The sequence below is a fragment of the Schistocerca piceifrons genome, chromosome 4, assembly GCF_021461385.2.
Source record: "Schistocerca piceifrons isolate TAMUIC-IGC-003096 chromosome 4, iqSchPice1.1, whole genome shotgun sequence".
NCBI classification, from domain to species: domain Eukaryota; kingdom Metazoa; phylum Arthropoda; class Insecta; order Orthoptera; family Acrididae; genus Schistocerca; species Schistocerca piceifrons.
In genome coordinates, this window is record NC_060141.1 from 524,221,806 (window position 1) to 524,469,762 (window position 247,957).

At 42.9% G+C, this 247,957-nt stretch overlaps 1 protein-coding gene, 1 long non-coding RNA gene and 1 other non-coding gene across 3 annotated transcripts; 2 read left to right on the forward strand and 1 right to left on the reverse strand.

Moving 5' to 3' along the window:
• The first annotated feature begins 28,240 nt into the window (after nucleotides 1-28,240).
• LOC124795354 lies at nucleotides 28,241-37,084 on the forward strand. Its single transcript, XR_007016681.1, has 2 exons — nucleotides 28,241-28,371; nucleotides 36,680-37,084. It is a non-coding gene; the product is annotated as an uncharacterized LOC124795354 (long non-coding RNA).
• Nucleotides 37,085-51,122: 14,038 nt separating this feature from the next.
• LOC124795396 (carboxypeptidase B-like) lies at nucleotides 51,123-197,336 on the reverse strand. The gene is made up of 10 exons (XM_047259411.1): nucleotides 197,189-197,336; nucleotides 144,289-144,501; nucleotides 133,251-133,341; nucleotides 120,714-120,873; nucleotides 111,012-111,169; nucleotides 100,659-100,755; nucleotides 86,286-86,431; nucleotides 78,635-78,691; nucleotides 69,998-70,082; nucleotides 51,123-51,433 (listed from the first exon to the last, which is right to left on the reverse strand). Exons 1-10 carry the CDS (start codon nucleotides 197,293-197,295, stop codon nucleotides 51,225-51,227), a joined length of 1,323 nt encoding a protein of 440 aa, XP_047115367.1. The 5' UTR covers nucleotides 197,296-197,336; the 3' UTR covers nucleotides 51,123-51,224.
• Nucleotides 197,337-205,602: 8,266 nt separating this feature from the next.
• Nucleotides 205,603-205,677, forward strand: Trnap-cgg. Its single transcript has one exon. It is a non-coding gene; the product is annotated as a tRNA-Pro (tRNA).
• Nucleotides 205,678-247,957: the final 42,280 nt, after the last annotated feature.

Consider the following 247,957-nt stretch of genomic DNA (forward strand, 5'->3'; position numbering starts at 1 on the left):
GTCAGGAAGGTCACAGTTCGTAGTAATAGACGGCAAATCATCGAGTAAAACTGAAGTGATTTCAGGTGTTCCCCAGGGAAGCGTCCTGGGACCTCTGCTGTTCCTGATCTATATAAATGACCTGGGTGACAATCTGAGTAGTTCTCTTAGGTTGTTCGCAGATGATGCTGCAATTTACCGTCTAGTAAAGTCATCCGAAGACCAGTATCAGTTGCAAAGCGACTTAGAAAAGATTGCTGTATGGTGTGGCAGGTGGCAGTTGACACTAAATAACGATAAGTGTGAGGTGATCCACATGAGATCCAAAAGAAATCCGTTGGAATTCGATTACTCGATAAATAGTACAATTCTCAAGGCTGTCAATTCAACTAAGTACCTGGGTGTAAAAATTACGAACAACTTTAGTGGGAAAGACCACACAGATAATATTGTGGGGAAGGCGAGCCAAAGGTTGCGTTTCATTGGCAGGACACTTAGAAGATGCAACAAGTCCACTAAAGAGACAGCTTACACTACACTCGTTCGTCCTCTGTTAGAATATTGCTGCGCGGTGTGGGATCCTTACCAGGTGGGATTGACGGAGGACATCGAAAGGGTTCAAAAAAGGGCAGCTCGTTATGTATTATCACGTAATAGGGGAGAGAGTGTGGCAGATCTGACACGCGAGTTGGGATGTAAGTCATGAAAGCAAAGACGTTTTTCGTCGCGGCGAGATCTATTTACGAAATTTCAGTCACCAACTTTCTCTTCCGAATGCGAAAATATTTTGTTGAGCCCAACCTACATAGGTAGGAATGATCATCAAAATAAAATAAGAGAAATCGGAGATCGAACAGAAAGGTTTAGGTGTTCGTTTTTCCCACGCGCTGTTTGGGAGTGGAGATAGTATGATTGTGGTTCGATGAACCCTCTGCCAAGCACTTAAATGTGAATTGCAGAGCAATCATGTAGATGTAGATGTAGATTAATAGTGGGAGCCTCACACTGAACGATGCTCTTTAGTTTTGCTTCTTGGAATAGCTAGAGCTTTTTGCTGTTTTTTCTTTTGTAAAGTTTCTTCGCAATGCTTGGAGAAAGTTACAAGTTATGTAATACTTCTGTTTGCTGTATTTAAGTGTTTGCTAATCATCTCTGCTCCTGTCCAGCTTTCCTACGACTACAGGTGCAGCACCACTCTGTAACTCACCTCTCCTTACCGTTCTCGACGAGGTAGCATACAACGTTTACCAACACCAAAGCGAAAAAAATTGCACAATTGGACTTACACAAGTGAAATTACAAAATTCTCGTCATATTTTTAGCACATCTTGGACGTATAGCCATGACAGGATCCACGTTATGATTTTCCCGCTGGGGTGGAAAGTATATTCAGAGAGCTTTCACACTTAGATCATACTCACTGGCTCAACTCATTAATGCCTTAGTTGGAAAACATTAACAGCCTCCTTCCCTGTAATAGGGGCATTAGGCTGCTGACGACTATTTCTGAGTTTCTGAGTTTTTGGGGAAGTAGGAGTAATTGTTCCTATACCAAAGAAGGCAGCAGCTACAAAATGTGAACAGTACCAAACTCTAAGATTAATATCACATGCATCAAAAATTCTCATAAAAGTAGTTCTGAAGAGAATTGAAGAGAAGGTGGAGGATATGCTGAGTGAAGATCAGTTTGGTTTCAGAAGGGGACTGGGAACAAGAGAGGCGATTCTGGCTCTGAGACTCGTTATCGAAAAGCAATTGCAGAAAAATAAACCAACTTACATTGCCTTTGTAGACATGGAAAAGGCATTTGATAACGTTATCTGGCAAGAGATGTTCAGAGTGCTGAGGAAAAGTGGAATAAAGTACAAAGACATCCGTGTGATACTCAGTTTCTATAAGAATAAGGTGGCAATGATTAGGAACTGTCACCATGAACAAGAAGCAAATATTAGAAAAGGGGTAAGGCAAGGGTGTGCTCTCTCTCTCTCTCTCTCTCTCTCTCTCTCTCTCTCTCTCCTCTTATATTCAATGCTTACATCCAGGAAGCTATAGACCAAGTTCGAGAAACTACTGAGGTAGGGATCAAAATTAATGGGCAGAAAATAGACATGTTACGTTATGCAGGTGATATTGCTATAGTCACGGAGACAAAAGAAGATCTAGAGGAAGTCCTCAGAACAACGGAAAAAATTCTATGCAATCAGTATGGAATGAGAATAAACAAGAAAAAGACGAAAGTAATGCTATGCAGTACAAAAGCAGAATATGAAACTCTGAGAATGAGAATTGGAAGAGAGGAACTGGAAGTGATAGAGGAATTTACTTACCTTGGAAGCAAAATCACAAGAGATGGTAGAAGCCGGAAAGAAATTGCGGCCAGAAAGCAAAAGGCCAAAATTGCATTTAATCGGAGAAGGAACTTACTCACCAGCAACAACATCAGTCTGAAAATAAGGAAACGTATCATGAAAGGTTTCGTTTGGAGTGTGCTCTATACGAATGTGAAACTTGGACAATTGGAAGAGAAGAGAGAAGACGGCTAGAGGCCCTGGAGAAGTGGTGCTATAGAAGGATGATGAAGATCAGCTGGAGAGACAAAGTAACAAATGAAGAGGTGCCTAGAAGAGTACAGGAAACCAGATCTCTGTGGAGGCACATCCAAACAAGAAGATACACACTTGTAGGGCACATATTACGACACAACAACATCATTGGAACAATAGCAGAAGGAGCTATTGAGGGAAGGAATCGGCGGGGGTGACCAAGGATATCACACATGCAACAGATCATGAGTGACGTTGAATGTAACACATACGTGGAAATGAAGAGGAAGGCAGACAGAAGAGAGGAATGGCGCTCTGCTACAAACCAACTTCAGGGTTGAACACTAAAAGAAGGAAGAGTGAGTAACAGTATTTTGTTGTGCACTTTTTTAGATTCTATAAAATGCCCATTAAATATTTATTCGTGGTGTAACACAACTGTAAATTCAGTATCAGGTGCGACAACTGCCGTGGCCTGCTGGAAACAGTGTTAGAGTCTGAGGTGTAATTCATGGTGTTCTAAATACCGACCCAAACGAATTTTAACAATATGGTCCACAATTTTACACAGGCTATATAATTCTGTAGGAAAGTGCCCACGTTGTACGTTGTATCTCACCCACTCTTTAAAATCGACACTTACCGGTTTCCAGCATCTTAATTATGTTTTTGCACCCTGTATTTAAGATGTTTAAAGCAACTGTTTGACGATAATCGTGAGGTAGCAGATGTTATCGGGGCCAGAGGTTGTACTGTTGAATGATTTTGTGGGTATTTCTAGATTACTTTTTGCTGATCACTAGTTTTTTGCTTGGTCGGTTTCAGTCTCGTCCTCTGACGTTTTCAGGCTAACTTGGGCAATGCCTCCTCTATGACTAGCCAGTTTGTCAGTGCAGAGGGCCGACCTACTGCGTTATGGCATCTTCGAATTTCTTGCTGTATTATCGCTGCTGGTGTTTGGTGATTTAATCTGCCTCAGTATTCGACCCATTTTCACGTTTTATTTTCTTTAAACTTTCTTAACACTCGCGCCTTAACAAGTTTTGATTTTTGTCCGATTAAAAGATTGAAGGAGAGTTCGATAGTTGTGAGCAGCGTGTAAACGTAGGCACACAATGTTTGAAGCTTGCGATGAATATGACTATGACGGCTATTTAAGCGACGGGGATGTAGTGAAAAAAGAGTGTCCGGTAGAGCAACAGAGGGAACATGAGGCGATTGAAAAAACTGAATAGAAACAGAAGCAGGAAAACTGTAAGTGGATTATTTTCTGGGAGTAAATGAATGCAACTGATACGAAATAAAATCTGTTTAAGTTTAACTCTGTAAATAAGTTGTTAGTTTCCCGCGAGTAATGCATAAGTAATTCTGTGAATGCAATAATTAGCAGTAGATAAACAATCCGTGTATTCTGAATTATGCGATTTTTTTCGATTATCCGTGAAGTCTCGCGGCCGCATTAAACCCGCCCCCGATTAGGAAGCTTGCTCTACCACAGAAATTTTACTGAGCGCAGCAAAACCTTAATCTTCTGATGTAGGTGATCCAGAAGCAATTTATATTGTGAAATTTAACTTTATAAGCTTGCTGTAGGGTGCATATTGAGGAATATTACCTGAATTTCATCATAAAAATATGTATTTCAGCATTTCTCAATTTTCGTCACTAACACCTCACTGATGAGCTGTTCGAGAACATTTTTCCACACAAGCATCTTTTAGGCTCCTCTCCTCCCCCCCCCCCCCCCCTCCTTTCCTCTTTTCCCTCGTGCACTTTCGCCTGTATTAGGTGTCGCTATACATCGTGATACGCACTGTGTATACAGTTCGCACCTCGGCGCCGTTCTCACCTTGGCCCCAAGGGGCGGATTATGTAGCTTTAAAGCAGACCTGGGTACATTAGTGCTGCTCATGACAGAATTCGATTTACATTGATTTTTTTGGATGACAATGAACTTCTACCATCTTGCTTATCTCGTTATACTTATTACGGATTGCTGAGCATTTGTTCCTTTATTCGTGTGTCAGTAGTTGTAAGAAAGATTCCACTACTGTGAACAATTGGCAGTTCAATTTAAACATTTTTTCTACTGTACGAGTTCATCACACCTTGAATTTTGTAAATGGCATGATAACTCCGTTTCTTCTGCAGCATCCAGTAATACAGTATATGTGATGTGAACCCAGGAACTAATGTTAAAAGATATTCTCAGCGGTCAAGCAAACACAGTGAAGTTCCTCGACTCCATCCCGACAGAATACGTACAACATGCACATGGCTGAAACTGATCGAATGGATCAAAATGTGAATCAGTACAGGATAAATATCCGTAACAGGAAATGATACTGGGCTTTCTTTCCGTTGACTACTGGATATCTGGATACTCTGTCGTAAAACCGGAAATACGATGTTCACGTAAATTGTCGGAGACAAGTGCAGCTATACTTTAGGAGACATGCGACGCCATCAAAGGATATTGCACTCCAGCAGTGTAGCAGATAAGCTCTGCGACGCCATCTAAAGGAACTGAAAGAATATTGCACTCCAGCAGTGTAGCAGATAAGCTCTGATTTGAGGGAATGAATATCCTGATTGCAAAAAATGTAGCAACTCAAATGAAGACGATGTCCTGGAGTAAACTGTAAGACATCGGCATGTAGCCAGCGCAAGGAATGTAACACGCAACTGTGTGTTTTGCTGCTTATCATACCAAGTTGTTTTTGTTTCTGGTTTGCGAGTGGTACTCATGTTTAATTTATTTCTTTCAGAATAAAAATGTGTAACCTTTTCATATAAATCTGTGTTTTGTTCTCAATAGCGGTTAGCATTATATATATAGGACATTCAAAATATTCTTTTTAACTGTAATAAAAAAGGCAAAAATATGAAACGCAAAAAAATTGGCCGCGGGTGAGTATGATTCGCGCACTGAGGGTTCCGTACAGACTTTATTATGTATATACGTTGTTCGTGCATCCCGGGAATCGAGAACTTTTGCCAGTTATCGACATTGATACTGGCAAGATACGTGTCCCAGTTATTCCAAGACTTTCGAGAAATTTCCAGTTTCAACTTTGAAATCGGATAACAAATATTCTGTGAGTTACTAACCGCCTTCCACACGGAGCACGTCCGTATCTCACCACTGACTTCTAGCATCAGCCGCACGCAGTTGACGTCAACAAGTGTATGGGCCTGAAGGTGACGTTGTTACAACGTTGAAACTAGTTGCCAAAATAAAATCGACACCTTAAATACAGCTGACGTCCCACTGTTCTCCATTTCAACTATGAACGTACGAAGAGTATTCTGTGACGTTTCAGCATTTCAGCCGGATCATGTTGACTTCTTGCCACAATATTTCGGCTGGCAACCGTTCAGCCATCTGCAGGTGTCCGCCACAGGAGGCTACTAGTTCAAGTTTAGGCTGAACAGTGTCGGCTTTATAAAAACAGTTCAGGTGTCGGCTTTATAAAGCCGAAACTTGAACTAGCAGTCTCCTGTGGCGAACACCTGAAGATGACTGAACGGTTGCAAGCCGAAATATTGTGGCAAGAAGTCAATATGATCCGTCTGCAATCGCGAAACCTCACAGAATATTCAGTACGCCGGGAAAGCTGCAAGAATCACATCATCATCATCATCATCATCATCATTTAAGACTGATTATGCCTTTCAGCGTTCAGTCTGGAGCATAGCCCCCTTATAAAATTCCTCCATGATCCCCTATTCAGTGCTAACATTGGTGCCTCTTCTGATGTTAAACCTATTACTTCAAAATCATTCTTAACCGAATCCAGGTACCTTGTCCTTGGTCTGCCTCGACTCCTCCTACCCTCTACTGCTGAACCCATGAGTCTCTTGGGTAACCTAGCTTCTCCCATACGTGTAACATGACCCCACCATCTAAGCCTGTTCGCCCTGACTGCTACATCTATAGAGTTCATTCCCAGTTTTTCTTTGATTTTCTCATTGTGGACACCCTCCTGCCATTGTTCCCATCTACTAGTACCTGCAATCATCCTAGCTACTTTCATGTCCGTAACCTCAACCTTGTTGATAAGGTAACCTGAATCCACCCAGCTTTCGCTCCCATACAACAAAGTTGGTCGAAAGATTGAACGGTGCACAGATAACTTAGTCTTGGTACTGACTACCTTCTTGCATAAGAGAGTAGGTGTAGCTGAGCGCTCACTGCATTAGCCTTGCTACACCTCGCTTCCAGTTGTTTCACTATGTTGCCATCCTGTGAGAATATGCATCCTAAGTACTTGAAACCGTCCACCTGTTCTAACTTTGTTCCTCCTATTTGGCACTCAATCCGATTATATTTCTTTCCCACTGACATTACTTTCGTTTTGGAGATGCTAATCTTCATACCATAGTCCTTACATTTCTGATCTAGCTCTGAAATATTACTCTGCAAACTTTCAATCGAATCTGCCATCACAACTAAGTCATCCGCATATGCAAGACTGCTTATTTTGTGTTCACATATCTTAATCTCACCCAGCCAGTCTATTGTTTTCAACATATGATCCATAAATAATATGAACAACAGTGGAGACAGGTTGCAGCCTTGTCTTACCCCTTAAACTACTCTGAACCATGAACTCAGTTTACCGTCAACTCTAACTGCTGCCTGACTATCCATGTAAAGACCTTTAATTGCTTGCAAAAGTTTGCTCCCTATTCCATAATCTCGTAGAACAGACAATAACTTCCTCCTAGGAACCCGGTCATATGCCTTTTCTAGATCTATAAAGCATAGATACAATTCCCTGTTCCACTCATAACACTTCTCCATTATTTGTCGTAAGCTAAAGATCTGGTCCTGACAACTTCTAAGAGGCCTAAACCCACACTGATTTTCATCCAATTGCTCCTCAACTAATACTCGCACTTTCCTTTCAACAATACCTGAGAAGATTTTACCCACAACGCTGATTAAAGAGATACCTCTGTAGTTGTTACAATCTTTTCTGTTTCCATGTTTAAAGATTGGTGTGATTACTGCTTTTGTCCAGTCTGATGGAACCTGTCCCGACTCCCAGGCCATTTCAATTATTCTGTGTAGCCATTTAAGACCTGACATTCCACTGTACTTGATGAGTTCCGACTTAATTTCATCCACCCCAACTGCTTTATTGCACTGCAATCTATTGACCATTTTCTCCACTTCCTCAAACGTGATCCTATTTCCATCATCATTCCTATCCCATTCTACCTCGAAATCTGAAACATTACTGATCGTATTTTCACCTACATTGAGCAACTCTTCAAAATATTCCCTCCATCTGCCCAAGGCATCCACAGGATTCACCAGCAGTTTTCCTGACCTGTCCAAAATACTTGTCATTTCCTTCTTACCTCCCTTTCGAAGACTGCTAATTACACTCCAGAATGGTTTTCCAGCAGCTTGACCCAATGTCTCCAACCTGTTTCCAAAGTCTCCCCAAGATTTCTTCTTGGATGCTGCAAGAATCACATCGAATAAAAAATGACAGAAATATTGTTTTTCAGGTGTTATAATTACAAATTAACAATGTACTGATTTTCTCCTTTATTTGTACTGTTAAACCACGCTTCTTGCCAAATTTCATGATTTATGTCAACGGGACGTATTCTACAGGTTTTAATGAGTGAGTTAGCGAGTGTCAAATTATGTCACATAAATGGCCGTAATTTCTGATTGTATTATCTTAGTTTAACGTTCTTACAACACCAAGGCTGCATGGACCGTGTATGTGACATAAATTTCAACCTGTTCCTGAGGAAAACAGGTCTTAGCAGACGGAAGGAGAGACAGACAGGCAGTCGGTTTACAAATGATAAGACCGAGCGAGGTGGTGCAGTGATTAGCACACTGGACTCGCATTCGGGAGGACGACGGTTCAATCCCGTCTCCGGCCATCCTGATTTAGGTTTTCCGTGATTTCCCTAAATCGTTTCAGGCAAATGCCGGGATGGTTCCTTTGAAAGGGCACGGCCGATTTCCTTCCCAATCCTTCCCTAACCCGAGCTTGCGCTCCGTCTCTAATGACCTCGTTGTCGACGGGACGTTAAACACTAACCACCACCACCACCACAAATGATAAGAACATTTTTTTCGTCTGATATAACTACAGATTTGGATTTTTTCCTTTAGTTCTACTGTTAAGCCTTGCTTCTTGCCAAATTTTATAACCCCACGTCAACAAGAAGTGCCCTATCAGCCCTGATGAGTGAGTTTGGGAGTACCAAATTATGAGACATAAATTGGCCGAATCTTTTGATGCCATTGACTTTGAAGCTGACGTATATTACATCGCCAAGGGACTATAGATCTCTAGTATGGCGATCTAAATTTCATCGTAATACTTCTACCGGTACCAGCAAAAGAGGCCTCTTAACAAACAACGGGTAGACGGATAGTCGAAAAACAAATTTAAAAAAATTGTCGTGTGATATACCTAAAAATTACAAATTTTCGGATTTTTTTCTTTTTGTTGTACTGTAAAACCTTGCTTCTTGCCTGATTTCAAGATTCGGGTGAACAGGAAGTACCCTACAGGTTTTGATTAGTGAGTTTGCGATTATCAAAATATGTAACATAAATGGCCGTATATTTTCAAAAAAAAAAAAAAATGGTTCAAATGGCTCTGAGCACTATGCGACTTAACATCTGAGATCATCAGTCCCTAGAACTTAGAACTACTTAAACCTAACTAACCTAATGACATCACACACATCCATGCCCGAGGCAGGAGAACCTGCGACCGTAGCGGTCGCGCGGTTCCAGACTGAAATGCCTAGAACTGCTCGGCCACACCGGCCGGCGTATCTTTTCATTGTACTGACTTACTTGTTACAAGTTCCAATTTTTTGTACCACGTAGGGACCGCAGACTTTAATACGTGACGTAGATTCCAACCTGATACGTTTCTTCATCCTTAGATAAAGGGTTTTTAATAATCGCACAGACAGAGAGAGACATGACAGCAAGGTGATTCTATAAGGATTCCCTTTTTCCTGACTGATGTATGGAACGCTAAAAATCAACAAAAATTAATTCGATCACCAACCGGTTAGTTTAATTACTTTCATTTTATGCGATTTCGTTCCTTGTTCAAACGAAACAAAGTTACTAATCATTTCAGTGAAGTGAAGCTTAGTAGCTGTCGTAATCTATTGACATTTCTTCCAATGTAGAAGACGTTAAGTAGTTTTCCATTATCTGTAATTTGCTGAAACTGCGTTCATCAGATGCTGCGGTCACTGTGATAAGTATCATCTAACCTATTTAGATGTTTGCAGAAGCATCTCTAAGCCCATGCATAAGATTTTCAAAATATCCCAATGTGAAGCCAGGTCAGTACTCTTCATTACCTCTTTCACGTGGAACTTGTTCTATTTTGTTAACTACCTGAGTTGTATCAATATGGCTGCTACCATATAGTTCTCTCCAAAATCAGCTACACATTTTTCCAAAGATACAGAGCTCTCAATTAAGGTGTCTCCTGAAAGGAAAATAAAGTCAGGTCTGTTTTCCATTTCACTTATTATTCTCCTCGCCAGGCCATGAAAGCCTAAGGGACATCTACTAGGGGAGAGGTGCATCTGTGTCTCGTGTATTGTGTATTGAACAGAAACGACTGAGAGGCTTCGACCCGCCGTAGCCCTCAGTGGTTCACAACCCCACAACAGGCCACAGCAGTCCACCCACCCACCGCCGCCCCACACTGAACCCAGAGTTATTGTGCGGTGCGGCCCCCAGTGGAAACCCCCCTCCCCCTCCCCCCCCCCCACCCCCCCCACCCCGCACCTCCAAGGAACGTCTCATACCAGACGAGTGTAACCCCAATGTTTGCGAGGTAGAGTAATTATGGTGTACGCGTACGTGGAGACAGTGTTTTCGCAGCAATCACCGACATAATGTAACTGATGCGGAATACGGGGAACCAGCCCGCTTTCGCCGAGGCCGATGGAAAACCGCCTTAAAAACCACCCACAAGCTGGCCGGCGCACCGGACCTCGACACTAATCCTCCGGGCGGATTCGTGGCACGGACCAGCACGCCTTCCTGCTCGGGAAGCAGCGCGTTAGACCGCGCGGCTAGCCGGGTGGGCAGAGGGGCATGTGGTCAGCACACTACTCTCCCGGTCGTTTTGCAGACTTTCTAGGCCGTCTAACTGAAAGAGTCTCACTCCAAGTGGGTAGAAAATGGCAAAAATCTGAAGTCTACGGACAAATAAAATTTTCCATTCGGCATTCGTTCGCCGACCCTTTCAGTTCCTACAATCCCGGGGTATGTAGCAGCACGCATTCCACTGTCGATCATGGGCGAGCTGTGTAGGCGGCAGCTGTGTGAGTCAAGCACACTGTTGCCACATCAAACGTGTTTAGCAATAGACGCCTGATTGGTAGCACTTGAACGAAATGATGCTGTAGAAATTACGCTACGACAGCAGCATCAGTTTACATTCGAAGACCTCCGAGGTCTAACAACCTTACCACAACAAAGGTCAAAAATTAATTATGATTGTAGTGTTGCTCACGATGCTAAATATTGCATTTTCTGGCAACAACAATGTTATATTATGTGGCAGGTGTCATTAGAACACAGTTAATAAAGACATTTCTTGAAATAATGGATAATCTAGGCACTTATCCTTTCGTGTTTCCCACGCTGGTCTCGTTGTGAACTCATGGCTCAATCGTCGAAAATCTAGGTTGTGATGATTCCAAGCTCGGATGCAAGGAGGCCTAGGTGTTATTCTGTGATATTCAAAAGTTTTATGGATGCGCTTCAAATGGTTCAAATGGCTCTGAGCACTATGGGACTTAACTGCTGAGGTCATCAGTCCCCTAGAACTTAGAACTACTTAAACCTAACTAACCTAAGGACATCACACACATCCATGCCCGAGGCAGGATTTGAACCTGCGACCGTAGCAGTCGCGCGGCTCCAGACTGTAGCGCCTAGCCGGCCGCGGTGGTCTAGCGGTTCAGGCGCTCAGTCCGGAACCGCGCGACTGCTACGGTCGCAGGTTCGAATCCTGCCTCGGGCATGGATGTGTGTGATGTCCTTTGGTTAGTTAGGTTTAAGTAGTTGTAAGTTCTAGGGGACTGATGACCACAGATGTTAAGTCCCATAGTGCTCAGAGCCATTTGACCCATTTTTGTAGCGCCTAGAACCGCTCGGCCACCACGACCGGCTGATGCGCTTCACAAACCATTCTTGAAGATTAAATTTTTGCAAGTTAAGGCAATGGTGATGTAAAAAAGTAATCAGCACTCCGAATTTAAGTTACACTTCTTTTTTATTACCTTTGTTGCAACATCACTTCACAATATAAAACATACTTGAAAATATCTTCCTCACTGTTAAAGTTCACATTTCATAAACTGACTACAATTTGCGTCTTTTAAACATGAGGACCAAGACTTGACTCTCTAATAACCGCTTATGCGCCCAAAAATCAGAGTTACAAGTACGTCAAAGATCATAGTGACAAAAGAAAGAATACACATAAGAATAATATCATTGCAATATAAACATACCGATGTATCAAAGTACCTCTACATTAATGAAATCAAATCTGAATGTTGTCACAGAAATACGTTAACTATTTTACAGAAACACAGTAGAATATTGCTGGTTTCGAGAGGTTGAGGTGAGGTGCCGTAATGGTTACGTAATTCAAGTACCATTACAGAGGGAAGACTTCTTGTGTGCAAAATACAGGAACACGAGGGCTAAGAGAGCTCACGTACTTCTCCCGGTGAATTCTTAAACAAAATTTGTTTAATTTTTACTTTTTCTCCTGACAGTTTCTGTGCCTTCTACCTTGGCAGGAGCCTATCAACTTGGCGCCCTTTGTACGGTCTTGCCTGAATATGTCAGGGTCATATGTCGTGGTTTAGACAAAATTATTTTTTGCAGTTCTCACTTATGACATTGTAAAATACTGGAATGTTTAACGTGAAATATAAAATTTGCTTTTTATGAAGTTTTTGGCCTCAGGACTATTAAAAACAAGTTTTTCCCATGCGACATGGTACGATCTTACCGAGGTGGAGGTACTTACCTAACTAACATTGCCACAACTACTGAATGTCGAACTTGTGCAGTCAGGCACATTGAACAGTTACGGATGGTGTCATGTGCAACTCAAACCATAGCCGTCGTATTGGGATTCATCTGTCAACTGCAGCCGACACCATTTACATTAAGACCCTTACAGAGCTCCCTGTTGGTGAAGTTTCCGTCTAATATTTTTTCGCTCCATGATGTTTACGCCTTCGTCAATAATATTCTGTTCAAATTCGATGCCATTCTGAGCAATGGTACTCTTTCTACAGCATTTTTAAACTGGAACTTTATTTATGGACACCCTGTACGTTATGGCTCAGTACCACAACGTTCTTTCCAATACTAAAAAAACTAAAACTTAGAATGGAGAGTATGGTCCACTGCCACCCAACATAACCTTTTCTGAAAACTACAGTAGTTCTGAAAAGAAAGAATAAAACATATTTTGATGTGTAAGATGTCAATATTTAAAGATGTGTACTTCTCCTTCTTCCTCGTTATGTTTTAGCTGAACTCCGCCGACTGCAGTTACCGCTGCCGCAACACTGCAGCCCTTGATGACGCAGCATGTGGTCGCCCTCTCTCCGCCGTCGCTGGGAGTGACCCTGGCCTCCAGACGTGGACAAAGCTGAACTCGTCCTTCGGGCTAAACAGCAGGTCGCCTTCTCTTGTGGTCTCGTGTTAACAGCGGCAACCTGCTTTGTTAGGCCCTCCACTCTGAGAAGTGGCTGCCTGGAACAGATCGGGTTTTTGTATCCGTCCGAGGCATTCATTTATTTCTTTTTTCATTTTGTTATCAAGGTGTAGACGGGTTTTGGCATTCTGACGATTGTCATAAAAATATTGATTGTAAAATAGGCATTCAAAGCATTTTTTTACCCTAACAGAATTACAGTACCGTCGGTAATATCTTTTTTCTTCAATTAATGTCCTATCGCCTCCCACGCGTTCTTGTTATGTAACAGGACATTCTTCGCAAATATGCAAAAGACAAGGTTGTTTCAACCGGATACCTCCTGCCTGTCACCACCACTTCATCAAATATGGCGTTTTAACTGCTATTTCTTCATTCAAGTAGTTACTTCACGATTCCTGCTCCCAATCAGATCTTAGTTTTCTATTCTTACTACAGTCATTTGATTGACTACTCTATTCTTGCTATATTGCTGCGCTTCTTGCCAACTTCCCCCCCCCCCCCCAATATGCTCTTTTTAGGAAACATGTAACATATAAAAGGTTGAATCTGTTCAACATTTTCTTTCTCTCCGCTCAAAATACCTTCGTTTCTCATCATGCCTATTTTGAGAAATAGTTTCTTGCTTTGTATCATTCGTTCAGATAACAACTTACGGCTGTACAGGGTGTAACAAAAGATGTATGGCCAAACCTTCAGAAAATATTTCTTACGCGTAGACAGAACATACATTAAATGAACATGGGTCAGGAAGCACTTTAATTCCATGTCAGAGCTCCATTTTCACAACTCTTCAACACATTAATTATGAGAAACACAAAGTAAAAGGAAGTATCAGCACAGTATGAAACACTTTCCTAAATGAAATGTTCAAAATGCCCTAAATGCAGGGATAAATGCATGAACCCGTGTCGCATTTAGTTCCGGAGAGTGTAGAGGCAAAGGGATTGGTTAACTTCTACATATCCATTTGTCACGCAATCTGTTATTTAGAAGCCTACGAACATTAACACTGAAATGAGGAGGAGCTCCAACGCGCATGTAGTACATGTTTTGTCGCACTTGTAAAGGTACATGTTCTAACATAACAGGTACAGTATCATCTAGTCTGAGAAAGCATTCCAAGACTCTCCGTTGAGCGTGAGTGACAAAATATGAGGCTATAGCAAACAGTCACCGGTATTGCCGGCCCAAACGTTGTGAGAAAATACTTATTAATGACGTTATAGCACAATTTCGTGAGAATTCTTGACAGTTCATGTGTGTTGATTGTGAAAATTTACAATCCGGTCACCTTGAATCGAGGTCTCGTTCGTGTGCAGCACATTTTCACTAAAGTTAGTTGACGCACAGTAGAATGGGCCGTTGACAGCAGTGTAACCGTGCAGAAAAACCAGCTACAGATAGTGCCTGCACAGGCTGTACATCGTTCGACTACAACAGGTTCTCATGTAGCGCTCTCCAGATAGTCACGTGGTCAACATTACTTGTTGCAACTATATTGTCTTATGCTGACACTACGTTTGTCATCAACTTCACGAAGAAGTCCCTCCTCCAGTTGAGTTGTCCCCGTCCTTCTAGGCCTCCCCCAGTTGCGAGTAGTAGGCTTCAACGCCCCATGCTCTCTAAGACGGTATAGTGAACATTACCTATAAAAAAAATGTTTCATGTAATGCTGGTACGTTCTCTTTCTGTGTTTCCCATGATTAATGTAATTATGAAGAGACGTAGAAAATGAGCTCTAACATAAAGCGTTACGCACTCATCTCCATATAACATAACAATAGTCTTATGTGTATCAGGAATTCTTCCTGAAAGTATGGCCATACCTCTCGGTTACACCATGTGTATTTCTTAAGAAGTACCGAGAAGCTTCGGGAAAACATGAGCCTTTAGACATATATTCAAGTGACGTTAGTTTCCTACGTACTTTTACAGAACGCCCATCATTTATGTTTTAAACCTGTACCTCTCTAAACCGATTTCTTCCTCACAGGCTGCACACAACGCACTCCTCATACACGAGTACAAGGCACATGAAGGCCCGTCCAGAGAATATTTTTGATATAAAGTTGAGCTCCACAGCTGAATGATACTAATGTTAATGATTAATGAGAACTGCCACAGCTGTATTGATAGACATTTGTTGTGCTACGGCCGGTTTCGTTCATTAGAACATCATCATTTAAACAAAATCGGAAATTAGGCCAACAACCATTTTAAAAAATCTTGACTGAGCTCTGTCAGTATCATGAGGTAATAAATGTGTATCAGTACGTCTGTGGTGGCTCCCGTTAATAATTAATATTACTGTCCAGAGACTCGCCGAATGTTAAAATGTTCTACTATGACGTGATTGTTCTTTTGCTGATATAGCCATCGAGTCTGTGCGTGTAACCTTAGTGACCTGTTCATTTAGGATATGTGGAGCGTTCGCAAAATCTATAGATTTTTGATGTGTATAGTACAGATGATTAAAACTAATTGCTTTCAATTTTAGGAACACCACAGCAGCGGAAGGAGAGGAAAGAATTTTGCTGTTATGGAAGCAAGATCACACAGGTTGACTGAAGTAAGGAAGATATGAGAAATAAATAGCCACAGGCGAAGGAAGATTTCTTCTACAAAAGAGCTCTCCTGACATCATACACTGAGATGAGAAAAGTCATGGAATAGCAATATGCACATATACACATGGCGGTAGAATCGCGTACACAAGGTATAAAAGGGATGTGCATAGGCGGAGCTGTCATTTGTATTCAGGTGCTTCATGTGAAAAGGTTTCCGACGTGATTATGCCGCAAGATGGGAATCAACAGATTTTGAACGACGAATGATTGTTGGTGTTAACGCAAGGGACATTTCATTTCGGAAAACGTTAGTGAATACAATATTCCGAAATCCACAGAGTCAAGAGTGTGCCGAGAATACTAAATTTCAGGCATTACCTCTCTCCACCGTCAACACAGTGGCCGAAGGCTTCCATTTAACGACCGAGAGCACCGATACGTGAATGATACGTGAATGTCATCCTCCGACCGATAGTGCAACCATACCGGCAGCATATTGGCGAGGCATTCGTCTTCATGGACGACAATTCGCGCCCTCACCGTGCACACTTGTGAATGACTTCTTTCAAGATAACGACATCGCTCGACTAGAGTTGACAGCAAGTTCTCCAGACATGGACACCATGTCGAACACGCCTGAGATAGATTGAAAAGGGCTATTTATGGACGACGTGACCTACCACCCACTATGAGGGATCTACGCCGAATCGTCGTTGGGGAGTGGGTCAATCTGGACCAACAGTGCCTTGATGAACTAGTGGATAGTATGCGACGACGAATACAGGCATGCATCAGTGCAAGAGGACGTGTTACTGGGTATTAGAGGTACCGGTGTATACAGCAATCTGGACCACCACTTCTGAAGGCCTGGCTGTATGATGGTACAACATGCAATGTGTTGTTTTCATGAGCAATAAAAAGGTCATAAATGATGTTTATGTTGATCTCTATTCCAATTTTCTGTACAGGTTCCGGAGCTCTCAGAACCTAGGTGATACAAAACGTTTTTTGATGTATGTATTTTTTTTCATCTTCATCTTTTCTTTGTTTGATTATCAACTTGCATAAGTGGACGACGGTATTGAGAGTTACTCTGCCTGTAGTGGCTGCTAGTTCACGTTCACACTGTGAAGGATACATTTTACAAAACGAAGAATTATTGAAACTGGAATATAGAATGTTAGAAATAAGGTAAATTTACAGAAAATGAACTATGATCTTATCAGTTATTTGGGCAGTGGTATACTACAATTCACCAATGTGAAAATTTGCGTTTCCTTTAAGGGAATAAGCGCGTCTTCTTCATTGACAGGACATTTGACGGTCGGGACGCGTCATTTTCCATGCGTACCAGATAGAAAATCGTTATAACGACGATAGAAAGCACTCTGTAAGGTACAGCAGCAATACGTTCGCTTCGTAATTTTTGTCTTCCTCTGTGAAAAACCCTTAGCTCTACTCGCAATACTTCTCGGATTATTGAATTTTCTGTCACCTTTCCATCGCTTTGCCTTAAATTAAATCATTTTCACTTTTATAAACTCCGAAGAGGGAAAATATTTGTTTTACAAGGTAAATGTGAAGAGCGATTGTTAAAGTCATCGTTTAAGATAAAATATACACTCCTGGAAATGGAAAAAAGAACACATTGACACCGGTGTGTCAGACCCACCATACTTGCTCCGGACACTGCGAGAGGGCTGTACAAGCAATGATCACACGCACGGCACAGCGGACACACCAGCAACTGCGGTGTTGGCCGTCGAATGGCGCTAGCTGCGCAGCATTTGTGCACCGCCGCCGTCAGTGTCAGCCAGTTTGCCATGGCATACTGAGCTCCATCGCAGTCTTTAACACTGGTAGCATGCCGCGACAGCGTGGACGTGAACCGTATGTGCAGTTGACGGACTTTGAGCGAGGGCGTATAGTGGGCATGCGGGAGGCCGGGTGGACGTACCGCCGAATTGCTCAACACGTGGGGCGTGAGGTCTCCACAGTACATCGATGTTGTCGCCAGTGGTCGGCGGAAGGTGCACGTACCCGTCGACCTGGGACCGGACCGCAGCGACGCACGGATGCACGCCAAGACCGTAGGATCCTACGCAGTGCCGTAGGGGACCGCACCGCCACTTCCCAGCAAATTAAGGACACTGTTGCTCCTGGGGTATCGGCGAGGACCATTCGCAACCGTCTCCATGAAGCTGGGCTACGGTCCCGCACACCGTTAGGCCGTCTTCCGCTCACGCCCCAACATCGTGCAGCCCGCCTCCAGTGGTGTCGCGACAGGCGTGAATGGAGGGGCGAATGGAGACGTGTCGTCTTCAGCGATGAGAGTCGCTTCTGCCGTGGTGCCAGTGATGGTCGTATGCGTGTTTGGCGCCGTGCAGGTGAGCGCCACAATCAGGACTGCATACGACCGAGGCACACAGGGCCAACACCCGGCATCATGGTGTGGGGAGCGATCTCCTACACTGGCCGTACACCACTGGTGATCGTCGAGGGGACACTGAATAGTGCACGGTACATCCAAACCGTCATCGAACCCATCGTTCTGCCATTCCTAGACCGGCAAGGGAACTTGCTGTTCCAACAGGACAATGCACGTCCGCATGTATCCCGTGCCACCCAACGTGCTCTAGAAGGTGTAAGTCAACTACCCTGGCCATTAAGATCTCCGGATCTGTCCCCCATTGAGCATGTTTGGGACTGGTTGAAGCGTCGTCTCACGCGGTCTGCACGTCCAGCACGAACGCTGGTCCAACTGAGGCGCCAGGTGGAAATGGCATGGCAAGCCGTTCCACAGGACTACATCCAGCATCTCTACGATCGTCTCCATGGGAGAATAGCAGCCTGCATTGCTGCGAAAGGTGGATATACACTGTACTAGTGCCGACATTGTGCATGCTCTGTTGCCTGTGTCTATGTGCCTGTGGTTCTGTCAGTGTGATCATGTGATGTATCTGACGCCAGGAATGTGTTAATAAAGTTTCCCCTTCCTGGGACAATGAATTCACGGTGTTCTTATTTCAATTTCCAGGAGCGTATATTGTGACGCAAAATCTATTCAATGTACGTCCACGGTCTCAATAGTGATATTTATGTAGAATCATAAAGACCTTGTGTGAACTTTCATAACATTTGCTCTCAATACCCGCCATTACAACTGGATGAACAAATGATCATGATGATCTGAATATAATGAACTGACTTTCAGATACATGTTGTACATCCACCTATCATGGGAGTTAACGAGAGCCAATACTTTGAGTTTCCGTACATGTTCTTACTGATGAAACATGCCCGTAAAAAAATTAATGAATTACTGTGCTGATAAACCTCTTATGTTATTTGATTTTCAAACAGTTGAGCAAAACTGAACGTACTCAGACATTTCTCTCTTTACTTATTCTGATCAGCACTAAACTGACACACAATAATTTTAGCGGAACGCAATCTGACTTTCAATAATCCCTACAAAAGAATGGCGCGGATTAACAATAAACTATACCTTTCATGAATTACTTACCTCATAAAAATCTTCGTTACTCGAACTGCTGCAATACAGCGAGCGCCAATACTGCCAGCTAAATAAAGGATTCTAACTACTGAAGGCACTAACTACTGATAGGCATAGTTAGAAAATGAAAGATTTTGATAGAGAACAAACAATGTATTTACCTTAATAATGTTCAAAAGTCATCATACATATATCAGTTCATGATATCCAGTATTACACATTTACTCTTTCTGATGGACACACGTCCAAATCGTCCGCTCTCAAAACTCTGCCATCTCTCTCCCCATATGCACCACTGCTGGCGGCTCACCTCCAACTGCGCAACGCTAAGCGCTGTTCACATTCAGCTGCTCAGCACTACAGTAGCAAATATTCCAACAATGCAAACCAGCCACAGACTGCACGCAGCACAGTCAGTGATTTTCATACCGAGCGCTACGTGGCGTTACGAACATAAAAACCCAAACAGCTTACTTACACTGATACCATACACTTCTGATACATCATGAATCTGTGTCCACCTACCATGGGAGGTACTGTGAACCACTGTGCGTACTAGACGAGAAAATAGCGTATTAGACAAAAGCTGGCCAATCGTGCATAAACTGTGAACAAATATTTGCAGATATGGTAGCAGACAGCTGAGAGGCTTCATAGCTTGGTACGTTATAAGCGATTCCTATGTACGTCCATGGTAATCGAAGTAATTGCATAATCACTTTTGTTGATTGAATGTGTCTTTGAATCTACTACTATATATGTGGGTATGAAAACGTTAATATTCAAATTTTTGCACAAACATTTCGCGAAACACGTTCTGATGCAAGTGGAGGTCACTCAATAAAAGGCGATGCATTCAGCCAAGCATTATTTCTTGATGTAAGTTGTGTGGCTGGTCCCGGCGGAGGTTCGAGTCCTCCCTCGGGCATGGGGGAGATTCCCAGAACTCCTAAAGACAGACGTTGACTGTGGATATTGTATCACAGACACAGTCACTTCGACTGTTCAGAGATGTCACCAAACCCGCCACAAGGTGCAAACAACCATGCATGAGCAGCGCCTATTAGACGGAGAGGATCCGACAGCCGATAAGCTCCAATCATTCCATCAGGAAGGAGGTACACGGCTCGTGTTATCTGTAGTTCAACCATGCCTAAACGGTCAATACCACGGCTTAATCGCGTCCGCATTGTTAGTTTGTGCAAAGAAGGGCTCTCAACAAGGGAAGTGTCCAGGCGCCTCCGAATGAACCAAAGAGATGTTGTTCGGACATGGCGGAGATACAGAGAGACAGGAACTGTCGAAGACATGACTCGCTCAGACTACCCAGTGGCTGCTACTGCAGTGGATGACCGCTTCATATGGGTTATGGCTCGGTGGAGCCCTGACAGCAATGCCACCATGTTGAATAATGCTTTTCGTGCAGCCACAGGACGTAGTGTTACGACTCATACTGTGCGCAATAGGCTGCATGATGCGTAACTGCACTCCCGACGTCCCTGACGAGGTCCATCTTTGCAACCACGACACCATGCAGTGCGGTACAAAAAAATGGTTCAAATGGCTCTGAGCACTATGGGACTTAACATCTATGGTCATCAGTCCCCTAGAACTTAGAACTACTTAAACCTAACCAACCTAAGGACATCACACAACATCCAGTCATCACGAGGCAGAGAAAATCTCTGAACACGCCGGGAATCGAACCCGGGAACCCGGGCGTGGGAAGCGAGAACGCTACCGCACGACCACGAGCTGCGGACAGTGCGGTACAGATGGGCCCAAAAACATCCATTGACCGCTCAGGATTGGCATCACGTTCTCTTCACCGATGAGTGCCACATATACCTTCAACCAGACAATCATCAGAGACGTGTTTGAAGGCAACCCGATCAGGCTGAACGCCTTAGACACTCTGTCCAGCGATTGTAGCAAGGTGGAGGTTCCCTGCTGTTTTGGGGTGGCATTATGTGGGGCCAACGAACGCCGCTGGAGATCATGGAGGTAGCATGGTTAGGTATTTCTGCTGGGGACTGCCGACAACTTTCTGAGTCCATGCCACGCCAAGCTGCTGCACTACGCCGGGCAAAAGGAGGTCCGACACAATATTAGGAGGCATCTCATGACTTCTGTCACCTACTTCGTCCCGATATGTATAAGAAGTTTTATAAGCAGTCACAACATAATTTTTGTATTTACCCTAGGGCATTTCGTCACCGAAGACAATGAATTACCAACGTCTAGAAACATTATAAAGAAGATACGACGATGAAAACTAAATAAAATTATTGAAAATAAAAGTACGATAAGGGATGATGAATCAACTGAAATTATCATTTTCGTGTATTCATAAGTAACTGCATTGGTGCGGCGAAAACCAGTCGGTGGAAGCGCTCTCTGGGAATAATCCACTGAAACAAACGGAGGCGTGAATACTGTACGAATAATTAGCGCCAACAGAGCAACACCTGAGGCAGTGAAAACTATGATAAGTAAGCGAAAATTTGAAGTTCTACAGAGCAACCTTTTACTCACGTAACATACATGGAAAAATGATTATAATTATGTGTTTTTATGTTGGTTTTTCTCTTCGCCTCCCGATGGACATATAGAAAAGTAATTATGTGCTCAGGAAACACAAACTGCTGATGTTAAAATAAGTAATAAGTCTTGGTGTCAATATAGCCGAAGATTAATATAAAATACACTCCTGGAAATTGAAATAAGAACACCGTGAATTCATTGTCCCAGGAAGGGGAAACTTTATTGACACATTCCTGGGGTCAGATACATCACATGATCACACTGACAGAACCACAGGCACATAGACACAGGCAACAGAGCATGCACAATGTCGGCACTAGTACAGTGTGTATCCACCTTTCGCAGCAATGCAGGCTGCTATTCTCCCATGGAGACGATCGTAGAGATGCTGGATGTAGTCCTGTGGAACGGCTTGCCATGCCATTTCCACCTGGCGCCTCAGCTGGACCAGCGTTCGTGCTGGACGTGCAGACCGCGTGAGACGACGCTTTATCCAGTCCCAAACATGCTCAATGGGGGACAGATCCGGAGATCTTGCTGGCCAGGGTAGTTGACTTACACCTTCTAGAGCACGTTGGGTGGCACGGGATACATGCGGACGTGCATTGTCCTGTTGGAACAGCAAGTTCCCTTGCCGGTCTAGGAATGGTAGAACGATGGGTTCGATGACGGTTTGGATGTACCGTGCACTATTCAGTGTCCCCTCGACGATCACCAGTGGTGTACGGCCAGTGTAGGAGATCGCTCCCCACACCATGATGCCGGGTGTTGGCCCTGTGTGCCTCGGTCGTATGCAGTGCTGATTGTGGCGCTCACCTGCACGGCGCCAAACACGCATACGACCATCATTGGCACCAAGGCAGAAGCGACTCTCATCGCTGAAGACGACACGTCTCCATTCGTCCCTCCATTCACGCCTGTCGCGACACCACTGGAGGCGGGCTGCACGATGTTGGGGCGTGAGCGGAAGACGGCCTAACGGTGTGCGGGACCGTAGCCCAGCTTCATGGAGACGGTTGCGAATGGTCCTCGCCGATACCCCAGGAGCAACAGTGTCCCTAATTTGCTGGGAAGTGGCGGTGCGGTCCCCTACGGCACTGCGTAGGATCCTACGGTCTTGGCGTGCATCCGTGCGTCGCTGCGGTCCGGTCCCAGGTCGACGGGCACGTGCACCTTCCGCCGACCACTGGCGACAACATCGATGTACTGTGGAGACCTCACGCCCCACGTGTTGAGCAATTCGGCGGTACGTCCACCCGGCCTCCCGCATGCCCACTATACGCCCTCGCTCAAAGTCCGTCAACTGCACATACGGTTCACGTCCACGCTGTCGCGGCATGCTACCAGTGTTAAAGACTGCGATGGAGCTCCGTATGCCACGGCAAACTGGCTGACACTGACGGCGGCGGTGCACAAATGCTGCGCAGCTAGCGCCATTCGACGGCCAACACCGCGGTTCCTGGTGTGTCCGCTGTGCCGTGCGTGTGATCATTGCTTGTACAGCCCTCTCGCAGTGTCCGGAGCAAGTATGGTGGGTCTGACACACCGGTGTCAATGTGTTCTTTTTTCCATTTCCAGGAGTGTAAAAACAATATATACGATTTTTAAATGTGTATTACGTAATGACCTACCTTTCGAAATATTAATTAACGTGTAATGAAACATTAATTTTTGTTTTAATACAACTGTATAAGTCAATGGAAGTTTTATGCAGTTTTTAAAGTCTCGAAGCAGTGATGTGCCCCCGGTTAAAAATTATTTCATATATTCTTTTTCAGGTCAATATGACGCAGTAGAGGTTTGGCTGTGATGAATATTTCATGAGTTCGACCAAGCTGCACCTATGTGGTCGAACGTACGAAGCTGTAACGAATATGCTCGTAGTGCAGTGCTGGACCTGTATAAGACTCAGCTTAATTGACTTAGAGTCACAACTAACAGTCATTTTATGGAATGTCGGTTATGAGAAATCTGTTTTCATCTCGACCATTTATTGCAGCCGTAAATACACACATGACATGTGCTAATAAAGACTGAGTTGATTTATACACTATCTGATCGAAAGTACCCGCGCACTTATTAGTGGATATTAATATGGGGCGTGTCTACCCTTCGCCATTATCACGGCTTGAACTGGTACTAACACTTTCAGCGAGATGTCTGAATGTGTGGCCTAAACTAGAGAAGGTAGTGATGGCTGGGGTCTGGATCTAAGGCCTAAGCCGACGTTCTGACTCATCCCAGAAATGTTCCATTGGGTTCAGTTCGGGACTCTGTGCAGACAAGTCCATTTTTCATTTAGCGTTTTCTTAAAAAAATAAGGGAACCACACCCTAACCACGAAAATACCCCCATACCGCAAAACGACCTCTTCCCTACGTCATTGTTGGCACTACACATGATGGCGGGTTCCGTTCTCCAGACTATCGCCAGACTCAAACAGTTACGTCGGATTACGAAGTCACATGTTTCCACTCATCCACTGTCCAGCGGCGTCACTGTTTAGACCGCCTATATGTCTCTGTTGGTCCATTACAGCCACGGGACATCGGCTGGTACGTACTTTTCAATTCAATAAACTTTACCAACAGCCGTAAACTTTAAGATATTTTATTTTATTCTAAAGCAACCAGTTTAGGCAATTTATTTTGCCACTTACAGGCCCCATCCGCTTTTTCCCAAACCAACGAACTTATCGTATAACGCCATAAAACTGGAAATCGTGAATTCCAATCGTTCTGCAGCTGTGACGCTTTCGTATGAATCAGTTGCACAACGATTGGAATTCACGATGTCCAGTTTTATGGCGTTATACGATAAGTTCGTTTGTTTGGAAAAAAGCGTATGGGACCTGAAGATGGCAAAATGAACTGCCGAAACTGGTTGCTTTCAGAATAGAATAAAATGTCTTAAAGTGTACGGCTAATGAGGAGCTACTCCACCACTGTACCCCATTCCTTTGAATTCCGTACACACAGTCATTGTGCAACGTGGAAGTAACGAGTGATGATTTTTTTCTCGTGATTTCATGCAGTTTTTTACAGTCAACCTCCGGAATCCTCTACGATCGCTGTCCGTCAGTATATGAGGTCTGCCTGGTCGTTTTTTAGCTGTGGTGATTCCTTTGTGATTCCACTTCACAATCGCATCACCAACAGTAGACTTGGGCAGCTTTAGAAGGGAAGAAATGTCCCTGATAGAAATGTTACTGAGGTGGCATCCAAAGACCAGTCCACCTGACCCATTCCGTTGTTACTGCTTCGCTACTGATGACACCACAATCCCCGTCTCCTATTATATCGACGGTTGTGCCTCTTGTGACATCATATAGAGGTGTCAGGATACTTATGATCAGATAGTGTATACAGGGTGGCCCATTGATCGTGACCGGGCCAAATATCTCACGAAATAAGCGTCAAACGAAAAAACTACGAAGACGAAACTTGTCTAGCTTGAAGGGGGAAACCAGATGGCGCTGTGGCTGGACCGCTAGATAGCGCTGCCATAGGTCCAACGGAACCAACTGCGTTTTTTAAAATACGAACCCCCGTTTTTATTACATATTCGTGTAGTACATAAAGAAATATGAATGTTTTAGTTGGACCACTTGTCTTTGTGATAGATGGCGCTGTAATAGTCCCAAATATATGGCCCACAATTTTAGACGAACAGTTGGTAACAGGTAGGTTTTTTAAATTAAAATACAGAACGTAAGTACGTTTGAACATTTTATTTCGGTTGTTCCAATGTGATACATGTACCTTTCTGAACTTATCATTTCTGAGAACGCATGCTGTTACAGCGTGATTACCTGTAAATACCACATTAATGCAACAAATGCTCAAAACGATGTCCGTCAACCTCAATACATTTGGCAATACGTGTAACGGCATTCCTCTCAACAGCGAGTACTTCGCCTTCCGTAATGTTCGCACATGCATTGACAATGCACTGACGCATGTTGTCAGGCGTTGTCGGTGGATAACGATAGAAAATACGCCGGCCTGGGTGGCCAAGCGGTTAAAGGCGCTACAGTCTGGAACCGTGGGACCGCTACGGTCGCAGGTTCGGATCCTGCCTCGGGCATGGATGTGTGTGATGTCCTTAGGTTAGTTAAGTTTAAGTAGTTCTAAGTTCTAGGGGGCTGATGGCCTTAGAAGTTGTCCCATACTACTCAGAGCCATTTGAACCATTTTTTTGATAGAAAATATCCTTCAACTCTCTCCACAGAAAGAAATCCGGGGACGTCAGATCCGGTGAACGTACGGGCCATGGTATGGTGCTTCGACGACCAATCCACCTGTCATGAAATATGCTATTCAATACCGCTTCAACCGCACGCGAGCTATGTGCCGGACATCCATCATGGTGGAAGTACATCGCCATTCTGTTATGCAGTGAAACATCTTGTAGTAACATCGGTAGATACATTGCACCATTAAGATTGCCATCGATAAAATTGGGGCTAATTGTCCTTCCTCCCATAATGTCGCACCATACATTAACCCGCCATGGTCGCTTATGTTCCACTTGTCGCAGCCATCGTGGATTTTCCGTTGCCCAGTAGTGCATATTATGCCCGTTTACGTTACCGCTGTTGGTGAATGACGCTTCGTCGCTAAATAGAACGAGTGCAAATAATCTGTCATCGTCCCGTAATTTGTCTTGTTCCCAGTGGCAGAACTGTACACGACGTTCAAAGTCGTCGGCATGCAATTCCTGCTGCATAGAAATATGGTACGGGTGCAATCGATGTTGATGTAGCATTCTCAAAACCGAATTTTTTGAGATTCCCGATTCTCGCGCAGTTTTTCTGTTACTGATGTGCGGATTAGCCGCGACAGCAGCTAAAACACCTACTTGGGCATCATCAATTGTTGCAGGTCGTGGATGACGTTTCACATGTGGCTGAACACTTCCTGTTTCCTTAAATAACGTACTATCCGGCGAACGGTCCGGACACTTGGATGATGTCGTCCAGGATACCGAGCAGCATACGTAGAACACTCCGTTGGGCATTTTGATCACAATAGCCATACATCAACACGACATCGATCTTTTCCGCAATTGGTAAACGGTCCTTTTTAACACGGGTAATGTATCACGAAGCAAATACCGTCCGCACTGGCGGAATGTTACGTGATATCACGTACTCATACGTTTCTTACTATTACAGCGCCATCTAACGCAAAGCGAAAAAAAGTGGTCCAACTAAAACATTCATATTTCTTTACGTACTAATAATAATAATGAGCGTCTGGCATTGGTGGCCGGGAGACCGCTTGCGGGGTGGTTCGGCCACCGCTCCAGAAGTTCTTTAACGCCACCACGACGACTTGCGAGTGAACGAGGATGGAAGACTCACAACGCCCAGTCATCTCGAGGCAGAGAAAATCCCTAACCCCGCAGGGAATCGAAACCGGGACCACGAGCGCGGGAAGCGAGAACGCTACCGCAAGACCACGAGACGCGGACTCTTTACGTACTACACGAACATGTAATAAAAAATGGGGGTTCCTATAAAAAAAACGCAGTTGATATCCGTTTGACCTACGGCAGCGCCACCTAGCGGGCCAACCATAGCGCCATCTGGTTTCCCCCTTCAAGCTAGACGAGTTTCGTTCTTTGTAGTTTTTTCGTTTGATGCTTATTTCGTGAGATATTTGGACCGGTCACGATCAGTGGACCACCATGTGTACTAACATACATTAATTGGAATTGTTTTGACTTAGTTTACATGTCCAGCGAAGATTTCACACTATTTTCTTGGCGGTGATGGTCAGGCGCACTAGGATACAGCAACGACTATTACGACTTTAGCAAGTGTCGGAAGAGGCGCGATAACTTAATAGAAGTACGGACAGGTTAGCGATACAACTGCTGTTGCGTTCATGAATAGCTGACTTGGTGCGGAAGGAGCTGAACAAGGGAAAATTAATAGCCGCAGATAAACGTAAGAATATTCAGATCTGACTGTAGAGCATGTTGTGCGTCTTAGTTATTTACAGATATACAGATTAGTACGAAACAGGAAAAGAGCCGTCTAAAAAGTCTTTAAAAGATGTGCGGCAAAGTGTCTGCCGTGATGGTAGCGTGTATCAGGGGACCAGCGCCGGGAGGAGACTCACCTCACTCGCGCGGCCTCCCTGTTGATCCGTTTTGCTCCGCTGATCAAGGCTGTTCCGCTAATTTTTCCACGAAACATGACCGCTCAGCTTCACTATTTAGGCGCTTTTTGTCCCCTTCCCTCCTACCGTGGCCGCTGCGATGTTTTGTCCCGATGAGGTGTTGTTCGCAGCGACCTTTAAAAGCAGTGATGACGCAAGTAGAGGTCACTACAGAACGAAACACATGCTATATAAACTCCAGCCACAAGATGGATCAGCATTAGCATTACCAGCAACACAGCTTCGGCTTCAGTAGCAATCGTCAGTATGAAAGCGGCAACGGTAAGTAGCTTCACATCCTGTTATCAACATCGCCGACCTGACTAGTGAAAGTCAACAGTTTCCTCTAAACTGTTGTGTGTTTAGGCCATATTAAGTAAATTGTTGTAGTTTGCAAGAAGAACCTTTTTTTGCATGCTGCAAAGGATTCTTTATTTATGTATCCATTATAAGAAAATATTCATGATTTCTTATCATTTTATTTATTCACCGATGTGCAGCATACAAAGAGGCGTTTTCTTCTAAACTACTGAAAATTATACCCTACACGGTGCGCCTCCTAAGAGTCTCAAATGGATTTTCTTCGATGTTTTGATAGATATTTGCAATTCTGTTTTTGCTAGAGTCAGCCCAAACGAATACTGCTCATTAGGTCTATTATGCGATGCCAGTGTCGACGGAAAGCATCGGTTTGTTTCCCATTACAAACAAAATGACTTTTAAAAGGGGAATTTTACTTGCCCATTTGATAGAGCGGTTCCAGATTAGTGCGATACTCGTTTTATCTATGCGTGTTAACGGGGTCATTATAAATATGAAGAATAACCAAGCCTCCAGCAGCGACATCACTGTCCTGGCCTGCGCTGACTGCTGCCGCCCCGCAGAACGCTACTCAGGCGCTGCTGCAGTCCTGATTATTCTTCGTGTTTTAACTCACCCTGTTAACACACATCGATAAAACGAATATCGCGATAGACTAATTTGGAACCGATCTGTTGAATGGGCACGTAAAATTACGACTCAAAGAAACATTTCGCTTGTAACGGGAAATTTAACGGCTCTTTCCGTTGGTACTCGCCGCGCCATGAAAGACGTGACTAGCAGTATTTGTTTGGACTAACTTCAGTTACACAATGCAAAAAGTAAATTGAAAATTATGCTGTAGCGCCAGAGAAAATGCAGCTGACAACTATAAGGAAGGGCACCCTGTATAGCCGCTACAAAAAATGGGGGCCACAAGATTTTTTTTATTATTTTAAGTAAGTTTATCTTTTGAGTCATTAATGGTAATGATAATTGCTCCCAATCCAATGGAGGCTTTTAGATTTCATTCTACACTTGCGATCATTGCTGTCCATGTCGCTAATTATTTACTACACTACTGGCCATTAAAATTGTTACACCACGAAGATGACGTGCTACAGATGCGAAATTTAACCTACAGGAAGAAGATGCTGTGATATGCAAATGATTAGCTTTTCAGAGCATTCACACAAGGTTCGCGCCGGTGGCGACACCTACAACGTGCTGCATGAGGAAAGTTTACAACCGATTTCTCATACACAAACAGCAGTTGACCGGCGTTGCCTTGTGAAACGTTGATGTGATGCCTTGTTTAACGAGGAGAAATGCGTACCATCACGTTTCCGACTTTGATAAAGGTCGGATTGTAGCCTATCGCGAATGTGGTTTATCGTATCGCGGCATTGCTGCTCGCGTTGGTCGAGATCCAATGACTGTTAGCAGAATATGGAATCGGTGGGTTCAGGAGGGTAATACGGAACGCCGTGCTGGATCCCAACGGCCGCGTATCACTAGTAACCGAGATGACAGGCGTCTTATCCGCATGGCTGTTACGGATCGTGCAGATGGGGACGTTTGCAAGACAACAACCATCTGCACGGCGTTCGCAGCAGCATGGACTATCAGCTCGGAGACCATGGCTGCGGTTACGCTTGACGCTGCATCACAGACAGGAGCGCCTGCGATGGTGTACCTAACGACGAACCGGGGTGCACGAATGGCAAAACTTCATTCTTTTGGATGAATCCATGTTCTGTTTACAGCATCATGATGGTCGCATCCGTGTTTGGCGATATCGCGGTGAACGCACATTGGAAGCGTGTATTCGTCATCGCCATACTGGCGATACTGATGGTATGGGGTGCCATTGGTTACACGTCTCGGTCACCTCTTGTTCCCATTGACGGCACTTTGAACAGTGGACGTTGCATTTCAGATATGTTACGACCCGTGGCTCTACCCTTCATACGATCCCTGCGAAACCCTACATTTCAGCAGAATAATGCACGACCGCATGTTGCAGGTCCTGTACGGGCCTTTCTGGATACAGAAAATGTTCGACTGCTGCCCTGGCCAGCACATTTTCCAGATCTCTCACCAATTGAAAACGTCTGGTCAATGGTGGCCGAGCAACTGGTTCGTCACAATACGCCAGTCACTACTCGTGATGATCTGTGGTATCATGTTGAAGCTGCATGGGCAGCTGTACCTGTACACGCCATTCCAGCTCTGTTTGACTCAATGCCCAGGCGTATCAACGCCGTTATTACGGCCATAGGTGGGTGTTCTGGGTACTGATTTCTCAGGACCTCTGCACCCAAATTGGGTGAAAATGTAATCACACGTCAGTTCTAGTATAATATGTTTGTCCAATGAATACCCGTTTATCATCTGCATTTCTTCTTGGTGTAGCTATTTTAATGGCCAGTAGTGTAGATTCTACGTTGGCATCATTAGATTGATTGCGATTCCTTTAGAGATCTATTCACCACACAATAGTTCGCTGTAAAAAATACATAAGTGTCATATTGCAATGTTGGATGGGATAGGTTGAGCTGCCTATCGGAAAGGGTGTTCTAATCCGTGCGCATCGGCCTCTTTTATTGATGGTATGTGGGAATTGTGAAGCATGTGTATTTGCGGATCATAGGTGAGTGTAATGGATGTGTATGTGATGTAGCTTTGTCTTTGTGCTGTATGATCACCATCAGAGAAGGGTGAGGGTAAGACCCGACGCCGGTACATAGCCCCTCTCTCATAGCACCAAACAGGACGCCAAATTTAATGTCCCCATCCGACGGACGGACCACCAAGAACAATGTCACACGCTCTCGCTCAAAGAGTCACTGCGGAGAGGTTTGGAATTTAGTCCAGGAAATTAACGCCAAGACTGGTGATCAGAAACTTTATAACAGCGCCTCTCCTCCCAATGCCAGTCATATTCCGGCAGTGAAAATGTCATCCGCGAACAGGATTCGAACAGACGTACCCCTGAGTTAAGCGTCATCGCACTGGCGTGCGTTAGCGATCTCAGCTAAGGACGCGGATGTAATTTTTTGTGATCACGGAGAGTAAAACGCTGGGAAATTAGGTGAAAATTCTGAAATATGGCGACAGAATCACCTGCAGATGTTTTCGTTGATATTGGCACTGATTGTGGTCTGCTTCTTCTCTTGTGGCCTTTCAGTTCATTCCGAAACTCGACATCACCAACATTTGTCAGCCAGTTATCCCCTTCCGACGGGCCGAGCGGTTCTAGGCGCTACAGTGTGAAACTGCGCGACCGCTACGGTCGCAGGTTCGAATCCTGCCTCGGGAATGGATGTGTGTGTGATGTCCTTAGGTTAGGTAGGTTTAAGTAGTTCTATGTTCTAGGGGACTGATGACCACAGCAGTTAAGTCCCATAGTGCTCAGAGCCATTTGAACCATTTGAACCCCCTCCAACGCTCTAGCTTTCCACTCCCTACAGCCAGCTATCTGCAGGTCCTCCATGACTCCATCTACCCATCTGGTTCTCGGCCCTCCTTGACCTTCTGAATTTCTATCTAATATCCTATTAGCTACTTCCGCATCTACTTCCATATCTCTCTCTCACATGCCCTTGCCATCTCTATGTTGCCCTTTTAATAGGTGGATCTTTACTTACAGTGTACAGATCATTAGCGTACCATTTTTCTCTTTAACAGACTATACCAATGACCCTTCGAAGTACATTTCTCTTAAAGGCATCTAATATTCCAATATCTTTTGATGTTCAAGTTTCCAAGTGACAAGTAAGCACTGGACACATAAGTGTTTCATAAATGCGTAATTTGGTGATACGATTTACGAATCTTGAGGAAAATAACTTGCTTTATTGCAAGACAGTCCCTGTTTGCTGTCATTAATATCTGTTTAATTTCAGAAAAAAACACAGACTGTCGATTCTAGATATTTGACCTACTTAGCTATCTTACAAGTACAACTTCTCAGTGTTATTGAGGATGGTCTGTTCTCCTTCAGTGCTTTCAACGGTTTTCTGCCGGCTGATATTCAATTTCATTCCTACTTGCCTTAACGTTTAGTTGTAGGATTAATCTTTGCTCCTTTGTTGTTATCTAGTCCTGAAACGAATAATTGGTATTCGGTGTCACGATCGCTACTGTGATGTATGCTGTAAGTATTAGGACAGCCGACAGCATAATAATCCTTTGGTCCATCAGCCTGATGCGTTGACATTTAGCAGTGCTCATGTCATGTTGGCACGAGAAAGTAGTCTATTCTAGCAGCTCATCGATAATACCTGGCTGTTGTGTTGGTAAACAGAGGTAAAAGTTCGAATGAAAAAAAAAACTTTTTCAAATTCCGTTGCAAAGACTGAGAAGCAAACACAACCTTAGGACAACAAGTCTTGATCTAATACATCCGATTGTACAATACTGCAGCTCTACACTGACGAAAAAAAATCTCAGCACAAAAATTAAAGAATGCAAATAAAATTTCGGGCAGGTACGTGTCTAGGGACATTGATTAACATTGCAAGATGACAGGTTAATGTAATCGTGAGACAGCCATTGTAAATGTGAAATGTTGGTACATTGCTATACGGTGTAACCGCCAGAACTTTGAATGTTAGCTTGCAAACCTCCATGCATTGGGTTGTACAGGTGCCGGATGTCAGCATGTAGGATGTAGTTCCGTGCCTGTTGCAGTTGCTCAGTCGGTTAATGATGTTTGTACATGACGCTGGGGTTGTCATACAATTATGTCCCCCATGTGCTTCATTAAATATAGATCTGGTGATAGAGCAGCCCAAGGCAACAGGTCGACATTCTTCAGAGCATGGTGGGTTACAACAGCTGTATGTGGGCGAGGGCTATCCTGTTAGAAAACATGCCATGGAATGTTGTTCATGAGTGACAGCACAACAGGTCGAATCAACAGATTGACGTACAAATTTGTAGTCAGAGAGCGTGGGATAACCACGAGAGTGCCCCTGCTGTCTTGTGAAACCGCAGCCCAGATCGTAACTCCAAGTGTTGGCGCAGTGTATGTAGCACGTAGATAAGTTGGTTGCAAGTCCCCGACTGGCCTTCTAACTAACAAACAGCCATCATTGGCAAGGAGGCAGAACCAGCTTTCATCAGACAACACAACAGACACCTCCACCCTGACCTCCAATGAGCTCTCGCTTGACACACTGAAGTCGCAAATGACGATGGTTTGGGGTCAGTGGAATGCACGCTACAAGACGTCTGGCTCGGAGCTGTCTTTGAAGAAACCGATTAATAAGAATTCTTTGTGCCACTCTGGTGCCTACTGCTGTTCAGATTGCTCCTGCAGTTGCAGTACGATGCGCCAGAGCCATATACCGAACACCATGGTCTTCCCTCTCGGTAGTGCCACTTGGCCGTCCTGAACCCGGTCTTCTTGCAACCGTACATTCCCGTGGCCACCACTGCCAGCAATCACGTACAATGGCTACATTCCTTCCAAGCCTTTCTGCAGTATCGCAGTAGGAACATCGAGCTTCTTGTCGACCGTTTACACAACCTCATTGAAACTCAGTGAGGAACTGTTAACGGCTTCTTTGTCGTCTTAAAGACATTGTTTACCAATATCAAGTCACCACGTCTAATTTCAAGGGTATCTCACAACAGCGTGTATTTAAAGCAAACCTGTTCTGCATCCTCATAGTGCTGCTACTAGCGCCACTCTTACGCTACTGGCGCGAAATTTTGATAGACGTTACCTTTCACATATAGAAACACGCCTGTCAACTTTCGTTTATAACGCGCAACTCTTGCTCGGTGTTGTGACTTCTTTGCTTCAATGCATTTAGGCCACCAGTGCCTTCAGAGAAGAAACTGGTGCTAGCTGATACAGTGTGTCCACTCCATATAACTAGATACCAGTATTCGCCAACTTTGCTTCCCCTCAGCTACCAAGACTAACAACGTTTAAGAAGCTGTTTCTAAAATGCAGCAGAAATGTGCTCATATGAATGTATTGTGATGGTGATCCACAGATCAACGAAAATTAAAATCTCGACATCCCGCGTGATAACTAGGCAAGAAACTCATATAACACAGTACAAAATAGATGAAACTCGGAGAAAATAATTGACCAGTTAAGACTGGTCTCTGACCCTTTCACGCTATCTCTAGGCTTAATCTGCCCACGAAAGACCTAAACATCACTGAATCATATTCGACCAGACCATAAGACATGCAGCTTCTGCTCTGAATCATAGCTTCTATATTCCTAAAACTCTGTTTTCTATCCATCATATCCTCTGAGTTCTTTAAATGCGGAATAACTACAGCAGTCACCGTTGGGAGCAATGTGGTGTTCCGCGCTGAATTCATCGTAAAATCTCATAAGATCACCATCAACAGTGTCGCAAGACCTCACTCTAGAAATCAAAGCCGCGCGGGATTAGCCGAGCGGTCTTAGGCGCTGCAGTCATGGACTGTGCGGCTGATCCCGGCGGAGTTTCGAGTCCTCCCTCGGGCACGTGTGTGTGTGTTTGTCCTTAGGATAATTTAGGTTAAGTAGTGTGTAAGCTTAGAGACTGATGACCTTAGCAGTTAAGTTCCATAAGATTTCACACACTTTTTTTTAATCAAACGAAGACATCAGGACAAGACCTAATGATCAGGGGCTTCATGATATTACATCTCTTGTTGGACAGTTTTTGGTGATAAAAGTTCCTTTCAACAATCAGTACCTAAACGCAGTACGTCTGCTTCGAATGAAGATTAGTGAACTCGGGCACAACACATGATTACAAAGAGGTGACAAACGTCACGGGATACCTCCCCATGTTGTGTGGCACCTCCTTTTACACACCGTAATGTAGCAACTCGAGATGACATGGACTCAACAAATCGTTGGAAGTCCTCTGCATGAATAGTGAGCCATGCTGCCTCTACAGCCGTTCACAATTGCGAATGCGTTGCCAGTGCAGTAGTTTGTGCACGAACTGACCTCTCGATTATGTCCCATAAATGTTCCACGGGATTCATATCGGGCGATCTGGTTGGCCAGATCATTCACTCGAATTGTCGGAATGTTCTTCAAACCAATCGCGAACAATGGCGTGACCCAGTGACATGGCCCATTGTCGTACATAGAAATTCCATTTATGAATAGCTGCAAATGGCCTCCAAGTTGCCTAATATAACCATTTACAATAATGATTGGTTCAGTTGGACCGGAGGAACCAGTCCATTCCACGTAAACACAGCCAAAAACATTATGGAGCCACCACCAGTTTGCACAGTGCCTTGTTGACCTGAGTTGCCTGAGTCCATGGCCCCACAACGAACTCTACCACTAGCTCTTACCAACTGAAACCGGGACTTACCTGTCCAGGCCATGGTGTTGCAGTCGTCTAGAATCTAACCGATACAGTTACGAACCCAGGAGAGGTCCTGCAGACGATGTCGTGCTCTTAGCAAAGGCACTCGCCGCAGTCGTCTGCTGCCATAGGCCATTAACGGGAAATTTCGTCTCACTGTCCTAACGGATACGTTCGTCGTTCGTCCCATATTGATTTTTGCGGTTATTTTAGACAGCGTTACTTGTCTGTTAGCACTGACGACTCTTCGCCGCTCTCGGTCGCGTCGGCCAATGCGTTGTCCGTGGTGAGAGGTAATGCCTGAAATTTTGTATTCTTAGCACACTCTTGAAACTGTGGATCGCGAAATATTGAATTCCCTAACGATTTACGAAACATAATGTCCCGTGCACCTAGCTCCAGCTATCATTCCGCGTTCAAAGTCTTTTAATTCCCGTCGTGTAACCATAATCACGTCGGAAACTTTTTCGCATGAATAAGCTGAATATCAATGGCAGCCCTATCGCCATCAGTATATGTGCATATCGCTGTCCCATAACTTCGTCACATCAGTGTACAGTCTGCCCCACAGTACACGTAATAGCACTCTCCTATTTTCTTTTCTCTTTTCGTTCAGTCTTGACCGACTCTCTGACATGAGTAGCTCCTCTCCATAATTTTCTCTCTTGAGCTCTCCCCTACGACTCAGTCACGGTTGTTTCTGACACCATGCACCACTGTGTTTACTCATCATAGCTGCTATTCCAGTATCACTCCTTCTACAGGGAACAACCCAAAATTATCTTTAACTAAAGTAATTGTGACTTCCGTAATCTAAGCCGTCGCAGGGCTTAGTTGATGATTATTTTTGCTGTCCACAGGACCCCCTTAGGAGTCGCTCTCGTAGTTATTAGCAAATAAAAATAAGGAAGATGTGAATTGTGAGAAAGCTGTGTTGTTTACAGGTCTTCCTCCTGGTGGCGCTGTTGGTGGCAGTGTGCCTTACCCAGATGGCATATGCTGGAGGTGGTGGCGACAAGGGACATGGCGGTGGCCATGGTGGTGGCCATGGAGGACATGGCGGCCATGGTGGCGGCCACGGTGGACACGGCGACCATGGGGGAAAAGGCCACGGGGGGAAAGGCCACTGAGGGCATCTAGCAACGGCGCGATCGTAGCTGTGAATCACAACCTAATACCAGCTGCATCATGTGCATACACTGAGGAGAGTACTGATATTGCTATAACAAATTATCTGTTATTTGTGAAATTCGTCTTTCTCTGCTTTAGCGAATTAATTTTGTGTATACACTGAGCAGAACAGCTCATTGTAGCTGTGATGGAGAGTGAAATATAATTACAAAAATGTAGTTAATTTTTTTAAAAAGTGTAAAATAATTCACAAAAGCTCCGTTTTTATTTCCCTCCACAGTACTACTTTTCCTGGTGATACCGAAGATCATTCAATTCAGAAAATACAGCTGAGCATCTGTGTTTATGTCAGTGGCTGCCAACATTGCTGTTCACTGCTCCTAAATGGCTGTTGACTGAGCTAAATAGAAAAACATTGAAATACAAACATCCTCAATCAGTGAATTCCATGTCCGATTTGACGCAGATCTCAGAGATTTTGAGGTCCACATTGTGGACTGTTTCACTTGTTCCCTTTGGTCTGAATATCGAATGATTATGAAAGTTACAAATTGATGAATTCGCAGCATTCAATTTTCACCTGTATTGGGTTAACTCTTTCTTGTAAAAAAATAATAAAAATATATTTTTATTCACATTATCATCGTAAAACGTTCCAATGCAGATGCGGAGTGGAATTTTGTTAACAAATGTTGTACTGTACACTATCTGATCAAAGGTATCCGGACAGGCTATGTAAAGCGGAATTGACCGCTGGATGTCAGGAGAAGCGCAGCCGCGATTATAAAAGGAGGCGGGGAGTATTATGTTGTCAGTATCCACCAGCAACTACCAACCTTCCTCACCGCAAGGGAGGAAGGCGACGTTATCGAGCCGATAACGGAGGAAGAAGAAGTTGCTGCACAGCTTCACTCGCTGAACCCCAAGAAGGCTGGAGGCAGCGATGGCGTCACAAACCTACTGCTGCAGAACCTTCCGCCGGGCTTACACCGGCAACTTGCCGATGTTTTCAACGACATCCTCCGATCAGGTGTCTACCCCTCTGTGTGGAAACATGCGTAGGTTGTGGCCATCCTGAAATCCGGGTAGGACCCACGCCAGGCATCCAGCTACCGACCCATCAGCCTGCTCTCGTCCCTCTCGAAGGTTTTCGAGAGGCTGTACGTGAGATGACTGCCGCTGCACGTCACCGAGGAGGGCATCATCCCGGACGAGCAGGTCGGGTTTCGAGAAGAACATGCCACTTCCCACCAGCTCCTGCGGATGGTAGAATCGGCGATGAGAGCACTGGAAACAAGGGAATGCCTTGGGGCAGTGTTCCTCGACGTCTCCCGAGCGTTTGACTCGGTGTGGCACGCCGGTCCTAAGTTTAAACTCTTTGAACAAGGGGTACCGAAGTCCCACATGACGCTACTGCGGTCGTGCCTGTCTGAACGAACTTTCGACGTGAGGGCCGACGACGGTACGTCCACAGACCGGCAGATACGTGCAGGGGTGCCGCAGGGGACAGTACTCAGCCCCTTGTTGTTCTCCCTCTACACTGCCGACGCCCCGAAAGTGTCAGGAGTTGAACTGGCGCTGTACGCGGATGATACAGCCCTGTTCACTCGCAGCATGAACGCCCAAGTGCTGAGAAACTGCCTCCAGCGCAGGTGCGACGCCTTGGGCTCATGGACAAGTAAATGGTGCTGAAATTCAACACCACGAAGAGCCAGGCAGTTGTCTTCACCCGAAGACTCAAGCCGCCAGGGCTTACGCCAATCGAAATCCTGGGAGAACCTATCCTAGTCTTCTTTGCCACCGCAAAACGGCATAGCGCTATACCTAACACTGGTCCGCCCGCTGTTAAGAGTATGCAGCCGTGGTCTGGGGGAAAGCCGCAGATGCTCACATTGTGACTCTGCAGCGGATACAAAACCGTGCCCTGAAGACTGCCATGCATCTTCCGAGGCGCTATTCGACGCGCCAACTCCACGAGGACACCGGGATCCTGCCGCTCCGGGATAGGATCCCGCGCCATCGCCAGGAAGTTTTACCAGAAAGCGGGACACTCCTGCAACCGGCTCATATGAGGACTGGGCCAACAACCGCACCACAGGCCAACCACGTGTTGGCCTGACCTGTTGAGGGATTAAGTCTTAGTAATCCTCCAGCAGAGTGTGTTCACTTCTTTTTTACAGGTACCCACTAGCAAGGACGAATCAAGAAGAAAGGTAATATCCATTCTCTCCCCCTTAGGAACCGCAGGAATGATAATTTCTGTCTAAACTGCACCACCTCGAGCCAAGGACAGGCTCGTCTTTTTCAGCGTCAGTGTCAATGTGTTGTCAGTAGACAAGCAGTAACATCAAAATGGTCCAGCAGAGCTCACTGGGTTCGAACGTGCGATCGTCATTGGATGTCACCTGAGCAACAAATCCGTTAGGCACATCTAAGTCCAGCTAAAGCTGGCAAAATCGACTGCTGGTGATGATGTGACTGTGTTGTGGAAACGTCAGGGAAGAACTACAGTGAAACGAAAACTGGGTAGACCTCCTGTACTGACGACGAGGGACCGCTGAACATTGTGGAGGGTGGCTGTAAAAGTCGTATGAAGTCAGTGAAAGGAATCACTCGTGAGTTTCAAAGTGCTACCAGCAGTCGAAGCAGCACAATGATTGTGTGTAGGGTACAGTGGTCGAGCAGCTCATCATAAGCCACATGTCTCTGTACTCGATGCTGAGCAATTCTTGAGGTAATGTAAAAAGCGACACCGATTGACAGTAGGTAATTGGAAACGAGTGATTTGGAACGATGATTCACGCAGTAGCCTGTAGGGATCCGGTGGAAGTGTTTGGGTCTGGCGAATTCCTGCAGAGTACGTGCTATCATGCGCAGTGTGAAAAGTGAAGTACGGAGGAGTTGGTGTACAGTAGAAGAACAGTTGGGAGACGGTGATCGATTGTAGCAGCATGGCAGTGTACCTGTCATAAAGCAGCACCTGTGAGGCAATGGTTTGAGGAAAATAACATTCCTGAAATATAGTGGCCGGTCCAGAGTCCCGACGTGAACGCAATTGTGCACCTTGGGATCAGTTAAAATGTCTCGTCCAGTAGCACTACGTTCTCTGGCTTCATTTCTTGAGAAAAAATGGGCTCCCACTCCTCCAGACATTCAGACACCTCATGGAGTGTGTCCCCATCTCCCCAGTGTCTTAATCCTTTCCCTGGTTTGTCTGATAAGGGAACGCTTTGTCTCAGACTTGGGGAGAGTATACTGAAAGAAACATTTTTCTGTTCTCAACTGTGACATTTACTTTTAATCATAGAAATACTAGAAGTATAGTTGCACTGAAAAATAATACAGCTGGTATCAATAATAGCACATTAGATGAGAAATACGTCCTAAAATTATTAGGTCTGCAACTTTGCTTCCCCGTTTTGCAATAGACGGCAGTACGGCAAGTGGGGTTCAGATGGTTGGTCATTGGCGTAATACAACAAGCTTAGGCATCTGTAAACATAATGCCATAAAAATATTAGTCGATTTGTGATTGCCTCATAAAGTTATTCTCGATTAAGTACGTCAACTTACGTACCCATTTCTCCCCATTAGCGGAAAGTTTCAATTTTCTGCTTTAACCTGAAGAAATCTGCAGCTGTGGCTCTTAAAATGCTGAGTAAGACCATTGGTGAGGGAACTATTAGTAGAAGAGCGAGTGGAGAATGCTTTCAACGCCTTAAGAACGGTGATTTTGATTTCGAAGACACACATGGTGGAGGAAGACAGAACGTTTTCGTAGCTACTAAAACAGACGAAGACAGTCACAGGACATCATTATCAAAAGTAACTGATGCGTTCGAGCCCAGCACTGAAACACAAACGGCCACAATACAGCGATAGACACGTAAAGGTAATTTTGCACCAGGTCAGTGCTCGACCCCATGTCGGAAAACCTGTCAAAATACACATGGAAACGCTGAAATGAGAAGTCCTATCCCTCCCGCCGTATTCTCCATACATTGCTCTCTCTGACTACCACTTTTTTCGATCAGTGGCATACAGTCTGGCTGACCAGCACTTCCGATCATATGAACAAGTGCAAAATTGAATCGATTCATGGATGCCCACAAAAGATGCCCATTCCTTGAACCACGGGATTAGTATGCTATCCGAAAGATGAGAGAATGTAGTGGCCAGCGATGGACAATACTATGAATCATAAAGCTTTTTTTTCGCAATAAAGCCCCGAACTTCGAGAAAAAACGGCGGAAGCAAAGTTGTAGACCTAGTAGAAACAGGAAGCAAAACATTGTACAAAAACATTGGAGAATACGAAGATAGTATTATGAGAAACGCGGTGCAATAGAAAGTTGTTGGATGTTAAATGGATAAATAATGTTCGAAATGATGAAGCAGTTGAAAAAACAGCAGAGGTAACAAGTCTCTCGAAGATCCTAGATGAGCACCTGCTCTCCAAGTGCCTTACCACTGTGAAACCTCGCTACATGACACAGCACATGTAGTGGCAGAGGTACAGCTTAGAGCAGTACGAAACGTACCGTAGTTAACTGGTGATCACTCGGTAAGACGCAGCTGATATCAGTGGTAAGTACACTGGAGGCCATTTATGTCACGACACTGAAAATAATCCCTAATGAAGAAATTTTACCAATCATACAAATACAGTATAGTACGAACAATACATGATCAGATTTCCGGGGTTGCACCACGTGTAAAATCTAGTATACAGTGCTCCCATCTCTAGCAGTAACAACAGCTGAAGCCCAGATGGAGATTTGATAACAGACACGAGTGCGTCACGTCGTGCTGCCTCAGCTTTACACCAGAGTTCATCGACCATAGTGACTGACGAGTGGTGGTGCATCAGTCTCTCGGCACCCCATGACGACATGCTTACAACGGGTGAGAGATCTGGAGAACGTATTGGCCAGGTCCACAGCATTAACACTCTCCGCATCGATATAGGTCAGCACATTATGGGTCTTCCGTTATCTTGTTGAAATGACGTCATGGAGAACACAAATGCGCGGCACAGTCAACGGCCTTAACATGTCAGGAATTTAATGCCTTCTCTATAAATTACCAGCTATGGGAACCACAGGTAATCGTATAACTAATGGCACACTAATGTGCAAGGTTCTGGGCTCATATACTATAGCAAATGTAGTCTGGTAACATTCATTCTCCTCAGAGCCTCCACACATGGATACACCCATAGCGATGCTGCACACAAATAGGATTTGCCTGGAAAGATGGCATGGCGCCACTGCTGCGTCCAGTGTTGTCATTGGGTGCATCGCTACTGGAAGGCACTTCCATTCGCTGTTTCTTGTTAACGCACACATTATTGCTGTAACATGCTGGTTCCTGCTCAGCCCAAAAGGAAACAGCTGGGTGAGGTCAGGTCACCAACTTTTAGCTGAATACACAAAGACCAGATAATTTTCTCTAGGCTGGTGGAGAATCCCCATCCCTTGGAAGCTGGAAAACCAGCGCTGTCGCTCACAATAGCCATCAGCACCAGCAGGTGGGACCATCTGGAAATGGTGTTACAATATAAGCTGAGAACCCCGTTTCGCATGCATATGGGGTGTAACGGGTAGAAGTGCATATATTTTTATATTTGGTGTCTTAATATGTACCCACATCAGTGTGTCGGTTGTTTCTTCTCTGTATCGAACAGTCTTCCCACAAACACGTTACAAACTTTATGATCTGATGTTTTCTACACACACATACTGCACCAATAAGTGAAATTTACCTGTCAGTATAAACTAACCGTTCTCCATCCATGTATCCACACTTCGACACTTACGTGTTGCCCAGGGGAAAATAAGGATTAATGGCTTGCTCTTGATAACTGTACTTTGAGGTATTAACTAACCTAAAAATAAATGACTTGTAATGATTATAATTATTACTCTGCAAATGATGTGAAATCTGGTGTGATGTAGTACAGTGTCCTCAGTCGCCAATAGAAATATCTGTATTTAAAGTTTTCAAAGAGTAAAAGTACCAAAACTGAAAATTTTAACTTTTCAAACTGCTCCAGAATTTTGCTGACAGCATGAACTTAAATATTTCTTCCAAAGATGTGTCAGATGCCAGTTCAATAGAAGTTTCGTATTGTTCAGCTGACATGGTCAAAGGTTGGGCAATATCAGTATACGGTTTTGCTACATTAAATTAAAGATATTTTTGGAAATTATTCTGCTGTAGAGACATACAAATCATTTATCTCCGTCGCCTGGGTCAAACATCAGTCTTCATTAGGATACAAGCATCATTTAATTTAATTATTAGAACGAAGCAAGTGTTTAGGCCAAGGCTATGACGAACCATCTGTCGTGAGTGGCTATACAGTGGTGTGTAAAATGGAATCAAGTCAGAAGTTAAATTTAGTCCTTAAACGTGCTTTACTGGCTACGAGACAGCCCAGGAAACAGCCCTGTATTTCGAAACAGTTCAGAACAACTACATATTTTCGGGTCACAACATACGACGATGGCACGATTTAAAAACTTTTTGCCGTGAGTACTACCAAGGTAACGCTGAAGCGACCAAATCCTAAGGGTTGGGCTGGGAGACAAGAAACCATCAACATACTTAAATGGAGATTCATTGACACTTAAGGCTGTGCCTAACACAATTCGCCGGCCGCGATGGTCTAGCGGTTCTAGGCGCTCAGTCCGGAACCGCGGGACTGCTACGGTCGCAGGTTCGAATCCTGCGTCGGGCATGGATGTGTGTGATGTCCTTAGGTTAGTTAGGTTTAAGTAGTTCTAAGTTCTAGGGGACTGATGACCACAGATGTTAAGTCCCATAGTGCTCAGAGCCATTTGAACCAACCTAACACAATTCGTAGATGTAAGAAATCTAATGAACAGAACATAAGGCCCTACAGTCTGTGTGTATCGCCTTTGCAGCTGCGTATAAATTCTTAGAAACGGTGCCGTCAGAAACGAAGATGGAAGATTATGGCTTACCGTTCCGTCGACAACAAGATCATTATTCACAGACCGCAAACTCTGGCACGGGAAAGATACATAAGAAAATCGGCCGTATCCTTTTCAAAGTGACCATCCCGAAACTTTTATTGAGCGATTTCGAGGAAATCACCGAAAACATAAATCTAGATTGGCACAATGCGAAAGTGGTACGTTCTATGGGACCAAACTGCTGAGGTCATCGGTCCCTAGGGTTACACATTATTCAATCTAACTTAAACCATCCTACGCTAAGGACAATACAAACAACCATGCCCAAGGGAGGACTCGAACCTCCGACGGAGGCAGCCGTGCGAACCGTGGCAAGGCGCCTCATACCGCACGGCTCCAGAATGCGAGTCCAGCATCTTACCACTACGCCACCTCGATGTGTTGCTCCTATTATCAAATAATCATGTGAAATACTACTTAATGAAACTTTCAACTTCTGTGAAAGATGGGACATCGAGCGTAAACTGCCCAACAAGTTAATTAAAGCAGTGGAGAAGCATCTGACGAGGTTTACGAGGACGACACTCTAACAAAGACCGTAAATGGGTTTACGGTAACACTTTGACATCTTTCACAATGGTTGACAACATTTATTCACAGCCAAATAACTAGTTTCAGGGAATGACATGTAATAGGCACATATCTAGCAATACACTTTTCATCATATCTACCAAGTGTGACGGAGATCTTAAAAAAGTGAAACACTTAACTTTTTCAATGACTTCCTCACGACATTTCCCTTCTGTTTCAACACACCTGTTGTTTATGAGAACTTCATTTGAAGTACAAACATTAAGAAAATGTCTGGTGTACAAGACGATTTACCCTGACGGATTCACAGCTGTCCTACACACAAAAACTACTGCTCTTATAAAAACTGAGCGCTCTTTTTCCAAGATAAATTTGTTTTTCTTTTAATATTTACGTATTACAGTGAGGCAGGCATGGTTATCCGGATTGGCGGTACTATCAGTAGCAGAAAGATGGAGCGAATGTTGACATTTCTTTGATTCGTGAGAGAGTATAACAGAAATTTTAAAAAATATTAACTGGCAAAACTGGAAGCAAGACGCTGTGGGTCTCTCAAGAAGGATTGGTTGGTTGGTTGATTTGGGGGAGGAGACCAAACAGCGAGGTCATTGGTGTCATCTCAAGAAGGAGCTTGAAAAACTCCAAAACCCATCTTTCCGTGCAGAAGCAAAAAATCTTGTTTAGCCCCCAAAGTACCTTTCAAGTAGAAATCGGTCAAATGAAATTTGACTCGCCCAGGGGTAATGGAGTATTTTTCACACCATTCGCGATTGGAACAGGACGTATCTTAATGCATGTTTCCATAAAAACATCCTCCGCGAAACAGTTTACAGCGATTCTCAGCGTAAAAATAAAGAGTCAGATATGTGTAAGTCAATATTAAAAAAAGAAAGCGAACGAAACACTGATTTTTCTAAAATGATTCACCATTTTGCACATACATGAAGGGGCGGCAACTCGTTTAAGTAATATTTGTTTTATCGGCGTCAGGCCGTGGTCCGAGGTCTATTTCTGTGTCTAACGTTTCGTCTACTAATGCTGGAAACATCATCAGAGGCTGTAAAGACTCAGGCAGCAGTTGCAAACTTGAAAAAGCTTAGTTAGCCGAACAGTTCAAGCACGAAGAGTCACGCCAACGAGTATTATGGAGCTTTTAGTGGGAAGTTTGCTTTATTTAGCAGAAAGGTCCACAACTTTCAATCCTTCAAAAGGACAAGAAGAACTTGAACAGAAAAGGAGAAGTAATTAAATGACAAGTTGTGACCTTAAAGCTAAATAAAGAAAACAGCGTCAACTCTTCAGCACTACAAACTCCACAACACACGTCGGCACGATTCCGCGCTCCTCGACAGCGGTCTGATGACGTCACGAGCCGACCTTACACACGGATACGTACAAACTGTTCGGCTTGCTGAACTTGTTTAGGTTTGAAACTGATGTCTGAACCTTTATGGCCGCTGGTGGTGTTTCAGAGAAGTTACGTTGTACTTTATTGTATGTTAACCGGGGGCCTAGAAACGACGGAGTTGCTCACCACCCGCCTCAGCCGCAGTGGTTCACACCCCACGACGACTACCGCAGTCCACTTCACCCCTCCGCCGCCCCACCACTCTTTCAGGGTTACTTTGCGTTTTGGCCCCCGGTGGACTCCCCAGGGAACGTCTCACACCAGACGAGTGTAACCCCTACGATTGCGTGGTAGAGTAATGGTGGTGTACGCGTACATGGAGAACTAGTGAAGTTACGTTATTCACAGAAACATTTCTTGGACCACAGGCTAATGCCCGGAAAACAAATATCTCCAAGTACGAAAATATTTGCCAAGAAAGCCCGTATTTTATCATAATTTAAGTAAGGCAAGAATTTAGATCATTACATTCCATTAGCAATTTAGATGGATATTAAAACTTATTTACTTGTTTTTATTAAAATGAAATTCCTCCAGTTGTACTTAAGATTTTTTATTTATTTGGCTAATAGTTTCGGCGTTGCGTGAACGTTATCTTCAGGCCCGTACACTTTGATGAAATCAGTTGAGTGTGGATCAGCCTAGAAGTCCGCGTGCTCCACATGGATGGCGGGCAGTAAGATGGCGTTGACGCAACGCTGAAACTAGTAGCGAAGTAAATAAAAAATCTTAATTAAATTTTAATAAAAATTATACCAGCTGCGTCCCACCTTCATCCAGTTTAAATATGGATGTACGAAGATTATTTACTTGTTCGTTCTTGCATCCCTGCACAATTGTGACGCCGGAAAGTGCCACAAACTCGTGAAGATGTGATTCCAGTTCGGCAGTATACAATACCATTCCTATGTTAATATCCGTGACCTCTGGACAACTTACATCCATATCGTTAGATTGGGAGGGGAGTTCCTATCCCATGGAGAGAGGGAGCGCCGAAACTAAATATTGTCAATTTTTTTTTTCCTTTGTGGTTGTGTCAAGTCGTTGAGGTCTGGAACCCCAACAGAAAATGAAGAGGAAATGGCTGACAGGGTAATAGCTGTCTATCTCACTGTAAAACAGACACTATGGATGCTTAAAAAGAGTGTGGCAAAATTTTGTGAGTTGTACGATTACTGCGCGATGCAAGTAATTTATAATTTACACACACAGTTATTTTTATTTCTCCGTTTCTTTGTCCTTAACCACTTTCTGTCACAACAAATATCAGTTAATCCTGAAGAAGGAAAGTCGCATTCACTATCTGTGTGAGAATCGTTAAAGCTTCGTGCGCCGTGCATTTGTAATTTGAATTTGCTCTACATAAAGAAGGACCTGTTAAATAGAAAGGAATGATATGAAATTTTTCAAAAATCTTTCTACAGGCCATTGACTATTTCAGCACCATTGTCAACACCTGAGTTTTCCTTAATAAAACAAATGTACAATTCCTTAGCCTCCACTTAAAATTAAATGTGTTCTAGCATATATAGTAATTTCTTTGCTTACTACAGGGTAGGACAAATAAAAGTGGCCAGGAATTAATGTAGGAGGAAAAGACCCACAGTTGCTTCCAACAAGATGGAGCAACTGCCCACACAGCTAGCCGAACCTTGGAGCACGTTCACACATGTCAGCAGAGGTTGTTGTTAGCAGAGGTCAGTCTGATCGCAGCCCTAGCTGGCCACCCAGGTCATCTTAACTGTTAGTGCACGCTTACTTTGTGTGCCGAGCCCTCAAGTGCAATGTGTATCGCAAGAACCCTCATAGTCTTCAACAACTGCAGCAGAACATTTCGGATGAGACTGCACCAATTCCACCAACCCAGTTTCGATCCGCCTGCAGCATCTTGCTGACCAACCCCAAGTACTAAGAGATGAATGGTGGTCAGTTTCTGCACGTGCTATAGTCAGTATTGAAATTTCCATTTCTCTCCTGTGTTTCTTTGTACCCTGGAACTCTGTTCTCCAAGCCACTTTTGTTTGCCCCATCCTGTATAAGAAAAATCTTCCATTCTGTGCTAGTAATTTTCTTCATCTAAGTCAGGTACAATAATTATGTAATATTTTCTGTGATTGCCATAAGAAAAACGTTCTGAATCTCTTACCAGGACAGTCATCTTTGACTCTACTTCAAATGTAGCCTTGTTAAACTGTTAGCCGTGTTACTGTGTTTGTCTGATAATGTATGTGGCAGAAATTAAAATATGTATTTGCTCCATTGGTAAATAATGGAACATTTCAATGAATATATGTCGTATTTGGGTAGTAAATTGGTTCTAAACTCAACGTAAATTTTTCCGCAGAACTTTGCATCCTAACCTCACGGGCATGCACAACAATAAAAATATAGTACCTGTAGGGTATGCTGCTATACAAAATACTACGTAATTAACAGAGATGTACCTGAAGATGGCAGCATGCTGAAGAAACGCGTCGTTGTGAAGTACCTGTCACTATCAGCCGCGACTGAAGAAGTAAATTGGGTTAGTCATAAAAAATCCTTTGTGTAGTGTGTTTTATGAACTGAAGTCACGGAAGTAGTCCTCTACAGGCAGTTTAAAAAACGTGTCATGTATACCTACAAAAGGTAGTATTGGTCAAATACAGAAAAATTGTTCACATTATGATATTTCCGGCAAGTAGTACCTGTTGAGATATGAGCCAACCTGTCTTCTGTTTCGTGACAAAAAATAAAAACACCTGCATCCTTATGATTTGATTTTATTTTGTCACTACCAGTTTCCACGCTTAATTGCGTCATCTTCAGGCTGTTTTGGTGCGGTACAGGTTGATACGATCCCCATGCATAAACCATCAGTTGCCAGCATTACTGGATTCGCAGATAATCTGTCAGCACTCCAACCATCAACTGTCAACTGTTCTCTGATTCTCATCTGTCTGTTACGTAGAAGTAGATACTATAGACATTGCTGTATGTGGTTACCACGCATCTTGATACATCCGTCAGTCCTTCCGCATACTGAATCATGCATTCTTTCAAATACACGTGGCCCCATTCCAGTTGCGACACTTGCATTCATCACTTACTCCTATAACGTCTGCACGTTGTCGATAGGTTGGGCATTCACTAATGAATCAGCTTCAGTGAACATGGAGGCCATGTTAGCAGACCATCTCGACCAAACCATCGCCCAGAAACGTAACGGTGAGGTAGTGTCGTGTGACTCACAGAAAATGGGGTGGTGCCGCGTCATACACAAACCACAGTCGTTGTCATTTCCTAGGCGAACGTTCTCAAATAACGCTGTCAATTCACCGTGCAGAAATAGATGATACACATCACCTGTAAAGCAGTTTGGTAAAGTGTGTGGTCCTATTAGTCTGTCACCGACAATTCCAGCCAATGCCATACACTGACACTGAAGCGAAGCTGACGTCTTACCTCCAATGTTTAGTCGAGCAGTCGCATATGCCCGTGTGTATTGTAGTAATTTACTATGCAATCTCTTGTGAACGTGCTTCATTTGCAAGTAAAATGTGGACAGTGAATTGTGGATCTTCAACAGGCCATATCTCAACAGATATTGGTGTCTGGACATATAATTATAGGAGCTATTCTTCTACTCTCGGCCAATACCTAACTCCTGTAGGAGTGATACTTTCTTAAACAAAATTTATTTTCCTAGATAAGTTCTTGGTACCTCCTAAAACCCACACTCTGTTTTTTCTGTGAACCACACGAACAGTCGTTAATTTGTGCACACATTCGATGCACGTCTGTCTCTTCTCTAAGCTTCACAAGCAAGTGTAGAGCGCAATGTTCTACACGGTGTGGTTTTTCCGATCCATTATATACACGATGCACGCACATTAACGGGATAACCTCAGAATTACCTGAATCACCAACTTCTGCAGCGCCGACGTGCAGGAAGAGTTCAATGAGGTTCTGGAAGATACCGACAGGGATGTGGATCCACGCCGACCCTACTGCCCTGGCCAGCTGCGCTGAGTTTTTCGGTTGAGGATCCATGGTGCGAGTAGCCCGATCGATGTGGCCCGACAGGTTCTCAACTGGGTTTTAATCAGAGGAGTTCGATGCCCACGGGAGCACAGTAAATTCATCTTGCTGCTCTTCGAACCACACGAGCTGTGCGGCGCGTTGCATCGTCCTGCTGGTAGGTACCATCGTGCCAAGGAAAAAAAGGAACTATGTAGGGATCGAAATGGTCTCCAAAGATGAAAGCATACTTGTGTTGAACCATTGTTCCTTGCAGAATGAAGAATCACTCTGGGAATAGCAAGAAAACATATCCCGGACGATAATGTTCCCTTGTACGGCCTGAGCCCTTCCGATGACTTTGTTGCAGGGCCGTGCACACCACAGGCCATCTATCCGATGGAACATAAAATGTGATTCATCAGGAAACGCCACTTCTCAACACTCTGTGGACATCCAGTTGCGGTACTAGCGTGTAAATTTCAGCCTTCTTCGTCAATGATCAGCAGGCAGCATGGGTGCATGAACCAGATGCCTGCTGCGGAAGCCGGCAGCTGTGGCCGAGCGTTTCTAGGCGCTTCAGTCTGGAACCGCGCGACCGCTACGGTCGCAGGTTCGAATCCTACCTCGGGCATGGATGGGTGTGATGTCCTTAGGTTAGTTAGGTTTAAGTAGTTCTAAGTTCTAGGGGACTGATGACCTCAGATGTTTAGTGCTCAGAGCCATTTGAACCATTTGAACCTGCTGCGGAGACCCATACGCAGCAACCTTCGCTGAACTGTCGTTGAGGAGACACTGTTGACACCCTCTGGGTCCGTCTGGGTGGCACGTGCTCAAATGGACGTCTATCTCCCCGTACACATCTCCGCAGCCGACGTTCATCCCTGTCCCCGTGGTGCTTAACAAATGCCTCAGCACCAGTTTTGGATAGCGTAATTTTGCAGCGCACGGTATACTTCAACCATGGCGGCACGTGAACAGTTTACAAACTTAGCCGTTTGAGAAATGCTTCCACCCATAGCCTGGAAGCCAATGATCGTACGCCTTTGGACATCAGATATACTGCGCCGTTTCCGCATTACGACGGCGACTGGACTGTTTTCCGTGTCGCCCCCCCCCCCCCCCCCACACACACACACACACGGACACGCATTGTATACCCTTCACTGCAAGCGCTGCACATGCTGTCTGTGAATGGTTATGGCACGCTGAAGTCGAACATGGCGGTGGTCACATTAATGTGACTAGACCGTGTATAAAACAATAAATTCACCGTTGTCATGGAAGGTATTCATGATTGTTTATGAAAATACGTACTTGCAGCTTTGTTAATTCATTTATTTTAACCTCGCTGTTAGGATATGAGCGTTCTGACAGATACATGCATGTTTCCTAGCTGCCTCAGACCAAGCAGCTACGCTAACTGCTAGTAGCAGGGGGCTGCCACTGCCCTGAGACGGCGTCTGCCAGGACTTTGATGAGCTCGAAGGTCTCCGTGACGACTGGCCAGATGGCCGAGGGCTCCGGGTCGAACCCCGACGCTCCCCCTTCGGGAAGCTCCAGAGTGTACGAGAAGCGCGCGCCCGGCACGCCCTTTGCGTAGTCACGGCTCGAGCCGGAAGAGAAATCTGTAAACACGACAAGCATCCTAGTTACAAAGGCTGCAAACCATGTGGCGCATTCTCTATATTTCCTGTAAATGCTAGACAATTTCACTGAACATTTTTGAAACCAGTGGACCACAAGGTGCAGTCCGTAGCTCTCCGCCAGACTTATATAGTACGCTACCTGCACACGTTCATAAAACAAGTCACGAACTCTTTCTCTGTTGTTGCCCCCTCACCTCTAGGGAGAGCTACCGACCACGCACTCTGTCCAGAATTAAATGCCTTGTTGGTTTCAGGAGGAAGCTGAAGCATTTCCCTCATAAGTTTCCTCATAAATTAACGTATACGGACAGTTTTCGCTCTGCCGAACAGTAAAGCAAATCCTCCCAAGTTCTCCCCTTTACGCTTATTTCTCTTCTCATTCCTCGCTCACTCGCCACTTTATTTTCCCCCAGCTTCATTAATTGTGTTTTATCATGTTTCCCTTTGTCGGTCTCTTCCGCCCCTTTCCTCACGTTAAATGCCACCAGCCTCCATAGCTTAAACCTGCCTTCCCGTAACTGCCTCTATAGTTGCACTTTTCGTGAGCGAATGAAAAAAAGTATTCAGTTTTTTTTCTACACTGTAGTAATTACTAAAATTTTATTGTGTTTTGTATTAGATGTAACTTACAAAATGCTTCTCGTAATGAATGCAGCAAAAAATATGTAGAATGTCTGGTTTAATGTAAGAGAGGGCTGGCTGGCCTCAGTCTTGCCAAGTTCAATATATTAATGAGAAATAAATAAAGAAACACAAAATCTTCCAAACTCCAGGCAGTAGCTACAGGACGAAACACACTCAATTTCCGTCCCCATGGCTCCTACATAACCTGATCTAACTACCCAATTGACTAACAGACTAAAATAACTCTGACTAATCATTGTCTGTAAACTAACGTGGAAATCCTCAGCCACTATAGTTCAATTCTTTTATCTTGGCGGCTCGCGCATGCCCGCCCAGACGCAGGAGATTGCTGCGTTGCCAGTTGCACACGAAGCACGCGCCAATAGAAGCAGCGCCATAGTATAGCATAGTTTGCAAGCTTATGTGTAGGGGGGAGCGCGCAGTTCATGAAGTAAAGCCACCACGGCCGCATTAACCCTTTCGCTGCTACAAAGACGTGCTTCCTGCATTCCGCGCTGTGGGCGATTTTGTCACTGCACTGCTCGCCTGTGCAGACACATTGTGTTCCGACTGCTTTGACACTCTTTATCATTCGATTCCACAAAAACTATTTGGCTCAAAAGTTAGATTTTTACCTATCTTCTTGACTGATACCTTCCCCCCCTAAATGACTTAATTTTGTTTCGATGTTCAACGCAGTTATTATGCAGCATTAAATATAGTAAACCTTTGCACGAAATTTTGAAGAGTTTGCAGAGGTAAAAGTCCATAGAGTATACTTTCCGTATGTTCGATTTTAGTTGCCACAATGTTGAGAATGAAATGTGGACAAGATACCTATATATTTCATTTAATTTAAGTACCACATAAGTGTCGTATGTAATATTGAGAAATATTCCACCTTTCGCGACTGTAACAAAAGTTTTACTTACACTGGGCACGTTTGGCTTTATTTTAAAGCACTTCAATCAATCAAAAGGAAGTAGACAAAATACATTAAACAAAACTGTGGACTTACAAAAACATTAGGACTTGAATATACCGTCTGTCAGTGAAGCGCTCAGAGCTATGTCAAATATAATTTTGTGTGTGGCACACACAAACAGCATTTATTTGCTAAAACACTGATGAGCCAACACAAACGTTGAATATTGTGCTACCGCAGCACAAAACTACGAAAGGTGACTTGGCAATGGAGGACACAAAATACAGTCCTCTTATGATGCTTCAATAGAGAGAAACGCGTCTGGTCTAAATAAGTCGCTTATTACAGTTGCAGAAGAGGGATATATTTCAATACCATTGGTAAAACTGCGACTGTGGAACAAAAACAAGAAATAGAACATGAATACCATTGTGTATGTGCCATACCTTTCACCGATGGAAGTGCTTTAAAATAAAGCCAAACGCGTCGTGTGTATATAAAACTTTTATTACAGTCGCGAAAGACGGAATATATCTCAATATTACATACGACACCTATGTGGTACTTAAATTAAATGAGATATTGTTATACAGTAAATATTATATGAAATTTAGGTATCTTGTCCACATTTCATTCTCAACATTGTGGCAACTAAAATCGACCATACGGAAAGTATACGCTATGGACTTTTACCTCTGCAAACTCTTCAAAATTTCGTGCAATGGTTTACTACATTTAATGCTGCACATCAAAACAAAATTAAGTCATTTATGGGGGGAAGGTATCAGGCAAGAAGAGGTGTAAAAATCAAATTTTTTGGCCAAATAGTTTTTGTGAAATCGAATGATAAGTGTGTCAAAGCAGTGGGAACACCATGTGTCTGCACAGGGGAGAAGTGCAGTGATGACAAAATCGCGCACATCGCGGAATGCGGGGAGCACGTGTCTGCAGCAGTGAAAAAGCACTAGAAATTTCATTCAAACCAATAAAATTCGTGAAGTAAGGCACTCCAATATTGTTTTTAAATAAAGAAAATATTAAGCACCGCACAAGGTTTGAACTCATAGCCTTTCACTTGGCAGCCCAACACCTTAACCGTTTCGCTACCTCAGCTCACCGAACAGTATACCTCCATAATGACTCTAACACCTCACGCAACTACTTATAAACACTGTTGGTATGACTATGAATTACTCACACTTCGTCGAAGTACAATAGGAAATAAACAATTACCGCTGTTCTTTATTGCGAAAAAGCAGTTCGTGAGATTGAAACAAACACCTTTCCTTGCTATCGCCTGAATTAGGAGTCTTATTGCTTGTTTGGTTTAATTAATTAATAGAATATGAAGCAACTGGCATAAAGAATGCTTTTTCCAAACTTTCTGTAAAAGAAAGTCTGCTATCAAGACATTGCTTTTGTTCTATTACTTTATTTATGACTGAACATTTCTAAAACTGAAGACACTCGTCCGTGCTCTGCACTGCTGTCGAGATCTGGCAACGTCGTTCTCTGTTCATTGGCTGAGTGTGTTTTGTGACGTCAGATGCGCAGAACGAACCTAAACTCGGCCGTCAAGATATATGACGCGCACTTTAACTTTCCAAGAGGAAGTCCACAATAGACTAAAACTACTCGTCAGCCGACCCGAGAATTTCATCACTCTCGACACCTACAAATCCTTGCTCCGACTGATATGCTGCAGGATAAAATACAATACATACAACGATTGTATTTCAGCCTGTATGATTATAGCACACGTTTAGTTATTATGTTACTTGTGTCAGTGGTCACAGCCGTTGCCTCCATTGCTACAAAGTGGGTCACAACCCCTCGTGGGTACCGTTACATGTATGTGCTGTGACGTGGCATCGAACATTTATGCTTGACAACGGCGTAACGCCTTAATCGCAGTAACAGAATAACAACTTCTAAAGGCATTGAAAAATAACTGCATTTAAACAACTCGTGCAGGTTGCGGACATACATTAAAAAAAGCAAATTAATTACGCTGGTTGAAAAATCAGTATTTCTATTGTCTGCTTGTAATTCAGTGGCACCAGTGTCTTTTATTTAACACTCGTAATGTAAAATTTGGAAATTTGTGGTAAGGTCTTATGGGACCAAACTGCTGAGATCATCGGTCCCTAAGCTTACATACTACTCAATCTAACTTAGAGTTACTTACGCTAAGGACAACACACACACACACACACACACACACACACACACACACACACACACACACACACACACACATGCCCGAGGGAGGACTCGAACCTCCGACATGGGGAGCCGCGCGGACCGTGACGAGGCGCCCTAGACCGTGCGGCTACCCAGCGCGGCACAGCACTTGTAATGGTTGGTCAGATGACTTACTAGTGAAAGGATATACTCAGAGCTTGTACATGCAACACATCTTAAGAATGATGAAAATACAATATCCGTTGTTATCTTTACATACTAGGCAGAATTGATTTTACAAGCCCGATGAAAGATCATTTTTCCGAGTGTTGGTTGGTTTACATGTATTGGTTCTGTAAATCAACTTTTTACTGCAATCTATTTCTCTATATAGAAGACGAAGCACTTGCTGCCTATCGAGCGAAGTGGCACAGTGGTTAGCACACTGGACTCGCATTCGGGAGGACGATGGTTCAATCCCGCGTCCGGCCATCCTGATTTAGGTTTTCCGTGATTTCCCTAAATCGCTCCAGGCAAATGCCGGGATGGTTCCTTTAAAAGGGCACGGCCGACTTCCTTCCCCATCCTTCCCTAATCCGATGAGACCGATGACCTCGCTGTCTGGTCTCCTTCCCCAAACAACCCAACAACAACAACAACAACAACTTGCTGCCTCGGGAATTGGGAAGAAAACGATCGCTGGGAAATGGAAAAGAGGTGGCGTGGGTATTTTCTGCAGCTCACCACCATTGCGGAAAACTGAAAATAAAGAGGACCTTCTAGATAGGCACTCGACCCCAAGCTTCAGCGCTCGGTACTCTTTACATACAGCCACCCACTACCTTGCAACTACGCAAGCACAAATGCCTCGGACATCGCCCGACCCGCATCGCAAATGCTGTTTTCTTCTAAACGCTTGGCCACTTGGAGCTCCCACATGTGTACTTTCAATTCTCGTCAAGTCATGCACAAACATTAAATCTGAAGGAAATCGGTGACCAGGAGGAGGCACGATTTATTAGTAAGTAACAAATCTGCCAGGAACATTTCAGCATTTCTTAAGTGGCCCAAGTAGACTGTTTCCGGTGTGACTGTTATAACACCCCAATTACAGAAACCCCAATAAACAACCCTTAGTTGTAAAAGAAGTAGGAAAATTAGTCATCTTCACAGTGACGGCAGCTACTGACGACAAAATTTACACCTGTGATAATTTAATCAACGGAAATGTCATGTGAGGCCGGCCGGAGTGGCCGAGCGGTTCTAGGCGATACAGTCTGGAACCACGCGACCGCTCCGGTCGCAGGTTCGAATCCTGCCTCGGGCATGGATGTGTGTGATGTCCTTAGGTTAGTTAGGTTTAAGTAGTTCTAAGTTCTAGGGGACTGATGACCTCAAAAGTTAAGTCCCATAGTGCTCAGAGCCCTTTTGTCATGTGAATAATAATATTTATCAGGAAATAGAGACTGAATGAAAGAATGTGATAGGATGCGAAAAAAAAACATCAAAGAAAGAATTGCAAAATAATTAATAACGAAGGTGAAAGTCCAGATGGTAAATAGAAGAGAGTTGTAGCCGCATCGAAAAGAAAGTTCGATGTGACTACAATGTAACTCGGAAATGGAAATGTTTGCTTCAGTTGCTATCTAGCCGCTCTATAGTACTATTGCGATAGCAGCATGCATGTAAGCGCAATATGTTGTTTGAAGCTAATCAGAAGTTTGAAAAATTTTGCGATATAGACTGAAGCATTATTCAGAAGTCATACAAAAGCAACATAACGGGATACGGAATACGCGACGAAATTAAATCGTGTGGGATTTGTTATGGGACTTAGCCTTCGTGATACTGAATAAGCACGAACATTCAAGGACATTGAAAAAGAAAGATCGCCGACAGAAAAATAATTACTAGTCTCGAGTAGGTAACAGACAAACGCAAACATGAAGAATGTACAATTGCGCCGAGTCGTCAGAAGTTGTCGTCAACGACAGGATTACTGATGCAAATGGAAGCAATTCACTGAGTGAGAAATCGGTGTGCGTGCTCAGCGTAGGGACAATTAATTGCGAGGAACAATAAAACTGGGTTCAAACTTTAATTCTTCGTGTCGCCTACATAACTAAATAGACATTGTCATGCGTATTAGTGATAATTAATTGACTACTAGAATATTAGTAAGTGAAAAGTGAATTCATGCTTATTTAACAATGAACAGTCATCGATTTGTCCCAAGATTACGACGCATTCTGAACATTGCTTAAGTATACGTTATCTCTGGAGTTACGTCGTGTAGTTATTGAACACGGGACGTAGCGACGTCTTGACGACGGAATAACAAGTGGTTCAAGTGGCTCTGAGCACTATGGGACTTAACATCGGAGGTCATCAGCCCCCTAGGCTTAGAACTACTTAAACCTAACTAACCTAAGGACATCACACACAGATTTACATAGATTCTGTTCGTGTGCGTTTATTGCATTTAGTGTAAAATAAATATTGTCCGGGCGTCTCTGGCGCCTACGTCTCCAGTGACTGAAAAGACGAATTGCGGAAGAGTCGGCGTCACCTGTAGGTGCTGCTTGTAAAGTGACGGAGTAGAGAGAATGGGGACTCGTCCACCTGCTCTTCAGTTTACAGACTTCATAATACGATAACCATGGTACATGCAGTTTCCAGTTTCCTGCCATAGCGGAAAACCTACAGTCAGAATTACCTAAACAAGGGAATGGCCAGGATTTACCACAAAGATGGTGTCTGTAAAGTTTTGCTGAGAAGGAGAATTATACGCCAGTTCTAGAAAATAGTTACTAATAGTTCTGAGGCAGCCATTTCGGTGATATTTAGAGCAGGGAGCGGGAAGCTAGTGTTTCTTCAAGAAGAGGAAAAAGTATCGGGAAGCAGAAGGAGGAATTGGACGACAGACGAAAAGTGGCTTCTCCCAAGAACGGTCAGAAGTGGCGAACGAGTGCAAACTCGGGCATCAAGCAGCCATTCGACTGATACGACGGTAAAGTCCTGAACCATTTCATTTTTTTTCTTTTTTTGGACGAGTATGGTTGGACAGAAAATACTGAGGCATCCTAGCGTAGGGAACGACGCAGTAATACGAGTAAACTGAATGGAAATTTCGAGAGCTGGGGTGACGAAAACTTTTCCAAGTGAACACAGATCAACGATGTTAATGTAAATAAAAGTTAAATTTTAATTTTTATTTATATTCACGTGGTTCCTTTTCTATACTCCGTCTTTGTTTTTGGTACTCTTAATTTTGTGTGGTCGGGGCTGCTTGTTGTAATGTCCGTGTACTGTTCCTATCCAACGAGAGACATGTCGATTTTTGAGAATGAAGTAGCCCGAAGGGCTAAGTAAGTTTACTAAAACAGTAGTTCCTGTCTAACAGGGTTGTCAAGAAGAAGTTTTGGCTGGCGACAGTAAACAGAAGAAGGATAATTTGATACATTAATTAGGTCTGTGAATGGTGTCTGAAGGGAAGGTAGTGTTTAGAAAGAGTAAGAAGCTGGAATGCCCATTATATGTTTTCGTCAGTACAGTGAAGTAATCACTACCTTCCTCGTTTTTTATAAGATTTCAATATGGATGTCAGTCAACTCTTAAAGAGGAGAAGAAGAAGAAGGAGGAGGAGGAGGAGGAGGAGGAGAAGGAGAGGGTGGAAGAGATAGAACGAGATGTTTAAATCCTCACCAGTTATTGCGTGCATCTATCTGCACTGAAGCGCCTAAGATACTGGTATAGGCATACGTATGCAAATACAGAGATATGTAAACATGCATAATATGGAGCTACGATCGGCAAGGCCTACATAAGACAACAAGTGTCTGGCACAGTTGTTAGATCGGTTACTGCTGCTACAATAGCAGGGCATCAAGTTTGAACGTGGTGTTATAGTCGGTGCACAAGTAATGAGACACTGCATCTTGGAGGTAGCCATGAAGGGATTTTCACGAGTGTACCGTGAATATCAGGAATTCGGCGAAACATCAAGTCTCCGACATCGCTGCAGCCGGAGAAAGATCCCGCAAGAACGGGATCAACGAGGCAGAAGTGTAGCCCTTCCGCAAATTGCTGCAGGTTTCAATGCCGGGCCATCAACAAGTGTCAGCGTGCGAACCATTCAACAACACATCATCGATTTGGGCTTTCGGAGCCGAAGGCATGTCGCGTGCCCTTGATGACTGCACGAAGCAAAGCTTCACGCCTCGCCTGGGCCCTTCATCACCGACATTGGACTGTTGATGACTGGAAACATGTTGCCTGGTCGGACGAGTCTCGTTTCAAATTGTATCGAGCGGATGGACGTGTAGGGTATCATGAATCCATGGACCCTGCATGTCAGCAGAGGACTGTTCAAGCTGGTAAGGTCTGTAATGGTTTACGGCGTGTGCAGTTGGAGGGACGTGGGACCCCTTATGCATCTAGATACGACTCTGACAGGTGACACGTACGTAAGAATTATGTCTGATCACCTGCATCCATTCATGTCCATTGTGCATTCCGAATGACTTGGGCAATTCCAGCAGGACAATGCGACACCTCAAACGTCATAATTTCTACAGAATAGCTTCAGAAAATCTCTTCTTTGTTTAAACACTTCTGCTGGCCATGAAACTCTCTAGATATGAAAATTATTGAGCATATCTGGGATTCCTTGCAACATGATGTTCAGAAGAGATCTCCACCCCCTCGTACTCTTACGGATTTGTGGAAAGCCCTGCCGGATTCATGGTTTCAATTCCCTGCAGCACTACTTCAGACATTAGTCTAGTCCATGCCACGTCGTGCTGCGGTACTTCCGTGTGCTCGCGGGCGTCCTACACTATATTAGGCAGGTGTACCAGTTTCTTTGGCTCTTCAGTGTAGATCAAGCATGCTGAAGAAGTGCGAAATCTTCACTGGTGCAAATTTAAAGTACTCCAGAATTCTGGACAGTTGGAATGGCTAGAAAACTTTCGTTTCAGTAAATACGCGTTCCTATTTCTGTGCACACATTAGGCAACTAACGAATGTTTTGTCACTGCCATTGACTGTTTATGACAGTACCCTCTCGGATAGCAGAGTGCGCTACAGAGCTTAATTCTGGGACTCGATTACTTGCCGGCTACGAATCGACGAGGATAAGTGCGTTGGCCACCCTATATGTGGTTCTCAGGTGGTTTCCCACATATTCCCGGCTAGTTAAATACTGGGTTGGTACCTGTATCAAGCCTCATTAAGTGGTGTTGTCAGAAAGGGTATCCAGCAACCCACGCCGGCCGCTGTGGCCGAGCGGCTATAGGCGCTTCAGTCCGGAACCGCGCTGCTGCTACGGTCGCAGGTTCGAATCCTGCCTCGGGCATGGATGTGTGTTATGTCCGTAGGTTAGCTAGGTTTAAATAGTTCTAAGTCTAGGGGACTGATGACCTCAGATGTTAAGACCCATAGTGCTTAGAGCCATTTGAACCAACAACCCACTGTCACTAACAATGTCAAAGCCGAAATAATAGGCCGACTGTGTGGAGACAGGAGATAAGGCAAGGAATAAGAAAAATAAGATGGTGACTATTATTTATGAGAGCCTTTGCAAGTAAAATAGAGAGTGATCATATAAATTCACAAAGAAGGCAACTACATAGGTCGCAATTCAGTTTTGTGATTCAGCATTTATATGCCTCTTTTCATATAAAACAGACAAAACGTGCTCCTCTTCAATTAAATAAAGGCAATGAATAACTTCGTAATCAGTAAAATACTTCTCCTTCGTCCACATTAATGAGAATTTTAAAATGCAAGTAGCAACCTGACAACCCAATCACGACCAGGTCTGTTGCATGTCGTATGTATTCGCTACTGAGTAGCAAGTATTCCACATGACTCTATGCAACGTTTCGTTACTGTCTGAAACGTGTCACTGGGGCAGTTCCTTTCAGGTAATCCACCACCCACTCGCTTGAGCTGATGTCCGGAGCCAGGTGGTGGGGGACCTTCCAGCGGAAGAATCTGAACAGCAAAGCTACAAAGTCGCCAATGTCTCGTTGTTAAAAGATCACTTACGCAGCCGTTCTCGGTTCGTCTCCATCGGCGCCACTGCGCCAGCATGTGGACAGTTTTCTACGAAGTGAGTTCGTCTCGTCATTACTTTCCCTTGCTGCTGACTCCATCATTTACATCCTGTTTAGGCCCCTGATAAAGTGCTCCTTAGGATGACCTGCTGTAGCAGGGAAATATGCTGTATCTAGTATTTTCTGTGTGTGTGTGTGTGTGTGTGTTTTAGTGTGTGTGTGTGTTCCGTTATATTCTTTCATTTAATTTCAATGCACCTAAAATGCACACCTAGACGGAAGCACCAACACAATGAAAATGGTTCTAGTTGGCCGTTATCAAGCATGTCCTCGCTGTTTTTCTCTGAGACATATAAATTTTTATTCCGTTAAGTAACGGGGCAGGAAGGATATCTTGCAAGAGGGGTCAAACAGGAAATCCACTGCCAACAAAATTACAGAACATAAACCTCTCTTGCAAGCAGGCTAGTAACTCCGAATTACTTGTTCAAGGCAAAAATTATTTAATCATCCTCCTTGAGTGTCAACTAATTTCACATGCTGTACTCCAATCCTTGTCATCCTCTACACTACTTCTAGTATCATGAGAGTTATTCCACGGTGTCTTAACAGATGACGATTCATCCTGTCCCTCCTTCTTACCATATATTCCTTTCCTGCAGACGACCTCCTTATCTCATCAGTCCACCAAATTTTCAACGCTCTGCGGTAGCAATACGTTTCAAATGCTTATATTATCTTCTGTTCCGGTTTTCCAACAGTCCTTCTTTCACTACCATACAATGCTCTGCTACAAACGTATATTCTCAGAAATTTCTTCTTCAAACTAAAGCCTACGTTTGATACTAGCAGGCTTCTTTTGGCCTAGAATGCCCTCTTTGCCAGAGCTGGTCTGCTTTTTATGTCCTCCTTGCACCGTACATCAAGGGTTATTTTGCTGCCGAGGTAGCAGAATTCCTTACCGTAGTCTACTTCGTGATTCCCAATTCTGATAAGTTTCACGTTGTTTTCATTCCAGCTACTTCTCTACACTTTCATCTTTCTTGGATTTACTCTCAATCTATATTCTGTACTCAATAGACCGCTAACTCCATTCAACAGATCCTGTAATTCTTCTTCACTTTCACTGAGAATAGCCATGTAATCAGTGAATGTTACCGCGGATATGCTTTCACAAACAGTTTTAATCCCACTCCTGAACCTTTCTTTTATTTCTCTCATTGCTTCTTCGATGTACAGACTGAACAGTAGGGGCAAAAGGCTACAGCCTTGTCTTATACCCTTTTTAATACGAGCACTTCGTTCTTCGTATTCGAGTCTTACTGGTCCCTCTTTGCTCTTGAAGGTATTGTATAGTGTCCGGTGCTAGCTATAGCTTACGGTGTGTTTCTCAGACATTTGAACATCCTACACCATTTTAAATTGTCGAAAGCTTTTCCCAGGACGGTATACCGGATGAACGTGTCTTGATTTTTCTTCAGTCCGCAGCGTCATAGATGTCATTCTAGTGCCTTTACCTTCCCTGAAGTCAAACAGATCGTCCTCTACGAGATTTTCAATTTTTCTTTCTTATCTTCTGTGTATTATCCTTGTCAACAACTCGGATGCATGAGCTGTTAAGGTGATTGTATGATAATTCTCGCACTTGACGCCTCTTACTATCTTTGGAACTGTGCGGATGAGGGTTTTCCGAAGCTCTGATGGTATATCGCTAGTCTCATACATTTTACGCGCCGACGAGAATATTCTTTTTTTTTTCTTTTGCCACTTTTCCCAATTCTGTTGGAATGTTATCTATTCCTTCTGCCTTAATTGATCTTAGGTGATCCAAAGCTCTTTTAAATTCCGATTAATACAGAATACCCTATTTCTTCCCTGTCAACTCCTGTTTCTTCTTCTATCACAAGATCAGACAAGTTTTCTCCCACATAGGAAGCCTTCAACGTACTCTTTCCACCTATCTGCTCTCTCCCCTGAATTCCCATTGCACTCTTACTGTTACCGCCCTTGCTTTTAATTTCACTGACTGATGTTTTCACTTTTCTACATGCAGAGACCGTCCTTTCGACAATCACATTTTCATACAGCCATTTCGCCTTAGCTTTTTGTTTATTTCATTCCTAAATGACTTGTATTTCTGTATTCCTGAATTTTCCTGAATATATTTGTACTTCCTTCTTTCGTCGATCAACTGAAGTATGTCTTCTGTTACCCACGGTTTCTTTGCAGTTACCTTCTTTTATATATGTTTTTCTTTCCAGCTTTTGTCTTTGCCCTTTTTAGAGGTGTCCTTTATTCTTCAACTCAACTGCAAGCTGAGCTATTCATTATAGCAGTATGTACAGCCTCAGCGAACTTTAAGCATCTCTCTTCATTCCTTAGTACTTCCGTATCCCACTTATTTGGGCATGTATTCTTCCTGACTAGTCTCTTAAACTTCAGCCTACTCTTCATCGCTACTAAATTGTAATCTGAGTCTATGTCTGCTCTCTGGTACACCTTATGATCCAGTATCTGATTTCGGAATCCCTGCCTGCCCATGATGTAATCTGACTGGTATTTTCCCGTATCTCACGGCGTTTTCCAAGTAAATCTCCTCCTCTTGTAATTCTTTGACAGAGCTTTCGCTATTACTAACTGAAATCTACTGCAAGACTCCGTCTTTCAGTCTTTCTCTTTTCACATTCTTATTACCAACACCATATTCCACCGCAAGCCTTTCTTCCACTGCTTCCATTACAACAGCGTTGCAATCTCCCGTGGCTACTAAATTTTCTTCTTCCTTTACGTACTGAAGTAGGCTTCAGTATCCTCTTATACTTTCTCTGTCTCATCATCTTCAGCTTGCGACATTGGCATGTATACCTAAACTACCGTTGCGGTGCTGGTTTGCTGTCGATTCTGATGAGAAAAACCCTAGAGAACCCTATCACTGAACTGTTTACAGTAGCTCACTCCCTGAGCTACCTTCCTGCCCATGACTAATCCTACTCCCGTTACACCATTATCTGCTGCTGTTGATATACATTACACTAACCTGACCAGAAATCCTTGCCTTTTATCCATTTCACGTCACTGACGTCCATCATTCTATATTGAGCCTTACTATATCTAGATTGAGCCTTTGCATTTCCCTGTTCAGACTTTCTATCTTGCTAACCGCGTTCAGACTTCTGAAATTCCACGTCCCGAATCTTAGGAGGTTACGCTTCCGTTGGTTATTCAATCTTTTTGTAATGGCCACCTTCCCCTTGGCAGTCCCTTCCCGGTGATGTGAATGAGGTATCAGTCTGGAATATTTTGCCAATGGAAAGATTATCATCACAATTCTTCAGTTACAGACCACATGTCCCGTGGATTTAAGTTATGTGTCTTTAATGCATTGGTTTCCATTATCTTCTGTAGCGTCATCCCATTCAGCGAAGGAGCGGACAGAGGTTAAGGACAGTCTTTTGCCCCTGGGTTGAGAAACAGCCCTTCAAAGCGGACGAATCGGCAATAATCAACGGCATGAGGATGCAGAAGGAGATGGAAACCCTAGCATTAAAGACATGTAACATGTATCCACAGGATATGTGGCCTGTAACTGAAAAAGTGTCATGATGATCTCTCCGTTGACAAAAGATTCCGGAATAGTGCCCCAATCGGATCTCCGGGAGGGGACTGTCAAGGGGAAAGTGACCATGAGAAAAAGATTCAATAACCGACTAAAGAATAACGTTCTACGAGTCGGGGCGTGGAATATCAGAAGCTTAAACGTGGTAGGGGAGCTAGAAAATCTGGAATGGGAAATGCAAAGGCTCACTCTAGATGTAGTAGGGATCAGTGAAAAGAAATGGAAAGAAGACGAGGATTTCTGGTCGGATGAGTATAGGGTAATATCAACAGCAGCAGAAAATGGTATAAGAGGAGTAAGATTAGTTATAAATAGGAAGGTAGGGCAGAGAGAGAGTTACTTAGAACAGTTCAGTGACAAGGTTGTTCTCATCAGAGTCGACAGCAAATCAACACCAAGAAATATAGCTTTAGGTATACATGCCGACGTCACTAGCCGAAGATGAAGAGACAGAGAAAATATATAAGGATATTAAACGGGTAATTCAGTGCACAAAGGAAGATAGAAATCTAATAGTCATGGGAGATTGGTATGCAGTTATAGGGAATGGAGTAGATGCGCTTGGCACTCGCAGTGAAAGAGGACTAAGATTAATTGAGTTACGTAACAAATTTCAGATAGTAATAGCGGCTACTCCGTTCAAGAATCACAAAAGGAGGGGGATATCTGGAAAAGACCTGGAGATGCGGGAAGATTTCAGTTAGATTACATCGTGGTCAGGCAGAAATACCAAAATCAGATACTGGATTGTAATGCGTACCCAGGAGCAGATATAGAGTCAGATCACAATTTAGTAGTGATGACGTGTAGGCTGAAGTTTAAGAGATTAGTCAGGAAGAATCAGTACGCAAAGAAATGATATTCGGAAGTACTAAAGAATGAAGAGATGTGCTAGAAGTTCTCTCAGGCTACAAAGCTCAGTAAACAGTTCAGTTGAAGGGAATGGACATCTCTAAAAAGGGCTATTACTGAAGTTGGGAAGAGAAACATAGGCACAAGGAAGCAACTGCGAAGAAACCATGGGTAAAAGAAGAAATACTTCAGCTGATTGATGAAAGAAAGAAGTACAACAATATTCAGGGAATTTCAGGAATATAGAAATACAAGTCACTTAGCAATGAAATAAATAGGAAGGGTAGGGAAGCATGAAAAACATGAAGAATCGAAAAAGTAACGATTGTCTGAAGGAATGACTCGACATGTAGAAAAGTCAAAGCAGCATTCGGTGAAATTAAAAGCAAGGGTAGTAACATTAAGAATGCAGTGGAAGTTCCACAGTAAATGCAGAGAAGAGAACAGATCAGTGGAATGAGTAAACTGAAGGTCTCTGTGAGGGGGAAGACTCGTCTGATGACGTGATAGAAGAAGAAACAGGAGGCGATATAGAAGAAATAGGGGATCCAGTGTTAGTATCAGAATTTAAAAGAGCTTTGGAGGACTTAAGATCGAATAAGGCAGAAGGGATAGATAACACTTCGTCAGAATTTCTGAACTCGTTGGGAGATGTAGAAACAAAACGACTATTCACGTTGCTGTGTAGAACGTATGAGTCAGGCGATATACCTTCCGCTTTCGGAAAACATCACCCACACTATTCCGAAGATTGCAAGAGCCGACAAATGTGAGAATTATCGCACAATCAGCTTAACAGCTCATGCATCCAAGCTGCTGACAAGAATAATATGCAGAAGAATGGAAAAGAAAATTGAAGACGTGTTAGATGAAGTTCACTTTTGGTTTAGGAAAGCACCAGAGAGGCAGTTCTGACGTTGCGGTTGATAATGGAAGCAGGACTAAACAAAAATCAAGACACGTTCATAGGATTTGGAGACCTGGAACACTTCGACAATGTAAAATAGTGCAAGATGTTCTAATTTCTGAGCAAAGTAGTGGTCAGCTATAGGGAAAGACAGGTCACATGCAGTACTTACAAGAGCCAAGAGAGAAATGTAAGAGTGAAAGACCAAGAACGAAGTGCTCGGATTAAAAAGGGTGTAAGACAAGTCTTTTGCCACTACTGTTCAATTTATACACCGAAGAAACAATACCGCGTATAAAAGAAAGATTGAAGAGAGGGAATAGAGTTCAAAGTGAGAGTATATCAATGATAAGATACGCTTATTACATTGTTAAGCTCATCGAAAGTAAAAAGAGAATCACAGGATCTGCTGAATAGAATGAACTGTCTGATGAGCATCAGAGTATGGATTGAGAGTAACCCATGTAAGACGAAAGCAGTGAGAAGTAGTAGAAATGAGAATAGTGAAAAATTTAACATCAGGATCCGTGATCACGAAGTAGGCAGCAGAATAACCCGTGACGGACGGAGCAAGGGTAACATAAAAATCAGAGTAGCATTGGCGGGAATTTCTGGCCGGGAGAAGTCTACTAGCATAAGACGTAGGTCTTAATTTTAGGAAGAAATTTCTGAGAATATATGGGTGAAGCACAGCTTTGTATGGTGGTGGAACAATCGCAGTATTTGAGATGTGGTGCAACAGAAGAATGTTAAAAATTAACTGGATTGATAAGGTAAGGAATGAGAAATGACAAATATACGGAAAACTCTGACATGAAGAAGGGACAGAATGGTAGGACATCTGTTACGACATCACAGAATAACTTCTAAGACACAAGAGGGATCTGTAGAGGGTAAAAACTGCAGAGAATCCAACAAAAATGAAATGAAATAATTGTATGGCATTGTTAGCCGGGAGGCCCCATTCGGTTCAGTTCGGCCAAGTGCAAGTCTTATTTCAGTCGACGCCACATTGGGCGACTTACGTGCCGGTGATGAGGGTAAATTAATGATGAGGACATCACAACACCCACAGCACGAGCTGGGAATCGAACCCGGACCCGCTGTATGGGAGGAAAACACTTTACCACTGAGAAAAGCACGCAGACTAAATCCAACAAATAATTGAGGATCTAGACTGCAAGGCTACTCTGAGATGAAGAGGTTTGCATAGGGTAGGAATTGGTAGCGGCCAGCATCAAACCAGTCAGAAGACTGACGACTCAAGAAAAGATCTACACACATGAAAAAAAAATGGAGGACGCCTTCGTTCAAAAATAACAAGTAATACATGAACTATTAAACTGTCTCAATTACAAGCGATGTACGTATGGTGTATCCGCTTGTTATGGGAAACATAGTGCACGAGAGGCGTTCGTTTCAGAGGCAGCTGTTGACTCGAGTTTAAATGATGAAGCAGAAATAATTGCGTTGCCCACTTTACTAAAGAGAGGTCATACGTGCAGAATGAATACGTGCACCAGGCTAATTAACGAGCAATCTATCGTCACTCAAAAATTTACTGTAGCAAACTTTGAGTTCCAAACAGTGAAGAATTCAGTTGAAAAATTAAGTAAAATTACTACAGATGTGAAATGACTTTAACCAGATGGAAAGGTTCCTAAACTTCTCACGGTCTCGTTCTCAGTCACATCCTAGTACTGCCGCTAGAATACTCACCATTTTGGCTGCCGCCTCGTATCTTGAACGAAGACCAGTTGCTCTCCATCGATCTCTGTCACAGGAAGCCGCTGTTCTCCGCCACTCCCCGAATCAGAATCTTCTCTTGACTAGTCCAGAACAGAATGTTTTCTGTGCCACTCTTCGAAATCGAATGTCCTCCGTACCCTTTCGTTTCTCTAACTTTGACTTCTCAACATCAATAATTCCGCCAAAAGTCCGCGTCAGCTAACCATGTCTCCTGCTTACTTGTTTCATCTTTCAGAAGAGGGAAAATTTTCCACACGACTCCCCTCCCCTCGTCTTACGACTCTCAGAGAGATCCAAGTCTCATATTGGCTGTCAATAAGGGCTCTAGCCTTGGTGTTAGCATATGAGACGTGAGCAAAATGCTCTTTTCCCTCTACCATCCTGCTTATTTTTCGAAAATGTCTCAAATCTTGTCTCTCAATTTTGGTAAATGCCTTTGTGTCGGTATGTCTGTCAGCGCGTAACTTCCTACATAATCAGCAGGCTGTCAACCTGTAACAGGCGCCAGTATGTCGCCTGGGAGTGTAAACGGGCATTACGTTCTGAGGTGTCGTTCCCATTCTGAAGCCATAGAGTCTGCAAGAAGCGTGCCTCCACCATTAACCAGCAATGTGTCCATCTCGCTGCATGCCGAAGAGAACGTATAATGACGGACCCATGCCGTGCCTGTAAAGCGACCGTGCTGGGAAGCAGTTCTTCTAAACGTATTATGCGAAGATGCTGCATTGTCTTATTGACACAAAGAGGGCCGCCCTGCCCTAAGGGCCACACGACTCACGAGTGAAGCTCAGCCATCCGGACATAACCTCAAACGAAGGCTCTGGCTCTGAGCACTATGCGACTTAACTTCTGAAGTCATCAGCCGCCTAGAACATAGAACTAATTAAACCTAACTAACCTAAGGACATCACACACAACCATGCCCGAGGCAGGATTCGAACCTGCGAACGGAGCGGTCGCTCGGCTCCAGACTGTAGCGCCTAGAACCGCACGGCCACTCCGGCCGGCTCAAACGAAGGAAAACTATTATTTCAATAAAATATAACTTCCTTGTTCCCCGACCTGTTAAGAGGAGTACCGAATTGTCTACCTAAATTCTATTAAAAGAAGCTAATTACGAGAATTCACAGTGACATTATTGGGTGGAAACCAAACTTAACTGGCCTTTGATTAGAGCAGGCGGGTATCTCGCCCAAAGTGCAAGTAGCGAGACTCACGCCACCATCTTCCCATGCTGCTTTTCATCTGCCTCTTTGTCGTTAACGTCGGATTGGATTTTCACATATGCTGGCTCGGGAAGGAAGGGAGGCATGCCGACCCAGGTTATCATTTAACAAACGTGTACATACAAAGCATCTATAGGAAACAATGGCACACTTCCGGCCTAGAGGTTGGCTATATTCGCAAACATTTAGCAAGCGGCAAAGGCCAATGGACAGTTTGTAAAAGCAAAAAGACATGAGAGAGGTCTGACATTTCTCTTTCACAGGGTTTATACGGCCGACCAGAAACTGTAACGGGAAATCGGTTTACGGAAAACCGGTTCTGAGAGCCCCGTGTAAACGAAGTGACTGACATAGGCAGTGCGCTGCAGCAGAAGCCTCAGGCTGTGCTGTGGTGTACTCACAGAGGACGTTGGCGGAGCTGCCCACGGTGTACTGGGTGCCGCGTACTGCAGCCAGCGCAGCGGTCGCCGCGATGCCCAGGGCGTGCTGCAACACACCAGTGAGCAGTCGCACCTCTTTTCCATACAAACAATACGAATTATTGTATTCCATCTTGGCGCGGTGGTACAGCAACCTTCGATCGCTACTATAAATAAGAAACAAAATAAAACACAATCATAGGTTGCAGAATGTTCTTTATTAACTTAAGAATGACGCGTTTCGCCCGGATAGAGCATCATCAGGGTATGTTAAAAATCAGAAATTTTCTGCCAAAAAGCATTCGTCAAGAAGGCATGATACCGCATAAAACGCGTTAAAAGGCAAGCTCATGGAGGCGTTGTTATGCCTCCATGAGGTTGTCTTTTAACCTAATGATGCTCTGTCCGAGCAAAACGCGCCGTTCTTAATAAGTTAACAAAGAACATTCTGCAACCTACGAGTGCTTTATTTTTAATACAAACAATGCAGTTTGTAGGATTAGTACTAGAAATAAGAATAATCTTCACAGATATTTAAATCAACTTGTTTTGATCTAGAAAAATGACTCCAGAATGAGATTTTCACTCTGCAGCGGAGTGTGCGCTGATATGAAACATTCTGGCAGATTAGAACTGTGTGCCGGACTGAGACTCGAACTCGGGACCTTTGCCTTTCGCGGGCAAGTGCTCTACCAACTGAGCTACCCAAGCACGACTCCATGCCCCGTCCTCACAGCTTTACTTCTGCCAGTACCTCGTCTCCTACCTTCCAAACTTTACAGAAGCTCTCCTGCGAACCTTGCAGAACTAGCACTCCTGAAAGAAAGGATATTGCGGAGACATGGCTTAGCCACAGCCTGGGGGATGTTTTCAGATTGAGATTTTCACTCTGCAGCGGATTGTGCGCTGATATGAAACTTCCAGGCAGATTAAAACTGTGTGCCGGACCGAGACTCGAACTCAGGAACTTGCCTTTCTCGGGCAAGTGCTCCATCATCTGAGCTACCCAAGCACGAGTCACGAACCGTCCTCACAGCTTTAATTCCGCCAGTACCTCGTCTCCTACCTTACAAACTTCACAGAATCTCTCCTGCGAACCTTTGTCATTACCTTATAATGAAAATGTGTTTCAGATTTTTTGACTCTTTCTACATCCATGACGACCATTTCACTTTAATTCTGTGTAAGGTACATTACCATATCTTTTTTATTTGTAAATATGTGCTATTTTTTTCTTGTTTCATGACATGGTATACATCCGAGAGGGCCTCCTTACTGTAGATCTATGGAAAAATACGTACATCTCATCTAATCGTATCTCGCTCCCGCTTTCATTGTTACTTTTAACGTTGGAGTAACTTTAGTCATTGAGTCAAAATCAATGACTTTATTAATGACGTGCTTAAAGGATATCAAGCACCAAGTTTTTGTTTCAAAAATGAAAATAGCAAAGTAGGATTAAATAACAAAGAAAGTTATGAAATATTAGAAAAACTTTTTGACAGACTCTTAAATTGTTCAGTTCTAACAGTTAAATCAGAATTTTCAGCGATATCAGAAAACCTTGAGTTCGATTTCCCATCAACAGAACTAGAAATTCACGAAACCATCAAAACGCTAAAAAACAACAAAGCATGTTGCGAATTTCTGAAACGGTAAGAAACAAAAGTTATGAGACATCTGCGCTTGCTTGTTAAGAACATTTGGAAAACAGAATAGATTCCAGAAGACTCAGAAATAGCATTAATCCAACCACACTACCTAGAAGGAAAGACAAAACATATCAGTAATTACAGAGGAGCGTCGTTCTGCCAGTAGCACGCAAAATATTGGCAAAAATTCTCCTGAACAGAGTTGATGAAACATCCTGCAACGAACTGGAAGAATATCAGCGTGGTTTTCGAAAGACTCTGCACAGAACATGTTTGTAACTTAAAATCAATATTTCGTCTCAAAATGTTAACCAGGAAAGCTGTAATAGCATCATTTATCGATTTTGAAAAAAACATTTGATTCTGTAGACAGAGTAGCAATAGATAAAATAAACGGAGACTGCAGTATGAAAGAAAAGTCTAAATTAACATTTATGTAAGAAATATATCTGGTGTCAGACAAGGGAGGCACGTTTCTTGCTTAACTCCATTTTAGAAAAAATCGTAATAATGTGGAATTTGGTGCTAAAAAGTCCCCACTGGGGTGAGAAAAAATCAAACGGAATTAAAATAAACAGACTGGCTTTGCCGACGATTTTGCAATACTTTAAGAAAATCTAACAGAGCAAGTTTCTCAAACAAATCTTCTGTAAATAATAGCAAAACATAAAATTCATGCACCATAGAAACACAAATAGATAAAACTGAGTGAGCTAGTATTTAAATATCTTGAAGAAACCATACAGCAGAATGGTGCAGTACACGTAAGACTCGATAAAATGGAAGGAGCATATGATTTGACAAAAAATACCAACAACATGAAATGTATGTCTAAAAATACAAAACTAAAACACTATAGCACAGGTTTGGACCTGAATGTTTGTATACATGTGAATACTTAACGATGAACTATTAGCTGGGCCGAGTAGAGGTACACAGAAGAGGAATTACTAGAAAAATAATGGGTGCAGTACAGACTTCAGGTGGTTATAAAATGATAAGTAATTAGGAGATCTACCAAAACATTCAGAAAATATCAGAAGTAATGGCAAAACACAAGTTCAGCTTTTTCTTTGGATACCACCACTGAATGAATGAGAACAGGCTAACGAAACAATATTGCAGTATTTCTGGAAAAAGAAATCAACAATAACATGGATTATAGAAATAAGAAATGAACTGAAAGGAAACAGCATCAAAGAATCAGAAATAAGAGACAGAAAACTTTATACAAATAAAATACTTAATTTAGAAGGCTTTCAAGGTAGAAGAAGTAAGAAATTGGGAACAGGGACAGAAGACAGGAAAATACGGGATAGAAATAAGGGAGTACTGGAAAAATAGAAACAACAAAGAATGAGGAGGAATTGAAGCTATTACGTGATCCTAGTTGGTTACCACGAGGATACTAAGTCAACTTTTCATAACTTCCATCGGCTTTTTTGCAGAATTATGTGCAGCTTAGAAGATCCTTTTTTCAAGATGACGCTCGTCAGTAAGATGCATTTACATGGGCCATATTTTACGTCTGTTTGTTGCTCAAATATTGCTATCGTCATCATTACCACCGTAGACTCAAATACAGACAAAATACGAAAGTCTATGAATGGTTCGGGAGTATTTCTGAGAGAACAGAACACACTAATGATTCAAACTCAAGCACAACATGGTTCATTCATTGCAACTAATCGTTCAGATTTAGTTTTCTCATTGCCAAATGTCTATGTACAACCATGCTTCTGCTAGTATAGTTTACCTTTTTATTCATAGCTCTGATTTTTCAACATCTCAACGTTGTGATGTGAGGACAGTAACATTAACGACTGTAAAAAGTATCAACAGAACTGTTCAAGGTGACTGAAAAAGTCACCATCATCGAAAAGTAATTACATGCAATAAGAATTTTATTCTATAACTACTCTCTACTTGGGAAGTGTAACAAAAAAAAAATGGTTCAAATGGCTCTGAGCACTATGGGACTTAACAGCTGTGGTCATCAGTCCCCTAGAACTTAGAACTACTTAAACCTAACTAACCTAAGGACATCACACACATCCATGCCCGAGGCAGGATTCGAACCTGCGACCGTAACAGTCGCGCGGTTCCGGACTGCGCGCCTAGAACCGCGAGACCACCGCGGCCGGCCGGAAGTGTAACAATGGATGATATGTATTGCCCAACAGAAATTAGGAAAAGAATTGCAACGGCAATAGAAGGATTCAAGAGGAAACAGAAATTACTTTTTGGACCACGAAACAAATATCTCAAGAAACGCCTTGCCAAATGTTACATCTGGAGCGTTGCACTATATGGTGCGGAGACCTGGAAATTGCGGAAGGAAGATGAGAGAAGATTGGAGGCACTGGAGATGTGAATATGGAGAAGAAGAACGGAAAAAGTGAAATGGGGAGACCGAATAAGGAATGAAGAAATATTAAGAAGAGTTGGAGAAGAAAGAAACATGCTGAAAGTCATCAGAAAGAGAAAACTGAACTGGATTGGACATTGTTTGAGGAGGGACTGTTTATTGAAGGAATGGTGGAGGGAAAAATGCTAGACAGTATCAAAGGAGACAAATATTCGGAAATGAAATGACTGGCTATGGACAGAGAAAAGTAGAAGAGGCTTAACCCATGACAAGACCTGCCGTATGGCAGAATACCGTACTACTGCTACTACTATAACCCCACATACATTGTTTGTAATCTACGTTCAAAACAGTTGGACTGTTATGTAACACATGCACGATCTCCCTTTGTCACGTTTGAGGCCACTTTGCGGATCGCGTTGTCGATGATGTTGACAGTATCAGTTGTTATGTTAATCTTTAGTTCCAAGTGAGTGAAGCCTGTTTTTATAGACCCCTTCTTTACGGAAACCTCACAAGAATAAGACATTGAACTGTGATTCTATCACCAAAAAATTCTCTTAAGAAATGAATTGTTTCATTTGGTGTGATAAGTGTCACTGTCCTACTGCAATCAAGATAACTTTCATCTGTCTCGAGAAGTGAAATAAACAGTGTAATGATGTCTTGGTACACAATGCTGTTCACCATAGTTTTTAAGAGAATAGGGCCCGCAACTCGACAACGCTATACGGCGCACAGCACTCAAATTTCCTGATAGTGCAAGGTGTTTTCATGAAAGACATGTGGATTTTTTGTTGATTTAAATCTTGTACGCTGAGGAGACGTAAGTCATGGGACACCTAATATCGTGTCAGATCTCCTTTCGCCCGGCGTAGTGCAGCAACTCGACGTGGCAAAGACTCCACAAGTCGTTAGAAGTCCCCTGCAGTAATATTGAGCCATGCTGCCTGAATAACGTCCATAATTACGAAAGTGTTGCCGGCACAGAAATTTGTGTACGAACAGATCTCTCGATTACGTTCGATGGGATTCATGTTGGGCGATCTGGGTGGCCAAACCATTCTCTCCAGTTGTCCAGAATGTTCTGTAAACCAATCGCGAACAACCGTGGATCGGTGACATATCAGCCTTGTTTGGGAACATGGGTTCCAAGTATCCGAACATAACCATTTCCAGTCAATGATCGGTTCAGTTCTGTGCAAGCACATCCAACACCATCGTGGGGCCACCGCCAGCTTGCACAGAGCCTTATTGACAACTTGGGTTCATGGCTTGGCGGAGTCAGCACCACACTCGAACCCTACCATAAGCTCTTACCAACTGAAATCGGGATTTATCTGGCCAAACCGCGGATTTCCAGGCATATAGCGTCCAACAGATACGGTCACGAGTCCATGCAGGGCGTTGTAGGCGATGTCGTGCTGTTAGCAAAAGCACTCGCGCCGGTCGTCTGCTGCCACAGCCCCATATGTTCATCATACGTACCATATTGATTTCTGCGGTTATTTCAAGCAGTGTTGTTTGTCTGTTAGTACTGTTTGTGCTGCTCTCGGTCGTTAAGTGAAGGCCGTTGGCCACTGCGTTGTCCCTGGTGAGAGGTTCTTCCTGAAATTTGATATTCTCTGTACACTCTGTATTCCACAATGATTTCCGAAATGCAGTGTCCCATGTGTCTAGGCCCCAGCTACCATTCCGCGTTCAGAGTCTTAATTCCCATGATGCGGCCATAATCACGTCGTAAACCTTTTCACACGAATCACCTGAGCACAGATGACAGTTCCGCCAACGTACTGCCCTTTTATAGCCGGCCGGGTTGGCCGAGCGGTTCTAGGCGCTACAGTCTGGAACCGCGCGACCGCTACGGCCGCAGGTTCGAATCCTGCCTCGGGCATGGATGTGTGTAATGTCCTTAGGTTAGTTAGCTGTAAGTAGTTCTAAGTTCTAGGGGACTGATGACCTGAGATGTTAAGTCCCATAGTGCTCAGAGCCATTTTTTTTCCCTTTTATACCTTGTGTACGCTGTATACTACCCTCTGTCTATGTGCATATCGCTATGCTTTGACTTTTGTTACCTCAGTGCATACTAACTATTCGTGCATGCGCTAAGATCAGTGAAGAAAACATGGCCCATTTCGGGTATTCCATGGATGTCGACCAAAACCATCCGACGCCTTCAATTCCTGCACCCGCCGAACATTATATGCACGAAATTTTTACGTCTGAGTCGCTTTCTGGACACTACGAAGCCAAATCTGGGAGTGAACAGGTAGCCTACTCAATCTTTTGGACGGTGAACGCAAAGTCACACCCCTAACATCAGCCAGTTTCGCGACCGTCAAAACTGGCGGTTCCTGGTCCTCTTCTTGTGTGCAGCTGATCCGCTCTACTAGGAACGAGCCATCAATCTCGGTATTATTGAACTGTTCGACACTGCTGCATCAGGATTACCCATGCGTGTACACCAGCGATCGATTGCCAAAATATTGTTCAACAACGATATCTCTTGTTTATCAAGCAATGAACTGCGCTGTAGTACAGAAGTCATGTGGTCTGTATCCGTTATTCTGTGTGATACAAGAAATATTTTTGCGAGGTGCGTCGTTTTTATGGCCAAGAACTAATTAAAGTAAATGCATGTGATGTTAATTCCCTGGAAGCTTTCACAGTTTTGCACAAACTGTTACCAATAAGTCTTTAGAAGAAAAATCATTTCATTGTAATTTACAAAGCTTGCTTTTTAAGTATCCTCTCAGAACTAATTGTTGTTCGTTTGAATAAATAATAATTTTTTCGCTCTAAATTTTGTTAGCTCGCAATATGTGCACAAATTTCTTACTTCTCACTGAGCAGCCGTTATCTGGACTTTCATTTGAAAACTAAGAGCTGACTGAGTTTTAACTCTCGTACAGTCATCACACAGAAAGCGTCATTTTCCCATATACGTACACACTTTCGGCAAAACCACAGTTTTGAACATTACGATACATTGCACCCGAAGTTTACAATATTTACTTGCACATCTCACAGAAGTTGTCAGAATTCTGCTCCTCCCATGGCCTATTATTCGCCGTTGTGACCACCAGTTAGTAGCATTGAAGGCTGTGAGATTGCTACAGTTGTACCACCGTGATCCTCAGCTGAGACTGATTCGTACTTCTCTCTACTTCCGCTCGCAATTGAAGGGAATCGACGACCATTCCTCGAAAGAAATATGAGGTTACTTTACTCACTCTTTGTCGTACTCCGTTATTTCCATTTTTTTCGACGTCCTATTCAGTTGTGGTAAAAGCATGAAAATTAACTGTGCGTTTCTTATATGAAAACTGATTGCCCATGATTTGGACACCAATATCAATTTTAATGAAATCTGTCGGGACGCACTGTTATGACACAGAATCAACCGAACAGTGGAAGTACTTCATTTTACAAAAAGAAAGGTCATGAAATAGAAGAACTAAGCCTTTTATAAATATATCACAGTTCATGAATTTATTAAAATTTAACTTCTAAGACTACCTCATTTGGAAACGTATTTGTTATTTGCAAGATAAATTCTACAATTGAAAATCCTTCGTCGCATGTTGTAGATTGAGAATCCCGAAGCCACTACTGCATGTAAGATGGTCTCCCTGAATACCAACATTTATCCCATGGCAATGGAAAAACGTATAAAAAGATAGAAAGCTGACAATGTGTACAGGCCACTGAGACATTCACGTAGCCTTTAGCTACATCATTACAATCCGACAACGGTAATACTGATCAGTCTCCTTTGACGCACATCTCATACTTTTTTTTTGAAGCGATAAATTATAATATAAATGTGCTATGAAGTCTTTCCTGAAATTATTAGTCCCTTATAGTCATCTATGGAATTGAAACGCGGATGATAAATTTTGCACACAAGATGAGACTAAAAACTCTTAAATTTTTCATTTCAAGGTAGAATTCTCTATATTACACAGGTATTCGGGTAACAGATTAGAAGAGACTGAACCGAATGAGAGATAAAAGAACTGAAAGAAGGAATAGGTCCACAGAACATACCTCGAAGCACATACCTCGAAGGACATACCTCGAAGAATCAAAAATTGTTAATTTGGTAATGGTGGAAAGTGCGGGGGGTGTTTCGGGGGGAGGGGGGAGGAGACGTATTGTATTTGTTGGAGTAAACAGATTGAGATTTGCCTGTGTTGCAATATTTATACAAAGAGAAGACACACGAAACAGACTACAGAAAAAAAATGAAGAATGGTTGTTAAATCTACTCAATGCTTGGCAACATTCAGAGTCAAAAACCTAATGCGGCCTCCAATAATAAATGACTCTCGTTTACTGTGACGATATAACCAGCAGATGACAAAACTTAAAAATTTAGAAATCAGCGTAGATAATTAACAACGTTAGCTTTCTCTGCTAGATTTCACAAGAATGACAACGACAGCCAATCTAAATGCCTCTGGAAAACAGAAACACGGAAAATGCAGAGAATTCAAAATGTTAAGGAATAACAACTTAGACGACAGTAATTTCTTACTTTTTTCAAATTTATATGATCTTTTTTTATCTCACAGCTGATAGCTATTTAGCACTTACCAGTTCATCTACGTTGTCAGGATAATCCGTCGTCCAGCCCCACGGGTAAAGGAAGAGCTACACAGAAAAGAAGTTCAGTATATAATTTACAATAAATATTTCATGTACCACTACACAACAACAAAAATTTATGACAGCTGACAGCTGAGAAATGAGGTGCCTATCTTTAAATGGAAAATTCATAATACCTTTTGTTGTGTTAATGAGCGAATGGCATTGGTGGGCGGGAGACCCCTCGCGGGCGGTTCGGCCGCCGCTCTACAAGTTCTTTAACGCCACTACGGCGACTTGCGAGTGAATGAGAATCAAATGATGATGAAAGACACACAACAACCAGTCATCTCGAGGCAGGTGAAAACCCCTGGCCCCGCCGGGAATCGAACCCGGGACCCCGTCCGCGTGAAGCGAGAACGCTACCGCAAGACCACGAGCCGCGGACATTTGTTATGTTCAAGATGAAATATTCGTATAAGGTGTCCAACCGGAATTTTCTTCATGCGTTGATCTATCGCCCTGATGAATTGAGTACATGAAACAGCTATTTTCTGCTAGGTTGTTGTAGTCATGAGTTATTTTTATTTTTTGCACGTTATGATTTACTAATTTCGACTTTTTTTATCAGTTTTAAGTAGACCTCCGTAATTGAAAAATATAAAGAGAATTGGTGGACATAAGAATGTCACAGAATTGTCGCGTTATACAGTAACTATCTACTGTAAGAACAACAATTAAAACATGATCGATTAATAATCGTTCAGACTAGTATATTTTTGCATACTTATGTTCGTTAAATGTTCTAACCAACTGGCATAGTCCTGAACGTACTATGATTTTACGATGTTCTGTATAAGAACTTAGTTACATGTGGAATAGGGCCTATACCGTACAGTTTGAACACTTATGAACACAAAGTTGAATTTGTTAAAATAGCATGATTGATAGTACACTACTGTGAATAATGGTTATTCAGTGACATTTTTAACTGCTGTTTTTAAACTAAGTGAATTTTGAATTATGTCATTTTTTGTGTTACTTTAAAATCCATTCTCTCTATTTCTTTTTTCCATTAATCACTTCCGTACCTCTACCTGATAATGACGAAATAGACAAACTGACCAAACGAGATGGAAATTTGTGGTAAGTTCTTATGGGACCAAACTGCTGAGGTCATCGGTCCCTACTTCATCTAACTTAAATTAACTTACGCTAACGACAACACACATAGTCATTTTTTGGACAACATGGTTGTGGAGATGAAGCAGCGATTAGAATGATTAATCAATTATTCAAAAACAGTCTTCATTGCATTTGTGATTATTATACCGCCAATCGGTTTCAAACCGACGTAGGGGTCAGGAACCTGCCGTCATGTAGACAGGAGTGACACCACCAGCAGTCGACCAATGGTGTAAACGCTCAGAAGAAAATTGACACATACCCATGCGCGAAGGAGGGCTCGAACCTCCGACGGGGGGCGGGGGGGGGGGGGGGGGGGGGAGCCGCGCGGACCGTGACAAGGCGCCCCACACCCCGCGGCTACCCAGCCCGATGAATGTGAAGGATGACAATGAAAAACAAGAGTAAATCAGGCTTGCTGAAAAAACTGGGGTCAAGTAACTTATCTAATCGGAGTTATTAACAACAAAATTGAGAAAAACATTACTGTATTAGGAAAATACCATGTTTTTATCGTTGGCGTAGTATAACGGTAGCGGGTTCATTATAATTATTGTTTCCATTTCCTACAGAAGCTCCTTTATTTAATTCCCAGCAATGAGAACACGTGCCAGTAACTCACATACGAAAATGTATCAGAGATGAAAAGGAAATTTGAATAGGGATCTTTGGGAACAAGCCGACGTAGTTCTAGCGAAACCATATTACATCAGTTTAGAGAAACGGAAGTGTAGGAGAAAGACTTTGCGACACTTCCGCTGGCTCCATTATATATCCCACGTACAGATCACATGAATAAGATATGTAAACTTTTTCGTTAACAGAATTGATTCTTAACCCATAATTGGGAAATGGACTATTCGAGTTCTGACCTATTCTATTGAGACAGGGTCTTCTCAGCCAAGTGCCAAGAAGCTGGGACGTTGTGAGTCCCACTTGGGAACACTTTGGCAGAGGATTTCGAGTTCCTGGGATTTGGTTTACAACGAAACGGGAAGCTCACGGAAGCCTTTGTCCGAATCGGGAACGGACCCAATTATTAATTCAGTTCTGGGGCAATATGCTTAAGGCAATTTTTTTTCTTTTAAACCATCAGTCTTCTGACTGCTTTGATGTGACCCGCCTCCAATTTCTCTCTTCTTACAACCTCTTCATCTCAGAGTAGCATTTGAAACCTACGCCATCAATTATTCGATGAATGTACGCCAGCCTCTGTCTTCCCATACAGTTTCTACCCTCTGCAGCTCCACTTAGTAGTATGGAGTTGTTCCCTTATTTCTTATCGTCCTGTCCCTTCTTCTTGTCAGTGTTTTCCATACGTTCCTTGCTTCGCTGATTCCGCGGAGAACCTTCTCGTTTCTTGCCTTATCAGTTCACCTAATTTTCAATATCTTTCTGTAGCCCCACGTCTCAGATGCTTCGATACCGTTCTTTTCCAGTTTTCCCACAGTCCTTGATTCACTACCTTACAGTGCTTTACATTTACAGAATTTCCTTGCCTGTGCCACTATGCTTTTTATGCCCTTCTTGCATCTTTCAACATGCTTTATTTTGCTTCCAAGCTAGAAGAACTCCTTAACTTCGTCCACATCGTCATCAACAGTTTTGATGTTACTGTTATCGCTAATCTCGTTGCTGTTATCACTCATTACAACCGTCTTTCTTCGGTTCATTCTCAATCCAAATTCTCTACTCATTAGAATGTTCATTTCATTCAGCAAATACCGTAATTGTTCTTCACTTTCTCTTGAGAACAGCAATGTCGTCAGCGAATCTCAGCGGTGATATCTCTTCACACTTAACTTAAATCCACTCTTGTATCTTTCTTTTATTTTCATCATTGTTTCTTCTACATTAGATTGGACACTAGAGGTGAAATACTGCATACCTGTCTTATACCTTTAATCCGAGCACTTCGTTCTCGGTCTTCCATTCTTACTGTTGACTCCTGGTTCTTGTACTGTATACCATCCGTCTTTCCCTACAACTTACTCCTACTATTCCCGGAATTTCGAAATATATTGCATCATTTCACATCGTCAAACTCTTTTCAGTGTCGACAAATATTATGTACATCTCTTGATATTTCTCAAGCCTTGCTTCCATTATGAAGCACAGCAACAGACTTGGCTCGAGGGTGCTCTTACCTTTCCGAAAGACAAAATCATTTCACTTTTTCTGCAGATCATTTTGTCAGCAACTTCCAAGCATGAGCTGTTAAGCTGAATGTGTGACAGGTCTCACATGTATCTGCCCTTGTTTTCTTCAGGATATTTAGACGATATTTTTCTGAAATTTTGACGGTATTTCTCCAGTTTGATAGATTTCACGCACAAACTTAGATAGCCTTATGATTCTCATTTCTTTCAATTATTTTAGAAGTTCCGAAGGAACGTTATCTACTCCTTCTGCCTTATTTGATAACAAGTCTTGCAAAGCTTTGTTGAACTATGACTAATACTGAATCCCCTATGCGTCCACATCGAATCTCGTTTCCTGTTCTCTCATGTCATCAGACTGTTCTTCCCCCTTGTAGAGACCTACAGTGTACTCTTTCCCCCCTATCTGCCCTCTCCTCTGCGCTTAATAGTGGAATGCCCATTGCACTCTCAATGTTGACGCATTTACTTCTTAATTTCACCGAAGGTTGTTTTGGCTTTTCTGTATGCTGAATTAGTCTTTTCGACTAGCATTTTTTTCTGTTTCTTCACAATTTTCCTAAACCCACTTCGTTTTGTTTTCTTTGCACTTTCCATTTATTTTACTGCTAAATGATGTGCATTGCTGTATCCCTACTGTGTTCCAACATTCCTTGGTTTGTTTACATCCTGTAAAGTACGTGGTAGTTGTTATCTGTTGCAAAGTTTGTGCAGTGTTGTAGAATTAACATAACAGGGAAACATAAATTATGTTTTCCGGGGTAATGTGTGCACTAGGGAAAAAAACACATGGATGCTAATAGTTCCACACAATGGCCCCCACAGTGTTACGAACAATTATTAATAATATGTACAATCTGAGGGTAAGTCGCTATGTGACTCAAAACCAGTCATGGTATCCTAAAAATTTAACTATCACAAACTGCGTTTGGTTGTAGCTATTTCTGGAAATGTTTATCCATCACAGTTGCAACGATCATCTTTCATAATGGGTAAAACCTTTATTTCTTCTAATACCAAAGATTTCTTCGCACATACTTTGCTTGTGACTGTGTTTTTCTGTTCAACTTCTGTGATCGCCCTTTTTAGAGATGTCCATTCCTGCTCAACTAGCCGGCCGTAGTGGCCGAGCGGTTAAAGGCGCTACAGTCTGGAACCGCACGACCGCTACGGTCGCAGGTTCGAATCCTGCCTCGGACATGGATGTGTGTGATGTCCTTAGGTTAGTTAGGTTTAAGTAGTTCTAAGTTCTAGGGGACTTATGACCACAGCAGTTGAGTCCCATAGTGCTCAGAGCCATTTGAACCATTTAAACCTGTTCAACTGAACTGTCTGCTGTGGTATTCGTTATCGCAGTACGGAAGAATTTCGGGCGCATCTCATCATTCCTCAGTACATCAGTATTCCACATCCTTCTCCTGTGATTTCTGGATGGTGTATTCGAAATTACTAGCTGTAGTGTATTGCGGAACTGAATTAAGCTTTCTCCTTTCTCATTCCCATCAGCAACTCGATATTCTCCGGTAATTCTTTCCTTTTTTCCTTCCCCTACAAATACGTTCCAGTCCCCCAGGATTATTAGATTATCATCTCTCTTTACATACTAAATTCCCCTCTAAATATTCTCGTACTTTCTCTACTTCTTCATCCTCTCTTTGTGACGTCGGCATACATATCTGAACTATTGTTGTTGGTTTTGGTTTGCTGTCAGTTCTTATGTTAACAACTCTCACTGAACTAGTCACGGTAACTCTGTCATATCTTCGTAGCGAACCATGTTACCGTCAAACCATTTTTTGCTGGTGTTGATATTACCCCACATCCAAATGACCAGATATCCTTCTTACCGTTACACTTTAATGAACCTCACTTAACCTAGACTAAACCTCTGCATTTCCCTTTGTAGATTTCCTAGTTTCCCTGGCAGTTCAAATTTCTGACATTCCACGCTCAGATTCGTATAATGTTACTCTTTCGTTGGTTATTCAGTCTTCTTCTCATAGTCATTGCTCCTTTGCTAGTCACCAAACGAGGGATTAATCCGGAATCTTCTGCCAATGAAGATGGTACTTTTTCAGTTACAGGCCACTTGTCCTGTGGACGTATATCGTTGTCTTTTAACGCAGGTATTTCCATTGCCTTCTGCATCCTTATGTCGTCTATTATTGCTGATTTCTCCGCCTTTTATGGGTAGTTTCTCACCATAAGGGCAAGGGGATGCTGTGAAACTCTCCGCTCTTCTGTCCTCTTTGACAAGCCCCTTGGCAGAATGAGGATGGCTGTTTACACTGGGGGTCATCGGGCGCCAGTGCTGATGATTTTTACTCAAAATTTAAGCAGTGGTTGGGATCGAATCCCAGACCCAAGCAGTTTTTTGATTGCTAGCCTAGAGCATGGGTCTGGTCACAGAAACATATACAGTGTGTTACGGGTAGAGATACAGATATTGTGATCATTCGTACCTAAATATATACCAACTTCACTATATAAGGTGTTTTTTTTGTCTTCGTCTAGCAGTCTTCCCCCAGAAACATCACTTAATTTACTGCCTGATGTTCTCTGCGCGGTCGTAAGAGCACTGTGAAGTGGACTGTGTCTGTCAGTATAGGCTTTCCGTTTGGCTCCATGCATCCACATTTCAGTATCTGATTCGCTGCCTAGGGAGAAAGAAACTTTAATATCCTACTTGTTACAAACTTTCTTGGAAGTACTAACCAAGCTGAAAACATACTACTAGTAATAACTGTAATTAATAGTCTGCAAATTAAGCAAATGCTGATGTAATGTTGTTCAATACATAATCCTCAGTCATTATTAGAAATATCCGCAATTATATCTCTAACATCCTGTATAAGTGTATGTTTATTTATTAATCCAGCGATCATCCTGTAATGATATAAGATGTATCAGTGTAATAAAATGATAATAAATAGGTCACTATATACATGTGCACAGAGTATATGAGGATAGGTGGTCAACCGTAGCCTTGATGAAGGAATAATCATCCTGACATTCGCCTGCAATGATATAGCAAAACCTGCATCAGGATTGCTGAACAGAGCAAACTCCATCCTCTCCAATATACAGGGTGATTCAAAAAGAATACAACAACTTTAGGAATTTAAAACTCTGCAACGACAAAAGGCAGAGCTAAGCACTATCTGTCGGCGGATTAAGGGAGCTATAAAGTTTCATTTAGTTGTACATTTGTTCGCTTGAGGCGCTGTTGACTAGGCGTCAGCGTCAGTTGATGCTAAGACGGCGACCGCTCAACAGAAAGCTTTTTGTGTTATTGAGTACGGCAGAAGTGAATCGACGACAGTTGTTCAGCGTGCATTTCGAACGAAGTATGGTGTTAAACCTCCTGATAGGTGGTGTATTAAACGTTGGTATAAACAGTTTACAGAGAATGGGTGTTTGTGCAAAGGGAAAATTTCTGGACGGCCGAGAACGAGTGATGAAAATGTAGCACGCATCCAGCAAGCATTTGTTCGCAGCCCAGGAAAATCGACTCGCAGAGCTAGCAGAGAGCTGGAAATTCCACAATCAACTGTATGGAGAGTCCACATTGGCACTTATCTGTCCGTAACTACCTGAACGTCAACTACCCGAGGCGATAGATCGGCCGCCAGGCAGCCCGTGACAGAGCACTTCATCAGTGGCCTCCAAGAAGCCCTGATCTTACCCCCTGCGATTTTTTCTTATGGGGGTATGTTAAGGATATGGTGTTTCGGCCACCTCTCCCAGCCACCATTGATGATTTGAAACGAGAAATAACAGCAGCTATCCAAACTGTTACGCCTGATATGCTACAGAGAGTGTGGAACGAGTTGGAGTATCGGGTTGATATTGCTCGAGTGTCTGGAGGGGGCCATATTGAACATCTCTGAACTTGTTTTTGAGTGAAAAAAAACCTTTTTAAATACTCTTTGTAATGATGTATAACAGAAGGTTATATTATGTTTCTTTCATTAAATACACGTTTTTAAAGTTGTGGTATTCTTTTTGAATCACCCTGTATATACATACACTTCGATGACTTACATGACGTGTGCACTGCACCTGTGTCGCTGCCGATCGCAGACGGAACGATCGGTAGTAACTTCGTATTCTACAAAAGATTAAGAGAAAACGTAAATAAATAAACATTTTCCCCTCGTGCAATACGCGAATGGAATTCGACAAAAAGCTGCTAGTATTGACATGTATATACTACTCATAGGTTTGCAGGGTACACGTGTACATGCAGACGCAGTGACTGAACCCCTCGCTCTCCATCGACGTGGGCAGTGAGACGGCTCGTGAGCGACACCTACCTGTCCATAAGAGTGCAGGGTGAGGTAGAGGCTGATGGAGTCGTTGTTGGCCCTCAGGAAGGCGGCGTGGTTGCGCGCCTCTGGCTCTGAGAAGGGCGAAGGTCCAGCGAACGTCTCCGAGCACGGGTCGGTACTGGAGCCCTCACCTGCACCACACACAATGCTACATAGGTACAAGGCGAATCTTTTAACATAAAAAAATATCTTCCACTGCCGATCCGTGAAAATTTTCCTTAATATTCCTGCTATTTCAGTTTATTTCTGTATATTTTCTCCCAATAATGCAGACAAAAAGTAGAAGCAGGTCGACTTCTCAGGTAAAACTTCACTTCCACGTTCATACGAACTGTAATACGTTTTACACCAAGTAAGAGAATTAAGAAACGCATATCTACCTCCCTTCTGTATCTACACATAGAAATATAACACGTATGAGGTCCCGTCAAAGGAAATCCATTCTTCATTTTATTCAACTTTTCTAGGGCACTATGAAACTGAAATCTTTTCTATTCCATTAACACCCCTTATCTAAAAGCGAAAGTATCCACAGTGCTTTTTAGAAACTTGGGCAGGCGCAGGCAGGGGATGCCAGTAGTGGTGGAAGCTCCTACTAGATCGGAAAGTGCAGTCTGATAACTGAATATTTGGTGAACGAATTCTAATCTCACGTAACTAACAAACTACAGCTAGCGAGCTTGTAGATAACATGTTACTTCAGCACGGCCGGTAATTCTACAACTATAGAAGTTCGAAGTGAGTAGTTTCTCACTAGGCTAGCGAAAAGGAAGTAGTCCCATAAACTATGGGTCGACCAAAACAAAACTACTCCGATATCATACTGCCAGAAATAAATCTTATAAATTAAAAACAAAAGAGTAAAAAGTGTATCGCAATAGACAATGTCACTTACACTGAAAATGTAACGTAAACTACATCTGCCATGTGGAAATTATGTGTCAGTCCCCTCACAAATTGTTTGGCATTATTATGCCAATTGCAGCTATGTTTTCTCCTAACATCTTTATTCTCTTTATCTTGAAACCCTCTCAAAAGCAGTTTTTAATTTTCCTTTTGCGGTTCTAACTGTTGATTCGCAAACGGTTTCGCATTTGTTGTCGACAGCAGGTACGGCCCGCCTCTGAAAGTGCGTCTTCGTCTGGCCGGAATGATGCCAGTCAGGAAGCGACTTATTCACATGGGAACTGGAAAGTATCCTGTGTCAAACGTAGCTTTTTGTAGGTGTCATTGTCATTGTTATTATCAGTCCTTGTCGTTTCCGAGACTCTTAGTTTCCATGCCACTTTATTCTCCTAAAGTTCCTTTTTTTGGGGGGGGGGGGGGTGCTTTACCCCCATATGTGCTACACTCTCCTTTGATCCACACCTCGGTCCTACCCCGTGCAAGTCAACGTTGCCTGTGGGTTTGGTATCAGCGGTAAATGAGGCTGGCAACTCGGGATCTGAATCCAGCTTCCAATAATCTGTTTCCGACACTTCATGGGGAGACTCTGCCAAACCTTCGCGCGGATTTCAGCCGTTGACATCCGTTTATTCGTCACAGTACAGCAGTTCTACGATCTTCTCGTCAAGGGACTTGTGCCTACACTTCTTGCCATGCTGCATTGAATACGTCTCGTCCCCATTCGTTGTGTATTCATTGCACTGCAGCCAAAGATGTGTGCAACCCGTCGATATGATGGTTCCCATGCGTGGGATAAATCCAGCCTCAGCTTTTCTGTTTTGTGTTCCTTTCTAGATAAGTAAGCAGTTTCAGCATGCAACACGTCACGTCCATATCGTCCATATCCGATTTGCTGTCACGATTCACCGTCAGCATGCTGCTTAGAACTACGATGACGAAAAAAAATCGAAGCACCAAGAATGAGTTGTGTGAAATAAACGAAAGTTGGTACGCGTATTTCCACATCTGAAATATGATGTCTATTCAGATTTCCGTCCCGTCGCATTAGACTAGCGCTAGTAACGCTGCTATGAGGATGCATATGAGGTTTGCTTAAATGTACGCTAAAATGGTCGTGAGCGTTAGTTACCTTTGATATTGGAAGTGGCGAGCTGATGTCAGCCAATAACGCGCTTAAGGTGACAAAGACGCCATTATTAACACCTCACTGAGTTTGGACGAGATCGTGTAACAGGGCCACGAGAAGCTGGTTGCCCCTTCTGCGATACTGCAGGAAGACTTGGCAGGAAAGTAGCCACTATATATGACCGATGGCAACCGTGGTCACAAGAAAATACAGTCGAAAGAAGACCAGGGTCCGGACGGTCACGTGGCACAACCGAGGGGGAAGGCCACCCTGTTCGACGCATAGCTGTCGCGCATCTTACTGCAGCTGAAGCTGCAGTTTCAGCAGAAGCTGCCACCACAGTGACACAAGGAACTGTTGCAGATCGGTTACTTCAAGGACAGTTCTGAGCCAGACCCCCTGTAGCATGAAATCCACTAACCCTGAACCACTGCTATTTGCGACTTCAATAGCGTCAAGCCAGAACTCATAGGAGAGCAGGGTGAAAGTCTGTTGTCTTTTGTGATGAGAGCTGCTTTTGCCTCGGTGCCAGTAATGGCCGTGTGTTGGTCAGAAGAAGGCCAATTGAGGACCAGCAACCAACCTGTTTGCATGCTAGACACACTGGAACTTTACCTGGAGTTATGGTCTAGGGTGCGATTTCGTGTGACAGCAGCGGCACTTTCGTCGTTATCCCACGCACCCTGTCTATAAATTTGTACGTCAGTCTGATGATTCGATCAGTTGTGTTGCCATTTATGAACAGCATTTCAGGGGATGTTTTCCAACATGCTGTACAAAACGTCGGTTTGTTGCCTTGGCCTGCTCGACCACCAGATCTGTCTCCAATGGAGCACATATGGAACATCATCAGACGAAAACTTCAGCGTTATCCGCAAACAGCACTAACTGTCCCTGTATTGACCGACCAAGTGCAGCAGGTATGAACTCCATCCCACAAATCAGCATCTGATTCCTGTACGACACAATGCATGTACGTTTGCATGCTTCTATTCAACATTCTGTCGATTACATCGGTTATTAATGTAACAGCATTTCACATTTACAATTTCTTATCTCGCGCCTACATTAACCTGTGACCTTACAATGGTAATCACTTAAATATATTACCTAGAGAAATGTATTCCCGAAACTTCATTACTCTACATTAATCATTGTTTGGTGTTGAGATTTTTTCCGTCAGTGCATATAGCTGCTTAGCTGTCGCAGCCTGTCTGCCTAGTGCTAGGGCGCATCCTGCGCTGGAAACATTGTTAGTAAAAAATGGCTCGTGTTCTCAGCAGATTTTAATGATTTCGCTGTCATGCTGCTGTTCTGGGGTATTCTGCCTGCGCAACATTAACAGTCGTACAGCAACAAAAAAGAAAAAGAAATAACGAAAACAGGACAAATACTATTGTGAACATGGTAAATTAGCAACTGCTACACTATTGCAAAACCTGTGTTTGTAGTTGAGTAAATATATTTACTAGGAATGGAGAGCATTGTGAGATAAGCTTCGCATTAAAATGACTGATATCTGTTCATGTGATTTTATCTGCTGCTTAAATATAACTGCCGACTGGTTGCGTCAGAACTCTGCAACATTGTTTCATATAACGTATAAGAAATAGCACGTTTTAAACCATTCAATCATTAAAATTCTTATTCATATTTTACCTGTAGGAGTTAAGTTTTCTTATAACTAATGCTGATAAAAATAAATCCCCGAAAAGGCAATTCTGGAAAGTTACAAAATGTGCAGTAAACTCGGCGTATTTTCACACTTTCGAAATTTCAACAATTGCTGCTGCGTTGATTATTGCACTGCATACTTAACGAGAAACACACAATGGAGTTTCAAATGTGTTTAATTTGAGAACTGGCAGTCTGTCAAACTGAGACCTTTAGGAAAGGAGGAGGATAAGGTCAAATAACCTTTCCCAAAATTACATATATTTTTCTGAAGTCTGTATTGATACGTTCTTCATACTACGATTGATTAGGTAATAGAATTTTCTCCCTCCCCAACGCCCCCCCCCCCCCCAAGGACTAAGCCTTCACGTGGGGCTCAGTACTCAACGAACCAGACAACCAATGTGGGACAGTCTGTTTCTCATACCTGGTCACTTGGTGACAGGAGAGAGGAATTAGTCAGTAATGTTGGAGCTGAGATGAAAAAGATCAAGGGATTGAGGCGAATGAAAATATTAATCTCAGCGGTGAAGGTGGACGAGTAAGTTTCTTCTGATTCCTCAACGGTAGTAATGTGAAGAGGACGGACCTCAGTACAGTGGATCTAGCGGAAGTGACAGTCCACCAAGTAAAACAAAAATCCACGTCGTGTCTGACTTACAACAAGCGGCTACATGGTCAGTGTCTCTCTACATGCCGATGGCGGCTGCAAAAATCAGTACCGTCTGTTAGCAAAGTGGTCAGCTACGATAGGCGTATGTTCCCATATTGGGGGAGGGGGGGGGGGGGGGGGGGGGAGTGGGGGCTGTTAAGACTCATCTGTCCATTCGATCAAAGATGTAACATCCCACGAAGGGGCTAACACCCCATCCTAATTTAATTTCCACCAAGACGTGATGGTAAACACTGAACGGAAAGTACTCCAGGAGCTAAACAATCCTTCGTCACTGGAGACAGTGATGCAACTAAGCCGTCTGATTCTGGAGAGCCTAGAACTTCACGTAAATATGAGTCGGTGCTTCCTAGAACTTCTCGCACGGCCTAAGAAAAAACATTTGCTGGGCACACTGAACATCAACACTTTACTAAAGACTGGGAAACTTAAAGAATTGACGGACTTGTTAAACAGACGCAACATACTCATACTGTTCAGGAAACCAGATACGGTGATGAGAACACATTTGAATCAGAGGGCTCCAGGATCTATAATGGAATACCGGCCGTAGAGAATAAACAGAAAATCACAATGCTTGGAACAGGTTTCATGGTCAAACTGAATCTAATAGATTCCATAACAAATTTTGGGTCCGCATCGAAGCGAATATCACTTCTCTCGTTTAGATCAGCAAATAAGAGCTATGCCATCACAAACGCACAAGCACCGACCAACAATGACGACAGAAAAAAATCCAGAAAATGTTGAAAAATTTTGAGAGAGACTAGAAAATGAGTCATCAAAAATACCAAAGCACCATATAAAACTACTCGTATGAGACTTCAGCTCAAAGATCGGCAGAGAAAAGAAATATAAGGCAATAATAGGAAATTTTCCTACTCACAAGCGCACCAATAAGAATGGAGAAAGGCTTATCGTCTTCTGAAGACAATTTCACTTACAACTAATGTCTACCTTTTACAGAAAATTACCTAGGAGAAAGAAGATCTGGTCGTCTCCTAATGCACATGCTGCAATAAACAAACAAAACTAAAGAGAAATCATGAACGTACAGGTCTTGAGAGGGCTAGGCAGAGATTTGGACCATTTTTAGCAGAAATGAAAGCCAAATTTCAACCTAGGAAAACAAACCCCAAAATTTAAAAAGTCCATAGAATTGACACAAGATTTCTGTCAAACAGCAGGAAGAAATTCGTTAAAAACCTTCACATAAAGAAGATGGAAAACTGGTATGAAATCAGAGATGCAATCATAGGAACGGTGAAAGGACAGAACAACCACGAAGAAGAAGGAAACATAGGTTGTGGAATAAGATATGTGACGAAGCGATAGAGCATAGACTAACTGCTTGGAAAAAATTGAACTCCTGAAGAAAGGAAAGAGACTGGAACACATTCACTGAGATCAGAAAACAGACATCAAAAATTATTCGAACAGAGAAACGGAAATATGACAAAAAACGATTAGAGGAAATAGATACAAATTTCAGACAGAACAACACCAGGAACGTCTACAAAGTTTTCAGAGAAGAAATAACGGGTACCAAGCCGATGAACCTACACTTCAAAGATGCAACAGGCAAACTGATTACCAACAAAGCATACAACTGTGAGTTACAATCAAAATACTTCAAATATTTTCTAAACTGCGTGGAACTAACACAAGGACTAATTTTCAGACAACTTCAAAAGGGAAATTCACCTTCGGAGCCACCGTCGCTGCATCTAATTGAACAATACATTGGCCAGCTGAAAAACAACAGAGCGCCAGTTGAAGTCGGGATATTAGCTGAGATGTGGAAACTCGGAAGGAGGCGGGCAGCTGAAACCATGAAACCATTTACGAGGTTATTAAAGATTGCTGGGAGAAAGGAAGAATACCTTAATCATCAGCTACATAAGTAGTGTGACAGAACAAACACCAGCATTTACCGACACCAATCTCTGCTCCCAGTCACATACAAAATTATATCCAAAGCTCTACAAAATAAAATAGAAGGTCAAGCAGATAACACAATTGGCGAGTACCAAGCAGGGTTCAGAAAAAACGGATCGTGCCCAGAGCAAATTGTTAACTTAAAAATTAGCCTCAGGGTCAGGACAATGCGGAACCTTAACAAAGTTGTTACGTACACTGATTTCAGAAAAGCCTACGATTCTATAGACAGACAGACAGTATTCCCAACACTGGAAGAAGGAGGTATCGACAAAACCAACAGACAATTAGTCGAACAGACACTCACAGACAAAACTTCAAAAGTTACATTTGTAGGAGAAGTTCATAATCAACACAGGTGTTCGGCTGGGAGATGGGATCTCTCAGATTCTATTCAGTCAGGTCTAAGACAAGGTCATGAGAGACTAAGATAAAGAACTGCAAGAGAAAAACATCGAAGGAGTTGCTTTAGGACAAGGAAGAGGAAGATTTGAGATGAAATGTCTCGCCTTTGCTGATGACATTGCAGTAATTTCTAAGGACAGAACAGATGCAAAGATAATGATAGAAACACTTCACGAAATTGCAGCTAAAACCAGATTACTACACTGACCAGCCAAAACATTATGACCACCGGCCTATTATCCATATAAACCAGTCCAGGTGACAGCAGCGTCACCTGGTGAGGAATTATTGATAGACTCTGGCACGATGCATTTAGTATGAATGAGCGTGCTATCCGTGTGTAGAATGGTGAAGGCGCCCGATATACACTCCTGGAAATTGAAATAAGAACACCGTGAATTCATTGTCCCAGGAAGGGGAAACTTTATTGACACATTCCTGGGGTCAGATACATCACATGATCACACTGACAGAACCACAGGCACATAGACACAGGCAACAGAGCATGCACAATGTCGGCACTAGTACAGTGTATATCCACCTTTCGCAGCAATGCAGGCTGCTATTCTCCCATGGAGACGATCATAGAGATGCTGGATGTAGTCCTGTGGAACGGCTTGCCATGCCATTTCCACCTGGCGCCTCAGCTGGACCAGCGTTCGTGCTGGACGTGCAGACCGCGTGAGACGACGCTTCATCCAGTCCCAAACATGCTCAATGGGGGACAGATCCGGAGATCTTGCTGGCCAGGGTAGTTGACTTACACCTTCTAGAGCACGTTGGGTGGCACGGGATACATGCGGACGTGCATTGTCCTGTTGGAACAGCAAGTTCCCTTGCCGGTCTAGGAATGGTAGAACGATGGGTTCGATGACGGTTTGGATGTACCGTGCACTATTCAGTGTCCCCTCGACGATCACCAGTGGTGTACGGCCAGTGTAGGAGATCGCTCCCCACACCATGATGCCGGGTGTTGGCCCTGTGTGCCTCGGTCGTATGCAGTCCTGATTGTGGCGCTCACCTGCACGGCGCCAAACACGCATACGACCATCATTGGCACCAAGGCAGAAGCGACTCTCATCGCTGAAGACGACACGTCTCCATTCGTCCCTCCATTCACGCCTGTCGCGACACCACTGGAGGCGGGCTGCACGATGTTGGGGCGTGAGAGGAAGACGGCCTAACGGTGTGCGGGACCGTAGCCCAGCTTCATGGAGACGGTTGCGAATGGTCCTCGCCGATACCCCAGGAGCAACAGTGTCCCTAATTTGCTGGGAAGTGGCGGTGCGGTCCCCTACGGCACTGCGTAGGATCCTACGGTCTTGGCGTGCATCCGTGCGTCGCTGCGGTCCGGTCCCAGGTCGACGGGCACGTGCACCTTCCGCCGACCACTGGTGACAACATCGATGTACTGTGGAGACCTCACGCCCCACGTGTTGAGCAATTCGGCGGTACGTCCACCCGGCCTCCCGCATGCCCACTATACGCCCTCGCTCAAAATCCGTCAACTGCACATACGGTTCACGTCCACGCTGTCGCGGCATGCTACCAGTGTTAAAGACTGCGATGGAGCTCCGTATGGCCGGCCGAAGTGGCCGTGCGGTTAAAGGCGCTGCGGTCTGGAACCGCAAGACCGCTACGGTCGCAGGTTCGAATCCTGCCTCGGGCATGGATGTTTGTGATGTCCTTAGGTTAGTTAGGTTTAACTAGTTCTAAGTTCTAGGGGACTAATGACCTCAGCAGTTGAGTCTCATAGTGCTCAGAGCCATTTGAACCATTTGAGCTCCGTATGCCACGGCAAACTGGCTGACACTGACGGCGGCGGTGCACAAATGCTGCGCAGCTAGCGCCATTCGACGGCCAACACCGCGGTTCCTGGTGTGTCCGCTGTGCCGTGCGTGTGATCACTGCTTGTACAGCCCTCTCGCAGTGTCCGGAGCAAGTATGGTGGGTCTGACACACCGGTGTCAGTGTGTTCTTTTTTCCAATTCCAGGAGTGTATCTGAATTTGACCGAGGGGAGATTGTGATAGCCCAGAGGCTCAGCACGAGTATTTCGGAAACTGCACGACTTGTCGCGTGTACGAGGAGTGCTGTGGTGAGTGTTTTCAACGCGTGGCGAAACCAGGCTGAAACCACGTTCAGATGTGCTGAGGTTGGGAGGCCACCTCTCATTACAGATGTCAGACGTCGTAGGCTGGGCAGACTAGTAAAACGGGACTGCGGCGAACTGTGGCGGAACTAACATCGGGTTGTAAATGCCGGACAGTACAAGTGTGTCTGAACATACAGCCCACCGAACACTCCTAGTTAATGGGCTTCGTACCCGACGACGCATGCATGTGCCAATGTTAACAGCACGACATCTGCAACTACGACTAAAATGGGCACCTCATCATCGACACTGGATATTGGTGCAATGGCAGAACGTTGCATTGTCTGATGAATCCCGATACCTTCTTCATCATGTCGATGGGAGAGCGCGAATCCGTCGTTTTCCAGGACAACATCCCTTTGACACCTGTATTGTGGGAAGGAGGCAAGACGGCGGCGGCTCCGTTATACTATGGAGAACATTCACACGGGAATCCATCCGTCCAGCGGAGCTCGTGCAAGGCGCCATGATGGCCAAGGACTACTTTACACTGGCTGCAGACCGCGTACATCCCCTCATGACGATCATGTTTCAAGAAGGCAGTGTCATTTGTCAATAAGATAATGCGCCATATCACATAGCCAGGAGTGTGATGGAGTGATTCGAGAAACAAAGTGGCGAGTTCAGATTGATGTACTACCCCCTCCCCCACCCAATCGCCAAATGAACTCAATCGAACACATCTGAGATGTGACTGAACGTGGAGTCAGAGCTCATACCCACACTCCCCGAAATTTACGGGAATTGGGTGACATGTGTGCGCAGATGTGGTGCCAACTGCCTACAGCGACCTACCAAGGCCTCATTGCTTCCATGCCATGACATGTCACAACTGTTATCCGTGCCAAAGTTGGACATACAGGCTATTAGATAAGTGGTCACTATGTTCTGGCTGATCAGTGCAATATCGCATGAGAAAACGAAATATACGGAACATAAACACAACAGAGTAAAATATATACAAACACAACATGCAAACATCGAAGGAGTTGATAAGTTTAAGTATTTGGGAGAACAGGTACAATCAAATCGATTAGATAACACCAGAAGTAAGGAAAGGTCGAAGAAAATGGAATTAGCATACATACTCACCCAAAACCACTGTAACAAAAGATCAGTATCATGCCAGGCAAAAATTAAACACCATGGAACAGTAATTAAACCGGAATCACTTTACGGATCTCAATGTCTAACACTGAATAAAAGATTTGAAGAAGAAGAACTGGAAAGAAAGAAAGGAAAATACTCAGAAAAATTTTAGGATCACAAAAGAACAAAGATAACTGGACGAAGAGGAGAAATGGTAATCTATACAGATACATTGAAACGATCGCAGACACGATCAGAAATAGGAGATTAAAGTTTCACGGCCATATTTACAGAATTAATCACAATATGGTAACGAATAAAATTTTTAATTTCATTTCCTAATTAAAAAACACCACCGGATGGCTGGAAGAAACAAGAAAGGAATTGAGAAAACCTAACGTCTCAGAAACACCATACAGAGCAGGGGAATTTTCAGGCTACTGATCGACAGTGCAAAATTTCCTTTCCAACAACAAAATTTACAACCTGGAAGGGTGATGTCAAATGAACAGAGGCAGGCCATCAGCCAAAGCACGAAGAAATTCTCTGAAGATAAAAAGAAAAAGATTGTGCCTTTGTCTTACGTTCCAAGCGGTCTACAATTGGCCATATTCTGTAATTTTAAAAAAAATTATAAAAAGCAATTTCATAACAGAATACTTTGGTTGATTTTTTTTTATATTTTTCCCAAACTTTCTATTTTGCTTGTTTAAATTTTTGGTGTGTTTCATGAGATTGTCGTGTATGGAAAGTCGTATTTGTTACAAGTAAGTTTCAAACTAAAATAACTATAAGTTACTGAAATATTAGCTTAACCCTTAGTGAAACATTTATAAAAAGTATACTAAAGATCTTTCAGCTCTGCATGGACACAGCCAATACAAATGTGGTATGGAATCCAGATTACTTCGAAAGTCTTGAACCGTGTGTCAGCTCCCATCGATAGAGCCGAATAGGGTAGCCGCGTGGTCTGACGTACCGTGCCACTCTCTGCCCATCTCCTCTTCTTTTCTTTCTTTGCTCATCTCCTCCTCTCCCCTCGATCTGTCCATCTTGTCCTCTTCCCTCTCTCTGTGCATCTCCTCCTCCCCCTCGCTCTGTTCATCTCTGCCTTCCTCTCTCACTGTCCATCTCCCTCCGTTTCCTTTCCCTATCCATCTACTCGCCCCCCCCCCCCCCCCCTTACGTCTCCACGTTATCACCCGCATCCTAATATGACGTTACTGATTCTTACCCCACAATATTTCTTTCCAGATAGTAAGTAATATGTGTACCAAAGCTGGTTCAAATGGATTTCAAGGTATAGGAGGAGCTTTTTACCCGTTAATTTGCCCACGTACGTACATGTCATACATATTTCACATATATTTAACATATTTATGCACATGTTCCATCTGTACTTCTAGTGAATTTCGTTCTGCAGTTCCGTTTTCAAGCAGCTCAATGTTTATGAGATCATGTCCCCTAAACAACGTGTTGTACAATGATATATTTTTGCATGTACATTCATTGGTGTATGTGAATATTATCTACAAAATGTATTGCAAATAGAGTTAGTAGTAAAAAAGTAATAAATTGAAGGGGCATGCCTGATCTGGTAGTTTTACTGCACGAACAGCGAAACTGTAGTAAGCGATAAATGTTTTTTTTCCTTTCATCGTTTTGTGGGGGTTGACAGCGAGAAAAAGTCTCGTAAAGGTTGGAAATTACATGTAAAGTTCGTTGCAAGTCACTAAGTGGTCTACGTACTGAGATGAATATATCCTGACTACTTGCACGTCGTGAACTAGGCTCCTCTTCCACCCCCCCCCCCCTAACACCTACCCCTACGAGAGGTGGGTCTTTCTTACTCACATAGTGACTTTTTTCAGACCAGTTTACCAAGTTTGGTTGAAACTGATCCGTTGGTTTAGAAGGAGACGTGGAACGTAAATACATGCACTTTTATAATGTGTATGGATTATATATTAAGAGCTCGGAAATTACTGAACATTAAATGTTTATAAAGTTGTCTGATTTCATACCTTTTATTGTGTCCCTTTGTTTCTTGTCATTTTTAATGAGACTGCCTTTTGTCATTTTAAAACCTAATTCATTCCTTATTTTATTATTAAGCTCACGGTTATAAATTTGAGAATATTTTTTTTGCAGTACTGGCTTTTCAAAAATAAAATGAGTTATTCCTTTGGTAAAAATATTTCTTAGTCTACCTCTTTCGTTCCCAGACCCTAGGCTTACTACCTTTCCACTTCCACTTATCGTACGGCATTGTTCCCAGTTCATCACCGAACGTTCTCGGAAAAAACTTGTTATTACCTAAAATAGATTTATGGATAGCTTCTTGTTTTCGCGTAAAGCTTTAAGTCTATCACCTAATGTACTTCTTGGAAATGAAAATTTCTCATGCTCTTTCTTGATTGTCATTTTAAGGGGTCCGAGTATTTTTACAGTCTCAATGTTATTTTAATCCAATTTATGTCACGACATTCCATATTTGCCTATTAAAGAAACGTATGTTACAAATTTAAGTTTTTATGATATCTTTTTACTCCATAAAACACAGAATTGCTTTTCCCGATACAACACAAATGCACCACATTGGTATTATAACATTCCATTGTTTTTCCTTGGGCTACACATTGTCACAGCCCCCAATACAGAGAATAATGCCAGTTGTATCCACAGACACAATAAAAGTGTAACATTACCTACATCCATACAAAACACAACACTTCGATATTAATTCGTGCACCGAAAAACAAACTAGCAACAGGTAACGTATTACCACACCGAAACGCACAGTTGTTTGGTTCAAAATCGTTTGAGTAGTTTTGTTCCACCGAAGTTAATATTGCAGTGGAGCTTGGACGGCTTCTATTAGTGCTGGAAATTAGGACCAACCCTTGTCTGATATAATCCGTTGTCCGAAACTAATCGACCTTCTCTTTATACTTCCGCTGAAAATATGAGTGAAGTAACCACCATGGGCCCGTTCTGCTTTATCCAGGTACAAGCTATCAGTGATTTTCGAAGGAAAATTAAATCAAGATTGCTTGTACAGAATTTAAATTCGCCTGCTGCTGTCTATACATGCGGTGACTTCTATTCACTGAAATGAGCTAACCATACACTATCTGATCAGAAGTATATGGACACCCACATGTAACCCGGAATTGACCACTAGATTTCACGAGAGGCGCACCCGCCAGTATAAAAGGAGGTGGAAAGTATTGTGTTGTCAGTAGACAAGCGTTAGCAGCACGATGGGTCATTCATGACAGCTCAGTGACTTCAAATAAATCCACTAGCGACATCTCAACCTTTCTGAGGCAGTCCAAATCGACTATCGGTAATGCGGAGAGTGGTTGCCAAAAATCTCATGTCAATGGAAAGATTGCCGTGCATGGCGAGTTAAAAAGAATGGGGTACAATGACCGAGTAGAACGTCGTAAGCCACGCACTTCTGTAGTCAACGTTAATCGAGGCTTGAGGTGGCCTAAAGAGCGACGCCAATGGACAGTCGATCACTAAAAACGAGTGATCTGGAATAATGAACCACGCTATACTTTGTGGAAATCAGCTGGAAGTATTTCGCTTTGACGAATGCTTGGGGAATGTTAGCTGCCATCATGTTTAGGGCTAAGAATGAAGTGCGTAGGACGCAGTGTTACGGTATGAAGGTGTTTATGATGGCCGGCCGGGGTGACCGAGCGGTTCTAGGCGCTACAGTCTGAAACCGCGCGACCGCTATGGTCACCGAATCCTGCCTCGGACATGGATGTGTGTGATGTCCTTAGGTTAGTTAGGTTTAAGTAGTTCGAAGTTCTAGGGGACTGATGACCTTAGAAGTTAAGTCTCATAGTGCTCAGAGCCCTTTGAACCGTTTGTTTATGATGGTTAGGGTGTGACACCCTTGTTTCACTTAAGAAAACAGTAAATCTGAAAGGATGTGAACACATTTTACACCACTTGCACAACGCGTACAGTAGAGGAGCTGATTTGAGACGATGATTGTGTGTATCAGCATGATAATGCATTCTGCCATAAAACAGCACCTCTGAGGTTTGTGGACAACAACATTTCTGATAAGGACTGAGCTGCCCAGAATCCCGACCTGAACCCAAAAGAATTGGGATGACTTAGAATGTAGACTTCTCCCCACATCCTAGCGTCCAACATCAGTACCTTCTGTGGCCTCAGCTCTTGAGGAAGGATGGGATGCCCTTCCTCCACAAACATTCAGATGCCTCATTGAAACAGCCATCGTTAAGGCAAGGGATGGACACTAACATGTGTCCTGAGACTTTTGATCAAATATTGTACGTCTAGCTCAAGTGGGCACACTCCATAAGGGTGCTTGTGTGAGAGGATAAAGTAATACGTTAGTACTCACCTCCCCAGTGGAAGTCATAATTCCTGTTTGCATCGACTCCCATACAGTCAGGGTCGTCACTGCCTTGGTATGAACGTGTCTTCCGCCACAGACGATCCTAAAGACAAAAATACTGATTCAGTAGGATTCAGAACATTATACAGGAAAATATACAGTCATAAAGCAAACCTGTAGGGTACTTCCTGTTGACCCGAAACTTGGTTCAAATGGCTCTGAGCGCTATGGGAGTTAACATCAGAGGTCATTAGTCTCCTAGAACTTAGAACTACTTAGAGCTAACTAATCTAAGGACATCACACACAACCATGCCCGAGGCAGGATTCTAACCTGCGATCGTAGCGGTCACGCAGCTCCAGACTGTAGCGCCTAGAACCGCTCGGCCACTCCGGCCGGCTGACAGCTTTCAGTGCAATAGATATGCTCTTTTCTCCAGTTGATTCTGCTCCTCTGCACTACATATTCTTCTTTCCATTCTCCATTCGTTGTGGGACGCCTCGCCCCTCATTGGAAACTTCGTTGTCAGAGTGTTGAAGACGATAAAGCACAATGTCCCTCATTTCACTCACGAGTGCAGATTAAACAGACAAGAAAAAATGTGTTGTAATACACTGCCTGACTATAAGCAATAGTATGTACTTGGAAAAGGCCAGGTGATACGTTAGATTTCTGTTAGATTACATCATGGTCAGACAGAGATGAGGAGATCAGATGCTGGATTGTAACGCGTACCCAGGAGCAGATATAAATTCAGATCACAATGTAGCAATGATGAAGAGTAGGTTGAAGTTTAAGAGATTGGAGGAAGAATCAGTGCGCAAAGAAGCGGGATGCAGAAGTACTAAGTAATAACGAGATATATCTGAAGCTCTCTAAAGCTGTAGATACTGCAATAAAGAATAGCTCAGCAGGCAGTACGGTTGAAGGGGAATGGACATCTCTAAACAGGGCAATCACAGATCTTGGAAACAAAAACATAGGTATAAAGAAGGTAACTGCGAAGAAACCATGAGTAACAGAATAAATACTTCAGTTGATCGAGGAAAGAAGGAAGTACAAAATTGTTCAGGGAAATTCAGGAACACAGAAATAAAAGTTGCTAAGGAATGAAATAAATAAGAAATGCAGGGGAGATAAGACGAAATTGCTGCATGAAAAAGAAATGATTGTCTGAAGGACTCACTCAGAATATAGGAACGTCAAAACAACCTTCGGTGAAATTAAAAGCAAGGTTGGTAACGTTAAGAGTGCAATGGGAATCCACTGGTAAGTGCAAAGGAAAGAGCTGATAGATGGAAAGATTACATTGAAGGCCTCTACGAGGGGACGATTTGTCTGATGTGATAGAAGAAGCAACAGGAACCGGTTTAGAAGAGATAGGGGATCCAGTATAGAATCAGAATTTAAGAGAGCTTTGGAGGACTTAAGATCAAATAGGGCAGAAGGGATAGATAATATTCCAACAGAATTTCTAAAATCATTAGGGGAAGTCGTAACAAAACGACTATTGACGTTGGTGTGTAGAATGCGACGTACCATCTGACTTTCGGAAAAACATCTTCCACGCAAAATTCCGAAGACTGCAAGAGCTGACAAGTGCGAGAATTATCGCACAATCAGCTTAACAGCTCATCCATCCACGTTGCTGACAAGAATAATATACAGAAGAATTGAAAAGAAAAGTGAGGGTGTGATAGATGACGATGAGTTTGGTTTTAGGAAAGGTAAAGGCATCAGAGGTGCAGTTCTGACTACGCGGCTGATAATGGGAACAAAACTAACGAAAAATCAAGAGACATTCATAGGATTTGTCGATCTGAAAAAGCGTTCGACTATGTAAAGTGGTACAACATGTTCGAAATTCTGAGAAAAATAGGGCTAAGCTGCAGGGAGAGATGGGTAATACACAATGTGTACAGAGCCAAAAGGGAATACTAAGATTGGACGGTCAAGAATGAAGCACTCGGATTAAAAAGGGTGTAAAATTGGAATGTAGTCTTCCGCCACTACTGTTCAGTCTGTTCATGAAAGCAGCAATGATGGAAATAAAAGAAAGATTCAAAAGTGGAATTAAAATTCAAGATGAAAGAATATCAAAGATACGATTCGTTGGTGACATTGTTTTCCTGAATGAAAGTGAGAAAAAATTACCATATCTGCTGAATGGAATGAACAGCCTAATGTGTACAGAATATGGACTGAGAGTAAACTGAAGAAAGACGAAAGTAATCAGAAGTAGCAGAAATGAATAAAGTGAGACACTTAACATCACGATTGAAGGTGACGAAGTAGATGAAGCTAAGGAATTCCACTACGTAGGCAGCAAAGTAACCATTGATAGACGGAGCAAAGAGGACATCAAAAGCAGACTAGCATTGAAATAAAGGACATTCCTGGCCAAGAGAATTCTAGTAGTATCAAACGTAGGCCTTAATTTTGATGAAGAAATTTCTGAAAAGTACGTTTGGAGCACAGCATTGTATGGTAGTGAAATATGGATTGTGGGAAAACCGGAACAGAAGAGAATCGAAGCATTTGAGATGTGGTACTATAGACGAATGTTGAAAATTATATGGGCAGATAAGGTAAGGAATGACGAGGTACTGCGCAGAATCGGAGAGGAAAGGAATATGTGGAAAACACTGACAAGGAGAAGGGACAGGATGACAGGACATCAGTTAAGATATCAGGAAATGACTTCCATGGTACTAGAGGGAGCTGGAGAGGGCAAAAACTGTAGAGGAAGATAGATATTGGAATATATCCAGAAAATAATTGAGGACATAAGTTGCAAGTGCCTCTCTAAGATGAATAGGTTGGCACAGGAGAGAAATTTGTAGCAGACCGCATCAAACCAGTTAGTAGACTGATGACTCAGAAAAAAGAAAAAAGGAGTCTGACTCGTTCGTAGATAAGCCTAAATAAATGTTTGCTTAGACGATTTACTAAACCCTAAAACCACTCTTGCTGTACTCCTCAATACTGACCAAAATTAAACGTCGTCGTATAACAGCCTCGTAATCATACTTTACCTCAACGACATATGATGAGTTAATTTTAAGAAATAAATTAAGGTCCACCCCGTCGACGAAGCGTCTTTACGGCTAGAGCAATCATTCAGTCATATGATGATGAAAACCACAGCCTTTTTAAGGGAGAACTCTCTTACTTAAGAAAATCTCATAAGCTTCAGTCTGACGTCCACGTGTGACGAACGATTCTTCAGTAGACTAAATATTTTGCACCATTAAAAGATTTTTGTACCTACGAACTTCCAGCATGGCGGAGTAACTTGGGTCAGCGACTTCTGTTAACCAATAGAACGAAAAACCATTCCAAGTTGCAAATATTTTACTTTTTATTCATTCGATGACTAATTTGGGGCCGAGACTCATTTTCAAATCAACATAAGAATTTCGAAAGTGGCATTCCGAAGGTTTCAAAAAATGTGTAATGTACATTTACAGTGCATAATCTGAAATTTTTGACTTTGTTATGTTGATTTGAAAATGGATCTCGCCCCGAAACTAGTGATCGAATGAATAAAAAGTAAAGTATTTGCAACTTGGACTGGATTCTCGTACTATTAATTTTTATATCATAAACAATTAATTTGCAGTTTGAAACACTATATTTCTCAGATTAGTGTATTACTGCCCTATGCTTAAGACGTGTGTGGCAGCCCAAGTTCGTCACAGCACTGTACCAATTTGAAACACTTGTTTTCTAAGTGAAGTTTATTTTCTATAACTGTGAACTACCCAGCATGTTGTATGTTTCTTGGTGGTAAGAACTTTTCGTAAGTTCAAGAAAACGCAGCTCCACGCGATATCGACCGACCGCCGTGTCGTCCTGAGCCACATGCAGTTATTCGGTTGGGTTGTGGAGGAGCATGGAATGAGCACATCGCTTTCCTCGCCTCTGTCACCTTTCCAGAACTCGGAGCTGCTTCTCCAGTTTCTAGTAGCCGATCGACTGGACATGAGGATGACTTAACCTCGTTTTAGTCCTCCCACCAAGAAAAAAATCACTGGGAGAAATGGGTTCTCGACCAGGTTTCTGTGTATGGCAGTCGGACACGCTGACGGGTCAGCTACAAGCCGCAAGCAGCGGCAACTATATGATTTGACCACCGGAAAGCAAATTGATCCCCTGGGAACTACGAACGAGGCAAGACAACTGCCCTCAGGACAGGCGGAAGTCTGTTTCTCTTCGCGTAGCTATCTCAAGCAAATCATCACCAAATACGCTACGCCACCTTCTTCCCACCTCCCTACCGCTGGACTCTCATTACAAAATCGCTCCACTCCGCTGGACTCTACGTAATTCGACCTCTCGACTTGCTGCAGTGACATGAGACTTTATCGGGAGTGCTCTACTGCAAGTGATAGACTCTACAAACATTTACTCACGACCTATGTTACTGTGGCCTATATCGTGCAAATCTCTGAAATTGCTCACGTTATTATCAGGTGTCACTGAGCGTGTCCTGTGGTAGACGCTGCTAATAAATTTACAAGAGAGCTATGTTAAATTAGAACTATTTTTCCGTGGAAGAGAACATACGCCAGTGGTTAAAAGAAGCTGTATCATGATTAGGTTGATAATGCCATACCATTTACATTATATAATCGATTGTGAAGTAAAAATTATTAACATCATACGACAACCACCAGTTCGGTTGCTGTAGCTGTTTTACACTTTCAGAGACAAAGCATCTTTTCTAATTATGTAATCAGTGATTTGTGGTCGTTCTGTGAGATCACAATTACCATTAGTTATATATTTTACATAGTTATTTTTCAGCTGCATTTTACAATTATTCAATTACTGTCATAACTATCAAATGATGACGTAGTTTCATGTAAGCACTGTTACCTATCCCTTGTCACTGTGCACAGTTGCGTTGTTAACTTTTGTTCGGTTCAACTTTTCAGTTTTTGGAATTAATTGCGCTCTTTTCAATATCAGTTCAGCACTTAGGGCTTTGTCACTGCTTGTATCTATTATGATCGTACAGTGGAGTATCGCTCTCGACAGGGGCCAAGTATTATGTATACATGTTTACCTCTGCCGTGGAGCGGCTCTGTCTGGCCAGTTTACTATAAGCAGAAGGCCGTGTCTGCTCGCTATACTTCCACCAGGCTGTCAGTAGGATGTTTATGGTCATTGTCTCTGGGTTTGATCTTTAACATCACGTCCGACAGCCAGACAATTAGCGTCTTGACTCAAGCGCAGCTCGGTGAGCATTTAGTATAAAGCTGTTATCAGCGGGTGTTGCCTATTATATTCGTTCAGGTGCTGTAGCTTTAGCCTAATTTCTTGTTTTGTTTAAGTGCAGGGAACCTGAAGGTGTTCAGCGAACGAAAACGGTTAACACAATAAATGTGTAATAAGACAGCTGAGTTGGTTTTCATTCATCATTCACAGAATAACGTTGATTAAACGCCATAAACACATACATTATGTTATTTCAAAAGAACCGAAACTGTGCATTATTTTCACATATATTTAGAGAAAATATTGAAAAAAATCTCTAAATATATGTGAAAATAATGCACAGTTTCGGTTCTTTTGAAATTTAGAGAAAATATTTTAAAAAGTCAGACTTCAAGAAGAATGTAATAATCCCAATCCCAAAGAAAGCAGGTGTTGACAGATGTTACAATTACCGAACTATCAGTTTAATAAGCCACGGTTGCAAAATACTAACACGAATTCTTTACAGACGAATGGAAAAACTGGTAGAAGCTGACCTCAGGGATGATCAGTTTGGATTCCGTAGAAATGTTGGAACACGTGAGGCAGTACTGGCCCTGCGAGTTGTCTTATAAAATAGATTAAGGAAAGGCAAACCTACGTAATTAGCATTTGTAGACTTAGAGAAAGCTTTTGCCAATGTTGACTGGAATACTCTCTTTCAAATTATGAAAGTGGCAGGGGTAAAATACAGGGAGCGAAAGGCTATTTACAATTTGTACAGAAACCAGATGGCAGTTATAAGAGTCGAGAGACATGAAAGGGAAGCAGTGGTTGGGAAGGGAGTGAGACAGGGTTGTAGCCTATCCTCGATGTTATTCAATCTGTATATTGAGCAAGCAGTAAAGGAAACAAAAGAAAAATTCGGAGTAGGAATTAAAATCTATGAAGAAGAAATAAAAACTTTGAGGTTCGCCGATGACACTGTAATTCAGTCAGAGACATCAAAGGACCTGGAAGAGCAGCTGAACGGAATGGACAGTGTCTTGAAAGGAGAATATAAGATGAACATCAACAAAAGCAAAACGAGGATAATGGAATGTAGTCGAATTAAGTCGGGTGATACTGAGGGAATTAGATGAGGAAATGAGACACTTAAGTAGTAAAGGAGTTGTGCTATTTGGGGAGCAAAATAACTGATGATGGTCGGAGTAGAGAGTATATAAAATGTAGATTGGTGCCGGCAAGGAAAACGTTTCTGAAGAACAGAAATTTGTTAACATCGAGTATAGATTTAAGTGTCAGGAAGTCGTTTCTGAAAGTATTTGTATGGAGTGTAGCCATGTATGGAAGTGAAAAATGGACAATAAATAGTTTGGACAAGAAGAGAATAGAAGCTTTCGAAATGTGGTGATACAGAAGAATGCTGAAGATTAGATGGGTAGATCACATAACTAATGAGGGGGTATTGAATAGAATTGGGGAGAAGAGGAGTTTGTGGCACAACTTGACAAGAAGAAGGGATAGGTTGGTAGGGTATATTCTGAGGCATCAAGGGATCACCAATTTAGTACTGTAGGGCAGCGTGGAGGGTAAAAATCGTAGAGGGAGACCAAGAGATGAATACTCCAAGCAGATTCAGGATGATGTAGGTTGCAGTAGGTACTGGGAGATGAAGAAGCTTGCACAGGATAGAGTAGCATGGAGAGCTGCATCAAACCAGTCTCTGGACTGAAGACCACAACAACAACATTGAAAAAAGAACATAGTGAGTTTTATACACTGAAGTAAACGATAAACTTCTTTTCAGCAAGATTCGTATAACACTGTCTGACAATAAAAGTGAAGCATGCAGAAGTAGTAAACCAAGTGCATCTTTATGGGTTGAGAGACAATGCGATGTTGCTACAGTATTACAAAATCGAGACAAGTTTACAACGAATTTAGCAGTATGAGCCTAGTTATCACTATGGCGTTGCACCCCCTTCGACCTGTATGCATTCAGTATACGTTTCAGAAGGGTGTCATAAAGACGTTGTATCCTCTCGTGAGCAAACCTAATCCACAACTGTTGTAACTGATCAGTGATATCTTCCATAAGAGCACTAGGATGGACGTCTGAACTGGTCCAACTCATGTACTACTGGGGACAGAGGAGTGTGTCTTGCTGGCCACGTAAGTACCTCAATATCAAGGAGCCATTTGTGGGCGAACACTGTTCTGTCGAAAAATGGCGCCACGATCCTGTGACTTGCGTGGTAATGCCTGAGCATGCAAGATGTCAACGACGCACTGTTGTTGTCAGAGTTCCATCAATCACTACAAGCCGTTATCTGAAGTCATATCTGACAGCCCCCAACAGCATGACGCAGGGATTAACACCGCTGGTAAACATAGGAAGAATGGCACCTTTCTCTAGGTCGCCACCATCCGAGTTAGTGCAGAATCATGATTCACCAATGAACACAATGTGTCACTGTTCATCACAAGTCCGTACTTACCAGTCACAGCAAAACTCCAAATGGACTCATTTGTGTTGTCGCCGTAATGGCCGCTTATGCATGGGGCTGCAACTGGCTGTTCGACTGTTGCTAGTCTCCGACTTATGTTCCGGGATGACATAGGATGTTCAAGGCAGTTCGTTTCTTGTTCTTGGATGGCACGTACAGATCTGAAATGGTTACTGTGTGTTTGGTGCGCAATGGTGATCCTCGCTTCTTGTGATCGGACTTGGTCAGCTGCAGTTTTGACAAAGTATATGTTTGCCCTGACATTCCAATGCAATCCAACATCGCTATATTCGAATGCAACACAAATCTTGATATCGCACGATTCGACCAGCCATCCAAATAGATACCCACAAATAGGCCCTTTTCAAACTTTGTCGGGTGCTGGTAATTCTGTCTTAAATGAGTAAGTGGCAAATCCGTATCACTCAACATCTGACGCTGTTCTGATCCCTTATATAACCTTCCATGACTAATAATAACGAAAGACAGGCAGCTTTCATTTTTCAGTTTTATGAAGTTCTCCAGCGTGTCTCTTCCCTACCTGTATTTTCTCATATATCACTTAATTTTTCAGTTTTATGAAGTTCTCTAGCGTGTCTCTTCTCTGCCTGTGTTTTCTCATATCTCTACCATGCCAGGAGTGCAGATCATGCTGACTGATTTTTATCTTCATTTTTATTATGTTTGATATTCAGCATCCTATATCCCCAAAACCATCTTTCCTAAACAGTGGACAATTGCTAGATTATATGAATGTGGGTGTAATAGCAAACGCATGCACATAGGTAAATTCAGGTGGACCGTCTTGGTTCAGCTTTGTAGCAGGGCCAGGAAACGGCTGTTGAGTTTAATTTTTCGAATCTGATTTGGGGCGTCAGTCTGGCAGAACCTCTGTCTCCGCAGATGTTCTTAACGCACGACCTAGCACTTGCTTCACTGAGGCCCAGGTGATGTTGAACCAGGGCAAAATTTTGAGCGAAGAAACCAGGCGTTGTGTCTTCTGTCTTCTAACTGGAGGAATTGCCTGGTACCATAGAAAAACGCGTCGACTGATAAATTCTCCTCTTCCAGGTTCATTTCTGTCTCTGTCCCCGGAGTCGAGGCAGGCTGGATTTTAAACAAAGTACCAGTCGCTGCGCTGGGTTCTGGTGAGTATGATGTACGACTTCTTTGTGGACTCGGAAGGTGATTTTGGATGAGAGTTAGTTCAGATTTTCGTGTTAGGCACTTTCTACAATGTTTAGTCATTTGTCAGAAGCATTATGGGGTTCTCACTAGTGATAGTGTTGCTATCTTTTAACTAGAGTCACATAGGGCCGACTTTGTTCTTCATCCAGTCACGATTCACCTCATGCATGATGATCCCGATTAACGTTCGCCCGTCCTTTTGATAAGAGCCGCAGGCAAGTTTTGATGAGTCATCCTTTACTAGGAATGGAGAAATCTGCCTTCGGTTGTTCTTTGAATCTTTGAATGTTTGTGTATGAGCGTCAATGTCGAGTTGCTTAGTTCACCTAGTCCTTGCTGAATAATAATGGTTAAGACTATTAAAAACAGTTTTTCCTTACAGGACCATATTGTTAGGATTACGTGTTAAGCTGAGAAGTATGCTCCATTTTGTGAATACATGTCAATCTGAAATGAACTAAGTTCATTAAATGCTCCCCAGCCTGTCATTTTACCTCCCATGTTCATTAACCTCATTTACCCTGTAAGAGAAGGATCCTAGGAGGCGTCTGGTGAAATTTATTCCCTGAGCAATTGATCTGAAGTCCTACAGTTAAATTTCAATTGCGTGGTTTCTTTGTGACAGTAATCAGTTAACAGTAATGTGACTTACCACATCTTGGTATTCAGTAGTAGATGAGTTTTGCTATTTGGTCATCAGAATAACTGATGATGGCCGAAGTAGGGAGGATATAAAATTTAGATTGGCAATGGAAAGAAAATTGTTTCTCAAGAATAGAAATTTGGTAAATCGAATACAGACTTAAGTGTTAGGAAGTCTTTTCTGAAGGTATTTGTCTGGAGTGTCAATGTATGGAAGTGAACTAAAGACGATAAATAGTTTAGATAAGGAGAGAACAGAAGGTTTTGAAATATGGTGATACAGAGGAATTCTAGAGATTAAATGGGTAGATCACGTAACTAATGTGGAGGTCCTGAATAGATTTGGCGAGAAAAGAAACTTATGACACAGCTTGACTAAACCAAGGGATCAGTTGATAGGACACATTTGAGACATAAAGGGATCACCAGTTCAGTATTGGAGGGAAGTGTGAAAGGTAAGACCAAGAGGAGGACCAAGAGATGGACACAGTAAGCAGACTCAGAAGGATGCAGCGAGAAATGGTTATTCTGAGATGAATGGGCTTGCACAGTGTAGAGCAGCGTAGAGAGGTGCGTCAAACAAGTTTTCTGGCTGAAAACAACAACAACAACGACAACAACAAACAGTTGGCGGCTTTTAACAACACTAATAAATTCTGCTGGTCATTCTACCTGTCACAGAGTATTGCAACTCTATAAGCATTTATTTACCTGCCCATGGTGTATACATATGTTAAGGTAAATAGACACCAACCATGTCTTCTGGGTGATTCACCATTTTTGTCACTCAAGAGAGATACTGGGGGCGGGCACTCACGGTATTGTGGGTGTAGTCGTAGCCGTCCGGGTTGAGCACGGGCAGCAGGTACCAGTCGGCGGCTTGCAGCAGCGACGCGGAGGCCGTGCTGTTCTCCACCAGCTGCTGCAGCGTGTACAGGGCCACGCACGGCGCCAGCCACTCGCGCGCGTGGATCGCTGAAACGCCCAAAAACCACAGGCTGCAGCCACCCGCCCATCGGGTCTCACCAGTAACAAAGCCAAGTATCAGACGGTTGCCATATTCCTTGACTTCCGGAAAGCGTTTGACTCGGTGCCCCACTGCAGACTCCTAACTAAGGTACCAGCATATGGGATTGGTTCCCAAGTATGTGAGTGGCTCGAAGACTTCTTAAGTAATAGAACCCAGTACGTTGTCCTCGATGGTGAGTGTTCATCGGAGGTGAGGGTATCATCTGGAGTGCCCCAGGGAAGTGTGGTAGGTGCGCTGTTGTTTTCTATCTACATAAATGATCTTTTGGATAGGGTGGATAGCAATGTGCGGCTGTTTGCTGAGGATGCTGTGGTGTACGGGAAGTTGTCGACGTTGAGTGACTGTAGGAGGATACAAGATGACTTGGGCAGGATTTGTGATTGGTGTAAAGAATGGCAGCTAACTCTGAATATAGATAAATGTAAATTAATGCAGATGAATAGGAAAAAGAATCCCGTAATCTTTTAATACTCCATTAGTAGTGTAGCGCTTGACACAGTCACGTCTATTAAATATTTGGGCGTAACATTGCAGAGCGATATGAAGTGGGTCAAGCATGGCAGTTGTGGGGAAGGTGGATAGTCGTCTTCGGTTCATTGGTAGAATTTTGGGAAGATGTAGTTCATCTGTAAAGGAGACTGCTTATAAAACACTAATACGGCCTATTCTTGAGTATGCTCGAGTGTTTGGGATCCCTATCAGGTCGAATTGAGGAAGGACATAGAAGCAATTCAGAGGCAGGCTCCTAGATTTGTTACTGGTAGGTTTGATCATCACGCGAGTGTTACGGAAATGCTTCAGGAACTCGGGTAGGAGTCTCTAGAGGAAAGGAGGCGTTCTTTTCGTGAATCGCTACTGAGGAAATTTAGAAAATCAGCATTTGAGGCTGACTGCAGTGCAATTTTACTGCCGCCAACTTACATTCCGCGGATAGACCACAAAGATAAGAGAGATTGGGGCTCGTACAGAGGCCAATAGGCAGTCCCTCGTTCTGTTTGGGAGTCGAACAGGGAGAGAAGATGCTAGTTATGGTACGAGGTACCCTCCGCCACGCACCGTATGGTGGATTGAGGAGTATGTATGTAGATGTAGATGTAGAAAGCTATCTTTTCTAAGAGGAACATTCAGTAAGTAATGCAATACATTGTTACATCGGCCAATTTCGGTCGAAAAATGCAGAATTTGATGTGGGATGTTGTGGAATATTCCCGCTTTAGCCCCAATAGTTTCTTAAGCTCCGATAGGTGGCGGCAGTGTGCGTAGCCCGTAACGAAGGTACGTTCCAAGCCCAGAGCTGTCATTGAGTTTCTTTTGGTGGAAAACTGGAGCATCGCAGATATTCATAGACGCTTGCAGGATGTCTTCGTAAACCTTGCAGCGAACAAAAGCACTGTGAATCGTTGGGCGAGGCACCTATCATAATCGCAACAATGTCGTGCAAACCTGTCGTATCTCCCGCTTTCCTACAATTCGCATACAGCTGTGACTCCTGCAATGTTGGAACGTACCATAAAAACATAGAATGAAGGCTTTCACGACCGGATGACATGGCTGCTTGTAAACCTTTTGGGATGTGAAGTCGTGGTCCAAAAAACTCTTCTGTTTCTGATGTTTCGTCCAGAACTGCGCTGGACATCCTCAGAGGTGTTTCTCCGCTGAGTCTTGCCGACTCACCGGAGAAGCGCCTCTGTGGATGTCGGGCGCAGTCCTGGACGAAACGTCATGAACAGAATTTCTTCGACCACGACCTCACATCCACAAAGCTTCGTTGGGGGTTCATCCTCAGCCACCCTACAGCCCGGGTCTCGCACCCTCCGAGTTCCATCTGTTTGGGCCAATGAAGGATGCAAGCCGCGGGAAGCAGTAAGTGGATGATGGGGAGTAACTGATGCAGCAAGAAGTTGGCTCTGACATCGACCAGTAGAGTAGTACCATATGGGTAGACGGGCCCTCCCAGTACGGTGGCGCATTGAATGGATATTATGTCGAAAATAGGGTCTTGTATTCAAAAGAGAAGAGAATAATATGGTGTACTGGAATCCTGAATAAAACCAACCAGCTTTCAGAAAAAAAGTGTTGCATTTCTTACTGAACGACCCTTGTCTTTTGTCCATATTGTTTACAAAAAGGAATTGAGGCTTAATACGAGTATCTCGTAGGCGACCTGATCGATAGAATCACAGCTGTAAAGCCACGATAATGAATTTCAAACGTTTGCTAAGTGATGGGCGAAGGGCGGCAGGTGGCAAGGAAAGCTTTCTATTATTCAATTTGTGAAAATTTTTTACAAGTGAAGAACGTGAGGAACCGCCACGCAGTACCACGTCTCAAGGGAGTCGCGGAACAATGGTCATAGAATATGGGACATGCTGACCGCAACCAGCAGTTGTTTAGCGGAGAATGAAGATTGAAAACTGATGGTATAAAAGTCAGTCGTTGTACTGTATCCTTTAGTGAACGACAGGATTACCACTTTTGCAGAGGCAAATAATCCATTTTCAGACAGTTAGAAGTTTATTAATACAATACGCATGTCTATAACTTTTATCAAGAGTATAGTTAATTTTGTTTTCCGCAGACATTATTGTGTGAGAAAATCTCTTCGCCCTGTTTTCAGTCAGTTTACTCAAGTACGGTAAAGGAAGATATTCCGCGGTGCAGCTAATTTCGTGAATTTTATTTCTTAACCCGCACCTACCATACCTACTGAAGGTTCAACACACCACTTTGGCTTTTAGTCTCTTGGGACATTATTGTTGTCAGATAATGTTGATCTAGCTGACCTCTTCTAATCATCTTACTACTATCACGAAATTACCTACCCGAGCCACGAAATTGCCGACCAATGTCCATAATACTTGATCGTCGTTTAAAATTCCATTTTTACTTGTAGCATAAAAATTGATACATTTCCATGTTTGTTTGCATGGTCATCTTTCGCAGCAGCTGTTAAAATCAGTTATTACAGGCATTTCCGTCTTAAGCTTACTGCAGTTTCATTAAAGAGAATTTTATACCAGACGAATTTCGCTTTTCTTTATAAAGCATCTTCCGTGGTTATTTTGCAAATTGAATGCATACGTTTCCCATTTGTGGTTGTTTTAGATAAAAAACGGTTTTCTGTTTATAAAGTTGGAGCATAAATTTATTACTTACGGCGTTTCTTTACATATTCTCCAAACAACTGCTTCTTCCCTCCGTGTTAGCAGCGGGTTTCACATATACACTTGGCAGTTTTTGCCATTCTGCAGTATTTCTTGCACTCCATTTGAGTTATTTAATTTGCACTCCAACGTTATAAACAGAAGGCTGTTTTTAATCTAAATACAATCAAAAATCTAAAAACATACGTATCCAATTTGAGGAATAACCATGGAAGATGCTTTTTATATAAAAGCGAAACGCGTCACGCGTAGAAATTCTCTTTAATTAAATTGCAGTAAGCCTAAGACGGAAAAACCACTAATAACTTATTTTAATAGCTGCTGCGGAAGATGGCCACGCAAACAAACATATTGTGGACGCCTTGTCAGGCATTTTCAAGTGGCCTCTGTATGAAGTTTGGAAAAATGTACCTCAACCTGCATAAAACTGTCCAAGATATAAAGTTTAACAATATTTGTAGGTCAAATAATATTATACCTAAATACATTAATGTACAGATTAAAAACAGTGCTGCCAGTGCACAGAAAACCAAACAAATAGCTCAAAAAATTTTCCTAAATAGCGAAATCAAGTCTCTCTATGATAAAAAGCACACCCCAAATTGGGAGCTGTGTAAAGCATATCTTAATCTTCCAATAGTTCTGAATAATACCACTGTTTTCTCCCATCTTGTTAGTAAGGTTGAAAACCGTGCATATACTGTGATAGAAAAAACGAAAAAACTCACAGAAGAAAGATTGCAAATTTAAAAGCTAAACAAACACCCAACGCAGCCACAAATTACATCAAATGTAACGAAAAATATCACTTCCATCCAAGGTTCATCAACCTCGGTGACACTGCCTTGAATAAAAAAGAAATAAAACTTCTCGAAAAATGTCTGAAACATGATGTAAACAGACAAATAGATCAAAAATACATCGACAATCTCATAGTTGAATCAGAAAGGATTCTCACACAGGAAAACAGAAACGAAAGAAATGAGGTGAATACTGGTCTGACGAGAGAGCTAGTCAGCAATGATATCAAAAACATAACAACACAGATGAAAGAAAACACAGGAAACCAAAACAATACAGATTCCATAACACTGAGAAAACTTAAAAATAAACCGCTGGAACACAACACTAACATCACTAGGACAGATAAAGGAAGCTCAGTGGTTCTCATGGACAAAAAACAATGCATCACTAAGACACAAGAGTTCATAAAAAAAAAAAAATTACGAAATTAAAATCAGCTCCAACAAACAGATCACAAACGAAGTTGAGAAACACTCTGAAAAACATTGAACATGCTCGTACACTAGAAAAAAAAGGAAATAGCTGAAGACACCTTCCCTGAAATGCCAACCAAAGCTACACAAAAAAGACCTCCTTCTCAGAGTCTATATCTATGTGAATAATTATAGAAACGCTCCCAATTACCCACTTGCAAGATATATGTTGAAAATCTTATCAGAAAACTACAAATTACAAGAGGACAGAGCTATAAGAAAACACCACACAATTGATACATTACATAAAAGACATACATTTTCCAGACACACCCACCTTAATGTCATTTGATGTTGAAAATATCTATTCCAATATAGCATCATATTAACTAAAGCAATAAATAACATAGAAAAAAATCTTAAGAGACATAGCACACTTCCATGTGCATACGTCAAATAAATAGTCAGGCTGACAGATCTAATAACAGAACAAGCCTATTTCCAGTTCAATATGGAATTACATTTACAAAGTGAGAGATTACCAGTGATATCCCCAGTGTCCGAAACCACAGCAAACATATTTATGAATCATGTAGAACAGGTTATACTTAACAAAATTCTCCCAAATATCTATACTGGATTAGATATATGGATGACCTCTTGTGGCTGACAGAAGAACCGAGCAATAAAATTGACCAGTTACACACAAACATAAATTTTATTCCAGATAGGATACATTTTACAATATAGAAAGAGCAGAATAGGCAGTTAAATTTCTTGGAAATCGCCATAAAGATCCAAAACAACCAACACACGTTTCACATATGCAAAAACCGATAACAACAGACACAGTTATATATGAGACATCACAACACCCAAACTCTCAACAGCAAGCAGCACCTATATATATATATATATATATATATATATATATACTTTTGAACACTATTAAGGTAAATGCATTGTTTGTTCTCTATCAAAATCTTTCATTTGCTAACTATTCCTGTCAGTAGTTAGTGACTTCAGTAGTTAGAATCTTTTATTTATCTGGTAGTATTGGAGCTCGCTGCATTGCAGTAGTTCTAGTAATGAAGATTTTTGTGAGGTAAGTGATTCATGAAAGGTATAGGTTATTGTTAGTCAGGGCCATTCTTTTGTACGGATTATTAAAAGTCAGATTGCGTTGTGCTAAAAATATTGTGTGTCAGTTTAGTGATGATCAGAATAAGTAAAGAGAGAAATGTCTGAGTACGTTCAGTTTTGCTCAGCTGTTTGAAAATCAAATAACGTAAGGTGTTTAGCAGCACAATCATTCAAAAATTTTTCTAAACGGACGTTACAGTGTCTTGGTAGTTCTGACACGCTCGTCCACCGGTTGTGTGGTTGCTCATGAGTTGGTGCTGGAAGTGTTTCAGCAAAATATTCAGCAAAGTCTGCTTTGCAGAACTTAGTGAAACAATGGCGCGAAAACTGTTGAAGAGATGTATTCCAGGGAAGCTATGAAACGACGCAGTATTTTCAGTGATGTAGTTTGATCACTCAAGGTGCTGGTGTTGATGGTCTAGTGGTAAGGTGCGATCCTGGAGACAGTAAGATCGCGGAATTTTCCAGTCTGACTTTTGTGTTAGCCTTCACGTCTCAATGATGTGAAGATATATCAGGAACGACACGTGGTTCAGATTCCATGTTAAACTGTAGTTTCCCTTCCCCTGGTAGGATCATTGGGATAGGTTAGGGGCCCCTTACCTAATACTGATACATTTATCCTCCTTCATTATCCCTGGAAGTTATGTTAACCGGGGTCCTACACTACTGGTCATTAAAATTGCTACACCACGAAGATGACGTGCTACAGACGCGAAATTTAACCGACAGGAAGAAGATGCTGTCATATGCAAATGATTAGATTTTCAGAGCATTCACACAAGGTTGGCGCCGGTAGCGACACCTAAAACGTGCTGACATGAGGAAAGTTTCCAACCGATTTCTCATACACAAACAGCAGTTGACCGGCGTTGCCTGGTGAAACATTGTTGTGATGCCTCGTGTAAGGAGGATAAATGCATAACATCACGTTTCCGACTTTGGTAAAGGTCGGATTGTAGCCTATCGCGATTGCGGTTTATCGTATCGCTACATTGCTGCTCGCGTTGGTCGAGATCCAATGACTGTTAGCAGAATATGGAATCGGTGGGTTCAGGAGGGTAATACGAACGCCGTGCTGGATCCCAACGGCCTCGTATCACTAGCAGTCGAGATGACAGGCATCTTATCCGCATAGCTGTAACGGATCGTGCAGCCACGTCTCGATCCCTGAGTCAACAGATGGGGACGTTTGCAAGACAACAACCATCTACACGAACAGTTCGACGACGTTTGCAGCAGCATGGACTATCAGCTGGGACACCATGGCTGCGGTTACCCTTGACGCTGCATCACAGACAGGAGCGCCTGCGATGGTGTATTCAACGACGAACCTGGGCGCACGAAAGGCAAAACATCATTTTTCCGGATGAATCCAGGTTCTGCTTACAGCATCATGATGGTCGCATCCGTGTTGGCGACATCGCGGTGAATGCACATTGGAAGCGAGTATTCGTCATCGCCATACTGGCGTAACCCCCGGCATGATGGTATGGGGTGCCGTTGGTTACACGTCTCGGTCACCTCTTGTTCGCATTGACCGCATTTTGAACAGTGGATGTTACATTTCAGCTGTGTTGCAACCAGTGGCTCTACCCTTCATTCACTCCCTGCAAAACCCTACATTTCAGCAGGATAATGCACGACCGCATATTGCAGGTCCTGCACGAGCCTTTCTGGATACAGAAAATGTTCGACTGCTGCCCTGGCCAGCACATTCTCCAGACCTCTCACCAATTGCAAACGTCTGGTCAATTGTGGCCGAGCAACTGGCTCGTCACAATATGCCAGTCACTACTCTTGATGAACTGTGCTATCGTGTTGAAGCTGCATGGGCAGCTGTACCTGTACACGCCATCCAAGCTCTGTTTGACTCAATGCCCAGGCGTATCAAGGCCGTTATTGCGGCCAGAGGTGGTTGTTCCGGGTACTGGTTTCTCAGGATCTATGCACCCAAATTGGCCAGTAGTGTAGAAACGACGGAGAGGATCCGTCCCCGCCGCAGTCGCATGGTCCGCAACCCCACGACGACTACCGCAGTCCACTTCACCCCTCCGCCGCCTCACACCGAACCCAGGGTTATTGTGCGGTTCGGTCCCCGGTGGACCCCCCAGGAAACGTCTCACACCAGACGAGCGTAACCCCTATGTATGCGTGGTAGAGTAATGGTGGTGTACGCGTACGTGGAGAACTTGTTTGCGCGGCAATCGCCGACATAGTGTAGCTGAGGCGGAATAAGGGGAACCAGACCGCATTCGCCGAGCTGATGGAAAACCGCCTAAAAACCATCCACAGACTGGCCGGCTCATCGGACCTCGACACAAATCAGCCGGGCGGATTCGTGCCGGGGACCAGGTGCTCCTTCTCGCCCGGAAAACCGTGAGTTAGACCGCACGGCCACCCGGATGGGCGACCCGGTTGGGGTACTCAAAGGTGCGTACCCGCCAGGTTCCTCGCCACCAACCAGAAGACCATAAAGAGCTCCCACCTGTTTAACCCAATGAAGGATGCAACCTGCAGAAAGCATGACGTGGATGATGGGGAGGCAATTGATGCAGCGAGACGTTGGCTCCGACGTCGATCAACAGAGTTGTACCATGCGAACATACAGGCCCTCCCAGTATGGTGGCGTAAGAACAAACCAGTTTTTAGAAAAAAAAAGTGTAGCATTACTTGTTGCACGGCCTTCATACCTAAAGATTAAACTTTCTTCTCCTTCTTGCGCATCTTTCCGAAGCAGTGAAGCCCTGGAAAGTACCTGTAGCTATGGTTTTCCCACACCTTTACTCTCTCACTGTGAGAATGGTAGCTATGGCTAGCGGCTTCTGCAACATTCTAAAGCACAATTTTAATGAAGTCTTGCTTGTTTGCCTCTTCCTAAAAGAATGTATTCCTTTGCAAATGGTTCAAATGGCTCTGAGCACTATGGGACTTAACATCTGAGGTGATCACTCCCCTAGAACTTAGAACTACTTAAACCTAACTAACCTGAAGACATCACAAACATCCATGCCCGAGGCAGGATTCGAACCTGCGACCGTAGCGGTCGCGCGTTTCCGGGCTGAAGCGCCTACAACCTCTCGGCCACAACGGCCGGCTATTCCTTTGCACATAACTGCAAGTACCTGATTGTGAAGAACTTTCTCTGCATCTACACTGTCTGTCCGAAAAGTTCCGAGACTGATTTTATTCCTGGCGTATAAGCGACGACTGCGCTGTAACTAATGTGGCAGATTGAACTGACAAGTGTGAAAAATAAATGTGCATGTGAGCAGTAAGTTGTGAGCAGGCAGTGTTAAGTAGTGGACGTGCAGCCGTAGTGTGTCAGTGTTGTTGAGTCACAAATCGCAGTGGAGCAAGATCTCTAAACCAAGTGTTCGAGACATTCTCCACAATGTTTTGAGGAAGAGTGTGTAAACTTTGTCCCGGACACTTTGACTCCCGAACAAAAACAACGACGAGTGGTGCAGCCGCGACTTCGTTCTAATAAAAACTAGGACAATTCTTTTCCGGAAAAATCATCAACAGAGACGAGACTTGGTGTTATCAACAAGAACCTGCCTCAAAGCATGATTGTATGAACTTTCTGTGCATGATGCTCAAGTTGAGGAGGGGGGGGGAGGGGGGCAGGGGTGAACTATCTAAATTACTTGAAGCACTGAATCCACTTTCTTTCGTCTATTTTTTGTCAACCCAGTCTCAAAGCTTTTTGGGTTAGTGGAGTATGGTGCGCGAAGAGTGCTGGTACCGTGCTAAGCAATGAAGAGTCAGAAACAAGCACGTCCAAAGTGCACAGATTGGAAGGCTACACTTGAATGAGATGGCCACCTGTTCGGACCAGCGCTCAGCACGAAAGTGAGTGTCTTCACCGGTGCCGCGTTATTTTGCTCGAGCTGCGCCTGTCCTTTCTGATAATGTCTCAGGAAGGGGTGCGCCGCCACGCAGGAGAGCGCGCACAGACTCACTTGCGTCTACGAAGATGACAGGCTTGGCCGCATCGCTGTCGGAGCTGGCGGTAACCACCTTGACCAGCTTGAGGTCGCGGCCCTCCGTGCTTTGCCCGATAGTCTCCAGCGTCACCAAGTCCGGATACTGCGTAGCCAGAGTGTCCAAGTAGGCGTAGATCTGCAACAAAAAAGCATCATGGGGCTTTTCTGTTCACGTCATCGTCTAACTCAGAAGAGGTGATAATATTTCCTTGGTTGCGGACCACAGTCATAATACACTTTTTAAATGAAGCTCTATTTTTTTTAAAATATTCATATTATTCATTTCTTTCAGTACCGCGATTTCGACTGCAGAATCCCTCCCCATTCCCCTCCCCTCCTCCCTCCTCATGCCCCCCTTTCTCCTCGCCTCATAAATCACATGTTACAACAGTAAACTGCCGTTTCTTTAAAAAAATCAGACCCCCGTGTATAAAAATCTTCAAGCCTCTGATTTCCCTATAAATGAGCTAATGGCTCAAATACGTGCCTCTAGGCGTGTAAGCAAAAAAAAGTTTACAAAGTTTGTTGGAAGCGGCTAAGTGCTCCTATTATGAAGCACTGGATAGTGCAAACTGGGTAATTTGCGCATTATTTTAACCTAAAGCTAGTTTTTCACGCTTCTCAAAGTTTATGACGTCAGATCTTCTGAACTATTTGTCATACAATGGTATAATTTCGCAGGTATATTAAGCGACATATGTAGATACTGTGTGCAAAGAGTGTTGCGAACAGAGGTCATAGTAAAGAAGTAATAAATTATGAAGTCATGACTGACGTTTTACTACATACCTTTTAGGCAGAATCTAGTTTTTCACGCATCTCAGTGTTTATGAGGGAATATCTCTTGAAATATGTGTCTTACAGTGATATAATTTTGCAGGTATGTTCACTGATACATGTACCTAATTTCTCCCAAACGTGTTGTAAATAGGGTTAGTGGTAAAGACACAATAAATTAAAACGTCGTACCCTATGCTGAAGTTTGACTACAAGAACAGCGAAAATGTAAGGGACAAACTTGTTTCCTTTCACCGTTTTATGGGGGCGTCAGCGAGAAAAAATTCATGAAGGTTTGAAAACATGTCTAAACTTTGCAGTATGTCGTTAAGCGCCATCATTGTCAAATACTGGATGAATGAAGTCCGCGTATTTGCGCTTCGTCAGGCACGCTGCATCAAGACGAACACACAGTTCCTAACTCTAATACTTGTCTTATTGTGCTGAACTGTTAACATAAGATTATACCTCATAATGAGTAGATTATCACTGGATTCTAAATTTTTAACGTCGTTCAGTAATTACTCGAAACACTGAAAATCGAATTTCTGTAGCCCTTGCGCTGCAACTGGTACTAGGTTCTGAGTTCCGGGATGGCGTTTCAGTAATATAGATATGTGTTTAGTTATCTTTATTGCTAAATAGGCTCCTTATCTATAGCATGTGTTAATGTAGGCACTGATGCATTGTAGAAGTCACTGTAACACCCCTGTTTAGACTTGTTGTTTATAATATGTGTTAATGTCGCATTATATGTCATGTGAAAATGACCGTAACCCCACTGCATGTATTGTTGTTTTGCCCTCAGGTGTGTGGTCGTCTCTTTTACATATGTAAAACGGAGCAGAATAGATCAAGATTTTATGCTGCGGCATGTATGCATACTGTTTCAGGAGTACGAGGTGTTTGTTTCAGAAAAGTTATATTTAAGTTTTAGCGATGCCTTTTATGCATCGAGTTTCTGTGAGATACTGGCATAACAATTTGTATGAGTTTGATGAACGCTAGGCGGAATACACAACCCATTCCCCTTCCTTAATATGGCACTCCAAAGATTATGCATCTCATACAGTGATTGAAACCCGAATATTAGTCTCTGAAGTGGCAGAGACGAAAATCAATGTTAGTTCATGCTTGGACAGCGTTCGTTCTTACCACAGCACTGCGCTGGCCAGAACTATCACAGTACAGTACTTGAAAGAATGTCTGCCTTGCGTAAGGTTAGCTGTCTTATAATGAGACAACAGGTACATATATATCCATATATATTTTGAAATATTTCGAAAACGGCGTGTCATTCATACATGTCTGATATTTACTGACTTCATAAGTAATGGACCTTAAAGTCTGTATATCAAATGTTATCACATTACGCCTTTCACTTTGTCATCCATAAATTTTATTGTTTTAAATTTTCACCCTGTACCTGAAAAGGCCTGAACAACAGTAGTCGCGATACTGAAATAAATAAATAATTAAAAGCTTAAAGTCAAATATAGACAATGATTTTATTTTAAAAAGTGTGCTTAAAATTTTTTTTCTACTCTGTCTTCTGGGATTAAATTATGGATTCTCGAAGGAAACCCAAGTGATCTCCAAGTGCTAACGAACTAAACCTGTCGAAGTATTCGTGGTAACAGTCAATAATCGTGGGAGAGACGGAGAGTATATTACCTCTCATTATGCAGCAAAACTGGGATAATATTTGGTAGTGGGCAAGGTGCACTGTTACCCGCCAGCTTCACTGAAACTGATCAGCTGCATTAGCAAAGCTCCTGAGTTCACTGTGAAGAGCCAGAAAATTGCTCACAGAAGAAAAGGCGTTTGCAGTGGAAGACTTTCATCGTTACCCAAGAATCCTTTAAGCCATATTCTCGCTCTAAGCCGCTGCCTGTCTAAGTGAGAAAACAAATATAATCTCTCTGACAAATTAATGTATAGGTAATATAGATGACATATAAAAACTGATTTTATACAGTTAAAGAGTAAACACGAGGTAAATTTCATTACGAATATATGGTACAAGGGGCGAAGAAAAAGTTACCGTTTGAAGGCAAAATCACCGTGAACGCTGAGGCAATAATCCCACCGAAGCACAAGGTTAAATATACCCGTTTGGTAAATTACCGTGTCCTGCTGCGTGAAGTAGTTCATATCTGCCTGCTACACAGCCTTGTCCGACAGGAATCGTCGACTCTGCATGGTCTTTTTTAAGGGACCGAAGGCATCGTAGTCGTATCTGGAAGGGTCAGCATTATAGGGCGGGTGCTCGAGTGTCCCCCATTTGAGTTGCGTAAATTCTGCGTTACGACATTTTCTATACAGGAACGTGCATTATCTTGAAACAGCAGCACCCCCGAGCAGCATTCCACAACGATGGTTTCCAGCAGGCATGCTGACCCATACACGATCTTCACTGTCCGACGGATGTCTTACTGTGTTCGTCCTCCTGTAGCCAAGAAAAGAATAATAGCATGTTGGTCCTGATTGGACGCATTTGGTAATAACGTAGTCATAGTTCACGTTTCCGCATTTACCGCACACAAGCCGAAAAGACATTAATGCCGTAATAGACTCTTGTCTACATGTCGGTGCTTATATATCCACTTCGGAGTCCCGCTACGTTGCATACACGCTGTAGCAACGCCCTCTAACGGAAATTTTTCACCGTCCCTTATATTATGATCTCGGCGCACGAAAATTATATTAATTTTTATTACTTAATAACTAACGAAGTTTATGATCATTTTTCGAAATATTGGTTGAAATTACACTCGCTCTCACAACCCCCTGAGGATACGGAATCACTAGTATTCTGTGCACTGATTTTTTTGTACTACCGCTGTGGATTAATGCCGTGAGAAGTGTAAACTTCTATCGCAAAAAACCAAACTTTTTTCTGAAGTATTTGTAGATACTTGCAGTGTCTTGCAACAGTCTGTAAGGGAACATTGTACGCTTGCTATTGAAGGAATCACTTTATTGAAGAATAGCTGCCCTTCTGAAGATTGTGCAGTGGCCTGTAATGATCACTATACAGATTGATTGTATAATACTTGAATTGTTGTCATCTCTGGTTAGTTACAATTTATTATGGAAATGAATCAGAGATGACTGGATGATAATTGTGTAGTAAACTGTATAGTGATTTGCTACTGATTGTATTTATAAATAAATGATTGTTGCAATAGTAAGTGTATATGCATCGCTATTATACACTTACTGCTGCACCTGTCAGTTATTTATGAATACTGTTCATCACAAAATCAATGGTGTCCAAAACGTGAGGCGAACAAAACTATTGTAGATGGGCAACAATTCGAAATATAGATATAGTGTAAATAGCTCGAGAATGAAGAAAATAGTAAGTCCAGTGCAAGTAATCTGCCCATACTAAGAAATAGAGGCAAAGTAAAACTCACGAAAGTTGAAAAGAAAGCAGAAAGACACAAGTAAAATTAGATTTTAACGAAATGTAAGAACAAGTTCATTAGACATGAAAGGAGTGCTTTGATAGGTCAGATAATTTGGGGAAAATATACAGTTTCTTTAATGAAACAACCGTAACAGAGTGCGGAGGGGACAAGAATTTGAATAACCGAACGAAAATTTGAATCCCATTAATCTCAAGTTCGAACTGAGTGCCTTGACAACCGCACATACTTCTTCAATCCAGAACGACAAAAAAGTATTCCACCAGTACTTGCAGTGATGAAAATTTATGATTTAGGAACACAAAAAATATCACAGCAAGTACAGTTATTTACAACTAAGCACACAAATCATGAAATGAAATGTGAGTAAAAATTTGTGCTGCTTAATTACCTCTGGGCATGTTTCTATAACTACTGAGAAATGAATCAGCATTCGTGCATGAGAAACACAGAAAATGCAGATGAAAATGCTTTATTTACCCGGAGAAGAGCGTAAATAAAATAATGAAACAGTTTTTATACGATATTTGCTGCATCTGAGAGTTTTTTTTTTTTAATTCTTGTATTTAAACGTCTGGGAGTCGTTCAGGTTTATGCTCCAACGTGCTCACATTCAGTTGAGGAGGCAGAATACCTCTACGAAGAGCTACAGAAAATTATAAGAGACATAAAATTCACTGCAATACAGTAACAAGGTATTTTAATTCGATAGTAGGACAAAACCAAAATAATGAACACTCAGAGGTCATACGTTAAGAGTTTGCCAAGAAGACTGCCACGTTTGTCCTTAAAACATTCATCATGAAGAAAACACACTAGTAATAAAAATAATGGGAATTTATTTGAGAATATGGATGTATACCAAATTAAATTAAGTAACAAGCTCTGCACTTAAGAAAATGATTTTATAAATACATACGAAAGGAGCTATCATTTAGCAAAGGCACCTGAAGATGTTACAGGTACGAAGAACACAAAGGAAAAGAAAACCTGAAAGGGAACAAGTAGTTGCTTAACAGATGACGTAAGTTTCAAGCAAAAAACATTAAAAACATGATGGAATGTTAATGATAGAAACATAACAGAGCAAGTTTGGAAGTAGTCCTGGAAGTCAGTTTCAAAAAAGACTTAAAGAAAGTAAAATCATACATCAGAATAAAATAATAGAAACAGTCGTATAAGCAAACGTAGGCTTCCGTGGCCATTGTCACAGTCAACAAACTTCTTCTGGGTTTGGTAACCAATACACCCTGAGGAAGGCGCCTTGCAACAGTCGCCGAAACGTCGGAATTTTACAGATGACAATGCGACCTCAAACCCAGAAGAATTTTATTGACAATCGTATATGCAGTTGATGAGTTTTGTTTATAGAATAGATTAAGAGGACGGCTAAATGGGTGTGAATGAAATAAACAAGAGAGTAGAAATGAATTAGTGTACTTTTGGAAACATGAACGAGTTTACACAAATGTAATATATGTGTCTTAAACAGAAAGTTTACAGTCAACGTGTATCAACAAGTCTGATTTAAAGCAGTATGATATGGAGTGTCAAACGTTAAACCATTGTAAAAGTATTAGTCGAAATTTAATGATTTGTGGTAGGTAAACAATAACTACATCAGACTAGAGTGGAAGACATAACTGTGACCATAATGAAAACGTAATGGAAACAGGCGGAGGCATTTTGCCACATAATTGCGTGTTACCAGGACGAAAGTAGTTTTTTGCTGGATTCCAAGAGATAAGAAAAGACCAATGAGACGATGTAAAGGAAGGTGGGTGGACAGTACTGGCTAATATGGATGATTATAGCTGAAACCTATTAAGTGCGGAGAAGGCTCGAGGAAGCCTATGTATAGGGGTGGATGTCTAATGGCTGACGGTGAAGATGGTCTAATACAAAAGTAATATTTGTTTGTCCGTTTTCTATGTGATCCTATACCATTTATCCGATTTCCAGTGAATCTTTGGTGAGCTGTTGTTTGCACACGCTCGAAGGTCTCTATGGGAGTAAGAAATATCTCCCATCCATAGGGGTACGGGTGGAAAAGGGTGAAGGTAGTATACCCCAAGTACCGTTGGGGCTGGGGAGTGATAAGTCGTGACATGTAAAACTCGTATATTGATTGCTGTTGTAATAAAGTTTACTGCACCAGGAATAGATGAAACACCTGCTAAGTGTAACCATAAAATAGCTAGGTCTACTGATACACCCCCATGTGCGATAGCACCTGCTCGTGGAGGGGGGAGGGGGGTAAACTGTCGAACCTGTAGCAGCACCATTATCTACTATTATCTACTATAGGAATGAAGAAGAAGGGTTAATGAAGGAGGTAATAGTAAAAACTTATACTATTTATTCGGGGGAATGCTATATCTGGTGCCTCAATTATTAATGGTACAAGTCAGTTACCAAATCCAAATGTAATGGGCATTACTATAAAGAAAATTATTAAGATTGCATGAGCTGTGATAATAACATTATAAATTTGGTCATCCCAATTAGTGATCCTGCTTGACCTAGTTCAGCACAAATACGTATTCTTATTGATGTTCCTACTATTCCTGCTCATGCTCCAAATAGGAAGTATAAAGTACCAATGTCCTTATGGATTGCTGAGAATAGACTGCAAATCTACTTCTGAGATTTTCTATTTTATCATTATTGGTCTTATATTCAATTATGGTTCTAGACTGCAATTCTAGAGGTATAATTTTTATTAAGACCTAAAAGATTATTCTTTCAACATAAGAGAGGGGAGGGAAATTTGACTTTGGCGCGAATAGTGCCCTCCGCCACACACCGCTTTGTGGCCAGCGGAGTTTATGAGTGTATATGTAAATGAACATGTAGATAACTTTGAAGGTTGTTAGTTTAATTAACTTAAGTCCTTAGTATATTGAAATTAGGGTTGATGTTGAAATTAATCCTATTGTTGAAATTGTAACAGTTATAGGAAGAATAAATCTTGATTTCTGGGACTTTATTTTTATTGGTAACCAGTTTTCAGTATATGATATAATTAGTGCTGAAAATCTAATTCATGTATAATAATAAAGTGTGATTGTGGTTAATACAACTATAATTGTTATGATGGTTGTTATGTTTTTCCATAAGTGATTGTATAACAATTCACTTTGATAGGAACCCTAGAAATGGGGGCAAACCTCCCAGGGATAAAAGTGATAAGAATATTATAAATTTAATTTCAGTTTTCATGTTTCTCGCTGAGTAGATTTGGTTTACGAAGAATAAATTTATTTGCTTGGATAGCAATTATTTTGTAATCATTCTGTTGATCTGCTCATATTAGCTCTGAATATAACTGCTCGATTTATAACCATTCTTTGTCATACAGGGTGTTTCAAAAATGACCGGTATATTTGAAATGGCAATAAAAACTAAACGAGCAGCGATAGAAATACACCGTTTGTTGCAATATGCTTGGGACAACAGTACATTTTCAGGCGGACAAACTTTCGAAATTACAGTAATTACAATTTTCAACAACAGATGGCGCTGCAAGTGATGTGAAAGATATAGAAGACAACGCAGTCTGTGGGTGCGCCATTCTGTACATCGTCTTTCTGCTGTAAGCGTGTGCTGTTCACAACGTGCAAGTGTGCTGTAGACAACATGGTTTATTCCTTAGAACAGAGGATTTTTCTGGTGTTGGAATTCCACCGCCTAGAACACAGTGTTGTTGCAACAAGATGAAGTTTTCAACGGAGGTTTAATGTAACCAAAGGACCGAAAATCGATACAGTAAGGGATCTGTTTGAAAAATTTCAACGGACTGGGAACGTGACGGATGAACGTGCTGGAAAGGTAGGGCGACCACGTATGGCAACCACAGAGGGCAACGCGCAGCTAGTGCAGCAGGTGATCCAACAGCGGCCTCGGGTTTCCGTTCGCCGTGTTGCAGCTGCGGTCCAAATGACGCCAACGTCCATGTATCGTCTCATGCGCCAGAGTTTACACCTCTATCCATACAAAATTCAAACGCGGCAACCCCTCAGCGCCGCTACCATTGCTGCACGAGAGACATTCGCTAACGATATAGTGCACAGGATTGATGACGGCGATATGCATGTGGGCAGCATTTGGTTTACTGACGAAGCTTATTTTTACCTGGACGGCTTCGTCAATAAACAGAACTGGCGCATATGGGGAACCGAAAAGCCCCATGTTGCAGTCCCATCGTCCCTGCATCCTCAAAAAGTACTGGTCTGGGCCGCCATTTCTTCCAAAGGAATCATTGGCCCATTTTTCAGATCCGAAACGATTACTGCATCACGCTATCTGGACATTCTTCGTGAATTTGTGGCGGTACAAACTGCCTTAGACGACACTGCGAACACCTTGTGGTTTATGCAAGATGGTGCCCGGCCACATCGCACGGCCGACGTCTTTAATTTCCTGAATGAATATTTCGATGATCGTGTGATTGCTTTGGGCTATCCGAAACATACAGGAGGCGGCGTGGATTGGCCTCCCTATTCGCCAGACATGAACCCCTGTGACTTCTTTCTGTGGGGACACTTGAAAGACCAGGTGTACCGCCAGAATCCAGAAACAATTGAACAGCTGAAGCAGTACATCTCATCTGCATGTGAAGCCATTCCGCCAGACACGTTGTCAAAGGTTTCGGGTAATTTCATTCAGAGACTACGCCATATTATTGCTACGCATGGTGGACATGTGGAAAATATCGTACTATAGAGTTTCCCAGACCGCAGCGCCATCTGTTGTTGAAAATTGTAACTACTGTAATTTCGAAAGTTTGTCTGCCTGAAAATGTACTGTTGTCCCAAGCATATTGCAACAAACGGTGTATTTCTATCGCTGCTCGTTTAGTTTTTATTGCCGTTTCAAATATACCGGTCATTTTTGAAACACCCTGTATAATTACAATGAATATGATGATTTCTACAACAGAGATTGTTGACCCAATACCTGATACTACATTTCATGATGTGTATGAGTCTGGGTAGTCTGAATATCGTCGTGGTATTCCTGCTAGACCTAGGAAGAGTTGAAAGAAGAAAGGGTTAAATTTACTCCAATAAATATAATTGTAATATGAATTTTTAATCATGTATTGTTTATGGTTAATCCTGCAAATAATGGGTATCATCGTATAACACCTCCTATAATTGCAAATACTGCTCCTGTGGTCAATATGTAGTGGAAGTGTGCTACTACATAGTATGTATCGTGGAGCACAATATCAAGGGATGAATTTGCTAATACTAGACCTGTTAAGCCACCAATTTTGAATAGGAAAATAAATCCTAGAGCTCATAATAATGGCCAGTTGAACTTGAATTTAGTTCCATATAATGTAGCTAGGCATCTGAATACCTTAATACCTGTTGGCATGGCAATAACTATTTTTGCTGATGTGAAGTATGCTCGTGTATCAACATCGATTCCTACTTTGAATATATGGTGTGCTCGTACAATAAATACACTTATTGGTGATAGTGATGATGATGATGATTATGATGACGTTACATTCCTGAAGATTGAGGTTGAATTGAGGGTTGCAAAGACAGTGACATATCAGCATATCGCTGTAAAGCCTGAGAAAATTTCTATCAAAATGGGGGCACGTATCACTTGCTACCTGCATAAAATTACTGTGAGAGTAAGGCATCTCTAGCACCCCTATGACAGAGATGGGAATGAAAATGGGTACCTACCTAGAAAGAAAAGAGGCACTGCAAGACATACCAGGTACAGGTAGTATAAAATAAAAATCGCAATAGCATGGTGATATTCACTTACTTGTGTAGGCAGTGGACTACTTATGACTACCTTTTCTTAAATACGCTCTCAAGGTCTTTAGCAAATGAATTCATTTCATATGGCGCATAGCTGTACAGCGTCTTGAGGTCACCAGAGCAGAAGGATGTATTTCTGCAGGATGTATTTCTGATCGACTTGGATTCCTCGAGTGTCTTAGCTATTTTGCACATGCACCCAGCGGATCACCTATGGCTAGTCCGCCCCGGTAGCTGAGTGGTCAACGTGACAGACTGTCAATCCTAAGGGCCCGGGTTCGATTCCCGGCTGGGTCGGAAATTTTCTCCGCTCAGGGACTGGGTGTTGTGTTGTCCTAATCATCATCATTTCATCCCCATCGACACGCAGGTCGCCGAAGTGGCGTCAAATCGAAAGACCTGCACCAGGCGAACGGTCTACCCGACGGGAGGCCCTAGCCACACGACATTTCCATTTTACCTATGGCTACTTCTTTGCAGGCTGCCACCTCGCTCTTGAAACACAGTTAACTGTTGTCTATGGGAAGAGGAGTGGGCATCTTACAACTCTCTGTGACTCTCCCAGTCAGGTGAACATATCCTATCCCATGACAGATCGTTAATAGATAGTTTGCTGCAACAGCGAGAGGACCCAGCAACGAACAGCGCTTGTGCATATGTTTAAGTACACCACATTAAACTTATTTTGTGATCAAACAAGAGGGCAGATACTGCTGCCTACTACTTCAGTTGACGATGAGCCGCATGCAATAGAAATTTAAGGATCCTAGGAAACGTCCTACCCGCCATCAAGTTATTATAGTCCGATTAAAATTATTTGATAGTTGTCGTCTGTCATTTGCCTTTACAGTGTTGCGATATCGACTATAGGCGACACACAGATGCAGCGGTCGTGTCATAAATTCTGTTTATGTATAACACGGAGCAATGTTAGAAGTGGCCGCCTCGACGTAAGTCGGGAATGCGAGATGCTCCATCGACAGCTGATTTTAATTGACCAATGATTAATCTGCGACAGACGACGGGTTTTCTAGCCCATAATTTAACGTCATGCCCTAAGCTAACCACAACCTCACGGTGTACAATGTATCCCAGAAAACGGCGGTCAACAATCTGGGGCAGAACTAAAATCACAATCGCTTCGTTCACGGCGATTAAAGCTAACATCTACGAACAAACAGAAAAAAAATCTGTTTCAGCTATAAAAGTCAACTGTAATTTCTCGATGTTATTAGTTACCTGAAATTATCCTCACACTGGCTGCATGAGCTGCCGCATTACCAACCGACGAGCACTCCTCATTGGCACTTAGTTGCAAATTATAACAGACACAGGCAGATTCCAAACGAAGAAAGAATGATAGAAAGAAAAATAAGGGCAGACAAAAATGTCAATAAAATGATGAAAATAACACAGCAAAGTATTAGAAATAAAAACATTACGTTCAAACTGAATGGAAATAATAAACTCTCTTTATTAGGTTTAGAAATTTTAAAAAAATCGATACATTTGACAAGATTTGAACCTACGACCTTTTACAAGTCGGGTTTCTACACTAACAATTGCGCTGTATCAAAAGTCTGGATTAAATAGTTACAACTGTGGTGACCCAGTCACAGCTGTGAATTGTAGCCTTCAAAAATTCGGCTTCAGGCAATGTCGTGCGATGCTTATTTACTGTAAGTAGATCTCTATGATTATAGTAACAATGTATGTGACGCTGAATCGCGTCTTGCGCGGAAGTATTCAGGATCGTGTGGTTAGTGCTGCTTATGAAACGTGTGTATTTCATTAGCTTCGTTGTGCTTTATTGTGGTTATCATATGTGGTAAAATAAGATTAAAAGTGCCAGCGGCATCCAAACACATCAAGAAAGTCAGCTGAACAAAGAACTGAAAGTGGCGTTTGGCAACGGCGTACGTTTCCGGCGTGACGCTGAGCGCTCTGATTCGAGGAGACCAGCTCCAACGCCTGAAGTGTCAACTATCAAGTAATTTTAATCGGACTACAAGTGAGCTTTTATTTTTCACCAGCGAGTGACACTTTCCTAATTTCTTCTCTTAGTGTTTATCATTATCCTAGAGCTTTAACAACACTGTCTAAATCGTTTTGTGTTACAGTTTTATATTTTGTGTAGCTGCCGAATCGGATGAATGAGTATGAGCGATACTGGAAGAAAACTAAAAAGAATTTTTTGGTCTTGTAAGATTTTGTTTTAGACACTTTAATCATGGGTGCTTTAGCACGAGCATTCATAACGGTGATGTAATAAAGTGGACACGCAGACACACACACATACACACACACACAAACACACAAACACACACACACACACACACACACACACACATACACACACACTCACACACACAAACACATACACACACACACGCACAAACATTTAGGCTGAATGGAAACTATTACAGGGATCTGTATTTAACACAGATATCGGTCAACAAATGGATATACAGAGACTCAGTTCAGAAACTCTTATCTCTTAACGTTCACATTACCTCGTCAAGCGTCATGAATCTGTCGAACGAGACCCCCCCTTGCGGTAGCTCAGCCAGGTTCCTGGTTTGAGAACGTCCTCGTTCCAGTAACCTGCGGGGAAACAAGTGATAGTTCTCACATCTGTATACCTTGCTCACCCAACGATAAACGTGCAGTACAAGGCGAAATGCGTATAAGCAAAGAATGTGGTTTAGTATGCTAGCACGGCTTAGCATCATTAGTCATGTGTATGATCTAAAACACGACAACGAAAGGTACCATACCTCAGCGGGTAAGTAAGACCCATATGAAAATACACCAAGGTAGAAGTTGTTATATGGTGTGAAGAATGGAAACGTCAAACGTTCTAAATGCCATTTTTCCACAAAACACGTTTTTACTGCTGTTGTGTTCTTGGTATTCTGTTGCACGTCCCTAGAGTTGTTCCATGTACCAAATGATGGGAAAGATATTCCAAACATTCATTGCTAGATGCCGCATAGTCTTTGTGTGAAGCACTACCGCCCTCTTGAATTCCAAGCAGCAGGAGTGAAGGTCTCTCCCGTTTAGTTGACGCACAGCTTGTGTGGAAAGCAGACTGCCTGTAAGCTTTCCTTTATATCAATAACACATCTTTGAAATCGAAGGCAGATTTTGCAGTTATGGACAAACGGAGAAAGGCAAGCTAGGCCTTTGTTCCGCGAGACTCACACAAGATTGTTGAGTCAGATAAAGCTATGAAACTATTCCATGTAATTCCAGTCGTACATTGTTGTCGATGCAGGCGTGTAAGATGTCCAGATGCAGAATAATTAAAGTGTGTGATACTCATGAATCTGAACTAGCTACTAAAAATTCTTACTTTGGAACACAAGAATGGGAAAACGTCAATGTATTCAAAAGAGGAAAGAGCATGGCTGATGAATGTTATAGTGTACTTCATCTGAAAGACCAGCCATGTTTATCAGTTGCCATAAAGAAGGGCCTGTTGACAATGTTGCCATTTCTTCGTCAACAGCACACGGAGTTCTACAGTAAACTTAGCAACATATGATACCAAGAATGGAGCTGTGGAAGAAACGGAAGTTAATACTGAGAGATTTCTTCCCTTGAATTTACATTGCTATTCTCTCAAAAAAAATTTAAGAGAGATGAGAAATTGAATTTTGTTGACTACAGTTCTGTTAGTTAAAGCATTACTGCTGTATTTCTGTACTAGTATTATTACAAGCAAAAGTATTGACTCAGTATGAATGACACCTGAAACTTAGTATTTCTTAATGGCTAGTTCCCCTGTCCGGAACTTAAAACTTCCTTAATTGATTATTTATTTTCTAATTTGTCTCGTTTTTTGTAGTGATAACGCGAGCAGCAAAATTCTGTGGTATCATAGTGCCTTTCCAATTTTTGGAAGCAAGTAAGTTATGTTCAAAAAGAGGTATACCATTTTTTCTTTCTCTTGACAAATGTGAGATTTGGCAGTTAGAACGTTTGACGCTTCCATTCTTCCTATGATTCACGTTCATTCTGGACTAAAAAAGTAAATATACGAGCTAGTACAATTATTAAAATACGTTATGAGGTCTTAGCGATCACAAATACACCATTGTGAACGTCGTTGGATATACAAATAGAATAAAACACGGTAGTGAGCTTATAATAAACCTTATAGTATGCTGTACAGCTCTTTAAACTTTTAACCTGTTGCCATCAGCATAACGACTATGATCTTAAATTTATGAGTGATGTTCAATAAGTAATGCAAAACATACTTTTCTAAGAGCAGGTTGGTTTTATTCAGAATTCCAGTACAATATATTACTCCCCACTCTTTCGTTACAAAATACTATTTTTCAACATAATCTCCATCCAGTGCAACAGCCTTACGCCACCTTACTGGGAGGGCGTGTATATCCACGTGTTACCACTCTACTGGTCGATGTCGGCGTCAACTTCTTGCTGCCACCCCCCTCCCCTCCCTCCTCCCCTCCCCCAGGGGACCAACAGCTCTTTTGTCTGTACATCTGTGGCACACAGGGTTCCCCGATCTATTGCAGCTTTCATTCTTTTCCAGGGCTGTTTTATCTTCCCCTTCCTTGTCCTTCCCTGTCCTTGTTCCTTTCCCTTTGCCCCTTCCTTTCCCTCACTTGATGTTCTTCTTTACGTCGGCTCATCTATCCTCCTGACTTTGCTTCATCTTGTGGTTTTGGTTGGCTGCTTTTCCTCCACTTTTTGGCTATTCTTTTTTGGTCCCCCTCAAGAGCTTGACTTCCATCTCTAAATTTGAAATCTGTAGTGTGAGCCAGATTGGGAAGAACACGCCTTTGATGTGGGTTCCTCTCCCCCTCCTCCTCCTCTCCCTTTTCCCCCCTTCCCCTCCCTGCCTGTCATAGCCCTTTTGCCTCCTTGCTAGGTCACCAGCTCGGTAGCCAGCCTGTGTCGTTGGGCTGTTATGTACCCATCTGGTCGAGCTTCCTGACACCACAGGAATTACACTGCTGATACCCAGTCTGTGAACACCTCGTGCAAGCCTAGGAGTGGTTGCCCTTCTTTTCGGGGCATCTAAATTCCCAGCAATGGCCGTCCCGCCAGGTGGCTGTTGCTGTGGCTGGGTGGCACCCATGTTCGGAATGGGTGATACCAAGGCGGACGTTTAGCACGAGAAACGTGTTAAACTCTCTGTCCACACTTCTGCGGCCGCGTCTCTTCCTCGAGCTAGTTCTGTCTCAGTTCCTGTTTCTGCCTTCCTGGCCTTACCCTATTCAGCTACCTCCTGGGAGGAGTGTCAGGCTCACCAGCTTGTGGCCAAACCCTTTCCACATTTCCTGGTCTGTACCAGGACTGACACGGAGACTCTTGCCACCACCAAACCACTTTTCTTTGTGGAACTTATTGAGGGCAAGTTTAGTGGAGTTGAGTCATTAAGCAAGATAAGATTTGCCTCTCTCCTTACAACGACAACTTCTGCCACTCAGTCGGCCTCCCTCTGTGCCTGCAACTGTTTAGGAGACATCCCTGTGGGAATCGCTCCTCACAAGTCACTCAGTATGACACAGGGTATAATTTTCCGTGGAGACTTTCTCCTCCAGTTGGATGATGAACTTAGAGCTAATCTAGATCGATGTGGCGTTCATTTCATCCAGCGTGTCCATAGAGGCCCTAAGGACCATTGTGTAGACAGTGGCGCTTTCATAGTGGCACTTGAGGGGGATACAATGCTCCGAGGGCCCCGAAGCCATTCACTCTCTGTCCAATCCCGACATCGCTGCCACCTATTCCCTTACTGTTAAAGCCTCCTCCCTCTCTCTGAGCGAGAAGAAGCAGCGCAAGTCAAAGGACGAGGCTTCCCCAGCTTCCTAGGGGCTCCGCCTCCTCCTACTCATCTCAAATCAGACCCTGCTTTTATGGATGTCACCCCATCCTCGTCGGTGACGACCACTGACAGAATGACTTGACCTCCCCTCAGCTTCTTTAAGTCTCACCTGCACTCTCTACACGCGATAATCCAGTGGAATTGCAACGGATGTTATCGACACCTACCGGAAATACATTCCGTCTTGCTCTTCAAGAAATGCACTTCCGTGATAATCACACTCCAATATTTTGTGATTATTGGACGTTCTCTCGAAATTGTGCCGGCCCTGGGATAGCGTCTGGAGGGGTCTGCACTTTGGTTCGCGCCAGTGTTACTAGTGACTGGATTCCCCTTCCAACCAACCTGGAAGCAATCGTGGTTAAAGTGCAAAAGACTCTGCCAGTTGCCGTTTGCAATGCCTACCTCCCTCCAGGTAGGCCATTTTCTGACGTTGAACTGCCTACCTCAACACAGCAACTCCCGTCTGCATATCTCTTCCTTGGAGACTTCAATGGGGGAGTGTCACTTTCACGGGTAGGGATCTTCTAATTGACCAACTTATTACAGAGTTTGATTTGTGTCTCCTCAATGACTGTTCCCCTACCTACTTCAGTGCCACTCATGGCACCTTTACAGCTATCGATCTCATGATCTCCTCCCCTGCTCTCGTGACTTCCCTACATTGGTCATCCCATGATGATCTTTGTGACAGTGACTACTTTCCGGTGATTCCATCATTCCCCTGACGCCGCCACGCAGACAGGCCCCCACGGTGGGCATTCCACAGGGACAATTGGCCTTTATATACGTCTGCTGTGCACTTCGACACCTTTCTCTCGAATTGCATTGATACGGTCGTGCAGGACATCTCTGCCACTATTCTTCATGCCTCCGGCACTGCTGTCGCCCTATCCACAGGTCCCCCTCATAGTCGACCGGTACCGTGATGGACCAAGGACATTGGAGTCGCTGTCCAGGACCCCCGACAGGCACTGCAGTGATTTAAAAAGACATTCATCACAGACCAACTTCACTTTTAAGTGTCTCCGTGATAAGGCTCGTTACCTTATAAACAGAGTAAAAAGGAATGCTGGGAGCACTATGTTTCCTTCCTCGGGACGTATGCAACTTCAACACAGATTTGGACCAAGCTCTGTAGCCTGAGCCACCAGTGACAGTCAACTGTCCCGGACCTTGTCCTGCAAGGTGCCCTGTGACTGATCCATTGGTCCCTGCAGAACACCTCGTGACACATTTTGTGACAGCATCAGCGTCCTCTTCCTATCTCACTACCTTTCTCCGGCAGAAACGCCGATTGAACAGACCTCCCCTCTGTTTCAGCCCTCACCAAGCTGAACCCTATAATGAACCCTTCACTGAATGGGAATTCTTGCAGGCTCTTTCCTCTTCACCTGACACGGCGCCACAACCAGATGATCCAACACTTGCACGTTATGCAGAGGCAACATCTACTCAGGGTCTTCAACCGCATTCAGCTCATGGGTGCCCTCCCCTCGCAATGGCGAAACAGTATGGTTACCCCCTTCCTTAAGCCTTGGAAGAGCCCAGCGTCTCTCGACAACTACCTCTCGATTAGCCTGAAGAACATACTTTGTAAACTACTTGAGAGGATGGTTAGCTTCCGATTATGTGCGTTACTCGAATTTGGGGCCTTTTGTCCACGTATCAATGTGGCTTCTGGGAAGGATGGTCTCCAACTGACCATTTACTCAAACTGGGAACTGGAATCCGACAGGCTTTTACTAGCCGCCAGCAAATGGTTGCAGTCTTCTTTGACCTACATAAAGCATATAACATTCAAGCTACCCTACACGACTGAGGCTTTCGCGGTCCCCTTCTGCTTTTTATCTGCGAGTTTTTATCCCACTGGCTCTTCCGGCTTCAAGTTATCACTTCACTCAGCACCCCTCACATTCATGATAATGAAATCCCACAGGGTTCTGTATTAAGTGTCACACTCTTCCTCGTAGCCATCAGTGGACTTCTAACTGCTGTTGGGCCGCTGGTTACCCCGGCATTGTATGTTGATTTTTGCATCTGGTGCCGCTCCCACTCAGTAGCATCTGCTGAGCGCCATCTGACGGGCCTCTGCGTGAGCTGTCTCCCATGGCTTCCAGTTTTCTCCCTCCAAAACGCAGTTTATGCGTTGTTGTCGTCGACCCACGGTACACCCCGGACCAGAACTTTATTTAGGCGAGCTGCTGCTAGATGTTGTAGCACAGTCCCGTTTCTTGGGCCTATTTTTGAAAAAAAGCTGATATGGCTACCCCATATTCACTACCTGAAGACTACATGTATGCAGAAGCTTAATGCTCTCTGCCTCACGGCCCACACATCTTTGGGTGCTGACTGTGCTATTCTACTCCATCTTTACCATGCTCTGGTCTTGTCCAGACTAGATTATGGTAGTCAGGTTTATGGTTCAGCGGCTCCTTCCACTCTGAAAATACTTTCACCTGTTCACCATTGTCAGGTGTGTCTGGCTGTTGGTGACTTTCACACTAGTCCCATTCACAGTCTCCTCACAGAAGTAGGGATTCCCCCTCTACAATTACAATGAAGCCAACTGGTTTCTTACACAATCGCCATTCACAGATTCTCTGACCAACCCATGTACCCTGTCCTCTTTGGAAACGAGGGATGTCTCCCTCCCGATCACTGCCCATGGGTTGGATTGCTGGTTAGAATGGGCCTCACTTCCCTCTGTCGGGATCTCCATCTCCACTCACTGGAATGCACCCTGTGTATTTCCTCGCACACACCTCCTTGGATGATGCCTAGACCACGGATTAGAACCGATCTGTTCTAAAGTCATAAGGTCTCTGTCGCCCCTATGGTCTTCTGGCCTCTTGTACGTTTCATCCTTGAAGAGATCCAAGGTGCTACCATCTTCTACACTGATGGTTCTAAGACGTTAGATAATGCAGGATACGCATTCAAGTCTGCTACTGACTTAGAACACCATTTATTGCCAGGATCATGCAGTGTGTTCACAGCAGAGCTGTTAGCCATTAATAGGGCCCTCCAGTTTTTTACTGAAGCCTTCCTCCACAGTGTTTTAATATGTACTAACTCAATGACAGCTTGCAGGCAATCGACTGATGCTACTCTAGTCATCCTTTGGTCTCTGCTATCCACGGCCGTCTCTCTGCCCTTGGCTGTGTCGCCTACTCACTTGTCTTTCTCTGGTTCCCAAGTCATGTGGGTATCCCAAGGGAATGAACTGACTGACCGTTTGGCAAGAGAAGCTGTTACTTGCCCTCCCCATTCCCTTTCATGATTCTAGCTGCTGATATGCAAATCTACGTCAGAGCTCTCTTTGCCCAAAACTGAAATGACATCTGGTGCGCTACTGCTCCCAGTAATAAACTCTGCACAATCAAGGAGACAGCTGTGGTTTGGCGTTCTTCCTTCCATTCCTCTCGGAAGGACTACATTGTCTTATGCTGTCTACACATTGGTCGTACCAGACTCACCCATTGTTTCCTTCTGCACAACGAGCCACCCACACAATGGGGCTGTGGAGCCAGACTGACAGTATCCCATATATTGTGAATGTCCCCTTCTTTTGGTACTGAGTATAGTTTTCCAGAGTCCTTCATCATCATTTCCTTGGGCCCTTATCCCACTTCAATGTCGGGTCGGCCCTGTAACTATGGATTTGGCGATATTAGTGGCAGAGGGTGGCCGGATGCCCTTCCTGTCGCCACCCCATAACCCCCGGGATGGAATCAGTGTATCCCAGCTGCCTGCATCTAGTGTAAGTCATGAACTAGTGTGAACGTTTTCAAATGTCTGCGAGTGGTGTAACTGAGGCAAGACATGGGGACCAGGCCAGTATTCACCTAGTGGGATGTGGATAACCGCCTAAAAACAACATCCAGTGTGATTGGCACACCGGCCCTCGTCGGTAATCCGCCAGGCAGATTCGATCCGGGGGCAGCGCGCCTATCCGAGTCCAGGAAGCAGCGCATTAGCACCCTCAACTAACCTGGCGGGTCGTCTTCCAGAGTCTTTAATTTTAATATTAGCAGACTATTCACGGATGGTTGACTTGGTCCTCAGTTTCCTCCGAAAAAGCGGTTTATATTTCCAGATATTAGGTTTTGCTTTACTCCTGGAGCAGGGGCAGGGTGGTTGTGGTTGGGCCTCTCTTTATGTTTTCTCGATCTCTGACCTCATCACCACTCCCGCATGGAAAGACTGCTCTTTTTTGCCATGTTTTAGTATTCGTCTACCCTTTTATGCCTTCTACTGTGTGTTTCTTATCCCCCTCGTTTTATAGTTTGACTCCCCTGATTTGATCCGTCCACTTTTAGCGGTCCCTCTCTCCTCCATGAGTAACTCTGGAATCGCGGAACTGATGACCTCGCCGTTTAGTCGCATAACACCTCTCAGTCAATCAATCAATCTTGCTGCCTCAATAACCTCCCCATCGTCCACTGCCATGTACTGCCTCCCACGCGGTGCGTCCTTTATTGGGCCAAACACATGTAAGTAGGAAGGTACAAGATCTGGGCTGTAGGAAGAACAGTCCCATGAAGTTTTGTGAGCTCCACTCGGGTGCACAGACTTGTGTGAGGCCTTACGTTGACACGGAAAAGGACAAGTTTGCATTGTTGAACACGGTGAAGTCGTTTCTTCAATTTCCTGAGGGTATCACAGCACACTTTAGAGTTGATCGTTGTACATTGAGGGAGGAGATCAAACGGACTAACCCTTTCAGAGTCTGAGAAGACCGTCGTCATGATTTTACGGACTGAGGATGCAGTTTTGAACTTTTTCTTCGGAGGAGACGTGGTGTGGTGTGGTGTCGTTTTGTTTTCGGTTCGAAGTGGTGACCCATGTTTCATCGCCTGTTCGATGTTCGACAACAATGTGTCTGCACTACCAACAGAGAAGTCCTGTTGTGCAGCGAGATATTTGATTGAGATCCGTCGATCGCCTGGAATGAGAGTGTCCCATGTTCCAACAATGCAGGTGTCATAGCTGTGTGTAGCCTGCCAGCACGCAAGAGATCGGACAGGTCTGAGCGACCTTGTTGCGATGATGTCACACACCTCGTCCAACGATTCACCGCGCCTTTGTTCACTGTCAGGTCTCCGTAGACATTCTGCAGGGACCTATTAATATTCGCTGTACACTGGTTTTCCACCAAAAGAAACTCAGTGACAGCTCTCCGTCTGGAACGCACTTTCGTTATAGACGCCATTTTGAAGGCTCCGAATAGCACCGCCACTTCTTTGAACTATGTGAAGCTATAGGAGCTTAAGAAACTATAAGAAAGAATGACGGACTGATAAAAACAGTTTTAGAAGGTTATGTAGAAGGGAAAAGGAAGCGAGGAAGAAAGAGATTCCAGATACTGGATGACATGATGGACGGTACAACATACAGCAGCCTTAAGAAGCAAGCGATGGATCGCAGAAAATGGAGAGGCAAAGGACTTGCTAATATAGCAGATAACTGCTGATGATGATAGGAGCCACGATGTCCCACAACAAATTCCGCCTTTTTTCAACCGAAATTGATCGAGAAAAAAATGTGTTGCATTACTTATTGAACGCACCTTGCAGTAAGCCGAATTTTAGCAAGTAACTTTATCTGATGTTGCTGTTATGTACCGTAATTTGCACAGAAATCAGGATGCTCACGTCTGTTAAGAAAACTAGTCAATATATCAAATAATACTCGAGATTTGCGGTTTTATTGTACGGTAATAACCAAGGTCGCTCCGTCCCCTGCAACAAACTGGAATAGATTTTCGTGAAACAGAGTCATTTTTCGTACGAGGGACGAAATAACTGTAACAAGTTATTAAATCTTTGTTTGTCCATTCGGGGGAAACGCATGGAATCATTAATTTCTGTGCCCAAATTTCATTTAGCAGATTTTCGTGGGTGTATTTATCTCTCACTTGCAATAATTCCCTAGACCAGCGCCTCATTTTCTTTTTCTTTATACACTGCGGTAAAATACTGAATGAAATTCGTTGTCTGTGCTGGTAACCAACAATACTTGTGTTAAAATATTGTACTTCGCGATATGGTAACTACACAGTGCGAGAGGTTTAGTTTGACAGACTCGGTTTGTACGTCTCTGCAATTGTTTGACGAACCTATGGAAAGCAAACACCGAACCTGACAAAAAAGTTTGATCGTTTACAGTGGCCTTAAACGGTCAATCTTTTTTGTCAGCCGTCAACCCAAATCTCTCTTAAACAAATCAAACCGTCTTTATTAAACAAATTCGTCAAATAAAAGTGGCATATTGTAAAGTATTTTGACATATACGAAGTTTGACAAATTGTTTAATTGTCAACGGGGGCCTTATCGATGAACAGAGTATAGACGCCGCACAGGAATATTTGTACCTAAATTCTGGCCAAAACTGTATAACTTTTCGCCGCGCGGGATTTGCCGAGCGGTCTGAGGGCGCTGCAGTCATGGACTGTGCGGCTGGTCCCGACGGAGGTTCGAGTCCTCCCTCGGGAATTGGTGTGTGTGTGTTAGGTAGTGTGTAAGCTTAGGGACTGATGACCTTAGCAGTTAAGTCCCATAAGATTTCACACACATTTGAACAATTTTTCTAAAACTTTTAGTTTACTGAACGATTGTTGCAAGTCACGGAAAAGTAACTGACCAACTACTGGGTTCATAATTCAATTTTCAGGGGCCTGAGATATGTCTTTTAACCCCTAACAACAGATGAAGAAGATCTTTTTCTGTCAGGGAACATTTTTCTTGATTAAGGTATCAGCTTCATTCTAATTACTTTGTGGCTTCATTAAATGATTGTTTTAAACTGAATCAGATCAAAATGTAACAGCTTTTGTTTAAACTATGGGCTAATCTCATTACTTAAATTTGTAACACAGTAACTACATTGAAAATATTACTACACAATATTTTAGTTCGTCTGTCATTTTTTTAGCGAGTTAGAATCTGTGTCGGGGCTTGTCAGACCTATGCTAAAGTATAGTCATAATTGGTACAGTACTGAGAGCCAGTTGCAAAGATAAAAAAATCCTGAAATTTTCCCTACATAAATATAAGATTTATAAAAAAGTTATATAGTGTTTGTATTTATCTTATCAAAAAATCCGTATGAATTTCGATTACAAACGACTTTTGAACAAAATATGTGATCTTTATGACTCATGTAATCCTATGAAGCTTTATTTATTCAAATTTAGCGATCTTTTCAATCAATTATCAGTATTTTAATAAAAAATAAGGAAACGAAGTATTTAACATAACCATGATTCAATCGTTAAAGATGGTATAATAATGCTAAGAAGAAGGGAGATAATAATGGAATTGTTGTACAAAGATGAACTTGGTCGATATTTTCAGTCTTAAGTCCTGCTGCCTGGTGTACACAAGGCGAAACCTTTCGCTCTGAGCCGCGGTTACATTAAGGTTGTCAGTGCTGTTGCTGCTGCTACAGATCAACTGATTTTTACGAAAATTTTGAGGTCTCTCTAAGGTTAGCAATGAAGTAATTTTGGGATATTTACAATTACAATTAAGTTAAAAGTGTACGGGAGTGCTTTACACGTTTAAAACTATCAGAAGTAATTTTGGATTTAAGTACAAATACTCCACTGTGCGCCGTATCGCCGCATACTGCTTGCAGGGCGCTTGTGGCGCGAGCACATGGCAAGATGAGGCACTACTCACTGTTCGAGGTCGTCGGTTTCGACTGTGTACGTGACGCCGGCAGCGCTCAGGTGGACCCTGACGTCTTCTGCTGAGTGGGGCGCCACGGCGATGACAGCGCCACGCTGCGGCGACGGCATGGACAACACCAGGACGCCACGGACGGAGTCCAGGGCTGATACCGCGGCCAGGCGGGCAGCGTCCTCCACGGGCGCCGTGCGCACCAGCAGGTACCTGCCAACACACCACGTTCCTTCACAGACGTTCAGACACGTCACTGAAAGTGACCCCGGGAGGGTTCAAGCCGTCATAAAAGCGAAGGCAGGACGCACCTCATATAAATTTCTACCAACAAGGGTGCGGATACTTTTGTTCGGGTTGTGTATTGCAGATCGTGCAGTAATTGAAGGGGAAATATCAGTGTTTACACTGACCACTTAACCAAGAAATGGAGACAATGGGGACAAACATAGATCAGGGGAATCAGTTTCTGGATGTGCCTTGTTTCCACATCAGAGAAAAATTCCTCTGTTATTACTTGGAGAACATCGTCCCTAATGCAGTTCGCTAATGCTCTTTCCGCGGCTGCAACGTAACGGTGCGGTGTGCACCACGGGGAGAAGTAATTACAGATTTTTGAAAAGAAAGTTCGGATCGGTATCACCACACACCTTAACTCATTCATCCTACTGGGAGACGAGACGATCGGCCGCTGACGGATACACAACCGCATCCACTCTCCCATTTCCTCGACCGACTGAAACCGACGTCCAGGCATGCCTTTCTTCAGGTCGCCAAAGATGTGAAAATCACACGGTGAAAGATCCGGCCCCGGCCGCGGTGGTCTAGCGGTTCTAGGCGCTCAGTCCGGAACCGCGCGACTGCTACGGTCGCAGGTTCGAATCCTGCCTCGGGCATGGATGTGTGTGATGTCCTTAGGTTAGTTAGGTTAAAGTAGTTCTAAGTTCTAGGGGACTGATGACCACAGATGTTAAGTCCCATAGTGCTCAGAGCCATTTGAACCAAAGATCCGGCCCATATGGAGGATGTTGGAGCGTTTCCCAGCCATATCGCTGAAACGTAGCCTTCGTCCGATTGTGGTCGGGCGACCGAGGAACTTGTTTCCATGTTTATCGATGGAGTCCGAGTAGCGAGCGGCCGAGGAATCGGGCCACGTCTGCTACACAGCTGTCTGAGGGGGAGTTGAATCTTAGGCGCTAGCTGTACAGTACTATGGCCGCTAAATGAACACATTAGAGCACTCCGCCAACAACGGTCATAACAAAACAACTGCGTGCCGTTCCCCCATCACAGCGGTGACAGTATCGAAACGTAACAACAGTAGGGCCACCTGTAGCGCGGGCAGTGTATTATGGCGAGTGTTCCTTTTTTCATTTGACTGTCCCTTATACACTGAAGCGCCTAAGAAACTGGTATAGCATGCGTATTCAAATACAGGTATATATAAACAGGAAGAATACGGCGCTGCGGTCGGCAACGCCTGTATAAAACAACAAGTGTCTGGCGGAATTGTTCGATCGGTTGAGTTTGAACGTGGTGTTACAGTCGGCGCAAGAGCGATGAGACACAGCATCTCCGAGGTAGCGATGAAGTGGGGAATTTCTCGTACGACCATTTCACGAGTGTACCGTGAATATCAGAAATCTGGTAAACCATCAAATCTCCGACATCACCGCAGCCGCAAAAAGATCCTGCAAGAACGGAACAAACGACAACTGAAGAGAATCGTTCAACGTGACAGAAATGCGACGCTTCCGCAAATTTCTGCAGATTTGAATGCTGGGCCATCAACAAGTGTTAGCGTGCGGACCATTCAACGAAACATCGTCGCCGGCCGTTGTGACCGAGCGGTTCTAGGTGCTTCAGTCTGGAACCGCGCGACCGCTACGGTCTCAGGTTCGGATCCTGCCTCGGGTATGTACGTGTGTGATGTCCTTACGTTAGTTAGGTTTAAGTAGTTCTAAGTTCTAGGGGTCTGATGACCTCAGATGTTAAGTCCCATAGTACTCAGAGCCTCTTGAACCATTTGAAATATCGTCGATATTGGCTTTCGGAGCCGAAGGCACACTCGTGTACGACACAATCTTACGCCTCACTTGGGATCGTCAACATCGACATTGGACTGTTAATGACTGGAAAAATGTTGTCCGGTTGGACGAGTCCCGTTTCAGATTCTGGACGTGTACGGGTATGGAAACAGCCTCATGAATCCATGGATCCTGCATGTCAGCAGGGGACTGTTCAAGCTGGAGGAGGCTCTATAATAGTGTGGGGCGTGTGCAGTTGGGGTGGTAACGGACCCTCTGATACATCTAGTATGACTGCAACAGGTGACACGTACGTAAGCATCCTGTCTGATCTCCTGCATTCATTCATGTCCATTGTGCACTCCGACGGACTTGGGCAATTCCAGCAGAATTTATGGACAGCGATGCAGGATTCATGGTGTCAGTTCCCTCCAGCACTGCTTTAGACATTAGTCGAGTCCATGCCACGTCGTGCTGCGGCACTTCTGGGTGCTCGCGGGGGCTCCACACGAGATTAAGTGGGTGTACCAGTTTCTCTGGCTCTTCAGTGCATGTCTCACGCATACACCTTATATACATATTTCTTCCACATTTTGACTTTCCCTTCTTGGCTTAGTACCGAATCGACTTTTGATATTTACGTGGCTCCTACTTTTTTTTTCTCCAAAGGTCTCTGTAACTTTCCGACTGTCACACATTCTTCTATAGACTTTCATTAGTTCTCTTGCCCTTCCTGGTCAGTTTTTAGATGTCTGTATTCTCCTTTGGCCTGCATCATTTGCTCAATTTTTCAAATTTTCTCCTTTCCTCAGTTAAATTCAATATCTCATAAGTTATCCAAGGATTTCTACTCGCATTCTCTTATTGCCTAATTGTTCCTTTGCTGCCTTCACTATTTCATTTCTCAAAGCTACCCATTCGTCTTCTGTTGTATTTATTTCCACTCTTTCAGTCAGTTGTAACATAATACTTCCTCTGAATCTCTCAACCAGCTCTAAGTCTTTCAATTTATCTGAGTCCCATCTCATTAACTGCTTTTTGAAACTTCTTCACTTTAAACCTGCAGTTCATAGCCAATTAATTGTGGTCAGGGTCCACATCTGCCCCTGGAAACATTTTGCAGTTTAAGACCTCTGTCTTAACAAAACATAATCATCTGAAACCTTCCGGCGCCATCAAGCGTCTTCCACGCATAAAACTTTCTTTCATGTTTCATAAATCAAGCATTCGTAATAATTAAATTATGCTCTGTGCAAAATGCTATAAGACGATTCGGCCTTTCATTCCTCAACTCCAACCTATGTTCTTTTTCTATTTTTCCTCTCCTATTCCATTGTCGACTTCCAATCACTCATCACAATTCTTCTTTAGCAAACTGAATAAGTCCTTTTATCTCACTTCATATTTTTTAAAATATCTTCATCATCTACGAAGGCACATAAATTTGCACTATTGTATTGTAGTGGGTATTGGTTTCGTGTCTGTCTTGCGTTTACTATGCTGTTCACAGTAACTCACCCACATTTCTATTTTTTATTCATTAACAGTTCTAACCATGAATTATCCTAATTTGATTAAGTATTTATAATCCTACAATCGCCTGACCAGAATCCTTCTTCGCTTTTTAAATTCTCTAACCTATCTACCCAATCAAGTTATTTAACATTCGATGCTCCGACCCGTACAAGGCCAATTCGGTTTTTCCTGATGACTACCTCTTACTGAGCAGTCACCGCCCGGAGATCGAAATGAATGGCTATTTGTACCCGCGGAATATTTTACCCAGGAAGATGCACTTATCATTAAGCCAAGAGGCTGCACGCCCTCGGGGAAAATAACAGCTGTAATTTTTCTTTGTTTTCAGGCGTTCGCAGTACCGACATAGCAAGGCCGTGTTGACTAATGTTACAAAGCCAAATCCAGACGGTTGCGCTGCAACTAGTGAATAGGCTGATGTCTGCCATCAGGTGCCAGTGAGTTACCCTGGCCTCTCCATAGATAACCCTCCGCTGTGGTTGTGCTTACGGTACGGCTCTCTGTCGTAGAGGCACGCAAGCTACCCCACCTCGGCAAGGTCCATGGCTTAGTACATGGGTCATAAGGGCAACAGAGGGACGTAAATCTAATATTGGCACATTCCTTTCCTATGCTGTTCCTTCCTTATTTCACTTGAAGATTTGCTAGTCTGACGTCTGGCTTTTCCCGGAAACCGAGGTGCTCTTCTTGAGCAGAATGCGTTTCTACAATCCCCTCTTTGTTTCACCTTGCGCCGTGGTCTGGAATAGCTTTAACCCTTAGTGATAGTCCTTAGTCACCTCACTTTCTGTTTATATGAATTCCCAGGTTCACCCTTCCCACCCCCATCCCCCTCCCGAGTACTGCAAGTGTAACGCACAAGCGGTGATCCGTACCGCGCGCGGTCGATCAAGTATGTGTTTATTTTGTCGTATCTCCCTTTAATTTCACCGTTGTTTGCGCGAACCGTCGCTGCATATTGACATAAGTGCAATGCACATAATTACGTAGTTGCTCCCTTTTGCTTTTCAAGGAACAGGGACCATATACATGATGAAGCTACACTTCAAATACTTCGTAAGCTGTCTGAGGACGAAGATAAAAGGATATGCGATTTCACCGATGAAAGTGAAGGGGGGAAGAAAGTGTAAACACAGAGCAACCCGGGGACTCAAGTAATGTCTGAAGTAATGCTGGATGGAACTGACACCATGACTCCTGCAGCGTTGTCCATAAATACGTAAGAATACGACGGGGGTGGGGATCTCTTCTGAACAGCACGTTGCAAGATATCCCAGACGTATGCTCAATAATGAGCATGTCTGGAGAGTTTGGTGGGCAGCGAAAGTGTTTAACCTCAGAAGAGTGTTCCTGGAGCCACTCTGTGTGGTGTTGCATTGTCGTGCTGGAATTGTGCAAGTCCGTCGGAATGCACAATGGACATGAATGGATGTAGGTAATCAGAGAGGATGCTTATGTACGTGTCAACTGTCAGAGTCGTATCTAGACGTATCAGGAGTCCCACATCACTCCAAATGCACATGCCCCACACCATTACAGAGCCTCTGCAGCTTGAACAATCCTCTGCTGACACGCATGGATCATGGGTTCATGAGGTTGTCTGCATACCCGTGCACGTCCATCCGCTCGATACAATTTTAAACGAGACTCGTCCAACTAGGCAACATGTTTCTAGTCATCAATAGACCAATGTCGGTGTTGACGGGTTCAGGCGAGGCGTAAAGCTTCGTGTCGTGCAGTCGTCAAGGTACACGAGGGGCCTCCTGCCCCGAAAGCCCATATCGATGATGGTTCGTTGGATGGTTAGCATGCTGACACTTGCTGATGGCTCAACATTGAAATCTACAGCAATTTGTGGAAGGGCTGCACTTGTGTCACGTTGAACGATTCTCTTCAGTCGTCGATGGTCCCATTGTTGTAGGATCTTTTTGTGGCCGCAGCGATGTCGGAGATTTGATGTTTCAACGGATTCCTGATATTCACGGTACACTCATAAACGGTCGTACGGGAAATCCCTCACTTCATCGCTACCTCGGAGATGCTGTGTACCATCTCTCGTGCGCCGACTATAACACCACGTTCAAACTCACTTAAATCTTGATAACCTGACAATGTAGCAGCAGTAACCTATATAACAACTGCGCCAGACCTTTGTCGTTCGATTCCCGACGGGGTCAGGGATTTTCTCTGCCTCCTGATGACTGGGTGTTGTGTGATGTCCTTAGGTTAGTTAGGTTTAAGTAGTTCTAAGTTCTAGGGGACTGCTGACCATAGATGTTAAGTCCCATAGTGCTCAGAGCCATTTGAACCATTTTTAATGACCTTTGTCTTATAAAGGCATTGCCGACCGCAGCGCCGTATTCTACCCGTTTACATAACTCTGCATTTGAACACGCATGCCTATACCGGTTTCTTTGGGGCGCCAGATGTAATATAAAGCATAGTTACGTATTCATCTATCTTTATCCCCTAAACTCAACCGAAGTTAAGTTAAATTTCATTTTTTCTGCGACGTTTAGTGTCGTTAAATTGTACTGACGTTATATAAGTAGTAATACTTACAAAGGTGTACGGATGGTACCATTTTGGAAACGCGGCATGCAAATCCGCGCGCGGCAACTCTTGAGACAGTGACGCACGCTGTACTTGGAGGGTTAAGGCGGCGCGCAAGCATGGAAAGGGGTCTTGTTTTGGCTTTCGAGAAGAAAGTAGAGCGAACGCTAGTCAGTTAAGGAAGCCTGCGGTTGTCGGGGTCACGTTCTGGTTTCCACGCGCGAGATGGACGGGCTTCGCGGCAGGTAGTCTTGTAAGCGCCACCGACCGGGACGTAAACACGAGAGTGCACCATGCTGTTGCTGGCCGGACGCGTCGTGAAATAGGGTGTGTACAGCCACAACGTGTTGCAAGCTGTGCTCTTCCGCTCGTCCCTGGCGTACGATTAACAGTGAAAACTCTCCAGATACTCAATTTCGAGTAAAGTTTCTTCAGGTTAATTGAACTTGGCGGTTAGATTGTCAAGTGTCAGAGATGAAATATAGGCCGTTATTTTGAGCTTTTGTGTGAAAGCGTGGAACGGCACGTAGCGCTTATGGGATGCATGGGTTACTAGCGTGCGCTTTGTGAGCACTGAGCCGACCACTGTGACCGAGCGGTTCTAGGCGCTTCAGTCCAGAACCGCGCTGCTGCTACGGCCGCAGGTTCGAATCCTGCCTCGGGCATGGATGTGTGTGATGTCCGTGGGTTAGTTAGGTTTAGGTGGTTCTAAGTCTAGGGGACTGATGACCTCAGATCTTAAATCCCATAGTGCTCAGAGCCATTTGAACCATTTTGTGAGCACTGAACTATAGATACTCGTTCCCTCTCTGTATTAATGAGGCATTAACCACTATGGTCGCGATTTGTTTAAGAGTTAATTTTTCAGCAGTTTGCATTCCTGTGCTGAAAAATACTGTGAATTCGTGTATAACTGGTTTGCCGTAGTGCAATGTGTTTTGTGCTTTTCTCCTTATTGTAGAAGTCTATTGTAATAGCATGCGTTAAGGGAATTTTTCACGGGTCGTGGGAAGACTGTACAAGTGTTTACTTCAGCCAGGGGTAGCAGAGCAGACGTGCAATTTCCAGAATGAGCGCCGCTGAACCATTGCCTGTACAGCTGGGTAAAAAGCAGCGTCGGATTTACATTCAATAAACTACTGCGTTTATTTACATTTCTATTCCTCTGTGTATTTGTATTTCATCCATTGTTGTTAACTACTAAGAGTTTGGGTTTTTTTTTTTTTTTAACTGGTAAGACTTGATCAGATACCGTCACATAAACTGTGGCTGCGAGCGGGGCATCAAAGTTCTGAGTTCCTTACGGATTGGCATGCCAACTAGCATTTTTGGGTTACAAAATTTTGAGTAGTGGAATGCCACTTGATTTTCAATTTGGATACTGAATTTTGTCATAAAGCCTCAAAGAGTTTTGCCTCAAAGAGTTTTCTTACAGCAAGCTTGGAATATATGTGTAAACTTTTTTTATGAAAACAACTTCCTTTAGTGACTGTTTAAATTCTTAACTGCTTTAAGGACCGAAGCCCGTTGTTCCTTCTTAAGATCCGTTTGAAATTTTTTTTAGCTGTTTAAATTATTAGTTGTTTGATGGCCAAAGATCGTTGCCCTGTCGCAGGATTTGTTTGAAAATATTAACAATCCAATGAAATTGTCTGTTCAAGTACCAGTACATGTAAAATTTTAACCTTGTTTGTTTGGCAAAATAAAATGTTCAGTAACTGGCCCAGTGGTTTACTGCTCAAGGATTCTTGCATCCAAGGTAACCTTCTCAATGGTTAACTACTGCCATTCCAGTTTTCTTAATGACGAAGTTGTGGAAGCTCCAGTTACTCAAACATGTAAGGCTCATATTAGCAAAACTGTCACAGAAAGCAATTTCCTCCAGTGAATGGATTATGGTTCGTTTCGTGGTGTAAATTTCGTGATTCGTCGTCTTCTCAATTAACCATTTTCTTTGACACACAAGATGTGTCTTTCTCTTTCTCTACTTCCTCGGGCAAATCTTTTCTATTCATAGCAAGTGCCACAATACTGTGGCGTAAGGTCGTACTTGGCGATAATGGATATTGACTTCTTCTTGTAAACATTTTTAAGTAGCTGATAAACCGTACACGTTTTTCTTATCCGTGATGCAAACAAAGGCTTTTTCCTCATATGTGCTGGAATCTCTCTCAGGTATTTAAACATCTCCATTCGTTTTATTCCCACTTCTCCCACCTCTAGTATTTTGTGTGGTGACTTGATGTGTTGAATAACATCAGCTTTCTCAAAAGATATCTGGAGTCTCACATTCACTACTTACGTTTTCAGTTAATGAATTCGTTTTGCGCAAGGGAAAGGGAAAGCTCAATTTATATACAGTGCACTGTAGATAAACGATAAAATAACAAGAAGTAATGTCGTAGGCACCGTTGTTGTTCTCCAGTACATTTTCTATGGATTACACTTGAGACAGAGTTTAGAGTAACTCAAAAGGTCATCTTAAATAACTCCACAATAATTGTAAACAGGATTGCCAATTTCGAAGTAATCACATCTCCACAGAAGTCTACACTCACAACAGTTTCTCGACATCTGATTGTTGCATGAGCCAAATTATGTATGAGTGATAAGAAGGATCTGCAATCTATTTATAAATTATTTTTTATCAATGATATCTCTCAGTGATTTAACAGATTTACAGTGCTCGTGATTTTTTATTGATTTGTTAATCTACCACAGTTGTCAACGAGCAATACTGGAGAATAATTACAATTTTCCACGAAAAGATGAACAAACTGTTGTTAACGTATCATGAAAAATTCAAACGTAAACTTAAAAATTAGACTGTTGATTAATAGGTTGCTTGGGCAGTTAACAAGGATCGTAGTTCTGAAGCCAGGTAAAGACGATGTGGTAGAGGTAGATTCAACCAAATTAAGCTAAAAAGCGATTCCCACGTGAGTAAGAGGATCAGCTGACACGAAAAATGAGAAGTCATCATGGCGCAAGTCGTGAGGAAAACTCTGTGATTAGATTTTTTTTCCGTGTTGTTATTGTGTGTGTTTGGTTGGGCGCGCGCGCCCGTATGTACATGTGTGTGTGTGTGTTTCTGGGACGCAGATGGGCAATCTGCACAGATGACCCAAAACATTATGACCACTACCCTCTGTTGACGTTGTGGGCACGTGACATGGAAAGGAGAGTATATAAGCGGATAGTCGACGAATGGGAAATCGTTCTAGCGACTATACGGTCCAAAAATGGGGAAATCCGCCGACATAAGAAACTCTGGCAAAGGGCAAGTCGTTATGAGCCGGCGCCAGAGAACCAACTTCTCAGAAATGGTGAAAACAGCCAGCTGGTCGTGTACTGCTGTCGTGAGCATCTATGGAAAATGGTTGAAGGACGGTGAAACCACAAGTAGGCGACACAATATTAGACTTACACGACCCATCATAGGACGTGGAGATCGAAGGCTTGCCCACTCGGTGAAGAATGATAGGTGGGGATCTTGGCAGACCTGACAATAGAGTACAATGCTGATGCACGCAGAAATCTTTCAGAGCACACCATTCAGCGCACATCGTTAAAGCACAGAGGTTCACAGCAGACGACATCTAAGTGTTCCCGCGTTTAAACTACCTCTTTAATTATTTTTATTAAAAACTGACCTACAGAATTTTCCCCGAGAAAGACAACTCAAACTTAACCAATTCATTTATTACCCACAATGTACAAGCCCAACGCAATCTGACTGATGTACATTGACAACATGACTTTCAATAATTAACACAAAAGAATGTCCTTGAATTGCAAGAAATCCTAACAATAATACAAACCCAAAAAATATTAAATTCAAGAAGTATGAAACTACCTCCAACTCTGTTAATTGTCTCAACTCATTTCAATCACAAATCCTAACAGTGCAAACCCCATTCTTTTTCCTAAGTCACTTACCTCAAAGAAAATCTTCATAACACGAACTACAGCAAAAAAAAATGGTTCAAATGGCTCTAAGCACCGGGACTTAACATCTGAGATCATCAGTCCCCTAGACTTAGAACTACTTTAACCTTACTAATCTAAGGACATCACACACATCCATGCCCGAGGCAGAATTCGAACCTGCGACCGTAGCAGCAGCGCGGTTCCGAACTGAAGCGCCTAGAACCGCTCGGCCACAGTGGAACTACAACAATTAAAGCAAGTAGCAACTACAGCGAGCTAAATATAGACTCTAACTACTATAGACTCTAACTACTAGGAGGCATATGGTTAGCAAAAGAAAGATTTTGTCGAAGAGCAAACAATTTATTTAGAAAATTTTACCTTATTCACGTGACATCCAGTTCCAAAAATTATATAGTTGTCAATAATTCCACAGCCCAAACATTATCAACTAAACATCCATCATCATACATTTCCTTGCAAATTTTCTTATAAACATATCATTTCATCTCACTTTACAATGCATGTCCTACCAACAGAGTCTCCATTAACAATATCATGTCCTTACACTTCCCTATCCGCTAGCTAACTGCTAGTCCTCCAACCACAGAATCTCTTGCCGAGAGCACAGAGCGATGTCCATAGCGCTGTCAACATAAAAACAGGCTATTTATAGTGTCAGTAGCATTCCTACGGCGAATCTGGATCACTTAGCACTTAAATGAGGCACTGAAATATGTGAGACCAGTGAAGTCAAATCCAAGACTGCGTCCACTTGATCCTAATTGTGTTAGGGCAGGTTGCCTAAATGCAGGGACACAGTCAATGCTCTTTGACTTTGGCACATACACGTATAGCATGATCAAGAGATGAATATGGGAAATTTGAAAACTGATGTGAAAGGTGAGAAATTTACAATGTTGCGTTTGAGGCATCGGAGTGATTCCCAAGTATGGTGATGATTAATGATTAAATCTTTCTGATACTAACGCATGGAAAGTATGACGTATTTCGATTTTAATCATTCCAGTTACCAGTGGAATTTTAGAGTTTAGCCCTAACACAACAAACAGCATAGTGCAAAGGTCATGTAACAATCCTAGTTCAGTGTTAGTGGCATGCGCAGTACACTAAGCTCCCTTGTTAGATATTCCTAGTAGGCACTGCTACAGCAAACATAGAGTCTTGGGAACACGTGGTGAGAGATTGTATTCGATTTCAAAGGAGAATTGAAAATACAGCCAGGATTAAGAATTACAGCTTCAATATTACAAGGTAGTCATCACAGAAAGTGTGTGTGTGTATTCGCGCACACTTACGCATAATATGATTGTTGAAAAAAATGCAATTTTTTAAATTTCCAATCAGTTTTCAAATTTCCCACATTCATCTTTTGATGACGTCAGATGTGCAGGTGTCAAAGTGAAAGGTCATGGACCTTGCCCCTGCATGTAGACAACCCGCACTCATAATTTCAATTTTTGGGGTTCAAGTGGACTCCATCTTGGATTGAGTCTCTAGTATCACATACTTCAGTACGTCATTAAGTGCGGAGATATTCAGAATTGCGGTACCCATACTGCCCATTTGACCTACCATTGCAACTGCGGACTTCATAATCATTAATGAGGACCAGCTTCTTCCGTTCATGCTTGATGTCTTCCCCGACGGTGATGGCATCTTCGTGCAGGAGAGCTGTCCGTGCCACAAGAATGTAATCTTGCAACATTTGTTTATGGAGCACGATGCTGAACTGATGGTGATGGATCAGATCTGGGACGGTATCGAGCGTCTGCTTCGTGCATACAATCCACCAGACCGTAAAATACGAGTGTTTCGTGACCTGTGCATAGACGTTGTGTATCACATACCTCCAAAAATCTGTCAAGGAACTGTCGTGTTCATGCCACCCAGAATCGCTGCTGTATTATATTCCAAAGGTAGATCAACACGCCGTCAATCAGGTGACGTAATGTTTTGGCTCATCGTCGTAGGAGAGAATGTAATCTAATAAACTGATCCTTCTTTTTCCTCGACGTTACTTCCGAATTGAGAACCAGCAAGTGACAGACGAAGTGGCGGGTTAAGTCACCGTTACAAGGTGTGGAACGTGAAACCAGTTTGTGATAGTATATATTTTTTTTGCCTGCTTTTAATGTGTGTGTGTGTGTGTGTGTGTTTGTGTGTGTGTGTGCGTGTGTGTGTGTGAGAGAGAGAGAGAGAGAGAGAGAGAGAGAGAGAGAGAGAGAGGTATTTCCGAAGCGTAGATTGGTAGTCTGTCTACTGCTGCCTAGACTGTTATGGGAAACCACTTAACTCCACTCTCAGGTCAGTATATTAGCGCAACAGTCATAAATAATGCGCGTATATCGTACTAGGATCTTAAGTTCGTATCGCGCTCTATGTGTTATACTATAGGAGCAGACCAATCGCGAAACTGGCTATGTTGTAAGCACCATAGATTAAACAACACGTCGAGCAAGTATTATTCTAGTTGGCATACAGAGGAAAGGTGTCAACTTCAAATATTCCATACCTACATTTATGAGCACATTTTGAAAACTGGATAAGTAGCATGTGCCGTTCTGATATCGCTGTTGCTTTCCTTCTGTCACATGAATTTTGTTTGGGCTTGTGCCAAAGATTACACCACCAGAGTCGGTCGAATGGTACTGTCGATAGACACCTACGTTAACTATAACACCAAGTATAGTGGAATCTAGTCTGGGTCATTCCAAATAACCAGCAGACGATTGAGACGAGAACTGAACGCAATCACCTGCCTCTGCAGTTAACATCACGATGAGACTGTGTAAATGTGTATCTAAAATCCTATCTTATCGAATCCGTACCAGTTTGGCGCGCTGTTAAGAGCGGCACATTAAATCGAAATTGCCTCCCCGCTCCGCATGTCCATCGACCGAGCAGGCGCCCTTCTAATCAGAGCCAGCCATTCTGTTAACGTCATTATCACACTTATCGACCAAAGTACTTCCTGCTACGGCAGATATCGCTCGCCGATTGCCGCAAAAGAGCCTCTGACATTACAGGCACGAGAATGTCATTCCCGTATCGCAACGACTACCCTGTAATTAACGAAATTTTCCATAGTTCTTGGTTGAATTTGTTCGTCACCGAAAATTATAAGCTTACAATTGTCTGCTCTGAAATACTTTACTCGTATCTGAATCAGATTTCTGTTTATTGTGCCAACGCCAAACCCTTTTAGATTAAAATCAAAATCGACTTATTACGAAATATAAATTAATAGCCAAGTTATATTTTACAAAATATTGTGTACAACAGATAGTTTTGTGACTGCCAAAAGACAACTTGGTGTGATTACCAAATGAGGCAGGTCCTTCTCGCAACATAAATGCCTTTGTTGTGTATTTTATTTCATTTTAATTTATTTTAATTTGGCTTGGATTTATTGACCCGCACTGAAGACAACGTGTTAGAAATATAAAATAACATACACAAAGAGATACAATATCAATAGCTTAAAACTGTGTGTCTGACCGGGATTCGAAGCTGGGACCTTTGCAAAGGTCCGGCACACAGTTCTAATCTGTTATGAAGCTTCATATCAGCGCACACTCTGCTGTAAGGAGAAAACAATATAAATAGTTTGAACAATGACAAAATTACGCTACGATGTCCACGAAGGGACAATATTTATAGCTAAGAAATCTTGATAAATCAGCTGTAGAAAAAAATCTCCAAATATGATGAAACGTCTAAAACTAAACCCGATGCCACTTGCGTGTTGCACGTCTAACTACTTCCAGGACAGCAAAAATTTTATTTTCGGCATTTCATATAATCACTGACTGAATTTTAAAAATTAAAATGGTGTTATAATCTACTCATTCAGAGGTATAATTTTACGTTAGAAACTGTTTATATATCTTGAGGAACAATAACTCAAAGCGCCCAAATTCCCTAGACTATATTTATCCAATATTTGAGAATGAGACCATTAACGACTTCCAACAAACCTTATCCATAAATTCATACTTTTTACAAACATTTCTCGCTGATAAGTGTTGGTTACTACGTTTTCACTGTTCAAGCAGCCAAACCTTAACATCAGGCATAACGCTTTAATTTATTACTTCGTTATTATTAAGTCTATTTGCAACATATGCTTGTATACCATTGAAAGTACCTGCAAAATTACATCCTTGAACACCCATGGTTTAACTCATGGGAATTCGATTCTTTAAATAATCGGGGAAAGGACGGAGGTTAATGGTTGACTATAAAGAATCCGTGTAAGTACGTGTAGTACCCACGCACCAGAGGTTCCGCACAAAGATATTTATGTATACAGATGGTTCATCCATCCCGGGATGGAGAATTTCGATGGTTTTTGCCAACTACCGTTATCGATTTACGCAATATATCAAAATATTTGAATATCGATGACGATCAGTTTTGCTTTCGGAAAGGTAAAGGAAGAGAGGCAATTCTCATGTTGCGGTTGATAATGGAAACACAACTAAAGAAAAATCAAGACACTTTCATAGGATTTGTCGACCTGGAAAAAGCGTTCGACGATGTAAAATGGTGCAAGATGTTAGAAATTCTGAGAAAAATAAGGGTAAGCTATAGCGAGAGACGGGTAATATACAATATGAACAAGAGTCAAGAGGAATAAAAGAGTGGACGACCAGGAACGAAACTCAGATTAAAAAGGGTGTAAGCATATAGTCTTTTGCCCTTACTGTTCAATCTGTACATCGAAGAGGCAATGATGGAATTAATATTCAAGATTAAAGGACATCGATGATGCGATTCGCTGGTGACATTGCTATCCTGAGTGAAAGTGAAGAAGAATGACGTGATCTGGAGAATGGAATGAACAATCTAATGAGTACAGAAAATGGATTGAGAGTAAATCGAAGAAAGACGAAAGTAACGAGAAGTGGCAGAAATGAGAACAGCGACAAACTTAACATCAGGATTGATGGTCACGAAGTAGATGAAGTTAAGCAATTCTGCTACATAGGCAACAAAATAACCAATGACGGACGGAGCAAGGAGGACATCAAAAGCAGACTAGCACTGGAAGAAAGGGCATTCCAGACCAAGTGAAGTCTGCTAGTATCAAACATAGGCCTTAATTTGAGGAAGAAATTTCTGAGAATGTACGTCTGGAGCACAGAAACGACAGTGAGACATGGACTGTGGGAAAACGGGAACAGAAGAGAATCGAAGTATTTGAGACGTGGTGCTACAGAAGAATGTTGAAAATTAGGTGGACTGATTAGATAAGGAATGAGGTGGTACTGCGCAGAATCGGAGGAGAGAGTGATACGTGGATAACACTGATAAGGCGAAGGGACAGGATAATGGGACATATGTTAAGACATCGGGCAATGACTTCCAAAGTACTAGAGGGTGCCGTAGAGAGTAAAAATTGTAGAGGACGACAGAGATTGGAATACACCCAGCAAATAATTGGGGACATAAGTTGCAAGTGGTACTCTGTGATGAAGTGTTACGCATAGGAGAGGAATTCGTAGCGGGTCGCAGCACACCAGTCAGAAGACTGATGACTCAAAAAAAAAGTGACATAAATGGCAGTGTCTTTTGACTGCATTGATGTAGAAGCTTAAACTTTTTACACCGACTAGGGACTTGATAGCTCAACCCTTTCTTGAGAAAAAGGTGTCTCAAAAGACGGACGGGCACTCATATAACATACGGCAAAAATATTTTTGGTGTGATATAATTAAAAACTAACAATTTTCAGATTTTTTTCCTTTACGTGTTCTGTGGAACTTTACTTCTTGCCAAGTTTCATGATTCTAGGTAAGTAGGTTCTGATGAGTGAATTCACAGGCATCAAAATATGTGACGAAAGTGTCCGTATTTTTTATTGCTTTTACGTGGAAGATTAAAGGTTTTATACCGCCAGGGACTGCAGACAGTATGTGACACAAATATCAACTTGATATGTCAACCTGTTGCCGAGGGAAAAGGGTTCTTAACAGACAGGCGGACCGATCGTCAGATAACATATGACAAAACCTTTATCGTGTGATATAATTACAAATTATCAATTTTCTGATTTTTTCCTTTGGTCATACTGTAAAACCATGCTCCCTGCCAGATTTTACGATTCTAGGTTAACGAGAAGTATCCTGTAGGTTTGATGAGTGAGTTTTCGAGTGTCAAATTATCTGATATAAATTACCGTATCTTTTGATTACATTAACTTAGAAGCTTCAATTTTTTACACCCACAAGGGACCGTATATGTTAGTGTGGGAGATAAATTTGTTAGGTACGTCTACCTGTTCCTGAGAAAAAGGTTTTTCGACAGTCGGACTGACAGACAGATGGACGGACAACAAAGTGATCATATAACGTTTCAGTATTTACAACTTGATGTACCCAACCCCACAACGAACTCAACAGAGGTTGGGAATTATACACCCGGACATTACGGTGTTTATACAACCACAGATAGAGCAGCAAATTTCATATACACACGTTACTTTTTTGTATAAAAGAAAAAGGGACTTTATATATTTGACTATCTCCATGACCCAATGAAACAGGAGCACTTACTGGAAGGGACAACTTCAATTTCACGAAGTTTCGCAGTAAACGGTTCTGGTGTGCTTCGAAGAAACAGCAAAGAAAAATAAAGAATAAGTCGAATTAGTCTCCTTCTATTTTCTTCTGACAGCCGCAGAAAAAGTCACCCTTGATGCCGTTTCTACGTAACTGGGAAATAGTTGAACCACGGTTCGTACGCATTTGTACCAAGGTAGCTATCAACGGACCTCACTCAACTCAGTAAGTTGTCAGAAGAGGGTTCTGTGCTTGTAAGTGGGTATCGATAGCGGATTAGGGAGAGGGGGTAGAAGCGCAGGTGATCAGCCAAAGAGAATAAGAAATGAATTTCTATTAGCAAAGTGGAGCATATAGTCCAGGTCAAAAAGAAATTTCGTGTCAAGTGATAGTTGCAAAAGTTTTCAGTCGCCAAGGTCGGTAACCGATCAACTAAATTAAAATCTCATAAAGAACCTCTTGAGTGCTAGGTCGCAAGTTTAGACTTTATTAAGGCTCATTTGAGAGTGTTGTGTTAGCAATTATTGCAGAAAAAATATTAGCTCCCAATGACTCACGATGTGCATCAGGACGGCAACAGAAAATCAGTGACGGGAGCAGCGGAGATCAAACTGCTGTGGATGAATGTGTTACACTTCACAAAATGGAAATAGTCGACATTCAAGAAATGTTCAAAACAAATCAGTAACTTGCACCATGAACACCGAATGAAAAATGGTGCGCAACATTAATCACGAAAGTTCTCACCATCAACATCGAAGGCGACCTCCTTGGGAGTTGCAAACCGTGCACGATGTCCGTCTAGGTATCCACTCTTAAAGAATGCATATAGAATCATATTGGTGTAATGGTGCGATGAGAAGTGATGGAATGTGATGGCACGCAACCGAATGCGAAACAGTCTGTCGTGGAGCTTAGCGTAAAACTGTTTATCCTTTAAGGTGTAGCTGCAAATAGTACGATAATACTTTTTACAGGCACGGAAAAAACAGACATCCAGAGGCTGATTTTGTCCAGCGATTTTGTCCATGTTTTGATAACTTGAGAATTTGGGTCTGGCGAGAGGCTTGCTAAGGTAGTCCGTCCAGTTGCAATGACCACTGTGTCCGGATGGCTCAGTGATCGCCGGCACGGTAGCTCAGCGTGTTCGGTCAGAGAGCTGGTTGGCCCCTGTAATAAAAACACTGAGTGGAAGGATCAACAAACGAACTTTAACGGATGTCATGTGACGTCCGCAACGACCAAACCCAACGATTAACAACTAACAAACAAAAAAGTGATCAGAGCATCTGCCCAGTAAGCAGAAGATCCAGTTTCGAATCCCGGCATGGCATAAATTTTCGACTTTTTCCACCGACTTCAGTCAATGCTCGCCCGCACCAAGTGTCTGTAATTCCTTGGTGTCTGTTCATAATTGTTTTTTCTTATGCTGTGCATGATCTTCCATGTTCATAATTATATTTAATGCCTGCTCCTTGGACAATGCTTGTCCTTTAATACGTTTCACCGGAGAGGGGATTTGTGGCTCTCTGTGAGATAAGGACGATGAACTACACGGCTCGACACATGTTACAAAAACATTTTCACTTTTTAAGCACTTGTCGTCATCCTTGTACCCTTCATGTACATTGTCCGAACAGTCGAGCGTATACGACACCACACATTCCACTAATCCATCATGCACAAACGCTAATATTTCGTCCGCCACTTCTTTCTCAATCTGCGAAACTCCTTAAGTTCCTTTCTGACGAAATGCCAACTTCGACAACTGTTGCTGTAGATAACACGCAGTGTTTGCTTTGTTTATCGTTGCCATTGCACTGCTTCGTATCAACACCACTAGCACTGTAGCACTGTCGTGAATTACTCGTCAACTAAACAGTTCAACTATGCTCCGTAGCCTCAAGCTGTGATCATTATTGGATACCTCCAGTCCGGCCCCCTGCTGCCATTAGTAGCCAATATTGTGGCTTCATGGTAGACAACATGTAGCGGAGTCGAATGCCGTAAACATCATTGGCCTTTTGCGACCTGCACTCAAGGGGTTCCTTGTCAGAGTCTTAAGGAGTAAAAAATGATAAAATGAATGGAATGTTGCAAGAGCGGTGTATTTAGGAGAAAGTGTCAAAATGAATTTTTCATTTGTCGATGTGCGTTTGCTAATGTGATTTGCAACGGCCTTTCGTAGTGGTGGAAATAAAGGCACAAGGTGGCCCATAAAAATTAGATACACTCAGCGATAGGATTTCTGTTTTCTAATGTATGACTTATGCTATATCACGATTTCTGGGAACGCTTCTGGTATGGACGTTGGTGGAGCGTCCTGTTCTGGACGCTTCTGACAGGGAGACTTATAGACGACGCCCGTGCATGCCGAACCTGCTGCCATTAAACTTTCGTTGCGGCCAGTCACTGGCGCCGTTGCTAACACACTATAAAACCAACAACAGACGGGAGCAGTTTAATATGCCATGTCTCAGAGTCCGAGCGAATGAGTGTATCCGGGCAAAGCGACTCTGAAAATTTCTAGCATTGCGGGAAATTTAATCTAACACTTGTTCTTTCTGAAAATATAGTACTTATATTTTTCTTGTAATACTGTTAGGTGTTCTGTACTCACTAACCTTATAGTCTGGTAGATATAATTTTTGAAATGAACACTAAAAGTACATTCAGTTGTAGTCGGAACGGACAAAAGCAGTCTGCCAATATAAATTGCTCTTGAAATGTGTGCATTTTGAATATTTGCAACTGATGCAACTAATTCTATTTTTATGTGTACTTGTTGCTGCAAAATGTAAGTGCATACTTTAGTTAACTAACTGCCTTTTAATGACGTGGAGTACACCACAAGATTTACAAAGAACTACTTATATTTGACATAACAGTAGTCCAATTCGTGGACGATATATCTGTTATTGGTAGTGTACCTGGTTTTCAGTTCGATATCAAATAAAAAATAAAAATATCAGACCCACCGTTTTAGAGTAAAAGGGAAGCTGGTCTTACTAAATAAATATGTCGTAGGTGAGTATGACAGTTCTGCTCTCGACGAGCGGAAAAGCCGACTATCAAAATTGACTGAGGATTTGGTGGAAATGTTTGATGTAAAAATTGGAAAGAAAAGGTGTTCCACAATGTTGACACTGGCATTTACTGATAATGATGAAGAGAAATAAATCTGTTCCCGGTACTTAGCGCTACTTGTGGTTAATTTGTGCAGCTAATGGAACTTTAAGATCAAAATGTATACAGCATACTTAATGTCAGAATTAGTGAGTTATATTTTTATGGGCTCTATTACAGCATCATACTGCAAACTGTGGCATGGTATATCTACTCCGTAACTGAGTGATCACTGTGGCTGACTGCCAAGCGTGGGATCCTGGTACCATTGGCGGTATTTCCAGGAATTTTCCTTTGGGCGTAGGGGGCGTTGGCAAGCGGTGCATTCCCTGAGATATTCTAGAAAATACTACATGTGTTGATCTCATCCCGTTAAGAATAACGAATCACTCCTATCTGAATCCAGTCACAAATCTAGTCCAGTACTTGGTAAGCTCGAATTAATTTGATTAAACGACAGGATGGAACTGTATCGAATGCCTCCCGTAAGTCAAGGAGCACGGTATCAATTTGGGAATGAATCGCCGTGTTCAGCAGTATATTTGTTACATGTGAGTTGTTCCAGCGCGTCATCCACTTTTGGGCCCTGCATTTGTGTGTTCTATTTTACCCATCTGAGTACTTATCGCAGTTTTACTGCCATATCCTGCACTATGAAATTTATATCCGCCAATGTGATACTAGCTGACATTACACAGTCTGATCGAAAGTATCTGAAAACCTCTATTTAATGCGGAATTGACCACTAGATGTCACGAAAATCGGACCACCCTTCATAAATGGAGGCGGAATGTGTTACGATGTCAGCAGAGAAGCTGTAACAGCAGATTGGGTTGGTCAGGAGAGCTCAGCGACTTCGAGCATGGACTCGTTATTGGATGTAACCTGAGTAACAAATCTATCACGGACATTTCAACCCTTCTGAAGCTTCCCACATCGACTATTGGTGATGTGATTGTGACGTGGAAGCGCGAAGGAACAGCCGCAGCTAAACCAAGACAAGTAACACATCATGTGCTGACGGATACTGACAGTCGGGCATTACGCAGAATGCTAGTAAAAATCGCATGAAATCAGCGGAAGAAATCGTTCGTGAGTTCCAAAGTGATATCAGAAGCCCAGCTACAGCAGCGATTGTGGATATGGAGTTAAAAAGAGTGGGGTGCAGTGGTCGAGCAGCTTCACATAATCCAGACATTCCTGCAGTTAATGCTAAGCACCGCTTGAGCTGATTAAATAACGTTGCCACTGGTCAGGGATCACTGGAAAAGAGTGATCTGGAGAGATTAATTACATTGTACCCTGCGGCCATCCAGTGCAAGGGTTAGAGTTTGGTGAATGCCTGGAGAACGTTACCTGCCATCATATGTAGCGCCAACAGTGAAGTAAGAAGTTGATGTTAGGTATGCAGGGGCGTCTTTCATGGTTAGGGTGTGAGCCCCATATTGCGATTAAGAAAACGCTATATTCGAAATAATATCAACACAGTTTGAAGGGTTCTCGGGTGTCCAGACGGATACGATCGTCGAATTCCCACGATATTTTAGCGAATAACATTTCCGCTATCATCAGATGGTGCTGATGCAATGGTCTGTCTGCTCTCTGCGGAGAGCGGACAGACCATTTGATGATGGCGAAACGGTTATTCACCGAAATATCGTGGGCATTCGACGATCGTATCTGGTTGGACACCCGAGAATCCTTCAAACAGCATATACGCCAGGAAAGCCTCAGATCACATAATATCAATACATTTTACAGGACAGTGTACTGAGTACAGTAGAAGGACAGTTCAGAGACGATGATGGTTTGTATCAGCATGGCAATGCACTCTGTCATACAGCAGCATTATGAAGCAATGTGGACTGTAAAATTCCTGAAATTGACTGGCCTGCCCAGGAACTCGACCTGCAGTCCATGGAACCATTTTGCGATGAGTTGGAGAGTCAATTTCGCTCCAGACAACAGCGTCCAACATCACTACCTTCTCAGATTTCGGCTGTTGAAGAAGACACGGCTGCCATTCCTCCACAGTCATTCAGACACCAAACTGAAAGTCTTGCCAGCAGAGTTCACGCCGGCATAATGGCGACGGGCGGACATACCCCAAATTAGTGACCACCAACAGGTGTCTGGATACTTCTGATCTGATAGTGTATATTGAAAAATATATCACTATAAGTTTGACTGCAGTGTTTGGAAGGAACAGCATAGGATGCCACCGCAGTTTGGAACGCCATGCAACTTGCTTTAGTGTCACTTAAGTAGAACGTGGTAACCTGGCTTAAGTATCGGGAGTGCAATGGTGTTCAGACCGTGGAGGATCTCATTTGCAGCGTTTTGATATCTGTAGGGAACTGCGCACCGTACATCAGTCTGGTCTTCAGAATAACGGTAGAGTCGTTGCCGACAACTTTATAAGAGTTCATCGCACCCGTAAGCGACACTTGTGTTTGCGTGGGCCGAGCGTCCCATTGTCTGCAGATGAGCAACAGATCGAGGGTGGAGTCGCTGCGTGTTCTTTAGCGGTAAGACTAGCGTCACGCAGTGGTCGACTCCATCCATCACGCTTCGTCACATTGACAGATAATCCTGGAGAGAAGTCTCTTAGCCACCGCAGTCAAACATCTGCACACATCAAAATAAGTTTTGCATCACCTCGTTTCCGAGAGTTCCGGAATCTGCACAGAAAATTGGAATAGAGATCAACATAATCATCATTTCCGCCCTTTTTATTGCTAATAAAAACGACACATTGCATGTTGTACCACCATACAGCGAGAGCTTTCAGAGGTAGTGTCCAGATTCCTGCGCACACCGGTACCTCTAATACTCGGAAGCACGTCCTCGTACATTGATGCCTGTCTGTATTTGTCGTGGTAAACTACCCACAAGATCACCAAGGCGCCGTTGGTCCAGATTGTCCATCTCCTCAATGGCGATTCGGCGTAGACCCCTTAGAGTGATTGGTGCGTCACATCGATCATAAACAGCCTTTTTCAATGTATCCCAGGCATGTTCGATAGGCTTCATGTCTGGAGAACATGCTGGCCACTCTAGTCGAGCGATGTCGTTATCCTGTAGGAATACATTTACAAGATGTGCACGATAGGGGCGCGAATTGTCATCCATGAAGAAGAATGCCTCGCCGATATGGCTGCACTATCGGTCGGAGGATGGCAATCACGTATCGTTGCAAAATAACTTTATTTGGAATACAAGGGCAAAAATTTCATTTTAACTGGAGTTCTTGTTACTGGGATTCCAGACTGCCCTTCGATTTTCTTCATAAATACAGGATTTGAAGATCAGCTTCTAGACATCAGTTTCGTGAAGCCGTAAGACACAATTCTCAAAAAAAAACTGAGCGCTTGTGAGTACAAAACATTTCTAACATCTGATTATAATTGCCGGTAGCTGAACCTTCACAGGTAGTGAGACAAAATGGTCAGCTCCCGTAACGAGAAATTTCCCAAACACACTTAAGTTACCAGTAAGTGGATCGAATTTACTAAACGCTGCATGGGGCCGTGCGCCAGGGGATGCTAGAAAATACACTGGTGTGCAAAACTTAAGAACGAAACTAACTTTCGCATGATATGTCATTACCAAGTTACATAGCTCGGTGAAACTTGGAACATACGTAGAAACAAGGTCAGAGGCTAGCCGAAAGAAATACGTAATGAGACGAACAGAATTGCTACTTTTATTCAAAGCCAATAATTGCACTTATGTGCACGTGCAATAAAGCGAGACCGGGTTGTAACCTATCCTCGATGTTGTTCAATCTGTATATTGAGCAAGCAGTAAAGGAAACAAAAGAAAAATTCGGAGTAGGTATTGAAATCCATGGAGAAGAAATAAAAACTTTGAGGTTCGCAGATGGCATTGTAATTCTATCAGAGACAGCAAAGGACTTGGAAGAGCAACTGAATGGAATGGGCAGTGTCTTGAAAGGAGGATATAAGATGAACATCAATAAAAGCAAAACGAGGGTAATGGAATGTAGTCGAATTAAGTCGTGTGATGCTGAGGGAATTAGATTAGGAAATGAGACACTTAAAGTAGTAAAGGAGTTTTGCTATTTGGGGAGCAAAATAACTTATGATGATCGAAGTAGAAAGGATATAAAATGTAGACTGGCAATGGCAAGGAAAGCGTTTCTGAAGAAGAGAAATTTGTTAATATCGAGTATAGATTTAAGTGTCAGGAAGTCGTTTCTGAAAGTATTTGTATGGAGTGTAGCCATATATAGAAGTGAAACATGGACGATAAATGCTTTGGACAAGAAGAGAATAGGAGCTTTCGAAATGTGGTGCTACAGAAGAATGATGAATATTAGATGGGCAGATCACATAACTAATGAGGAGGTATTGAATAGAATTGGGGAGAAGAGAAATTCGTGGCACAACTTGACTAGAAGAAGAGATCGTTTGGTAGGACATGTTCTGAGGCATAAAACGATCACCAATTTAGTATTGGAGGGCAGCGTGGAAGGTAAAAATCGTAGAGGGAGACCAAGAGATGAATACACTAAGCAGATTCAGAAGGATGTAGGTTGCAGTAGGTACTGAGAGATGAAGAAGCTTGCACAGGATAGAGTAGCTTGGAGAGCTGCATCAAACCAGTCTCAGGACTGAAGACTACAACAACAACAATTGCACTTAAGTCGTCGTGATTCGTGATGGTCTCCTGGACCTTACGAAAGGAGCGACATTGCCTTTAACTGGGTCTGTGAGCACCATAGAGAAGAACGCATGCTCTGCAACGTGCTCTCGTGCTGGCCGCAAAGTTGGTAACGAATTCTTGTGATAGTGCGTCCCGTTCCTCTACCAGCCCGATTGACAACTATTGAATGGACGTTGTGCCTGTGGACGTGCTGCAATATATCACCCCAACGAATCCAACATGTGCTCGGTTGGTCTTAAATGGGGGGTACCGGCAGTCTTGTCCATGTGCCGAACATCCTCTCGCTCCAAGAGCTCTTCCACATGCGCTGTTCGATGCAGTCGTGTATGCATGAGGGCCGGATGCATCCCTGAGAAGACGCACATGAGGAAGAAGTATAGTGCCATAGAAACGTCGACCGGTGAGTGTATCACGATCAAAAAGGTGGAGACCGGTAGTCCATGCAATGCCTCCTCGTATCATAACACTTGGATCGCCAAAACGACCACTGTGCGGCTGGTCCCGGCGGAGGTTCGAGTCTTCCCTCGGGCTTGGGTGTGTGTGTTTTTCCTTAGCATAATTTAGGTTAAGCAGTGTGTAATCTTAGGGACTGATGACGTTAGCAGTTAAGTCCCATAAGATTTACACACATTTGAACATTTTTTGAACCAAAACGACCTTGTTCGCAAGTGTTCCTGGGTGCATTACGTGTTTCCACCTATCGCTGTATGAGGGTATGTCTAAATGATGATGTTTGGTTTGTGGGGCGCTCAACTGCGCGGTTATCTTTGCTCAGTCCGATCTCGCCACTTTCATGAATGATGATGAAATGATGAGGACAACACAAACACCCAATCATCTCGAGGCAGGTGAAAATCCCTGACCCCGCCGGGAATCGAACCCGGGACCCCGTGCTCGGGAAGCGAGAACACGACCGCGAGACCACGAGCTGCGGACGGTACGTCTAGAGTAGCTACTCATACTGAATCTGCTCTCATCCGAGAAGAGCACGTGTCACCACTCCACGTTGGTCCACTCTCTGTGCTCTTTGCACCATCGCAAACGGTGCCGCCGGTGTACCGGGGTTAAGAGAACACAACATACTGGTCGCCGGACAAAGACGTCACCCCATGCAGTCGCCGTGCCACTGTGGAGATCGAGATTGCGTGCCTTGGAGTCCTGTTAAATGTGGTTGCAATTACACTCGCTGTTTTACGTGTGGCCCTTCTTACCTGTTGCACAACGTAGCGGTCATCTGGTGCTGAAATTGGCATTGCTGACCTTGGGGCGGAACGTCATCCTTGCACATGAAGACTGTGAACGATACCAAACTTCTGGGCTACACTCATCACACTTCGCCTTCACCCAGTCTCCCGATGATGCTTCCTCGTATGAAGTCACCCAGATGTTGTCTTTGGGCAATGATGTAATGAAGAACACTACAACAGTTCCCTGTAACTGCTTGCTGGTTGATACACACTGTCTTTTTCCCGTTCGTTCAACTGTCTCGTGTTCCCGCGCCACTCTATTTGCCGCTATTAGTCACGCTGACATCACGTCATGTGATGTCAAGTTTTCTCTGCACGATTGGGAGCGGCAGTATGTTCCCGCGCTTACATTCATTACCAGCGTTTAGTTAATATGTTACGTCACTTTATGTAGATCTAGTTTAAGTTCTGCAGAGCATTGTTATTGTTGATAACTGTGCCTTAACAGATTGTGAGGCAAAATGTTCAGCTCTTGGGGTGAAGAATCTCATAAATGAACCCAGGTTACAAACTTGACAGTTGAGTTTACTAAAGTCTGTGGGGAATCACGACAGAAAATATAGGTGACTGGAGGGTGCCTGCAAACCACAACATACACTACTGGCCATTAAAATTGCTACACCAAGAAGAAATTCAGATGATAAACGGGTATTCATTTGACAAATATATTATACTAGAACTGACGTGTGATTTCATTTTCACGCAATTTGGGTGCATAGATCTTGAGAAATCACTACCTATAACAACCACCTCTGGCCGTAATAACGGTCTTGATACGCCTGAGCATTGAGTCAAACAGAGCTTGGATGGCGTGTACAGGTGCAGCTGTCCATGCAGCTTGAAAACGATACCACAGTTCATCAAGAGTAGTGACTGGCATATTGTGACCAGCCAGTTGCTCGGCCACAATTGACCAGACGTTTTCAATTGGTGAGAGATCTGGAGAATGTGCTGGCAAGGACAGCAGTCGAAAATTTTTGTATCCAGAAAGGCCCCTACAGGACCGGCAACATGCGGACGCGCATTATCCTGCTGAAATGTAGGATTTCGCAGAGATCGAATGAAGGGTAGGGCCACGTCGTAACACATCTGAAATGTAACGTCCACCGTTCAAAGTGCCTTCAGTACGAACATGAGGTGACCGAGACGTGTAACCAATGGCACCCCATACCATCACACCGGGTGATACGCCAGTATGGCGATGACGAATACACGCTTCCAATGTGCGTTCATCACGATGCCGCCGAACACGGATGCGACCATCATACTGCTGTAAACAGAACCTGGATTCATCCGGAAAAATGACGTTTTGCCATTCGTGCTCCCAGGTTCGTCGTTGAGTACACCATCTCAGGCGCTCCTGTCTGTGATGCAGCGTGAATGCTAACTGCAGCCATGGTCTCCCAGCTGATAGTCCATGCTGTTGCAAACGTCGACGAACTGTTCGTGCAGATGGTTGTTGTCTTGCAAACGTCCCCATCTGTTGACTCAGGGATCGAGACGTGGCTGCACGATCCGTTACAGCCATGCGGATAAGATTCCTGTCATCTCCACGGCAAGTAATACGAGACCGTTGGGATCCAGCACGGCGTTCCGTATTACCCTCCTGAACCCACCGATTCCATATTCTGCTAACAGTCATTGGATCTCGACCAACGCGAGCAGTACCGTCGCGATACGATAAACCGCAATCGCCGTAGGCTACAATCCGACCTTTATCGAAGTCGGAAATGTGATGGTACGCATTTCTCCTCCTTACACGAGGCATCACAACAACATTTCACCAGGCAACGCCGGTAAACTGCTGTTTGTATATGAGAAATCGGTTGGAAACTTTCCCCATGTCAGCACGCTGTAGGTGTCGCCACCGGCGCCAACCTTGTGTGAATGCTACGAAAAGCAAATTGTTTGCGTATCACAGCATCTTCTTCCTGACGGTTAAATTTCGCGTCTGTAGCACGTCATCTTCGTGGTGAGGCAATTTTAATGGCCAGTAGCGTATGTTTTAGGGAAGACTCCCAACTCCAAGACACGACAAAGAAAATAATGGAAACCATTGGGGTAAAGATTCGTGTCCCCTAGCAAATCATATAAAACATGAAGTCTCAAGCTGGAAGACTGGCTAGTCAATTTTCCGACAAATCCATACGTTCAAGGTCGTGAACACCAGCCTAAATGTTTTTAAATGATTTAACCCTCCTCAGCTACGCAACACCACAGAATAAAACGGATTAATCATCCGCACTGCCAGTACTGTGGAGTTGTTGGCACTACCACACACAGAACAACAGGTTGCTCTCAAATTACGGGCGGGTGGAAGTCGATAAAATTTAAATCAGCGAGTCTAATGTCAACGACAGTCAACGAAATAAACAGCAAGAAAATAATGTAAATGGACGTCAAAGTGTTTCCATCACACAAGATATGAACACTCACATTGCTCAACGAGAGAGAAGAGACTATGAACGACTTTAAACAACACATGGTGAACAAAAAAAAAAAAAAAAGAAATCCTTAACAACAAATAGAAAAGAGATAAGTTTTTATCATTCATTCATCTTATTTAAATCTTTTACTTAAAGTCAATGTAAAAGATTTGTAGTACTTGCTGCTGAATAAATTCAGCATTTTCTGGAAAGAAAAGGAAAAGTAGGTAGGGAACAACACTTGCAATCGTGAAGTTGGTGATTCGGTTCTCATTAATCGCAACTGTTGTTACTTTCATTTAAATTTTATATTTATATTTATTTTCAAATGGAAAAGTTAATTTGCAAAAATTTATTAAAAATATAATCATTTTATGTTTAGTCCTAATTACCGTTCGTTGTTGTTGTTGTTGTTGTTGTTGTGGTCTTCAGTCCTGAGACTGGTTTGATGCAGCTCTCCATGCTACTCTATCCTGTGCAAGCTTTTTCATCTCCCAGTACCTACTGCAACCTACATCCTTCTGAATCTGCTTAGTGTATTCATCTCTTGGTCTCCCCCTACGATTTTTACCCTCCACACTGCCCTCCAATACTAAATTGGTGATCCCTTGATGCCTCAGAACATGTCCTACCAACCGATCCCTTCTTCTGGTCAAGTTGTGCCACAAACTTCTCTTCTCCCCAATCCTATTCAATACTTCCTCATTAGTTATGTGATCTACCCATCTAATCTTCAGCATTCTTCTGTAGCACCACATTTCGAAAGCTTCTATTCTCTTCTTGTCCAAACTATTTATCGCCCATGTTTCACTTCCATACATGGCTACAGTCCATACGAATACTTTCAGAAATGACTTCCTGACACTTAAATCAATACTGGATGTTAACAAATTTCTCTTCTTCAGAAACGCTTTCCTTGCCATTGCCAGCCTACATTTTATATCCTCTCTGCTTCGACCATCATCAGTTATTTTGCTCTCCAAATAGCAAAACTCCTTTACTACTTTAAGTGCCTCATTTCCTAATCTAATTCCCTCAGCATCACCCGACTTAATTAGACTACATTCCATTATCCTTGTTTTGCTTTTGTTGATGTTCATCTTATATCCTCCTTTCAAGACACTGTCCATTCCATTCAACTGCTCTTCCAAGTCCTTTGCTGTCTCTGACAGAATTACAATGTCATCGGCGAACCTCAAAGTTTTTATTTCTTCTCCATGAATTTTAATACCTACTCCGAATTTTTCTTTTGTTTCCTTTACTGCTTGCTCAATATACAGATTGAATAACATCGGGGAGAGGCTACAACCCTGTCTTACTCCCTTCCCAACCACTGCTTCCCTTTCATGTCCCTCGACTCTTATAACTGCCATCTGGTTTCTGTACAAATTGTAAATAGCCTTCCGCTCCCTGTATTTTACCCCTGCCACCTTTAGAATTTGAAAGAGAGTATTCCAGTCAACATTGTCAAAAGCTTTCTCTAAGTCTACAAATGCTAGAAACGTAGGTTTGCCTTTCCTTAATCTTTCTTCTAAGATAAGTCGTAAGGTCAGTATTGCCTCACGTGTTCCAGTGTTTCTACGGAATCCAAACTGATCTTCCCCGAGGTTGGCTTCTACTAGTTTTTCCATTCGTCTGTAAAGAATTCGTGTTAGTATTTTGCAGCTGTGACTTATTAAGCTGATAGTTCGGTAATTTTCACATCTGTCAAGACCTGCTTTCTTTGGGATTGGAATTATTATATTCTTCTTGAAGTCTGAGGGTATTTCGCCTGTTTCATGCATCTTGCTCACCAGATGGTAGAGTTTTGTCAGGACTGGCTCTCCCACGGCCGTCAGTAGTTCCAATGGAATATTGTCTACTCCGGGGGCCTTGTTTCGACTCAGGTCTTTCAGTGCTCTGTCAAACTCTTCACCCAGTATCGTATCTCCCATTTCATCTTCATCTACATCCTCTTCCATTTCCATAATATTGTCCTCAAGTACATCGCCCTTGTATAGACCCTCTATATACTCCTTCCACCTTTCTGCTTTCCCTTCTTTGCTTAGAACTGGGTTTCCATCTGAGCTCTTGATATTCATACAAGTCGTTCTCTTATCTCCAAAGGTCTCTTTAATTTTCCTGTAGGCGGTATCTATCTTACCCCTAGTGAGATAGGCCTCTACATCCTTACATTTGTCCTCTAGCCATCCCTGCTTAGCCATTTTGCACTTCCTGTCGATCTCATTTTTGAGACGTTTGTATTCCTTTTTGCCTGTTTCTCTTACTGCATTTTTATATTTTCTCCTTTCATCAATTAAATTCAATATTTCTTCTGTTACCCAAGGATTTTTACTAGCCCTCGTCTTTTTACCTACTTGATCCTCTGCTGCCTTCACTATTTCATCCCTCAAAGCTACCCATTCTTCTTCTACTGTATTTATTTCCCCCATTCCTGTCAATTGCTCCCTTATGCTCTCCCTGAATCTCTGTACAACCTCTAGTTCTTTTAGTTTATCCAGGTCCCATCTCCTTAAATTCCCACCTTTTTGCAGTTTCTTCAGTTTTAATCTACAGGTCATAACCAATAGATTGTGGTCAGAGTCCACATCTGCCCCTGGAAATGTCTTACAATTTAAAACCTGGTTCCTAAATCTCTGTCTTACCATTATATAATCTATCTGATACCTTTTAGTATCTCCAGGGTTCTTCCATGTATACAACTTTCTTTCATGATTCTTAAACCAAGTGTTAGTTATGATTATGTTGTGCTCTGTGCAAAATTCTACCAGGCGGCTTCCTCTTTCATTTCTGTCCCCCAGTCCATATTCACCTACTATGTTCCCTTCTCTCCCTTTTCCTACACTCGAATTCCAGTCACCCATGACTATTAAATTTTCGTCTCCCTTCACAATCTGAATAATTTCTTTTATTTCATCATACATTTCTTCAATTTCTTCGTCATCTGCAGAGCTAGTTGGCATATAAACTTGTACTACTGTAGTAGGTGTGGGCTTCGTATCTACCTTGGCCACAATAATGCGTTCACTATGCTGTTTGTAGTAGCTTACCCGCATTCCTATTTTCCTATTCATTATTAAACCTACTCCTGCATTACCCCTATTTGATTTTGTGTTTATAACCCTGTAGTCACCTGACCAGAAGTCTTGTTCCTCCTGCCACCGAACTTCACTAATTCCCACTATATCTAACTTCAACCTATCCATTTCCCTTTTTAAATTTTCTAACCTACCTGCCCGATTAAGGGGTCTGACATTCCACGCTCCGATCCGTAGAACGCCAGTTTTCTTTCTCCTGATAACGACATCCTCTTGAGTAGTCCCCGCCCGGAGATCCGAATGGGGGACTATTTTACCTCCGGAATATTTTACCCAAGAGGACGCCATCATCATGTAATCATACAGTAAAGCTGCATGCCCTCGGGAAAAATTACGGCTGTAGTTTCCCCTTGCTTTCAGCCGTTCGCAGTACCAGCACAGCAAGGCCGTTTTGGTTATTGTTACAAGGCCAGATCAGTCAATCATCCAGACTGTTGCCCTTGCAACTACTGAAAAGGCTGCTGCCCCTCTTCAGGAACCACACGTTTGTCTGGCCTCTCAACAGATACCCCTCCGTTGTGGTTGCACCTACGGTACGGCTATCTGTATCGCTGAGGCACGCAAGCCTCCCCACCAACGGCAAGGTCCATGGTTCATGGGGGGGTACCGTTCGTACGAAAATAAATTAAAATTTGTGACAGCTGTGCAAAGTCCCTTTTCGTTAAATGAAAAAAAGTATATACGTCAATAACACTGCAAATAACTAAAGGCTTTTATTTTGCATTTGATGATCTGCTTTTCTGTAGCAAATTTTAACTAACTATGAATATTCTTATTTTCATGTGATCAGTAAATAAATATAAAAGTACGTTATTTTTATTAAAAAGTTGTAATTCAAAATTTGTCAATTAACATTTCCGTTTCTTAATAAATATAGAATTTAAATAAAAGAAGTTGCTACTAACGAGACTCCAATCATCGACTTGACGATTAAAAGACCAGTGAGATATGTACGCAGCTATCGACAACTACGTTAACAAATCTTAGAATTTGATTTTTCCAAGTCTTTTTGAAAACTTTTTCGTATTGCTTTAGGTAACTCATGTTCGGTGTAATATCAGAACCCAAACAACTATTATTTTTATGAAATGTTAATACAAGTTTTGCTCAAATAGGTATCTTTGAAGTTCAGAGGGAGACAGATAGTTTAACTTATCGCTGTTTAATTTTCGATTTTCAGATGTGTTTCTTCACTGATGTGCAGATATTTTAGCCTCTGGCCTCATTTCTTGTGACGTAGGCGTCAGAGCGAACGACACGCTTTCAGCCATTGCTCTGTCTTATATTATACGCCTATTTCATTTTCTGCTGTGTCTGGGACAAAGGCATTAAAGTAAAAAAGTTACTGTCTGCGGCACCTCACGAATAAGTCATTAAATGATTCAGGTAAAACCAACGATTTACCTATTTTTAGTAGACTCCGAGTTAGCCCTGAAAGCACACATTGTTATCTGTTGTTTCTTAAGTTTAATTTACGTGATTCTATGTAATAATATTTTAGGTTGTTCACGTATGGTATTGCTGAGAGAGAGAGAGAGAAAGAGAGAGAGAGAGAGAGAGAGAAGTGATTAAGATAACATTAAAGAATATTTCTCCTCGCAGATACTCCAATGTTGTTAAGAGATAAGCATCTTCGATAGAGATAGTCACTATTCTTTGACTGTGTAACAGAGCAAGGTTCAACTGACATTTTTAGCCGTGATTCTCATGAATGGGAATTTTTCAACTAATACTCAACCTGTATACTTATTCAGTTAATTTTTGAGAATCTTAATCTAAAATTTATTATTTTCTTTGCGATAGCCACATCGGTCACTGAGTTGCAAATCCTATATGTATGAAGAAAGCTGAAGAGGAAAGAGTAGTCCGTAAGGTCAGCTTGTAAATGCATACTGTTATGTGTTACATGGAATTTGCATTTCTATTTTTACGAACTTGCTTTACATTCTGAAGTAACTCTTCACTGAGGCAAAAACTGTTCATTGCACAAAAGAAAGTAACTAGAATTATATGTGGAGTTAACAGATATACGTCTTGCAGTTAACTCTTTAAGCAAATAGAAATATTAACCACACCCTCACAGTACATTTATTCACTGATGAAATTTGATCAACAAACCACATGAATACAGCTCTAGAAGGAAAAATTATCTGCATTACCCTTTGCTGAACCTAACTTTCGCGCAGAAATGGGTGACATATACAGCTACAAAAATACTTGACGTTCTCCTCATGGAAATAAAATGCCTGACACATAGATTAAAGATGTTTCTCCTTAATGTCTCCTTCTATACAATGAGGAATTATTGAACAGAAATAGTTATTTATACCAAAATCTGAGAATGGTTTTTCGTCTTTTTGTATTTTTGTTCTGTGATGTTTTTCAGTTGACACGTTCCAAATCATAACTTTTATCGTATGATCGACGGAACATGTCACTAACTAACTAACAATCGAGCCGCGGATGACTTCGTAGTTGCTCCCAACGTTGTAGCTCTTACAATTACTTGGGGTGTCGTTACCAATACAGAGGTCGCGTCATACTCCAAAAAAAGTCCCTCTCGCCGTCCAAACAGCCTCGGAAGGATCAACGGTACCAGCCGACCGCCGTGTCATCTTTAGCCAATAGGCGTCAATAACTGTGGATTCGCAACGGCATGTGGTCAGCATACCACTCTGCCGGCCGTTGTCAGTTTACCTGACCGGAGCCGCTATTTCTCAGTCAATTGGCTGGAGTGCACCTTGCTTACCATCACTGCTCGGCAGACTTGGATGGTCACGCATCCAAGTACTAGCCTAGCCCGGCAGCGTTTAACTTCAGGGTTCTGACGGGAACCGGTGTTACCATCGCGGCATGTCTGTTGGACCACATCATACTCACGTGAATGAAAAACGATTCCGCGGTACATATCGATCTGATGCTCGAATCAACATACCAGATCGAGTAAAAACAGTCTTTTTAAGATCACTTCTGATTGGTCTCATGCGGCCTGCAACGACTTCCTCTCCTGTGCTAATTTATTTACGCCATACTAGCACTTACACTCAACGTCCCCAATTACCTATCTTAGTCTTCCCCTACAGTAATTACCCACCACAGCTCCCTGAAGGTGGAGTTATTTCCTGATTTCTAAACACATGTCCTATCGTCCTGTCCCTTCTTACATTCAGTAACGCATTCATTTACTCGCCAATTCCACACAGAAGCGCATCATTATTTTAGTAATCAAATTAATTTTCAGCAGCCTTCTGTTACACTAAAAACGAAATTCTGTTTTTTTCTGGTTCACCCACAGTCCAGACACATTTTCGTAAAATGCTGTGCTCCAGAAGTACATTCTTCGAAATTTTCTTCCTCAAATTAAAGCTTGCGTTTGATACTAGTAGTTTGGCGATGAATACTCTCCTTGCCTATGCTAATTTCCATCTTAGATCCTGTTTGCTTCATCCGTAAAGAGTTGTTCTGCTTCCAAGTTAGCAGAATTCTTTCGCTAAGCAGTCCCCAGTTGTCTGTTAAGTTCATCCTTAGTTTCCTTTTCTGTACTTCTCAATACTTTCTCCTATCTTCAGTTTACTTTCAATCCGTATTCCGTGGTCATCAGACTGTTCATTCTGCCTCACATTCACTGAGGATAGCGACGTCATCGATGTCCTTTCACCTTGAATTACCCGCCTCCATAGCCGAAATCGCTGACGAACGCCTGGGTGGTGGCGTTCGATTTCGAGATAAGCAGAGGTGGGTGAAAGTTCCACTGCCACTATTCATCCGGTAAGAATGTATGATGGTGTAATGAACCTGACGACCGTCTTTGGACCAATGTCCTGGTTTAAATTCCCAACTTCTCTCTAGTTCCCGTGAAGTGAGGCCTGGTGACACCGTTTATGGTAAACCGTCTGTCACAACGGGGCTTTAAGCTCGGTGCCCTTGTTGCGTCGAGAGGCGTTAATCTATTTGCCGGCACTGGGTTTCACCTTTTCCCTTCTCTGAACATCATCATACAACACAAACATAACACTACACTGACACTCTACACTCATCTATTACACTCACTATCACTTTACAAATATACATACGACACAGGTCTCACATGTACACAAAGAAAGGGCCTACATTCGCGGATGAACAACACCGTTTCCAACAGACAGCTGAACCCTTCCCGTGGGATATCCCAGACGACAATTCCACACGACATTTACATTTTTCCCCTGAATATTAATCCCGCTTTTTAACGTTTTCTGTAATTCGTTCTTTGCTTCATCGATATACAGGTTGGACAGCAAAGGAGGAAGACTGCATCCTTGTCTTATGACCAGTTTTAATCCGACCTTTTCTCTCTTGGTCTTTTATTCATATCGTTCCCTCTTCGTTCTTGTACACATTCTATATTAATTGACCCTCTCTATATCTTATACCTACTTTTCTAAGGATTTCAGATAGGCAGATATCAAACACAAATGTGTGTTATTCCATTATTTGTAAGCAGTTCACTTATTTTCTTAGGAGTAAGGACTGCACCATAGTTGATAAAAGCTGTCTCTTTATGTATCACCTGCTGGTGCGAAGATAAGTTGTTATTCAGGAGATTTTCAGCGCCCGCGGGAGTGACAAGTTGTTATTGTGAGATATCACGTTAGATATCTGTGGGGATGAACGATTATCGTTACACTGTTATTTACAGCGCTCAAAAACGTCGTCTACGAACTTAAAGCTGTTCATGTCGATTTGTTTGTAAAGTATTGTCATAATTCCGTGGGTGATCGTGAATTTCCAAATGAATCAAAGCACCAGCTAAAATAACTTTTTAATGTATGAAACCTAGTGAGTTCCGAAACATCTTGAGACATCTTAATTACGTAGTATTTTTGCCACAAAATCATAGCTATGCATATCGCACGAATCACGAATTGAATCTTGGAGAATGAAATATTTTGTCATATTTAATAGTATCCAAATCTGGGTAAAATATCGAAGATAGAGCCTTTTATTAATTAATTCGCTGATAGACGCATGTCACGTCGGTACGGTTTTAGATACAACTTGACGTCAACCAGCTGCTGTTACCGCTACCTTCTCCCTTGAAGCATTATTTGAGCGTTTAATGGTTCAAATGGCTCTGAGCACTATGGGACTTAACATCTGAGGTCATCAGTCCCCTAGAACTTAGAACTACTTAAACCTAACTAACCTAAGGATATCGCACACTTCCATGCCCGAGGCAGGATTCGAACCTGCGACCGTAGCGGTCGCGCGGTTCCAGACTGACGCGTCTTGAACCGCTTGGCCACACCGGCCGGCTGAGCGTTTAGTGGTGACATTATCATCCTGGGCATAGCAACGGTGCAACAGTTCCGCCAGTTAAGGAAATAACGTCGCTTACATCTGCCAGAGTTTGAATTAAGAATGGAATTATCACACTTGACGTAGTGATTCCCTGTAAGGTAGTTGAAGGACTCACACAATTTTTACATGTACTCTTCTTTTCTGTTTTACACCACATTCGCCTACAGTTGATGAAGAAGCTAACAGTACATGTTTAAATCGTTTTGTGTCAGAGAAAATCTTGCGGCACTGGCGAAACTGTATTCTAGCACGTATCTCAGTTTTATATATAACGTTTATCGATGGCAAATGCTGCGGTATATACTGCTCAGGGACAGGTTCGAAGGAAATAATGTCAATTTCCCTTAAAAAAACCTCCATTGTTGAATAACTGTTCCGGCAAGCGTAAGGAGCATAAAGAAAGATTTGTCCAGTCATGTCATAGGTAGTTAGTGACTACTTTCCTCACTAAAAAAAATTGAATAAGATAGTAATAATGCCACCGTGTAACATGTTCCACGATTGTACAAAATTGTTTCTATTCTTACTCTGTATATTATCCTAGCAACTGTAATCTGTATTATCTCAGCAGTTAAAGAACGTTTGGAAAGTAAAGAACTTGATCAGAAAGTGTGAAGTGATGATATTTAGCTTATTCTTGTGGTCTGTATGCCAGATAAGAATATGGTCCCATAACATGTAAGAAAAGCTAGCAATGCATTTATTTAAATATTCAATACACAGAATGGTGCACACTAACATAAATTTATCTTTATCTTTACGGGAAGAGCGACACCATTTCGGAACATAACTTTACTCACACACACATCAAATACACTTTTCGCGCGTCACAAGAATTTGTAGTCAACAATCGATGGGCACCGCTGTCCAAAATTAAATCAACGAACCTCTATTTCCCCGCCGTGCGTCTAATTCACTATAAGATCATACAAACTGTCAACAGATGTTCGTACGATAGTGTTTTGCCCGGAAGATGGCATTCCGGTCAACGGATAATCAAGCCAGTGACGACGTCAGGGCACATAATAAACGAGGTAGTGTTTATGGGTAGTCCCACATCCACATAGGCTGCATACACAGTCACAGGCGGTGCAGTTATGTCACAGAGAAAACACGTACCAGACTCTCTGCAGTGGAGGGCCGGAGGAAGAACGGCAGCAGGACAGTCGCAAACTGATCTGGCCCGATGGCTAACATATCTCGTCCTGTTGCTTCTCGGATGTGGCGACAGTTTATAGAGGTCGAGACAGTATTCCGAAGATCAGGGCACGGCCGACCACGTGTGAAATCAGAAAGAGAGGACCGTTATTTGGCTGTAAAGGCACGACGTTACCGCCTTGGTACTGCACGCCAATTGGCATCTGACCTCGCAGCATCCACTGGAGGTGTTGTGCCGGTGCAAACTGTGTACAGAAGGCTTCAGCAGAGTAACTTTTATTGTTGGAGATCTGCTGAGCGTGTACCTCTGACGCGTCTTCACAGGAGGGAACGTCTAGAGTGGAGTCGTCAACATGCCACCTGAACGGTTTAACAGTCTCTTTTCACAGATGAGTGCCAATTTGGTGTGGTAAGTTACTCTCGACGGATTCACATATGGAGGGAACTTGAAACACGATTTCGGAACTCAAGCGTTGTGGAAAGTGACCGATATCGAGGAGGAACCCTAATGGTGTGGGCAGGGATTATGTTGTCCACTCGAACACCTCTTCGTGGAATTGCACGGGTGAGTCGGCAAGGTTTAACTACTGTCCAGCACCGTGACGAGATCTTGGGAGCTCATGTGCGTTTGTTGCGAGGTGTTGTGGGCCCAGACTTCGCATTGATGGACGATAATGCTCGACCTCATAGAGCACAGGTGGTTGATGTTTTCCTGAAAACGGAAGATACTGCACGCATGGCCCTGCTCGCTCTCCCGATTTGAATCGCATAGAGTACGTCTGAGATGCACTAGGGACACGGGTTGCATCACGTCAGCTTCCACCAACCACTCTCCAAGACTTGCCAGCAGCGCTGCAGGATGAACGGGCGTTATTGCCTCAACATGAGACGATGATATCGTTCACAGCATGCCCCGTCGTTGTACCTCAGACGCGTCTTCACAGGAGGGAACGTCTAGAGTGGAGTCGTCAACATGCCACCTGAACGACAACTCTTCTATTCCATCAATGGAAGAGTCAATGACTGATTTGGTAGGATGAGTCCAATCAACTTGTAAACTTCCTTGTGTGAGAAAAAAAGCAGTTCAAAGCGTTAACAGACTCATGACCTGTATTGCCTGTATTGCTGTCAGCGGTGGTCACACCCCATACTGAGCACATTAACCAATTGTCCGAATGTGTGTGCAAATCCGTTAAGTTGGAAAATACGAAGAACATTTTTCTCTATCTTTATGTATGTTGCACTTACATACGTTCTGTGTTCTTACATAGTTTCTACTTTACTATCACATGTTTATACTGTTTTGTGGAAAAATAAAAGCAGCCTTGCAAAATTTCTGTTGATTGCCTTAATTTTGGACACCAATGTATAAGTAGCGGATAGGAACCTGACGACGGCAGCAGGCTGAAGGAACGCATAGCTACAATAAATATTTGAAAATAAACGTGACTGAAGTTGATAAGGTGTTATTTTACAAAATCACACGATGATAAGGATATTAACCTTCTGGACAAGGTGTGTTTGGAACACGACACCGTATATGTAGCAAATAAAGATCCTCCAGGACGTCACGTTGCATGTCGAGTTTTAGCTGATAAAGCCAAGGCAATACGTGTGATAAGGGATATTGGTGTAGGACAGCGCACTGCAGATTTTTCAGTTGATAAAACCATGCAGGCTAAAACTAACTTATATTTCGTAAAGCAATAGCAGACTTCAACGAATTCTGTACAACATAGATAAATTTAAACGTAGTCCTATGCCTTCATTCTTCTGTGTATAGTTTTTGCCTTATTGGTTAAAATACTATTGACACCTTGACCAATGGGAGGAAGTTAAATTTCATCAGCATGCGATTTTTTATAGTCATCCGCTCCATGATACACGTTTTTAACTGTGTGTATGAGGAGTAATGATGAATACCATGTCCGTCCATTGCCATTTTGAAATATATGTTATAAAATTCACCACCGTTGTCTGTTTAAAGGACTGCAGGTTTTCAGCTTGTTTGTGCTTACAGCACACCCTCTGTGGACGGAAATAATCGCTTTCTCTGTGTTCTATTATACAAGTACGAGAAGGATGAATTTTGGTCATGAGTCTGTTAACGCTTTGAACTGCTTTTTTTCTCACACAAGGAAGTTTACAAGTTGATTGGACTCATCCTACCAAATCAGTCATTGACTGTTCCATTGATGGAATAGAAGAGTTGTCGGGCGGCCAGTATGTAAGACTCCTACCAAATAAAAGTTAAAGTGCTGGTAACGTATAGATGTAAACAATCAGCGGTATAATGGAGTGAAGAATGACATCCGTGATGGACAGTGTCTGACGAGTCAGAGGCAAATACAATGTTACTTCAGCCACACTTTTAGTTCATGCGCAATGCATTTCAAACTCAGTGGCTTCATCTTCAAGTACTTCTTAAATTCATCGCATTCTCCTGGATAAATTTTGGAATCTCCTGAACCTGTTATGAAAATATTTTTAAATTACAAATTTTTTACTCATAAATTCAAAAAAATACATTAAAGGTATTTGGATACAAAGTACAGTACACATACAGCGAACATTAATTATAGCTACATTTTTGTACACTTCAACTCGCACTATACTTGAATTAAGATATACATTCGTCATTTTTTCAGCAGACGCTGACACAGAGAAAGTATGTTACAGGTGTACAATACAATCAGCTGTTTCAAAGATTATTTGATACTGTCGATTCATAGATCATATGTTCTATCAGGCAGTAATATCATGATATACTTTTAACTTTTTTCTTCTTGTTCAGAAATGTACCTTCAAAATTCACTAAAAAATCTGACTGTTAAACATAGTTGTTTTCATTAAGCGTTTCAATATTTATTTTTAAGAAGTGTAAGTAAATTTTCGGTTCTTAGAAAAGATCAGGAACATGTCTTCTGCTTCCTTTTCAGCTTCTCATTTATGTCATTAACTACAAGTCTATAGATGTACATATGGTTAGCTATGGCTGATATACACAAATGATTCAGACGAAAGGCATCCGTGTATCGTTCTAAACGTGCCAGAAATCTGCTTGTCTGGCTAATGCATTAAGTAGTGCAGTTTTTGCCATATGCTTTAAATACGTTACTATTTTCCTTTGTTACTCTCGTTTCATTTCATTTCAATTCGTGAGCTGATCGATATCCAAACTTGATGTTTCATAAAAATAATTTTGATCTTTTGGAAGAACCAGTAATCTACTGACGCTGTTTAAAAATCAGCTAATGACATGCTAACAGTTTAATGTAATCCACTTTCGGACGACATAACGTTCATGAAGAGATGAGCCTCTGAAGTGGTTGACCGATGGAGCAGGTGGTAATACAAAACAAACGTACATTTCGTGTATTAAAGTCCCTGCAAATATACAACAGACTATAACGTTGAACTAAACGTGAGCGTATCACTGAAGGAAATAAAAGCACTGACTGTGCATATTGCAGTAAAATAATGTATTCTGCCCTGTCTACGTTGATTTATTATTCAGTAGCAAGATTTGTACGAACTTAATGTTGTGTTCTACACCGCTGGAGTTTTAACTGTATGTTTACCACAGCTGACTCTTCTCGAAGTACCTTCAGGTTGACCTGCTTGTCGCCGATAACTAGACTGAGCTTTTGAATACTTAACACGTCCTCTACGAGGGTAGAATTATCAGTAGCCAGAGTCCCAGATTAGAGTACCAAAACCGCTCAACGTGACTGAATTTAGATAAGGAATTGCACAAGTTTCAAATTTAAAATACCTTTAAAAAATGTAAAAAAAGTTTTGCGAGTTAACATTCCTTGAATAATCCCTTCCACGTTTGGGATTTTATACTCCCTTCAATAACGAAAGAGACAGGTAAGAAGATTTTACCGTCTTTACAAAATTTGTAGGTGAGTGCCGAAGAGAGAATAAAAATAGGTCTTCTATAGCATTTTACCACTTTCTGCTTCAATAACAGCAAATATTACACAACATTTCACAATCAGCTACACAAACCAAAACAATTAGGAAATCATTCAAGAACCAATCATTGTGTGAGAATTATCTTTCTATTAATTTTAATCTTACACGTAAACGGAAATATGAGCAATTGAATTAGAGATTACATTATTTTAACCCTTTCGTGGTTAATGGGACACATATGTTACACTAAAATAGTACGCGGTTTTGATGGATGGGATGCCTTTACTTTATATCTGTCTAATGCTAGCATGTAGCGAGATGCTTTCAGAACTTTGATAAAAATGCTACAGACCATGGGGTCGATATATAGAAGGCTGTGTGTGATCAAATTGGGCGGCATGTATTTATAGTGTGTCTGTTTCACGAAAGCAGGTCAAATTATCTCACTCTCAGGAGAATAAATGTGTTTTGGTATGATTTTTCATAGTTTTTCCCGTAATTGCCATCCTGATAAAATCATTCTCAAATTAAAAATTTAACACTGAAATTCCTTGGTTCACATGGATATATCTCGGTCCGTGGACCACATGTGTCCCACTTCATCGGTTTTCAAAATCGGTTAGCTTAAAAAACTTTTTTGTTGTGAAAGTGTATTATTTATCGAAAAGGAAAACAGTTTTTGACGTTTTGTTATTGAAATATAGGCGAAATAAATTTCAACTATGAAAGGGTTAACAAGGCGACAAGTTACAGCATTTAAATATTTTTGAAAAATCATGTAAGCAATGTTGTCGATCTCCCCTATTCAGTTTAAATTTATTTGGAACAGGTGCTGAATGGCTGATACAGGAAATGCTCAGGCATAGGAATAAAGATTGCTGACGATAAATTCACTGGATTTGATTCACGGATGACCAGGTAATATCCTCTCAACACGAAGAGGTTATGATATACAAACTGATGCAGATTAAAGAGAGTGTAGGGAATGGGGTATGAAAATAAATGTGGACAATATGGCAGAATTATATGAAAACGGACACAAAGGAAAGACAAATAAAAAAATCCTGCAGAAGTTGCGTAGGGAGTTGAAAAGAATGGGTTATAATAATCAAGCACTTCCTTATAAGCCTAAAATTTCTTTCATCACTGCTAAGCGACACTTGAGTTGGTGTAAAGAGCGATGCCACTGGACAATGGATGACTGGAAACGAGTGATTTGGATTGATAAATCACGCTGTATACAGTGTCACTTCAATGGAAGAGTTTGGATTTGGATAATTCCTGGAGAATGTTGCACATCATCAAGGGTAGTGTCAACGTTACCTGTTATCATGAAAACAGTGACGTGAGACGAGGTTGTGTTACGGTATGGGAGTGCTTTTCGTGGTTAGGGTGTGACCCTCTTATCGCGCTTACGAAAACGCTCAATGTGAAAGGATAAGAACACCTTTCACAGCACTGTGTACTGCGTACAGTAGAGTAACAGTTTGGAGACAATGATTACATCAGCATGAGTGTGGCCCTTGTCTTCAATCAGTTTGTGTCAGCCAGTGGTCTGCGGACAATAACTTACCTGAAATGGGCTGGCCTGCCCAGAGTCGCGACCTGAAACCAACGGAACAGCTTTGGAATGATTTAGAACGTCGACTTCACTTCAGAACGCAGCATCCAACATCACCACCTTCTCTGGTTTCGACTCTTGAGGAAGACTGGGCTGCCATTGCTCCATAGACATTCAGTCCCTCATTGACAGTGTCTCCAGCAAAGCCGTGATTAAGACAAAAGGTGGGCATATCCCAAATTAACGTCCACTTATCTATGTCCACATAATTTTTATCAGATAGTGTATTATACTGTATCTAAAAGTATTCTGCCTACGTATAACACTGAAGTAGCTCTAGCCTGTATATTTTGGCTTGGCAGTCCGCAGGTGTCCACAGTCCAGAGGGCACCACCTACTCATGTTTTCTTCGGACCTTACAACTGTCTGGTGAGAGATTTCCAGAAGGTTCACTCCTCAGTATGGCCCGAAGAAGTTGTTCCATAGGTGTTAACCAGATACTGAGGTGTGCGATTCTTTCTGTTAACAGGTGCACTCTCTTGGGTTGCGGTGTATCATGAGGTTATGTATAGCACCCAGAAATCTTTTCCTATATTTAAGCAATGATGGTCTAGCAGGTGGCCATTATTTTCTCTTTTCTAGGCGCCTCTTCCCGTCGGATGTTCGGTTGTACGATACCAGCAAGACAGTAGAGCTTGTCTTTTGGTGTTGACCTCACCATCCTCTTACAGTATGGCATGGTTCGTCAAGGGCTATGTCGACCTGCTTGCCCTTGGCGTGACATGACTTATGGCTTAACGGGCACGCAAACTCCGATGCTAAATAGCGTAAAGCAAGGGCTCTAGTCCTTATTACTGAGGGCTGCGCACGACACGTAGCTCCTGGCGGTTTGCCGACAATATTGTCTCTCGCTGCAGCTTTCTGTTTAACTTTATTATTGTGTTTTCTGGAAGTGAACATTTTGTCTACGGTGACACCTAGAGATATCTTTGGGTTGTGCGGTGTTCTAGTGGATTGTCCTCCCAGGTCAACTAAAAGTTTCTATTATAGTGTCTGTTCTTCAGATGGAGCACACATACTTGTTTTTTGGCAGGAGTGGGTGTGAGCTGATTGTCCTTGTAAGAGGGAGCAATTTGTTCCAAGGATACTGATAATTCTATATGATCAGAAGTAACTGGGCAATTATTAGTCGATATTAATATGGTGTGTTTCCACCCTTCGCCGTTGTGGCAGCTTGAACTTTGATGGGAACACATTCAATGTTGTGCTTATAATGTATGTGGCGAATGGCAGCCCATTCTTCCTGAAGAGCAGAAACGGGAGAGGGTAGTGATTTTGGACTCTGGGGTCTGGAGTGAAAACGACGTTCTAACTCATCCAAGACGCGTTGGGTTCAGGTCGGGACTCTTGCGGCGAAAATCCATTTCGGGAATGTTATTGGCCAATGCCATTGCATCACAAATGTTCCTTTCCGAGAGGGTCCACTGTCATGCTGATGATCTCAAAATTGTTACTCTACTGTGCGGAGAAAACAATACTGTAAAATTTGTTCGTATCCTTCCACATTTAGGACTTATCACTCTCATGACGTATCACCACCTTCTTCGTACTTCACTGGTGACACCACACATGATGACAGGTAACGTTCTCCAGGCATTTATCAAACACAAACCCTTCCATCGAATTGTCACAGGGTATAGCACACTTCATCAATCAAAATTACTCGTTTCCAGTCATGCACAGTCCAACGGCGTCGCTCTTTACACCAACTTAACTTGAAAGTGTAAATCTCCATGACCGCCAAAAATATTTGCTTTGCCGGTGATGGTGCGATCATCAGCATGAATAAAACTCCGGGTGTTTTGAGGGAGAGGCTGGTCACTAGTACAGATGTTAACAGCAGTGGGGCAAGTACACTGTCTTGTGGGAGGTGACTGAAGTCTACATACACTACGTGATCAAAAGTATCATATTAGGTGCATTGTGCTGCTACTTACTGCCAGCTACTCCACATCAGCGACCTCAGTAGTCATTAGACATCATGAGAGAGCAGAATGGGCACTCCACGAAACGCACGGACATCGGACGTGGTCAGGTGATTGGGTGTCACTTGTGTCATACGTCTGTACGCGAGATTTCCACACTCCTAAACATTCCTAGGTCCACTGTTTCCCATGTGATAGTGAAGTGGAAACGTGAATGGGCACGTACAGCACAAAAGCGTACAGGCGGACATCGTCTGTTGACTGACAGAGACCGTTGACAGTTGAAGAGGGTCGTAATGTGTAATAGGCAGACATCTATACAGACCATCACACAGGAATTCCAAACTGCATCAGGATCCACTGCAAGTACTATTACAGTTAGGTGGGAGGTGAGAAAACTTGGATGCCATGGTCGAGCGGCTGCTCATAAGCCACACATCACGCCGGTAAATGCCAAACGACGCCTCGCTTGATGTAAGGAGCGTAAACATTGAGCTACTGAACAGTGGAAAAACGTTGTGTGGAGTGACGAATCACGGTACACAATGTGGCGATCCGATGACAGGGTGTGGGTATTGCGAATGCTCGGTGAACGTCATCTGCCAGAGTGTGTAGTGCCAACAGAAAAATTAGGAGGCGGTGGTGTCATGGTGTGGTCGTGTTTGTTGTTTTGCGTGGCACTATCACAGCACAGGTCTACATTGATGTTTTAAGCACCTTCTTGCTTCCCACTGTTAAAGAGCAATTCGGAGATGGCGATTGCATCTTTCAACACGATCGAGCACCTGTTCATAATGCACGGCTTGTGGCGGAGTGGTTAAACGAAAATAACTTCCCTGTAATGAACTGGCCTGCACAGAGTCCTGACCTGAATCCTATAGAACACCTTTGGAATGTTGAGGAATGCCGACTACGTGCCAAGCCTCACCGACCGACATCGATGCCTCTCCTCAGTGCAGCACTCCGTGAAGAATGGGCTGCCATTCCCCACGAAACCTCCCAGCGCATGATTAAACGCATGCCTACGAGAGTGGAAGCTGTCATCAAGGCTAAGGGTGGGCCAACACCATACTGAATTCCAGCATTACCGATGGAGGGCACCACGAACTTGTACGTCATTTTCAGATGTGGCCGGATACTTGATCACATAGTGAAGCATATTCGATTTTGGAGAAGGTTGGAGTCATTGCTAAGAGTGTATAGTTTGTGTAAGAGTAGTCGGTGTCTGACTGCATCGTAGGCCACTGAAAAGTCCAGAAAGAAAATCCCCGTGATTTGTGTGTCTTTAAAACCGATTTCGATGTGCTGCGTTAGATTTAGTGTTTGCGTTGTACAGTTTTTATCCAGTCTGAGCCAACCTGTTTCGCAATCAGAGACGACTCGACGGTGAAGTAGTAGCCTTTCGAGAATCTTGTATAAGCGGCATAGTAGGGAGATAAGCGGAGAGATGGTAACGCAACGTCAAAAGGCCGTCTGCCCGCCCATTCCTAACACACAAAATCGACTGATAATGTTTGAAATGCTACTGGCAATCGCGTCACAACATACGGTTCAGGAGAAGACTTCTTCACAAAGGCATTCTGGCCTAATTTCCCAGGATGCTGGACGGAACAATTCAAGCTATCTGCTCTGTCCCATAAAAAACACGATTTCCTCGTAGATGCTGTAAAAGGCTGCCCTCGATGAACCATCTTCAGAAGATACAGAATGAATTACATATAGGGACTCACGCAAGAAACAGCCGCTTTACAGGATGAGTGCATGTCACCTTTGAGAAGAATGCTTTCAGCGAAGAAACCATCGTGACAGGTAGACTCATCGCCTCTTCGAATGAAAAGAGAGAGGGAGCAATGGATAAGGCTGGTGGGAGCTGCTGACATAGATAGAAAGAGCCAAATGGCCTGGAGACTGAAGAAGCCTAGCTAGTGACCCTACTAAACAGGAAACCACCAAACATTAACAACAACAATGACACACGAATAAAAAAAGAGGAGAGTAAATCCACACGTACCACAAGAGACAGAGATACTGTCCAAACACTTTGCCATTACAGAGCTGGAGATGGTTATCAGCAATTGCAGTAATAACAATGCAGCCGGCCTCGACGAAGTATGCGTGGAGCAACTAAGACGTTTCGAACGCATGCAAAAAGAAATGGGTGTTGGAAATGGTATATAACTGCATGACGACCTGTACACACGCCAGAGTTTGGAGATAATTCCAAATGATTGCAGTCCTAAAAGCTTCAGGCCTATCTCTCTAGGGTGCTCCTTGAAAAAGGATCGAATTTAATTATTATTTCAGTGTCGCGTGCGAATAAAATTTCGTTTTGTGAAGACTTCTGTGTCGGAAACTGTATGTTCTGTGTTTCACTGCAGTAACGTGACAATCTGTTCTCAGTAAGGCTGGAACTAATCTTACTCGCCACTATCGTATACGCTAAATCGTTCACAAACCCTTTCACGATTTTTACAATGACACTTGTGCCATCTGCAAACAGAAATTTTGACCGATATGTGAGTTAATGTTCTCACAACATAGATAACATACTTTTTAGAGGGTTCTTAACAGCGACCCGCTTCGCTCGTTTTACACCGAATGGTCAAAATCGATTAGTCGTTGTGGGTGCGCGTCACGTGCTGGCGACTAAATCAGTCGCGAACAACGATGCAAGTAGATAAATGACGTCAGTGATCAAGTGACTATGCCGAATGTGGAGTTCTAAAATTTGAGTATGCTGCAGACTGCGCATATGCAGAGATAGGGGGCTGTAATGTCGCATTCTAACATTGGAACTTATTTCCTCCAAAGTCACTTCTGTTGTAATAATAAACTAGCGACCCGCTCCGGCCTCTTACGGGTAGCACTACGAGGGTAGTCTGAAAAGTGTCTGACCCAACACAAAAATATGATTTTTTTAAATGAACACATCACCATTTGACTGTGTTGTTGTTTGAAGAAATATAACTTTTTCTTCAAAATTATTTTTGTTCTTTAACATAATCTCCTTGTAAGTCTATACATTTCCCCCCAGTGATGCTCCCACCTCTTTAACCCGTCCAAATAACAGTGTCTTTCTGCACAAAATAGTTGTTTACGAAAGCCGTGGGCCGCGCGGAGTGGCCGCGCGGTTAGAGGCGCCATGTCACGAATCGGGCGGTCACTCCCGCCGGAGGTTCGAGTCTTCCCTCGGTCATGGGTGTGTGTGTGTGTGTTGTCTTCAGCGTTAGTTAGTTTAAGTAGTGTGTAAGTCTAGAGACCGATGACCTCAGCAGTTTGGTCCCATAGGAATTCACACACATTTGATTTGGTTTGAAAGTCATGGCCTTTTAATTTGACGAAAATTTCTGTCCTCCAAGTTCAACTTTTAGCCGAGGGAAAGATCTGATGAATAAGGAGGACAGTTAAGTAGCTGAAACCACAATTCGTGGATTTTCGCCATGGCAACCGCTGAGATGTAAAGCGGCTCCAAGTGAGCATTCGCGGCACCCAGCGCGCGGTCAGCTTTCTCATCCATAAATTGTCAATCAGTATGTGACAAACACGTTCTTTAGATATGCTCACCACCTCTGATATCTCTCTCATTTTAACTGTACGGTTCTGTAGCACCACTGAGTGAACTTGAGTAATGTTATCGCCAGTGGTTCCAGTTTTTGGCCGTCCCGAACATTCACTTGTACGGCTACGTCTAAATATAGCTGCCCAAAATTTCACAGCGGTAAATAATGGTGCAAAGTCACCGTAGGCAGCGTTCAGCTCGCGTTTAAATTGCGTAGGCATGGTTCCTTTCAAAAACAAAAGTTCAATGACGTCTCGATACTCAGTTTTGTCCATTTTCACAAATGCACTCGCATCGACTCAGTAAAACGACTGTCAAACAACAACTGAACGTCCAAAATGGCCTTAATGCGCATGCACAAACAAATTCCCCAACTTTTGTTGACAAGTGCCGTTACCTTCATGTTGACGTCGGAAACTTCAGACTATCCTCGTAAGTATCTATGGTCCGACGCCTTGTCTGGCAACTTTGTAAAAATAGTACAGTAGTTCCTGTGCTTAACCTTCATACGTTACAGGAGGGCCTGGTTTTTTTTCCTACTAAAGTTCTCCCACAAGAGAGACGGTATATCTAAACCAAAACGATATCTTTGCGTTTTACAGTACCTGGATTAAGAAAACGCCTACACTGTACACAAATAAGAACGTAAATAGATAAGCGTTTATTAATGAAATCTGTTTCAACAGTGAAAAACTCAGTTCTGTTCAACGAAAAAAATAATTTTCGATCTTGTACGGGCCGGCCGGAGTGGCCGAGCAGTTCTAGGCGCAACAGTCTGGAATCCTGCCTCGGGCATGGATGTGTGTGATGTCCTTAGATTAGTTAGGTTTAAGTAGTTCTAAGTTCTAGGGGATTGGTGCCATCAGAAGTTAAGTCCCATAGTGCTGAGAGACATTTGAACCATTTTTTTGATCTTTTTTGGCACTTAGATGCAAAGTATAAAGTAACAATCTGCTATTAACTACCTATTAAATATTGTTTTATATGTATGTTAATGTATATTTTTGTGGTGTCACCGCCAGACACCGTACTTGCTAGGTGGTAGCCTTTAAATCGGCCGCGGTCCGTTAGTAAACGTCGGACCCGCGTGTCGCCACTATCAGTGATTGCAGACCGAGCGCCGCCACACGGCAGGTCTAGAGAGACTTCCTAGCACTCGCCCCAGTTGTACAACCGACTTTGCTAGCGATGGTTCACTGACAAAATACGCTCTCATTTGCCGAGACGATAGTTTAGCATAGCCTTCAGCTACGTCATTTGCTACGACCTAGCAAGGCGCCATTATCAGTTACTATTGATATTGAATCATGTACCGTCAAGACCGACGTTCACCATTAACGGATTAAAGTTAAGTATTCCACCAGCTACGTCCGTTTTTCTAAACTCTAATTTCCTTGTCCTGTTCCAGACCTCACGCCAGCCTGCGTGAATTAAAACGCGTGCCTTTCGGCGTCCTCTAGTAACACGGTGTTGGCTCTCCTACCAACCAAAACATTGGCGACGAGGCACAACCACGTTCTTATCGATATTGCCCTGATTTACTTGTGTAATGGCTTCGCCACAATCTCCAGATGTACTGTCCGAATTTTATCGCTTACAGAATCAGCAGACGCAGGCCTTACTGGATGCCCTTGGACAGCTCGTCCAGGGTCAACGGGCAATGCAAAACGATGCGGCAGCCGCCGCTATCCCAGTGTTATCATTCTAAAGCCATACTGACTGTTAATCGGCCCTTACTCTTTTAAAAACATGAACAGGTTTTTCAGAGTCCGCTACCATACTAGCTATTTGTTGACTTAGTTACATTATTCAGTGACGCAGCCAAGCGGTTAAAGGCGCTACAGTCTGGAACCGCGTGGCCGCTACGGTCGCAGGTTCGAATCCTGCCTCTGGCATGGATGTGTGTGATGTCGTTAGGGTAGTTAGGTTTAAGTAGTTCTAAGTTCTAGGGGACTGATGACCTTAGAAGTTAAGTCCCATAGTGTTCAGAGCCATTTGAACCATTTTTCAGTGACGCAACATGTTTCGAGGTTCAAACCTCATCTTCAGGCTACAATGGCAATAAAATATATTTCACAGAAGTAATCATAGATACTAAATTTGTTCCTTGTGTCGTGTTTTAAGTGCCCGTTGCAAGTTTATAAACAGTGGTTAATAAGATGCAATGAGTCACGGCAATGGAAGGAACTGAACACACCACAGGAAGACAGGCATTTCATATGAACAACGATGACCACAACACATGTGAAGACTGTAAATGTGTGAGCGTACTTCTGTTAAATGATTTTGTATTGCCATAGTAGCCTGAAGATGAGCTTCTTACCACGAACCGTGTTGCCTCATCAACTAATTTAAGTAGTAAACAAAACTTTTGCGACTAGTAGTCAACTCTGAACGCCTGTTCTTAATTTATATTAATGACTGTTCTGAATATACATTAATGACTTGCCATTCTATATTCACGAAGATGCATAGCTGTTACTTTTTGTTGATTATACAAATGTAGCTATGACACCCAACAGACAAGAATTAACTGATGAAATTGTAAACGATATTTTTTCAGAAAATCATTAAGTGGTCCTCTGCAAATGGGCTCTCATTAAACTTTGAAAAATCACAGTATATACAGTTCCACACAGTAAACTGAATGACACCATTAATAAATAGAGACTTGATCAGAAATCGGTAGCTAAGGTAGAATATTCAAAATTTCTAGGTGTATGCATTGATGACGGGTTGAACTGGAAAAAACACACTGAAGATCTGCTGAAACGTTTGAGTTCAGCTGCTTATGCTATTAGGGTCACTGCAAATTTTGGCGATATACATCTGAGTAAATTAGCTTACCATGCCTATTTTCATTCTCTGATTTCGTATGGCATCATATCCTGGGGTAACTCATCATTGAGTAAAAGAGTGTTGATTCCACAAAAGCGTGTAATCAGAATAATTGCTGGAGCTCATCCAAGATCATGCTGCAGACTCTTATTTAAAGAGCTAGGGATCTTCACTGTAGTCTCCCAATATATAACAGAAAGAGACATTCCACGTGGGGAAAATATATATATATAAAACAAACATGCTGTGACTTACCAAACGAGAAAGCACTGGTAGATAGACACAATAAAAGACACACATATGCACACACAAATTTCAAGCTTTCGCAACCCAAGGCTGCCTCATCAGGAAAAAGGGAAGGAGAGGGAAGGACGAAAGGATGTGGGTTTTAAGGGAGCGGAAAGACTTACCTTAGGGGGAAAAAAGGACAGGTATACACTCGCGCGCTCGCACACACACACGCACACACACACACACACACACATATCCATCCGCATATATATATATATATATATATATATATATATATATATATATATATATATTCACTTATGACATTTGTTATTAATAATCCGAACGAATTCAAAAGTAATAGCAGTGTACATGGCTACAACACTAGGAGAAAGGATGATCTTCACTACTCAATGTTAAATCTAATTTTGGCCCAGAAGGGTGTAAATTATGCTACCACAAAGTCTTTGGTCACTGACCTAATAGCATCAAAAGTCTGACAGATAGCCATATAGCATTTATAAGGAAATTAAAAGAATTTCTGAATGGTAACTCCTCCTACTCATTAGATGAATTTTTGGATATAGTAAGTGAGTAATTTCCCCATCCCCCACCCCCCAAAAAAAATTGTCATGTAATATTTTGTGTAACGTAATATCTTGTATAGACGCCTTTTATTAACCTGACACGTTCCACATCATTACGAAGTATCGTATTCATGATCTATGGAACAAGTACTAATCTAATCTAACCTTTCATCTGTCATTACTGCTTGCTCCTAAATTCTGTTACTATATTTAGACTTTTTCGTAAAAACGATGGTCCCTAATAATCTCACTTTCATTGTCGGGTGCCAATTTTGACGCCGACGTGTGAACGGAAACAACCACTCGCGTCAGGCGTGACTCAGTACAGGAATAAAACGACAGGAGTTGTGCAGTAGACTCCCTTCACCAACCGTCGATTGAGACAAAGAAAGTAGCTCGTGTAGAAGGGGCTGGAGGGACACGCAGAGCCGTGCCCAGAGCCGGCCGTGTTATTTCACGAATGGCAGAGGGCCTCATTAGGTGGCGCTCAGCGCAACTTACCCCCGGTAGGATTTGCGCTGGGAGGCGTCTGCCGCAGCCAGAAGCAGTAGCAGCAGCAGCAGGCCGGCAGCGAGCAGCAGCAGCGGAGGAGAGCAGCGGCGAGACATGTCTGCGGCTCGGGCGTCGCGCGGCGACTGTGGCGCAGCGCAGGGACTGGGACAGGCCCAGCCGGCTGGTATAACGAGCCGCGCGGGGACGCCAGCGGCGGCGGCGGGCACTCCGCGGCCGCGCCGGCCGGCCAGCGCGCAGGAGGAACCGAGCACTGCTGTCTGAACCCGCGCTTCCGGACCGAGGAGTATGTACACACATCCTCCATGGTGAGTGTTCATCGGAGGTGAGAGTATCATCTGGAGTGCCCCAGGGAAGTGTGGTAGGTCCGCTGTTGTTTTCAATCTACGTAAATGATCTTTTGGATAGGGTGGATAGCGATGTGCGGCTGTTTGCTGATGATGCTGCGGTGTACGGGAAGGTGTCGTCGTTGAGTCGCTGTAGGAGGATACGAGAATACTTGGACAGGATTTGTGATTGGTGTAAAGAATGGCAGCTAACTCTAAATATAGATAAATGTAAATTAATGGTGATGAATAGGAAAAAGAATCCCGTAATGTTTGAATACTCCATTAGTAGTGTAGCGCTTGACACAGTCACGTCGATTAAATATTTGGGCATAACATTGTAGAGCGATATGAAGTGGGACAAGCATGTAATGGCAGTTGTGGGGAAGGCAGATAGTCGTCTTCGGTTCATTGGTAGAAATTTGGGAAGATGTGGTTCATCTGTAAAGGAGACCGCTTATAAAACACTAATACGACCTATTCCTGAGTACTGCTCGAGCGTTTGGGATCACTATCAGGTCAGATTGAGGGAGGACATAGAAGCAATTCAGAGGCGGGCTGCTAGATTTGTTACTGGTAGGTTTGATCATCACGCGAGTGTTACAGAAATGCTTCGGGAACTCGGGTAGGAGTCTCTGGAGGAAAGGAGGCGTTCTTTTCGTGAATCGCTACTGAGGAAATTTAGAGAACCAGCATCTGAGGCTAACTGCAGTACAATTTTACTGCCGCCAACTTACAGGGCTATTACAAATGATTGAAGCGATTTCATAAATTCACTGTAGCTCCATTCATTGGCATATGGTCACGACACACCACAGATACGTAGAAAAACTCATAAAGTTTTGTTCGGCTGAAGCCGCACTTCAGGTTTCTGCCGCCAGAGCGCTCGAGAGCGCAGTGAGACAAAATGGCGACAGGAGCCGAGAAAGCGTATGTCGTGCTTGAAATGCACTCACATCAGTCAGTCATAACAGTGCAACGACACTTCAGGACGAAGTTCAACAAAGATCCACCAACTGCTAACTCCATTCGGCGATGGTATGCGCAGTTTAAAGCTTCTGGATGCCTCTGTAAGGGGAAATCAACGGGTCGGCCTGCAGTGAGCGAAGAAACGGTTGAACGCGTGCGGGCAAGTTTCACGCGTAGCCCGCGGAAGTCGACGAATAAAGCAAGCAGGGAGCTAAACGTACCACAGCCGACGGTTTGGGAAATCTTACGGAAAAAGCTAAAGCAGAAGCCTTTCCGTTTACAATTGCTACAAGCCCTGACACCCGATGACAAAGTCAAACGCTTTGAATTTTCGGCGCGGTTGCAACAGCTCATGGAAGAGGATGCGTTCAGTGCGAAACTTGTTTTCAGTGATGAAGCAACGTTTTTTCTTAATGGTGAAGTGAACAGACACAATGTGCGAATCTGGGCGGTAGAGAATCCTCACGCATTCGTGCAGCAAATTTGCAATTCACCAAAAGTTAACATGTTTTGTGCAATCTCACGGTTTAAAGTTTACGGCCCCTTTTTCTTCTGCGAAAAAAAACGTTACAGGACACGTGTATCTGGACATGCTGGAAAATTGGCTCATGCCACAACTGGAGACCGACAGCGCCGACTTCATCTTTCAACAGGATGGTGCTCCACCGCACTTCCATCACGATGTTCGGCATTTCTTAAACAGGAGATTGGAAAACCGATGGATCGGTCGTGGTGGAGATCATGATCAGCAATTCATGTCATGGCCTCCACGCTCTCCCGACTTAACCCCATGCGATTTCTTTCTGTGGCGTTATGTGAAAGATTCAGTGTTTAAACCTCCTCTACCAAGAAACGTGCCAGAACTGCAAGCTCGCATCAACGATGCTTTCGAACTCATTGATGGGGACATGCTGCACCGAGTGTGGGAGGAACTTGATTATCGGCTTGATGACTGCCGAATCACTAAAGGGGCACATATCGAACATTTGTGAATGCCTAAAAAAACTTTTTGAGTTTTTGTATGTGTGTGCAAAGCATTGTGAAAATATCTCAAATAATAAAGTTATTGTAGAGCTGTGAAATTGCTTCAATCATTTGTAATAACCCTGTACATTTCGCGGAAAGACCACAAAAATAAGATAAGAGAGATTAGGGCTCGTACAGAGGCATATAGGCAGTCATTTTTCCTTCGTTCTGTTTCGGAGTGGAACAGGGAGAGAAGATGCTAGTTGTGGTACGAGGTACCCTCCGCCACGCACCGTATGGTGGATTGCGGAATATGTATGTAGATGTAGAGGAAAAAAAATTTTGCATCACCTCGGTCTCGAGACTTCCGGAACCTGCTCACAAAATTGGAAAAAGATCAACATAAACATCATTTCCGCCCTTTTTATTGCTCATGAAAACCACACGTAAAACATCGTACCACGATACAGCGAGACCTTCAGAGGTGGTGTGCTGTACACACCGGTACCTTTAATACACAGCAGCACATCCTCTTGCATTGATGCATACCTGTATTCGTCGTGGCATATTGTCCACAACTTCATCAAGGCACTGTTGGTCCAGATTGTTCCACTCCTGAACGGTGATTCGGCGTAGATCCCTCAGAGTGATTGGTGAGTCGCGTCGTCCACAAACAGCGCATCTCACTCTATCCCAGACATGTTCTATATGGTTTATGTCCGGAGAAAATGCTGGCCACTCTAGTCGAGCGATGTCGTTATCCTGCCGGCCGGTGTGGCCGTGCGGTTCTAGGCGCTTCAGTCTGGAACCGCATGACCGCTACGGTCGCAGGTTCGAATCCTGCCTCGGGCATGGATGTGTGTAATGTCCTTAGGCTAATTAGGTTTAATTAGTTCTAAGTTCTAGGCGACTGATGACCTCAGAAGTCGAATAGTGCTCAGAGCCATTTTTACCTTTGTCGTTATCCTGAAGGAAGTCATTCACAAGATCTGCGCGATGGGGTAACCAGCTGTCGTCCATGAGGGAGAACATCTCGCCAATATGCTGGGTTGCACTTTCGGTCAGAGGATGGGATTCACGCATCGCACAGCCGTTACCGCGCCATTCATGACCACCAGCGGCGTACGTCGGCCCCACATACTGCCACCTCAATCTTGCTGCATTCGCTGGACAGTATGTCTAAGGCGTTCAGCCTGACGGTGTTGCCTCCGAATACGTCTGCGACGATTGTCTCGTTGAAGGCGTATGCGACACTCATCGGTGAAGAGAACCTGGTGACATTCCTGAGCGGTCCATTCGGCATGTTGTTGAGCCCATCTGCAGCGGGCTGCATGGTGTTGTGGTTGCAAAGATGGGCCTCGCCATGGACTTCGGGAGTGAAGTTGCGCATCATGCAGCCTGTTGCGGACAGTTTGAGTCGTAACACGACGCCCTGTGGCTGCACGAAAAGCATCATTCAACATGGTGGCTTTGCTGTCAGGGTTCATCTGAGCCATAATCAGTGGGTAGCGGTCATCCACTACAGTAGTAGCCCTTGGGCGGCCAGAACGAGGAATGTCATCGACAGTTCCTGTCTCTCTGTATCTCCTTCATGTCCGAACAACATCGCTTTCGTTCACTCCGTGACGCCTGGACACTTTCCTTATTAAGAGCCCTTCCTGGCACAAAGTAACAATGCGGACGCGATCGAACCGAGGTACTGACCATCTAGGCATGGTTGAACTACAGACAACACGAGCACTGTACATCCTTCCTCTTGGAATGACTGGAACTGATCGACTGTCGGACCCCTCGGTCTAATCGGCGCTGCTCATGCATAGTTGTTTACTTCCTTGTGGGGTTTAGTGACATCTCTGAACAGTCAGAGGCACTGTGTCTGTGATACAATATCCACAGTCAACGTCTGTGTTCAGGAGTTCTGGGAACCTGGGTCATGAAAAACTTTTTGTGGTGTATGTATATCCACAGGGTGCGGCGCTTAAAACCGGACAAATGAAACTCTTTTTTAAAAGCAAATTTATTAAAACAAAATACAAATGAAAATGAATATCCTTTTACACATAAGTAGTGGTATCTCTCAAGAGTAACGTTGCTCGATGTAACCCCGATCAGCCGCAATGACCACCTCCAATCCTGTCTTGAAGTGAAGCGATCGCACGCACTCTTTAAAACAGTGCTGTCCATATTCGCGAATGCTCCTTCGCTAGCGGTGCGTAGAGATGTGACATTAGGGTGCCTCGTCTTATTGGTAACTCTTTAGACTGCGCTCCAAATACAGTAGTCGGGAGGGTTCAAATCCGAGCTATTCGGAGGCCAGAACTCCTTTGACCAAAACATGTCAACGTTATCTGAGAGCCAATTTTGGACTAAATGGGGTCCTCCTCTCCCATCCAACGCATTGTTCGCTCGTTGACATCCAGCACTGACGCCAATTTCCTCATCGATTGCCCCGGGTTCTCCGAAATCAGTGTCTGAGCCTTTTCGCTTACTAGATGCCTATGGCTTTCAAGAACGCCAATCACGACCTCCTGTGGAACTACGATATGGCTGCAAATTCAAATTGAAATGTTTCTGGATTTATTCGCCGCACCCTGTATGAAGCGACATAATCTACTACGGATTTTCGCGACGCCTAACTGGTCTACTCACGTGATTTTGAAACGACACTGCTTGTACACAATTGCTAGGCAAATGTTCCACGTATATCCGCCATGCCAAAGTTCTATAAGCCCCTCCAGATGCTCCAACACCATGCACTCCATCACGCTTTCCGCATCCGTTTACCTCCGCCCCCCCCCCCCACTTCCCCCCCCACTCCCCCCCCCCCCACATGTATCCTCTACCATCTTATCACATTAATACCCCTCTTCACCCACACCAAACACTTCCGCAACTCCAATACTATCCATAAAGAAGATTCCAATAATCCCATTGTATCGCCTCTAATCACCAATCCTGACATGCTGCCGCGCCTTTACAAACACATCCCTCCGTTCCTACACCTACACTCATTCCATATGCTATCTCAACGCAACTCCAACCAACTCCCCCTCCCAGACAATAAGATCTGGGCCTTAGCCAACTTTAACCCTTTCTCACTTATCCCATTCCACATCAGAACTCCTCTCCTTTTCCCTTTCCATCCACCCCTATCCCTTTCTTCTTGTATCACCACTCTCCCCAAAAACCATTACTCCTTCTCACCCTCTGTCCTTTCCGCCGTCTCTACTCCCACTATCCGCTTCACCTCCGACCTATCGTCTCCATAGTTTCCCCACCTAACAGACCCCTATCTCTTTACCCACATCCCTCATTCTCTCCTCCCACAATACTTCTCACCCAGTGCAGGTTCTTCAGGTGTTATGTGAGAGTACAGTGCTCCAGCACTGCAACTCACTGCCACTATTTTTTTAACTCTGTATATTTTTCGTCATTTTAGTTGTCTGTCATTAATTTTTTCAGTTTAAAACATGAACAGTCTTCATATTTTTTCTATCCTCTTTGTTATATCTTTATTAATGCTCCTGGCTGAAGAGTGGAGTATTGTACCACTGACAGTCCACCTCACGCCTATATGTGCGTAGGGGATGAAATAACAATAAAGAAAAAAAGTCTACAATTTGCGGTAATAGCAAAACTTGAAATTTAGACATATTCGCCTTGTTTTACATACGTTTCTGCATGTTTGAGTTTTAGTAACACCTATGGTGCAGTATTGTCGTTACTACGGATGTGAAGAGAAGAATTTGAAAGCAGGACCAGCTACTTTTCATGGAACCGAGCGAGGTAGCGCAGTGGGTAGCACAATAGACTCGCATTGGGGAGGACGACGGTTCAAACCCGCAAAAAAAGGCTCTAAGCACTATGGGACTTAACATCTGAGGTCATCAGTCCCCTAGACTTAGAACTTAAGGACATAACACACATCCATGAGCGAGGCAGGATTCGAACTGCGACCGTAGCAGCAGCGCGGTTCCGGACTGAAGCGCCTAGAACGGCTCGGCCACAGCGGCCGGTTCAAACCCACATCCGGGCACCTGGATTTAGGTTTACCGTGATTTACCTAAATCGCTTCAGGCAAATGCTGGGATGATTCTTTTGAAAGGGCACGCCTGACTTCCTTCCACATCCTTCCTTAATCCGATGTAGTCGATAACATCGTTGTTTGGTCGCTTCCCCCAGATCAACAAACCAACTTTTCGTACAATAGATGGACAATTGTAAATGATATTGATGTGAGTCACTTTATGTGTTGAAAAATACCAAGACACGGTATTATAGAGCCTTATATTGTAGAGATAATTTCTAATGTGTTTAGGAGACAAGTGCTAGATAAATTTGCAAGTGTGAGTAAACTGCCAGTCAACTTACAGGGTGATTCAAAATTACTGTTACAAGCTTCTAGGGGCTGTAGAGGGGACTTAGTAGATGGAGCTTAGATAAGGAACCCATGTCCGGAAATTTACCATTCACGTGTAAAATCGGTTCGAGGATCGGATTACTTTCAAATCTCTCATTGATCTGTATGCCATATGAGCATATGACATGCGCAATGTTTCGAGTGCTTGTCCTCGGGTTCTTTTGCACGTGAGGAAAGATGGCATCTTCAAGTCCAGAGTCCAACGCGGCCGTGGAGTACCGCAGTCAACAATCCTAGTCTCGGACGTAACAACTGCTCGCACCCATTGAAGTCGGGCGAAAGTTGCATGTAATGTCGTAATCACAACGGTGCTGTCTTCTCAGCTTATGTCCATACCGTGAAACGGGTGATTTAAAAAGAGATTTAAAAGTTATCCGACCTTCAAACAGATTTTACATCCAAAAGGTGGACTTCTGGACAAGGGTTCCTCGTCAAAACTTCATCTACTACGTCCCCTCTACAACGCCTAGAAGCTTGTAATAACAATTTTGAACAACCCTTTGTACATACTGGTACTATGTTCATATGCAGTGTCAATGCAAAGTAATAATTTAGAACAGAGATTCGACAATATGAATAAGTTAAAAAAAAATGTTGTTGGCTGTCACTTCTCATCCTCTACCGAAAAAACGTAAATAGATTGTAATCTGAGCTATTATACTGTGGCGAAAAAGCACAGTACCATTGCTCTTCACATCTTTAATCCAACTTCAGATCCTGGCATCAAATCGTTAAGACGTCTGTAAAACCCGTTTACAAAGTTTCACGGGACTTCTGAAGTAGATCTATGTAGCAGCAAAATATCACTCAAAATAGCAAAGCGCTATACGGGTTAAAATGCGCCGTCCCGAAATCACGTGACTTGAAATGCAGGAGATGTCGCGGACGAAATTCTCGTTCTGAGCATCCGAATACTCAATTCCATAGATGTTTATACCCTGTGTTCCAGACCAAAGAGTATACGTCGCTCTCCCAAGTAGTAAAGCCTCTGGATAAATTAAGTAGTAGGCCTCAGTACAGCGTACTCTCGCCGCTACAGTACTTGTACAGCACCTATACCAACTTTCAGTCAGCATAATTACTCAGATAGGAATACATGGACGAGCTGAAATATTACGACCACCAGCTCAACAGAGTGTTGGTCCACTTATGGTACTCACTGTGGTAGTGACACTCAGTGGCGTGGAATCGAGTCCTTGGCACACTGTTCGAAAAATTAAGGACGAGATAGATTAGGTAACATATCAACTACTCAATGGAATTGAATGAAAGTGAGAGTGCACGTTGCCAAAGGTCTCCCACTCGTACACGGAAAGTTGGAGACAATGTGAAATCGGCGTGACTATAGTGCCAAATTGGGCTGTTCCCACATCTCGAGGCAGTTGAAGGAACGAGAAAAGATAGCGTTTGTCAAACAGCGAGCTGTTATGGGGCACCGCGGTACTGTTTTTCATTACAACATGGCCTGGAGACAACATCTGGCTGACTTCACATGGGGAAGAATCATTGGAAAACTTGAATAGTGTCGAAATGATGAGTGTAGCCCAGGAGTTTGTTATGTTTCTCGCCCAGCGTCAACGGCTGTGGCTAAGCCATGTCTCCGCAATATCCTTTCTTTCAGGAGTGCTAGTTCTGCAAGTTTCGCAGGAGAGCTTCTGTAAAGTTTGGAAGGTAAGAGACGAGGTACTGGCAGAAGTAAAGCTGTGAGTACCGGGCGTGAGTCGTGCTTCGGTAGCTCAGTTGGTAGAGCACTTGCCCGCGGAAGGCAAAGGTCCCGAGTTCGAGTCTCGGTCGGGCACACAGTTTTAATCTGCCAGGAAGTTTCATATCAGCGCACACTCCGCTGCAGAGTGAAAATCTCATTCTGGATACAGAAGCAGATGATCGCTACAGTGAGCAACAGGCAAGAAAGGACGCACATCGAGCAGCATGTGCAGTTGCAACCACTTCTAAAAGAACCGCAACACACGCAGTCTGAGGCTCCAAAGTACTACCCCTGGTGACTGGTCTCTTTGCCCAACGACCAGTACGTTGTGTTTCGTTGCCACCAGCACATCGGTGGCACCGTTTTTTCAATGGAGCCAAGAGCATAGGATCGGGACCAATGAAGTGTGGCCTCATGTGCTATTCTCGGATGAAAGCAGTTTCAGTCTGAGAAATGATTTTGGACATATCCTCATAATGCGAGGTGGGCACGTAATGCACCCAGAAACATTGTCTAAAATGATCTTTCTGGTGGCCCATGTGTTGCCATGTGTGGAGGCACAATGTTAGGTGGGCATACTGCCCTCCAAATCTTTGCACACGATACACTCGTCGTTCAACATTACACTGCACTCATTTCCCCTTGTGTGTCTTTTCAGGGGTGCATATGACCCTGACTTCATTTTTATGGGTGGCAATGAGCGATCGCATAGAACAGAACAGATGGAGAAGATCTTGTAGTATTCGTCGAATGTACTGGCCTACCTGTTCCTCCGCGATAAATCCCATCGAGCACGTGTGGGATGCGGTGGGGAGACGTGTTGCAGCACGTCCACATGCACCAACGACCGCCAACACGACAGGAGAACGTTGCAGAGCGTGTATTGCGGTCCATGGGGGTAACACCTTGTGTAATGTCCCGGGGACCATCATAAATTGCGGTGACCTCAGTGTAGTTATTGGTTCAAATTGCTCTGAGCACTATGGGACTTAACTTCTGAGGTCATCAGTCCCCTAGAACTTAGAACTACTTAAACCTAACTAACCTAAGGACATCACACACACATCCATGCCCGAGACAGGATTCGAACCTGCGACCGTAGCGGTCACGCGGTTCCAGACTGTAGTGCCTAGAACCGCCGACCACAACGGCCCTTATTAAAAGTGCCATCTCTGCTCGTCTCATTGCGTATTTCTTCCAGTTACCTTTCCTACTACACTGTGGCAATTCCTTCTATATACGGTGTAAGTTAAAAAATGGTTCAAATGGCTCTGAGCACTATGGGACTTAACATCTGTGGTCATCAGTCCCCTAGAACTTTGAACTACTTAAACCTAACCAAGCTAGGGACATCACACACATCCATGCCCGAGGCAGGATTCGAACCTGCGACCGTAGCGGTCACGCGGTTCCAGACTGAAGCGCCTAGAACCGCACAGCCACACCGGCCGGCACGGTGTAAGTGTCACGTTACTTGGGAGTGACACATCATGCGAAAGTTACTTTCGTCCTTAAGTTTTGCACACCAGTATAGGTTTCCTGTGGTACATGGAATCAGCTGTCTACATACTGATCACCCAGTTCCCGTAAATTACGAGTCGTTGGTTTTCGAGAGCAGGACTGGCATCCTATGGTCCATCGGTTTCAGATTAGGAGAAAATGGTGGCCAAGACATCAACCTGAGTTCACTTTCGTTCTCCTGAAACCACTGTACCACGATTCTGGCCTTGTTATGGTACTGGAAGATGCCATCCCTGTTGGGGAAGACATCAAGCATGAAATTGATACGAGTAGTCCATAATAACGTTCATGCAGTCCACGGCTGTCATGTTGCCTTCGATTATTGCACAGGGTCCATGAAGTCCACACCATAATAGTGTTCCCACCGACCTGCGTGGGTGGCGCGGTGCATGCTTGGATCAGCCGTTGTCAGGATGACGGCGTATCCAGACACTACCAGCGACCTTCTATAACAAGAAACGTTGTTCTTCCATCCAGGCGACACATTCCCATTGAAACACCATCCAACCTCGATGATCGGGTGCCCACTGCAATCGTAATGAACGATGTGGACGGGTTATTATGGGAACTCGTAGGGGTCGTCCGCTCCGGAACCTCATCTATATTACTAAAACCTCTAACACGATGCCTAGTCCAGTGGCAACCAAAATTTGATTTTCAGTATTCCATATGGTTATTGACCAAATTTAAAAATATAAGGTTCTGTCGTAATGTACTCATTAACAGGCATAATCTTACTTTACAGCTTTAGTGTTGTTGTTGTTGTTGTGGTCTTAAGTCCTGATACTGGTTTGACGCAGCTCTCCATGCTAATCTATCCCGTGCAAGCTTCATCATCTCCCAGTACCTACTGCAACCTACTTCCTTCTGAATCTGCTTAGTGTGTTCATCTCTTGGTCTCCCTCTACGACTTTTACCCTCCACGCTGCCCTCCAATACTAAGTTGGAGATACCTTGATGCCTCAGAACATGTCCTACCAAGCGACCCCTTCTTCCACTCGTATTCAAGTTGTGGCACAAATTTCTCTCCTCCTCAATTCTATTCAGTACCTCCTCATTACTTATCTGATCTTCAGCATTCTTCTGTAGCACCACATTTCGAAAGCTTATATTCTCTTCTTGTCTAAACTATTTGTCGCACATGTTTAACTTCCATACATGGCTACACTTCATACAAATACTTTCAGAAACGACTTCCTGACACTTAAATCTGTACTCGATGTTAACAAATTTCTTTTCTTCAGAAACGCTTTCCTTGCATTGCCAGTCTACATTTTATATCCTCTCTACTTCGACCATCATCAGTTATTTTGCTCCCCAAATAGCAAGACTCATTTACTACTTTAAGCGTCTCATTTCCTAATCTAATTCCCTCAGCATCATCCGTTTTAATTCGACTACATTCCATTATCCTCGTTTTGCTTTTCTTGATGTCCGTCTTACATCCTCCTTTCAAGACACTGTCCATTCCGTTCAGCTGCTCTTCCAAGTCCTTTGCTGTCTCTGACAGAATTACAATGTCACCGGCGAACCTCAAAGTTTTTATTTCTTCTCGATGGATTTTAATTCCTACTCCGAATTTTCCTTTTGTTTCCTTTACTGCTTGCTCAATATACAGATTGAATAACATCGGGGATAGGCTGCAACCCTGTCTCACTCCCTTCCCAACCACTGCTCCCCTTTCATGCCCCTCGACTCTTATATCTGCCATCTGGTTTCTGTACAAATTGTAAATAGCCTTTCGCTCCCTGTATTTGACTCCTGCCACCGTCAGAATTTGAAAGAGAGTATTTCAGTCAACATTGTCAAAAGCTTTCTCTAAGCCTACAAATGCTAGAAACTTAGGTTTACCTTTCCTTAATCTATCTTATCAGTTTTTTCCATTCGTCTGTGAAGAATTCGTGTTAGTATTTTGCAGGCGTGACTAATTAAACTGGTAGTTCGGTAATTTTCACATCTGTCAACACCTGCTTTCTTTGGGATTGGAATTATTATATTTTTCTTAAAGACTGAGGGTACTACGCCTGTCTGATACATCTTGCTCATCAGATGGTAGAGTTTTGTCAGGGCTGGCTCACCCAAAGTTATCAATAGCTCTAATGGAATGTTGTCTACAAAAACCAAGTCTAATATTAATGTTACAAACTGTGTATACGTCTTGAGGCACTGTAACTCATAGCGCACAAATTACTCAAAGTATATTCATTCAGTATTTGAAAATGAGAGCACTTAGCGACTTCCAACAAACTTAGCATATGATTTCAAACCCTTTCCAAGCTTTTTCTCACTGACGGACCACGCAAAATAATGAAAGATAAAAGTTTATCGTTTAATACATTTTCGCTGTTCATATAGTAAAAATTCGGCATCAAGCACGGTGGTTTAATTTATTACTTCCTTGTTACAAACTCCCACGTCAAATTTCAGGCAGTAGACCACCTACAACATCTAATGCACCGGCTACATTTACATCTTCGTACCCACATAGCTTCGCAGATATGACGTCATTAACACTGAGATGAGTCAGAAACTAGCTTCACTTAAAACGGAGCGCGAGTTGCTTAGAGTATATTCGTCCAGTTCTTGATAATGAGAGCACTGAACGACTTCCAGCAAACTTCAAACATCGTTTCAAATCTTTTATGAACTTTTTCATCAGTCAGTTAGTGAATAATCCGACGTTTATAAAACCAACAAATTAGTGTTTTGCGTCTTGGACCATAAAAGTTTTACTTGCTTGACGCTAAATATTTAACATAGTAGCGTATTTGTAATCAGCCATTTGGAGCTGTCTTGTACATGGAAGATTGATTCTTTAAAAAATCGGGGATGTGCGGTTACTGCTGTTTAACAGTGTGCTCCGAAACCCTTGGGCCTGCATCTGCATTGTACTATGCCGTCAGGTATGCCTTCTTTCTTTCTTTCTTTCTTTTTTTTTAAAAAAAATATCTCACTTTGTTCGCTTTCGTTCGTTGCATCCAAATAGCAGTTAACCGTCCGACCGAACACGCTGAGCTGCCGTGCCGGCGCATAGTTAGTTGAGTTTGTTCTGGGCGGACGTCACAAGACATCTGTTCAAGTTGATCGTTGACTCCTTGAATTGGTTTTTTTTTATTACAGAGAGCGCGCAGCCCTCTGACCAAACACGCTGAGCTACCGTGCCGGCCTTTTTTCGTTCTTCATCGTTGTGTTTGCTCGTTGCGGACGTCACAGGACATCCATTTAAGTTCGTTTGTTGATCCTTCTACTCAGTTTTTTATTACAGAGGCCAACCAGCTCTCTGACCGAACACGCTGAGCTACCGTGCCGGCTATAGTTGGTTGCGTTTGTTCTGGGCGGACGTCACAAGACATCTGTTCAAGTTGATCGTTGACTCCTTGACTCAGTTTTTTTATTACAGAGAGCGCGCAGGCCTCTGACCGAACACTCTTTTTTTCATTTTGTTCGCTTTCGTTCGTTGCATCTGCTCGGGGCGGTCTTCGTAAGACATCCATTTAAGTTCGTTGTTGATCTGTTCACTCAGTTTTTTTATTGCAGAGGGCACATTACCCTCCTTTTTTTTTTTTTTTTTTTTTTTTTTAATCTCATTTTGTTCGGTTTCGTTCGTTGCATCTGCTCGGGACAGACGTCGTAAGACATCCGTTTAAGTTCGTTGTTGATCTGTTCACTCAGTTTTTTTATTGCAGAGGGCACATTACCCTCCTTTTTTTTTTTTTTTTTTTTTTTTTTTTTTTTTTTTTTTTTAAAAAAATCTCATTTTGTTCGGTTTCGTTCGTTGCATCTGCTCGGGACAGACGTCGTAAGACATCCGTTTAAGTTCGTTGTTGATCGATTAACTCAGTTTTTTTATTACAGAGGGCAGCTAACCCTCTGACCGAACACGCTGAGCTACCGTGCCTGCAGCACTCTGAGCTACCATGCCGGTGTGCCTCAGGTCGCCCCTTCATCACGCGTTACAGAGTCGACAACGCTCCGACCTCAAAGTTCTACGATAAAGCGTGGATATCAATAACTTGTTGCCGACTAGGAGTTGACTGTTCTTCAGACAGGTTCCATACTTCTTTAACGGAATTCGAAAGCTCTTGAAAATACGAGTACAGTAACATAACGTCCGTTAATTTTGACACTAAGTATTTCACTAAAGCATCCGTGAAGCACTAAGGATGCCGGAAACGGCGGCTGCGTCTGAATTCCGTCAAGTGACGCTCTCGTACCAGCAGTAGGCGGGTAAATGCAATGGAAGTGGTTGCAAACCCACGCCGAGCAGTCGAAAATGTTCAAATGTGTGTGAATTCCTAAAGGACCAAACTTCTGAGGTCATCGGTCGCTAGACTTACACACTACTTAAACTAACTTAAATTAACTTATGCTAACAACAACACACACACACACACACACACATACACAGACACACACACACACACACACACACACACACACACACACCTCCGAGGGAGGACTCGAACCTCCGGCGGGAGAGGCCGCGCAACCCATGACATGGCGCCTCAAACCGTGCGGTCACTCCGCACGACTCGAGCGGTCGCAGCGTTGGTTTGGTGTGGCAGTTGTTCAGAGATATTTTTTCTGTAGACTTTTCCCACAACTATATTTCTGACCAATGCTCTTCACAAGTTTATACTAAGCTCTCGTGGAATGAAGCTAATGGAACGAGAAAACTTCATGTTAAAAAAGTTCGTTTCGTGTTATTATGATTTCTGCAGGTATGGAAACGTACAGCAATTATCTGACAATAATGCTCTAATACGTATTGGAGCTGGCATGTTGTTCCTCAATGTGGGCTTACATAAATTTTACTTCTGACTATACAAGGTGACGTAGGAGAAGCGGTCATTATTCAGTGGTATGACAGCACCGATCATTCGAAACAAAAAATTCTAGTAAACATGGGCACTAAAATGTGAGCTTTAAGAGCTACGAGCACTTCTTCGTCTTCGATACAGTGAAACAAATCTCTTCTGCTGCGAGCTCTTTGCTTCCCACATTTTTGGAGGAGATAGTATGGATCAAAACAAGAAACAAAAAACATGAGCTCTAAAGCGTATATCCTAAGAGCTCTGAGCACTTTTTCAAGAGAAGAGACGTGTTTCACATTAGCGAAGATGAACAAATACTTATAGTTCTTAACGTACACACTTTGCAGCCCTTCTTAATGCATTTTTTTTGCCTTTTCTCCTTTCTTTGGTCAATATTACCACCTCCCAAAATGCGGAAAGCAAAGAGCTTACAGTAGAAAACATTTGTTACGCAGGGTCGAAGATCAAGTGCGCATAGCTCTCAAGATATGCATTTTAGAACCCATCATACTTCGAATCTCCGTTCCTGTCATATCCCTGAATAATTGACCATCCCTGCTGGGATACGCAGTGTATATTTTCACTCCATGTTTTGCCTATTTTTCATTAGTACCATTGTTTTTATATCCGTACAATTGTAGCATGTATTCTGCCAAACGCTAAATAAATGCCGGAAAAGGACCAGAGGCACCGTTTCCATGAAAAACTGGCTCTACGATAGGCAGGACACGTAGCATTGTCGGTTGTGATCAGTTCGCCGGATGGAGACGTTAAGTTCGGCGGCCTCTTTATTGTAAGCAGGCAGGAGCACGGTACGTGCTGTCAACGTGCCACCTAATCGCAATGTACTCATCACAATTACAGGCACGAAACATGCCTACTTAAAAAGCAAGTCACAATACACCTAATCGATATGACTACTCTGCAATTCACAGCCGGCCGTTGTGGCCGAGCGGTTCTAGGCGTTTCAGTCTAGAACCGCGTGACCACTACGGTCGTAGGTTATAATCCTGCCTCGGGCATGGATGTGTGTGATGTCCTTATGTTAGTTAGGTTTAAGTAGTTCTAAGTTCTAGGGGACTGATGACTTCACATGTTAAGTCCCACGGTGCTCAGAGCCATTTGCAATTCGCATTTAAGTGCCCAGCAGAAGGTTCACGAATCACTTTCATACTATTTCTCTACTGCTCCACTCTACAAAAGAGCGCGGGATAAACGAACACCTAAATCTTTCCGTGAGAGCTCTGATTTCCCTTATTTTACTACGATGATCTTTTCTCCCTACGTAGATGGGAGTCAACAACATATTTCCACATTCGAATGAGGAAATTGGTGATTGAAATTTCGTGGAAAGATCTCGCCGCAACGAAACACGCTTTTATTTTCATGTTTGCCATCCGAACTCACTTATCACATCCGTGACAGTCTTCAAATGGTTCAAATGGCTCAGAGCACTGTGGGACTTAACATCTGTGGTCATCAGTCCCCTAGTCTTAGAACTACTTAAACCTAACTAACCTAAGGACATCACACACATCCATGCCCGAGGCAGGATTCGAACCTGCGACGGTAGCAGCAGCGCGGTTCCGGACTGAAGCGCCTAGAACCGCTCGGCCACAGCAGCCGGCTCGTGACAGTCTCTCCTCTATTTCACGATGATATAAAACAAGTTCCCCTTCTTTGTACTTTTCCGATGACCACCGTCAATCGTATGTGGTAAGGATCCCATACTGCGCAGCTGTATTCTAGCAGAGGGTGGAGAAGCGCAGTGCAGGCAGTCTCTTTGGTGGATTTTTTGCATATTATAAGTGTTCCGCTAATAAAACGCAGTCTTTGATTCTCCTTCCCCACAGCGTTATATATGTGATCGTTCCAACTTAAGAGGTTCGTAATTGTAATTCATAGCTGTTGAGCTGTGTTCTTGGAATCTGTGCGATTCATCGTTTAACCGAAATGTAGCGGATTTCTTTTAGTACTCGCGTTGATGACCTTCTCACACTTTTTGTTAGTTAGGATCAATTGCCACTTTTCACGCAACAGATACTTTGTTGAAATCATTTTGCAATTGGTTCTGATATTCTGGTGACTTTACTACACAGTAAATAACAGCATCATCTGGAAATAGTATATGAGGGCTACTCAGACCGTCGTCTAAATTGTTTATATAGATTATGAACAGCAGAGCCGATAACTCTTCCTTGGGGAACGCCTGATACCACTTCTGTTTTATTCGATGACTTTCCGTCATTTACTACGAACTGCGACCTTTCTGACAGGAAATCTCGAATCCAGCCGCACAACTGAGACGATACTCCAGAGACACGCAATTTGATTAGTAGAGGCTTTTGAGGAACGTTATCAAGCTCAGCAGCTCTTGAGTCCCTCGGTCAAGAAGTTCATGCGACTCTCATTGCAGAACACATATTCAATCGTAGACAGTAAATAAAGAATTTCATGCGAATCTCTCTTTCACTGCAGAAAAAGTATTAAGTCATAAATAGCAAATCTCGTGAAATAATAACACAAATTTATAAAATTAAAGCATTGTTACAGACGACCGTTTTGTTGATATTTCCATACGTACTCATCCAGCCACGTAACAGTACTCGTATGTGGTGTTTTTTCCAGTACGTAGTGTTTTTTCCAGTATGTGGTGTTCTTTCCTGAACTGGTCTGTGGAAATGGGGAAACATAAAACTGACACATAGTCTATGGCGTCTGTGTTAACCACCTTGCGTAACGGCAAATCGCAGCTGAAAAGCAGCAGTTTGTTTTCCGCTGCAGGAGGGTGTCATATCGCATCAGAGGTAGCAAGTGGAACGTCGTTTTTTCCCTCTTCTAGCCTGCGCCTCTGATAACATTCCACGAGGCAGCCAAGGATGCAAAAGTGCTACAGGGAAAGTCACTCGAAGTTATCTCTTATGGGACGATCTTTTCACTGTCCAATCTACCAGTGACCTCGGCCGCGCAGAATGTGTGGAAAGTCGTCCTCCTACCCCGGCGTCGCTCACCTGCTCTACCCTTCGATACATCCCCCTGCCTGCTCTGTTTCTCACGGTGAAGAAATTGTGTCCTTCTCGAAAGGGGGAATAAAGTTTAGCGTTCAATTAATTTAGGGTTATTAGTAGTAGCTGAGGTTGCAGAAAGAAGAAACCAGCCTGACATTTAACAGAAATTATTTGGAGAAAACCGCGAGAAACGTAAATCAGGATGGTAGTCATACTCAGATTCTTTAATTACCCTTTTGGTAAATCGATTTACCCCTCGCTGCCGTTCTGGTCAGGATCCCAGTGCAAGCAGCTTGACACGGCTTCCCTGAACCTGTTAAATCGTGTTTACACAAACCGTATTTTATGGCAAAGTGACTGCAGTAGTTTTGCTGTCAACATTGCTGTAATGTGACTGCAGTACACAGCAATATTGCTGATGGAACAGTCTGTTTCAGATAGTAGCCGAGGTGTTGCTTGTATTACACACAATGGGTGGAGAATATTTCATATGTCTGGACCATAATTATCTCTGTCCTCGTCTGTAAATGCTTCCCTTCTCATTCACAGCCTTGGTTCCTCTTTCTCACGTAACCAGCGCTGCAGTACCACATCACGTAATCTGAGCAGAATTGTACGAGGGCTATTCGGAAAGTATGGTCCGCTAAGTCGCGAAATGAAAACTACAGTAAAAATCCGCTGAACTCTGCACAAATGTGTTCGGCAGTGTCTCTAGTATGCCTGTCGATCGCGTCACGTCACTCTTTTCAGTTCTGAGCGCACAGCGAGTGCGTTAAGATGCCCAGAACAATAGTGTCTGCCACCAAGTGTGAGTGCCCGCTGAGATGTTTCGCCTGATTTCATGCTATTTCCCATAACTTAGCTGTCATGGGTTTCCTTCTTGATGACAGTTCTCGACCGCAGATGCAGGGGAAATGGGCGTTGCAGCGTTTGTTCACCCACCATACAGCCCGGGCTTCGCTCCCTCTGATCTTTATCTCTGCTCACGAAAACAACATTTTGGCACAGACAACGAACTGCAGACCAACGTAGAGAACATAGAAAGTTGGTACAACGCTACGATAAGTGTCTAAGTCGGAGCGGCAACCATGTAGAGAAGTAGGTGGAAGGTGTAGAAAACTTTTGTAAATCAGACATTTTTGATTTTGACTGTGGTTTCCATTTCGCGACACATCGACCCTTCCTTTTCGAATAGCCCTTGTATTAAGACCTCGGCTGTAAACAGTATCAAGGGACGGTCGATGAAAAACAGTTACAGCATGTAAAACGTGGAATGTAGGGTGCTTTATTCTTATTAGTTGATCATTAATTGATAGTGTTGCACGATAAACCGAAAAATGGAAGCTCTATCTCTAGTTTTAGATTACTACTAATGACAACTTCGTCAGGATGTGTGCATGTAAACAGTGCTAGGTATCAAAAGCATGGCTGCCAGTAGTAGTAATATGTTTGGTATTCAGGGCAGGAAAATCCTTTTCAGGGACGATCTGTACAAATCCGACACTCTGAAAGATCCGGAATAAGTTTCTAAACGCAAGTGCGATTCATAAGTTGTTGCTAATCACGTTAATATGAATAACTATTTTAGCAAGTAAACCATGTTAAGTTCTGTCCCTTATCATAAATTGCATGAATTTGCATGACAGTGTAATGGCAGGTAAGGGCCACCATTAACATGTCTTACGTGCTGTGATAAGTCGATAATAAAATAAATTTTACATTGTGCTGAATCATACGCTAATTTTTGAGATTGTTGTACTTTATTGTTGCAAAAATTGGTATTGCAGATCTTAGGCTCATAAACTGAACCAATTTAGGCTTTTTAAAATTGCAATTTTCAGATGTTTCACAGTAATGTTTCATTAACTCACCCAGCAAGTAAACAGTGGTAAATCAATGTTAGTCCATATTACCTGCATTCGTTTTACAAGTAAACTATATTAAGCACCAATTGACGTATTTTTAAAAAAAATTTGGATAGAATTAACGATTTTAAAAACATGTCGTTACTTCAGAAATATTTGAAAACTCGTCCGGATAGCTGCACGTGTTACAGCGCCGCTTTTGAGACGGGGAGGTGCACCAGCACGGAATCGAATCCCTCTGACAGGTTGACGCGTGTCAGCGTGCCGGGCAGCCTGGATATAGTCTAGTCTTTAGATGGTTTCCCACATCCAACTAGATGATTTCTGGGCTGGTACCCAAATCCCACCTCAGTTACACGATTCGCAACATTTAGGAAATTTTCGCTCACAACTACATGAGTAACAAACACTACACGCAAACAGTTGAGGTACTCATATCCCGTCCTGGGGGTTTCACAGGGTGACGACAAGAAAGGCATCCAGCCACGCCTTAAATTAACCATGCCAAATCCGCTAATAATCAAGCCGACGATGCTAGACATGGGCACAAGTAAAAAGACAAGACTCTACGAAAATTTGAGAACAATGACTTACCTGAATAAAAAATAACTACATCTACATCTACATGGATACTCTGCAAATCACTTTTAAGTGCCTGGCAGAGGGTTCATCGAACCACCTTCACAATACTCTATCATTCCAATCTCGTATAGCGCGGGTACTAGCTCTGATTTCCCTTATTTTATCGTGGTGATCGTTCCACCCTACGTAGGTCGGTGTCAGCAAAATATTTTCGCATTCGGAGGAGAAAGTCGGTGATTGGAATTTCGTGAGAAGATTCTGTCGCAACGAAAAACGCCTATTTTTTAATAATTTCCAGAGCAAATCCTGTATCATTTCTGTGACACTCTCTCCCATATTTCGCGATAATACAAAATGTGCTGCCTTTCTTTGAACTTTTTCGATGTACTCCGTCAGTCCTACCTGGTAAGGATCCCACCTCGCGCAGCTGTATTCTAAAAGAGGACGGACAAGCGTAGTGTAGGCAGTCTCCTTAGTAGGTCTTTCACATTTTCTAACTGTCCTGCCAATAAAACGCAGCCTTTGGCTAGCCTTCTCCACAACATTTTCTATGTGTTCCTTCCAATTTAAGCTGTTCGTAATTGTAATACCTAGGTATTTAGTCGAATTTATGGCTTTTAGATTAGACTGATTTATCGTGTAACCGAAGTTCCTTTTAGCACTCATGTGGATGACCTCACACTTTTCGTTATTTAGAGTCAACTGCCACTTTTCGCACCATTCAGATATCTTTTCTAAATCGTTTTGCAGTATGTTTTGATCTTCTGATGACTTTATTAGTCGATAAACGACAGAGTCATTTGCAAACAACCGAAGACGGCTGCTCAGATTGTCTCCCAAATCGTTTATATAGATAAGGAACAGCAAAGAGCCTATAACACTACCTTGGGGAACGCCAGAAATCACTTTTGTTTTACTCGATGACTTTGCGTCAGCTACTACGAACTGTGGCCTCTCTGACAGAAAATCACAAATCCAGTCACATAACTGAGACGATATTCAATAAGCACGCAATTTTACTACGAGCTGCTTGTGTGGTACAGTGTCAAAAGCCTCCCGGAAATCCAGGAATACGGCATCGATCTGAAATCCCTTGTCAATAGCACTCAGCACTTCATGTGAATAAAGAGCTATTAGTGTTTCACAGGAACGATGTTTTCTAAACCCATGTTGACTGTGTGTCAATAGACCGTTTCCTTCGAGGTAATTCATACTGAAGATGTATCGGAAATATCTCATTTATGAGACTTTATTGAAACTTTACTGCAGAATTTCTCAAAACAATCAACTTGTGCGTTACTATTTTTTACAGACGAGATCTTGATATCGCTTCAGTATGAAGGATGGATTTGTTTGTTGTCTACAAGTACTCGTAGAAGTGAGCAAACGAGGGAGTCATGCACGAGGGGCGTTCAATGAGAAATGCAACACCTTTTTTTCTGAAAACAAGCTGGTTCTCTTCAGGATCCCAACACACCAAATTATTCCCCACTCTTTTGGCTGCAAAACCTAATTTTTTACATAATCTCCGTTCACTACAACGGCTCTACGCCATCTTACTGGGAGGGCCTATATGTCTGCACGTTGTCAATCTACTGGTCGACGTTGGAGCCAACATCTTGCTGCATCAATAACCTCCCCATCAACCGTTTACCGCATCGCATGGAGGGTGTCCTTCATTGGGCCAAATAGATGGAAATCGGAAGGTATGAGATAAGATCTGTAGGATGGATGAGGAAGAACAGTCCAATGAAGATTAGTGAGCTCCCATCGGGTTGCACAGTCTTCTGTGAGGCCTTGTGTTGTCATGGGGAAGGAGAAGTTCGTTTGCATTTTTATGGCGACATACACACTGAAGTCGTTTGTTCAATTTCCTGAGGATAGCACAATACACTTTAGAGTTCATTGTTGCATCATGAGGTAGGACACAGTACAAAACAACCCCTTCAGAGTCCCAGAAGTCTGTCACCGTGACTTTACCAGCTGAGGGTGCGGTTTTGAACTGTTTCTTCGGAAGAAAGGTGGCGTGGGGCCTCTCTGAAGACTGCTGTTTGTACCTGGTTCAAAGTGGTGAACCCACGTTTCTCTGCCTGTGACGATGTTCGTCCAAAGGTTGTCACGATCAGCCTCTTAACGTGCAAGTAATTCCGCACAGATAGTCCGTCGTTGCTCTTTATGGTCTTCTGTTTGGCGGAGAGGAGCCCAGCGGGCACACACCTTTCAGTACCCCAGCTCGTGAACTCATGTGTCAGTACTACCAAGAGAGACAGCCAGTTGTGCAGCGAGGTGTTTGATTATGATCCGTCCATCACCTCGATGAGAATGTCTGTACGTTCCAATACTCCAGGAGTCGCAGCTGTGCGCGACCGGCCGGAACGCGGGAGATCTGACAGGTTAGCGCCACCTCGTTACGATAATGACAGACACCTCACCCAGCGACTCACCGTGCTTTCGTTCACTGCCATATCTCAGTAGACATGCTGCAAGCGCCTATGAACATATGCGATGCTCTGGTTTTCCACCAAAAGAAGCTCAAAAACAGCTCTCTGCTTGGAACGCACCTCCGTTGCAGACGCCATTTTGAAGGCTACGTATAGTGCCGCCACTATCGGAACGTCATGAAACTATAGGGTCTGAAGCGGGAATATTCCACGATATCCCACAACAAATTCTGCATTTTTGCAACCGAAATTGGCGGAGGAAAATAGTGTTGCATTACGTACTGAACGCCTGTCGTATTTTAAAAATGTGATAAATACATCTCCGACCACAGCAACGCAACGTCACAAGTAATATAATAAAGAACGCAATCTATAAAGGACTTTCTCGCTGCTACGTCGAGAATCTGCAACAGCGACCCACAACTCTTTTCTATGTAGGTTACGACTTCTAAACTTTAAGTTTCTTCATAGGTGTGTCCGTGTCCACAGGCAGCAATTTGCCATTTGTTCTTTTTATTCTATTGCTATATACGTACAGATTACTGTTCCAGGGCTATAACTCTGATCGTGGATGTACGGCATTTATGAAACTCACAATCCTATCACTGTACAAGTGACCACAGTAAAATATTAGCATAAATATTTCATTATTATTTCACAATTAATGAATCGCTTGAATCCTTCCGCTAAAGAGTACCAAACGTCTAGTGTCACGAGGGATATCGATGAGAGGTGCGCTTTTAAGAGATACTGTATATCAAATTTCTGTCGAAGTCACCAGTAGTTAAAAATAAAAGGGTGATCGCCAGTCTGGTTGTAAACTGGTATATTGTCTTTCATATTGGTATTGATCTTACTCGGAGCAATTGCTTTAATATTATTTTGAAAATAGTTTTGCGAAATTCTAGAAGCGTCAGTTCACCAGTTAGTTACAGAAGAAGTTTGCTTATATGAAAAAAATGCATCCAGGAATCTCGATGTCTCTTTTACTCTTCTTCTTTTCCCCATGTAGAATGCAAAAGCAGGACAGCTACACTCACTTCCAGTAGCACGCTTTCGTCCTTTTTGCGGCAATGCTGTAGCTCGTATGAACACTCCTCAAACAAAAAACATTGCCGGGCAACAGTGACTGATAATGTCGCCGAAAATGATCCGTGTGGCAGGCATTTTTTCCGAGTATCATTGCCGGACTATGTCGTTGATAACACGCAATTTCTGTGTGGGTCATGTGAATGTACCTTTCTAATGTATCAGGTGTGTATTGTGTAATAGGGATGATATTAATGAGTGTATTAGTAATATTGTATTATTAACTACAAGATTGGAATGAGAGGGGTGGAGCAGATGGAACTCGATGATGGCACACAGTAGATTCCTCTCTGACAGAATGCGCAAAAGGGGCACGACAGTTAAGTAACTTGATTCGCATTCAGAAGGAAAGGGTTTCAAATCCGTAAACGATCAACGAGATTTAGGTTTCCCTAGTGTGATTAAGACGAATGCCAGAATATTCTTGTAGAGAGGAAGATGTGATGACATCAGCTGCTAAGACATTCACGGCGAAAATTATTTTATTTAGGTATCTAAACATACTGTATATCGATCACCGCATTTTATGCCTGGAGCTGTAACCTTGTGGTTTCGAGATCGATTGCAAGTAAATCAGAAAGCAATAAATTGAGCTGTTTGAATACAGAAAGAAAAAGTGGGAAAAATTATATATATTTTCTGTCGTGCAAAACCCTGAGCGGTTCCTTTGAAAATGAGATGATCAATTTCCATCTTCGTGCTTCCCACACTGAGCCTGGGCCTCATTCTAATGACGTTAAACCCTAATCTTACTTCCTGCAAGCAGTTGAAGAGTCCCACCAAGATCAATAGTCCTACACGAAGTCTGTATCGCGTCCCATGCTCTCTTTCTCTCAGACACTGGGGTAAAGTTACAGGTTTAATGCAGGGTGTTGCCGCATAGTTTGCTGGCATATAACTTTACGCCCAACAGCTCTCTTTCCTTTCCCGCCATATCCTACAGCTGAAAATTTCTGCAGCGACTGAGATTCGAAGAGGTAACCTCTGAGTCGGGTGCTATTGCACTAGCGTTCGTTAGCGAATTATACAATTGAGACTGGCAGTACAGGACACCCAACTGAAAATTTCCGTCAACCTCTCCCTCTGCTCCAGAATCGAGTATCTTAAGCACTGCACCACAGCTCGACTTACTGAATCGTCAGGCACAAATCTATTGTAACGTAGATTTACGCCTGATGAGCAATCAAAGGAGCCCATCAAGACCCGAGCAGCAGCCGTTATCAACAACAAAAGATAATACAAATGGTTCAAATGGCTCTAAGGGCTATGTGACTTGACATCTGAGGTCATCAGTCCCCTAGACTTAGAACTACTTAAACCTAACTAACCTAAGGACATCACACACAGCCTTGCCCGAGGCAGGATTCGAACCTGCGACCGTAGCACCAGCGTGGTTCCGGACTGAAGCGCCTACAACCGCTCGGCCACAGCAAAGATAATACAACTTCATGGGAAAGATAACTTGTAAATTATCACTCAGTACACAATAAATTTATCATTTGATACATAGCGAGCAAAAAAATGAGAGATGAAGAGACTTGAAAATACTTCTCAATTATTGTGGACTAAAAATCAGTGCAATAACAGTTAATTCAGTACTCGATAACAATTACTCACCATGTGAATGAAACTCAAGGGCAAGACAGAGTGAAGCGGCTCCACTATGCTTGGGCGTTCACAATCCAGTGCCAGGTGAACTCACAGATATTCGATAATTGTTCGTTTTCGTATTGTGAAGGCAGAGTCGGCGCCATATGCCAAGAGGACATCAAATTACCAAGTACGAAAAGGTCATAATGGCTAGTGGCAGAAGACTTTCCATTGGCGAAATTTTGCAGATTTTTAACAATCCTTTCAGCTGAATCGCTTGAGAATCAGTAATACTGCTCTAATTCGTTAGCATCCGCTGTGAGCGGCGTAATGGTTGACCACGGAAAACTTGTGATCTTTTCCATCGTCAGCTTCCAGAAAATTGGCTCAATCGATCGTCAATTAATAAGCCAATTTGGCATCAAATTATCGTGTCAGGAGCTATCATACGAGCGTCTAATGTAGAACTGAGGCATTTATCTTTCACCAGGGCATCCTTGTTGAAATTCTCTAGAAGAAACAACCATTGCTTGGGCTGGTAGAGTCACACATCTTGCCATCCAGATCCACAACAGATGTTCGATCAGAGTGCCGTTTGTGTACAAAAAAATGGTGGTGTCGACCACACACTGCCGTATTATCAGCAGGCAGTTCCAGGTTTGTCAGTAAGGGTGCTGAGCGGTGGGGTTCAGAAACGAGCTAAAGCCCTACCACCCCCTACCCCCGACACTCCACGCCCTGCACCCCACCAATTGGTTATCATGACCAAGTTGTTGTATGAAACAAACTTATCATACAGACATTGATAACAATGTAGTTTGTTAAAACCAGTCAAAGTGTGATATACAATTAATTAAACAGCTCTCTTGTCGACGCATTTCACAAAAACTTCTATGTGGTGAGCCTTCCAGACCAACCACAATAACAGAGAACCACAGTTTCAAACGCTATTATCCGTAATTTTTTGTTAGACCTGCAAAAATCATCGAATTTGTCTCATCGAGAATGAGACTCCTCTCTCAGTATTTTTATCTACCTTTTTCACCCATCAGTCGTCTGACCGGTTTGATGCAGCTCGCCAGGAATTCCTCTCCTATGCTAACATTTTCATCTCAGAATCTCAGTGTAGGAATTGCAACCTATGTCGAGCGGTCTACCCGACGGGAGGCCCTCGTCACGCGCCATTATTATTATTATCCTCAATTATTTGCTGGATGAATTCCGATCTCTGTCTTCCCCTGCAGTTTTCACCTTCTACAGCTCCCTCTAGTACTATGAAAGTTAATCCCTGATATCTCGACAGATGTCCTATCATCCTGTCCCATCTTCTTGTCAGTGTTTCCCTTGTAATGCGATTCTCTTCTATTCCGGTTTTTCCAGAGCCCGTGATTCACTACCATACAACGTTGTTCTCCAATGGTACATTCCCAGAAATTTCTTCCTCAAATGAAGGGCTATGTCACCTACTTCATGGTCCACAATTTGATGGTAAATTTCTCAGCAATCTCATTTCTGTTTTTCGCCATTACTCTTACCTTTCTTCGCCAGCCGGAGTGGCTGAGCGGTTCCAGGCGCTACAGTCTGGAACCGTGCAACCGCTATGGACGCAAGTTCGAATCCTGCCTCGGGCATGGACGTGTGTTTTGTCCTTAGGTTAGTTAGTTTTAAGTAGTTCTAAGTTCTAGGGTACTGATGACCTCAGAAGTTAAGTCCCATAGTGCTCAGAGCCATTTGAACCATTTTTTACCTTTCTTCGGTTTACTCTCTATCCATATTTTGTGATCAGTAGATTGTTCATTTCACTCAATATGTCCTGTAATTCTTTCTCACTTTCACTGACGATAGCAATGTCATCAGTGAATCTGCTCATAGTTATCTGTTCACCCTGAATTTTAATCTCAGGCCTGAACTGATCTTTTATATCCTTCATTGGTTCTTTTTTCGAGATACAAATTGAACAGTAGGAGAGAAAGAATACAGCTCTGTCTTACATACTTTCTAATCCGAGCATTTCGTTTTTGGTCCTCCATTCCTGTTGCTCCCTCTTGGTTCTTATAAATATTGTATGCTACCCGTCTTTCCTTATAGCTTAACCTATTTTTCTGAGAACTTGGAACATTTTATACCATTTTACACTGCGAAAGGCTTTTTATAGGTCGGCAGATTCTATGAAGGTGTCTCGATTTTTCTTTAGCCTTGCTTCCATTATAAACCGCAATGTCAGAACTCCCTCTCTGGTACCTTTCCCTCTCCCAAAATGAAAGTGATCTTCAATTTTTTTTTCAATTTTTTCCCTTCTTCTAAGGAACTTGTATACTTGAGCTGTTAAGCTGATCGTGCGATATACGAGGGTCAGTCAAAAAGTAATGCCTCCTATTTTTTTTTCTACGTTTAATTGTCAGGAAATTTAAATGCAATTACATAGGTTGAAAACCACAACATTGAGGATCATTTTGTCATTTTTCAATGTAATCTCCGCCCATCTCTACAGTTTTGGTCCATCTTTGAACAAGGGCATGTATCCCAGCACGGTAAAAATCACAGCTCTGCTTCCTAAGCCATTGACGCACGGATGTTTTGACGGCCTCCTCATCTTCAAAATGAATCCCACGATGAGCTTCTTTTAGTGGCCCGAACAGATGGAAGTCTGATGGTGCCAGGTCAGGACTGTATGGGGGATGAGGCAAAACTTCCCATCCAATTTTGACAATCTCGTCAGAGGTGTGACGACTGGTGTGTGGTCTTGCATTGTCATGCAAAAGAAGAACATCTGCCATTGATTTTGTTGGGCGAACTCGCTGAAGACGTGCTTTAAGTTTGTTGAGGGTTGTGACGTATTGAACAGAATTTATTGTGCATCCCTGCTCCAAAAAATCAACCAGAATCACACCCTCTGTATCCCAGAAAACTGCTGCCATAACTTTCCCTGCCGATCGCACAGTTTTGAATTTTTTCTTCCTCGGCGAGCTTGTGTGACGCCACTCCATTGACTGCCTCTTTGATTCGGGTTCAAAAAAATGCACCCATGTTTCGTCCCCGGTCACAATTTTTTTCAGAAACTCATCTCCCTCCAAACGGAAGCGCTGCAAGTGTTGGGAGGCTATTGTTTTCCTTGCCTCTTTATTCTGATCGGTTAACATTCTTGGAACCCACCGTGCACAAACTTTTGAGTACCCCAATTGTTTAATAATCGTGATCACACTGCCTTTACTAAGAGAAATAATGCGACACACTTCATCTGCAGTCACCCGACGGTCACCACGAATGATGTCATCAACTTGCTGAATGTTGTGTGGAGTCACTGCACTCACCGGCCTGCCGCTCCGCTTTTCGTCAGTCAACGGTGTTTGCCCTTCAGCTTCCTTACAACGACGAACCCATCGTCTAACAGTGCTGACATCCACTGTCACAACACCATACACCTTCTTCAGTCTTTCATGAATGCGTATGGGCGTTTCACCTTCTGCATTCAAGAATTCAATCACACAATGCTGTCTCAAACGAACATCGATGTCGGCCATCTTACAAACTTCTGCTGTGCTGCCACCTGTTGACACAGAAAGTTACTACTGCAGTGGATTGCAGAAGAAGGTTTGAGGAATGGCGCCAAATTCAAATTTTTCACTTAACTTAATTTCTTTAAGTAGAAAAAAAATGGGAGGCATTACTTTTTGACCGACCCTCGTATCTTGCACTTACCTGCCATTGCTTTTTTACGGAATTGTGTGGACGATATTTTACCGAAAGTCCGATGGAATGTCTCCAGTCTCATACATTCTACACACCAACTTAAATAGTCGTTGGTTTGCCGTTTCTCCCAATGATATTAGTAATTCTGAAGGAATGCTGTCTAAGCCTTCTTCCGTATTTGATCGCAAGTCTTCCACGTCCCTGTCAAATCCTGACTGTAATAACTGATCATCAATGTCTTCCTAGTCGACTTACATTTCTTCTTCTATCGCATAGGTAGAAAGAATACATCTACACGTTGAAGAAGGAAACTGGAAATATCTGCTGTAATCCCAGGGAAAATGTGCTTGGTGATTCTTAGATATCTGGTACCGGTATAAAGTGTGAATCACGTAACTAAACGCCTCGAGTATTTCACAGAAAGTGCTAGATATCGTAACGATATTTACCGCAAATGATAGTCCGAAGAGCAGCAAGTAATTTATTACATTAGTGACACTTGTGTCGTTTTTATTTGATGGGATATTGAAGCAACCATGCTTTTTTACGAATCGATATATTGTAACGATATTCGAAACCTCTAGGGAATGGGACTTCAGAATTTTCGCAGAATTCACTAGGTCATTTTTTTGAAATACAAATTCCAAGACAGGTAACAAGATTCTCCCTCTCCTTCGCTAAATACACTCTAAGACAAAAAAATTATGCACCACTAAGGAATTATCCGAATGGGATGGAAATTGGTAGATGTGATTTACAAGGACAGACAAACAAATGATTTGCCTTTTAGTAATTCCTTGGAAACATCTTGGTCGATGAATACTTTTTTAATGACACGTTTCGAGAAATTCTCATCAGGTAACCGTGGCCAAAATAAAAACAAAAGACATTTTTTCCTTTATTGTTATTTCATCCCCTCTCGCCCCTTGAGGGTAGGTGTGAAAACACTTGAAAAACACTGAACACGACACAAGACTCATTGACTATGAAAAACTGACCATGAAAAAGTTGCTGCTCTGGAATGGCAGATTGTTGATGAAAAGAAAGGCGGGTATGAAGTGAGAGAGAAGAGTGGTGGTTATGAGACTGAGGATTGGTAAGAGGTGGTGGCGAGACAGGGCTGGCTACAGGGAACAAGAAGAAAGGGTAGGTGGTATTGGGATCTATAAATTTGAGAGGAATTGGGAATGGGGGCAACAGAGAAGAGAAAAATGGGGTGTGGGTGACAGAGAAGGGGAAATAGGGGAGGTGTGGCTGGGGTAGGGATGACGAATGAGCCCTTGGGATGGGGTGGATTAAGAGTTGGTAGGATGGGTATCTGTCTGGGCAGAGTTTGTGGTTTGGGAGAGGGAGACAGTTGAAATTTCTTTGGGAGAGGACATGAAGGGCGCACAGGTTGAGTGTTGCTGGGATGCGAAAGTAGAGGTGTGGCATCTCACTGGTATTGGAAAAGGGAAGGGGCACAGTAGGATAGTTGGAGTCGAGTTTACAGTTAGTGTGGGTTATTCATAAATGTTCAGTGTGAGTGAGGAGAGATAGGAATTTTATGAGTTTGTAAATGGTCATTGTGGGAGAAGGTATCCAAATGTGGAAAGTGAGGCAGAAAGCATGACATTCAAGGATCTTCAGTGAGGTGGATATCCATACAACATTTACATAACAAAGGATGGGGCACACAAGAGATTTGTATGTGTGGACAGCGATGGGAGGGAGGGAGGGTGTAGTCCACATGTTTGGCAGTTGGTAGTTTCAGTCTATTGTGCTCTTTCTGTTGAACGGTTAGTAGGTGAGGTTTCTACCTTAGTTGCCAGTTGAAGGTTAGTCCAATATATTTTAGTGAGTGAGTTAGCTGGATGGGACGGTCATAAATGTTGAGGTAGAAGTTGTGAAGATGGAAGGTGAGGGTGGTGCATCTTACAATTATTGCCCGGGTTTTGGAACAAAGTGGTATCATCAGCAAACTGAAAGAGGTGGATGAAAGGAGGTGGTGTGGGCACATCAGCAGCATATAAGAGGTAAAGGAGAGGGGAGAGAACAGACCCTTGAGGCACTCTTGTTCTAAGGTGGAAGGTGTGATAATTGGAGTTGTTAGAAATGACATAGGATGGACGTTTGGAAACGAAGGATGCAATAAGGCAGACATAGTTTGATTGGAAGTGTGTGGGTCTGGAGTTCTAAAAGGAGACTGGTATGCTACATAAGGTCATATGTTTTCTCTAGTTCAAGGGAGACAAATATGGCGGATTTTTGGTTGTTGAGCTGTTGAGACAGGAGGTGGGAGAGGTTCAGGAGTTGATCATCAGCAGAGGAGGAACAGAAGCAACTCTGGGTTGGTGCAGATGGCAGTGGATGCATCAGGAGATGATGGCTTCAAGGATCTTGCTAAACACTGAGAAGGCAGTACAAGGAGGTATCAGAGGGGTATTTGCTTGATATGAGGAAAAGTAAAACATTGGAGGTTTTCCACAGGTCAGGAAAGTAGCCTGTGAAGAGGATATTGGTGTATAGTGGTACACAAGGTTGCAAGGGTGATGAGAAAGGAGATAAGGCATTCTTTGAGGTGTCAATAGGTATTACAGTCATGGCCAGGGGATGTGTTGCGTTTCCTGTGAAGTACTTGTTTCATGTCCTGTGCTGTGACTGGGATGTTGAATTCTGTCTCTTGTACATTGTTAAAGTACCATAATCTGGGAGCTATGGGTGGGACTGTGGTATCTGTGCATTCATGGACATTAGGGAACTGGAATAGTCAAACTGGTGATTGTCAGGGATGGAGAAGATGTTTGAGAGATAGGATGCAAACTGATTGGCTTCGCTCACCTCATCAAGCAAGGGATGGTTGTTGTGAAGTACCATGTAGTGAGGGATGGGATGGGTGCCAGTAAGTTGGTGGAACGCTTTCCATTACTCAGAAGAGTTAAGCAGTGAGTCTGGTGCATGTTTGGCAGTTTTTGGCACTGAGTTCAATTCCAATGTTTCATTATATTTGACAGTGGTGTGTGAGTGTATCCCAGTCACAAATCCATAGGAAGGAGTGATATAAGTGATGGGATTCACAGCAAAAGAGTATGATTTTTAGTGGGAGAGTGGGGCAATGAGGATATATGGCTTTAGTAGGGATATTTGCAGAGATAGCTTCCAACAAGGTCTGTTGCAGGAAGGCTGTGGCATGGGGGATATCATTGGGTTGCTGGAAGGTTAGGGGATGGCTCCTCATCTAGGTGTCTATTGATTCCTAGTAGGCATTCTAGGGTATCTACTATTTATGTTGAGGTCAGTAGTAATAATATAGCTGGAAAAGGTATGGTCAATGTATGTGAGGAAATCGTAGGAAATGGGATTATTAGGTCGGATGTATATAGTAGTATGGAGGGGGGGGGGGGGATTTAGAGGATTCAACTTTGTGATGGCAGTTGCAGATGGGGGCTCCCTCCATGAAGAGGCTACTGATGGTGAGAGAAAGGTGGGACCAGAGATGAGGCGGACAGTGCAGATTTCTATGGAAGGATTGGAGCTGAGTTCAGTAACCATCTCCTCTGCCCTGATCTTGGGGCCAAGCTTCATGATCAGGCAGTGTTGGTTGGGGTGGTGTCAGGGAGGCTGGGGTTTTTTGGGTGGGGGGCATGTGGCGGTGAAGGGAGTGAGAGTGGCATGAGGACCAAAGTTAATGTGAGGGAATTTAAGGAAAAGGTCTGTGTTGAAATTGGGATTGGTTGATCTGATGGGGTCAGAGCCTTTGAGGGGAATGCTTTCGGCAATAAGAATGTTGAGGACATACTTTCTGATTTCAAGGGTGAGAGATTTGGCATTTAGGAATTAAGGGTCAGGGAGGGATCAGAGGAAGGTGTGGACAGTTGGGGTAGAAGGTGTGGGAGAGGGAGCAGTGTGCATGTGCCCAGTGAGGTATGGGTTGGTTTGAGATTTTTTGGTTATAGTGCCGGCTGTAGTGTCAGCATTGGGTCGCTTCTGGAGTTTTTTGGTGACTATGGAATGGGGTGGGGTTGAGGAATTGGAGAGGGTAGGATATGGCGTTGGGCAGGTCCTTTAAATGAGCTGGAGTCAGTGCAGTTGCCAGGGGATAGGTTGTGGTATCTGGTGTACTTACAGTGGCACAGCAAGACATAACTTGTGCAGGTTTTGGAGGGGCAGTGGTGAATGTGGGAAAGGTGGAAGTGGAGGATAAGCAAATGAAAACATGGGGTGTAGGGAAGGTGTCGTGGAGCGAGAGGGTAGGAGGCTGCTGTGACTGTAGATGGGGAAGAAACAGTGAAAAAGTGGGGTGGACATATGATGGTGGGCCAGAGGAGGTGCTCCATGCAGTGATGTTAGGAGGGGTGGGGGACAGGTGGCATAAATGATGGAGGTGACTGGGGCATCCATTGTAGGTTGAGGGGTTGGGTATAAGATTGATATATACCAATGACAGAGTGTAGCTGAGATTTTGTAGGATGGCCTCTCTATGATGTCTGAGATGATGTGATGACAGTAGATAAGGAATGGTGGTGGTGGTGGTGGTGGTGGTGGTGGTGGAGACTAAGATGAGTAGATGGAGGCAGCGAAGAGGCTGTGGCAGTGGCAGTGATGACATTGGTGATGAAGACAAAGACTGTGATGGAGACGAATGCAGGAAGACAAAGTGGCAGTGGCTGGCAGTAATGACAGCTGGCAGCTATGATGCTGACAGCAGTGGTAGTTGTGTAGCAAGATGGAGACGGAGACAAGAAAGCAATGAGATGCAAGGAGATAATGATTAAGACACACACAGAAGCAAGTCTTGACTACACAAGGAAAACCATATAAATGAACAGCTACGACAAAGAGCATAGGGGAGTGGCTGCTACCAGTCTATGTGAAACCAACAGCAGCAACAAATGAACTAGTGCAAGAGACTGCTATTCAGTTGATGTTGATGATGAAAAGACAAAATTAGAAAAGCTTATATATAAATACTGCAACACCAATGTAATATCAGGAATGAAAGTACACACTGAGAAAAAGTACTTACAGTATGTTTAGGAAAGCTCATACGAGTGAGCAATACAAGAAAAATGTACACGCTAAGGTGCAATTGCCATTAAGCGTATTTTCAAAAGACGTTACTTCGAGAACCATATTACTTCAACTTGGCACCAGAAGGCACTGATCTCAAAGATTGAAACATACCAGAACATACTGTCTACAATACACAAAACATCTTAAATATCACTAACCACATTATATCTGATTTTTATAACAAGCGTCATATAATCAATGAAAAAAATACAACAATGTAGCTTATGTTACGAATAAAACCTATCATGGCACATATATGCAGCACACTAGGCATGATTTCCTAATATTCCATCACAAAATAGCAATGCCAAGGTCGTCATTACAAAGGAAAACAATATGATTTTTTAATTATTTTTCAACAAAGGCAAGCAACTGCCAACCTATTGAGACCACAAATTAGCCATGTCAAAACAAACAAAACCTAATCACAAATATTTTTTTTAAACCCTGTCATGATGGACGGAGCATAGATATAGATAGGGGAGGGAAAGGATGTGTGGGTGGCCCCCTCCCACTGTTTATCTCCTCCTGTCATGCCATTGATACCATGTTCCTCTCCCTCAATCCTACACTCCAGAAATCCCAATGATCCCTACAGTTGTGTCTCAATCACTTCACCTCCTGGTGCTACTAGCGGCTCCTCAGAATCAACCCTGCCAAAACACAGGCAATAATTATAGGTTGAACTACCCGCAGCTTCCATACCAACGACTTTTACCTTACCATTTATGACTGTCCTATCCAGTTAACTAACATACTAAAATACATCAAACTAACACTTGGTCCCAAGCATCATGGAAGCTTCATTCACTAACCATTAAACAGAAAGCCCACAGTAGACTAAAATTACTAAAACTACTAACTGGCCAAACATGAGGATTGCACCCTTCCACAATCCTCCACACCTATAAATCCCTTATCCAGCCCATCCTCTGCTATTCAAATGTGGCACAGGGTTTTGCTCATCCCTTCTTTTATCACATCCTACAGATCCTCGAATGTCATGCACTCTGCCTAGCCTTTCAAATCTGCTTACCTTTCCTGACACACATCTTCTACCAGCTTATAAAATTCCCCTCCCTCCTCTTCCATCTTGAACATGTCAGAATGTCCTATGTTACCCATAAACTCAACGCTACCCACACCATAGTTTCCCCCTTGTCACTGCCCCTGGTACTCTACTGCAACTGTACCATTATGTTGCCCCAATACTACGCTTCCACACTCTCCATATCCTCTCTCAAAGAATATTTAATCCCATCCCCTTCCCTTACCCGACCATGAAATCCACCCTGACATACACCCATCCTACCAGATCTAAAAGAACCCACTGCATCTATCCTGGTCAGGGCTCTTGTCCTCTCCACTCCTCTCCACCCACATCCTAAGGCTTGGTCCAGAACGACATCCCACTTCGCTCTCCTGAATTCCACCTCCAAACATCTGACCACACAAACACACTCTTATGCACTCCCCCAACTCCTATGTTCCCATGATACCCCACTCTCTGGCAGTCGAGGCCCACTCGTCACTTCATCCATCTATGTCGCTATCTTAATCACTCAACACACCAGCTTTTACTTTTTTAACTTATGCAACTGTCCCTCTGTCTTTTATCTTCTGTGAAACATTCATTTGCCATATCATCTTTGTCAATGTTTTAAATTACACAACATATCCACCTTTCATATTTTAAATTATACAGCTGAATCTATGTATATTTTTTATGTCAAACATTCATTTTGTCAACCGTCATGTCCAATTTTATAGTATGTTTTAAACGTTTTACTGTCATAGGGCTGAAGAGCAATGACTTGTATCTGCTGACAGTCCATCTCCTCACACACATGGAGCAAGGAGCATGGTATAACAATAAAGAACACAAAAATTTTGTCTTTTGTGTTAATTTTGACCACAGTTATCTGATGATTATTTCTTGAAATGCATCATAAAGAAAATGTTTAGCAACCAATATGTTTCCAAGGAATTACTACATGACAAGTGTGAATAGTTGCATACCTTAAAAATAAATGACTTTATCACTCTAATGGAAGAGACAAATGATCACAATTTCAGAAAAATAATTGTTTATTTTATTCAAAAGAAACAGCTTTACAAATTGAGTAAGTCAATGACACCTTTCTCCACCTCTGGCCCTTATGTAAGCAGTTATTCAGCCTGGCATTGACTGAAGAAATTGTTGTATGTCCTTCTGATGGATATTGTGTCAAATCCTGTCCAATTTGCACATTAGATCATCAAAATACTGAGATGGTTGGAGGGCCCTTCCCATAATGCTCCAAATAGTCTCTATTGGAGAGAGATCCCACCAACTTGTTGGCTAAGGTAAGGTTTGGCAAGCATGAAGACAAGTAGTAGAAACTCTCGCCATGTGCAGGCAGGTGTTATCTTGCTGAAAAGTAAACCTAGGATGGCTTGCTGTGAAGGGCAACAGAATGGGCATAGAATATCACTGGCATACTTCTGTGCTGTAAGGGTGTCATGGATGACAACTAAAGGTATCCTACTACGAAATGAAATGGCAGCTCAGACCATCACCCATGGTTGTCAGGCTGCATGGGGCGCAACAGTCAATTTGGTATCCCACCACTGTCTGGGATGTCTCCAGACGCGTCTTTGCTGGTTTTTGGGGCTCAGTTCAAAGTGAAAGTCATCACTGAAGGCAGTTCTACTCTGACCAATGAGATTCCAAGCTGAATGTGTCCAAAATCACTGCAGACAGGCTTCTTGGTGTATGGAGTTCAATGGTAGTCAGCGTAAGGGGCACTGTGAGCCCAGTGCTCTTCTGTGAGCCACCTTTTGATGATCCTTGTCTTCACTGAAGCACCAGTTGCATCTTGGATTGATGATAGTGATGAATCCAGTGTCCCAACTGCCTCTCTGACGATCGCTTGGTCCTCACGTTCTGTTGTATTTCTAGGTCAACTGCTTCCTTTTTTGGTGCTGTTTTCAGCCATGCTTCACCCATTTCTGCCAACATCATCAAATAGTGGCACCTCTCCTCTTGAAATGTTGAGTAATTCTCTGAGTAGTCCAACTGGCTCCTTCAAGCCCAACTGCATGTCCTTTCTCAAATGCTGGCATCTGAATGTATTGTTCTTGCACCTGTGTAAGAGGTATAGTTACTTCAAACTAAGAACATAGATTGAAATCCTTAAAGACTGTATGCCCTGGTTACAACATGTCCTCTGTTTACTATCTTTGCCAGCTGCAAGGAGAAACTGCACTGCTGGGTCACACATTTATCCATCGGTATTAAAGTTTAAAATTTTCCATTTTCCATCAATACCTGTGTTAATATCAATTTTTGTCCAATGTACATAACTACAGTAATAACTTTACTTCAGAAATACACATATAGACTGAAAGATTAACTCTCAAACTATAGGTAGGCAACAATTAAACAATGGAAAGCCACTGTTGTTGTTCATGGCTGGCATTAGTATTAAAAATGGTGGCATCTGCAATAGGGGAGTCATATTGTATCGTAGAATATGAAAAAATATCATCAGTAATTACTGTTCAAAGACACTTTCAGAGCAAGTTTAGTAAAGTGGCGCCACATTGTCACAACATTGCTAGAATGGCAAAGCAGTTTGAGGGGACAGAACACATATGCAAGAAGAAAAATCACAGGATGGCCAACCGTCATGAATGAAGTGGCAGAAAACATTTTCATGATCTATGAAAGAAACCTCAGAAAATCCATGTGCTATGCTAGCAGAGAACTGAATATGTTCAAGTCAGCAGTGTGCTTGTGCAGCACAATTCTCTGCAGTTCAAGGCTTACAGATTTCAAATGTTGCAGGTGCTAAAACCAGCCAATAAACCAAAATGGGGACAATTATGCATTTATTTTCAAGCATGGATATACATGCATGGTTTCACAGAAAAACTTCTGTTCTGACAAAGCCACATTTCACTTAAGTGACAAAATGACCAACCATAATTTGGGAATATGCATACACAAACCTTTCATCACTTTCTGGAATACAAACATCTGAAACTTAATGTTTTCTATGTCACAACCAGTTGTAGAGACTTTGAGCCCTTCATCTTCACAGAATCTACCATTACAGACATATGCTTTCTCTACAGTTGTTGCCTCAGTCAACAAAAGAAGTACCAGACATCATTTTGAAGCCGAATGGAGCCCTACCACACTGCACAACCTCATATGTCATCACTTTAATGATTGTCCTCACAGTGCTGGACTGGTCATGCTGTGTTGAAATATGTGACATTCATACCGAGGCCCCCCAGATCTTTGTATATCTCTTCTATGGATATTTTCTTTTGAGGCTATGTTAAAGACATGGTTAATGTACCCCCATTCCACATACCTTGGAGCATTTGAGGCATCAAATAGTAGACATTGTTAACTCCATTGATCGGACTACATTGGAACAGGTCTAGCAGGTAGACAGTACCAGACAGACATCCTGCTGTGTCATAAATGCATCCTCATTGAACATCTGTGAACTCCATAGGAACTACGAGAGTTAATCTTTTAGTCTAGATACATATTTCTGAAATAAGGTCATTGTTGTAGTCAAAGAAATACTTTCTTTTTTTCCCATTCATTTTCAATGACCCTATATATTAGATCTAATGGCAACAAATAGACCTGACCTCTTTGAGGATATCCACATTGGAACTGGTATCAGTAACCATGAAGGAACTGTAGCAAATACTGATTACCAAAGAACAAAGAGCAACTACAATTAATAAAAAGATTTGCATGCTCCATAAACTAGATAAAGAGCCAGTAGTGCAGCATCTCAATAAGGAACTTGAACATTTAGCTCTGGAGTGGACCATACAGAAAAACTGTGGCTCAGGTTTTGAAGAATGGTTGACCCTACACGTGACAGGTATGTACCTGTGGTAGAATAGTTCATGATGGAAATGAACCTGCATGCTATACAATCATTGTAAAGAAACTTCTAAAGAAACAGAGACTACTGCACAACAGGTGTAAAACAATGGATAAGGCTATAGGTAGGAAAATGCTAAACGAAACACATTTGGCTGTCAAGAGGGCAACACATCAAGCTTTCAATGACGACTGTAGCAGAACCTTGTCAAAGGCTCTCTCACATGACTCAAGGAATTTCTGGTCAAATTCGAGGGTTGGAACTTAAATAGGGGCAACTATTTATTCACAACCGATACAAAAAAATCAAATGTTCAAATGTGTGTGATATCTTATGGGACTTTACTGCTAAGGTCATCAGTCCCTAAGCTTACACACTACTTAACCTAAATTATCCTAAGGACAAACACACACACCCATGCCTGAGGGAGGATTCGAACCTCCGCCGGGACCAGTCGCGCAGTCCATGACTGCAGCGCCTTAGACCACGCGGCTAATCCAGCGCGGCTCCAATACAAAAGAGTTACATGTTTGCAACTGTTACTGTCCTTCAAAGTAGTCCCCAGCATTGTGTAGAACCCATTGCTAGTGATGTGAAAGGCGTAGTATACCATTAGCAGAGCCTGTTCTGTTGATGGTGCGAATGGATTGGTCTACTGCCTGTATAATCTCTGAAACAGTTCTGAAATGAATGCCACAAAGTGGTTCCTTCATCTTCAGAATCAAATCAGTCTTAAGGACTTACTTTCTAAGGACTTACATCTGGGGAGGATGGTGGATGGTACAGTACTTCCCAGTCCCATCGACTGAACAGAGCAGCCACAGCTTGCACGGCATGCACCTGCACATTGTTGTGCAAAATGTTGGGTGGGTTGCACAGAAAGTGTCTCTGCTTCTTTCACAAAGCTGGTCACAGGTGATGCTCCAAAAATGAACAGTAATACTGTGCACTCATGGTCTGCCATGGAGGAACGTAATGCATTAGGCTAACAACATCACAGTCATACACATAACTTTAGACCGCTCCATTCACACCATCAACAGAACAGGCTCTGCTAACAGTATACTACAACTTCCACATTGCTGGCAATGGGTTCTACACAATGCTGGTGACTACTTTGAAGGACAGTAACAGATGCAAACATGTAACTCTTTTGTATCAGTTGTGGATACATAGTTGCCACTATTTAAGTTCCAACCCTCGTGTGAAGGCTATTAATGGTCCTAAAGTTAGTACACAGACACTCCCAGATGGGACAGAGATTTAAACTGAGAGTATCGAAGCAAAGGCAGGACTTCTGGACTCCATTTTGAAATGTTCTTTTAAAAATGAAAGTCCAGAGGTACTGCCTCAGTTTACTTCTCACACTACCACACAGATGTGTGATACAGATGTTAACATCAGGGTGTTGAGAAATACCTGCAGTCACTCAAACTGAATAGAGGTCCAGGGCCCAATGGGATCTTTATCATATTTTATATTGAATTGTCAGCTGAGTTAGCCCCTCTTTTAACCATAATCTACTGTAAATCCTCTGAACAATAAACTCTGCCCAGTGGCAGGTAGAAAGCACAGGTAACACCCATCTGCAAAAAGGTAACAGGAGTGATCCAAAAAACTGACACCCATATTCCGAGTTTAAACATAATGAAGTATCTCAGAGAAGAAGGCATGTCATCCAGCGTGGATTCCCATAAACATTGATCATGTGCAACCCAACATCCAATTTCCTGACATGATATCCTGACTGCCAGGGATCAAGGGAGTCAGGTAGGTGTTGCATTTCTTGATTTCTGAACACTACTTGACACTGCAGCACATCTACACTTATTACCCTAAGTACATACTTTTGGGGTACTAAGTATATTTTGTGACTGGATTGAGGATTTTTTGGTAGAGAGGATGCTTAATGTTATTTTGGATGGAGAGCCATCTACAGATGTAGCTTTAGGAGTATCTCGGGGAAGATTGTTTGAACCTGTGGGTAGTGGGGAGCGGGTTTGGTATTTATGATGATAAATAATTACTCGCACTCCCATCACTACATGTGAATACTTTTATTCTCACAGCATACCCACAATGTGTGTAGCATAGAGTGTGTACTACAGAGGACTGATCTGGCAAAGATACAGTTGTTCTTGCTGCAGCAAAGCGCGATATTATTGGGAGAGGAGGGAGGGGAGGGGGGAGGGGGGGGGGGGGGTAGATCCAGTGGTTCTATTCCCCTACAGACCCCTGCTTTTCATGTTGTATATTAATGATCTTGCAGACAATATTAATAGCAAGTTGTCTTTGATGAAATACTGTCTGAAAAGAACCTTCACAAATATTCAGTCAGAACTTGATAAGATTTCAGAAATATAAAGATTCATAACTTGGTTTAGATGTTCAAACATGTAAAATTGTGCATTTCATAATATATCTACAATATCAATAAGTAACAACTGGAATCAGTCAGGTGGAATGATCACATAGACTCAATCATTGATGAATCTGCATCTACATGGATACTCTGCAAATCACACTTAAAAGCCTGGCAGAGGGTTCATCAAACTACATTCACAATCATTCTCTATTATTCAAATCGTGAACAGTGCACAGAAAAAACAAATACCTGTAGCTTTCTGCGCAAGCTCTGATTTCTCTTATTTTATTATGATGATCATTTCTCCCAATGTAGGTCAGCATCAACAAAATATTTTCAGAGGAGAACGTTGGTGATTGAAATTTTGTGAGAAGATTCCACTGCAATGAAAAATGCCTTTGTTTTCATTATGTCCATCCCAGATCCTGTAGCATGTCAATAACAGTCTCTCCCCTATTTTTCGACGACACAAAATGTGCTGCTCTTCTTTGAACTTTCTCAATGTACTCTGTGAATCCTATCCAGTAAGGATCCCACACCGCAGAGCAGTACTCCAAAAGAGGATGAACAAGCATAATGCAGGTAGTCTCTTTAGTAGATCTGTTGCCACACTTCAGTTCATTGGTAGTATAGTTGGAAAATGTTACCGGTATACAAAGTTGATCGTTTACCACTCTTTCATGTGACCCACCTTAGAATATTTCTCAAGTGTATGGAGCCCATGCTAAATATGACTAAGGGTTAAACTAAACTAAAAACAAGGGCTGCACATATTTTGTTTCACTCATGATAGAAATGCTGGAAAATGTGAACTGGCAGACACCTGAAGATAAACATCAAGTATCTCTTGCAAGTCTACATACAAAGTTTAAAGAACCAGTATTAAGGGAGGAATCTAGTATTGTCTTGCAGCCCCATTTGTATCCCCCCAGTAAGGACTGTAGAGATAAGTTTAGACTAATTATGCCATGTCTGTATGGTGGCACTTGACTTGGAGGTACACTGTGAAACATCCAGTATTTTGCTGGATAGGGGAGGAGAGATGGGGGTGAAAAGTACTTGATCAGTAATCTTTGGGCCAATGTCCTGGATTAAATTTCAATGCATACCACAATGTCTCATGAAACGAGGGCATCTGACACCATTGATCGTGATCATATGTCAGATTGGAATGTTAAATTTAATGGGCTCCCTTGCTGCTGTTCGAGGGGAAAAGGCTAGGTGCTGGCACCGGATTCCACCCTCTGCCTTCCCTTTATTTATAACAACACAAACCCAACACCACACTGTGCAAGCACTCATCACAGGCATCCACACAACACCGGTACACACCTGACACTTTGTAACAGGCCAGAGGAAGTCAACAAGAAACCATTTCCACTAGGACATTGCATATAACTGCAATGTAGGATTCCAGTCCCCTACACTTATTTCCTATAGGACTACTTTGATCTGACAGAGGAATATAAGCAGTCATTCTATCCTCAGTCCATATGTGATTGGATTGGGAAGAAATCTTAATACGTGGTACAATAGGAGTACACTCTGCTCTGTACTTCACTGTTGTTTGGAGATAACGAATGTAATTCAGCTGTAGATTCCCTCACCAGTCTTTTCTCTAACTGTTAAAAATAATTATCAGAAAAGACATTTAGAGCAATATCACATCAATCTCTATCACTGGGATATGTTTTCGTCACTGAGTCTCCCAGTCTATAGCTGGCAAGGCCAACATTGGCCTCTGGCACTCACTTGCTAGATGTAGTTCCCAGCCATCATGTCTAAAATGGTTCCAGAGGTGGAGATTGTTCTTCTGGGACAATGTTGAAATGTTCCTCAGTAATTTTCTAATAATCTCATTAGTAAATCCAACCATGTCAAGTAGCAAAGTGGTTAAGTTACTTGACTCACTTGCAGGAGGAGTGGGGTTCAGCTCCCCATTCCCACAACCAAATTTAGATTTGCCGTAGATCCCTAACTCTTTTAAGTTGGATTCCAAGATAGCTCCTTTGAAAAGATCATAGCTAACTTCCATCTCTGTCTACATCTATAGTATGTAAGCCACTGTATTGTGTTTGTTGAAGGGCACATAGTGCAATATGACACTGCCGTATTGCTATTCCATTCATGAATCATACTGTAAAGGGTGAGGGTGTTTACTAGTGGAGATTGGTGGGACAGAGTGAAACATAAGCAGATTTATTTACTTTTCAACAGTTCATATTAGCAACTAATGCCCACATGTGTTGGTTGCTGTGTTGAACCCACAGACCTTGGCAGTGAAGGGTTGTCATGAAGATGCCAGCAGGTGCTAAGTTCAGCGATGCACTGACCTTATGACACTTATTGCTGGCCAAGTGGCTAAGCTGCATCAGGAGCTGATACAGCAAATTGTTATGGCCAGGCCAAGTGCAGGACATGCTAGCAGCCTGCATTCAACCATGACAATTTATGGGAGTGTAGGTGTCTGGGATGTGAATTCAAGTCCAGCGTCTGGCTGCTGGTATCTGGCTCTGGCAGGCAGCCAGAGGCTTGGTGGCTGGGAGGTCCTCAGTTCAACATTCGGCCCATCAATGCTGCAGCTGGACCCCCAGGGAGACGGGTTTGTCAGGATGACTGCTGAGTGGCTGCAGCCTCAGACTGGAAGTCCACACTACGGTAGACACTGACTTCGCAACTCCTAAGATTGATGTCTCACTGGTTTGATGCCTAGCCTTGCCAGAGAGCCAATATTTATATGCAGCAAAGTAAGTTTCTTGTGGATTGGTCACTGAAAATGTCACGTATGCCATATGCTGAAGCATTCCTGGTTACAGTAACTTGTTGGTTGCCAAATGGCAGGTGGGCCGCAGCACCTAGACAGATGCTGTGGTGTTACGTTACTTCAGTGTAATATGGTAAGTGGCTCTCTTATTGCAACAAGCTAATTTGTCTTTGGCTTGTGCCATTATAAGAATTAAGCTCTCCAAATTCTCTCTGTGTTTCTATCTGGAAGTAATTAACTATTCACAGTTCATTTTAGACATATTTTGTTAGTCTTTGTCTTTTATTATTTATAGGAGTCCCTTTTCTAGTTCTTCATCAGCCAAGCTTTTTGCTCGTGGGTGCTTACATTATTGGTATAAGCCTGCAGGTGGAAAGTTGGTAGGGCCAGGATCTGTGTGACTCCATGCAGCAAACAGTGCCTATTATCAACAGCATTAAGAGTGTGACTGACATGGAGGTTCCCCACTTAATAAGCCTATGCTTCTGTTCACTATTGTATTGCATTATATGTCCATTGCTCCATCAAAATCTGACCATTCTGGGCAGCTAGCATTTGATCCAAGGATGTGAGAAGAATTGAGGCCAGAGTAGTGTTCAGGTGGGTTATATTTTCTGTCAGGAGAATTGTGAAAGGTAGACCAGGTAGGCACATTCGTGAATAGGTGGTATTTGAGGATGTGGTTCCAGTGATGGTGATGGGTAGCTGAAAATAGGGACCAGATAAGTCACAATGAGAGCCACTGATTATTAGATCTTGTCCTTGTAGCTCTGACTGTTGTGTACTACTTAACTGTCCCTGGTAGTAACATGTGCACATGATAATTACTGAGTTAGCACAGAAAAGAACCAATGAGAGTATACCCCTTGGAGGTATTTATTTCCACCTGTAATCACCTCTGTGGACACTCATACGGACTCACACAACCATGGCCCATATGTAGCTTTGTACAGCATAAGTGACTTGTTTGCCCTGACACTGAAGCAGAGAGTAATATGCAGGACTTCCCATCAGATGTGACCAGTAATATGTCACACATCTCCAACTGTACGAACTTCTTCAGAGCCCTCCATCACCTTACTTAACCCTCCACTACACGCGCGATTTTTTTACCTCCGTTACACACGTGCGGGCTGAGAGTCCGCATTGTGTTTTACACCATTTTCATGAACAATTCTGACATTACAGTTTGCAAATATAATATATTCGAGTATGGATAACATAAATAAAACAATGAATTCATAAACACAATGTATTTCAGCATCAGTAGTGTACATAAAATATTTTAACTCATAATTTACCCGTAAACCAATAAGAACATTTATTGTACTCGCTGAAATTTACGTTCATTCTGTTTTTTCACTGTTTTTCCAAATGAATATTAACCAACACTTATCTTAAGTAAATTAGTTCAGAAACTTTTTCAGAAAACTATAGTTTACAACCTCACTGTCAACTCGAGTAAATCACTCATGGTGGTTGAGCTGTTTCTTGTGGAGGTAATCCCAAAATTTCCTTGATACGATTCTTTATGTTCACCAGTGTACTTCGATGATTGACCTTTATTGTCATATAATCATGCAACAGTTCTTTGGCAAGAACTTTTAGATAGTCTTTTCTAGGAATTGTTGAATCCAAATTGCTCTTGTAAATTGTGTATCCATTGATTCCAGCAATATTTAGAAGAGAGGAAAAAATTATAAATGGCCATCTTCTGGTAATTCTTGTCACAGAGTATGTACATTTCATCTCATCAATTTTATCCACACCAGATTTATCCTCGTAAAATGTTATTATTTCCGGCTTGCACTTTTCCAAATCACTGTCAACACTGTAATCATCATGTAAAGTAGACAGTACCAGAACAACCTAGTCTTTCTTACATTTATATGAAACCAGTGTCATATTCTTCCTAAATCCAAAAATGCTGGATTCTGCAGGACGATCTTTTGCTACTGTTATAAATGGAGGAATTTCACGTTTATTTTTTCGAATTTTTCCAACCATTGTCAGCTTGTCATTTACCAACAAGTCAGCCACAAGTGGAATTGATGTGAACCAATTATCACATGTTACATTTCTACCAGATTTGGATATACATTTCACCATTCTTTTGACAATGGCATGAGGTGTGTTATCACAGAGATAAGGCCCATCCACTTGCTTTCCTCAGTATATTTCTAAATGGCTGGTATAGAACATACTTGCATCTGTAAGTGCAAACATTTATATACCATATTTCGCCGGTTTTGATGGAATGTATTGTATAAATCCACATCTGCCCCTGAATGCATCCAGCATTTCATCTACTGTAACTAGTTCTGATAAACTATAATGTTTCTTGCAGTTTTCATTGAACTGATCTATCAAGAATCGGACAGCAGCTAATTTGTCTGTTTCCTTCTGATGAGCTCTGTTTCTGACGTCATCAAATCTCAGACATGTCAGCAAGAAACTAAAATGGTTTATGCCCATTGAAAGTCTGAAGTACGCCACTCCAGTGCCATCTGCAGCCCAGAGATCTAGTAAATTTGTGTGTGATGTTCGTAGCACACCCGCCAAGAAAAGGAGTCCTAAACAAGCTTTGATTTCTGTAATGTTAGTGTCTGCAGCATCTCTTTCTCTGGAATATTTAGAATGGATGGTAGCAATGTAAATATTAGTGCAGTGAACAATTTCTTCTAAAATGTTATCTGTGAAAAAAGTTGTAAACAATCAATTGGACGCTTGGCATTTTTTGCTTCACCTATGACTCCCAGTAAATGCTTGACAATATTGTGTTGAGGTCTTCTTACTCTTCTGTTTTGGATTAGAGGTCAATGGCTCCATTGCATACCGTCTTTCCCAAAATACAAGTCAAATTTTTCGATAGAATCACTTTTGTCCAGCGACTGTTCACTATCTGAATTGTGATCACTTTCGAATATTGACTCCAGATCACTACATTCTTCATTACCAAGCTCTCCGTCCAACCACTGCAAAACCTGACCATCATCCACCGTCCTTCTGAAAAAAAAGTGTATAACTTATTTCACCAATCGGTGTTGGTCAATGAAAAGGCTCATAATTGTATGACAGTTTGGATAATAAATAAATATAAAAAGTTTCTAAACGTAACTGTCTATGTTTTGTAATATTATAAAGGAAGAAACCTCCTTACCTGCAATACATCGTAAAAGAACTGATGATAGAACCGTGCCACATGAATGCACACATGCGGACTGACACTCTCCACCTCACGAGACTGCTGCTTCTGGCAATAATGACTAACTTCAATTGTTGCCAATAATTCGTTATGGAAGGAGGGGAAGGTAGAAAAAGCCGCTAATGGAAATCTTGAATTTGTAAGTGATTGTTGATGGAAAGATAAAACTGCGGACTCACAGTCCGCGGTGCATCTAACGGAGGGTTAAGAAGCCAAAAATGTGCTTGTTAGAGAGCGCTCTCTCTCTCTCTCTCTCTCTCTCTCTCTCTCTCTCTCTCTCTCTCTCTCTCTCTCTCTAAAATTCTACTGTCATCATTTTACAAACTGTAATGGCCCACACAAATATAAACATAAAAAAAATCATCTAAGGACACCACACATTGTTTTGGTTTTGGGTCTCATAATACTTCATCCAATAGGCACTGAAATGTTGCTGGCATGTTCTTCAGCTGGTTTTGCATTCAGCAGTACTGGTAATGACCATATGGAACTATAAATGCTGTCTTAGGTTTGTTCTCCAAGCGACAGTACCCACTTCTCAAATCCAGAGTCATAAAATAATGACATTTCCTATGTCGTCCAGGGTTTCAGTTATGTTTGGCGTTGATTACATATTTGTCACTGTATAATGATTTTAATACTGCTAGTTAAATAGAATCTATAGGCCCTGCTACCATCTGAGTTCTGCTTCAGTACAATTACCACCAATGCCCCCTCCCCTCCTCCCCCCCCCTTCTCCCCTCCCCAAGGTCTGGTACACTCTTCTTCTGTTCTGCTGTCACAGAGTAGTTGGTTTATACATTCCTCCATCATTGGAAGGGATGTGGAACTCAATTTGGTTTCCTGTACACAGGCAGTTTATTTCCAGTGGGATTCCTATGCTGTGTTATCAGTGCTGCTGGCAATGTTCTGGGAGGACTGAACAATTCTATGTATTCAACTTAACAACTTTTCCATTACCTCTCTATCACTTCCTTGCAAATGAGATACTTTTCCCCACAAGGTGGCTAAATCAGCACAGTCCTGCCTTAAAAATGTCTTATATTCAAATCCCAGTTTAGCTTTTCTTCCTCCAGCAGTTCCATGTTGGCTACCAGTGCACCCTGTATAGCTCCATTTCATTAACACAAAATTATCTACACTGACAGACATCTACTTCTGTCAATTTGTTTCACATACAATAAAAAACAGTAAACAAAAAACTCACTGTGACTTTCCCAGTTTCTATTTTCTGCTGAGGATTCAACCACAGACAAAGTATTAACTAACAAATTCGATCCTATGTCTACTCCATCTAATTTTCTGGTACATTGCAGGTTTTATACTGCGCGTCAAGTTTAATCGACTGTTTACACAGCTTTGAGGGCTTCTTTGATGTCTGGGGTATGCCTTGCAGTATTTTGGTTTTCCCAGCAGTAAAAGGCAAACAGAGCAATGTCCAATCCAACTCTACTATGCACCAATTTAGATTGACTTACTGGTGATGTTTTCTCAGAAAATCTAGTCCGAGTACGACATCATAGCACTTGTCAACCCAAGGAAGTACTTCCACATAAGCCCAGAAATCTTACCCTCCCACATGAAAGTCCATCCATGCTGTACTGATCTCACAAATACTATACCCACCTACACCATTTAGTCTCCAGTGAGTGGATTAAAATTCTTTACATTAAGTGTACCCTCACTTGCTGTGGATGCCTGCAACTCTGCATCCCATCGAATTCTATACACCCTTTCTCCCACATATTTGGTCAAATAAAAGTCTGCCACTGATTCAGCACACTGGATATCCTATACTCTCTTTTAGTGGGAATGCTGCACAGTGGCTGCATTGTTCTGTTTCCTGTTTAACACAAGGGTGCAATTTCTAATATGCAAGCACCTTCCTTGTGCCTGTCAAAACCACTGTGGACATTCCCATTCTGAGTGTGTAATTCACTTATAACTCCCACACTGTTTCTTACAACTTTGCCAAATGTGACCAGACTGACCACATTGATAGTACACTATTTCTGTGTTAAAGCCACCTGCTTTTCCTTTAGCCTGGTTACTGCATCTATTTCTGCTAAAGCCATCACAGTCACCATAGCTTTGTTTAAGGATGTTGGAAATTCTACCCATACTTTCCAAGAAATTTCAGCTGGAAAATGCAGCATGAATATGTCCAGTGTCCCCTGCTCTGTCTCCAACAGAATGGCCTTGGTGCCATCCATTAGTTCATACATATTAATATTCAGCAAAACTTTCCGCAGATTCTCCCTATCTTTGTGCTACACTATTAAGGTGCTCAAGACAAAACCTGGAGCAACTTTTTTCCTGTACAGCTCTGACAATCCCTCTTGAAGGTCCAAAACCACTGAGCATTTTACAACTTCTCATGGTATATTACATATTCTCTTGCATCCACTATCAACTTTAACCAAGCAATCCTTAATAATTACTCATCTATCCATCTCCATCTCTCCTTAAATTTGCAGCTGTAAGTAAACTGTCAATACAAGCTGAAATGTCTGCCACTGATTTATCTAAAACAAAACAGAGTTACTAATTAGGTGGTGCTAATATCTAGTATAAGCATGGACAAGTTAGGAGAATATAAGACTCTTCTCTCCTCCCAAAACTTTTCTAGTTCCCTATGTAATTCTAGATTGTCTTTCTCTACCTCTCTAGCTCTTTATGTAACTTTAAACTGTCTGTTTGCACTTGGATGGCTTGATCAAAAAAAGTGTTGGAATGCCTCCCAAGATAATACCTTTTGACCCAGTGCCATCTTGCTCATTGTCTATCACTATCAATTGCAGAAAAAAAGGACAAGTATAGAGAAGGAAAAGGAACATGTAACCCCACAGGTCCTTACAAAACCTCGCAGTTGGCAGTTACTTGTACCTTCCTGCACAACACCAGCGTTGCAGCCACTGTTGCTCTTTGTTGCTATTGGTGCTGAACTCTCTCTGTAGCCTCCAGCAGTACATCTGACACCACTTGTAGAGGGTGTGGGTGTTCTGTTCTCTGGTGATGATTGGTGGAGCAGTGTGAGCCGTAAGCAGCTCAGTATTGGTAAAGGCCTCTTATTTACTTTCTGACAGTTCACACTAGTAACTAACAGACACATTTGCTGTACTCTGGGTGGTAATTAACTTTTCACCATTTCAGACACATTTTGTTTATCTTTGTCTTGTATTATTTATAGGAGTCCTTTTCCAATTCTTCATTGGCCAAGCTTTTTCCTCATGAGCGCTGACACGATTGGTATAAGCCTGCAGGTGGAAGGTTGGTAGGGACAGGATCTGTGTGACTGCATGCAGAAGATAGCACCTATTATCAACAGCATTAAGAGTGTGACTGACATGGAGGTTCCCGACTTAATGAGCCTACACTTGTGTTCGCTATGTATTGCATTATATGTGCATTGCTCCATCAAAATCTAACCATTCTGGGCAGCTAGCATTTGATCCGAGAATGTGAGAAGAATTGAGCCCAGGGTAGTGTT

Coding starts and splice junctions, on each gene's coding strand:
- LOC124795396 (XM_047259411.1), bottom strand. CDS start 197,295: ATGTCTCGCCGCTGCTCTCCTCCGCTGCTGCTGCTCGCTGCCGGCCTG. Junction 133,342..144,288: donor GAAACCGACGACCTCGAACA/GTGAGTAGTGCC, acceptor GTTTCCCCGCAG/GTTACTGGAACGAGGACGTT. Junction 111,170..120,713: donor TGTCATCTTCGTAGACGCAA/GTGAGTCTGTGC, acceptor TGGGCGTTTCAG/CGATCCACGCGCGCGAGTGG.